Below are 288,358 nucleotides of genomic sequence, written 5' to 3' on the forward strand. Positions count from 1 at the left end.
AACAACCTGTAATCTACCGACACACCTTGTAGCCTATCAAGATGTATATTAGTATATCCACGTAGTGTTTAGAAATAACTTCTATATGCTATTAGTAGGTCATTATTAGTGATCATTTTAATAGCAGGATGTTTACAAGGCTAATCAAGTAAAGGAAGGATACTCCAAGACAAGGAAGTACAAGTACTTAATTCAAGACCTACTAAATGTTGTCCAGCTAAATGAACTAGAAAGATACTGAGTTTCCACTGAAATAATCACTTGATAGTTCTATCTCTGTCTTTCCAAGGGTTTGATCCCACAAGGAAGTGTGGATTGGAACTTCCCTACAATGATAAGAAGAATAAAATTAGTCTACTCACTTAAACATTTTTACAACTTGAACATTTTTTCATTTATTAAGTTGAGCTCCCACTTCCCTTCTGTAGAAACCCAGCTCCACGGGCTCATAGTCACTATAATTCCATGATCTATAGTCAGAAATGGATCTAAGTTTCCTCTCTAATGATAGAGCTCAAGAATGTGGAATACCTAGTGACAGCTGCTATATGAAAATAATAAGCCTTCTGTCAGTGGAAATGATCTCATAGCAGGTTTCTATTATTCAATAGCAAATGTTTAGAATAAAAATTTTATTGATGCAGAAAGGAAGAAACATTAAGCAATAAATATCTTGTCAGAAACCTCATAGAAAGTTTCATTAGGGTTACACTATTACAAACATACTCTAGAGACAGAGAAAAATATTTGGGACTAGAATGAGTTGCCATCCCTGTTGATTTCATTTTTATTTCTTTATTCATAATGCTCAATAATAGGAAAGGAATTCTTTATAAAAACACAGACTTGAAATGCTGACCTGCACCTTCAACATAACATTAAAAGTCAGTAATTTTACCAACCACAACTAACAAGCTCTTGTGGTTTCACTAAAAGTCACAGACATTTGCTACTGAGAATTGTTGATAACTCCATATCAACCCTTAGCCACTGTGATGGGTTCAACAAAGGCAATGATAATAAGCACAACAAAGCAATTGATGATACAGAACTGCACATTTACAAAGGATACTTTTGCAATAGGATTACAGTATAGTTATTCTAAACCTAAACCTAATAATGCATTTTAAGGGCTTGAAAACAACACAGAAAGTAAGTTAGATTTTGTAGTAGTACTTACTGAGCTAACAACACCTTTTTAGATTAATAACCTTTTTACAACTAAGAAGGATTAATTATAAGCTCATCTAAATGATAATTAAATTAGTATCTTGCATGGGATGTAGTGTATCTTTTATTGTCCATAAGCCCAAGAGCTAACATGACAAAAGTGAGTATGTAGGGACAAACTGGTTGTACTCTTTAATACTGTTTCATACTGTGAGTGGTTAACAACAGTGGCAAAAATGAATCAATTAATTAAAAATAAGATTTTTCCCCACCTTATTTTAGTTCTTTTATTTTAGATATCATTTAGAAATATTAATCTAGGTACATCTCACTAATTATTATGGCCCCAGAATACATGGCATCCTGCTTTCTGTGCACTGAAGACTTGCCACTCATAGACACATAAATATATATTTTAGAAAACTAAGTCATGGGTTGAAATGTACTGTCTGGGGAACCTCAACAAACTCTTTAGTAGAACTGAGACTAGATGTGGTCCAACAGACCACAGGTTCTAGAACATATGCTATATTCAGATGACACATGTATGAATATATATTCAAATATTATAGAACTAAAGATATAATGGCTTCAACTGTTTGTTTGTTTGTTTGTTTGTTTGTTTTCAGAAAGAAAGCAAATCCTTCACAGAAGAGAATTTATTACAGTACACACTATTTAATACTTTGTTATTTCTGTCATTAATTCTGTCTTACATTAGTAAAAAAAATGTACTATGAAAAACTGCAGAGGAAGATTTTGTCCTGATGCTCTCTGATCACTTGACTCTAGAGATGAACAACTGTTTTGAAGTAAAATGATGTGTACTGAATAGACCTGTTGTGGCTATGGAATGAAACAAAAAGAGAATAGTAAAATAGTAAACTGTCCCTATAATGTCCTTTTCATAAAAATTGTCCAAAACTCACTTTATTTCAGATGAGAACACAAATACTGTCACTATCTACAATGCTGTTCAAAGTATTTCACTGTTTTGGGTGTGGTGTGGTTTTTTTATTTGTTTGTTTGTTTTTTGTTCAATTTAACTGCTGATTTTTTTGTCTATAGCAATTTTGTTCAAGTTAAGGGTATCTGGATGCCACTCAGGAAGGCCATGTCTCAGAACATTTGGTTACAAAACACATTAGTACATCATTCTGTTCCTTATTTCAGATGATGAGTTGCCTGAAGGAGGATAAATGGCTCATAAAGTTCTCAATGGCCTAAAAGCATGACCATCTGTTGAAGTCATCAGTGACTTTGTGGCTGAGCTTAACAGCTGGGAAGCCTTCAACTTATCAGCTCTTCTTCAATCAGGTAGGCATCTCTGAAGTCAATGGAAGTTATTGTAATAGATTCTCAAAGAGCTGAGGCAATGATGAGAGTTTTCCCCATTTTGAGGTGATATATATATTTCAACTCATTTCCATACACAGATTTTAAGTTGTTCAGCTACCTGGCACTCTCATTCGAAAACTTTTCCACATCTGTTCATATTGCTCAGGGAGACTTGTTAGAATACTAGAAATTTATAAGGATCCACTGGACCCTTAGTTCTGATACTGCCGGTAAATCTGGATGCACAGATTCACATATGTTCTTCTAATGGGTTATTTCTTGAGAGTTTCATCACCCTTGGGTAGAGAAAATGTAAATGATGGGGCAAAGCGGGGAGCTAAAGTCTAAAAGAAGAACATGGTTTTCTTGGCCCCAGATTCTACTTGAGCTATAAAGAAGTTTTCATGTGTAACTAGAAAAAGAAGAAAAAAAAAAAAAAAAAGTTGTGTTACAGAGCTGAAGTTATATGTAAACTCTTCAGGAACTACAGGACGAAAGTTCTGTGTATCAGGTTGGAACACACAGTAATGGATGCCAAGCATATACTAAGGAAAAAGTGTGGATAAGAATGTGCCTTAGATTTACGTTCTCTGAGAGGTGAATTGCTTTGAATTGTAGTGTTTTATATTCACAATGGAACTCCCCTCAAAATGCAGGAAACTGACCCATGACCTTTGAAACTTATTTCAGGAAACTGGGGGAAAAGAGGGAGGTTGGTCATTCTTGCAAAAGGTCTCAGCTGCTCTTTTACCTAGATTCAAAAAGTAAATGATTGTTTTGTAAAGTTATTTAAAAATAATTTAAAAATATAAAATCCCGTCCTTTGCTTGACAGAAATTAAGCATACAATTCTTATTTTCTAAGCCTGAGTGCTAGAAAAAAGTGTAAATGACAACAGTTGTTGAATAATACATTTTACCTCTTCATATATTTGTCACTGTTTCTTATGACTTGCTAAAATATTTGGCAATTAAGTTATTTTCTACTTCTCCTCTATGTTACTTGTATCTCCTTTGTCCGGCAGCTATACTACACAAATGTCCATCAAATTATTGGCACTGAAGTTGCTAAGGAGTCCTTAAGATGCAAAATTATAACATCGTTATACACTGATAATATAATTCTGTTCACGTATGTGAAAGATTTTGATATAATTGTTGAAACACAAAGCACTACTGAAATCTACAATTACTTTGATTTTAATAATGTGTAAATTCAAAACATATTGATGTGAAATGTCTAGTAAGATATTCTAATGAAGATGAAATCCTGAAAAAAGTTACAAAAAGTTACAAATTAATTTCCATGTCCAGAATAAGAGTCAACATTACATTTATAAATGCTTATTGTAGTGTTTTGTTACATTACAGTTGTCTACAGTTGTCTTCTGAGGCCTAACTTAAAACCTACGAAAACCAAAGAGAAGAAATTAATATACAGTGGAGGATTTCAGTTAAAATGTTGTGGGTTTTTTGTTTGTTTGTTTGCTTGTTTGTCTGGTTTCTTTGTGTGTATCTTGGTTTTCTTTAAAACAAGGACAGTTCTCTTTTAGTGAATGTTCCTTTCAGTAAGATTCTTCTAAGCAACAGTAGTTTTCTGAATTTGGCTGCATGTTTTTCAGACACTGTGCACTCTGGAGCTGATAATGGTAGCAACAGTATGCAGAAGAGCCCCAGGTTTAGACTTATTGCTATGGCAACCAAGGTTACTGACAAATTTTATATGCATTGTGAGAGGGGAGTTTTGCAAGGAGGGGCAGACAGAACAGGTGACCAAAATTGACCAAGTAAGTATTCCATCCCATACATGCCATACAGCTATCAAAGTGGAAGGTCACAAGTGTCTCACAGTCTTTGACCATGGCTGGCATCTGAAGAGGATCCTGCATGTTTTGCTTGTGATCCAAGGCCTAGTTTCAGGCCCTGCATACCTGAATCCAGTTCCAGGTTACTGTGAAGTCCAGCCCAGGACTTTTGGGTGCATGCCCTGCAGCTGCTGGAGCAATGCCAGCTCTGCTGCTGCACTATACAGGGAAATTCAAGATTGACTTGGTATATTTTGAATTATTTTATTTATGTATTAGTAACACTAGTAAAGCATTTTTAAGTTTCCGATTTGCAAGTCTCTTTCCCTTCTCCTTCTATTACCTTTCCTTATTAGGGAGGAGGATGGGGTTAACAGAGAGCATCCGCCACTGTTTATTGTTGCCCTGCAGTAAAAGGTGACAGTGTGTGTGGGTTTTGTTGTTGTTGTTTTGGTTTTAATTTTTCTGCTTATTATGCATCAGTTTTGCCCAGAAAGGGTTAAAAAATAATAAGAAATAGTACATCCGTCTTTTGTTTTAACATGTGCATCTACATCTTTAATGTATAAATCTTAGAAAATAATTACAAAAAATATTATAATCATGTGCTATTCAGTATTTTCTTGTGAAGTTCCACATGTTATGAGGATAAAAATTTTCTTGTAAATGAAAAGAGGGTTGGGTTTTTTTGGTGTTTTGTGGGGTTTTTGTTTGCTTGTATTAGTATTATAACCTCTCAGCTTATGTAGAGGAACTTGAAAGAAATTATAAATTCACTCTCTCATGATAAAGTCTCAATGTTGGAAAAAAAATATATTTAAATATCACTTTAAATGAAGTCAAGATTCTAAATAAGCTGGAATTACATCTTATACACTCTTCATTTGTCAAAGGTGGATAAATATTTTAAAGACCAGAGTAGATAGGTGAATGCCTTCTGGACTATGAGGAAAGCTGATTTTTTTAATGTCCTTTTGTGCTTTGTGTATTAAATTGTATTATCACAGTGAGAAGGTTTGTGTAATTTTGTTTGAAAGATTAATGATTTTTTTACCTTTTCTATGAAACTAACTAAATAAATACAACTAACATCTCCTGATGAGCAAAAAATGTGATCTGTTCAGCAGCAGCAACTATATTAGATACTGTTGTATGCTGCAAACCTATTTTGTGAGATTTCTTGGTTGGAAATAGCCATCCCTCACAGAGTGAGACTAAAACATCACAAGACAACCTACAGATGGCTAAGAGATCTCACTTCCCAAGTGGCAGGAATATCCTTGGAAAGAAAATGAGCTATAAAGAAGGTAAAGATCACAGAATCACAGAATCATGGAATTGTTAAGGTAAGAAGGGACCTCTGGAGATCACCTAGTCCAACTCATTTTTGTCCTTTTTTTTCTTTATTTTCTGCTGAGAAACTTAGAATTTTTTGGTCAGTTTATTGTCTATTGCTGGTTTTATGATTGTTTGGTGGAAACAAGCCTTGAGGCAAAAACCCTTGCAAAATCGGAAGCCTGTTCCCTCCCAGTCAACCATTATCACACATAAACCTCACTGGAAGGGTTAACTGACTGATGTATGCTCTATCTATCACAAGTGAGTATATCACATAAGGAGTCACTGATGATTTCAGCTTTCTTTCTTTTCTCACAGAATCACAGAATGCTAGGGATTGGAAGAGATCTCAAAAGATCATCAGTCCAATCCCCCCACTGAAGCAGGAACACCCAGATAAGGTTACACAGGAATGTGTCCAGGTGGGTTTTGAATGTCACCAGCGAAGTAGACTCCACAACCTCCCTGGACAGCCTATTCCAGTATTTGGTCACTCTCACTGTAAAGAAGTTTCTTCTCATATTTAAGTGGAACCTCCTATGTTCCAATTTGTACCCATTGCCCCTTGTCTTATCATTGGTTGTCACCAAGAAGAGCCTGGCTCCATGCTCGTGGCACTCACCATTTACATATTTATATACATTAAGGAGGTCACTCCCAAGTCTCTTCTTCTCTAAGCTGAATAGACCCAGCTCCCTCAGCATTTCCTCATAAGGGAGATGCTTCACTCCCTTCATCATCTTTGTGGGTCTGTGCTGGATTCTCTCCAGCAGTTCCCTGTCCTTCTGGAACTGAGGGGTCCAGAACTGGAAACAATATTCCAGATGCAGAGGGCAGAGTTGAGCGGAAGGAGAACCTCTCTCAGCCTACTAACCACCCCCCTTCTAATACACCCCAGGATGTCATTGGCTTTCCTGGCCACAAGAACACAGTGCTGGCTCATGGTCATCCTGCTGTCCACCAGGACTTCCAGGTCACTTTCCCCTACAGTACTCTCCAACAGGTCGTTCCCCAACTTATACTGGAACTTGGGATTGTTGTCACCCAAACGTAAGACTCTACACTTGCCCTTGTTACATTTCATTAATTTTTTCCCTCCCCAACTCTCCAGCCTGTCCAGGTCTTGCTGGATGGCAGTACAGCCTTCCGGAGTGTCAGCCACTCCTCCCAGCTTGGTGTCATCAGCAAACTTGCTGACAGTGCACTCTATTCCCTCATCCGAGTCAGTGATGAGTATATTGAATAATACTGGTCCCAGTACTGATCCTTGAGGCACTCCACTAGGTACAGGCCTTCAGCTAGACTCCGCACCAGTCACCATGACTTTCTGATTTCTTGCCTTCAGCCAGTTCACAGTCCTAATACTTCACTACCTATTAATCTGGACCACACTTCCTCAGTTCAGCTGTGAGGATGCTGTGGGAGATTGTGTCAAATGTTTTACTGAAATCAAGGTAGACCACATCCACCACTCTGCCATCATCTATCCGCCTCGTTATGTCTTCTTAAATGGGTATGAGTTTGGTCAAACATGACTTCCCCTTGATGAAGCCATGTTGCCTGCTCCTAAAGACCCTCTTATCCTTGATATGCCTTGGAATGGCACCAAGAATAAGTTGTTCCCCTGCCTTTCCAGGGATGGAGGTGAGGCTGACTGGTCTATAGTTACATGGGTCCTCCTTCTTGCCCTTTTTAAAGACTGGAGGGACATTTGATTTCCACCAGTCCTCAGGCACATCTCCTGTTTCCCACGACTTAGCAAAGATGATGGACAGTGGCCTAGCAATGATTTCAGCTAGTTCCCTCAGTACCCGTGGGTGCATTCAGTAACTCTTCCTTGTCTGTCACCAGGGAACCCATGTAATTCATTAGTGGGCCTACTTTGCTGCTAGAGTTATTTTCTTCTGCCATGTATTTGAAGAAGCTCTTTCTGTTGTCCTTGACCCCTCTCACCAGGTTTAATTCTAAGGAGGCCTTAGCTTTCCTAGTTGCCTCCCTACATCCTCTGACAACAGCCTTGTATTCTTCCCAAGTCACCAACCCTTCCTTCCATGATCTGTATACTCTTCATATTTTTTCTTATGACTACAGTAATCATGCTTTCTCCTTCAACTCCTAAATAATTCACAGGAATTGCTCCATACAGTTTGCCAGTCAAGTGGAGAATCAAAAACCAGGCTGTCCTGTTAATGTTGTATTGTCCTATTCCCTGCTGAATGACTGTACAACCACTAGTACTGATATCTGTGACCCTTGGCTGCTAAATGCTTGACCAAGATGAAAGAACAAGGATACAGTTATTTGATGGAAGTTAGACTGCATTGTTTGGCTGGCCTGTTAAAATCATCTTCTGTGTAGTGGGCACTGAATCATCAGAGTGATCTCAGTGGGCTGACTAAAAACCGGCTAGCATGTCAGAGACCAACAAAATATTATGACCTTAGGGAAGAAAACTATGATCATGACTTGTACTTAAAAAAAAAAAATAAAAAAAAATTTTGTGATCTTGCAATTGAAAGATTGGTCTGCAGCTGGGAAAAGGTTGCAAATTTGAGACAGTCAATACAATACAACTGAGGCAAAGCCTTGCAGAGGCACTCTAGATTTGGCAAACACTTTCCAGAAAATGCATTTTTTGTTATCAGTTCCATGTATAAACACTATGTGAGTGCTTCTGGGAAAAACAAACAAGTGTAGGAAACTTGTTTTACAGGAAGAAAAAGGTTACTGCAAGTTTCAGGGCAATTAGAAATACCTGAGTGTGAACTGTGAGCTGGGACATGAAGCATTTGAGTAGTTCTCCTAAAGAGAGAAGATGAAAAACATAACGTTCCCAGTGGTACACTTTGGAGGATAGGTTAGAAGCTATACAGATTGTATAACAGAAAAAAATTGTTCAAGAATCTGTTTGGTGTGGCTATGTATTTTTTTGTTTGTTTCATATGACTTGGGTCTATTTCAAATGATCAAGTTCTGCAGCTGGTTGAGATGAGTGATATTTTGTGTTGTTACATTTTTGAAAAGCTAACTCCCTATTAAAAAAAAAAGTAAATATCAATATTATATTATTACATGGATTTGAAAAAACATTGTTTTTTCTTTATCGCGGAAGAGGATATCAGTATAATTTCATAAAATGAGATGATATCTTGAGTTACCAGGCTGGGTACTTGCTTGCTTGTTTATGATAGCTTTTTTCTTCCTCTTCCTAGCAACAAGGGAACACAATATTATCAGGCTAAGTGAAGTAGTCTCTACTCAATAAGAATTAATCTCCTTTTGCAATACAGAAACATGTTTTCTGAAATCATTCTGCCTCTTAAGTCCACTTAAACCCACACAGCTATCTACAAGCCTCGGGGCACAAAGAGGCATGGATGAGGCTATTTTAAGTATTCCAGTTTAAAATCAAGCTCTTGGGTATGATTTTCATGCATATTACTGTAAAATTGGAGTAAGTCCAGAATAAAGCTATTGCAAAATAGGAGCACATCCTCATCTCATTTTACAATTCTATGCTTTTTCCCCCAAGCTGTACACCTTTTCTCCTACCCCAATATTTTTCTCACTTTCCTGCCTTCTTGAATTCAGCATCACTTTCTCCTAAAGAAATACTAGCTTACTGTCTTATACTCCAAGAGGCTGTGAGAGCAAATGTTTCTGTATTTTCTCTTATAAACCCATTTAAAATACCTCTGAAAGTAAAAATAACAATAGTGTTCTCATCCTTCACTAGGATGGAGCTTTCTTAGCTATATTCTAAAGCTAAAATTTTATCTTTCCCAGATAATTGAATCTTACCTATTATAATGCAGATATGAATTTACAGATGGAAATTCTGTTCACTCTATGTTAATATCAGAGGGTGCATTTGCTTTTGCACCTTCATATCAATGGTATCACACCAGAAACTGTTTGTTGTTTGTGACAGCTTTTATATGTGTTATTATTAGCAAGAAATTACTGATCATTCTGCAAAGTATAGGACAGACTCCTGTCATCTCTGGTGCTGAGTTAAGTTGTCACATTGCACATGGTATTTCTATCAGTCTGAAGAACAAAAAATTCTTCAGGCAACTAATGATTGTCTAGGTGCTTCTTATTTTTGATGAGTCTTATTACCAAGATTTTTGGACAGGACTTTACCTACCTACATTGATTGTTTTGTGCTTTCCTGAAAAGTAGAGGATTAGGCATTGCTCAGCAGATATACTAAAATTTGTTTTCTTTCTGCCTCTGTCATTGAAGAAGTATGATGACTTAATTGTCATGATAAGTTCTGATTCAGCCATGTAAGGTCAAATAATTTAAAATATCATTTTAGGCCTCTCTGTTCAGTGGAGAAAACAAATAAAAGCTTTCAAATTTTCCCAGCCTTCAGCTGTATTTAAAGTTCCTTAAAGTCTGAAGATGGAAGAACTGTCCATACTGAGATCATCCAGAAGCTAAAAAAACCTGTTGCCATACAAAATTAACAAGAAAACAAACCCCACTTTCTGTCCCTTTCACAAAAATATCTTCCATATTACTTTTGACACAGTGAATGTTTTTATCCTAACTTGCTCAGCTATGAGAAACCTGGAAGACATATGAGGAATTGTATTTCACTTAATAAGGGAGTGTCAGGGAGGAAAACATCCAGAAAAATAGATATTTTTAAATAAAAAAGAAAGAAATTGTGTTTCTGAGATAATAAAGGACCTACAAGTCTTATTTTATAGCTGATATATTGCTTTGGACTTGTCACATTGTGCTGTGATGAACATGCTTCTCCATGTGAGAAGTGATGATGTGATTAATGCCACAAGGCACATAATATCATAACATGATGTGTCAGAAGAAAGATTTCCAAAATATATCCCCTAAAATCTTTAAGTCACCCCCTGCTTTGCAACAATTTAGAGTCTTTTCAGAAATGTTTATGTTTTGAGTTAGTTATTGTGAGTAAGTTCCAGGGAATTATTTGTATATTCTCACAGACTAATAAACTCCTCCTGTCAAGAATATACGGCACAGTTTTCTGTTTTGACTTCTGGCTTTTAGTGCAATAATGCCACTGACAGGATTCATGTCTGTGTTTTCTGCCAATGAAGAACAGCTTGATGATAGGAAAGACTTAGAGTTTGCTGTATAAAGGAGAGCATTCAGAGCATTGAGAGTGAAGAAACTGAGTTCTTATTTTACCAGAAGGGTTAGGATTTCAAAAATGCTTGTTTAGACACAGAATTTAAACATAACACAGAGCAAATCAATCTAAAATTATTTAAATTCATTGTGTTTCTCTGCTGATAGATCAATGGTGTAGTTTAAATGATATTAAAAGAAATTATAATGAAACAACATAGAGCAAAAATTATGACCAAAGACATTGAGATTGCCAGCAGAAAAGAACCAGAGTAGTGTTAGCCAAGCTGTTATTCATGGCAGTATACGAATAGGAACTGTTATCTTATAAGTGACCACCTTCAGTTTCATAAACTTCTGCGAAACTGAGTGTATCCAAGAGAATTTGTAAACATTTTAAATTGTAGGCTAAAACCCTCTGGATAATATCTTGAACGGGTTTGTGTGAGGCAGAAAAGAAGTCTTAATAGACTGTTGGAAAAAATGTATAGGAATTGTATGATGACAGGGAGAACATTGATTTATAGACACATCGTAAAGACTGAAGCCTGAAGAAGATACTGAATACAAGTATACAAGGAATTTTAGTCAGTGTAGAATCACGTTTCCCTGAATTCTGATATTTTTCCAGGAGTATGGAAGTCCAGTGAAAGTAAGGTTCTACTCTGTTTATAAGGTATATATTAAACATATGGAAAAGCTCAAAGATGACTAGAGGTTGAGGTTCCACCTTGCCTGAATTTAGCTGTCTGAATAGCGACCATCTTGCTCCACTTATGATCAGTAAGAATAGTTTGATATCTCATTTACCTGATTTATTCGGTCTTGAGGTAGGAGGGATAAGCAGTCAGCACTTTTCCATTGACCTGAGAAAGCAGAACAAAGGAGGTGATTTGAAACAGTCAATAGGTCTTCACCAAGGGCAAGTCCTGCCTGACCAGACTAGTAGTCCCCTGCAATGGAGTACCTACATCAGCCGAGAAAGGAAGGGCTATGGTTGCCGTCGACCTGGACTTCTGTTAAGCTTTTGTCATGGTCTCCAACAACATCCTTCTCTCTAAATTGCAGAGATATGGATTTGATGGATGGACTGTTCAGTGGATGAGGAACAGGTTAAATGGTTGAATCCAGATGGTAATGGTCAATGGTTCAATGCCCAGATGGAGATCAGTGATGAGCGGTGTCCCTCAGGAGTCCATATTGGAAACAGGGTGACACAGGTCAATCTCGCATGCCTTTCACAAATATATGCAGCTGGCAAATAAAAAAAAGTAAACAAAAATTTATGGAAATTAAGGTTTTTCTGTGGTCACTGTTTTGTGGAAATACAGAGATGTTGTGGGATAACTCATACTATGGAAATGCTACTGAAGCAATGGATATAAGCTCTGGTAGGAAAGACAGGTACAGACCATGAGCCGAAGGGGATGCACTTTGCCAAGAAACAGCTGAGGCACAATTAGACTCTATTGTGGAAAGGATGGTAAGCATGGTAGAGACATTATCAGTTAGAATCTTATATGAGGTCAACCAAAGGGTGAAAGACTCCCTGGTCAAAACGTTGGATGAAGTTTTCTGTCTACAGATGGAAGAAGTTTCCTCATTTCCACATGTAGTTCACATGGGTGACTTCAACCATCTCAGCTACTGTCATATGATGGGGAGAACGGATGACCTGGAGATTTCTGCATTTTCAGGGTCATTGCCAGTAATGCAGGAGCTGGAAGAAGAAGAGAAGAGAAGGTGCTTTGCTTTTGTTTTTCATAAATAAGGACCAAGTAATCAAGGAAAAGAAGAGTTTAGGAACCTAAGGAAAGTTAGGAAGCCAAGTAGTTGACTAAAAACCCAGGAACTAAGGGAAGCAAACTTTGGTTTGGCAAGTGAACGGACAGGAAGGTTCCTTAGGAAAGCTGCTCTGAAGGACAGCATGACCCAAAAAAGTCCTGATTATCAGGGGCAACTACTTCAAAGTCCAAGAACTACCTATCTTGATTTGCAGGCAAAAAGGCATGACAAGAAACCAGCTCATTTGAATAGGCAATTCCAGGCTGATGACAACTACAAAATATGAAGCACATAGGAAGTAAAAGTAGGGAAAGACAACCAAAAAGGAATACAGAAGTGTCACTGAAACATGTTAGACTGGAATCAAGGAAAATAGAACTATGTGGGAGTTGACAAGGAAGAAGAGTATGGAGGAAAAAAATAAAAGAGCTTCTACTTGTAAAAGACATAGTTGAGGTACTCAGTGACTTCTTCTAAATCATTATTAGTCCAGGTTTGTTGCTGGGGCTCCGTGTTCTTTCTGTATAGTTGTGAATGTTTGGTAAAATACATGACACCCACAGTACAAGAGAATCAAGTAAGAATTGACTTAGTTAACCTGGCTATAAAGTAGTCCTTGAGACCAGATAAAAGCTGTTGAAGGAGCTGCATTATGGGGCTGCCCTGAACTGTAGCTGTTCAGGTCTCCAGTTTCACAGAGTACCAGAGCCTTCTGCTGCCAGAGGAAGGAGGCCAGCATTCCACCTGTGTAAGGTGTGAGCAGGTGCGAGATCTGCTCTGCATGGTTGCAAAACTTAAGGAGGAGGTTGAGACACTGAGGTGCATAAGGGAGTGTGAAAAGGAGATCAACTGGTGGAATAAATCCCCGGTGTGCCAGTCAGAAAGGCCACAGCGGGATACCCCGCAAAAGGTGGTGGAGCTTATGCCCTGTCAGGCAGAGATGGGACGCATGAGACAGCCCCTGCCCTGTCTCTCTCAGGCAGAGGTAGGGGACCAAAAGATGACAAGTGTTGGAAGCGAATTCCAGTTCAGCGTCATGGGCAACCTTCCTCCTTATCTGCTTTGCTTCCCCAGGTGCCTCTCCATAATGAGTTTGAGGCCCTGGATCTTGAAGAGGTAGGTGAGGATGTGGTGTAAGGCCTGCCTACAAGGTCACATAGAAAGAGGCAGTTGACTCCATACCTCAACACTGCCTCAGATAAGAGAGAAAGAAGGGTAATTGTAGTAGGCAATTCCCTTCTGAGAGGGACAGAGGGCCCAATACGCAGAGTTGACCCTCATCGTAGGGAAGTTTGTAGTCTACCTGGCGCCCAGATCAGGGATATCACCAGGATGCTCCCCACCCTCGTGTACCCAACAGATTACTACCCACAGCTGGTCTTCCAGACAAATGGGGAGGAAGCTGCATCTCGCAGTCTGAGGGAAGTGAAGAAAGACTTCAAGGCACTGGGATGGATGGTGAAAGAGTCTGGGGCTCAAGTGATTTTCTCTTCCCTCCTTCCATTTTCAAGTGAAGATGTGGGATGGAATAGAAAAATTCCATAAACAGAAAATAGAAAAAGTCCATAAACAACTGGTTACAAGACTGGTGCTACAGGCAGGGCTTTGGTTTCTTTGATAATGGCTGGTTTTATAAGACACCAGTCCAGACAGTGATACGTGAGAAAGGTTTATCTCACAGGGGCAAAAGGATGCTGCGACAGGAATTAGCAGGGCTCATTTGGAGAGCTTTAAACTATATTCGAAGGGGGATGGGGCTGTAGCTGGGCTTGCATAAGTGAGCCAGGACTCTAGAGCTTATGAAGACTAGGAAGCCTCTCATACCCCTAGGGTGAAAACACTGTGCTCAGCTCACTCTCTGAAATGCCTGTACACCAACGCATGCAGCATGGGGAATAAGCAGGAGGAGTTAGAAACCTGCGTTAGGGCAGGAGACTATGACCTAGTGGCAATTACGGAGACATGGTGGGACAGCTCACATGACTGGAATGTGGTCATAGGTGGTTATGTCCTTTTCAGGAAAGACAGACCAGCCAGGCGTGGGAGTGGAGTTGCTCTTTATGTAAGAGAGCAACTACAATGTATTGACTACTGTCCAGGGGAGGATGAGGAGCAAGTTGAGAGTCTATGGGTGAGAATTAATGGGCAGGCTGGCAGAGGCGATACTGTTGTGGGTGTCTATTACAAGCCACCAGATCAGGGTGAGGAAGTTGATGAACTCTTCTACAGACAGCTGAGAGCAGCCTTACAGTCACAGGCCCTGGTTGTTGTGGGGGATTTTAATTTCCCTGATGTTTGCTGGAAGGACTACTCAGCCAGCCAGCCATAATCTAGGAGGTTCCTCCAGTGCCTTGATGACAACTTTTGATGCAAATGGTGGAGGAGCCAACTAGGAGAGGTGCACTGCTGGACCTCATCCTCACTAACAAAAAGGGTCTGGTTGAAGCGGTAAAGGTTGAGGGTTCCCTTGGTTGCAGTGACCTTGAAATGGTGAAGTTCAGGATCTCTTGTGGCAGGAACAGAATGCCAAACAGAATTGCAGCCCTGGACTTCAGCAGGGCAAACTTTGGCTTTTTCAGGCAATTGCTAGGGGAAATCCCATGGGCAAGGCTGCTTGAAGGTAAAGGGGCCCAAGATAGTTGGTTAATGTTCAGGGACTGCTTCTACCAGGCTCAAGATCGATGCATTCCAACATGTAGGAAGTCAAGGAAGGGAGCCAGGAGGCCTGTGTGGTTGAACAGGGAACTGCTGGATAAGCTCAAGTGGAAGAGGAGAGTTTACAGATCATGGAAGGGTGGCCACTCGGGGAGAATATAAGGCTGTTGTCAGAGGATGTAGGGAGGTAACTAGGAAAGCTAAGGCCTCCTTAGAATTAAACCTGGCAAGAGGGGTCAAGGGCAACAGAAAGAGCTTTTTCAAATACATGGCAGATAAAACTAACACCAGAGGCAATGTAGGCCCACTGATGAATGAGGTGGGTGCCCTGGTGACAGAAGATACAGAGAAGGCATAGTTACTGAATGCCTTCTTTGTCTTTGTCTACTCTGTCGGAAGTCGTCCTGAGGAGCCTCGTATCCCTGAGGCCCCAGAAGAAGTTGAGACAATGGACGAGTTTGCCTCGTTTGATGAGGATTGGGTTAGGGAGCAATTAGGCAATCTGGAGATCCATAAATCCATGGGTCTGGATGGAATGCGCCCATGTGTGCTGAGGAAGCTGGCTGAGGTCATTGCTGGACCACTCTCCATCATCTTTGCCAAGTCTTGGGAGACGGGAGAGGTGCCTGAGGACTGGTAGAAATCAAATGTCACCAGTCAGCCTCACCTCCACCCCTGGAAAGGCAGGGGAACAACTTATTCTTGGTGCCATTCCAAGGCATATCAAGGATAAGAGGGTCATTAGGAGCAGTCAACATGGCTTCATCAAGGGGAAGTCATGCTTAACCAACATCATACCCATTTAAGAAGACATAACGAGGTGGATAGATGATGTCAGAGTGGTGGACGTGGTCTACCTTGATTTCAGTAAAGCATTTGACACAGTCTCCCACAACATCTTTGTTGCTAAACTGAGCAAGTGTGGTCTGGGCGATTGGGTAGTGAAGTGGACTGTGAACTGACTGAAGGAAAGAAGCCAGAGAGTCATGGTGAATGGTGCGGGGTCTAGTTGGAGGCCTGTACTTAGTGGAGTGCCTCAAGGGTCGGTACTGGTGCCAGTATTATTCAATATATTCATCACTGACTTGCATGAAGGAATAGAGTGCACTGTCAGCAAGTTTGCTGATGACACCAAGCTGGGAGGAGTGGCTGACACGCCAGAAGGCTGTACTGCCATCCAGAGACCTGGACAGCCTGGAGAGTTGGGCACAGAAAAATTTAATGAAATGTAACAAGGGCAAGTGTAGAGGCTTGCATCTGGGCAGGAACAATCCCAGGTTCCAGTATAAGTTAGGGAATGACCTGTTGGAGAGCAGTGTAGGGGAAAGTGACCTGGGAGTCCTGGTGGACAGCAGGATGACCATGAGCCAGCACTGTGTCCTTGTGGCCACGAAGGCCAATGTCATCCTGGGGTGTATTAGAAGGGGGGTGGTTAGTAGGTCTAGAGAGGTTCTCCTCCCGCTCAACTCTGCCCTGGTCAGAATACATCTGGAATATTGTGTCCAGCTGGGCCCCTCAGTTCCAGAAGGACAGGGAACTGCTGGAGAGAATCCAGCACAGACCCACGAAGATGATGAAGGGAGTGGAGCATCTCCCTTATGAGGAAACGCTGAGCGAGCTTGATCTCTTTAGTTTGGAGAAGAGGAGACCAATGGGTGACCTCCTTAATGTATATAAATACGTAAATGGTGAGTGTCATGGGGATGGAGCCAGGGTCTTCTTGGTGACAACCAGTGGTAAGACAAGGGATCATGGGTTCAAACTGGAACACAAGAAGTTCCACTTATAATTTGAGAAGAAACTTTTTCTCAGTGAGGGTAACGGAGCACTGGAATAGGCTGCCCAGGGAGTTTGTGGAGTCTCCTTCACTGGCGACATTCAAAACACGCCTGGATGCCCTTCTGTGTAGCCTTATCTAGGTGTTCCTGCTCTGGCAGGGGGATCTGACTGGATGATCCCTTGAGGTCCCTTCCAGTCCCTAACATTCTGTGATTCTGTGGACTAAAAGTTGGATAGTTCACTCTCTGTCCCTGGGGACAAATCTCCAGCCATGTAAAGGTCAGGAAAGTGACTAAGAACAGCCAGTAAGAATTTACCATAGTCAAATCATGCTAGACCAAGCTGATTGCTTTTCTATTATGAAGTTAATAGGTCTGTCAACAAGAGGAAGGCAGAGAAAGTGCCTTGCCTTGACACTAGTAAGGCTTCCAACACGTTATCTTTCCAGTTGGATTGAGGAGATATGGTCTGCGTTGGTGATTTACAGGTGGATAAAAAAGCATCAGGACTCTTTGGCTTAAAGGGAAGGTGTCACTTATTCAAAGTCTAACTCTCTGTCAGGTGTGACTAACATTCCTCAGGGCTGCTGGTCAAAGGGACTTCAACTGACTGCAGGAGGGGCCTGATAGCAAACTTATGAATTTCATCACAGAATCACAGAATCACAGAATGTTAGGGATTGGGAGAGACCTCGAAAGATCATCTAGTCCAATCCCCCTGCCGGAGCAGGAACACCCAGATGAGGTTACACAGGAAGGCATCGAGGCAGGTCTCGAATGCCTCCAGAGTAGGAACACTTAGATGAGGCTATGCAGGAATGTACCCAGGCGGTTTGAATGTCTCCGGAGTAGGAGACTCCACAACCTTCCTGGGCAGCCTGTTCCAGTGTCTGTTACCCTCACTGAGAATAATTTTCTTCTCAAATTTAAGTGGAACCTCCTGTGTTCCAGTTTGTATCCATTGCCCCTTGTCCTATCATTGGTTGTGACTGAGAAGAGCCTGGCTCCATCCTCATGACACTCACCCTTTATATATCTGCAAACATTAATGAGGTCACCCTTCCATCAGTCAAGTGTGAAGTCCTGTACTGTGACTGGAATAGCCCCATGGCCTAAGGCATGCTAGGGATTTACTGACTAGACAGTAGCTTCATATCTCATTATATCTTAATGCAGGTTTTGCAAGAAGTTCTTGTTAAGAGAGATGAGGAGAAGGGAAGAAGAGACAGATAATATTTTTGAAATATTAAAAAAAAAATCAAAGCAGAGGATCAATACATGAGACTATGTTTTTTTTGAGAAAACGACAGGCTGATTTCTCTTATATTCATTGACGTTTATAAAGCTGCAGAGTACTGGATGGCGGGGGACTTCTGAAATCCTGGAGTCTGAACTAATGATAGAATAAGTAAAAATTCAATGCATTACTAAATTATTATTTGTTGTCCACAAACATATACGTGACAAAGCAACTCCTGAAAAAGTCTGCAAATCTAGAGGGTTCGGCAAATTTGAGGTTATCTGCTGCTCCAGTGCTTAGTGTCAAGAATGCTGTAGTAGAGTGAGAATTTTGTGGTCCTTAGCAGTATTATTACCCTTGAAGGCAAATAATAGTCCATTCACAAGCTTTGGCAATAAAGCCTACAAAAGGATTGTTTCTAGAGTTTAAATTACTGGCAAGAACCTTTAGCTGCTGGAACTTGACTTGTGTTATCAGTGCGAAACATATTTTACTTCAGACTATAGATAAAACAGAAAGTCATTCAACCCATTGCAAGAAAGTATTACAAGACTCCATGGAAGTGAAACACTGGTCTGTTAAATCTGTTGTATTAACAGTTACGGAAAGAATCATGCCTCCATCACTAAAGCAGTAAAGTTATATAAATATTTTAACAGGTATTTCTGTTGTGGTGCTTGGAGAAATTACTCTTTGAAATGCTTAAAATGAACATGCAGGGAGTCCATCAAAGTGAGTGTAATACATAGTGGTTTGAATCACAAGAATAGGAAACAATAAAATTTTGGTATAGCTTTCCTGAGAGGTGGTAATAGAGAGTTAAACAGTTTTCCATTCTGGTTTGCTGTTGATCTACTTAGAAAAGAAACATTTATCAGAATTTCATGCATTGGATTATAATGTGAAAGACGTCATGAGGCTTTAAGGGTCTTTTGGGAACTGTATGGAACTCAGAGCATCGTATACCTAAAGGCACCCTAATATTATAATTTGGCAAAGGAGATTTTTTTTTTTTTAATGCAGGATGTTTTTGACAAGCTTTCTTCTTCATTAAATAAGTTTTTAATCTTATTTAACAATTGAAAATGCACAGATTTTGTTATGTTTTAGTATTTTCAAAGAAAAAAAAAAGGATCAACTGACCTCTGTTCGCTTGATAACCATAAAGTAAAGCAAAAATCATCAGTGCTTATAATTGTTCAAACTGTAGTTTTCTACCACATCCTTTCAAATAATACAAATTATTAATTGTAAAGTTAATAGAATACGTAGCTATTACCATCAGATAGAACAGGTACTCATTATCACTTTATTTTCTGTTATCCACTTTTTTTCCTTCTTCTCCCAAAAGGTTTTCAAAACATCCCTAGTGCACTTCTGTCTCTCTTGTCCAAATTAACTCTCCATTTGGAAAATAATATTATATAAATGCTTTTAAGGTCCTAATTTTAACAACTCAACAACATTAAATGACTTAAATGAGTATCGTTACATTATCATGACAATACAAGCTTCTGCTGTATTCCAGAACTTAGGCTTTTTTGTGGTTACTTTTAAAACATATGTTCAGGATCTGATTGATGTGATGCAAAGAAGACGTAAGTTGAATATTCAGATAAACAGAAGATTTTTTTTAAAAGGGCTATATGAAAATTATTTCAAAATACAATTGTTGTTGGCTCTTATAAAAATACAGTAAACCCATTTTTTTCTTACCTTAATCTATTTAAAATAAATAGCAGAACAAACCACCAATATCTTGTTTGGTGAAAATTTTTAGTGCAAACTACAACAGAATAAAATTAGGAGGTAGTTATTAGAGTTCAGCAAAGATAGACTGAGTTTACCATCACAGGAAAGAAGATATTAATCTGTTTTTGAGAGAAAAACCTGACAAATAAAAGAAGTCACATTTTCAGTGTAAAGAAGGGTAGACATTCCATGATTTGCTATGAACCACTGAGCAGCAGATTAATCTATGTCCATCTATCAGGAAGACTGATGGTCTTCTGCTGCTTGTTAATACCAGGTCCTTTTTTGTCTGGAGAGTTGTCTATGATGTGCATTTTATGGCTCTACAACTTTCCAAGGTTACTCTATTTATGATAGATAATAATTTACCAATTCTACTTGAATTAATGCTCATTCTACCTTAAAATTGCAAATTAATAGCCATCAGTATCCATGGGGGGTAGACCAGGAGCAGGGGGTTCTTCCAAAGGCAACCTTAATTTGCTTATTTGGTAGAAGTGGACTCATGTAACCGGAAAATACAGGTGTGAAAAGAAGGCTTAACAGAGAAAGTATTTCTAAATGATTGCAAAACACATTAAACACCCAACAAAATTAAATCCTTGTTTCTTTTTGTTATTATGTTCAATCTGTAACAATATAGTTTGTATTTTTTTCATTGGCCAGATACACTATATGTTGTTGCTAAATCCAGTTTGGACAGCTGTGTGATCATGAACTACTGAAATAACGAAAATATTTTCATTAACTTCATCTGTTTTCCCAGGTAGGAAGATTATAAAATCATCTGAATAAATGTCTTAGTGATAAGGTTGGTCAAAGTTTATGGTTGTCTTCTTCTGTTTCTGGAGGTCAGCTTTAAATAATCCATGGAAAATCAAGACCTTTAAAAGCTGGAAGGCAGTTGGTTTTGCCATTGGTCAAACCCCAGCTTTCTGCTCTTAAGCTCCTCAGTTATATTTTTTTTCCTCTGCATTATTTTATCTTTCAATTTTTTTTTTCAGCAATGCTAAACCCAAAACCATCATACAGTTTTCCAGCTGCAGTGTAAAATAATGAATGAACACCCAATATATTTATTTATTTTCATTTTTAGCAAATTATGATATTTTATGGTTAAAGCTCTTATTTACAAGACTTGGGTCCACAGACTGCTTTATCTTTCCACTAGTATGTAGTGTAGATATTAACCAAAAAAAACCCTTTAAGTACTAGTTTCATGTCAGATATTAAGAAATTACATTTTGTAAATGTTCTACTTACCAAAATAGTACATGTTTATTCTAGTCTTAAGAACAGATTGAAATCTTATCTGGCTTCTGAAACAGATTCTTTTTTCTGAAACTCTTTTTTTTTTTTTTTTTTTTTTGAAAGAGAAAGGAGTCTGATTATCTGTGCTGAATTCACATAATATGTTTTCTAATTGCGAAGTATAGCACAAAAGTGCTAGGTGCTTGCATCAGTCTTATAAACATTAATACAGTTGTGTCTCTCATCAGTGATCCCCAGAAGTAAAATAGGACCCTTTTTCTCCAGCTTGTACCAGCAGTATTAGTCGGGTTTTGATACCCATTTCACTCCATATTAACACTTTAAATCTTTTTTCTTAAAAAATCTCAGTGAAACTTGAAAAAAACTCATAAAGGTTTGGAATAAATATGTCCTTTTAAAGTTTATGTTATCTATAGTAGCTTGATAAAAAAATGAATGAATACATAGAAAACAACAGAAGGTTAAAATCTGCTTTTAGCACTTACTCTTTTCATAATCTTCCTTTATTTTATTTTTCTATATTTTTTAAGAGGCTGAAAGCACTTCATGACTTGTGGTTTGTCCAGACTGTTACGCTTGGAATATCATACATAAATGGTGATCTACAGCAGATACCAAAAGCAATCCATACTTCAGCTTTGCCAAATGTGTGTTTTAAGGCAAAGCTAAATGACAGCCTCAGTAACAAAAAGCTAAAAAAAAGAAAAATAATAGAAAAATAATAAAAAAAAAATCCATAATACCAGATGTTCTGTTTATTGGATGAAATTGTATAAGGCTATTATAAAGGTGTTAACTATGGCTTTAGGACATACTTCACATGGCTTTGGGATAGATTTTGCTTCTGGTTGGCTAGTAATGTTCATACATGTGTACCTTATCATAGAAAAAATAAGTTTCAGGCAGTCTGAAGAATTTACAGTTTTTTTAAAAAAATTAAACTGTTCTTACATGAGTACTCATGATATTTTATTTTTCTTTTTATGTTTTCCCAGTTTTAATGGTTTTCCAATTTGGTCATCAACCTAAAAAAAAATAAATATTAATGGGGACTTTTTTTGTCATTTCTAAGAGGCAGATGTGTTAACCTGGGGAAGTGCTGGAATCCTGTATAGTCTTTTCCAAATTTGCTTTTCAGTTACTAATAGTGTTATGTTTAATAAAAATTCATCTGTGTTTGAACATAACTTTCCCTTGGTGTCACAGTTGTCAGTATTATAATGTTTGGCAGCATTCACTGCTACTACGTTAAGTTGTTTCTTTGTTCTCTATGTATAGGATTACTTGCCTGCTAGTTTGCATCATTATTAACATCTCTGTGAAGAAGATACTTGTTCAATAAGGATCCAGAATATCAGACTCAAATGTGGCAATCATTCTTAACTAGAAACTTCTTAGATTTCAGAATTTTAATGAATTGAATATAGGTGACATTGTGGTTTTTTTATTTGTTTTCTGTTTTGTTTGTTTGTTTGGTTTGGTTTGGTTTGGTTTGGTTTGGTTTGGTTTTTGGTTTTGTCATACCATAGATTATCTAGAGAAACTGAAAAAAAGGAAATAAAATAGTTGTTAATTTTGAATTATAATAAGTGTTACACTGTTGAGAGGAAATATAATGTTTTCTGTCTGTTGTCCAAAGCGAACTAAAAACACTTAGGGTTGCCTAAGTGCAGTTTACAGATGATTCAAGACTGAGGTTCAGCAAATACAGGTGCTCTGTCTGTGCAATTCTTACCTAGTGTAAGCTCATCTCTTCAGAGGGGAGAAGGAATCATAGCTTTAATTTGAAGCAGCTGGGTAGCCTGAACAATCTATTTGATTTAACAAAGGACAGAGAAATATGCTAATACTAAGGCACACAGCTTGACATGGGGTGCTGAAATCCTCCAGCAGTTTATAAAGCAAGCCTGAAAAAAAAAAAAAAAAAAATCAGTGACTGAGCTCTAAGAGTTCAAATCAGTGTATATGGGTTCCTAGTCCTATGAATCCTAAACAGTCAGTAGGACTTGTGTATATCCCCAAACCATGCTTTGAAAATGTGGTTCTTAGGCAGAGATGTCTGAGCTAGTGGGAAAAAGAGCATATCCTTTCCAGGCAGCATCACTAAAAAACGTATTATAGGACAGACACACAGATATTTTAGTAGGGATAGAAAGATTAGATAAGTTAAAGAATGACAGGTGCTTTTCCCTGACATACAAGGAAGAGTTTTGTTAATGAAAGGGTTTTTCCTAGGCCAATGCAAAAGTTGTAATGAGTATTTAGAAGTAACAAGTATGCTACATACAGTAACTAAATCATACGGATTAGTTACTAGGTTATAAGAAACCTCCCTGTTTTCCATTAGACAGTAAGAAAGGGAACTAATGATACATGTTTATAAGGATACAGAATTTCTTTATGAAAGAGATGAATTCTGTTCACTCTTCTGACCATTTATATCCTGCCAGCATTTATGGGGTTTTGTTTTTTTTTTATCATTGCTGTTATTCTAAGAAAACAAGAACAACAACAACAATAACAACAAAATCCCAACAACTGAGTTTCCTGTAAAAACAAAAATTACACAAAAATACTCAATTCTTGCAAATGTTTAATGAATTTTAGTTTTTATTACAGTATGCCAGTTCTTTGACAGTTCATGGGAGGTTTTGTCAGGAGAGTTAATAGGAAGGTAATAGGAAGGATGTCTCTGTAAATGTTCAGAGAAACTCATGTGGCAAAACACTTGCCATGCTTCTGTGCTTGCCCTGTGTATATCATGGTTGTAATCAACTCCAATTCTGTAGCTTTGTAATTTGAAAGTCAGCATTCAGAAAAAATCAGCTACGCCTGTCACTAAACACCTGAAAAATAATTTAGCACAACTGGCTGATGTTGATCAATTATTGCCCTGCTAAATGACACAAGGTTGATTTGAGAAATTGAATATAACATTGAATATATAACACTGAATATATAGTTCAGAGTTTTCTCCCCCAGTATTTGTAGTCTTTGCAGATTTATTCTTTTTTTTAGTAGAAAGCAACTTGAAAATTAGGGACATTACCAGTGAGTGCCTCTGGTTAACGTTGAATTAATTCTCAGATAATATTAGGAATTAACCACTACAGATATATTTGCCTCCTTCTGGAAAAGTTGCACTCACAGTACTGGGAAACAAAAATAACCAAGAGCCTTAAAATGAGGCATAGAGACATGCTTTTTTATTAACTGTAAGTATCTACACATTAGCTCATCTCCTGATCTTCTTTTGTAATCTAAAATTAGGTAAGAGGAATCCTGCTTCATGTTCTGGCTTCTAAAACTGTGTTTCAGAACACTACTCTCCATGTGGTGACCGACGATACCACAACTGAAAACATAAGACAGCACCTTAAAACAAACTCTGGGAGTGTGTCTTAATGACAGGTGAAGAACGGTTTTCTCTCTCCATCCATCTTGTATATTGCAGAATTGCACTCATTTGTGCCAAAGCGGGCCCCTTCTTCCCAGCTTTTGTGTACTGTTCTACAGCCTGGGGAACTGAGATTCGAACTACCACTTCCCAGTTCCTACAGGAGTTCTAGATTCTGTTGCAGACTCAACTACAAAAATGTAAATAGATGCGATGTCCTTTATTACTTTTTACCCTTGGTTCACCTGCTTTCTCTCTTCTGGAAGGATAGGCCATTAAACTGTCTCACTTCTCAACAAAATTAGAACTCTAAATCTGTGCAGTTATTGTTTATAAAGGAAGATGTAAAGAAAATAAGCTCATTTGTCATGGGCTGAAAGATGTTGCCATGATGGTTTACAAGTGCAAACTCAGGATTCTGATAGGCTTTAGGTTTGTTTTAATTAGGGATACAGATTTACAGGAGAAAGTAAAGACCCGTTTCCACTAGCATTTATTATCAATTACATCTCTTGGGCAGTAACAGTCATTACTTGCTTTATGTACGTATTGTTCTGCTTTGTTATGTAACATTTTTCTTCATTTGTACATTTTTATCTAATTCTCTCTACAATTCTCATAGTAAACTCTCAGCTTTACCCGTATACAAGGAACAACAATTTATTCTTCTGTTTTAAGCTGTTGTATTCTTTATACATTCCACATTTCCCATATATGTACTTCTGCAAGAAAATTAGTCAAGTGTGTGATAGATGTAACAATGATAGTGAGTACTCTCTTACAGATCCTGCAAAACATTTTATCTTCTATTTCTGTCACTTAGAGTTTTGGGTAAATAAGCTCAAGCTACTAGAATATCTTGTGTGGCACTGAACTGAGTATTTTGTAATGATCATTTCTACAGCTGTGTTTTTTATCATTTGCAATTCCTTAAACATAATGATACAGCTAAAATGAGATTTGCACTTTGAAAGATGGGGGAATGCATATATATGTAACCTTAAAGGAGTTTTATAGGCTATTTTTATCACAGTTTATGACAATGAAATGAACATGCATGGAGCATGAATAAAAGGGCATGGTAAGAGCATGCAAGTGGGACAGGGAGTTACAACTCCTGTTAAGTCTTTCTGTATGTTCTAGTTTAGGTTGTGACGACTATGTTGTGTGGACACCCAGGCAAGAGCCTGATATACTGAAATACAAATTCACTAGTAGAATGAATTCAGATCTGAACAGGAGATAGAAAAAAATCACATTGTGTTATCTATTCTGTTATTTGCTCAGACCTGTAGTAAGAATTTACTGCCTAAGTATCTGTTGAGCTGCATGTTGTCTTGTTGTATTGTTATTTCTTCAAGCTACTAAAAATGATACATAGGGAGAACTGGAAGGCAGAAAGGTGAATGCTTACCCAGACTTCTGTGGCTAGTAATAATTTGAGATGTCATGATTTTTTATGTTTATTTTGAACTGAGACCCAAGTTTCTGAAAAGCTCTCTATACCAAACCCACAAACTGGTTAGATAAGTAATAGTTAGCCACTGGATATTCACTTTATATTTGTCATTAAGCTGAAGGAAGGAAGGGAAGCAACTTTCTGATAACTCATTTTCTTATACCACTACAGAGATTCAAGAGTCATTTGATGGCTGCTTTCTTCATGCTGGGAGGGAATGGCTGCTTTCAGCTGGTTAAGTGCTATCCATTTTTTCTGTCTGAATGCAAATCACTGAAGGATTCTTGCTACAAGCGTACATCACATTTTGCACCTTCTAACATTATGTTATTTAATGCATGTTCACTATACAAGGAAATGGTGCTGAATGTGGTGTCCAGTTTATCACATCAACATCATTCATATCCATGGCTCTAGTGATAAGAAATACCTAGACTTCCTGATATTTCTGAGGTGTCTCAGGGAAATAGGGAACAAAGAGCTGTAGTCTGATTCACAGACCATTTAAGAAGTGCAGTACCATTATGATTACCTGAAATTATTATAGTGAGTGTAAATGTGCTTTTTGATGTAATGCAGGTGGGAAGGCATGAGTCTTTAGATAGAGCTGTGTAAATCCAGTAGCATATTGCATCAGGAGTGATTATTTCTACAGAAGTTAAGGAAATATCCCATGTAAATGAACTATGATTGCTGGGTGAAGCTTTAGAGGTCTGCTGAAACTAAGATGAATTTACATACCGCCAAGGTTGTGTGGATGCTGGCTGAAGTATTATCTCATTTTGAAAGCAGACACATTATCTTTCTGGCTCCTCCAGTTCACAGTAAGATAGTGGTACTTCTAATATTATTAACAATACATGAATTCTTCAGAAACCATCAACTGGAATGAAGGGCTAGCCCTCAGCTGACTGGCCCAACGACTAGGTCGGAGCTGTATTCTTACAACACTGTCCTGTCAATTTTTCTGCATAGTGGCAAAGTTGCAGTAGGGCAAAGAGAATCTGTCCTAGTGCCAATATTAATTGGTTTGTTATGTTGCCCTGCAAGATGTGAGTTACATGATTAAGTTCCTAAATTGATTAAAAAGAGCTGTGGAACGGGAATGTCATTTCTGGTTCTTTTCCTCTTGTGTTTTTGATGATGTAGATTGCTGGCCTAGGAAGTGGAAGTGTCCTGTATTTCTCTCTTCCCTGAACTGCTTATAGACTGAAGGTACAGGGCTTCTTCTGTGGTACGGGAAATGTGATTTCAAAGAGGTTTAGAACCGTAATGGGAAAAAGATTCTATGGACAAAATGAGTTGTAGCTACAATGACATTTTTAAAAGCAATCACTTTTTCTAGTGTCATAGGACCACTTGAATCATGCTGATTGGATGGAGAAACTGAAGAGAAATACCTAAAGCGAAACAAAATGCGGAGTTTTCAGATTGCCTTATTGTCCAGACCATAGTGTTTCTGGGCAATATAAGCACCATAGGAAACTTTTGAATAGACCAGGGAAACAATTATTTTTCATTTGCCCTGGGAACAGGCACTGTTGAGTACTTTTTTTCTCGCATATATACAACTATGTTATTTAGACAAGCTGGAATATTATCTATGAAGGATCTAAATCAACCCTCCCTCCTTCTCTCTTTTTTCTTTTTTTTTCTCTTATTGTCCTTGTTGTCTTTGTCTTCCTTTCTTCTTTGTTCTTTTTTTCTCTCTCTCTTTTACTTTCTTCTGTCTCCACCCATGCCTTTTTGTTAATAAATGAAACTACCTCTATTTTTTCAGCTAAAGTTGAAATTGCTGTATTTCTGAAATATTACGTGGAGGGATTGTTGCCATCCACACTCCAGAAGCTGAGAAATACAGTACTAACTCTAACATTAGTTTACTGTAATGTTTCTTCTGCAAGTAGTTCCCAAATTCTTTTGCAAATTCTAGTTATTACTGCTACTGCTATTGTGATGATTAATAGATATAAACATAGACTTGTATACCAAACCGGAGTGGCAGTGAAACATTACAGGAGTGTTGCTACAGGGCACACTTTTCAGTCCTTGAGGGATGTGATTTAAAATCAGGGCTTGTCATACATTATGTTAGGCCATATGCTCTGACTGCTCTGTGGATACTGTTCAGCACTGGTGCGCAGCTTCCAGTGTCAGATGTAAAATGAAACTCCAGTTTGAAATCTATACCTGTCATATTCTCATGTTTTTGGTTCTCTGAGCACTTCAGGTAGTTTGAGAGGCACCTGTTTACTAGAAATGCTTTCGATCAGTTTCAGACTTTGAAAGTATTTTATTTAGGCTTATGATTTATAGATGTGTCTGACTCTTGTCTTTATTAGAAGTTTTTAAGTACTTGAAGTAAATATGTTGTAAATTTGCAACTAACAGTGGACATTGAGATATACTTTCTCAAGAGGGACATGATTGTAAAGTGTTAATACATTTCTCATGTTATAATCAGTGGCTTGTATTCATTTCACTGGTTTTATATCAGAACAAGATTAGAGGAAAACGAGGCTAAAAGTGTTTTCACGCTAGCTTAAAAATCATCCAGATTTTTCAGAGCTTTTTGACTGGCCTCCTGAAGTAGTTTTCTTCAGTCTGAGGGTTTTACTAAAATACAGTACTTCTCAAAGTCACCTGACACAATGTCAGGCAGCCATGAATCAAGGAAAGGGTTAAGAAAAAAATATGTGATTTTTCCTTTCTTGGAGACCACAATGCCATAGGTTATTCTACAGGACTCATTACCAGTTCTTCCCATTGGTAAAAGATTTTCTGCTGGCTTGATTTACTGGGGTTTGGGCAGCTTTGGATGAGCTATTCAGATGTGAAAGATGTGTAAGAGGTTTAGTCTTAAAGCACATCACAAATGTTGTTATCATATTTACGTGAAAAAGAAAGGGTCTCTCACTTTACACCCAACAAGGAATATGGAGAACCTAGTGCTAAAGCTTTAAATAGACACAAGATGTAAACAAAAATGCTTTATATTTTGTATTCAATAGCATCAGACACCTTGCAGCTCTTTGTTCCTCTTCTTTCAGGAAGAATTTTTTTTCTTAAACTCCAGGTTTTAAGGGAGTATTACACAAACAATTATTCCAATTACAGGATTTTTCCCTTTTTTTCTGAAAAATCTTTAAAATGTATTAAAATGTATTTTATTCTGGAAATGAAATTATACCCCTATCAACACTTCATAAAGCATTGGTAAAGCTGTTGTACCCACAACTGCCATCCCTACACATAGATCCAGTTCTATCTTATTCCCTTGACTCTTTCCAGCTTTATTCAGTATTTACATCTGCTGGTTCTTTGAAACTTATGAAATTGGACAACATAGAAGCTATGACGAGAGGAAAAAAAGCCACCTTCTACTACATGTTTCAGTGAACTCTGTGAAAACAGGTAACAGGGTACTAGATAAAATAAGGATGTAATTTCAGTCATGAACTATATAAGATTCCATGGATAGGACATTAGAAAGATTTGTGAAACAAATTTTGTAATTATTATATATGATATCCACACAAAAGTATGAAAGGCCTTTTAAAAAATAAAATCTGGTAAGAAAACCTCTCCTTGACATTATTGTCTTAGGTATAACAGCATGTGAGGCAATCACCATCTTGTAAAGTGTATTGGTAAACAAATTGTGATTAATTGGGCAGTTTTGACACTATCAGTCTTAATTGCTTGCCTTTAATTTGAGGTTTCCAAAGATTCAGAACTCTATAAAATCAAATCTCCTTAAGTTCCAATGAGCTGTCAATTAATTTTGACTGATTATACTTGCCATTATCTTATAAAGATAATCCACAATTAATTGCTATATTGTGCAAACTGCAGCAGGACAAGGATAGTTTACAGGCTTAGGGAAATGTATGATAATGTGCACCCATGCTCTCCAGACACCTGAATCTCCATTTTAATATTCCCAATGTCCTTTCAATGTCAGAGTTAGTGATTTTTATGGGACTCATTACAGTGCATTTCTGTTGCAATTGGAAGATTCTTTAGCATGGTTCATGTCCCATACCTGCCAGATGAATCACTATTACATATACATGAGAAGAGAAAGAAATGCAGCCTGGCAAATTCAGTATTCCAGATTTGCTTTGGAAATGTTTTCTTTAGGATTCAGAGGGGTCAGGGGGAGAAATTTCTCCAGAGGGCTTTCTCATTTCTCTCTACATACAAGCTTGGCCATTAAAACTTCCTTTATTTAGAATAAAATTGTGTAGCCCCTGGTTGTACGAATAGGATTTGTAGGAAATTTAAATGAGATAATCCTGTCATTTTTTAATAGAAATGAATGCTGATATTGAACAGAAATAGAAAAAAATTACTAAAAACCTGAACATTTAACATTTGGCAGGTGTAAACGACATGCTGCAGCACTACCGATAAAAAGACATGCACTGGAGGTAGGTAGCTACAGATTCTACAGAAATAGGTGAGAGAACTGGTTTTTTTTTTCATTTGGTGTTTTGTTTTGTTTTTTGTTTGTTTGTTTGTTTTTTTACAAATAATTGAGAAACAAAAAAAAGCTGGGAGAGGTAGGACTGTTACAAAATAAGAACAAAATTATAGTGATTCTCTTTTGCAAAATAAATACAAAAATTGTAATCAAACTTCTGTAATACAGTTATTGTCAGTGACCCTTTCTACATGAACAAATAAATTTAAGTTACCAGTAGTCAAATGAAAAAATTTCAAAGATACTTAATGAATTACTAAACTATGTCACTAGTTATGTAACAATTACCATAACTACAAAGGAATATATTTCTTACCTACCTGTAAGTGTATTTACAGTATCTCAACTTCATCTTTACAATCAATGATTTCTTATAATGTTATTTTGCTGTCCATTTCTATTCCTTTTTGCTAACTCACAGCATTTTTCTGAGTCAACATTTCACAAAGAAATATCACTAAATTCATGAAGAATTTAACTGTATTTAATGAGGTCCTTGATAAATTTAGACACCATTTACTTCAGGCAAACTTCAGACTAGACTGCCATTTAAAAGAGGAGAACATCTATTCCTTTATGTAAAAAGAAAAAAAAAAAAAGAAAAGAGAAGCTGATTAAATAAAGAATTTGAGAATGTTCTCCTCAGGGTAGAAGATAATTTGGTTTTGGGCTAATCGAAAGGAGCAATGTGTCATGAAAGACATTATCTTTTCCACTTCTCTTAAAAAAAAAAAAAAAAAAAAAAAAGCAAACCTTCCATTTTAAATTTACACAATTTTACAGATTCTCCTATCAAAGACAACATATTTCACAATCTTTCTGGAGCATGAGGGGTTTAAATGTTGTAGAGAATACTGGTGGCTGAAAGGCAACTATTTTATCAAAGCCATGGTTTGCTTCTCATCTGGTGCTTAACACACTGAGAGACATTTTTTGGCAATACTGATCTAAGAATGGGCCTTCAGATAGAGCATGAGTTTCTGTGCTGTTATTGAGATGTATATATTCTACTAAAAACTTAAATAATGTGATTATAAACATAGTTGTTGCTCAAGGAAAAAGACACTATCAGTGTGGTTTTAAGGAACTCACGGAAAAATAGAAAACCTGTAAAAAGAATGAAGAGAATGACCTTTCCAGGTATGTCAGGAGGGAGAGGCAGTTTATTCTATTACCATTAGAATACGCAAGCTTTAAAGTCATTTAAGTGTGAATGAAAATACAAAATTGAAGAGGTGAAAGATATTTCCATAGTAAAAAAAATACCTAGATTTATTTGAAAGAGACCTCAAATTCTAATTAAAACCAGATGAAAGTAAAGAACAATTTTAAAAACACCCTAAGTAAAAATTAGACTTTGGTTTTCAAATTAAATTTTGTAAACTTCTCCCAAAGATGGAAGGATAAGTATACAAAATAGAAATGCAACACAGAGTAGTCAATTCAATATTTGTAAAATGATTATATTGTAAGGAATTGTCCTGAGATGGTACTCAGCTAACAAAAGATTCCTGAAATCCAGTCAAAGTCCTAGAAGAGGTGTGTTTATCATCTGATGTGTATCAGGGGCTTGGCTGATTTCCAGCATTCAAAAATCCTTTATGGTGAATTGTTAATAGGGAGGACACAAATTCTTTTATTTCCTTGTTGGCCTCTGTCTAACATGGTATTTATGTACTCCTTCCTATTAAAAATCCATATTGTCTCAGCCTTTTCCTTTTGTTATATTATCAAGGTCCCTCTACAGAAAAACTAAGGAGGATAAATTTTTCAGTCTATTTCTCTTCATGAATAAACGTGATTATGTCTTCAAGACACATTATTATCCACAGAGAGCAAAAAGTACAAAAAATTGTCTCACAGACACATACAAAATTCTCTGTTTCTCTCCAAACTTCAGTCTAACATAATGTCACACCTTACTGGAGGGGCGGATGCTCTCTGTTAACCCTCCCGCCCTCCCCACTAAGGAAAGGTAACAGGAGGAAAAGGAAGAGAGACTTGCAAACTGGGAACTTAAAAATGCTTTACTAATGCTACTAATAAATAAAGAAAATAACGCAAAATATACAAAGTCAATCTGGAATTTCCCCGTGTAGTGCAGCCGCAGAGCTGGCATTGCTCCAGCAGCTGTAGGGCATGCACCCAGAAGTCCTGGGCTGGACTCCACAGTAAACTGGAACTGGATTCAGGTATGCAGGCCCTGAAACTAGGCCTTGGATCACAAGCAGGGTCTTCTTCAGATGCCTGTCATGGTCAAAAACTGTGAGACCTTTGTGATCTTCCACTTTGATAGGTGTTATGACATGTATGGGATAGAATACTTGCATATATGCTCCTCTCACTTACAGGACATGCAAAATTATTTATGGGTAACCTTGGCTGGCATAACAAGAAGTCTAAACCCATGGCTCTTCTGCATACCATTGCTACTGTTACCAGCTCCAGAGCGAACAATGTCTGAAAAACATGCAGCCAAATACAGAAAAGAGCAGTTACTTAGAAGAAGTTAACTGAAAGGAAAATTCACTAAAAGAGAAGATGGTCTTGTTTTGAACAAAAGCAGGACACATAAATGTTCTGATCCTTGATGTTTTTGTGTCAGAACTCTGAACCCGATCTTATGGAAGGAAAAAAGTATCTGGGACTAGAGACCTAACCAGATGCAGCCCCCATTCATGTTTTTGTGTTGAGAAAATTGGACAGGACATTGGTTTTTATTATCTTGCTCTCACAGGCAGAATATTAAATAGCTTCACAATAACATCACTCTCACCTCTCCTGGAGGAAAATTATAAATGTTAAAACTTTACATCAGTTGAATGCATGCTTGGAAATTATTTGTTAGGGTTGCTTTTTTATTCTTGTTTTAAAATACTCTGTTTAACTTATATTGTCCTTATATGTGTTATTACGTATAAGTTTGTATATACATGTATGTATATATTTTATTTCAAATTAAAAAGAAAAAGATAAAAGGAAAATATCTTAGTAGAGATTTATGGACATAATACGGCAGAATTTAGGAGGTGGATATATTTATTAGCATTTGAATTTCACGTGTCATCAAGATTAATACATAAAATATACTTATTTTAGACAGAGACACGTTTCTTCATCTCGATAGTGAATAGTAAGTGCATACTTAATTGAAATATCATCTTTGCTGAGAAGACAGAAGTATCTCAGTTTGTGGGTATGTAAAGAGTCTACTTTTGTTGATGTCAGTATGTTGCTGATAGCTGCAAGAAAGTGATTATTTGGTGAATTTAACCCCTCGATCAGTTCAGTATTTTCAGAACCATCTTCTGTCTTTTTCCTTCCTCTGTATCTGAGGTGTCAAACTCGTTTTCTCCAAGGCCACATCAGCCTCACGGCTGCCTTCAAAGGGTCAAACATTATTTTAAAAATGTATAAATGTAGTAGTTATGTTTATACAGTCTTAAAATTACATTTCGTCCTTTGAAGGCAGCCACAAGGGAGATGTGGCCCTCGGTGAAAATGAGTTTGACACCCCTGCTCTAGATTGCAAAGAATTTTCTTTTATTTATGAAGCAATGAAAACCACATTTGATATGAAAATTGACATTAAAGCTTGGAAGTAGAAGATTAATAGGTCACCTAATACAAAATATTATCTTAGAAGATTCGTTAACAAATTTGACTCCAGTAAGGTTATTAAGTATTTCCAATTCAGAGAACAGGGATCCTGACTTTTTTCGTTAAAGCTGAGCTTTTTACATTTAAACAGTGATACAATGAGGTCTAAAGTGGTGGATTTTTTTCACTCATGGTTAATTAACAACATTATAAAATTTCTGCACTGCTTTGTTTTTCATCTCATACAGAGATTAGATTAGCTCTTTTCCTAACATGTAAGCCTGTTGATCTTACAATATTTTGTAAGAATAATATCTTTAAAATGATTAACAGACTAAGTAGTGATGGACTACTGTGTCTAGTTTCTCGGGCAGAAGCAGATCTTGAAACACTGTGTAGCCACAAGTGGAATGTTTGTAATCTTTTACAACACAACTCTGCAAGAAGTTTCCAAATAAATGAATTTCCACACTTATCTAGCTCATAATCCTCTTGCTGGACCTTAAATGCAAGAGTTTATCTCGGATTTGTAAAGGATACTGGTATCTTTCAGCTAAGTTTCCGAGTGTTTTCAATGTTATATTTAAATATTAAATTGGTCCCTTTAAACAGATCAAAAACTGTCAAAATAGGTAAGTTAATGAGAATTCAAGAACATGTATGAACAGAATGAAAACAGATTCTTTTAGTCAAGAAGAGATTGCACTACTACTTCTGAAAACAAGAGTATACCTATTCATTTTTGTGTTATTTCTTTCCTGCAATCTGTTATTCAGCCTATTACATAGCTGAGTCCAAGTCTTCATTATTCTAAACTTAATGAAGGTTTCTTTGTTCAACATATGTTCAATGAGAAATTTAACTAACCATAAGTCTGAATTTTCTCAAAGAAATCTTTCACTGATGATTTTAAAGGAAATTACTCAATTTTTTCTTATTGTTGGTACAGCTCTTAAGCTTAATTATCCACTTAGATTATTGTCAATTACAGCAGATTTGCTAACTGCAAAAGTACTCACTTTTGTTCAACCAAAAGAACAGCAGTAAACAATTTGATTTCTAGAATAAAGCTATCTGAACTTGGAAAATAATCCATGATACTAGGAAAATCCATTAAATAAAATTACAATTTATCCTGCTTGGTGATTCCCTGATGAAGCTGAAGTCACTTGTTACAGACAGTAAAGTGGAAAGCATCTGAATAAGCATCTGAATCACTCATAACAGATCATGTTCAAAAGTCTGTCTACTTCTCTTGGTTTTGTTTGTTTGTGTTTTTGTTGTTGTTTTGGTTTGTGTTTCTTGGTTTGTTTGTTTTTTACTGATACACCATTTGACATGGTTCAGTATTAAAATTCACATGCTTGCAGTGAAATCAGGAATCTGTTTTCAGGTGCAAGGGCTTTTGTGGTGCAGACATTATCATCAACTGTAACACCTTCAAGCTAACTATCAAAATGGGAGTATTGTCTTTTCTGTAACAATAAAAAACAGAAAACAACTTAAAAAAATTCATCTGTTATTGTTGAATTTCTCTGTTTACTGTGACTATTTTAAGCTTAAAATACACTGGTAGTAGAAGTAAATCCATATTGTATGAAGTCTTGAAACGATTACGTGGGCAGATCTGGGAAGCACATTTCAAAACAGTGGAGACTTTGAGAACACAAGAAGCACTAACGGTTGTTATAATAAACAGCCTATGAAAGAAGATCGATAGAGTTAGCTTTCTGGAGAGAATGAGGAGGCATGAAAGAAAAAGAAGAGACAGAACATCTGAGAAGGACAAAATTCTCTATATTTACCATGTTCATTTAATTTGCTAGTTCATTATTTAAATATGTGTTAGGTATATGCACTATGCCTTTTCATAATAACTGTAGCAGGTAGGATGAGAAATGATAGTCTTGCTGTGTAATGAAGGACGATGGGGTTTCAAAGACATTTCTAATAGGATAGTGAAGCAATTTAATCCAGTATTTGAGAAACTGGGTAAGTTCTCTCTGGAAGATTTTAAAGTAAGGTTAAGCAAATATTGTTCAAATTACTTAAACGTGCTTGTGGAGTGTGGCAGGGATTGAAAAGATGGCCTCTTCAGAGATCTTCTAACCCTATTTTTATACTATTTTGTATTATATTTGTGCTTACAGTTTTCCTTTCTAACAAAAGGTGAATGAGTTTAACATAAACATACATTAATGCTCATAGAGAACGTGTTTATGTGGGGTGAAGGATTCGAGATCTTTAAGGATTTTGCATTCTGAATATCAATGTTGTATTTGAAAGTATGAAAGTCTTATCCACAAAAGTAATTAAAATTCAACAGAAATCTATATGTGACCTGCAATTATTAGTATTTTTTGATAGTAAGATCATAAATCATTTGTGAAACCTTATTGAAAATAGCTTTTCCCTTTGACATACTCTAAGACATAACTTTCAATGTTTCTGTTCTATAAGAAGTTAGTCACTTGTAAGAACTTTTGACTTTGACACTATGTGAGTGTTCTCAAGAATGTGATATACCGCCCCTATTTCTCAAGCCTTTGTATAGTAGTTCCAATATTCATGCATTGTTTGACCTGGGGTAAACAAAGGCAGGATGTTGTTTATGACAAACCTCAGTTCTTTGAGAAGACAAAATACACAATACACCTTTACTCTGTGGAGTTGCTTCACATTTTCTATCAATAGTAAGTCTCACATATTTTCTCCTTTCATTTGCTATTGTTACTTCATCCAGTAGTAAGACTTTAATTAAAATACATTGCAGCAGAGACAGAGGACAGTGTGTTGTCTGACACTAGGGACAGAAATAAGAACTTCAGAACAAAATATGAATGTGTTAACAGCTTGAGCTGAAGAGCCAGCTTCAAGGTTAGAGGTTGTCCAGTGTTCTATCAAGTATACTATGTGTGACACACTGAGTCATCCTGCCGATGAGTAATTTGGAAACTGGAAAGAGGATGGGGATTACCTAGGGAAGTCCGGGTGCCTATGGCAGATAGTTGATTTAACCACCGGCTATTTGTAGTAGGAATCCAAAAATGTAGAGTTGCTTCTGTAGTGTGCATGATTCAGAGGTGTTCAGTATATTTACAAATGAACATGTTATACATTTTGATGTAAAAATTAAGTTTAAAATTTTTGAAGTCCCCTGGCAACTACTTTTATATACTAGCTTTACTCAGAATTCACCAAGTTAAGATAGCAGGCAAAGTGCATTTTTTTCTCAGAAGATTCAATCAGTTCTCCAGTGATGTGCAATGACTTCTGCATTAACAGTCTGTCTTGTCATAGTAGCCTGAACAATGCAAAAATGTGGGCTTACATACAATTTTATGAAGGATGCTTTTTACATTTCCTCTCTCTCCTGTGCCTAATAGGTAAACATGAGGGACAAAAAATTGGTCAGTGTTTCCATAATGGCACAGATCCCAGTGGGCTCATGCATATTCGCTTATTATTAAATGGTGCAGGTGTCTTTAAACCCATCACTTACTGGAGCACAAATAAGTCAAGATTTGCATTTTGCTTGCTATTCAAATTTTTAAACTCATGAGATCCCTGCCTAATGACAAGAATATTTATCCAGGTTAATTGATAAAATCTTCTCAACATAAAGTGCTCTAGGAAACAATTTCAGAACTTTTACATGTTGTATTAACATCTCATTATTTTATTCAACATCCCCAGAGCAAATGGTGATGTAGGATGAATTGACTGTGTTTTCTAATGGCATTTTCTCTAGAAAAAGCTCATCTGCATCTCCTCTAACCTACCTAGCTGTGTGTTGTCTTTTGCTTAAGACCTAAACAACCTTGAAGACTTAAGCATACAGCTATTTCTATATTAACTGTCAAAATATGAATTTAAACAAAGCAGTTACTAGATATTGAATACTGAATGCATTCGGTTGATTGCTGGTTTTTAGAGTGCGTTTGAATAACAAATTGAAAGATCAGAAAAAAAAAATGAAAGATTTGCTCTATGGTCAAAAGCAATACGTGAACAACAACAGAGACTGATTTTTTTAAATATATGCTTCATTACAGGCTAGTAGCCTTTTTTCAACCTTTTCTGTTGCTCCTCTTTGCCTGAGGACAGTTTTCTCTGAATTTACATCATGACAAATGTGTCCTTAAAGCAGTGGAAAAAAGATAAAAGAGTGGGTTGGAATCTATTGTGGAATAAGTCACTCATAAAAACTCTAGTATCTCAGGTTTGATTGTTGTATTTTGTACTGTTTCTTCCTGTTGTCCATAAAGCAGTTACCCTGGTGATCTTTTTCCTGTATTGTTTCAAACTCAGTCATTTCAGATCATCTCAGTATTAATTTTGTTGTCAGCAAACCAAAAGTGAAACATTGTCATTTTCTGCTCAGGTGGGAGAAGGAAGACTAATTGATGTTATCATGAATGGGAATGAAGTTAAATACTGGTGCTCCACTACTGCTTGTCAATAGGAAGTTATGATGAAAACTGGTTAGAAAAAATCCTGCATTATAAACAAGAATGCAGTATCACCTTTTAGACCTGGGCTAAGTCCCTGTGAAAGTAAGGAAGATATATTTTTCTTATATAATGTAATCACATTTATTAAACTGTTAAAGTTTAATAAACATGGATCTGTCTTTAAGTAAGGTATTTTAAATGCTTAATCCTCAATCAACAGATAAAAACATTTAATTCCACTTTTTCAGAGATAAAAATGTTGTCTTTATTTCAAGATTTTCTTAAAAGATGAGGAAGAGGCTTTCCATTATGTTCTGTCTTATTCCACTTCTTACTCAAATATAATGCCCTTTTGTAACCTCTTCCATTCTTATGTTCTTTCCCCACTTGCCAGCTCTAAACAACAGAAAAAACGACTTGTCATTTTTCTCTGGCAACACCAACAGCTGGAAAAAAATCTGACTAATTCTTATCAATTATGTATACACAATTTTCACTATTTTTTTTTTTTTATATTTTTATTAGCTTGTCTTTTGAGTCATACCTACAACCACTCTCTTTTCTAATGTTTTAATGTCAGCCAAATGTTACTGCCAATTACAGGGTTAAAAGCTCCTGAGGAAGAGGTTGCTGTGTTGATGGGAGATCACCAGGAAAACCCAGTTTTTCTAAGCCCTGGGTGTAGTATCATTATTAGTTTTATCTAATAAGTGAATACTGAGCACTTGAGGGTAATTTTAATGAAAATGGAATTCTAATCACAACAGGGATTTACTGTTCTACCTGTCTCTTTCTCCTGAAGTTCAATATTGAGACAACACATTATTACATTCAGAATTTCCTATTTTATGCTCAGAAAATAAAATCCTTCTGAATTTTGAGGGCTGCATCCAGGCATCAATACAGGCACCCAGCCCTGATAGTATAAAACTGCTCAGAGCATGGTTGTTACATAGATCCTGTAGGACAACTGTAACAGATTCTGATTCTGGAGCAGTCCTCAGAACACAGCAGCTGTCTCTCTGTTTTTTTATCCTGTGTAGCTGTAAACAGACTGCCATGCTCGTATTCTTCAGTATTTTCCAGGATCTGGTGGTGTGATCTTGAGTGCTCCTTAAACAAGAGTTGGTGACTTCAATAGACCACAGTGGATTTTGTATTATTCTGTATTTAAATTCTTTTAAATTACAAGTTCATTTTTACCGCCCAAAGCATCAAGTGGCATGAAGTTCCTTAACACAGGCATGACTTTTATAAGTAGTTTCATTTTGATCTTTACTACTATCTCTTTCATCTGGTGCTTCCTAATTCTTGGATTAGGAGGGAAAATGAGTACTCACATTATGTTGACTTTCTCAGTTGTAACTATATTTCTATTTTCATACCTATGTATCTCTTCTCTTTCATCACGTATTTCCTTAGCACATATAAACATACCTGTGCCCTTCTATATTTTTTCCTTCCTAATTTTCTTTCAATCATGTTTTTAATCAGTTTGTTTGGGTTTTTTTATTATTATTATTTCCTTTTCAAATTTTAATTCTGTATTCCTTTGTAATGCCATATGTTTACTTTCCATGAAATAATTGGAGGAATGGACAGATGAAGGTATCTGGCTTCCAACATACTACACTTTGCTTCCATTTCCCTGTTTCCTCAACAGTTCTACCTGTCATGAAAGTCCAGCACTTTTTAAAGGAGAGCAAGTTTGCTTTCCATCCCTTTTGCAGCAGATGCTTTTTAGTCCTCAAATGTATTTAAATATTAAAGCTAGGCAACTATCTACTTATCATATTCTTAAATATACTAGGTCTGTTGAGTACATCATCAGAAAACAACGAAAAGCTGCAGTCTTTTGTTGTAAGTTTTCACTGAATAATCCTAATGAGACATTTTCATACAGGATGTAATTCACGAACATTTTGCTTTATTCTTTTCTTATTTATTTGGGCTGACCAGGTTGGTTACGTAAATCACTTGAGGTTAGTATAAAATACTTATAGCAACTTGTTTTTCCTTTCCTTACACGGATAATTTCTGGATGAATTGATCCTGTCTCTTCCATGCAATCCTAATCTCCTTCTGAAATTCTGTGTGGTAAAAAGGAAAAATAACAAACATATATATATATATATATATAATTATTATTATTTTTTTTTCCAAAATACCTTGTTTCTGTAACTAATTGATGCAAACAGAACTAAGAGAATTGATCTGAGGCAAACCCAACCTTAGAAAACTTCTCTGCTTTGCAGTAAACATTATGAGGAATGAAGACTCTTAAAAAGTTGTTTATTTCACTTCTAACAGTATTAAACATAAATCTAGCAAACTTGAAGAACACAGGACAAATGTTTAAGTCCAAGGTGGCAGAAGGGTTGAATGGTCTGTTTTGTTATTACTTAAGATTCAAGCAAGTGCTACATGGAATAACAAACATCATAATTAAAAATTGTGATCCATATTATTTTTCTGGAGGCTCTTCTCAATTTGATTCCAAAGACACAGCAGCACCCAGAGGCACCAGGGCTTTTGAGTCTCACAAAACTGCTTCTGTCCAGGAAGAGAAACACAGAGAATGATACGGAGCTGGGAGGAGGCAGAGAAAGATTTTTATTGGAAGCTGTTTAAGTGGTTGCTATGAGACCTTCTTCAGCTAACGCAGGCACAGCAGCAAGTGTGAGACTGATAAATCGTACCTCTTGTATTATACCTTTCCTTTCTGCCTTTTTTTTTTTTTTTCCTAACACATAGTTGTTTGATATCAGAGAAAGCACCTGCCCATTGCTTTTTCTTCCCTTTTGCTCCCTTCTCCTGCCTCATGCAAGATGGAGCTAGAAAATGAAGTGATCAGCTCTTCCAGCAATGCTTCAGCAGGGTCCAGAGAGTACAAGGTGGTGATGCTAGGAGCAGGGGGAGTTGGCAAAAGCGGTAAGTTTGAGCAACAGCATTTTTGGGGAGAAAGGGTGAACTTGGTGTGTGAAGTTTACAGAAAAACAGTGTTGTTTAATGAGGAATTGCATTGCTCTTTCTCTTGCACGTGGCTTGGATTAAATACTATAATTTGTGGTTGGGGCAATGAGTCAGCTTGATTTCTTAGGGACTGAAATGTTATAAACCTTTTTAATTGAATATTTCTGTAAAACTAGTGTTGGCTCCACAGCATATGAGGGGAGAGTGTTCAGTTTGCTGTTGTTAGTTTAAAACAAGTGGTCATGTCACTCACACTTTACAAGGGGTGTTGGTTTGCTGGATAGTGTGGATGTAACTTACTGGCCTGCCACTGGTCCCTGTGCTCAGCCAGGAATGAAACTAACCACAAAGTCAGCTGTACAGTGTGAAGTGTGGAGGATGTCTACAGTGATTCTGTTTTCTTTTCCACATCTTCTTTTGACTTTTTTTCTGAGTGTCATTATGACTCAGCTTGTGTTAGTCTCCTTTCCTGTCTGGACAGTTACAGAATGCATGTCTGAATCTCACTCCAGACGATAAGGTAGATTTGCAGCATATTTTAATATTACTGTCCAGTGCTGGCAAGATATGCTAGTACCTGACAATGGTATCTATTCAGGGGAGTCATTATTTTCTCCAGACAATGTTTTCTTTTTTCCCAGATATTATCACCTTTGATTTATTCTCAATGACACTATGATTCTCTTTTTCTTAAAAAGACTTTGCTAAATGTGTAGTGTTTGTCTCAGAAGCCAGTGTATTGAGCTGGCCACATAGCAAGCATCTGATTACATCTTCTGGAAATACAAAATAAAAAGGAAAAAAGAAAACAACCAACAACAAAATAATATAATAATCCAGGCTAGTTTCCAATGAGATTTCAGTATAAATATGTTGTGACACTAATCTATAATAATTGTATAGATCAAAAAAGTTTTATTTCCTATTCAAACAAGACAAGGTATACATGCAAAAAATTAAATATCGGAGTAGGTATAATTTCCCCTCTGTATCTATAGTCTCTGTTCTGTTGCTATGTTTGTCTTCAACTTCAGTGGCACATATTTCAGTGAAAGCTATATCCCGTAGGTATTGCTTAGCCAAGCAATTCTTGCACAGATGTTATTCTATAATCGCTACATAAAATGGAAGAGGATAAACTATTGGTTATCTCAGAGTAAACTTCTGCAATTTCAAATTATATTTTCCACGGTAAAGCAGGTATGTGGGATGTGTCAGCTGGAACTTCAGTAAAATATCTTTTTTTTTTTTTTTTCCTGAATACGTCCAAAAGATGGCAGCAATTTTTCCCAAGCATCAAACATATTATTGTAAGAATTATGTCATTTTGAAGAGTCATTCACCAAAACAAAATATGCTACAAACTGTACCATATGAATAGTAGAAGTGAATCATAACAACCAAATTTTGTGTGCACATTGAGGAAATTTCAGAGTTCCCATTTGCTATTTGATAAGAGTTTTAAAGCACAAATGAAGTTTATTCAAATACCCTTATTCAGAAAACATTAGTTATTGATTTCATAAGAATAAAGCCTTCAAATCTGTGGATTATACAAGCTAATGATGCAACCCCAAAGCTGAGTACCACATAAATATTGGAGAAGAGTTGGGCATCTGTGTGGCCTTAGAGAAATAAAAATAAGATGAAGTGGATAGTTATGATATTCAATGGGCTTAATGAATATCTTCTGTTGTTTTCACAAAAGAGAAACTTCTGGGGAAAACACTTGAGAATTAAGAGTCTAGAATAAATGAGGTGGACAGTTCATCATTTATTGATTCTGAACTTCCAAGCATGAAATATTCCTGTAGAATCCTGAAAGATGGTCAAACTGTTTGAATTCTGATAGAGATAAGGAAAAAAATGATACAGTTCCATAAATTATTTCTGTTTGTTTTATAGGCAGGATTAATTTACACTGGATTAAAAAGACAAAAAAATCTGAATGAATACGATCATTCTCCAAGATGGGCTTTGTTTTTCCCTAATGACCTATATTCACTTGGTCCACAAAATCATGAATTCAACCATAAAAATGAGTCAGAGTAGATTAAGAACAAGAGATTAAAAAAAAAGTTCAATTTCTAATTCAGAATTTTACAGATAAGTAATATATGGTATGATACATTTCTTGTTTCTTTCCCATTTTTCTCCTTCCTCCTTCACTTTTTAGGTCATGATAAAAGAAGGAACAACTAAGGTTAAGTTGCTGAGTGGGAAACATTTTTTGCATAAAATCCTTTCCATTCCTCATTTTGCTCAATATTGCATAATTCAGGTTTGGAATGACTTTTTCTTCTGAAATTAACCTGCACAGAAATGTTAGAAGAATTATTTTTGCCCTGGACATATTTCACTTCTGGAGATCCCTTGGACATTTTGATCTTGTTTCCCACCCTCTTCTGCTCTCTTAATGTGCCAGGTCGTACTGTACTGATGGATGTCTTCATATTGAAAATTGCATGCTTATTACAAGGGCCTAAGAATGAGAAATGAGAATGAGGAAAAGGACACCAAAAATATTCTTTAGACATTGGTGTTTATAGAATACTTACTTCAGTTTGTCAGGATTATCTCTTGATTTCTGTGCTTTAAGGTGGCAGAAAATCCAAGAGGACAGCTAACCTCCTGTTATTTGGACTATTCAATGTACTAGAAATTTCACAGGAACTGGTAATATGAAATAAACACAGCATATCCAAGTCTGATACCCACCACATTCAGAGTCATGATGTGCAAACTGCAGATGGTTTAAAAATTGTTACTTAAGGGTCCTTACATTCCAAAGTCAACACCAGAAAAAAAAGGAAAATATCTGTTGCTATTTTATAGGAGGAAAAAATACCACTTCTAACCCAGAGTTTAGAACAAGCAGGTAATAGCAGTGTTAAATAAAAAAAGTACAAAGCTATATGTAAAATTTCTTGGCCATTGATTTTTGTACTTTAGTTATAAATTATAGGTTCTCTAGAATGCGTTATCTATGACCTCTAACAATAGAACTATTTTTATTTCCAGAGCAATATGCTAATTTATCACTTAGTGTAAGATACGTCTGACTTCAAGAACAGCTATACACTCTACTGCAAATTCAGAGCAAAATCAGGGTTGCACCAGGAATTAAACTGAAATTAAATAAAATGATTTTTTTTTTTTTTTTTTTTTTTTGCTGGCTCTCATCTAATTATAGTCCATATCAAAATTATACATTTCTAGTGATACTTCAGTTTCAATTAAAAATTGATTTTGACACTTGGTCTACTCTGGTTTGATGACAAATCTCAGGGGAGCTCAGTACTATTCAAACCTACCTGGAGCTGTCTGACATAGGGTTTAAGACCTAAGAATATTAGTGGGTTTGAAATGGGTTTTGCTTAAAAATACCTTCAGAGATCTACATCTGGACAGTGAACCAAGTACTCTTATGGTCTTTAGTCTGGTGAAGCTCAGACTTCTGGGTTTAGCTTTATTTTTCAGTGTTACAAAAAAATATGCACAAAAGAGCTTCTAAATCCAGAGACCATGCATTGCTATTTTATATTTAGCAAACTAATTAATAACAATAATTAACTGCAGTATATTGGGCAAATCATTAGCAGTACTTAAGTGATGGATTGAACAGTGGCTACCAAAAAGAAACAAATCAATCTACCTGTGCAGCTGAGTAAAACAGAAAACGTCTGTCTAAAGAAAAATTGTTATTACCCAAGTATCCTTCAAATACTCATCAGATTGCACCATAATCTGACTTTATATTCATTTTCTTGGCTGAATAATAATGTTATCATAAGGGTTTGGGTTTTTTTTTTTTGCTTGTTTGTTTGTTTTGTCTTTCTTAATGAATTTATTTAAAGGTGAAGGTGATTTACTGTTATTCTTGGTAAATGGAATCACATGTTTATCTATAGAATGGATGTCATAGCTGCAAAGTGAATTTCATGTTACTTGTCCTGAGAAGGTTGTATTTCAGATGAGAAAAGGAATTTTTTTTTAAAGTTCAAAAACTAAGTAATTGTTGCTAGTAAGTTTTTGTTTGCTTGTTTTCTTTTTTATTTCTTGACATAAGAGAAAACATGCATTTTTCAGTATTTATTTCTCAGCCTGATTGCCAGTTTATTGAAGGGATTATCAAATAATTAACTCTGAAGTTTTTAAAAACTAATATATTTTTTAGTTTCTATGTACAGATTTGGAAAAAACTTCAATAAATATTTCTAGGCTTCAATCATTAAAAAAAAAAAAAAAGAAAAATTCAAAGGGGTGAAGATTCTTTTAAAACTGTTGGAGGAAGAGTCTGAAGAAATGTATTTCTCTGACTGTTCTGGTTGACGAAGACATGTAGAACAACAATGATTTTTATGATATGCGAACTTCTGTCCTAAGAATTACACTAAACAGCCAAATTTGTTTTGATTTTTTTTTGCCTTTTTTTTTGCCCCCTTTTTTTTTTTTTACTAGGTTTACCTCTTATTTTGCATAGACAAAGCAAATTCTGTATGTATCCATTTCAAATGATTCCTCATAACAGGACTTCTCAGTAAATAGAGGTCATACCATGGAGTGTGTCCTGGAGAACTGTACCACTTGAGCTCTTTATTAATCCCTTCAAGATAAATTAGCACATTATCCACTGCAAGAAGATAAGCAAGAGCACAGATTCCATTATTTTGTTGTTGCTGTTTGTTTTTTTCTGCCATTATACTCTCAGGTACAGCTACACTTCCCTAAATGCGTGGTAAATGGATCAAGGGAAAGAGTCTGGCCTTCCATTATCTTTTGAGCTAAACAAATAGACAGAACAAAGGTGGAGGATTAAGTTACTGTTCAGTATGAGTCAAGGTAAAAAAATAGTCTTTCAAGTGCCTGGACATGCTGTAAATTACACTTAAGGCAAACCAAATTCCTTTTTTCCCCAAAAGTCATTATAAGTATAGTTTTTGATGTCTAATTCGGTGCTGCTTCTCCTGTGACTATGCAAATATCCATCTTGAGATCCTCAAATAATAAAGACTTACACCTCTATGTCACTGAAAATAAATGTTTTTCCCTCATCATCCTTTATATGAAAAAAAAAAAAAAGTAATTCAGGTTTTTAAGGTCAAATATAAGACCCTAAGAATTTCAGGGAAATAATTAATTGTACTCATTTAAATGAAGAAAAATATTTTTTATAATGGGAAGGAATAAATTATATCTATTTGTTGACCAGAGAAAAACTTCCTTGCTTAGTAATAGCTCTGAAAGCATAAGGATATTGATCATTCAAAATGACATATAAATTCCCTTGGTCATAGTACTGAGTGTAATCTGTGATCAGCTCTGACCTGATGTTAATGCAAGGCTGGGAAAGTGAGAGTAAACAACAGAATACTAATAGTAGTACAGCCCAAAAGACATAATAATGCTTCTAGACAATTACACATTCATGGAGAAAAAATCCTAACTGAACATTGTAAGCAACCAGCTGAATTTGTCATGTCTGGGATGCTGTAGACTGAAATACAATCATAGTTCTAAGGTAGAATTACAAAAGTTATATGCAGATTGATGGTGGTGTAGGTTGTATTTTCTCCATGAAAAAAAAAAAAAAAAAAAAAGCAGCATTGTAGAGAATCCCCACCAATGCCAGACAACCACATCCCTGTGTATGGGAATCTTCCAGTTTTCCCCATAAACCATATTAAGTATTGGAGACTTTATAAATGCAGAATCCTGATATGCTTGTGATCTTTGAAAAAAAACCTGTTCTTATGTTTCAATTACCTTCAAAGACAGGTTATTGAATTAGTTTCAAGCTCAAATTAATTTAATTCCAACTTCTAGCCATTTTATCTTATGACTTTTTAGTCAACAACTTTGAAAAACTCCCTATTCTCTTACTTTGCTATCTGTTAATACCTATAAACAATAATACCAATAGACATGTTGGTCTTCTTTCTCTTCAAGACACTGAGCATCTGAAACCTCACTTAGAGAAGCTTACTTTCCTTCTCAGAGCATTTTGTATCCTTAATTTGAGTACTCTAATATTTCAACATCATTTTATTAATATGAATTCAAAAAATTCACGTTATTCTCTTAGTGTTCTTACTACAAGCAAGACAACTTAATGGTTTCCTCTTCGCCTTCCTCTTTTATTTCTTTGAGAATAATGTGTTGTTTTGTCCAGGAATAATTCACAGAGATCACATACAGGGAAATATCTGTAGAAACACCATAAGTTACTTGCTCTTTCTCAAACATAGTCATCTGTACCATCACATCTTTAGTGATGACTTGAATTCTACAATTCCATATATTTTATCCTATTTGGGAAGTATTTTTCTGGGTTGTGACCACTGAAGATGATAATTCAAGTACTTCTTGACCCATTTCTGAAATTTTTATTTGTCTTCAGTGTGTTGTTTTTTTTCCATACGTAAGGATTGAACACATTGCTTATTCATTCATTTTCTGGAATATAAGCAGGTGTTTGGGGAAATGAGTTAAAGATGTTTTCATTTTTTCACCTGTTCAAATAATTCTGCTGCTAGTAGGATGGAGGATCCAGTTGTGGCTCCTGCATTTAATAGGATGGTTTCTGCATGTAAGATGCCAACTGGTCACTGGGAAAGCTGTCTGCAGTTCTAGTTTCTTCAGTACCAGTAGCACTCTGATAAATAGAAGAGAGTGCAGAGTAGATCAAAAGAGACAATAAAAGTGCAGATGTAATATAATTTATAATGACAAATGACTATTACTATATTCAAAAACCTCTAGCAACCACCAGTCCATGGTTCTTTATTGGGCAACTTGCATATGTATACAGTGATTTAATGTAAATGGAACAGGATGCAGCTGTCATGTGAGTGGGTTGATCCACCCAGCCTCTCCCACCATAGCATCTGGATGATGAATACTCACTTAGATAATGCTAGCAAGAGATCTTATCACTGTCTATACCACTTAGGCACAGGGGACGGAGAATCTAGCATATATGAAGGTAATAAACATCAAGAAAATAAGACACATTTACCAAAACTTGAGGAGGAAAGTGATCCAAATTTCTTAATGGAGAGTAATCAGTTAAGTGGTAAAATTAGAATTAAAACATGTAGAATTAAGGATGTATGAGATCTTCAAGTCTGACTTCCTTTAGGCAAAAAGAGCGACATATATCCTAAACCATCTGTTATAAGGCAAGATAGAGTAGATTGTGGATCATTTGTTGGATTCTTTTGAAAGGAAAATGTTGGTGAATGTTGTATTATTCTAATTGTTTTGTGCTAATTTGAGATAAAAATACATTATAGAGATTGAGCATTAATGACCAAATATACCTGAGAGGAAAAAGAATTTCAAATCTTGAAACTCTTATAAAGGAGAAGACATACTGTAATCCTCAAAATTATGAAATGTGTTAAAAGACATCAGGACTTGTGGTTGATGTTGTGTTACTAATGTGTATAGCCAGTATCTCTATGTTCAGGCTGCTTAAGAGAGATCCTAAGGCTGGTCTCAAGACTAGCAGTGATTAGAACTCATGGACAGTTATGTTAATGAATCTACTTTTCGTCATGTGATTTATAGAAAGAGGGCTACACTTACACAGTGAAGATTTCAGTGAGATATATACTGCTCAGCATTTCCTATTAATACTGCTTGCTATTCAGAGATAGGAAACCTTCTGGGCTCTTCCTCCACAACAGGAATTGAACTATCAAAAGGGCACTCCTGGTTTTCACGACACACAAGTCTGCCATTTTAATGCCCAGACAGGTATCAAATAAGGGAACAAGCACTGTTTCATGACAATGACTGGGCACTGCGGTGTCTTTGCTGTAAACAATCTGTGAGGCAGCTACAGGAACTGTTTCCCTTCCAAGCCATCCCTGCTGCTGAGCTGAGCCATCTGCAGCATTTTTGGCACATGCTATCTCCTAGAATTTGGATGAGATTAAATCCATTAGGGACAATCTTGAAAACACATTTAGGAAAGATTTTTTTTTTTCTTTTTTTTTTTTTCCTTCTGTTGCTGCTTTTATCTCTTTTCCTGCTATGCTTCCCATTTTATTTTCTTGCATTCCTTTGTTCACACAGATCCACTGGCAGATATTGAATCTTTCCAAAGCATTGTGCAGAGTCTCAGTTTCAGGGGCCTTGCTGTCTTGGGAGGACACTTTGCTACAAGCTATAATCATTTCCTGATGCACTACTAACCAGATCCCAGTGGCGACACTGGCTAAAGCCACTTTGTTTCATTATTCTGGCCTCTTAAAGAGGCATGTTTTCAACTCAGTTACCCGTTATAAAACAGTGTCTTATCTTTCAGTCAGGTAAAAAACAAGAACTAAACTAGTTATTTCAGAGGATCCAAAGCTGGATCCACAAATGGTTATAAGTTTTAAAAATTATTTTCATAGGCATTTGTAAAGCAAAAACTGTAAACATCTAAGAGACGGATACATGTAACTCTTTTTAATCTTACATTGACTACAGCTACGAGAAGAGTTGTTGTTGAATTTCTTCCCTTGCAACCTCATTGTGCAGTCTTGTAATTCTGTAATTGTCATCCATTTTCACAGGCACAGAATAAAAGAACCCTACTTCAAATTTACGTCAGATCTGTGATTCCTTTAGTAACTTTGTTTGCCTACCGCCTGCATGTCAGCTTGTTGTGTTGTACTGAGCTGTTGCCCGCTGGACAGGATCTACAGTGTCTTTACAGAAACATCTCTTTATCAGCCTGCAAAATATGTACCATTGTTTTGGATCTTTATTCAGAGTGTTTAAAACCAAACCCAAGTACTGTCAAATTCTTGATTGTTTTAAATCAACAGAAATCTAGTTTCTTCAATACAGATTGCAAAATTTCCCCTTATCTAAATTTTTGTCTGAAACTTTCTTAAATAGAAAAGATATTCCTCTCGCAATTTAAATATAAAGTCATCTTTAGACATTTTCTACATGGTGAGCAATCTTACTTGGGTTGCCTCGTGACGGGATCATCTGCTCACCCATCACACACACTGTACCAGAGGTCTCTGATTCATACACTGTTTGCCACTGCATGCAGCCAGAGAATGTATTCCTGGGTCTCATCAGGTCTTCTTCTGTTTGTAAGCATGCCCTACAGACACTTTATTTCTCTATTGAAAACTGAGGAGAAGATCAATCTATTACAGTAATCAAGTAGCCCTCCATGAGTTTTAGAAACCTAGTTTCCTATGCCTTTCTTTCACCTAGAGCAGTTTCAGTGAATTTTCCAGTGTCTCATATTAGCTGTGAATTTGAATCATAGCCTCTCTAACAGCAGATATTCTGTTTACTCATCTGTTTTTATAAAAATGGTAGTCAAAAGATCCATTTTTCAGATCTTTCCTTCATGAAAATGGACCAAGATACTTGAACAATATTAAATGTCTGACATAAAAACAAATAGCAAATTTCATAGGCTTCCATTTTTTTTTTTTTTCCAGATAACATGGTTGAAATGGCAACTGGTTGGGAGGAAAGCAAAACAGAAGATATAAAAGATACAAATCAAGCAGTACAAGGGGGAAAAGTAACAAATGTCAGCAACAAACAGAGAGCAACAAATGAGAAAAAAAAAATAGAGGCACAGGAAAAACACCGAAAAAAAACCAGAAAACTAGATGAAGATGGGTAAAGGCAATGGTAAGGGAGTAAAAGAATAGAAGGAAAGGGCAGCAGTTTATACTACAAAGAGCATTGATTTCAGATGCTGTCTTTTCACTGTGCTTATCCTACTAGTTGCTACTGGCCAATGGTTATATCCCAACACCTTCTGCAAGTACTGGTGGCCAAAAAGTATACAGAGCTCCCATTAGTTCATCTTTCTTCTGCCTCTGTGACTTCTCATGCTGTGTTTCTCATATATTGGCTTTCTAGAATAGGAAGCTGGAGATGCAGCAGAAAAACTCTTATTTTTTTGCAAGTCTTCAGTTTCTGTAGAAGTTTGCTGCAGGCATGGATAAGGCTCCATGAATCTAACACTTCCGCCAGGCAAAGTGGTGCTGCTTCTTACCATCATCCAAAACCGAGAGAAGTTTGTGGGTCCCAGCCTTAGAAATACTAAGCATCTAGTGAAATCTGTGGGAGGCATAGAATTTGTCAGACTCTTCCCTGGTGTTTGAAAAGTTAGATCCATCCACACACCAAAATCTCAAATCAGATAATCACAGAGGTACCAGGGATACATTTCACTGAGTGTCGGGAAATAAAATTAAGTTCTGTTCTTCTGCAGTCTCAGAAAACTGTCAAGATGCAAAGCAAAAATAAATGTATTTCTATATTCTTTCTCTTATTCTTTGTGATCCAGTTGATACATCACTCTTATCCGTAAGTTTACTGCTCAGCATTCTTGCCTACAAAGAAACAGTTACCTCCCTATAATTGAATGTGGACAAATGGTGGTAGGAGGAAAAATCAAAACAAAACGCCAGTGACTATAAACAGATTTAAATACACATATCTTTGAAACTCACTCGTAAGATTTATGTAAGTGTAAAGTAACAAACATTTTCAGTCTTTAAGGAAAATAGTTGTTAGTGCCAATGTGTTATTCAAAGAGTTGTAGAAAGCTCTATAAAACCCAGTGAGATAACTACTTCTACTGATTGACAGTTACAGTATAGTTAAAGAATAGATTTATTTGATGACAGAAAGCCTTTATTCCTCAATGTCGTTTAAGCTAAAAGAACTATGGATCAAATTTGTTTGCAAAGCTGCATCATGTTTTACTAAAGCATTATTGTACCTGCTGGATGAGTATTAGTATTGTTTCGAGTATTAGTATATTAATTTTCAAGTATTATTTTATTAAGTATTAGTTAAACTAGTTTTATATTTTGAGATACTTTAGGTTAGTGTAACTAGGAGACAATAATAAGCTTGCGAATGAAGTAAATTTCTGCTTGTCTATACGCAGGAAAAATACAGAAATTTGATTTTTTTTTCCAAGACATTTTTAACCCTACCCTTCCCGAATATGAGCATCTCAAATGAAGTTGATAAAAACTGTAGGCAGTGAACACAGGATTGGAACTCCTGGGAATATCTTTGACATCCCTGATGTTAATTTAGTCACAACAAATAGCAGTATGTGGATTGGGAACAGATTAGATAGGCTGTAGCAGACATCATTGCTCAGGAAATGACCTAGGTAGACAGAATACCAGCTTGCACTGTGATGAAAGCTCCTGGGGAAATCAAAGGTTTCCCTTGCTCACAGTTCAAGTTCAGTACAATAGACAAATACCATGAATAATTCTTTTCAGGTTTAGTGCATAATGGGTTGCTAAGAAGTCATTAAGAGATCAGTGATAGAATTATTTGCTTCTGAGTTCTAATTTCTTCTTCCCACTTTTCTCTTTCTTGCAGGCTTTCCCTTCAAGCATATGGTAGAATTTATGAGAGATGTGGGAAATGTAAAATACCACCTGTTTATGTTAGTACAGTCTGTGTAGCTCATGCTATCTTTCAATATTCTCTTTATCTTTTTCATAAACTTATTTTAAGTGTATTTACTGCTAACAAAATATTTTGCCAGGAATGTGGCAGTTTTGAATGGCTTAGATTGATGACCTCTTGTGAAATTGTTTTCTTATTCCCAATTTATTTTTTTTTTGTATTTATTGTTTATTTCTAAGTTTATATTAATTTCAGGATGTTCAACATATGATTAGTTTCCCACAATGAAAGAGTGTTAAAAACTTACCTATCTTCAGAGCTATCAGTAGCTAACCAAATACATATTTGTTTACTTTAGCACAGGAAAATGAAGATAGTATGGGCCTTATTTGTTCCATCATTATGTTCTGTGTCATATCTGTTCAGCTCAGCGACTACTGCCAGTATTGTGGCATTTAAAAGAAGAGCTGAAGGGAGAGTGGAAATGAAATTTGTGTTTTGTGCTGCCTCACGTATCACAAAGAAAACCGGTAGCTTAATACAGACTCTTTGCTTGACCTTAGCAGTGGAGCAGAAAGAATATATATCTTTTTTTTTATATTCTGAAAGTTCCATCCGAATGACTGCATATTAATGGAGAAGGCACTCACACCAGAGTAAGTGGGGAGGGGAGAGAAAAGAAAATATTATGCAGCTGAAGAAAGAAAACTCCATTTGTTCCTAAACTCTCTGTTTGAAATTAACAGAAAATGCCTTGACCCCTGTTTTCTACCCTATCCACTCAGAAATCTGTATTAAAATAGTTAAAGCAGTGCATGGTTAAATAGGATGGAGAAGAGAGATGAGAAGATGTAAGAATTACTCCAATAATTTCAGTAGGTTTAGGAAGAAGTATCAAACAGTATTGTGTCCACCAAATATTATAACACAATTTATAACAGAATTTGAAGGACAAGAAACCTTGAGCATGTTTTGAGTTTGATACATTATGGAAGAGAATAGCTAGCAGGATAAATGTTCCTGGGTTACAGAAAAATTTCTAAAGTTTAAGACAAAAGTTTTGGTGAGCAAATATGGTGGATTGACCTCATCCAACAGTCAGACACCCACACAACCACTTGCTCATTTCCTTCTCCTATAGGAAAGAGAAAGGGGATGGAGAGAAGACTTGTGCCTCAAGGCAAAGGTTTAACAGTTCAAGCAAAAGTTGTGTGCACAAGCAAGGAAAAAATAAGAATTTAGGCACTGGTGCCCACGGGCAGGCAGATTTTTAGTCACTTCCTGAAAAGCAGGAGCTCAGCACACATAATTGTTACTTGGGAATACAAGTGCCAGAACCATGTGCTTTCCTTGAGCTTTTCTTTCTGTGTATGACATCATGGAATCTGGATATTGATCTCTTTGTCTCAGCTGTGTCTTTCCCCAGTTTATTGCCTACCCCAAGCCTACTTGTTGAGGGCATAGGGAAAAAAAGAAAAAGCCTTGATGCTGTGAAAGTGATGTTGAGTAATAACCAAAATATCAGTGTGTTATCAGCACTGGTTTAGTCACAGATTCAATACATGACACCATGCAGACTGCCATGTAGAAAATTATCTCTACTCCAGACAGACCCAGGACAGCAATTTGTAGTCTGAAAAGCAGTGAAGGAGATTCAATTTTTCTTTGTAGTTTGCGTCTGTGGCATCATTAACCATATGTTGGTACTGCCATGCTCTTCTGTTTTGTTGAATTGCTATTAGAGGCCACAAAACAAGTGGGGGCCAACATTGTTTTACTTCTCTTTCCTCCTTGTTTATGATTTGATTGTTGAAAAACTATCTGGTATTTCCATGTTTCCTCATTTTTTTTAGAAATGTTGTATTTGGAATCTAACTGCCAATGGGAATCTAACTGGCAAGGAAGCATTTCTACCATATGCCTTGTTCATGTATGGTTTATTTGTAGACCGTATCTGCAGTGCACACACAGTGGTCTAGAAATATTTGCCATCCAGATGCCTCACATGTTTCCGGGGACCACCAGCACTGAATACAGATGAGTCTTTTTTTTTTTTTTTTCCTAGTTGAAAAGAGGAACGTCATATTTATAGTATCATTAAATCAGCACTGGCAGAAGGTGGGTCAGCATGGGTAACATTTTATGCCATTCTTAAAGTAGCAGTAGTTCCAAGGAGACATAAGTCACTTTGAACTGAACTGTCTTTCCTGGAAGGAATCTGCTGAAGCCCATATTGCAGGTCAGCACTAGACATTATTCCAGTTATCCTCCACTTGAGGTCTTCAATTCCCAGTCTCAGGATTCCCATGGAGCACAGTATTTGAAAGTCAGTCCACAAAGTCAAAGCACTTTTGAAGTCTAAGACCATTCAATTCAGCTGTTCTATTACAGCTCAGTAACTCTGAGCCAATATTGACCACATGAAGAAATCAGACACAGTGCAGCACAGCTGAGACAGTAAAATGGGTCATCAGCAGTCTTCATGGCAATTTTGGTACCATGCATGAGAAACACTAGAGCAGGGCAGCAGTGCTGCCCTGGCACTGCAGATCTCGTCTTCTCTGCAATGATGGCTGCTATTCTCAGTACCCAGGTGTTGTTTTTAGAAAGCATGGTGCTTTCTTGGCTTCACCAGGATTATTGGCAAATCTTTAGATCTGCTTTTTGGTAGGCAATGGCTAGTTCTGAATGGTGATTCTCAAACATTGTTAGCACCTATCTTCCAAACACAGCAGTCAGTATCAAAATGCACAGCGGACAAGACTGGCTGAAGCACCAGTTATTAAAGGCAGGTGAGGTTTTTTGCCCTCTTTCTTTCAGTTAATTTGATAGACATAAATGCAGTCAAAAAAAAGGAAAATCACTATTCATCTGATCTAATGCAGTGCTTATGACTTTATCTTGAGACTGTGTTGTTTCCCCTGTCACTGTCTTGGTTCATACATATTTTAAAGAAATGCATATCTATTTTTTTTTTTTTTTGACATTGAAAAGACACAAAAAGGTTGAGTGAACTAGTAGTCCTCAGAGAGTGACAAATCAGTGGCTGGACTTCGATTTTTGGCTTTTAAATACATAAATCTGTATGATTAAAAATATATTCATTTACTTATAAAAATAATTTAAGATGCCTGATGTGTAGCAATAAGATCACTGGTATTGTTATTATAGCAGATGATGTGTATGCTGGTGGAAGTCAGAAAGATATTGCAAGCATAGTATATATGTAAATATCTTTCTGGTCTGAGCTTCCTGATCTCCTGACATTAGAACATGGGGACATGGTGTTACTGATTATGTAATGGCAAAAACTGGAATTAGCATTGGAACACAGAATCTAAACTTTTCATCTGATTTCCATAGTTTATTCTGTGTCTTGTGTTTTAGTGTACACCCCATCTCTCTGTTTCTGTATCTGATCTGCAAAATGAGATGGGAGGGATTTGCCTTCTTTTGTATGTAATAAACTTCCTGACCTTCAAATCCAGAATACTTTTTTAAAGCTATCAAATTATACATCTAAATAGATAATGCCCAAAGGTGTCATCAGCTCTGAAACTGGTACCAGGTGACAAGTTCTTTGAAGTTAATCTGGCAATTTCTTCAGAGTCCGTGTCATCACAGTGAGCAAATTAAGATAAATGTGAAAAACAGTAAGACAAACTCTGTAAAAATTATACAACTGGACATAAAGATTGAAGGAGAAAGAGTCTATAATACATTTTAGTAAATGAAGTAAATGAAACAAACAGTGAAATTAGTGTATATCTCCTCAAACAGAAGAGTAACTGTGAATGCTTACTTGCTACAACCACTGAATTATTGAGTAGTTGGGGAGGCACAGCCAGCTTCTTCTTGGATATGTTTTGGGCAGAGCCCAATATTATTCCTCTTCTCTGAGAATTCCTCCCAAACTGAAACTCCAGAAGACAAATAGTAGTTTAATTTAAATTTTGATAGACTTAAATGCGAAACACCTGATTAGATGTTAAATTCAGGCAGCTCTGGGATTTGCCAGAAAGAAGCATCCAGAAAACTCTCTGGGGAGAAACTTAGGTGCTAGTGCTGAAATTTGTCTTGCCTAATTTCAGCTTCTGGAAACATTTTCTGAGTCTAGATATGTACGTACTTTTTATAGTTGGTGGAGCAAAGTACAAAATCCCAGACAATGTTTTCCATTGTTTGAGAGAAGCTTGGATGACTAGACAACTAGGACGACCAGTTTTCAAAGGATAGACGAGAATAGATAGAGTTGATGTTGGTAGGGGTGGTTGTAATTGATGTGGATGATTCGTAAACATAATAAATTATGATATGCAGTACCAGTTCTTATTGTTGCAGAATTTATCAGTCATATGAGATATATATGATTACTTCATTTGAATCTGTTTTGAAGTTATTTTTCCTCTGATAAAACCATCTATAATTTCAGTGGTAATAATGCTCCCTCTTAAGTTGAAAATACATGGTCTGTTGGCCAGTGTGGAATGTGTCTTCTTCAGACATTAGGCATGTGAGATTTTTCAGTCCCCAGTTTACAGAACTTGTTACTTTTAGCTCATGCAGACTGAATTTAACTTTGGAGTTCCCTATTCTAATGCCAATGCTTACCAATACAGTAGTGTTCAACATGCACAGAGGTGAAACTTCCAGTTGCATTTGATTTTTGTTAGAGCAAGTTAGATCTATGATTTTTATTTTTTAAAAAAATTTATTTATTTTCAGCAAGACAAACAATAAGCAGTTGCTGTCCTCCTGAAATCTTATCTTTATCCATTTTCCAGCTGAGACAATTTCACTTTGACACATGAGAAAACTGTGAATCACTTATTATTTAGAGTGTTAATTTTGTCTGCAGTAGGTATATTAGATTTTTGTAGAGTACTTTATGAAATGTATGTTACTGCAAATTCCTTTAAGAATCTTGTAAGGGAGAAGCAACATAACAGACTAGTTCTCTGCAAGGAATATTTTTAATCACAGGGTAGTTAAGTTGTCCAGAAATGTAGCATTGACAGGATGCAAGGCTTTGCTTTGCTTTCATTCAGGTGGAGAAATCTTACCAGATAGGTACTTGTTATTCATAGTTTCACTGAAGTAAGTTAAGTCAACAGTTTCAAAATAGTATCAACATATTTAGAGTTTGGTGAAAGATCAGTCAGTGCTTCATGGAGCAGACATATCTTCTGACATCGACATCACTTTGTCTGCTCTGCTTCCCACTTTTGCTGGCACTTGTTCTTGATTGATCTCTTCTTCTGTGCCACTTGATTCATCACGGTCAGTCGTGCAGGGGCATGAAAAATTCATCCCAAGACAACATACACTTTGTAGTTTATATTTCTTTCCCTTTGTATTCAAGCCAATTACTCCCTCCAGAAAGCAGAAACCTTATGGAGTGTAGCAATTCTGGCATTTCTGTGGAGAAAGCAAGTAAAATTTTGTGTTTTCATTCTCTCATGCAGGAATAAAGATATTGTGTTACAATACTGGATTATCTAAATAATGACAAAACATAATTAGTCTAAGGGAGCAAATTATGCAAAAGAATTTATTTCTGCCCTGACGGTAAATAACACTTAATATTATGCACTAAATTTCCAGAAAGATATATAGACCTATATCAAGATCAATTTTCTTTTTAAGGAAAATTATCTTTTCAAACTGCTTATCCTACTTAGATAAATCCTGTCTTATCTTGGCGTCACTGTGTTTTTATTTATTATGATACCTATTAACTTACATTAAAATTACATTTTCCATGATCATAATATCTCTATAATGTGTACTTGTCTTTAAATTTGCAGTTGAGAACCATTTTTTTCAACAGAGTTTTCGACTGAAAGAATTGGAGTAGTGTTATGACTGCAGATACTTTGAAAAGTCTGAAATGAAAACTATAAAACCAAGTGTTAACTCCAAGAAATTAACATAAAGTTCCCGAGCTACAAGACACAGTCCTATTTCCAAGATTGCCTTTTGTCTCTCAGAATGGAAGTCCAATTTGCACATCATCAGACCTAGAAATTGTGATATTTAATCGCTGTTGTCTAATGTCTTTTATGTCGTCTCCTGTAAGACAAAGTGGCATATGAAACAATCAAAGAGACAAATGAAGTGAGAACTTTGCATAGAAGACAGCTGATATGTAATTTAAACTACCTAGTGGCTGACTACAGTAATTGAGTTGAACAAATTACTTTCATGAGGAAAAAAAAAAAGTGGTGGAGTTATCTGCTGTAATATGAGTAAATACCTAGTCCATATATGTCAGAAGTGAACGTGTGGTGTATAACTGAGGTATGTGAGCTCAAATCATGCACCTACTTGTTCTCGGACCCTCACTACTTCATTTCTTTGTCCATGCTTCTCTCTGTCATGATATATTCAGCTTAAACAGATAAATCTTGTCAGATCTTTTCTATTGTGCAAAGAACAGGCATTTTCTCTTTACATTTCTAAAACTGTGTCATATTATGATGCTTGTGTCACTGCAATGTAGGACAGCTCTTGTCATATTCTTTTGCCTTGTAGTTTTTACCTCATACTACATCTCCAATGCTTTCTAAGAATTAACATCATCTGCTTATTTTCTTTGTGTGTATATCTGTGCAGAATTGCTCATGTTTTTTATTTGCAAACATCAGAGTTTTGTAAGTCTTATGAGAGTCATTTATTGGAAAAAGAAAAGAAATTATCTTTACAAGTGCTTTTTATGTGTTCAGGAAGAAGGAAGCAATGTTCTTAATGTGGCAGCTCTGGAGCTGACATGAATTAACAGAATGCAGTTCTTTTAATGACACCACCTATCAATTCCAGTCCCACCTGACCAATATTGTGACTAGCATGACCAGTATCCCACTAAAATTTCACAGACTTAACAGACCTGCGCAGGAAGCCATGATTAGTCAGATGTAAACAGATATCTCACCAGCTGGCTAGACTTCCAAGAGCAGAATTATACGATGTCATAGCTGTCACTTTCTTACACATTATAGATTTCAAAGAGGAATATTCTTAGACATATCAGTAATAGGTGTCATATAAATTCAGATTTCTATATGATGAAGTAAATTTGAAGGCCTGCCTGTATCTGAAGATGTGTCTTCTCTGTTTGAATTCTCAAAGATAGAACAATACTGTCAATGAAGTTCTTGACTGATGCACCCCAGAATATGGTTTTCACACTTGGCTGCCAGGGTGTGCTGCTATCTCATACTGAGCCTCCTATTAACCAGCATCCCCCAATCCCCTTCTGCAGGACTGCTCTCCAGCCACTCCTCTTCCAATGTGTACTTGTGTCCAACATTACTCTGTCCCAGATGCAGAATCTGGCATTTGTTCTTGTTAAGTTTTGTGTCATTCATGATTACCCAATGCTCCACTCTATCTAGATCCTTATGCAAAGCATCTCATCCCTTAAGAGAGTCAACCAGGTGGGATCTTCTTATAGTATCAACAATTCAGTCTCTTTCTCCATTAGACCACACCTAAAAATAAATACTAAGAAATAAATTGATTTAAGTAGCAATTGCTTTATTTCTTGCTCTACAGTAGCTAGTGCACCACCCATAGGGATTTCCCAGACTTGTTTTCCTGATCCGTTCCTGGCCAACCCTATCAGACCCTGATATTCAATGCACAGACAGAGCTCCAAAAAAAAAATGGAAAAGCTGAGGTCCTCTAAAATAAGAATAATTTTGAGAAAGGTATCAACATTCCTTCTTGAACGTTGTCACCAGATAAAGCTACTTAAAAAAAAAAAATATAAATAAAAGATAGCCTGATAGCCTGAAGGGGTTCAGGTGTGCATAAAGATTGAATACATGGGGTTCCAGAAGGCTCCAGAGAAGAGAAACATAAATCACCTAGCCTTTGCAAGCAGACTCAAAGCAGATGAAGCCTGCTCCAAATCCCATTTAACAGCAGATTGTTGCAGCTACGAAACGTGTATTACTGTCAAGTCTCTTGAAATGTACAAAAATAAACTGAACCCCAATCTCTGATAAATATTGTACATTTCAAAACTGATGTGCAGTTGCTCCAAAAACAGTTCTTTACAAAAATCAGTTCAGTAATTGCAAAATACATAAATATACACTGTGAACCCATCAGATCATTAACCACTTGAGAATATCAAAGGAAGGTAAAAAGAAGCAAACTGAGAAAAAATATTTTAAAATAATAATCTAAAGAATAAATAATATGCACTCCATGTTAAAAATAACTTGAAAAGGTGACTATGCTCTTCTGAACATTTTGTGAGTGGTTGAATCAGTCTGACTGAATGTCTGAGAAGATGCTTAGTTGATTTTCCTTTCTGTTACACAAACTTGCGATTAACATGTTGGTCTTACTAAGCCAGATGAAGATCACTATTAAAGGTTTTATGTTGACTTCTCCGGGCTGTGAAGAAATATCTGATGCTCACCTTCTCCATATATAAGTTCACCAGAATTTTTACTAATCCTTTGTACCTATATTTACTCTTAATCTTTCCTCAGTTCTCAAGAGTTCTCCTATGCAGTGCTAAATACACAGCAGAATCATTACAGATTTCGTTACTGTCCTTTGTACATTGACACCAGATAGGAAATAAGTTTCAGGTTTATGTGAAATTTGTTGAACTTCAAAAGACTCATTTCTGTTTTCTTTCTTTATGATTTGTACAAAATTGTTGAAGAACCTCAGCTTGGTTTAAGTACTTGGAAGCAAAAGGACTAAAATATCTCCAGTTTGAGAATACAACAACACAATAAAATGACAATTCAGCCACTGAAAGTTCATTTTGAAGGGTAACATGAAGTCCACTTAATATTTTCAAAAGGGTTTAGAGTCAGATTCAGAGGTCTTTCTCTATTGTGAAAAGGACTGACCTTTATTTAAGCATATTTTGTGCTGAATTTTTAGGATTCATACAGCAAACACTTGTAATACTCTCACTTGCAATAGTAGGACATAATGAGGAGGGAGCAATTCCTGCCATGTGTCCATTGGAAACAAAAAGATCCTGCTTTTCATTTTAGGTACAACAATATACAGTTCACCTAAAATAAGCACTTAAGAAACTTCTCTGCAGGTATCATCTTTGGGGGAAGAGATGACCCACGTACAATACTTCAGTCAGCGGTTATCCTTGTATCTGAATAAAGCCCTGGAGAACCATCTCTGTTTCTAACATAATGAGGAAAAGACAGCCATTACAAGGAGAAAGAAAAAAATTAAACCACAAATAACAAAACTAAACTAAAAAAAAACAAAACAAAACAAAAACAAAAAACCAAAACAAACACACAAAAAAATAACCACAACCAAAAACACAGAGAGAAGTTTCCATGGACAAATTGAAATTAGTTTTAATATTTACTCTTTTTTAATCTTTCTAAAGGCTAGTTAGCCTCATGTATTCATAACAGTGTTTAAATAGTTCAGATACAGAATAGTTTGATGAGCTACCACATTGCCATGAAAAGGTTATTTAACATTAAGTATTTTTTCTCCTTCATACACAGATTTATTCAATGGAAATAGAGGTATTTATCAGACTGCTAAGAAAATGTTTCATTTTAGCAGCATATAAATATAGCATATCATATACAATAATATCCATATTAATTCTGATTTTGGTATTCTGCCAATTCTATTATAATGAAAAGTTAAATGACATTGGGTATTAAAAAAAGCTGAATAAAATGCATGGATTACTTAGAAGAAACAAAATAACAATTTTCCTGATTGCTCTGTTCTTCTTTAATATTAACATATCCTTCTAAAAACTTGCATTAAAAACAAGGATGAAGAGAGAAGAGACTGAGGAAAAATGGCAGTGGCAAACAATAGCTTCACTCAGTTTTCTATTTAAGGTATATTTACCTTTATTTATTTACAACATTTAACAATTGATCTCTATACTTTTCATATGTAGGTAAGAGAGAGAAAAACAGAGAATAATCAATTCACCTAAGGTTTCTTCTGAAAAGAAGTAACTTAACATAGAACTCCTAAGTCCAAGTCTGCTCCTCTCTGTGTGGGATCATTGTTCAGGAGACATTTTAAAATAGCTAGACTGGGTCATATAAAATGTATGATGTCATGAGACTACCTGGAAAATTTGCTTTGTGATGTACCAGAATTATCAAGAAATACCAATTCTGTCCAAGATGAAAATAATTAAGCTAATCAGATTTTATGCATTTCATCACCTGAATGTTGCTTGAATGGTTCTTTAGCATACACCAAGTGTAAATTGTGCATCTGTCGCACTTGGAAGTAATAAAGATGCACTCAAATGAAGAATTTCAATAAACATTTTTCTCAGACAGAAACAGTATATACTGTTGACTCTTCCACTTAAGATGTCTGATTCAAGTAAGTTGAAATCAGCTGAAAGATTCTTTTGCTTTCAAGAGATTTTGCAACTAAGTGGCTAAAAAAGAGTTGCTACATTAATATTATTGTTCAGAGTTGGTAAAGTGTGACTTCTAAAATCCTCCCAGAGCATGTCTTCTGTTGAGGTAGTCCTGAGTTTGTAAATCACCAAACGACTTAAACGAGAAAAAATTTCAGATTCAGTTACTTCTGAGAAGATCCACAAACAAATATGTTTGAATAGATATGTTAAAAGGGAAATTGAATTTAAAAACTGCAGATACTGGAAATGGATGCTTCTTCGTACAACTAAGATACAGATCAAGATGTTGAAATTTTGGACACAACCATTTAAGGTGGTATTGAGGCATAGATTCTCCAACTATCCGGGTGATGGTTCCTGCTTAAGTTTATACTCAGTTAGTACATTATGGTAATGAATATATCAGCCTCCATGCTCTTTTAAACATATGCTATGTGTTCTGCATATGAATACATACCCATACTAGAGATTTTACGTCTACTGAGAACTACTTATCAGGCAAAACACTCAAAAAATCCAATAAAATACAATAAGCAATCATTTATATTACCTTTGATCCCCTGCTCAGTGGAGTAAGTAGAGGTAGACTTTAATGAAAACGGAGCAGATCCTAAATTAGGGAAGGGCTTTGGCAGGGACTCATCAGTTAAAATAATGGAATGGTTGAAACATTCTCTGGTAAATCAGCTCAGCATCAAAACTGAGAAAAAATATAACTCTTTGTTTAAAGACAGTGGTAGTTGTCCAAGTACATATGACAGAAAGCAAAAAGATCTCTACTATAAGGTACTCAGAATAAATGGAAACAAAACCAGGCAAAATAAACTTTTGCTTTGCTAGGTGACTATATCTGCTTTTTCAGAGTATTGAATGAAGGAGCATTTGACAGCTGATTTTGATGAGTGCTTTGTCTTTATATTGAGATGTAAGGGACACATATAGCTAATCACTGATATATTTAATAAGTAATCATTAAGGAAATATAATAATGTTTCATATAAATAAAATTGTCAGTGATAGCACTCACTGTGATCTCAGGACCAGTTCATCCTTGTTAAAAATAAATCTGCTCTGTATAAGCCAGAAGTAATTGCTATTTTCAGCCTCTATTGGAGAGAAAGCCTCTTTAACACTCCGTAGAAAGTTAGCAGAAGAAAAGGCTTTGATTAAAAAGCAAACCTATAGCTAAACTGTAACTATATTAATTGACAGTGACCAAGCCTTGAAACCAAGGAAAAGTAATAATTTCCTTTCTTATGATTTACTCATGCTTTACTTCCTAGTCAGATATGCCAGGTATATCCTTTTCCTTTCTCTCAGGTTTAGAGATGAAAATGACTCCTGTAAAAATCAAGGGGTTTCTAATTCCTTTTCCACAAGGCATTTGTCTTTTTGCCAAACACTTTAGTGGTGTGGCAGAAGCTCTAGACTATCTCTTGATTAGACACACTTTTAAACATAGATTTTTCATTATATGAGCAAAAATACTTTTTTTTCCTAGTTTTTTAGGAGGCTAGAGGGTGACATTGCACTTTCCACTTGTTATTTTCTCTTCTCATTGATAATTTAGCTTACTGACAGGAAATTATTAGCTTCTGGCACGGATAACTAGCACAGAGCTCATTAACCCTGTGACTAGTGTCGAGGACCTTTTACCCCAGAGCATAACTAGGGATAGCTGTGAGCTCCTGGTGTTTGAAAGCAGCTTTACAGACTGTAGTGTTTGGTGCTGAAGACTTCAGTGATGTGCTTCTGCTATACAGATTTACTGAAACAATGCCTGAGCATCTTCTGTTGTCTCCAGGTGCTGAAATTATTCATATTTTTTTTAATTACACTTTTCTTCTGAAGTGCTCTAACTTCGTATGTTGAGGTGAAGATACACTGCATTGATTATTTTTAACTGGAAATACTTAACTGTTGTTTCTACTTTTCCAGTTATTATTTGTCTAAATTTGTTTTCAACTGAACACTGTGTAACAAAAAATTATTATAACAGGAATTATGAGAATAATTGTTAAATGGACACAGCTATAAGGATCAAGATAAAGCTTGGGGACTACACTGTATGATTTATAATGTTGTCTATAAAATGAGTATGAATATACAATGCTACCGTTTTGAGCAGGATGTTGAATGGGTCTTCCTCCTCAGACATCTTCCAAGCAGAAGGTTCATATGATTTTATAGTTCTAAATATATCCTGGATGGTGAAGGCAGGGCTGTATCTCTGTTCAAAGATTGATAATGAAACATAAGGCATTTGTTTTGTCCTAGCCAGCACATTTTTTTGCTAGATGATCATCCGTTTCTTCTCTTGAGATATACCTCTTGCAGTGAAGATTCTGCACATACATTAAAAAACAAAACAAAACAAAAAACCCAAAACAAAAAAACAAACAAAATCTACTTAGTTACCTCGAGGGAGAGAAAGTAAAAGGAATGTATGAAAACTTGTCTATGGATTTTACAGCTCTCAAGATAGATGTCCCGTATGTCTTCATAGTAGACTTTCAGGAAGGAACTGGAAAATCTCAATGGTCTTTAATTGATCTTTTAAAATTTACATGTGCATTAAACATTAAACATTAAACATATTTTAAAAAAAATGTAGTTCATGTAAATTGTCTTAGCTGGCTCATTTTTAGAAGACATGTACATGGTTAAAACTACCTGGTATTACCGATGAATCACAATGTTTCTGTTTTCTGTCATTTAACCTGTCACTCTCATAACCACTGATTTGTTAATTTTCCAGAAACTGGCCTCTCTTAGATATTTTGCATTGTTTTCAGATAACTTCTGATAGGTATCCTAAAATGGAAGTATCTATCAGCATTTTCAAGTCTTGGCTGTCTACAGCTTTGCAATTATCCTCAGCTTGTGTAGCTCAGTGTGGCTGAAGGTGTTACATCTTTGATGTTACATAGCTTGCTTGCCTGGTAAGCAAAGTGGTCATATAGATTTTAATAAGAAGATCAAAACCTGGAAGGATGAGACAGGAATAATTTTGTAAAAATGGTATTGTTCTGTAGGTTCATGAGTCTTTCACACCATTTTATTATTTCTGTGATATTCTGAAGGAGAATCAGTAGCCCAGACTAATAATGTGTTAAGACAGGGACATGCTACAATTGCACAGTGAGAACTACCTGAGCAGAAAATGTGAAGTTGATCAGCTTACATGAAATAGAGTTCCTCTCAAAGTAGAGAAAGAATGCATTTGTTTTGTTCATTCAGAAATGGTAAATTCATCCATTCTTGCATGAGAGGGAGGGAAGAAATCCTAGCTATTTTCAGCACATGGATTAGCTCAGCTATTCCTAAACACAATGCAGATGCTGCCTGCCCAATCTAACAGCCAACTGCTTTCTGTCTTGTAGCCTTTCCCAAACAGATAGCTGACTGTTAAGAACAATAACCTTTCTATACAGTGGTGTGCATTTGGACTGTGTAACTCTTATTTCTTAATTTACTTCTTGCCCTTCATGTCTTACACCGCAAGGACTCCAGAGTGGCATATTTTCAGCGTGGACACTTATCCAAGACACATGCTATCTATCTTTGCATATGTTGAGCTGCTAATATACAGGAAAAATAGTTTCTTATTTTGTCTTTTTATTGTTTTTCAGTTTTGTCTTTTCCTCAAAGTACAGCATGCTACATTTACCATAACTCAAATAGCCCTGGGATTCAATTGCATTGATAGCATACACAATAAAACTGACAGTCAGATAAATGCTCACCCATTAGACATAAAATGGTCAAAATTCTATATATGCCAAATTCTATATATGCCAATCAATTGGATCAATGCGATCACCTGTAAAAACAACCTATTTTTTTTTTTTTTTTTTCCCAATGGCTGATGTGTTTCATCATGACAGAGTAATGACAGAGAGTAAAATGAATCAGTATTAGCATACATAATACAGAGAGGGACCTGTGAGTTCTGATTGTCAACAGTTTGACCTTGAGACAGCCTTGTGCCTTTGTGGCCAAGAAGGCCAATGGTACCTGGGGTGCATTAGGAAGAATGTGAGCAGCAGGTCAAGGGAGGTTATCTGCACCCTCTACTCTGCCCTGGTGAGACAATATCTGTAGTTCTGTATCCAGTTACAGGTTCCGCAGCTTAAGGACAAGGAACTACTGGAGGGAGTCCAGCAGAGTGCTACAAAGATGATGAGTGTTCTGGAGCATCTTTCTTATGAGGGAAGCCTGAGAGAGCTGAGTCTGTTCAGCCTGGAGAAGAGAAGCTGAGAGGGGACCTTAATTATGCTGATAAATATCTCAAGGGTAGATGTCAAGAGGATGGACCAGATTCTTGTCAGTGGTGCCCAACAATGGGACGAGGGGCAATGAGCACAGACCAAAGCACGGGAAGTTCCATCTGAATATGAGGAGAAACACAATTATACATTAGAAGATCCCCATATGTTTCTTGAATTGTCAGAAAACACCAGTCCAGCCGTTCTATTGAAATACTAACCTGTTGGATGTTATTGAATAGCTAAATTGTCAGATTTGCAGAGATGTGTGGACTGCGGAAAGTTTTTCTTACTAACATTAGGCTAACCCTCCAAGTTTACTGTCTGATCAAGTGTTCAACAAAACAAAAACATGCCTGGATTCTCCTTTACCTGTGAGTTTGTACATGATGCACACGTTTCTGAAGGTGTTTTAGCATGAAAATTGTTATGTACACATGAAAGATTAGTCTTATAAACCCCCATAATAGAGTTGTTTTAGAAATAATTTAGAAATATAGTTTTTTTAATTCAGTGAGTTCTTTATTTTTCTGTGTCTTTATTGAAGTGAGCATAAATAAACCGAAGTAGGAAAAGCAATCACTCTGATGATCATTTCCCTGTCTTCTAGAAATGCTTCAAGAGGCATCTGACCTGATGGTGCCACATGTCCTTTGTGAAACTACACCTTGTTAATTTAATTCATGTGTTACTTCTAATAAAATGGCATCACTTAGTAATGGGAACTAAGAAAAGGTTTTGTATCTACAAAATGCTGCACATTAGCTGAAAGTGCTGCATCAACAAGAAAAATATTAATGTTTACCAGAAAGACCTTTATGAATACTCAATTCACCCTGAAAAGGCTGGATTCTAGTTTAAAGTATATATATCTTTAAACTTTGTCCAGTCTGATATTTAATGCTTGAAAATAAATACCTTACAATGAAAAGTCTCTTATGATCTTTAAAACTGTCTTATAATCTTTCTTATGGGATCAATTCTGTATGCTTCAGAACAGACTCTCTAAAACACTTAACCGCATAGCCAACTGTAAGTGTGTGTTTAAACTCTACTGAAAACAATTTCTTAAGTACATGCTTGAATACAAGCACAATTAAATTCTTTGGCTGTTTTGCTAGCTAATCTCTATAGCACAGACTCTTTACAGGATTAGACTTTGCCAAGACCCAGAATTGGTCCATAATTCAGCCAATTTTAAGTTTGTACCACGGGTTTATGCCTAAGTTGTTTAGGGTCGGTGTGTGGAAGACAATTTATTTCTTTCAGTGAGAATGTAGCAGAATATCATGTAAAATATATATATATATATATATAAGTGTCAGTTTTACTTTGGCAGCTTTAAACTCATTTGGTCCAACAATGTTCTTCTAATCTTTAAATCATTCTGTCTTTTACAGCTGTAACATCTCCATCAATACTGAAAATACTTGTGTCTCTATTTTACAGAAAATAAAGGGAATTATTTGTCACCTCATGAAACTCCTCTTAATGCCATATGCTTCTGTCATATGAACCTGACACTTGTTCGAAGTACATATTTGTGGCTCTATAGGTATATATGTATATATATTGTTTCTCTTTTCTTTTTTCCTCTGACAAGAAAAAGCCAGGACAGGGCTTTTGTAACCAGCCTATGGTGTGGAAATCTGTCATTCTAGTTCTCACAGGTTCATCTGAACCTTTGGTCCTAGAGAATTTATCTGTTCTTTCCTCCACTTAGTATTACTGTATTTGTCATAGCTGTGGTGATTATTTCACACTGGAGTAATTCCTACGAAGGATAAGGGTTTTGTTGTTCAAGAAACTCTGACTGAAAAAAAATAAAATCAAATAAATATTACCTGAATAATTGACAAGGTATAACAAGCAGATGAAGACAAAAAAAATCAACAAGAAAACTTTAAAGCTTAGCATAATAAGCAATGGTAATAGTCCAGCAGACATTTAGCTGTTCCTCTCAAGCAATTTCTTAGGCTGATGTTACAGGAATATTTATAATGTTAAGAATTGAAAGAAACAAGACATGTGGCTCTTTGCATAGGATTTTACCCATAAGGAATTCACCTAACTTTCAACTTAGAATATAGCTCTTTACAACCAATCTAATGTAATAGACTTTAAACCCAAGGAGAGAACAGAAATTCAAGGATATGATTCAGCAGAACTATTTTATCACCTGTTTAGTGAAACTGAGTGGTATCATATATATAAGAATTGCTTGTTTTACCTGTTCATATGTGGACTTCATTTGGCAAGCCTTAGGTGCTATCATAGCATTGGTCAAATAAACCCACTTTCTTTTAAATGCAGTGAGATTTTTACTCTAGGATAGAGTAAAATTGTCTCAAGAAGTACACATGACTTCATTGTGCTCAAGTCTCAGCCTGGGGAGCTGGTACTGAATTAAAACCAAAGTGACACAAAAAAAGTCATGCTTAAAAAAGTGAAACATAGAGGTAAAGGAAAGGCACTAACTCTTTTCCAGCTTTTTCAGGAAATCAAACAAGCTACAGAAAAATGCCCAACACATACTGAAAACATAATGGGTGATACATTTTTCAAAATTTATTAAAGGGACAATTACACTTCCCATGTGGTAATTTCCCATACAAGCCTTCTTCAGTAATAAGTTTCCTATGCAATATTGTTACATTTTTCCCTAAGAGGGGAAAACAGTCCAATGTCTGTAACCTACTCCTGCTTTAAGAGGAAAGGCAGAACTTTTGTGATTTTTTTTTTTTTTCCTCAGATTGACAGCATTCTGCTGTTGAAGTATGACCAGCATTGTTTTTACATGGGAATTTAACTATTCCACCTTCTATCACCTTCTATTTAGTGATATATACAAAGAATATATATATATATATATATATTTTTTTTCATATATATCACTATATCAGTATTTCATAGGCATTCACACTCCTTCTGGATTCATTAACAGCAGAAAATAAGTATATTTAGTAACAAGCAGTTTGTAGCTATCATCTCTGGTATTAATGTTGATTTGCCAAGTGGGAAGTGTGAGAAAATGAACAGGAATGAAACCAGATATTATATTCTGAAAAGTATACAACAGAAGTTTACAGCTTGTATATCCTTTTCTATGTAATGGTTGGATAAACTGCAATATGCAGTGAATCAGAAAGTTTCATCTCTTCTAAATTTTTTAATTTTTGTTAAGTTTATGATGAATACACCATGAAAATGGTCAGACAGCTGGAATACCTCTCCTGTTAAGAAAGGCTTAGGTTTTTTAGTCTGGAGAAGAGAAGGCTCCAGGAAGACCTTATAGCAGCCTTTCCATATTAAAGGGGTCTTATAAGAAAGACGGAGAGAGATTTTTACCAGGGCCTGTAGTGATAGGACACGGTATAACTATTTTAAATGGAAAGGACAGAGTTAGAGATTAGGTCTAAGGAAGAAGTTTTTATTATGAGGTTGATGAGACACTGGAACAGGTTGCCCAGAGAGGTGGCTGATGTCCCATCCCTCGAAACCTTCAAGGCCAGGCTGAAGGGGGCTCTGAGCCTGCCCAGGTAGGTGGTGGACTTACCGTCCCTGGAGGTTTTTAAATTGAGATTGGACATGGCACTTTGTGCCATGACCTAGTAAACGGACTAGAGTTGGACCAAGGGTTGGACTCGATGATCTCTGAGGTCTTTTCCAACCCAGTCGATTCTGTGACTCTGTGTGATTCTATGAGTAACCTGATCTAGTTGAAGATGTCCCTGCTCATTGCAGGGGGGTTGAACAAGATCATTTGTAAAAGTCGCTTCCAACCCAAACGTTGCTATGATGCTATGGTTCTATATAACTTAATGGTACACAAACTACGAAATCACTGCACATCCATCATTGTTTATAGCAGTTACTACCTTGACACAGCATTCCAAGAAAATAAATCATGTTGACTTAGAAGGCCTGTATTATTAACTAGTGAGAAGCTACTCTGACAAGTTCTGTAACTTCAGACTGCAAAAATGTACTTTAGGTTCTGACATATACAGCTATGTGGATATGACTATAATGACCACTAAAACAAGACAGAATTAGAGACATCCTACCTTCATCCTGACTAGGACTAAAATACAAGTGGTACACTACTGTTTCAACAACCGTAAAATGCTAAAAAAATGTCTAATTGAAAGACAAAGTGTAGTTATATTGAGATTTTCTTCATTTGTTTTATGAAGCACTCATGAAGTATGATTTCAAAACATGTCTTAAATGAACAAAAGGCAGCCTGTGGACTCTGCAGAGGGTATTTCGTGTCAGTAGGTGGTATTAATATTTTGATTCCAGATTTAATTTTCTGTGTATTACATGAACTATTGCGTGTAATACTTATTTGTACTCCAAATTACAGAATTCTCTGTCAGGTGTGTAAATATTCCAAGTAGAAGAAGCTTGATGTTCATGTAGTTAACTGTATTTGCATTATCCTGTAAGATATATATTCTGCTCCACACTAATCAACATATTCCACCTATAAATACTGTCATAAATGAAAATGTAAACTTTGCACTTTCCCACTTCATCAAAGTAACACATTTCTATTTCATTTATCATAAAATGCAACTTCTTAACTTTCATTTAAAAACATTTGTCCTAAAATCACATCTTTATTTATCAGAAATAGTAATAAGTAGGTTAAACTGATCACATGTGATATGCTTAATGTCTTTTTAAGAAAAAATGTTTGTGTTATGGAAATTAGAATGAACGTCCTGTGTTTGTCTTTTGTGTATGATCCATCAATATTCTACAGAATCCTAAAGAAATACTTTTTTTTTTTTACCTGTGGTGTCTCATAAGACACATTTTAATATCTGCAACCACAACTATTACCTTTTGATACAAAATGGGGATTTTTATAGTAGTACTGGAGTTGAAGAAAGACAAGTTTTGCTTTTTTTAGGTGCACACTAATGGATGGTCATGCTGTCCCCTTGAGCTACCAAGAAAACACCACAGGTTACAGTAGCTAGTGGTTCAGATGGGACATTATTTCAGTGCAGAAATAAAATATCCATGCCTCTGTGTCACGGAGGCACCCCGAGGTTAGTTTAAGGGACAACAGGGTCCAAAACAACTTTTATTAAACCGGTGAGAAACAGGGTTTTAGCACTCGAAAAGTGACTTATATACAGGTTCAGATATCAGTTGAGGAAAATTATTGAGGGGCAGCAACTAACACAACAGGCGGACCACAGAGTGCATGCATGTGGCTTCACTCAAAACAATGCTGGAGCTGTCTCTGAGTCCGGAAGGAGTACACACTTGCCTGAACACGGTTCGGGATTATTTTAAAAGAGATACACGTACTCGTAGTGAGTACGGAAAGTTAGTACACTCACGATGTGCGCGGGTAAATTTATAACACACTTGCAATCCTGCCAGGGTTAATTTACTTACACGTGCAAATGTGCATGGAATATTACACGTGCTTATGTGGAAGCACGGTAGGAAAATACACTCACAATTGTGCGAGGAAATAATTTATACATGTGCTCGTCTTGAGCATGGAAAGTTACGCATGCAAATGTGCACGGAAAGTACACGTGCTTGTATTAAGCATGGAAAGCACACGTGCAAATGTGCACGGAAAGTTACACGTGCTTATGTGGAAGCACGGGAGGAAAATACACCCGTGATTATGCGAGGGTAAATTTACACATGCTCATATTGAGCATGGAAAGTTACACGTGCATATGTGCACGGAAAGTATAAATATACTCGCAATCCTGCAAGAAGTTTTACTCACACACGTGGCTGCAAGGCAAGTGGAGTCTTATACCACAACTTAAATGCTTTTCTAACAATATAAGTGATTACTCTAATGTGTAAGGATGCATCCTAAGGGGGAGCAAGGTGGAATTTTAGCAGTGGAACCAGTTCCCATTTTGTAATTATCTCCCTAAACAAGATTCTTTTGGTACCAAATATGAATATGCAAACTAAAATACTGAGCTCAGATGTGAAAACCATATACCAAGTTCAAATATGCAGATGGATCACACTTACACTTATTCAAGACAATATCTCAATTTTTGCATTGCACCTTTGAACCGCTCACTGCTCAGCCAGGTGGAGGTACCTCTGGGTCTCCCTGACAAAATAGGTCAGTGCGCGCTGGACCCCCATTGGCACCCGCCCCCGCGCCGCCACAGCGAGCTGGACTGGGCAAGGCCTTTTTATTTTTTTTTTATGGTGTCTCATCTGGTGTGCTACAACTGTTATTCCAAGACTAGGATTCTTTCAAATCCAGCACATCGAGATGAGACACAGCCTGTCACAGAGTTGCACAAGTCTGGATACTGGAATAAAGCTAGTACGCTAGAAAAAGAAAATATATATAACAGCTACTGCACATAAAATCTTAACATCATGTTCACACAGTAAGGAACTAAATTACTCATGATCTTTTGTGCTATCACAAAACGCACCTTTTCAGTCAACCGATTCTCATGATTTAACAGTCTGTGAACTTACTGTACCATATAACAGACAAAGACTTACCAAACTATAATATGCTTAAACCGATACTTACAAAGAAAACAGGCTAATAAGGAAAACATTGTGCAGACTTCAACAAGTTTACTGTGACCTGCGTGTTATCAGTTAACTCTCTCTCAGCTGTCTGAAATGATTTAATGATCTCTTGTAGGGATTTATTTGTCCTACTTTTCTCGCCCCAAAACCAACATTAATTGCAACAAGGTGTTATACTTCAAGATTCTATTCCCCGGACACTTTTCCCGATCATTTAACTTATACAGCAGCCACCATTAATTACAATATTTTACAAGATCTTCTTTCCTCGTATTTCCAAGTGCTTCCCTATGTTTTGAAACACCTTCCAATACCGATTTTTTATGAACACGACTGAAAACAGTAATTTCTGACCCCATCTTAAATAAAAACCATGAGAAGAGGGAGGGAGGGCGGGAAAGCATAGGGCTGCTGGCAGCGTGAGTGGGAAAATTGGAGAGAAAGTTTTACGATGCACTTATACCACAAAGAAACAATTCTAACAACAACCAATAAAACAATTAACTCACATTCCTGACAAGCTGCTTGATTTTCAGAGGGGCAATTCACAGAAGCATTTAATACGTGCTGTAAAACTCGCAAATAACATGTTGATAGCAAACATTAGCATTCTCTACTGCTAATTTCAACACCAGTGCTTCCTTAAGTTCTAAGTTTTATACCCTGAGTCCCCAGGAGCACACCCTTTCCCGTCATGATTATCATGACCACATTGCTGACTGTCGGATTCACTTGCTGCTAGCTGAACTAATCTGTCACACAGTTCTGTTGTCCAGTTCTTACCCAGTGACTTCTTCTGTTCTCTCGTGGAAGTTAGAGGGTTAAAAGGCAGTAAAAGCAGATTGGTAAAATTGGTAAAAGGACTGATAGTACACTTGTTTACGACTTTAGCATTCTCAGCTTTCACAGGTTCTTTGAGCAAGTTGTCTGGACTTGCTGTTCTCACCAGGGTTGGATGATGGTACAGGAGGCCACCTGCTCGGCATTGTTCCACCCCCCACCCCGGACTGCTGAACTATCGGGGGTGCTGAAAGCACAGTAGGGGATGGAATAGGGAGGGTATCGCAGACACAAACTGGGTGAACTTCACAGCAACTTTCAGGATACTTATCAGGCTGCAACACTGCAAAAATTCTGGCAGCAGCAGACCGTTCAGCCTTAAGATCTTTTAAGATAGTGATTATAAGCTTCCATGTAGTTACTAATGATTTAGCTTCTTTATATCCATTGCTGACTTTATCCCATAATTTCTGCTCCATATTGTCCCAAAGTTCAAGTTTAAGTTTTGAGTCACTAATGCTCATAACAGTCTTTTCAGGTTTTAATTGCTTCACTGTAGTAATTGTCAGTTTCCAGGTGGTTACAAGGCCGAGAATATACTTTTCACGGTGACTAGTTGCCTTCCACAACACAGTTCCCATTTTTTCCCAAGTCTCTATTTGAAAAACTCCTGACAGGTCAGCAGGATACCAATTGCCTCTGCAGCAAGTTAATAGTCTTTTGAGGTTCTTCGCTGATTTATCATCATCTATAACCGTATCCCATAGTATGTCTCCTAATTTTCTCCATTCCGACACATCAAAGAGCGAATCAGTATTCAAAAAACACCCTTTCACTCGACCTACTGCAACTAGACCAGCTAGATGCTTGACACACTCAGCCCTCCCCCCGGCTTTTCTAAAAAGTGCTGTAATAAATCTAGGGCTACTTCTAATCCATAGTTCCTTTATGCATATCCTGATACCTGCCCTTAGGCAAAAGAAAGGCGCCTTACCCTATAATCCTCGGTACCCTGTAAACCTGGCACCACCTGCAGCCCTTGCCCTGTAGCCCATGCAGACGGCGAACTCCTGAATTCAGTTCAGCTCCTCGGAGACGACACACCGACGCACGCAGTGTTCGGTTGCTCTTGACCCCCCGGTCGCTGCTTCCTGGTGCCCCTCTGCTTCAGCTGCTCCTTGGAGTGTCCCTGTTCGGGCGCCACTTGTGAGTACGCGGCTGAGGAAAACATGCAGGCCAACTCAATGTGAGTGATAAAGCATGATTCAACTTTATTGCCATCAACGACACCTATTTATACAGATTACAATAATTATGCATACTTGTCACCTGCTGATTGGCTTAGAGCCAAAGGTTACATTTGCCTGACCCTCCTACTTGAGGTTAGCTAGACGCGCGAGTTTCGTGCCTCCTCAGCTCCCACCTCCCCAAAGTTGTTTACAATACTTGTCAAGTTCACAGTGCCCTTGCCATTTCTCCTAATGACCAGCAGTTTCCACTGAGGCCTGTTGAGACATTGAGGCCTAGTTATGCTAAGCTCCTAAATCATGACAAACCGCTAACTTATCAGAACAGAACTCTTATTAGAACAAACATTAGAACAAAACTCTTCTTAGAACAAACTCTGGTCGTGCAACTGCTCCATGGATTCATGTCCTTCATCTTTAAGCCACTCCCTAACAGTTGGGCAGGGAAAAATTTAATGAAATATAACAAGGGCAAGAGCAGACTACAGCACCTGGGGAGGAACAACCTCAGGTTCCAGTATAAGTTGGAGAATGACCTATTAGAGAGCAGTGTAGGGGAAAGGGACCTGGGGGTCCTGGTGGACAGCAGGGTGACCATGAGCCAGCACTGTGCCCTTTTGAGCAAGAAGGTCAATGGCATCCTGGGGTGTATTAGAAGTGAGGTGTTTAGTAGGTCAAGAGACTTTCTCCTTCCCCTCTACTCTGCCCTGGTGAGACCACATCTGGAATATTGTGTCCAGTTCTGGGCCCCTCAGTTCAAGAAGGGCAGCTAACTGCTGGAGAGAGTCCAGCGCAGAGGTGATGAAGGCAGTAGATGAATCACATCACAAAGATGATGAAGGCAGTAGAGCATCTCCCTTATGAGGAAAGGCTGAGGGAGCTGGGTCTCTTTAGCTTGGAGGAGACTGAGGGGTGACCTCCTTAATGATTATAAATATGTAAAGGATGAGTGTCACGAGGATGGAGCCAGGCTCTTCTTGGTGACAACCAGTGGTAAGACAAGGGCAATTGGTATAAACTGAAACACAGGAGGTTCCACTTAAGTATGAGAAGAAAATTCTTCACGGTGAGGATGACAGAGCCTTGAACAGGCTGCCCAGGCAGGTTGTGGAGTCTCCCTCTCTGGAGACATTCAAAACCCATCTGAATGCCTTCCTGTGCAACCTCATCTAGGTGTTCTTGCTCTGACAGGGGGATTGGGCTAGATGATCTTTCAAGGTCCTTTCCAATCTCTAATATTCTGTAATTCTGTGATTCTGTTAAGGCAAGGATCAGTGTAAGAGACACAAAAGGTTAGCATTCCTTCATTGTTTTTGTAACCTGTGAGTCAGTGTGTTTTGCAACATCACTTTCAGTGAGAGATACAAAGTTTATTAGTTGAGCTTGGTCTGTAAATTATCTCTTCCCAGATATGGTCCAGCCATTGGTGCTGGGCTGGATGGTGATTCTATGTTACTGGCAGTGTTCTGTGCTTCAGGTGGTTGCTGTAATGTTTGTTCTGCTGCAAGCAGATTTTCAATATGGGGTGTAGGCTGCTGCATCTCTTCTGAAGATGAAGATGTCTGTCACAGATTCTTCCATGAAAACCTGAAAGGTTCAGGCCACTGTGACATCTAGGACACAGTCCACTTAACTCCGACACAAACATTTCCCTTCTTAGGCATGTTTACCCAATTTGCTTAAATGTATGTTTACTTTAGGGCTGTGGCTATAACCCAGTGATCACTTTCAACTGATCTATTAACTTTAGTGAACAGCTGATAGAGACCAGAAGTGAGAAACAAAAGTTGAACAGTATCTAGCAATAAGACTAAGCACAAATGCATATATAAAGGCAAAGACAACAACTGCATGATCTTTTCCTAGTACAAACATGAATTTCAGAGTGACCGTAAATATTTAAAAAGTCAGAGAAGAGAACCATAAAGACCTCATAGAGCTGAATAAACTCATCCACTGAAATAAGACCCAAGTGTCTTCATTTGTATGTAATAGATTCTTAAGGCTACACTTCATCATTATGTCTTTGAACTTTTGATTATTTTATGCAACCAGACCTCAAAAACCATCTAAATCAAATGTCAACTTCCAACTGTTAGGTTGTACATGTTAGACTGTACTGCATATATGGTTTGGTTAGTTTTGCTGTTATTTATAGCTGGTAAATTTGATACAAGCTGTAATTTTAAAACCAGGTAGAGTGGCAGCAGAGGTACACCCATTTAGATAAACCCCCAGCTGTAGCTTGAAATGCAATTGCTTCACTGTCTCAATGACCTATGGGTAATTAGTAAAGTGTTTAGTGAGATCTCCTCTTGCTCCTCAGAATTGAGGGGGTTTACAATTAGCACAAAGGAGTGCACAATCAGACTCTGTCTTTGGCAGATATAACTCCAAAATTCCTGACAGTTATTGTCTACCCTGCTGTTTATTAAGGAAGCATGCCTTTGCTTGCTACCCCTAAATTATTTTGTATTTGACTAACAGCAGCTTCAATGTTTTAGAAAAATAAAAAATGTTGTGGATGATAATAAGAAAGGGTGTTGGCCTGTTAAGAAGGAAAATCCTGGAGGTAAAGGTGACAGCTTTATGACCCTAGCCCTTGCCTTATTTGCAGTAACTCATTTTGTATATAGTGTTTCGTATTGGTGAAGCCAAGGGCTGGAGCTGTTTGTTATTTGCATCAACCCATAAGGGGGATGGTAGTGTCCAAGAAGGCAGAAAATAGGTCTGTTGATTAGAACAGTAAATTAGGGGAAGATGGAAAGACAGAGAAGAATAACTGGATTCCACAGACATGCATAAACATTTCAGGTTGTTTCCTACTAATTATGTGTCTTCACTATAAACTCTGCTCCAGAAGCCTTTAAACTAATAATAAAATGTTCCTCCTCATCCCACTCCCTGGGTTATTTATCTCTCTTTGATTAGTCAGACCTTCTGTTTTCCTGACCTTTGTAATGGTAATAAAAACAAACATACAAATAAAAACAAAAGCAAGCAATGAAACAAAAAAGATGTTTTGTTCAGAGCACTCAAACTGCCAAGAAGGCAAAACTATCTTCCATATAGCTGTGCAAGCATTTTTCTTTGAAAGTTGAAAAGGAGCCCTATATGTGGGGAGCTAAATTTGTCTTTTCCTTATACCATACCAGATTTAGTTCTTTGACTAATGTCCTGGAGGACCATTGAACTCTATGCACCGATTCAGAGACCATCATGTAAAGGTCTTCCTGAGATGTAACTTCTCATCTTGATTGAACATTTGACAAAATTCTGTTTTGTTTCATTATATATTTTATCCAGTTTGTTCCAGCTACAACAAAGCAAGTAAAAAAACCTGGTTAGTTTTACTTGAGCCACTATATTAGTAATTTATCAAGATGGTATACAACACTGGATGTACATTTCAACATTTAGTTTCTTTAAAAGTTTAGTTTGAAATATATTGCCTACATAAATATTTAGAAATACAAAAGTATATAAAATAGATTTTACTCTTTAGTTTCTAAAGGTACAGGTTTTGTAACAGTTTAAGTATCTTATTCTATCAAGAACAGATCCCGGTCCGATTTGATTTTTAACAGTGTAAATTTTTGCTAATTCAAAATTACATACAAATAGCTTCATTGCCTTAAAAATAAAACAAGTTCTCCGGTTTTGACTGCAGAAGTATGTATGGTTACAGGTAGAAATGAGCAAGAATTATAAAATACATTTTGATATGAATATACAGATGACAACTAGAATTTTGTTCAATTCACTTGTTCTATGTCCAATTTTTGCATTATTTCTGCCTTCTTTTTAATTATTTTCTGTGTTTTCCAGGCATTTTTTTCAACTTTAAATGTATTATTATCTTAAATGAACTTATTGTTCAAATGTTGTATTAGAACAAGGATAAATTTGTTACCAAATGCTTCTGAAAAAGGAAGACTATTACACAGAAAATAAAATAAATCCATGTGCACACCCACTGGACACAGTTCAGTCAGGATTTCACCCATTATAATGAAGACCAACTGTATGACATAAAAAAATACAGTATGGGTTTTTTTTGGTAAAATTTAATTTTCATATAGGTCTTTCTATAGTACAACACAAAACTCAGATTTCAAAGAACAGTATCAATATGCCCATTTTACACTTGAGAAAAATGCAGCCTACATAGTGGAAGTGATAAACCTAAAGTCACTGATAAGAGTAGTAGCCTCTTCAGCTGTAACCTGATGAAACATCTAATGGATCAGATCACTCTGATGAGAAAGTATAAGAAGTTGTTTTGTAGGTATCTTTTATTTCCCCTCCAATCCCAGCAAATACTGCTTTTTCATTAATAATGCTAAGAAACTTCTGAGAAAAAGTACGAGGTATTGAGTAAAAAAAAAAACTGGCGGAAAACCAAGGGCTCTTGAATGCAAAACCACAGTTTTGATCTGGTTTGGTGATTAGGTGAAATCTGTCTATTTGCAGTTGCTAGGAAATCATTTCAACATGACATAGATACTAAATATTTTATTGAGTTTCACCTATGCATAAACTTGAAGGACTTGTACAGTTGTAGCTCTTTTTTGTCTTACCTGAATTGATATATTGTAGCTTAATTTAAAACTATCCTTGTGGAGAACATAGTTGGGCCAAATGGACATCCAGATGCAACTCTGCAACTCAGATGTGAAATTTGAGGGTAACACACTAGTTCACATGTAATTGCTAGTTTAGAAAATGCTTAAACAACTGACTACTAGCTGCAGAAAAGTGTGTACTTGGAAAGATCACTTAATACCTGCTGAATTTCTTACATTCTCATGCCTACCTGCTGCTGGGAACAAGGTGCTTCATTAAATAAATCCTTGGACTGAAACCGCAGAGAATCTTTTATAAATGCATTTGGGAAGTAAATGGGCAGTAATGTTCAAAAATAACTTTAAAACCTATTACAAAAAGGTGTAATTTTATTTAGACCTTGCAGTGTCTTTCTACAGTTCATGCAATTTTTGCATCCTTTCAATAACACAGCTTCCTAGTGATAGATGTGTTCTAGACCTGAGTGTTTATAAAATATTCTTTCTTGGCAATAAAGTACATTTCTCAGTTAAAACTAATAATGAAGATCATTAGTTCATTTATTTTTTACCTAAAAACTCCAAGAAGAAGGTTGTTCCTTGTGGTTATTTTTTCTATTTTTTTCCATTTTGAAAATATATAACATTTGAGACATGAAAATATATTTGCACCAAAACAAAATTATAGGTAGCGACTGTATGCACTTAATAAAATGTAAAGACAAATAACTACTAAGTCATAGACTGATATCAGACAAATTTTGACTGAAATAATGTCAAATAAATGTTTGCCACTCATTTCACCAGTCAGAATTTCATCCATGGTAAAATTTTTTGAAAGATTCTTAGTTATTTCTACTCAAGAACATGGTGGAAAGAGCATTTTGGAAGCAATATTAATGGTGAATCTCCTGTTAACTTCTGTGGATCATGGCTTATGTCCTTTAAAAGCTTTATGTAAAGATGTCTCAAAAGAAAATGTTCCAAACCCTATCATACTTGCCATCTAAAAGTGAAATAAAACCTGTACCGAAAGAAACACTACAGTTTTACCTATCTGTGCTTAGGTAAGTGCTGCAGTAAGCTTATATTCTCTGAATCAGGATCAGACAAATGCATAAAGAACATTGTACAGTGAGTCGGACTTGGACAGATACTAATATCAAAATGGTATTTAGGGTTACAAAAGTAATGACCTCATACACTGATATTATAGAACAGGTTTAACATTCAGATTTTTTTTGCTTATTTCTTTTTGATTGCTTCCTTTTGTTTTGCAGTTATAAATACTTGCCATTGAGCCAAAGTCTTTGCTGACTAAAACACTGATGACAGATGAGTCATTCTGCCACGTCTGTATCAGTGCAAGTACCTTCAAAAAAGGCCTGATTCTACTCTTTTCTGGTAACTGAGCTGACTCATTTCTGAATCAGCATAGCACAGTGTCATCACACTCTTGGTTTTCTTCACTGAGCTCCCAAAAAGTCCTCCCAAGTCCTTCTTAGCACACATGGGGAAACAGTTCTAGTTGTCATAACCTAAATTCATGTATTGTTTTGAGTTTTAGGTAGTGATAGGCTTATTAGGCTCTTGTAAAAGTTCCTCTGCTGTTTCCTGATCATATCCCAAATCCTTACCTTCAGGGAGGTGAGTTTTTATGTCACTGCACCACCAGGAAAAAAAAAAGAGAATGTTTTAATTACTGCAGGGATTGGGAAAACCTATATCCCAGTCCTGTAGTGTAGGGGCACTACCCTAACCCTGGGGCAAAATTATTTCCATTAAGGAGCTCTGGTTATGGAACAACGTTCTATAGTAATTAGGAAAATTCAGAAATGGCTAAATATATCCATGTCTTCTGTGGCCTGTTAAAAAACTAGATATTTTGGTTTCAAGTATTTTTATTTTCACAGTTCAAAGAAATGTGTTTACTCATCAATCCCACCCCAATATGTTGTGTTCCCAACTAATCTCCAGAAATCCTGAAAACAAGTTTACCTCTAATAGGAGGGAAGTTTTTGGGACTCCTCTAAGCCCACTCTGTCATGTTTGTTTGCTTGTGGAGAGTTTTATTCTGTTCTACCTGCTGCTGGTTTTGCATGGGAAGGTCTAGGATCACTGAATATAGCTTCTGTCTCCCATCAAGCTAAGGTGATATATAGCACCATAAAGCCCTGAGACAGCTAAGTTTCCCCAAAATAAATGACAAGTGCATCAAGGGCAGAAAGTGCATTATGAAATACATGAAAGTAAGTTTACCCCAGAAGGATCAAAGACTGAGACTCAACCTGTTCTAGTGGACTATGTATTCTGAAGTTCATTTCTGGGTCATAAGCCACTGCCTTCTCACTGTAGGAAAAAAAATTATAAACCCCTTCTCTGTTGCTAGCATTCATAGCTTTAATATTTCTTATTCACACTGAGGGTACAAACCTGTATAGGCTAATGTAGATTTTTCCTACGAAAATAATATCCATCTTCTAGAACTTTTGTATGTGCTTTGCAGCTGTCTGACCTTTTCAGCATCATACTGATGCAATAATAAATCACTGTTCTCAGCGCCTGAAGCACTACCTTTCACCCCCAAACATGCTTTGCAACTGTGACCACTGTCAATATTTCATCATAATGTAACCTGTACATGTGTCAAGCAATATGAATGCTTTTGGCAGATGGAAACTTACAGTTGAGTTTGTACTGTGCAAGGGGGAAGATGATGAGAAGGTATATAACAATTTATGTAACAAAATGTTACTGTCCTCGTACTCTGTAGTTTCTTCATCTCCACTGTACTAGTAACTCGTATTTTTATGTAAGGGGTTTGATCTCATGCCTCCTGCCTCCTTTTATCTGGATATGTTCATACTGAAAGTGTTCAAGACCAGGTTGGGCAGGCCATTGAACAACCTGGACTAGTGGAAGGTGTCCTTGCCTATAGCAGTGGAGTTGGAACTAGATGATTTTTAAGATCCCTTCCAATCCAAACCATTCTATGATTCTATGATTCTATGTTGAAGGAATTGGTTAGGACTGCTCTTAAAACTTCGATAGTTTTACTAACTTGGATTTAGTGGAACAATTAAGGAATGCATTCATAGCCAGATCTTATGCAGCTACACTAAATCTTTGTCCATATTGCTGTTGTGTTGAGTTTTTCTGCGGCTGTGGAAACTGAGACAAAAAATGTGTTGGTAGTAATTAAAGAGTAACATGGCAACAACAGAGACAAAAGCTAGAAACTCCTCTTCACAGATTCACCTGTATGCATAAGCTTTCTTCAGTAGTTTTACAGTGATTATTAAGTCTTTGAAAATTAAAAGAGAACCTAGGGCCAGTACTGTCCTCTGAGATATCTCATTATTTCCCAATATTTTGTCTCCAAATTACATGTTTTTTTTTCCTGGATCTATAAACTCTCTTCCTACCAACCAACCTGAGCATCTGAAGCCTCTGGGCGTTTCATTACTATTTTCTTCTCCATGTTTTTAAAGTGATAAAGCCGATGTTTAGAACTGAAGGATGTCTGTTTCAGGGTGTCTAAAATTTTCAGAGGTCAGGTCCTAACAGCTGAATATTTAGGGCCTCTCTGGTGTCTTGCCTCTGAGCAATACCAAGAATCCTCTGTGAAACACATGCATCAACTGTCAGCAGGAAGAGTCCAGTGTCTCACAGAGGAATTAGAAAGGCAACATTCATAGCTGGGAGCCACCTGAAGTCAGTACACAAGTCCTGCAGCCCTTTAGTGTGCCAGAGCAAACTGATAGCTTCTCTTTTGCATGAATTTTCTCCTGCAGAGTGATAAATCTAAGAGGTGGTTTACAATGGGAAAGATTTCCCCAGAACTTTAGTCTTATTTCAACATCTTTTCAATATTGGTACTTTTGCAGTTTTCATTTTCCCAGCATAACTGTGTTCTAAGTTGTGCTGGTAGCAAAACGAAGCTACTTCTTCCCCATCCAGAAGACCTTGTCATCCTCAACTCCAGGCTTTCTCAACTGTTTGATTTGCTTTTTGAGTGACAGTTCATAATTACCAGGCTTTCTGATTTGCGTGTGCACATGTGTGCACAGAAGGGAACAAACAACTGAAGAGCTTCAGTAACTGAAGAACCTCACTCTTTCCAAATCTTCTACTAATATTGTAGAAAAAAACAGTAAGAACTCATGTTGTTATAGTAAGAATTGTGTCAGATTTGACTTCATTGTGAAGTTCTGGCTAATTAATTGAGAGAGAAACATCTATAAGAGCTGACAAGGAAAATATGTTCAGTTCAAAATCATGTAGGTAGTGAAGAACATGTTTTAACTCATATAATGCAAATTTTGTGATATTTAGCTGCACTAAGATAAATAACTCCACTAAGAGAAATATAAGTTGAAACATATCAGTAGGAAATAAATTGTTGAAGACAGCATTCTGGGAATAATCAAATGTCTTTGATTAATTCCAAGTTTTATTGGGATTTTAGCAACGTCCTGGTGTCAGCTTTCTGATCTACCAAATCTATCTTTAGACAAACTTTCACCTTTCTTAGTGTATTTTCTTTAAATATGATTTGAACACCATCCTTATCACTGGAAGAATGGTATTGGGTGTTAAAAGAATGGATCAGAGGATTTCTGAGCAAAATACAATATTTTAAAATTTGTCTACATTTCAAACTGAAACAGAAACTCAAAATATTATCTACTCTAGTAAATAAAAAAATATAAAAGATCATGGAAGATCTTAAAAATTATCTGTAAATAGTATAGTTTATGGTAGAAATGTCACTGTAGATAATATAGTATAAAATATTTAACAGTAAAATTATTGAATTAGTTTTGTACTTTGAATAATTTTGATACTACCAATCCAAGGTAGTAGATTTACCATTATTTGGTTTAGTTTTCTCTCCTGAATTTCAGACAAGTCAATTTTCTCTCCATGAAGTATTTTTGTTTAAATGAAAGTTCATTTAGCAGCAGGTAACAAGTTCATCATTTTAATCATTAACACATTAAGAATCAGATCTGATCTTTTTAAGAGGTACGCAGGTTATTGTTCAGATCATCAAGAACAAATAATCACCTAAACCCTGTTAAGTTAAAGGGAAATACGAGAAATACTTGTAAATGTTGATGTTATCCTTTACTGTACCTTATATATAGAGAAAACCTAGCATTTGTAAGGAAAAAATAAAGATAGTTTGTGTTTTAGCCCTGAATAAGGCTTCTGAGGAGTTAAATGGAAGAGTTGTATCTTTGTCTTTGATATGTCATCAATTTTCCAGACCATATGTTTGAAGTACTGAAAAGTTAGTACCACATCATAGAACAGCAACTATTGTCCCACTCAGAAGAAAATACACCTGCTGTCACTGCCAATTCATCACTGCTTGATGTATGGGGTAACAATTTGACATGGAAGGTATCACAGTAGCTAACCACTAGTTTATGCTAGGAAACCTGCAAACAATGTCAATTTACCACAACCTGAAACAGCAGTAAACCAGGTCAGAGCAACTCAAGTTATCATTACATGTCAGCAGTTAAAAAAAGGGAGAGAAATAGATGTGGTTGCTGAGAGTTTTCTTTCCATGGTATGAAATTATTTTATCCTTTCTTCAAAGTCTTTTTCACAGTGAGCTAATTATACTTGAAACTGATAGCTGAAAGACTAGGAACACTTTTATAAAGAACTACCATATATTTTCCTCTTTTTTTGCTGTAGTTAATTTGTAAAATTAGGAGGTTTATCCATTGACTTTAGTTTAAATGTGTCTATTTGTAATGTTTCAGGATCAGCTCCGTTTTTCTCTGAAATAATAAGCGAAAATTGAGCCTTTCTAGCTTTATTCAATGCCTTCTGTTTTAAAAATCAAATTATAATAAAGTCTGGTTTAAAAGCTTTTTATGTCATTGTATTTTGGATTGCTCACTAATGGAAGGCTTAAGTTACTGTCGCATTTTCTAGCTGAAGTACAATAGAAGACACATTAAGTTTTCTTACTGATTTTAATTTGATGGAAGAAACGCAGTGGGAAAATGCGCTGACAGTGGCATTTGCCAGAAGTAATTTCTGTTTATTAATGCATCTCATCACGTAAGCTAAACAGGGTAGGGAATGTTCAGTACTTTTGTGGGAGAGCTTTCTCATAGAGGTCGGGTTGAACTGCGGAGGAAATGGTGCATAAGTGTCAGAAATCTACCTTGTCATCATCTTTAATTTGTATCACATTATCATGATACCACTTATATGGGGAGCAAATACAAGTTGTATCAGCTTCCTGTTTCCTTAAACACTGAACAGAATTTTTAACATGAATTTTATGATGCAGTGCATTCTGCTTTCCCACACTACACCAGGAACTGAATCTGGATGTAAATATTAATGTTAGTCAGAATTTTTTAGTATAATCACTTTTCACTAGAATGTGGTGATTCAGAAGACATGAAACTTTTTTGCAGTGAGGGCATTTTTGCTGAAGTTTTCCTGAAAGTTTCTTAAGTCCAAGATTAATTTTTTTGCACTATTTCTCTTTTTGTTCTTCAGTCCCTGCTGGAAAACCATAACCAGTACCTACTATATGTCTTTGTCCCACTGATAACACTTTGAAAAGAAATAGTGAGAACTCACATCTTTACATGTAATACTTTGTGAGAATCAACAGCTTGAGACACACTCCGAGATTAGTGATTTCTGTATATTCATGGAATCACGAAATCATAGAATAGTTTGGGTTGGAAGAGACCTTCAAAGCTCATCTAAACCCCCTTGCTCTCTGACCAACTCTACTTCAATATATCTTGATTACAGTCTGCTCTTACTTTATAATGGTGGAGAGTATGAAACTATAAGAACAAGCCTTTTTCTTGTTCTGCAGTCTGAACAACAAAACAACCTCTCCTCTTTCAATCACTAGAAATGTTCATTTTATTCTATTTTGTTTTGTTTTGTTTTCCTCTTGAGCCTTATTGTAACATATTTTCTTAGTAGTTTTGTGAGGTGGTTTTTTTTTGTTTGTTTTTTGTTTTTTTTTGTTTGGCAAGGATGTGAGGGATCTAACTGGAACCCTCTGGAGTGAGATAAAAGACCATGACTTTTCTGGAAGAAAGTGTGAATTCCCAGAGAGGAAGTGGGATGCAAGACAGTCAGAGTCAGAGCTGACAGGAACAAATAGAAAATGGGCAGACCTTGGAGGTGATGGAAATAATTTTTCAGGGGTTCTTGCAGAAGCCTGTGCAGAGCTTTCTGCAACTCAGTCTTTAACCAAGACCAAGCCAACACAAGTTAACAGAAGGATCCATTTGTAACAATTCAAACAACAGGGGAGATCCCACTTGTTTCTATTCTGGCTGTCTCAGTTTTCTCTATCAAAAATTTAAGTGACCTGTGAGTTTGCTTTTTTTTTTTTTTCTTTAGTATGTTTAGTATGTGTTCAGTTTTCATTTTAATAAGACAGATTTAATTTAAAAGTCTTCTGGATTTTAGAAGTCTGCCCTTGTACTGCTTACCACTCTTTGCTGGAGATCTCAGCTTTGGCAGGTGAACAAAATATCTATGATTTTTAGGCAACAGCATGATTTTTAGGCAACAGCAGTGCAAAACCCAACGCTGCAGCAACAGCCTAGTATATGCAGCAGATTGTTGGACAGTAAGCTTCTGTTTTTCTAGTACATCAGAATGAATTTAACACAGAGACATAAAATGTAGCTTGCCTTCATTTCACAGCAAATGCTCAATAAATAATACATCATGATACCTAAAAAATTAATAATTGCAGCTTACAGACTTTGCAGCATTCCTTCTTGAAGTGACATGGTAGAGCTGTTATCCTATTTCTTACAGGGTAAAAAATGTACAAATATCTGTTCTGGATCAGAACAAAGGTTCCTTTAGACTGGTATCCTGTCTTTGAATTTAGTCTGTCGTGGTTGTTCTGGGAAGAATATATGAACAAAATATAAGATACAAAAACTTCTGCTTGAAAACCTTCATATCCTCCAGCAGTATGAAAATAAGAGTGTCTTACCATGGGGTGAAATATCTAAGTTTATTAGAACCATGAGGTTTGGCCTCATCACTGCCAAGTACAGGAGACGATCACTTCACCGGTCCCACTGCCATACTAGTGCTGATACAAGCCAGGATGCTGTTGACATTTTGGGCACCTGGGCACACGGCTGGCTCATACTTAGCCTCTGTTAACCAACATCCCCACGTGCTTTTCCACCAGGCAGCTTTCCAGCCACTCTTCCCTGAGCCTGTAGCATTGTGTGGGGTTGTGTTGACCCAGATGTAGGACCCAGTGCTTGGCCTTGTTGAACCTTATACAGTTGGCCTCAGTCCATAAATCCAGTTGGTCGAGATCCCTCTGTAGAGCTTTCCTACCCTCCAGCAGATCAGCTTTCCCACCCAACTTGATGTCATCTGTAAATTTGTCGAAAGTGCACTTAATCCCCTCATCCAGACCACTGATAAAACTATTAAACAATACTGGCTCCAATACTGGGTACTGGGCAGCACCATTCATGACCATCTGCTAACCTAATTTGACTCCATTCACCACAACCCTTTAGGCCTGGCCACACAATCAGTTCTTTACCCAGGGAACCTGTCCAAGCCATGAACTGCCAGTTTCCCCAGGAGAATGCCATTGGAAACAGTGTCAAAAACTTTACTAAAATCTAGGTAGGCAACATCCAGAACCTTTCCCTCATCCACTAAGTAGGTCTCCTTGTCAGAGAAGGAGATCAGATCGGTCAAGCAGGACCTGCCTTTCATAAGCATATGCTGACTGGACCTGATTGCTTTGTTGTCTTTGATGTGCTGCATGATGGTACTCAAGATGATCTGCTCCATGACCTCCTCCAGCACCAAGGTCAGACTGACAGGCCTCTAATTCCCCAGATCCTCCTGCTGGTGCTTTTCGTAGATGGGCATCGCATTTGTCAGCTTCCCGTCAACTGGGACCTCCCCAGTTAGCCAGAATTGCTGATAGACAATGGAAAGTGCTTTAATGATCACTTCCATCAACTCCTTCAGCACCCTTGGGTGGATTTCATCTGACCCCATAGACTTGTGGATGTCTAAGTGGTGTAGCAGGTTGCTAACCATTTCCCTTTGAATTATGGAGGATTTATTTTGTTCCCCAAGTTCTGGCTCAGGGGACTGGCTACCTGCAGCACAACTGTTCTGATTATTAAAGACTGAGGCAAAGAACACATTTAGTACCTCAGCCTTTCCCTCATACTCCGTCTCTATGTTTCCCCCTGCACCCAAAAGATGGTGGAGATTCTGCTTAGCCTTCCTTTTGTTGCTTAAGTCTTTATAGAAGCATTTTTTGCTTTCTTTTATGGCAGTAGCTAGGCACAGCTCTCGTTGGGCTTCAGTGCTTCTAATTTTCTCCCTGCATAACTTCCTGTATTCCTTGTAGTCTCCCTGAGTAACCTGCCTTTTCTTCCCAATGTTTTCCTTTTATTCTCAAGTTCCAGCCACAGCTTTCTGTTCAGCGAGGCTGGTCTTCTTCTCCACCAACTTGTCTTTCAGCACACAGTCATAGTCTGTTCCTGTGTCTCTAAGATTTCCTTCTTAAAGAGCAACCATCCTTCTTGGACTACTTTGTCCTTCAGGACTGTCTCCCAAGGGAGTCTGCCAGTCAGCCACTCAAACAGGTCCAAGTCTGCCCTTCGGAAGTCCAAGGTATCAATTCTGCTGACTACTCTCCATATTTCTCCAAGAATAGAAAACTCAATCATTTCATGATCGCTGGACTCCAACTGTCACATTACCCATGAGTCCTTCTCTGTTCACAAATAACAGGTCCAGTGAGGCACCTTTCCAAGTTGGCTCACTGACCAGCAACATCAGGAAATTGACTTCCATATGGTCCAGGAGCCTCCTAGACTGTTTTCTCCCTGCTGTGTTGAATTTCCAGAAGACATCTCCCAAGCTGAAGTCCCCCACAATAACAAGGCTTAGCAATTGTGAGACTTCTCTCAACTGCCTGCAAAATATTTCATCTGCCTCTTCATATTGGTTGGGTGGTCTATAACAGACTGCCACTATCATATCTGCCTTGCTGGCTTTCCCCCAGATTCTTACCCATAACCACTCACTCCTATCATCACCGTTGTGAATCTCTAGACAACCTAAACACTTCCTGACACACAGGGCTACCCCACCTCCTCTTCTTCCTTGCTAGTCCCTTCTGAAGATCTTACAGACATCTAACGCAGCACTCCAGCTGTGTGAGTCATCTCAGCATGTTTCCATGATGGCAACTATATCACAGTTGCCCAGCTGCACAATGGCTTCCAGCTCCTCCTGTTTGTTGCCGATACTGTGTACATTGGTGTAGATGCACTTCAGTTGGGCCACCAACCCTACCACCTTGCTGTGGTGGGAAGCTCTAATTCCTACATGACCATTCTCAGGTGCATATGATATATATTTTCTCCACCTGAAATTGGGAACACAGGGAAAAGTTCTCCAAAAGAACTTTCTGTGTCACTGATTGAAGGCAATCTTTTTGCCTGGGAAACACCTTAAAATCAAAGAGGTTTCTTGCCTCTTCCATCCATGTTCAAATTCTGTTCGAGAAAATTCCTGTTCTGGTGGCTAGAAATAGTTTCTAATATGTAATCTGTCTTTGTTCATAGCCAGCATCTCCCATTTGTTTCACAGTAAAATTTTCCCTTAGCTTTAATAGCTTTCTTTTTCTTGGTTGTCCTGATTTATTTCTTGATTTATTAAGCATGCAGAAACTGAAAGCACATGAAATCTTCCTCAGACTGTACTCAGAATTTTTCTAATTTTTTTTTTGTTCAAATATATTCTAGTAGTATTGGCGTCTCCAGCCATTCAAAGTTGCTGTGAGTGTTAATGCAATTCAGAGAGCTGAATAGATTTTGTGAGAACTATTATCTTCACCACTTGATGTCCATCATGTAAAAGTTTGCACATTTTTATTGCAAAGTCCAGTTGATAAGATTCAATGGGCAGAAGAATGATTGCAAATGACTTTTTAATTGAAAAGTCAATCTAAAAGTTCAGGAATGAGTTCCAAAAGAGTTAGTTATAAGAATGTTTGTCGTTTTTCCAGGCCAATTAAAGTCAACATTTCAGTTTTCAAACATGAACATTTGAAAAGATCATACATTTTAGAAGATGATACCTGGGGTCTGGTAAATTTTCAGCCATCATAAAGACTAGATCTGCTCAAATTATCCAATATTTCAGAGATAAAATAGTAGGAAGAAAATTTTTACCTAGTTGCTGAAATAGTCTAACTTTGTTAACATTTTTACTTATTTAGTTATGTACAAAAAGTTAAGTTCAATGTGCCCTGGCCATGTTTTCAGAAAGCTGTTTAATGTTTCAAATTGATAGAGGTAATGACTTGTCTTTTAAACTTTTGGTATATTAATCACTTTTTCATTTCTGTGATAAAGTCTTTTCCTATTGTGCATATTTTATTAATATGGGCTACTGTTCTCATTTTATGCTCTGTAGCTTGTTTGCCACTTTGTCTATGATAATAATACCTGTATGCTTTCTTAATTTCTCATGAACTTCATGAATTAATCTATAAGTCCACTGACTTTATTACATTATTTTTTAGTCTGTCTTTTATAATAGCATCTTCGAAACCTCAGTGTTTATAAAAACACAAGATCCACTGCAATAGTGGATCTAAACTATGTTGAATCATCCCTACGGAATTACAGACCTCTGAGTTGCAACCACTGCCGTAATTTCATTAGACTATTTGAAGTGTAGGATTTTGTGGTGGGGGGTAAAATTATTTTGGAAACAAATTAATATATGATCATACATACCATTCAATAGAGCACAAATATGTGAAAGTTGTTGGGTGAGTAAAAAAGGATAGGAAGATCAGGATGCGATATTCACATCAGGGATACTATTACAAGAATATTCCGTAAGCTTGGAATGTACTTTTCAGCCTTGAAAAACAAATGTAAGACTACTTTCAAATATGACAGTACACGTCAAATTTAGAACCAATTAGAAGGACAGTGGGATTCTATTCTACTTGCTCTCACAACTGCATGGGTATTGAAGTTTTTTTCCTATTAGTCTGTAGGCCTACAAAAACACATATTTTTAGAAAAGTTGATACAGTCCTTCACACAAAATTTAATACTTCTGCACTGATCAAAAGGCTTTAGTGTAAATAATATAACCTCAACAATTTTTCTGGACATGACATTTTCTGCTGTGAGGTAAATAAATTATTACTAGGTATAGAATAGGAATTATATATAAAATAGCAGACAGGACTAAGTTTATTATTCATAGAAAACATATATCTCAGTGCCAGCGTATATAACATGTATACCATTCTAGATAATGAACACTGGGTGAACATAACTGGAAACAACTGAAAGTGAAACACAAGATCTGAACACTCTTTTTATTTTGAAAACACAAGAGAACTTTAAGGTTACATAATTACTCAAGCATATGAAACTTAGAGTTATTCAGCTCAGGCAATCTGCGTTTGCTTAGTCACAGATGGATATAAAAAATATATTATTAATCTGAAACAATGATCCTTGTAGTGGTTGCCATGTACTGTGCATGTCCCATTTAAACAGAATCATTTTCACAGTGTTATAAAATACTAATTAAAAATTTTCAGGCAACTTGCAATTCAAAATATTTCACAATATCTGTTATGGATTAAAAGGTGGTGGCTTTTACCATTTTTTAACAGACACTGCTTTTACATGTATATGTATTTATTCAAATATCAGTCTTATCCATTTATTCTGTTTTAATATCCTGCTTTAAAGTCACATCTTGATACAGTGCTTTGTGTGTGGCATAAATTAGAGTTAAAGGTCCCTTGTTTATAGTGCTGTAAAAATTTGGAGCAGTATTATTTGGATTTCCAAAGGAAAACAGTTACAACAGTATCTGATGATAGGTATGAGTGTTAATTTATATGAAAAAAAAAGAGAAGGATAATGGATAAGGAAAAAAAGAAGCACTAAAGAGAATATTTTCAAGAAGCACCATGGGATACTAATACTATTTTTGTGTTAGTTTTCAAAATTTGTTTACTCTGCAAAATTACTTTGGAACTGATGTTAACATCAGTGAAGAAGCATGTGTATTCCAGCTGAGGCAGCTGTTCTGCTGAGGAGCCCAGGCAGAGTTGGGTATAAACAGGTCTAACTCCCAAGGTTTCAGCTGAGTTGTGTGGTTTCATGTCAGCGGTGACTGAGCCTTCTTTTACTTTGGGAAGCACTCCTTTCCTTTCCTTTCCTTTCCTTTCCTTTCCTTTCCTTTCCTTTCCTTTCCTTTCCTTTCCTTTCCTTTCCTTTCCTTTCCTTTCCTTTCCTTTCCTTTCCTTTCCTTTCCTTTCCTTTCCTTTCCTTTCCTTTCCTTTCCTTTCCTTTCCTTTCCTTTCCTTTCCTTTCCTTTCCTTTCCTTTCCTTTCCTTTCCTTTCCTTTCCTTTCCTTTCCTTTCCCTTTCCTTTCCCTTTCCTTTCCCTTTCCTTTCCTTTCCCTTTCCCTTTCCCTTTCCCTTTCCCTTTCCCTTTCCCTTTCCCTTTCCCTTTCCCTTTCCCTTTCCCTTTCCCTTTCCCTTTCCCTTTCCCTTTCCTCCTTTCTCCTTCCCAGAACTAACCTGTTATGCCTATTCTGAAAATGCTTACTGCACTAATATTCAGTAAGGTTTAACAGAAAATGCTCATCCTTATTTTAAAGAACACACAGAGGAAGATAGTTTGCAATTCCTACCTCTTTTGCCCTGGATTTCTGGTTTCACATTGCAATTCAGTGACTAAAGAGATCCGCCAGGGTACCTTAACTCCTTCTCTCTAAGAAAACAAAACTGTGTTCCCTTCCTCTGAGAGAGGGTGCTAATCTCCATGCAAGAGGCGGCAAGAAGTAAAGAGGCCCAAATGTTTCCTTACCCTGTTGCTTAGGAGGAGCTCTTGGCAAAGGGTGGTCATGGACGCAGTTGTGGGACAAAACACATAAAATGAACTTTTTATTCACCATTTGCCTAGCCAGGTAACTGTAAGATGTTTTCATTTCATTGTGTAGAATGCTTTGTGAACACCTTTCTCAAACTCTCTCCCTCTTCAGATTCATTTTATGTTTAGCTAAATCAGCTTATGTAGAGGTCTGTGCTGTGACTAGCATCAGGTTAGCCAAGTTGTTGCATCTGACATTACAAGACACAAGTTCCTCCTCAGATCTTTCTCTAATGCACTGTGTGCAGCCTAGTTTTCTGTGAAAGTTTTGATGGTATATACACACACAGTGGCATGGGACATATGAATTTTACATGGCCCAGTGACTAAAATTTTGCATTTACAGTAGAAAATCAGAGGGATAGTTCCAAGTTATTTCAGTCAGTCCTCTTAGGTCCTGTGGATTTAATGACAATATAAATGATGTATTGATTTGGGGCTGTCTCAGGAGAGAGGAAAAATGTTAACCATGAGTTCTGGGTGTCCTCTGAGAATTTTGGTTTCTGTTTTAACAACAGACTTTGTGATGCAAGCATAGTTCCAAAAGGAAACAGAATAAAGTTATGTACAGAGTAGTTTGCTTCTGAAATAAAAAGCTTGGCAAGAAAAAGCAGCAGGTAGTGAAACAAATTGAATTAATTTGTGGAACAGGCCCTCAGAAAGCCCCAGATGTGTAGGCATAAAACATATGAACAGCATCTCTGCTAGCTGCCTCTGCTTCTCAAAGCAAACTGGGCAGATCACATTAGGCATCTATTTATTCTTCATAGACCACTAACAGTTATCAGATGGAGGTGCCTAAATCACCTGTTGTGATTAAAAAACAGGTGTCCTGGAAAAGAACGTGTCCAAACATACATGGTACTTAAAAGTCTGCATTTGACAACAGATAATATAGAAGACATGAATGTCACCACACATATAATTATTCCCTTATCATATGGATAGACTGAATGAACTTCTTTTACACCGTTACCCTCTCTGAGTTACTGTGAATTTATAATGCTGCTTCTTAACATTTATATTTGTTCACACTAAAGATGAAATAATTTATTAACATAGTAGTAAATATTTAATACTCTTTGTCTGTATAATTTTGTAAAACTATCTCCTTAAGCCCTTGATTCCTAAAAATATAAGGACAGACATTAAACTAAGACAATGCTGTTTTAAAAATAGGTCTGTTTATGCACAATTTTTAAAAAATGTCGTATTTCACCTCTACTATTGAAGGTAGCTGAAATGTTCAAGACATAAGGTAGAATATCACGTTTGATTTAACATGTTGTGACTGATAGCTATCATTCAGATGTTGTACTTTATTTAAAATAAATGTCCGTGCAACATCTATAGAGGAATTTTAATGCAAGCAATTAAGATAAAAAATTTATATATTGGATAAAAATTCAGGCAAAATTTTTAAAATGTTTTTTCACATTTGAAGGTCTTCTCTTCACAGCTTTCCGTATTAGGTAGATAACATTCCCTTTCAAATGAACTGATATTCAAACTCCTGAGGAAAAAACAACAAAAATAACATAACTTTCCATGTTTTCCCTGGTAACTGATTTAATTGCTGTGGCTGCTGAATACCCAAGCCTACTTTCATGGTTATTCAAAATACTTGAACTTCAGATGTCATGTTGGAAACTCACTTTGGACAGGATTTGATACTTCTGCTTTCTTCATAAACTGGAATTTGACTTCCAGAGTGCCACTTGTTCCAAAGAAAGCAAAGCAGTTTTGCTGAAAGCTCATGTGACTTTCCAAAAATTTCTAAAAACAGGTAATATTCAGCCATAAAAGTCTGTTCAGAAAAGTACAAGCTCTAGGTAATTAACATAAGCATTTGTCTGCTGCATCAATTTTAGTGTCTTAGGTATTCCTAAAATGCACCAGAAATAAACTCAGGTACTGCGGTTAGTGGCATTTTGTAACATCATGAAAACTTTTATGAATCAGAGTTGTAAATTATGTTTTTTGTTTTCTTCATGGTAATTTTCACCTGTATATTGTTATATGGTATATATGATATATGGTATATTATGTTAACAGTATTTACCACGTGTTAAAAAGATGTAACATTTTAATACAGTGATTGATAAAATGCAGTTTAAAAATCAGAAATTAAGATGAATAAAGGAGTTTAATTCCTATTTTTCCATTTATCAGTTCTTAGTTATCACTGTAATGTGAATGCATTCTTGCAGCTCTAGACATAAATAATTTTGACTCATTTTCTAAGCTGATACTTATACAAATGAATTATCTGCTTGTTCTTCTCCCTGTTGTCATTTAAATACAACAATATAATTATTTTTTTCTTCCTTCTGCCTATCTCCTCTCCAGCAATGACAATGCAGTTCATAAGCCATCGTTTCCCTGAGTACCATGATCCAACTATAGGTGAGTTAAGATTATTCTCTACTTCATCCTTTTCAATATCTCTGCCTATTTGAGATTTCCATAAAGTGAGAAAGTGCTCCTAAATAACACTTAGACAGAAACAAGATTTGTACAATTTGTACAAATAAATCTTAATTTTGTTAATGACAATTAATTTGGTAATGCTACAATTTTTTCTTAGTGAAATGCTTTATACAAAATATACAACAGATTTGTGGCTTCATGCTCTATAACTATTAATATCTGTGCAATATATATATTTATATATATATTATATATATATATATATTTCCAGTCTCCTCAGCCAAGACAATTTTGTGCTGTCTTTGAAATTTTCAAATATTTCAAATTTAAGTTTGACCTTTATAAAATGACTTTATTGCTAAATAGAGCAGCTAATTGTAATATTTATTTTCAATTTTTATTTCTACAGTATTCCACATCTACTGGATATTAACTCTTGGTAAATTGTGCTATTTTAATGATGAAAAAAAAATGTATAAACTCTACATGCCACTAGCAATTTTTTAACCATCAAAAATATTACAAAACAAAAATGAAATGTGTCAACTGTAAAGCAGGTAAAGCTACCATGTAATTGCTACAAATGCATTTGCTTTCTCAGGAAATAAATATCCATTAGATCTAATTGGAAAAGAGGGTCATTAGTAGTTACTGAAACCATTAAGTTATGTACGTACACCCATCTTTATTATTAACTACCCAACTGCCATCTGTATTTATCCATATATTGTATCTTATAATAATCTTAAGTTATTGGTCTCTAGACAGTACCACAAGATGAATAATAGATAACCACAAAGAGAAGGAAAGCTTATGATGCATTATAAGTACATACTGCAAGAACGCCTAGAGGACCTAATCAGAATGAAGGTCTCATTGAGTAAGAGACAGCTTCTACTCAGTAAAACCAACAGTCTAAACAGGAGAATAGAGAGGGAGATAGATAACGGAGAAACTAATGATTGAATTAAAACTCACACAGCTGGCTAGAGGCAGAACTGGGAGTATGACTCAGTTTTGTCTGTTCAGCACTTCCATCTCTCAGAACACGCTGAGGACATCCTGAGAGAGTCTTATTCCTATTCATACTCTAAAGCATGTACTAAACAGCAGAGTATAAACTTGGGCTAATTATATATGTTTCCTCTTGGGTAAAATTGTGGTATGACCCCTTAAAACTGGTCATAAGAAAGAAAACACAAATAAAAGGAATTATTTGTGACCCAATGTATGATTGCAAAAAAAAAAAAAACAAAACACAAACATTTCAATATCTCAGTACACTGAAAAAAAAATCGTACTGTTGAGATTGCTATTACTACTTTCGAGCCCCTGGTTTCAAATCACAGAATTCATCTTGTGGGTTTTGGTTCGGTTTGGTTTTTTTTGTGTGTGTTTGTTTGGTTGGTTGGTTTGTTTGTTTGTTTGTTTGTTTTTGTACAGCCACTATTTTAATGATTTTCCATCCGTTTAACAAAATGCTACAGTTCTAGAGAATTTTCCGGGCTATCAGAAGGAAAGGTGATTCAGAACAAGTATATCCCAAGCCAAGGCTGTGCTGTCCAGGAGGTGCCAGAGAAGAAATTATTCCTTGAAGGTCTCAATGAGATAGCCACAAAGAGATGCTTTGTGTCATGGGGAAGTTATCACGTTGGGTCAAAACAGTGACCTGTGTAGTCAGGGTTTTATTTCTCACAGTAACCCAGCAGCAGACAATAAGAAAAACAAAATAACTGAAAGCAAAAACAGATTTTCAGCTATGCCTGAGATCATTGGTCTCTCTGGATGTCAATAAATTGCCTTTCTTTTTTTGTTAAACATTTTAGGACACCTTCATTCCTCAGCTATTTTTTTACTGTTTATGAAACTGTCATGCTCAGTTTTGAACTTCTCTGGGCATCCTGAACTCAGATTTTAGTGTACTTCTTCGGAAATAATTTCTTCTGCCTACCTGTGGTTTTATTTGTCTTTGGGCATTTAAAACAACACCAGTTTCTCTAAGTGTCATTGAGTGGATGATATTACCTGGAAATAACAAAAAATGTTCCATGGTGCGAATGATGATCCACAGATTTCCAGTATTAAGAAGCCTGCTGAGTTTACTATGTTTCAGTTGAGCTTTAAGATAAGGTCTATAATTTATTTTGATTTACATGGACATAAGAAACTAATAAATACCTGCATATTTTTTTCTAACATTCTTGCACTAGCTGTTCCTTTCTTTATATTTTTTATGGTGTAAGATTGTGGCAGCAGTGACCATGATATTTAACTGTTCAAATTTAACAATGATTTAAGGTAGTACTGGCAAAACTGGTATTGTACCTCCTTGTATCTGACGGAGCTTTTTCTGAGAGCTGTCCTAATACAGAGGGATGGGCAGGGGTCTAAGAAATGGAGGTACCTTTGTAAATAATGTAATTGTCTTGGAAATCCCAGAAGTCCACCATTTTCAGTTTTATGGGAAAGACTTCAATGACCCCTGGGGATACTAAGTGTTTATAACCACTTTGTCCATTTTAACTTTTCATTGTCTACCTGAAGCATTGGCATGGGAATGGAATAATTTCAGCTTTTTTTTTAATTTCTGTAGATCTTTGTGAAATATATTTGCACCTATATAAAGAAAAAGTGGACAATAAACTATTCCCAAAGCGTGTGAGCATAGGACTGATATAATCCGGTTGATATTCTAGTTCAAAAGCAGAATGAAACCACATTCAGTCCGTACAAAGGGTCCACAAAACTGTCTTACACGATCATTTAGGAACACATAAACCCCCTGATACAAGGAATCTACAATAGTTTTTGTTTTGACTTAAAAATAAATGGCTGCTAACTGTTTTTCATGTTTCATTTCATAAAGACCCAAATCTTTTCAATCCTAAGAAATGTTCTGAAGTTTTATTCTTTTGGTATAAGACCACATTTCATGTCCTGACCTGCTCCTTGCTCCATAGAAGTACAGCCATGAACCATTGACTTTTGAAGATTTTTTTAGAAGATTTTTTTCTCTATATTTTATTTTTATTTTATACTCCATGTAGAAACCAATAAGATAGTGAGCTTTAAAGGGAGTCTAAGGATGTGAATGTATTTCTTTTTTGTCTAGTCCAACATGAAGCTATGTTTGAAATTGTTTACTGTTACTGACTAAAGAATACAGAGGAGTCCTTCCACTTTAATATGTTGTCAAATGTTTTACCCTCTCCTACTCCTGCTTCCCTGTAAAAACACTGTAATTTATCCTAAACATTGTGGAGTAATAATCATGTAGATTTAAAAACCTAGAGACACTATTTTCCCTTTTTTTGGGACAGTCCCTAGAAGCATGTTTTTTCCTTATCATTCTTTTTCATTGTGATCCAAGATGATGTTATTAATGCATTAGAATCTTCTCTTTCTACAGTGACTCTTATCTGTAGCAATATAGTAGAAATATACAACTCAAATATAATGGTGCTTTCTACTTGCAACTTTGTTCTGTTATCCACTGACATTTTTGAAATATTACAGGTGATCTTGTTGATCACAGAAAGCTGCTGATACTGTGAAATGGTGCAAAATTTTTGTTAAAAATGATATTTCAGTTGCTGCATTATACAATATATCTGCTTATAGATTTGTATGTCAAATACATACATATGTTTCAAAGATGTTAATTTTCATCCCGAAAGAGCTATGCAAATAAATTTAGAATTATTGTTATTTTATGGTTTTTATTATGTATAGAAGGAGTACCTATACTTTTGAAGAATTTACTGAATGTTGTGATGGATAGTCAAACAGTTTTTAAGTCTAAGACTTTTTTGAACACTAGCATTAATTTATTTGAGGAAAGAGGCTACATTTTGTTCTGTCTTTGTTTCTGTGTGATTTTTTTGTTTGTTTTGTGTTTGTTTGGTTTTTTTTGTTTGTTTGTTTGTTTTTTGTATGAACATTATATGTATATATAAATGTGTGGTACACATAAATGCACAAATATCTGTGTCAGTATTTAATTAAATATAGAGTAAACATTGATTAAAAAGTTAAATTCTACCCAAAATGCTAGGTTTAATGCTGTCACTTTGAGTTCAAAGCCACTCAAGATAAAGTTGGAATAACGACTGTGTTTTAAGCTTCCTACAAATGTTGCAGTTCATAATTTTGAGACAGAAATATATTATTTTTGTAAGTAAATGGAGAGGGGAAGGAAGACAGTCTTTTAATATCAGACTGTATGTGGGCAAAATTTCAGAGTTTAGCACTTCATGAAAATGAAATTATTTCAGTACACATTTACTATTTAATTGTAGGCAACAATGGGAACAATTTCCAAGAGGCAGTGGATGTGATCGTTTTCTGGAACAAATGGATAAGAGCAATTTACACTCTGTACAGTCTTTGGCAATATCACAGAGAGTTAATGCAAGTAGAGTGACAGGAAAGGAAGCATGACATAGTCTAGCAAACTGGACAGCCTCCAAGATGCTCATTAGCCATGTGACTAATCTCAAAATGAATACATAATGCAAACGAGATGCAAAAGCAGCTTCCTGTTTTGGTGAGATATCACTGCATGAGATTGTGTCAAATGAGCAGTTGAGGGCATTAAGGCTGTGTCAATGTCAAACTTTAATTGAAATGGGTGTGAGATGGGAGGCATTTTAGCATTAAGTACATGAATTTGCATGAGGTTTTCTAACAAAACCTTCCTGCATTCACCAATGCATCAAATAAAACATATTTAAATTCATCTTCAATTAGATGGTGGAAATATGTGGGTGAATTTGAGTAAAAAAGATAAAACATGACTGAAAGTATTCTAAGGTTATATAATGTGTACCAAAAATCTCTGTGTTATAAAGAATATTATATGTGTTTTCAAGGTACAATAGAGAAAAAGGATAAAGCAAGGGAAATAGAAACTCGTTAGTAATGTCAGAGTGAAAGAAAACAAAGATGTGGCACATTTACTAGGTAAGGAGAGGGTATCTTGCAAGAAAAGTACTACTCAAATTCACTTTTAAGGCACAAAAAGTTTCTAGATCATCTTTACTCTTATCTAAAATATATATATGTGTATACCGCATCTCTAATTTCATACTAATTTTTCCATAGAAAATAAAATATTTGGACTGGACTGAGCAATTCACAACTGGATTTGAACTCCAAAAGCACTATTAAGGAAAAAAAATAAATAAATCAATAGCTAAATAGTAATTGCCACCTTTCATTCATCATTCTCCATACATTTGTTAGCCTTATCTGGGACTAGGTAAACAATAAAATGGTCTGGAATCAGTACAATTTGCCTCCAAAGACTCTCTACAAGGGTATCCAGACTGATTGTGTAGATAGAGCTAAACTGCCTATTTTTGTGTTCCTAATTATCATCATTTAAAAACATAATTGAGGAATATATAATAATACTGATGTACGCTTTTGAACCATATTCTTAGACCTGTTGTTTATGTAGTTGTCATTTTTCTATCTGTTGATATTATCTGTATCGTATGTCTCATTAAGAGGTTAATATTTTTGGTATAATGTATTTTGACTTATGTACATGAAGAACAAACAGAGATTATGCCTACTGTATTAGGACTAAACCTTGTGTTCAGGCACCTAAATTAAAAAGTCTACACCTGAGGTGTGTATCTAGGTTCCACTTATATGGGATTTAGGAGTGGAGTTTTTGGTCTTTGATCACTTCATTTATCACAGGCTTCGAGAGCTGTTTGAGATGTCCTACAGTATCCTACTTTACTTTGGCATCCTGATCCGGAAGGATGTGGATCACCCACAGGTTCTGTGCAATTGCCATCTGGTCCCCTGTGAGTGTGACGTAGGACCTATGGAACACCAGAGTCCTTCTAGTCCAGTAGAAAGTCAGACAAGATTCCTGAGACCATATCAAAGAGCAAGAGTCATATATGGGCAAATGAGGAGTGTCTATACTTCCATTAAATGTAAGGGGATTTTAGATACCTACCTTGCATGTAGACATGTCGTTTGCAGCTGTCTAAATTTAGGTGCCTGAAGCTGGATTACAGTGTGTTGCCTGACAGCTCATCAGAACAAGGACCCTCACACATCATCATAATGTCTCTCAGAGTGTCTTGATAGATGTCCTGCAGTGAAGGGAAGAAAGTGCTTAGTGAGACTTGCCATGCAGAATCCTTGTTAAAGTGGCAAAAGAAAGGATAACATTGGCACATATCTGGCAGTGTAGCTGCTCCCACTGTAAGATTAAAAATACCCTATGAATAGAAAAGGAGGGAGTAGTGCTAAGAAATTAAGAATACAAGAAGTGCCAAACTGTTAGTTTAGATTTCAATGAGGCAACAAAATACCTTCTGCTGAGTGTTGTTGTTATATCCTGCCATGAAGAGAAATAGAAATTATTTGAAGCCATGGAGAATGGAGATTGGAAAATCATAACACATATTTCTCTCTGTTATTAAAAAAAAAAAAAAAAAAAAAAGTTTGATTTTTTTTTAAATCCATTTCTCTTGGAAAGAAATTTTTAAAATATGTCAGTTTCCCTCTATAGAGCAGTGTCCTGATTTTGGTTTAGATAGCATTAATTGTCTTTCCAATAGCTGGTATACTGCTGTGTTTGGGATTTAGTATGGGAAGACTGTTGATAACACACTGATGTTTTGGTTGTTGCTGTGTAGTCAAGGAGTTCTCAGCTCCCCATGCTTTATCAGATGCACAAGAAGCTGGGAGAAAGCACAGCTAGGAAAGCTGACTTGAGCTGAACAAAGAGGTATTCCTTCCCATATGACATCATGCTCAATATACAAACTGGAGTTGGCTGTGGTCAAATACCGCTGCTGGGGAGCAAACTCACAGGTGGTAAGCAATTGCATTGTACACCACTTGTTTTATATATTTATTTTTTCCTTCCTTTGTTGTCCTATTAAACTATTCTTATCTCAACCCATGAATTGTGTTTTGGTTACTGCTGTTGTACCTTTTCTTGTTTGTTTGTTTTTTGGTTTTGTTACTCCTTTCTGATTCTCTCTCCCATCTCAGTTGGTGGGAGGTGGCAAACAGCTGTTTGGCGCTGGTTAGCAGCTGGGTTAAACCACAATCAGATCCATGGTACCTGAATTATCTCTCAGCATTTCAGTCTGAGCTATGTAGAACTTAGATGCATTCCCACCTTAAGATGAACTTTGATTCTTCACACCTTCCTCTGTTGAGAACTTCAGTATTTTTCACAATTAATGGAAGAGTGTGTAGCAGGATGCAAACCCCCCTCTCTTCCCCTCCCTTGTTCAGTATGGAAAGACTAGGCACATCTCCCTCTCTCTCTGCTGTTTGAGGCTAACAGCTTCTTTTGTTTGGCCCCAGAGCACCTTGGCCAGGGCCATTAGGAGAAGGGAGTGCCGAGGTGCCACTGAGCCGCTGGGCACCTGCGGCCAGTGTGGGGGATGTTTGGAGGCTTCAGGGGCACCCACAGCTGGTGTGGGGGTGCAGAGAAGCTTCTAGAATACCTACAGTCAGATCTGATCAGCCAATATAAAAAAACGGGACTCTTGCCGAGACTCCACCCATTGTCGCAGGTCTCTCGGAGCACAAGCAAGATGCTGCCGCTGAGAGCCCCCCTCCCCGGGATGGAGATTCCGCTTGCCTTGCCACCACGGGTGTGAGTAAAACTTCTCGCAGAATTGCGAGTATATTTATACTTTCCTTGCATAACTGCACGTGTAACTTTCCGTGCACATTTGCACGCGTACTTTCTGTGCTTAATACAAGCACGTGTACTTTCTGTGCACATTTGCACGTGTAATTTTCCATGCCCAATACGAGCACGTGTATAAATTATTTCCTCGCACAATCGCAAGTGTATTTTCCTCCTGTGCTACCACATAAGCACGTGTAATATTCCATGCATATTTGCACACGTATTAACCCTCGCAGGATTGTGAGTGTATTATAAATTTACCCTCGCAGAATCGCGAGTGCACACTTTCCATACTCACTACGAGTATGTGTATCTCTTTAAAAATGATCCCACATCATTTTTAGGCAAGTGTGTATTCCTCCCGGACTCAGAGACGGCTCTGGCATTGTTTTGGGTGAAGCCATGTGCATGCACTCTGTGGACCGCCTGTTGTATTAGTTGCTGCCCCTTAATAATTTTCCTCAACTGATACCCGAACCTGTAAGTCACTTTTGGAGTGCTAAAACCCTGTTTCTCACCGGTTTAATAAAGGTTGGTTTGGACCCTGTTGTCCCTTAAACTAACCTCAGGGTGCCTCTGTGACAGTGTGACCCCATTCTAAATGTTCTGTGTTACTCAGATATGTGATTTTTAGCTCTGTTGTTAAGCTTTATTTTTTCGGACTTTGCTTTGATAAACCAATTATTCAGTCCTAAATGGTTTACAGACTTCATGTAACAAATAACCAAAGCAACCAATTATATGTCCCTGTTGTATTCAGGATGAATCGCTTCTAAAATCCTGGACACACATTTAATTTCTACTACTGTTTTGTCACATTCATGGCTTTTTTTTTTTACAAATGCAACTCATCATGCAATTATTTGAGAGCTGTTTACACCAGGTGACAGCTTGCTGTCACTTAGCATTTTCAGAGGCTTAGGAAACTGCTTAAAATAGTAGTTTTCCTTTGCTAATATCTCTGATATAAACAATAGCAGACAAGCAAATGCAGCCTGGGTCTTTCTAGGAGTAGATGGCTCAGAGGCCTGTTCGTACAGTTGTCATTTCCTCCCTTATCATTTCATCAAACACTTGCTCAGAGGTTAATCAGAACACCTTGAAGAGCATTTAGTCTTGCAGTTTAGTCAGTTGTCTGTCTGTGTCTATCACTCACGCCCTTAGAAAACTTAAGGCAACAGCTATGCTAACAGATTCCCTCCAGCCACTGACATTTTTTCAGGCTGATTCAATAGTAGTCTAGAAGAAAACTAAACCACCCCAACATAGCATATTTGTCTACCAGGTTAGTGAGATTAATCACTTCAGTAAAAACAATTCTGCCAGCTCAAAAAGTGGCAAAAAGGATAGTGTAGAACAATGTATGGGGAAATGGGAGTATAAGTGGGAACAAAAGAGGAGAAAAAAGTTCCCTTAATTTCTGGGGCAGGCAAGACATTATGATCAAGTCAACCATCTCATGCAGAGTCATTCTCAGACATCAGCCCATGAGCCAAAATTCCTTCCCAAGTTGATTCCTCTTATAAAAAAGAATAGCGATAAATACCTGTACCAAAAATGTAGATGGATTCAAAAACCATTTGGGTAAACTACTGAAGTGGAAAATATCCACCAAAGGCTGTTAAAGGCAAAGATTCTCCTTCTGCCTGTGAAGGTTCTCTGAGGTGCAAATAACTGTAAGCTGAGAAAATATGCCAAGCAATAATTATTGTGTGAGATTCCTTAGGCTCTTGGTCATTCTTCAAAAGAGGAAAATGGATTAGATGGACTCTTTTTCATATCAGCTTCATACAGGCAGAAGACCTCTATCTCAGTGACTGGTGTTTCTGATTTGAATGAATCCAACAATTCTCACTTCCCTCTGCTTTGATTCACGAAGTCTCTAATTGATCTGTCTAGTAAACTGACATGGTAAAAGGAGTTGAAGGGTCCTCTTTCTTATCTCAGAAGAGCTTACTCTTGGAGCTGAGCTCTTCTGTCCTCCCTTCAGCCCAATAATGATACTCCAAACATTGATCTATCACAGAAAATTGGAACAACATCTCCTTTGGTTCATAGCTACTGTAGTTTTTTTAGTAGAGTTTCATATAGATACTTTCATTGGATTGAGGCACTCTGGGGAATTAATCTCTTTACAGATTCTCACTGAGTTTGAGTGTGAGCAAAGTGTTCATATGGCTAATAACACAGGAGAGTATATAAGTTTATACAGAACTATAAACCACAGTGTAGTCACATATGGGTTGTGGTTTCTAATTAATAACAACTGTACTGAAGTTCCAGAGCATGATTCATCTCACCCTGTCATCTGCACCTGAAGTTAGTCAGATGAAAAATGTTCTCAAATGTGAAATAATATAAAGAAAGCCTAGGATCTTAGGAGTAAAGTGGGGTGGAATGTTACGTGGCAACTAAGGAGATTTAAATTCTTGGAAATTAGGTAACTGAAGTTGGAATGAACACCCAAGTCATTCTGTGGCCTTAGCCCAGAGGTATCACAACCCACATACAGTGATGATAATTACAACTAGGATCATGGACTTAGAAGGAGAGAGTGAGACTTGCAACTCATAAATAGAGTCACCCTGAATCTTTTGATTTGTAAAAATATTACTTACATGATTTTCGAACTTGGAAGGGACACTTATTCTATGGTTATTCTATGGTTTTTTTCTAGAGGTGGATGATTTATCATGCTCGATTCAAAATATGTCACACAACAAATGTCTCCATTAACCTTTCTTTCATGGAAGCCAACAGCCATCTACAACTTACTAAATCCAAGGCATCATCCATGCTAAAAGTCATATAGATGTAGTCAACGTGTTAATTACTCCCCCTGAAATGACAAGAAGTGACTTTGTAGCTGTCAGATCCTCCCACTCAGTAGCACAATCACAGACTTGAAAGAGTAGTGAAATTGCTACCTGCTATTCTTGTTCCCCAAGATAAGGGTACTCGGACTCCTGTTAATTATCATGTTTTGATTAAACAGGAGTACTTTGTTCACTTTGTTCATGTACATCTTTGAAGTAAATGACATTTTTCTGGAAGCAGAGAAAGTAGTGATACACCTTTATTAAATATTAGTAGCATTATCTATATTGCAAGCGGTTTCCAGCAGGAAAGCAAATGCTACAGCAAAGGTTTGCTTCAATTATCTTTAGACTTGATTTGCAAAAATGCTAACATTTGTAAGAAATGGTATTTTCTCTTCAATAACTGCTTCTGAGAAAAACATCTGTCAGTCAAATAGTCTTATTCACATGGGTGGGACACTTCACAAGAAAAATTTATCCTGTGTGAAGGACCGTCTGTAGAACAGCTGAGTGAGTTTTCTGGGCAGCAAGATATATCCTGTATAATTGCGTATACAAATTTAGTCACGTCTGTGTGTGCTTTCATGTTAAAATCGTAAGTGTCGACTTTGTTTATAACAGCATTTTCATCATGACTGATAGTTACTTCACTGGGCCAAATTATTCAGATAGAGTTTGTCAGTCTTTTATCCAAATCTCTGCTGTTCCCCAGCCTCTCCACAGCAGCCCGTCGATTACAGGAGGTGAGCTATACTACAACCAGGAGAATGTAACATTTCCCAATAAGTTATGTAGGAATGGAATCAGCTTCTCCATCCACATGCCTGTGGGAAACAAGGAAGACAGGCACATTGTCTTCTAGACTTCATCTTGGTTATATGAATTTCATTATTATTATTTATTAATATTTTATTTCTTATTATTTTTCTTATTTTTACTTATAATTATTTTATTATTTTAATTATATTGTATTATTTAATTTATTATTATATATTATTATTTATTATTTTTTATCAGAACTCTGTAATGATCCTGTTTTTCATGGGCTCTTGTGAACACATATCTTACATTTATTAATAATTAGATTTTAAGGAGGAAAATTGATATCTGCAACTAGAAAATAAATTAATATATAGTGTAATAGTATAAAACTAACCCATTGTTGAATTCTCACTCTGCTCCTGGTCCTTTTTTTTTTTTTAAAGGAAGTAATTTCACATATTTCAAGTGTTCCACATAAGGGTTAGTTTATGATGTTCTCTTGTACATTCGGATACACTCAGTCTTATATGTGCCTCTGTGGTTTTGTATGTAGGTACACACATACCAATGAACAAACACATAAAACCATGTATATATATATATATATATATACACACATATACATATATATACATCTAATCTTATAATTAAGCACCTCATGGGAATGAATAAATACCAATACTTGGTGTAGAAAGATCTGTTGAGTCGGAATATTGAGTTGGAACTGAGGCACAAGAACTGTGATGCATCCAAGTCAAGATCATGAAAACATTCACTGTATGGAGGACAAGGAGCAGTGGAGAAGGTGTTTCTTGTAGTGGGTATTTTTATAAATGGTGAGTGGCTTTGATTGGTTACTGTGGAGAATTTGCTACCATGAATGCAGACTGAATGTCTTATGTTCACATATACTATTACGAGTTATTGGCACCATATAAAGAACTTCGAGTCCTGATGACAATGATCTGACAGAGTGCAAGGTGCTGTACAAGCAGAGAATGTAGTAGTGAGTTTGCTTTGCTAGCCATGTTGATCATACATTTTTTACCTTCTTTGCCTGAAAGTGGATATATTACCTTGAATTTTCTGGGATTTTTCTCCTTGATGATACTATGTAGCTGAAAACCTCTCCTATGCAACACTTAGTGCAAGAAAATCACTCTTAATCTTGGTTCTTGAAAGCTGCCCAGACCACTGTCTCCTTTTGCAACTGTTTATTTAGTAAACATACTGATAATGATGACCCAAAGGGAGAAGACAAACCAGATTATCTGATTCAAAATTCAATTCACTCAGGTTTCTGTTAGCACAAAACCTTTTACAGAACAGATAACACTTCTTTTTTTTGTGCCTACCACAGACTAAGTGAGATTAAGTTACTTTTGCTTCCCCTGTTTTTCAGCAGAGAATGAAAGGGCGGCACAGTAATGAAACTGCAAGCTGACATTGAAGAAGGGGTGCTTGTACATATCTATAGGTACAAACAAAGGGAAAAAAAAAAAAAAGACAAGAGAAAAAAAAGAAGACAGAAAGTATAATGGATAACCCATTTCCCAATTTGGAAGGCACTGAGTGCATTTCAGGTCAGTGAGAAATCTGCCACGTAGTACCCAATGCTAAAAATCAATCAGACTCCTTCAGCAGCCGTGTGTTATCAGTCTTGCCCTGCAGAGCACAGATCTGAAACATCAGGCAGCCCAACTAGAGGGAGGAACTTAATTTGAGAGCAGCTGTTTTAAGACAGATACATAATGGCATTAAAAGAGGAGAACTGCAGTGAAGTGAGAGATAACCAAACAGAATATGCATTAGTCTGAGGAGGCTTTTAGTTATTTTGCTGTAACCAGATGCAGATGGAGTACAGCCAATGGCAGGCAAAGCCTAATTTAATGGAGAAAGACCAGAGTGTGACAATGACTCAGTAAAAGACTACTTATAACCAACAGTCAGACTTAGTGGGCCTAAACTCAAATATTTAATACACTGCAATGATTCTCGTTGCTCAACAGGTAATTTAGGCTCTGTCAGCTACCAGGTATTTAGGCATCATTTTTCATTGACGATAGCAGGATCAAGTGCAGAGGTTTATTTGAGGATCTGGGTGTACTCTAGTCATGATACTACTTTTCACTGAAGTTATTAGCACTGCTAATTTCAGGACAAAATCAACAAAAAGTTATGAAGTGTTATGCAGCTCTTATGCAGTTATGAAGCTCTTTCATTTTCAGGCTTACAGAAGTACCTTGTATTTCTATTCACATTTTTATTCCTGAAACAGTAAACTATCTTATAAACACTAAAGGGTTTGCTTTTATGTGCCACTGGAAATACAGGAACCTCTAAAACAGATCATAGTAGTTAGTTAAGAATATGTCATAGTGCTGAAGAATGGCTAAATGAAGGAAACGAAAAATTGCATTTTCAGTTGAAATTAATAAGGAGAGTGGGAATGTACAGCAGTAATATGCACTTGAATTTAGCAAGGCCATTTGAAAACAACATTATATGATCTTTTCTGAAGACATATATGGCAAAGACCTCAGTTTAATATCTTATCTAAAAATATGGTTATGATAATTTCAATGCTGAAATGAAAACTCAAAGATAGAAAGTGTTGTATTTCTCACCATGCGACTGAGTATATAATGAATAAATTTATGATTTCCTTTTACAATAAGCACTTAACATGATTAATGCTTTGCTTTTTCTCAGATTATTTTCATTTTTTCAAGGCCTAGGCTATAAACTTTTTATAAGAATAAGGCTAGCAGAGAGATACTATCTGCTTTAAATACTGCTCTGCTTTCCTACTGTTCTTTCATAGAAGCAGCAGAGATGTTTGAAGTGTGCAGTTACTGAAGAAAGAGTTCCAATCTGTGAGTTTGGAAAGGCAGGGTCACTTTTCCTCTTTTCAGCAAACTATTAGCAAGATTATTCTGTGTGGAAGGATGTTGTCTGTTGCCATAATTTGTATAGACAGGAGCAAGCAACTTGTGGTGTTAACACAACACTGAGCAAACCTGAAAGATCTGACAAAAACCTGAGAAAGCTAAACAAATGAATCATAATGGCAAACACAACTGAATGCTGAGAAATAAAAAGCAGAGGCACCGGAAAGAATAACAAGCAGTATTCTTAACTGTTGGTATAATGTAGAATTATGTAACACTAGGCAGAACTGGAAATGGGATACTTAAGTATCCTAGCTATTAATCTAGTATTAATTTTCCTACTTGCCTTATTTTAAAAGATACTGCTGCCTACCTGAGTATTTACACAATAAGGGCAATCAAATTTGTCAGTTTTACTATTCTAAGGTATTCATTGCTTATCATGTGTGCATAGCTCATAGGAAGGCAACCTCAGTGAGTTGGTGTCCTTTTCTGCAAAATGCTGATAGCAATGCTCACCTAAATTACAAAATGCTCACACTCCAGGAAAATAATTATATGCTAGGGGAAATTATAAAACCAATGTATTTTGATGGACAATTCCTATGACATGCATATTATTATCTTGAATACAAGGAGCTTAAGTGTAGAAGTTGGTACAGTGGTTTAAGTCTGTTCGTCCACTATCTTTTTATTTAAAAATTGTTTGTAAATAGAAAGAGCACTCATCCAGCCAAAGACTCAAGATTATGCTATATTCATGAGCATTTCTGGATTAAAATGCATATGTATCAGATAATCTAAGTACCCCAAGAGCTGGGTCTCCTGATGTCGTTTTGACACACAGGGAGAACATGAGGCAGAACCCCATGTGTGGCTGTCTGAGCTTGGACTTGCTGGTGTGGTACCACCTTATCCAAATTAAATGTATTTTGGCTCATGTATATATGTGAGAATCTGATTTGGTTTCAATACAGTTTGTTGTGTATAAGACAAAGAAGAAAGCAGAATATTTATTTAGAAAGAATATATTCAGAATTAACAAATGGAAGAAAGAAACAGCTGACCTATATTTCAGGGACTGGAACATGTCTGTAATGCAGATGAAAAGCCCATTACAACTCCCTTTTAAATTGTACACCATCCAAATCTATTTGTCATGAAGCAGTTACCTGCTCATACCTGAAAAAGTGCTTTGATATATTTTTTATGAATCTAGCTTCTCTAGTGCTAGGATAACTGATTGCAACACGACCTTGCATTAATTATTGTATTTCTGCCTCCAGAATAAGAAAGCTGAGAAAAGAGGAAGCATTCATTTTACAAAGGGGAAAAAAACAAAACAAAAAAACCCAACAGCAACAACTAACCAACCAAATAAACAAACCCAAAAAAGAGATAACAAAAGGTTTAACAATTTTTTTTTTTCCATAATATTGCAAAGGACAATAAAATAATTAAGAAAAATAAAAATTAAAAGTGCCTTCTGCAAAGTATTTTTTCTTGGTTTAAAGAAGATATTCAGTGAAGGAGGAAAGAAATAATAATTTAAAAAAAAGATTAGATGCTGTTCAGAGAAGAATTACAGCTCTGATATTTTTTTTTTCCCTATCCTGGAAAAGAGTAAATGGTCAGTAAGAATTCAATATTCAATCCAAGTAATATAACTGAAGTTAGTATCTGTTTTGCTTTTCTTTTAATACTTGTAGGAAATAAAATACTTAAAGAAACCCGTCTTTTATATACATAAAAAATAATTTTACTGGATACTCTAACTATCCAGTTAATATATTCATGTGTTATACAGATTGTAAGGATTCAGGTTGTTTATTTATCTTTTCTTTTTGGGACCTACAAAATGTTCATTCCTGCAGTCAGTATTTGAGTCATAGTTACATCTCACAGCAATACCAATAAACTCCATCCACAATTTGTTCTGATAATAACTGATCTTTCTGCTGCATTTTATCTAAAGCAAAAGGTGGGACCTGACAGTTAGCCTCACAGAAAAGGAATGATATTGAACTTGATATAAGAAATATTGTTTGATATACTGTCTGATGCCTGATTATTATTCTCTTCTCTTTTTTTGTACCTTATTTTAATGCTTTACTGAAAAGTCATTTGGAGTTTGATCTTTTAAAAAATATTAGTCCATAGAACTGGAGCATGTTAAATTCAGACACATGTGGCTTAGAAGCTCCCAATTAACTTTAAAGAGACCATTATGTTAGTATTATAAATTAATTAGATGAAAGAAAATGTAATGCACTGAAACACTGTAAGTAGTGTAATATACAAGACAGCATTTTTAATAATGTGACTATTTTTTAAGCAGAGGGTATTAGACAATGAGTTTTCTAGTGCTCTTTATGAAGAATTTCCTCCTTGATTTTACATACATTGAGATGCTATTTCAGAGGAATGTCTTCACTTCTGTTCCTCTCTCTCTACTTGTAAGCAGCATGTTCCTCTCAGATCTCAGAGTTCCTTTCCTTAATGTGACCACAGTGCGTACAGTGTTGCCTGAACCATAAAGGCTAGCCACATAGTAGTCTTTTTAAAAATAATTTAGGAAGCATGCAAAGACTCCAGGGTTTCTGCTTAGCATTTTAGCTACTAAAAAAAGAAAACTATGTTAACTGGCTCGAACACGCATACATAACCAACTCTTGATCTCTGGAAGGTTGTTTCTTTTCTGGTTAGTGCCTGCACCCCCTTGTATTTTGCTGAGTCAAATAAAGATGTTTATCTATGTAATCCCTCACTCTGCTCTATTTTCAATACTTCCTGAGGCAAAATCCCTGTATGAAAGTATTAATTATAGACCAACTCTTCCATTCTCATCTTTTCTTCTTGTTCCATATAACATGAGGTGGGAAGCACAGTTTTTAATTTATGTAATTTATGCATTTTAATTTAATTTATCCTTCTAACTCCTGTCCCAGACAAATTCATTGCCCTAGCATCCCAGGAGACCAGTGACACAGAGTAGATGAAGGGAAAGTGCCTCTCAAAAGGCTGGTTGTATTTGAGCACCAAGAAGCTGATAGATCACAAGTGGGTGTTATGATCTGATCTGTGGTGTGAGAGTGTCAGCATGAGATAGGGATTGGCTTGACAAATGTGGGCTTTGGGACTTCTTCTTAAGAGAGTGCTATAAGAAAAGTGGAGCTAAACATCTCATCTATTTTCCATTCAAACACAGTTTGAAAATACCCCTGCTAATTACACCGCAGCTTAGAGTAGTTTTAAGCTTTTGTAAATCACCTGTACCATCCTGCCTTTTACACATATGCAGAGAGAGAATATTACAACGGAAAGTCATATCTCCTTCCTGTTTCATCTCCACATTTTTTGGGACAAAGGTAAATCCTTCAAACAACACCTCTTCAAAATACAATTACCTAGCAAACCATTTAGATTCATGTACTTGGGCAATGCTCAACAGAATATGTTTCACTACCACAAACAGAAGATGCAAGCACACATTAAGAATGAAAACAGGACAGTGGTTCTGGCACTTTGTAAAGTGTTTTAAGGCTAGTAGTTTGAGAAAACATAATAAATGGAAATAATATAGTGGGTTTCTATGTTCAGTGTTATATTTTGTAAGGTAAAAGGGTTATAAAAATAGCCTTGCTCCAGGTTTTAACAGTTGAAACTTCACTGATTAAAGTGGCATGATGTCGGGCCACACCTGGAGTAGCTCAGCAGGGTAGTAGGTCTATATATTTTATATTTACTTTCTGAAAGCTATCGGTTATATTCAGAAACCAGTGGGTCATTTAGTTGTAAATAACTCTGAACTCCTAATTCATTTCCTTAATAAATAAGAGAGGATTTATCTAGGTTCTAGCTTCATTTTTGTTCAAGTTGAATTTGAGTATGCAAATGTCTCTCTGCATTGACTATTTTAAAGCTATTGCATTAAAGCTCACATTGGTCTAAGTGAAGAGTGAAATAAGACCACGACATATTGGCTTTAGAGAATCCAGCTGCAGAGCCAAGAGTGCAAGCTAAATGTGTGCAAGTCATATGTTATTTTGCATGTATGAATGTGATGCAAGAAGGCACTCACCCACATGGGAATATATTAATAATAGTTTATAGTATTAATAGAGTTCATAAGAAGGAAACAGCATATTTGATTTTATGTATTTTCATCTTTTGTTTTCATTTTTAGTTAAGAAATAATATTTAAAAAAAAAAAAATCTACTGCACATATCACTGTCATTCCATAATAGATCACTTAAACTGTAAGTAGCCTAATTCACCCAACATAGTCCCTCTTTGGAACAGAATTTCTTATTCGACAACCCCTAGAAAGAGATCTATTGACTGAAATACATGCTGATTGGAGTGCTCTGGCTTTCTCAGCAAGTCAATGTATCATACAATTAATTGAGACTCTGGGTCATCTTTATATCAATGGGATTAGCTATTTATATAAAGCAAGTACTGTGCCTAAGTAATTTGCTGAACTGAGGCGTAAAAGAAGCAGGAAAATCATGGAAAGTACTGTATGTGATTATGTCACTAAAGATAGCTTTCCCCTGACTGCACAGGAGCGGGCTGAGTTAAGGCCATCCAGAATCCTTCACATGTGAATGTTTAAGTTTTTCCTTTGCGTAGGTAGAAAGCAGGTTTTTACAGGCTTTTATAAAGTGTCATATGATGCAAGATATATGATTAGGCATCGACTGGAATGTCCTGGGAATTCCAGCCACCTGCAATGTCCCATACTGTAATCCAAATATTATATCAATAGTTACTGAAAGTCTAGTCTTGAGAGTCCCTAGCAGCCAAGGCTTGCAGGATTGAGTCTAGCCATATGCTCAGGATGATTAATAATACTTCTCAGATGCATTAAATGCACTTGTCTTGTCTTCACACCTCAATGCACAGCCAAAGCATAGTATCAGTCACCAAAACCACTCAGGCTGCTGTGCATTATTGTGCAATTAAAGAACGCAGATAATTTCCAAGACTATTTCAAGTACAAACAAGGCCTCGTATCTGAGCAGTGTATCTGAAAGTGCAAATGTTCAGAGAGGAATGAAACTGAAATGTGAAGAAAACAACTTATGCAAATAGTAATTCACCTCTTCTGTTTTTCTCCTTCCAAATTTAGCTTGACAAAATCATGAGCTAAGGGAACAGTTCACCAAGCATAGGTTTTTCCTCCTCCACAGTCAACCATGATGAGTGTGAGGACACTGATTACAGAATTTGTTTTAAAAAATCCATTTGCATCCTCTCCAGACATCTACAGAGGTGTAATTAATTGCTCTGACACATCTGAGCCAGAAGCCCCGCTTCAGCCACAGGGAGAATTTCCCAGCAATTTAGACAATTTTTAGCTCGAAACTACTTTCTGTAAAAGCTCTGTGGAAGTGTGATTGTGTTAAGTAAAAATCACCCTGCTGCATAGCACCAGCACAACACCTCTGAAGCTTTGTGACTTAAACACTGCCTGTGGTCTGTGTATTTTGTGGTAGTGTAATAGAAAAGACTAGATTACTCCCTGTTGCTAATGCTTCACAGTGATGGTAGGATTTCAGAAAATGTCTTTTTGACTTAAAAGAAAGCAAAGTTAGGTCAGACTGGAGAGCTTTTGAAAAGTCTGCTCCAAATTGGAAAAGCTATTTCATTTTCCATTTTCTGAGCCGCTCTTATACTTAACTGTACTGCACTGTGTTTTTCAGAGGATGCCTACAAAACTCAAGTCCGAATTGATGATGAACCAGCCTATTTGGACATTCTAGACACTGCTGGACAGGTGAGTATTTTCCCAATGTGAACCATTCAATCAGAGATAAAAACAAAGATTTTAACCTTAGCTATAAGGGTCACAGAGCTAGAACCAAGCTTCCTATTCAAACATAAAGGAAGCAGTGACAGAATAACATTGAGGAATTAACAAAGGAAAAGATTAAAGGAGTACTTCAGTGGTATAGCATAAATTCAAAATCTGACCAGAAGAGACAGATGAATTTAATTGAGTGGAAGAAAAAAAGTTTGTTTGTTTCTTCTCTTTTATGTAGAAATATCTGTCACAATAATGGAATAAATAAATACTTTCATTGGTTTGTTTTATGTGTTTATCACTTCTGCTTTTCTATATATTACAGGAATCTTTTTGTTTACTTGTAAATCAAGTATTTTATTACCATTTTTCTCCTCGCCACATTATTTTTAGACATCAGATGCTCACCCATAAGGAAAATATCTTAATGCTAAAAGTAACACACAGTATAACATAATGTGTATATGCATATGTAAGCACCAGTCAGAAAATTAAGTTTCACATACAGTAAAGCAAAATAAGCAGTTAAATACAATAATTTATTCTAACTGATTCAGTTTATCCCCTTTCCATCTAAAAATGTTTTTGTTGTTTAATCAAAATGTTTCAGCTGGCTGATTTTTTTCCTGAGGTGTGCATCATGTTGTATTTGAAGGCTTTGGTAGTTCATGAGTTTCGATAATGTATGTGCACCTTGTACAGCAATGAGTCAGTAGGCAAGGAGAGCAGATCCTTAAAACAAACAAACAGTAACATATATAAGCCTGGAAACCTTGATCTCAGCTTCCCAAATGTCTGAATGCACCTTAGCTGGGCACTGTGAAGGTGGGAAGTGCAGTCTGCTGCCGGGAATTAGAATGGCATCAAGTTATATAAACTGAATGTAGTTCAGGGTGATTGTGCGTTGAGTTTTACATGTGAATGAAATGTAGGCTAATTTCAAAGTGAACTCAACACCATTTCAGGAATCAAAAGATGCCCTGAATAATCCTTCCTTGACCCAAAATTTTACAGTCTCAGCAGTTAAACAGTGACTTGCTGCGGAGTCTCCTGTGAAAGTTATTTTTTTTACAGAAAATTTAAGCTTCATTTTAAGGCATGTCTCCATAGCTGTGAATTTAATTGATCTAGAATTTATTATTATAACAGGTACAAGAACTTTCTTACACATAATAGTCCTAGCACAGCTTCGGTAATGATTTGGCTGGTGAAAAGAAGAAACATCATAGTTGTTATTCAATACATCTGAAAACATCTGTTACTTCTCTTGGAGAAGTAGAAGCAACAGCCTCTGCTCACTCAAGAAGTCTGAAACTAGCAACTTCAGCCTTATATAATCATTAGTACACAATCATTAGGGAAATTACATTTCCAGTTGTTTAGTCTTCTAAGGCTTTATGTGTTAGGGACCTCCTGTGCTGTCCTTTAATACAGTTCATTATCTACGTCTTTTCCATTCTACTCCTAAACTCCCTTTAGTCATGTGATGTAGAGTTAAAATGCTAAAAGTAAATTATTTTCTTACTCTGAGTTGAAATGATGAACCAGAGTTTGTGTGTCCAGCTCTTTGCTAATGGAAAGAGGAACAAAGTGCTATACAAGATGTACTAATCTTCACAGGTGTGTTCCTAATGTGGTGTGGAGACTCTGAGAGAGCGTAGAAGTTAAACTCTGCCAACTATAGAAGAGGGTACAGTAGGTACACAGTTCCTTGCTTTGTGCTCCTGTTCACAGATCTGTGCACAGAAGGTGAGCTACCTGATCCTAAATTTGCATCAGTAATGCAAATATTATTTATACAAAGGGGAAAATAAAATACAGTTTAAAATCAAAGCAAAGAATGGATGATGAATGAAACAAAAATGGAGAGTGTGCTTTCATTTTGAGCTGGGTAGTAGTGTGTTGAAAAAAACAAGAGGAATAAATTCTTCTACTTTGATTTTTTCCAATTTGTTTTTGTTACTAGAAACATAAAGGTTTGTATTGTTGATTAAAGAAAAATAAATAGAATAAGATACTAAGATTTTCCTTCTCTTCCTAAGCCCCATGATAATCAAAACCCCATTTTTTTAAGTAACACAAAAAGTATTTTTAAATTGGTATTTCAGTTTGTGTCAGCTTCTTTTAAAATTAAAAAAAAGGAGCACAAACATCAATTCTATTGAACTTTTTTTTTTTTTTTTTGTAGATTTAGGAACCAGGGAAAATATACCTATGCACTGGCTAAAATATTATCTTTTCTAATTCAAAGAAAGGTCATCTTTTACCAATCATGTTTCCTTCTGGGAAAAATTTCCCACAAAGCGGTATAATTTCTTCATGATATTTTATTTTTTATCATATTAAAAATCTAAAAATCTAGAACAATACCTCTTTTTTTAATTGGGAGGAGGACATTAGTCCATACTATGAATTCTAGGAGAACTAACAGTTGTAAGATAAGAGAAGAAATCAGAATGATGCAAACAGTGAAAGCTGGTGAGAACAATACTAGAGAAAGGCTGGAGAATTTAAGTTTTTTTTCAACAAGGGACCAAAATATTCATAATATTAGAGACCCACGGCATGTAGTGCCCATGTGATAAAATGTGGTACAAAGATTTTACAGGAAGCAGAGACCTGTAGCAGCAGCACCACACTCTGCAGATACATCAACCCAGGATATTGTACAGCCTGGGTGTAGTTCTTCTACCTCAAGATCCAGGTTGAATTGATACAAGAAAATCTCTGCTTTAGATTTCCCTCTTCTTCTAGTAAAAACTGTAATCACTGAAACATGTCTCAGTGTATCTGTGCAGCTCCAGGATAAATCAAGACCTAATCCAGTTCCCATTGAAGTCCATAGCTAAAAAAGCCTCTTTCCTGAGAAGGGGTTTGATATTTTTCTCACTGAGGTTCAGACTAAAATGTTATTGTGACTTTAGTGACTCAGGGTAAGAATTCAATGTACCCAGTTATGTTGATGATGTGTTCTGATGGTATCTTGCTGGGTTTTGTGCTAAAGCAGCGATGGTGTTACAGCTTCTAAATCATGTAGTGGCATTCTCACAGTCATAAATACTTCATCATCAACCTTGAGTAATGACTTCAATCACTTTGGAAGATCAAGGAGCTAAAACTGTAATTCTTCCCCACTTAGGAAAAAAAAGAAGTCAACAGAAAAAGTTACTGAAGTGAATGTATTTTGCTGTTGTTTTAGAGAACATGTTTCACCAAACATGCTTTTCCTTTCTCTGCTGTACCTTTGCATTTAAAGAAAATTTCAACACTGACCAAATATTGGTATTTAATAATAATTAATATAGTTCTTAATTTTTAAGTCTAGAGTTTAAAATTAACATTCTATTTCATACCTGAAACTGGAAATTAATAATTGGTATTTTAACTGATATATATGTATTTACTGCACCAAAAACACAGATGATGCTTCAGAAATACATCTCTGGTTTTCAGCTTTCTGAAGTTAATAAAAACCATTCAAACAAAATGAAAATAAGAAACATGAATTAACTATTAGTATTGCTCACCTAGTTATTGGTTTTCTTCTTCTCATGCTTATACATAGGCACCGTTAAATATGACAGATTTCCTGTTGCAGGAAGCAGACTGACATTCCACAAGCACTGGACATTTTCTACATCATTATTTGTTCTCTAGTGCTCTCCCAATACTGCTTTTCCACTGAAGATACAACAAGAGGCACATTTTAATGTATGTAGGGCTGCTGTAAGTAGTTCTGCTTCACTGTAATCACTGCTCCCACTTTTCACCACCTGCTACACCTGCCAGCAGGACAGCCTGTCTTTGCTCACCACAATCAACTTCAGACAGAATAAGGTTACATTTACTTCAGAGAGTTTCAAGAACAGGTATTGCTGATGTATCTGTTCACAGACAAACTGACATAAACCACACTCACTTGAGCAGTTCCTACCATAAAGCTTGAAAACGTGGCATACAACAAGACATAAAAGAACAAAAAATTAAAGTAGGTTTTCTTTTTCAATAGCACAACTGAATGTAGAAGACATGTAATCTTAGTCTCATGTTTGATTCTAGAAGAAGCTATCAATGATACCTTTGGTCCTTCTCTGACTAGAAGTTCTCTTCTTAAACCAATAGCTTTCTTTCTGTACCTACATTTCAATTAAAGCAAAACAAAAAAGCAAATAAAAATAATAATTTATTTAAAAAATTGAAAACAAACACACAAACAAACAAACCCATCAGAGTAAATGTGAAATTGAGCCTCAGGTGGAATTTTATTTAGTTAGGTTTTAACCCTCTAGGCTAGCTACAATTTGGCATGTGGAGTATATAATACAACCTTAATGGAAATCTGCAAATACAATCTATTATTTGTAAAGGTAGCTTGAGCTTCCTTGTTCAACCACGTTCATAGCATATTTTTTGAGTAACTCTTCCCTGAAATTCACCTGCTTTCCTCTCTCTGACCCCTATGGCTAGGAGAGGTTTTGGCATGGAGGTAGTTCTGGAATTTCCCTTTTTTTATCCAATGTGCCATAAGTCTAATCTGCTTTTACATATATTTGATTTAAATGGGTGTAAACTATTTAATTTGCAGGAAACTCTGAATGCAAATGAATGGACATTCAGACAGCAAGTCCCTTCTTCTGTGTTTAGTTCCCTTCACAATTGTTCTCAGAGACTGGCAATGCCCAGCTGCTCCAACTATGCACAAAAAGCCTCCACACAGAGTAAGGGAAACCTTCTGTTCACTCATTTATGCTTTCTCACCATATTTTCTGATTTAAAAATATGTTACTACTTCTGCAGTCCAGTTTGAATTCCTACTCAAGCACACACAGCAGTTATCTCTCCTGCTGTATTTATAAACTGTTGATTGACACAGATTTTATTCTTGTCACAGCTTTCCTTCTCATGACACATTACCCAACTTCACAAGAAATGTTAAAAGAGCGTAAGGCAGCATTCCGTTCACCAAAAACGCATCTGAGGTGACCCTGTGTGAAAAAGACAAACCTGTTTTCAGACACAGAAAAATGGATTTCTGTACCTGTCAGTGAGACAGTACGTTTCAAATTATTGCACTAATTTTTACTTGTTAAAATGTGAGCTTTTTTGTGATAAACTTAGTGCACTAGTATGTTTCCCAGGTGTGAGTCAGACACTTGAAAAATAGGCCTTGAAGTGTGATGGCATGCCATTTCAGGGAGATTTTCCTTTTTCTGGGGCTGTGTGTACATGAATTCATTTCCAAGCAGACACTTTTCAACTTGACAACAGTGCGCTCTGTAGTGAAATCCATCTCTCAAATTGCTAGCAAATCATGGGACATGTTTATCCTGCCAGCCTCCAGGACTATGATTTTTACCCCATGTTTCAAGCTTTGAAGAGGAACCATATTAGTCCCAAGAGCCCTTCAGATAAACACTCTTTCTCAGACTAAACACTATAGTCCTATGACTCACTCGGGCTGTTATCTCAGATCCTTCTGTTTATTATCTAAACATGTTGCTCTAATCCTGAATCAATGGAAGCAAAATTTGAAACTACATTACTGCACCTTATCTCAAGGAAATGTAAAATGCCTTTTTGGTAGTGATTATATTTTAATGGGCCTTTACAGCATGTTCTTTTAAGGGGAAAATAATTTTAGTGTACTTTCTGCTAGGTGCTATAGTGTGTAAATGAAATCCAATTTATTTTTAAAGCATAGTGGTAGTGAACTAAATAGCAACCATTAACGCAGTGTATTAAGTGAAGAACATTAATTTTATTTTTTATGTTGTTTCACTGGCTGATGGTGACACACATAGAAAGTCAAAACACAGCATAGAAAATTGGTGGATTCTCAACACAAGATGTTCTGTAGGGACAACTAAAATCTCACCCATTATCAAGTTATTTTATTTAGGAATGGTCAGATTTTGAAGAAGCATTTATTTGGCACAGATATTGAATGGAAATTAAAAAAAAGTTCCAGTAAATTATAGACAATATTGCAGACCTGACTCAAACATCCTTCAAATTATGGGTAAAATATTATTTGTCTACAGTGGAAAAAGATCTAGAAACATACTGTCAAAAAGAGAGTGTATTAGTCTAGAAAGAACAGGCAAGAAGCAATTAAGATTCCCAACTTTCTTTCCCATCCCTGTCAATGAATGAATGATGGTGCAATAAAGGATGCACCAGTTTGTATTTCTAGGTCTGCGTTTATCTTTCTGACAAACAGATGCAATAACATGTTGCAGGGATCAGGCATTTAGGGTGAACATTGGGGTTTATTGAGTCCACCGACAGTGATTTCCTGCCCCTCACTACCATTACACTTCAGTAAAGTAAATGCTTCATTACAGAAAGGTATTCCTCCATTGCAGATGGAGAAATACTTTGCAGTGTTATATTTTCTTTTTCAAAATATTCTTCTTTTTAATCTTGAAATACTTTCGTTTTGTTGTTTGTCTTTCTTTAACTAATAATTTCCAAAAATAAAAAGCCAATGATACTGCCAAATGTTTTATTAATAACTTTCTAAATAAAATAAGAACATTTAAAAGAAAATATTTCACTGCACTTTCTGATAAATGTAGCAAAATGCTTTTTTCTTCTTTCTAGTACTTTCTTTTTTTTTCTCTTTGTGCGTGTGTGTGTTCTAGTGTTTGTTGTTTGGAACACACTTATATAAGCACATCCTGTGTGGTTATACCTCATCTAGGTCCTCCACAAAACTGTGATTATGTAAATTTGCCTTTTCTTCTGATAATACAAACAGTATTGTATACCTTTTTTTCCCATTTTTGAATGGCACTGAAGTCCTTTGAAGTTGCTTCTGCCAGAAGCTGCCCATGTACTTAAATGCATCCTGATTTCTTTTTGTATATGCAACTGTCCTAGATAGCCTCACTAGGAATTCCATTTCAGAGAGGTATATATATAAAGCTGATTGTCACTAAGCAGCTGTGAAGAGACCAGGAACTCCAGTGGACAGAGTTCTGTTTTCTACCTGTACCAATTTTCACAAAATTCATATCAAAAGGTATTTCTAGAACTAAAATCTTGGCTTGCATGCTGAGAAAACTAGCCCAAAATAGGCCCAAAGAGTTGTGGTGAATGGAGTTAAAACCAGCTGGTGACCGGCCATTAGTGGTTGTTCCCCAGGGCTCAGTATTGAGGTCAGTTCTGCTTAATATACTTGTCAGTGACCTGGATAAGGAGATTGAATACACCTTTAGCAAGTTTGCAGATGATATGAAGTTAGGTGGGAGTGTTGATCTGCTGGAGGGTCAGAAGGCTATACAGAGAGATCTGGACCAGCTGGATTGTTGGGCTGAGGCCAATTGCATGAGGTTCAACAAGGCCAAGTGCTGGGTCCTGCACTCAGGTCACAACAGCCCTGGGCAATGCTACAGGCTCTGGGAAGAGTGGCTGGGAAGTGCCTGGGGGAAAAGCATGTGGGGATGTTGGTCAAAAGCAGATTAGTATGAGCCAGTAGTATGCTCAGATGGTCAAGGAGGACAACAGCATCCTGCTAGTGTACCAGCACTAGTGTAGCCAGCAGGACCAGGACAGTGATTGTCCCCCTGTACTGGGCACTGGTGAGGTTGTACCTCGAATCCTGGCATCAGTTTTAGGCCATTATGACAAGAAAGCCTTTGAGGTGCTGGAGTGAGTTCAGAGAAGGGAATGGATCTGGTGAGGGTTCTGGAGCACAAATGTGATGAGAAGCGTTTGAGGGATGTGGGGGGTTTAGCCTAGAGATAAGGAGGCTGAGGGGAGACCTTCTCAGTCTCTGCAATTGCCTGAAAGGAGGTTGTAACATGGAGTGTTCTGATGTCTTTCCCAAAGTAACGTGTGACAGGATTAGAGGAAATGGTCTTAAGTTGTGCCAGGGGAGGCTGAGATGGGACATTAGGGAAAAATTCTTCATGGAAAGGATTTTCAGGCATTGGTACAGGCTGCCCAGGGAAGTGCCTGAGTCACCATCCCTGGAGTGGTTTAAAATATGTGGAGATGAGATTCTTAAGGACATGGTTTAGTGCCTGAGTTAGGTTAATCGTTGGACTCTATGATCTTGAGTGTCTCTTCCAACCAAAATTATTCTGTGATTGCATTATGTGCAACAGCACTACCTGGTGCCGCTTGAACTGACAATAACAAATGACCAAGAGAAAGGCCTTTTGCACACTGGGGTATTAATGCTTCTCAGGAAAAGTGGATTGTCCCAAAGAACTGTAATTTAATAAAATTTATTTGTCTTTTATGCTATTCTGTAGCTGATGGATACTCTACCTATATATTGCATGGTTGTGCATCCATCCATAAATAAATAAAAAAATTATAGAGAACATATAGTACATAGACCTGAATCACCCAGACTTTTCAACTGCCAAACTCTATGAGATATCTGGCAAGGAGACAGTTTCTAAAGATGTTGTCTTTTCATGGTAGCAAGACGGAGCTAGAAAAACCTTTCAGGCTTTTGTTTTGTTTTCTTTGCAACAAAAGACATCTTTCACACCTGAAGTTCCAATTGTTTTGTACCAGAACCTGGAAGTGGCATCTCCTTTCCACCAAAACATGAAAACCGAACAGAAAAGTTCAATCTCAGTAAGTGTTGAACTCCATTGCTTGTCACCTCTCCTTTATAATCTGAGGAATGTTATTGCATCAGTGAAGATTTTTAAAAGAGGAAATGAAGAGCAAAGTAGAAATTAAAGAGAATAATTAATCAAAATATAAAACACTTTGGTTAAAAAAAAAAAAATAATTTCAGATAAGTATTTTTCTTATTTTCATGTGATCAAATCTGCATGGTTTGCACACATCTTTGTGCTTGCTTTTATATTGTACCTAATGGATGAGAAGAACAAATTGATGCCACGGGAGTTCCGTGTCATTATCAGAGCACCGGGATGATGTGAAACAAACCATCCTAAGGAGCAAACTTTTCTTTTAAAAATACAAAGCCCAAAAGCTTAACAGTAGCTGCATCAGCGGTACCAGTGTAAGAAACCAGATATTCTCTTAATTACAGTGGAGTACCTGAGTAACATCTTGGAACAAGCTGAAGAAGTCAGACTTCACTAACTTTGAAGATTGCAGATGAGTTGTGTCCTTGTATTGGACAGTCTTAGCAGATCTCAAAAGCTATTCAGTATCTTTCAGGATCTATTGATCTAACCTATATACCTCATAACTAATGTTTTGGAGCTCCCTCTTTGTCCTCACAGATTATTTTTTTTTTTTCTTAATAATGAAAACTATACTCCCGTTTTATAGGCAGACACAGAGGTTATGCATCTGAAAAATGAAGTTCATTTCGTCTACCAATGGTTATCATTTACCCCACCAGAAGTGAATTAGCTTCAGTTATACTGTTACTGATTTGTTGTAAAGCCTAGCTATCCTAATGATGAATCTGGATGAAATCTTCAGTGTATCTAGAACGTATGAAAGTGATGATCAACTCCACAAAAATATGGACACTTTTTTGAATTGTTAGAGAAGAATTAGTCCCACTGAACATCTTCGAGTGCAAGATAGCTGCATTTCATGTGAAGGCACATTAAAAACATTTTGTGAACTGGTCACAGTTGAGATGGCACATGTTTCTGCACTTTCAGCTCAGTCTCTGTTCCCACAAGACCCCAGAAGGTCACTGAGAGTGGTGTTGTAGTGTTGCATGGCTGCCAATCCAGTGATAGTCTCTATGCACGTAAAGCCCCCTAGCCATGTCACCTGCACTAGAATCATCAGTGCAGATGCAAAGAAAAAAAGAACAGTGGGATCTCCTTCAAACAACAAGAAACCTGTAAATCACAGACATGATAACTTAGTCCTTTTGTGTCACATGTTAATACCACATTTTAAAATTTTAAGGAACACAAAATCTATGCAGCTACAACACAGCTATTTTGCATTTCATACTGGTGATGATTTACATAGTGTCCAGGAAGCACACCCCTCAGATAAACACTGAACTAAATTTCACTGACATAAATGAGCTCACAATTGATTAAATGCTACAAAAGACTAAAAAAGCCACCCTGCAGGTTGTTTGCTTCTTCTTTTCCCTGTCTTCACTTTCTTAGTTCAAATTATAGCTCTGGTGATGAGTAGGGCACAGGGGAGGGCAGAGGAATAACTATGTTGTGGAATTTTTAAGGTAAGTACACTTGTTATAGAAGTCATCATGACAGAATACATATGCAAGCCAGAATATCATTTGCAGTCATTTATCACAGCAATGAAGTGTCTGACTCCACAACCTCTTGCTTCACTTCTGCAAGATTGCACAAGCCTCACTGGGGAAGATGGCAAGTCTGCAATCCCCATGTAAGCCGAGAAGAGCTTGTTTGAATCCCTGGCGAGCCCTTGCTTGCAGCTGCAGTCATTACCTCTTCACTATTGGGTTGTTGTCTTTTTTGTTTGCCTCTGCTGTTTACTAAAATGTAATTACCGAGCTATTAATTCTTTTCCTTTACCATTTATGATGCATTTGTGATAAAAGGTGAAAATTGTCTTTATTCTTTCTTGCATACTAATGAGGAAGGAGGAAAAGTAGTATACAGGGCACAATAAACTAAATGCAGTTGGGGATTTTAGTGGTACTTAAAAACGAAGATTGCTTCAGTGCCTGCATTTAGGAGAAAATTACTAAGGTGTTTATCCCTAGGAGAGAAATCGTTAACATTAGTATGAAAGAAAATGAGAGTTCTCTGAGTTAGGGAGTGTATCACTAAAGTATTTTTACTGGCATTGTGGACAACTGGTATGGTGATTTCATCCATATTTTGTGGTGAATGAAAAGTAGATATCGTCTTCCAGGTGATGGACTGCATATTTTCATTACTGCATATAGCAAACCATCTTTAGAAGAGCAGTATTAATAAAGTTAACAAAAGCACAGTATATATCATCACCTGAAGGCAGGAGGGCAATTAGAATGGGAACATTGGGAGCATCAGTGCAGAAAAAGCTACTTCTGGAGGGAGGGACTGAGTGCCACACAGGTTATTTAGTAGTTCCTTAGTGAGAAAGAGGGGCACTGTGTGGTGCTGGTTTTTTGAAGTCCTGACTTATTTTATTTGAAAATGTTCTCATTTGTCTTTTTTTTTTTTCTTATTTATTTCTCTTTACTTCTTTTTTCTGTGAGGCTTATGGGGTTCAATCTTACTTTATAAGCCAGCCATTATGCAGAACAGGATGTGAGTACAGAATAACAAATGCATAAAAAATGTTCTGCTGTTAACAAATAGGGCAGAGCAATAGTGATCCTTCAGTATTCAGCATGTGATGGGACATCTACAGCTGCCTTTCATAAGATTTAATCTTGCAAGGTCTGTGATTGTTGAGCAATATCAGACATGATGGGGTGAAGTATCACAGCTCCAAAGAGAGGGGGAACTGGAATTTTTAAACCCAGGTGGGGGAAATGACATAAATTCACAAGTGATGAAAATAGATTCTGTTCCACAATGATTTAAAGAAGTCAGTAATCAAACTAACCTCACAAACTGGTGATTTTTAGGGAGAGTGAATATTTAGACATAACACTTCAAGTTCACAGATTCCTCTGAATGGAAACCAAGGTCCTCATGAATCAGGCTGATATAGTTACTCAGATTAAGAAAAAAAGTCTTTATTTTTTGTTGATTCATTCCTTATATTCAGGACTACAGAGGTTCCTAATGTCTCTGCAGTAGACAGAGATTAAAGATGTATTAACCAGTGTGAAGGAATTCACCTCTTTCCCTGCAGATACAATAGTCTTCAGAAAGGGTCTTGAACTGAGGTCTAGAGTAATACCAGCTGCTGTCAGGGACTGAAGACATCTTTCTAGAGGGAGCAGGCTGATATCAAAGAATATAAATGTGTGGGAAGGGTAGGAGAGGGAAATTATTTCAGAAAGTTTTGGCCAAAATTTTGAGAAAATTAGAGATTTAAGACTACGCTTGCATTTCATATTCAGTGCGAGTCTAATCATGTTTCTTAGATTTCAAATCATCCATTCAGGTGACTCACTCAGTTTGGACCATCTTCCTGCCCATAGACAAGGTCTTGAGGTGCCCCCTGTCAATCAGTCTAGGTGAGCTTATCTCCTCCATTTCCAGAGTGTACACTGACCTCCAGAAAAGCCTGTAAATCAACAGCTAAGTAATGCTAGTATTTGTCACAAACATGAAAAATCATATCTGGCTCTTCCAGCAAATATCATCTGTCATGAATATTCTCCTTCTTCCTGCCTGTTTCTCATTCCAGGTAAATGAGCTTAAAGAGGGGAAGAAGTGGCCAGATTAATAGAGACCAATTTAAGTGGGATTGATATTGTTGCTGCTGGTTGTCTTCTAAATTATAGATTAATTTTAGTATCTATCTCAGGTTTTACTGGTACAGTCCCAGAGTTAAGAAAAGGTTACAGACTTTGTACAATGTGGAGTTCATAATATTGCCTGAGAAGACTGTCAGATTAAGTTCAGAAAGACATTAGTCTGCTAGAAACATAAACTGCATCTTTTATGTTATCTTTATACTGTTGCTGTCACTGGTGATGTGCATTTTGTCCCCAGTACAAATTCACAGAAGGAAAGGGATATTGCTGTTTTATAACAGAAGCAATGATTACTTCCTGTAATTATAAGGCCTGAGACACTGACTGATCATTAATCAAGGGACTGATTATAATAATAATCCACTTCCACTGCAGACTTGTGGGCTAATTCTCATTTATACTAATCCCATTTTGAACTGCTCCTGGATCATTATTACAGAAGGCACAAAGGGTTATGAGAGAGAGATTTGATGTACAACCAGAACAGTGTGGAGACTTGATACAGAGAAGAATCAGTCCCTGTCCTCCAGTATTTAAGCCAGAGCCACTGCGTTTTCTTTGGTCTGTATCTGAGCTGTTATTCAACTCTCTTCCTCCCAGGGATGTGGCAGATGGTTTAGGATGGCACAGGTGGCTGACTACCACCTGCTGCAAACTTTTCTGTATCTTTGGCTGTATAACTGCTTTTGCTGCTGCTGTTCTCAAAGGATAGCTGGAAATAAGAGGTAAGAAAAAAAGAGTGTGTGAAGCGATGTTGACATTGTTCAATACTTTTCCGTTTTCTGTTCTGTTGTTCCTGGGAACCTATAGCTGGTACATACTGGAATCCTGCAAGCAAAGGCAACAGGTTTGAACACTGACTTCCATGACGGAAAAAGTTTATCTCTTAGTGTAACTTAACCCATCCTGAGGGGATGCTGCATTTCCCGCTGCTGAGTGCTGTGAAGGGAAAAATCCTACGTTGTTTTCAGGCACTTGTGGTTTAACCTGGCAGGCAGCTGAATGCCTCACACAGCCATTTGCTTATGCCCCACCACAGTGGGATAAAGGATACAACTGGAAATAAGGTAAACCTAGTGGTCCAAGATAAAGATAGTTTAATAGGACAGAAAATGAAAACAATAATAGTAATGATTGTCATAATAACAATAATAAAGTGATATATAAAATGAGTGATGCACAATGCAATTGCCCACCACCCAGTGACTGATGTTCAGCATGTCTCCTAGCAGTGTTTCCCTTGGCCATCCTCCCCCAAAATGTATACTGAGCATGACGTCATACGGTATTTAATATCTCTTTGTCCAGCTTTGGTCAGCTGTCCTGTCTGAGCCCCCCCCCTGCTTCTTGTGCACCTGGCATGGCATGAGGAGCTGAAAAGTCATTGACTACTTAGCAACAGCTAAAACATCACTGCGTTATCAACATTATTCTAATTCTAAATTCAAAAAACAGCACTATAACAGTTACTAGGAAAAACAAAATATCCCAGATGAAATCAAGACAGCTCTAGATATTACATCCTCTTGACTTTTCAAACTCTGTTGAAAATAAAACAGCCTATTAGAAACTAAGTGAAAAGATTAAAATGAAGACAAAGACAAGCTTTATTATCCAAATGTGCAGAGAACAGACTGGTTGAGGACTGTGGTTGGTATTGTAGACTTCAGAGGCTGGCATTGGTACTTAGTCTCTGTTGAGGTAGTGAGAGAGGTAATAAGCAAATTCATCCTTAGTATCTTAAACAAGTCTGTGAGAAGGGGTTGCATTATACTCTGGAGTTCATTTTCCCTTTCTCTTGACTGTAGGTACAGACTTGAAGCCTGATTTAGAATAGGTGACTACATCTTCAATGGCAGAAACCAGGTGAAACAAGTTGCATCATCAGTATCTAAATTAGTAGTGGTATTACTGGGGGTTATAACATACAGTATACACTCAACTTCCTATCTAGATACTTTCTCATTTTAAATGTAACTGCTGCAGGTTTCTTGCTGCTTGCCTTTATAAATAAGGTTTTAAAAGCTATTTACCTTTGCTCCCTTGCCCCCCACCAAAAAAAGAAAAAAAAAAAAAATAAGGTTTGAAAAATTAATAAAATCCAAATAATTATCACAGCACTTCTCACTAGTGTGGTAAATATATTTCAGGAGAGAAAAGAAAACCAAAGTAGACCTTATGACAAGCAGTGCCAGGTGAATTGTATGTAATCCCAGTGAAGCCTGAAGCCAACTGTGATGTTTGTAAGTGAGAGAATTTATTAACAGAGATATAAGACAGGGTTGCATTTTGGCTTTAAAAAACAAACAAATAAAAATATTTGCTGCTAAAAGTAGACTTTGTCCATATTAGTAAAAACTTTCATAAAATAGAAGAAATTCTCAACTTTTTTGCAACCAAAAATTCAACAATGTATTTTCACATATTTCTGTTGTTGTGTGGTCATTTCTTTCCTTTCTCTCATTTGCTATTTGAAAGACTTGTTTTTTCTCACTGAGTTTCCTGTGTCATTTTTGTTCATTTTACCCTTGTTTGTTCATTTCACAGATGAACAATATCTTTCCTGTTTCCAAGAATTTACCCTTCCCTTCTCCAGTGTTCACTAGAAATGTAAAAAACCCTTTCTAATAAGAATGACCCCTGTGGTAATCAGGGAGACACCTTTGATTAAGAACATCTGTTAGCAGATTCCTGGTTCTAAAGTCAAGCAGAACATAAGACAAGAAGATACAGAAAGTGGCATTTCTCAAACTGTGAGGCTGGCCTCCCTAGGGAGGCTCTGACCTCTTCCAGACATACAAGTCAAGATCATAATAAAAAAAAAAAAAAAAAAACAGACATCAAAATGTGTGGAGTGCGTGTGTAGTTTGAAAAACATGACACCTTTGTTTCTGAGGTGTCTTTAAATTTCTAAACACTACACTTCAGAGAAATGTGGAGAAGGATGGCACTTCGAACTGTTGCACCCTGTTTCCTTCTCAAACACATCACAAGTCAGTGAAAATGAAGGGCAGATATGGTGACCCACTGCTCATTGCCTGTGTCCTTTTTTTTTTTTTTTTTGTTTTATTACTTCTTTCCCCTCTTTTTCTCTTATCATTTTGGGACTGACAAGGCCATCTATTACGAATGCTTAACATGGGGATCCAGGAGAATTGGCTTCAGTTTTTAGTTCTGCTAGTGTAAAATGGTGATGTGGAAGAGGTTGCTTCTTAACAATATTTATTCTGAGTTAGACAGAAGGTTTTCTAGCCCAACACTCTTTGTCCAGCGTTGTTCAGAAGGAAATACTTAGTAAACAGTAAAGAACCAGTGAACTTTGTGATATACCTTCCTTGATTCTTGGAGTCAGCCTTTGACACAGTCTCCCACAGCATCCTCACAGCTAAGTTGAGGAAGTGTGGTCTAGACAATAGACTAGTGAGGTGGGTTGCAAACTGGCTTAAGGACAGAAGCCAGAGAGTGGTAGTCAATGGTGCGGAGTCTAGTTGGAGGCCAGTATCTAGTGGAGTGCCTCAGGGGTCAGTGCTGGGGCCAATATTATTCAATATATTCATTAACGATTTAGACGAGGGAATAGAGTGTACTATCAGCAAGTTTGCTGATGACACTAAGCTGGGAGGTGTGGCTGACACACCAGAAGGCTGTGCTGCCATCCAGCGGGACCTGGACAGGCTGGAGAGTTGGGCGGGGAATAACCTGATGAAATTTAACAAGGGAAAGTGTAGAGTACTGCATCTGGGCAGGAACAACCCCAGGTTCCAGTATAGGTTGGGAAATTACATATTAGAGAGCAGTGTAGAGGAAAGGGACCTGGGGGTCCTGGTGGACAACAGGATGACCATGAGCCAGCACTGTGCCCTTGTGGCCAGGAAGGCCAATGGCATCCTGGGGTGTATTACAAGGGGAGTGGTTAGTAGATTGAGAGAGGTTCTCCTTCCCCTCTACTCCGCCCTGGTGAGACCACATCTGGAATATTGTGTCCAGTTCTGGGCCCCTCAGTTCAAGAAGGACAGGGAACTGCTGGAGAGGGTCCAGCGTAGGGCAATAAAGATGATTAAGTGAGTGGAGCACCTCCCTTATGAAGAAAGGCTGAGGGAGCTGGGGCTCTTTAGTTTGGAGAAGAGACTAAGGGGGGACCTCATTAATGTTTATAAATATATAAAGGGTGAATGCCATGAGGATGGAGCCAGGCTCTTCTCGGTGGCCAACAATGATAGGACAAGGGGTAATGGGATCAAGATGGAACACAAGAGGTTCCGCTTAAATTTGAGAAAAAACTTCTTCTCAGTGAGGGTAACAGAGCACTAGAACAGGCTGCCCAGGGAGGTTGTGGAGTCTCCTTCTCTGGAGACATTCAAAACCCGCCTGGACATGTTCCTGTGCGACCTCACCTAGGCGTTCCTGCTCCAGCAGGGGGATTGGACTAGATGATCTTTTGAGGTCCCTTCCAATCCCAAACATACTGTGATACTGTGATACTGTGATACTGTGATACATATAGAATCATATGGGGATTGCTATCAGTTTTATTTCTGCAATCAATTTTAATGGAAAAAGAAAATGAAAATATTGTTCTGACTTCTTTCAACTTTTAGAAAAGTTTTATTTTGTTCCTATCCAGATTTGATGCTTGTTCTCAAGTATAACATCTCTTGAAGAAGAATGGTGATTTTGTTTCGGAAGATTTCTTACCACACTTTTCAGTTAAGTCTTAGTCATAATACACAAGAGAGTATTAGAGACTGATATCAAGCTTCAAAGTGCTATAAGCATGACAAATCTTCACATTAATTCTCAGAATTGATTTCCTTTTAAGGAGGTGTGATTTCATTTTGTCTCTTCCCTTTGGCATTCACTGACTTGGTAATGTTTCATATTTTCCCCTTATTGAGTAGCAAATGGCACCTAGTACTGTTCCTGAATATTTTTTTAAAGCCACTTTTAAGGTGGGAAACAATTAAAAAAGATATCAGTGCATCAACTGCACAGGTACACAGCTGTTTATTTTATAAGAGAGCCAGGCAAAATATAAAAATAAAACCACTGAAAAATCTGTAAAACCTTTAGGTCCATCTCCATCTACATTTGAACCCAGTTGAACTTCAATTTTAGTTCTTACTGTAGAGATAGATATAAACTGCTAAATCTGGAGAGGGACTTGAAATAAAAAGTGAACAAAGAGATTTAACTACATCTTAGTTATTTGGCTTGCATATGTAATATGTATACATTATTACAGCAAGGGTTATGTTATGTTTACTGGAAATTTTATTTGTTCTTTTTCTGAGTATATATTATTATGTTGGGATTCCTGATAAACAGAGAAAAATAAACACTTCTCTTCAAATCAAATAAAAGTTTTATTTATGTTTGACCTTTGAGTCCTTGACTCTGTAATGAACAACCATGCCAAGGGGAAAAAGCTGAGGAGTAGAAGTCAACATCAAAATAGAAAGAACATAAATGACTGAGATGACAACAGAAAACCAAGTAGATGTCTGCAGTCCAGCTCACAGAGAGTAATTAATGTCTCTGAAAATGGATTGCTGCAAACATGACACTAAAGCATTTTGGCTGTTTAGTCTAATACATCAACAGCAATAACATGTCATAATAAAAAATTGCAGAAGGAAATTCTTTCTTACCCCTAAAGTAATAACTTTGCCCAGTTATGAACCAGAATGATTAGGTAAATGACTTTGACTCAAGAATGGTAGTGTCTAAAAGCTGAGGACTTTGTCTCTGCAATAATCCAACGTAAAAAAAATAGGAAGCCAGATTCTCTTGGGAGTCAAAGAAATCATTAAGAATTCTTGGGAAGTGATTCTCTGAGTACCTATGCTGCAGGAAGTACCTTACTGTGAGTAACTTAAAGAGGGATACATGACCTCATTCCTTTTTGCCATGAATGGCTATAAATGGAGGTACAAGGTTCTGAGTACCTCCTATAGGTGGATAATCTCACTTAAGCAGAGCTCATTCTTTGTAAAAGGCTGTGCATAATAAACATACAATGTTACAGTAGGTGATGTATGAAATCTCTGAACCAGGAAGACAGGTTATCTGAGCTGAAATTTAGGTTCTGTATGAAAACATCTACTCTTAGTTGCCTACGTGGGAGCTAGTGGCTTCATGCAGTTATATAAATGTTCAGCTCTCTCTGAAACAGATAAACAAAAAAATAGTTAATTAGATAAATAAAGAGATAACAATTTTTCATCAGCAGAGGCAATCTGTTGTCCATTAATTGCATTGACTTGCTCACTATAATCCATTACAGGAGCTCAGTGGCCTGCAGCTACACAGACACCTAAATTCGGAAGCCTTAATCTACAAGTTTCACTCCACTTAAGGTTTCCATTGTCTGCTCAGCCTGAGAGGTTCCTGGCCTTGTTCAACTCCTCCTACAAATGAGATTGCCTTACTAATAATGGTGCAAAACAGTGTTTGGTGATTGCTGCAAATAGAGGACAATCAGTGCACAGGGGATCGGAGGATGCAGAGAGACTCTAGTTATGTCAGGAAAACTTGGGATCTGAGGGTGAGTAAGGGAGAAGGAGTAAGTCTCTGTGTTTAGTCATTGACACTTGTCCATATCTTGGAAATCCTGGGTATGGTCTCCAGTGTGGTATTACTTTGTTTGTTAATCCAATGGTTATCTAATACAGATGGCAGGCAAAGACCAGCGAACAGAGACAGATCTCTATTTACTTTCTCTCCCACACCAACAGAGTGTAGAATTTTGTTTGACGTCTTCTATTCTTCTTCCCACTGCTGCCCTACTTCTTACACATATAGTTTCAAGACAACAGGATAGAATATGGCCTGATCTACCCTACGCTGTAGCTTAGTAGTTAATAAACTCTCCTGGGATGCCAGTGGTGGTAGTTTAGAGACCTTAAAATTCTGAGTAAGTCTCAAAACAGAATCTTACCCTCAAATTGCCTATTAGTCTGCTATTTTGGAGCTTAGTCTATGAACTTTTTCCTGCAGCAGGTGAAGTATTTTGAATGATATATAAGAAAGCCCTTGGGTAAAAGATACATCATGAATAAATGATAATGGTCAACAGGAAAGTCTATTCACAGAAAGTATAATCAATCAACATGAGTGACTATTGGGAGAGATTTAAGACTGAGACTTTTAAAAGAGCATAAGCAATATATTCCCTTCAATGTTCAGCAAGAACTGAGGATATATCTATAATGTAAACTGTTTTAAAAACTCTAGCCTAAATTCTCAACACAGTGAAAAATACAGTATGTGATATTGTATCCTGCTGCTCACAGAAACAGTCCAATGTTGATAAATGTATTTCTTGCTTTATCAGACCTTCCTGCATCTTAATATCTCTAGAGAACTGATTCTGTCAGGAGGGTTCTGATCCTGAATGACTGTTGCCATGGTGTTGGGTTATTCTGGGCTGTGATCAAGAAGAGCAATCAAACTTCAAAAAGAAACTGGCTTTAAAACATATTCTCAAGCCACAGTGCTTGAGACTAGTTTTTGAAAACAAAATCTTGAATCTTGTACAATGTGGCAGTTAAATACTTCTGAAAAACCATACTGATAACCAGAAGAGTTGCTGTGACAATAAATAGAGGAAAATGCAGGAAAAGAAAATTAGGCCAGTTCTCATACTATTTGAAAGTGTTCATTTTCGTTTAATGGTATTATCCCACACTGAACTGAAACCCCCAGCTTCTCCGAGAGAATTTGAAAGAGCAGAACTTTTTGCAGATTCTATTCCTGTTTTACTAGGCACTATTCCAAAGCAGTTGGGAGTCAATATCTTTTTGATACTATTGAGCTTTTGAATCGAGCGCATAATAAGGATTTTACACCTGTCTGCAATCCCTAGACATCCATATAGTTCTTCTTTTACACCTGTCAGCTTTCAGTCAATTGCAAGTCGTCTATGTGTACCGAAAGCACTGCAGAAGGTTCTAGAAATAACATGCAACAGTATTTTCTATATGCAGGCACTGGCATAATAAGTTCATTTTCTAAGAAGATAGACTTCCTTTGATGCAAAACTTTTTTTTTTTTTTTTTAAAGTCTTAAGAGGAATCCTGGTGATGTATTATCCAGGATGATGACCCAAGAAGGATGAACAAGTTTCAGTGAACAGTATTTAAAACTGTAAAACAAGCAATGTGAAATTATGTAGGAAATGGGGGAATTTTTTCACAAGTTCCTTATTTACAGGTGGATAATTCTGTTTGCCAAATTACTGAACATGTTCCTCCTGTTCCACAGGCAGAATTCACAGCCATGAGGGACCAATATATGAGAGGCGGAGAAGGCTTCATTATCTGCTATTCCATCACAGACCGCCAATCCTTTCAAGAAGCTGCTGAGTTTAAGGAACTAATTTATCGTGTCCGGCACACCTATGACATCCCCTTGGTACTTGTGGGAAACAAAATAGATCTTGAAGAGTTCAGACAAGTAAGCAAATTCTCTGTTGTTTGTGTTGTGTTTTTTCCTTAGTTACCTCAGGGATTTCTGTAGCATATGCTGTACAGTACTACTGAGAATTATTAGAACAAGATGAGATTTAATCAAACAGCACACACTAGGATTTATAATAAATTAAGAACTTGGCAGTACTTTTCATTCATGTTATGGATCTTAAAGTAAACTTGGCCAATCGATGTATTTACTTGAAAAGGAATGCCACTTTTTTGTCAGAAATTGTATATGTGTCCAACATGAAAGAAGATCCAGTCAGGATTTTTGTCGCAAAACCCCTGTTTTCTTGGGAAGTTACCAGCCATACAGGTCATACAGGTGTTTGGTTGGTTTGTTTGTTTGTTTCATAAAAATACCAGAATTAATGATTTCTCGAACTCAAACTGGGAAAAAAGTCTAGTTAAAATGGTTAAAAATATATAAAATTGACTGAAAAGGCAGTGGCTGTGTTATTAGGGAGTTCAGGTAAGATGGAAACATGCAAGACCTGAATTCACTTAGATCTGTATATAAAACTTGAGCCACTGCCACCTATAGAGCAGTAAATTTATTTGACTATGAGGGCACTGGGTGTGGCTCTCTCAAGGTTTTTAGTAATCTTTTCTCATTGTTTTCCTTTTACTTCATTTGTGCTTCCTACTTGCTGTTTGCGTTGATGTATGTGTGCAAGGGAGCGAGTTAGAGAGAGAGTATCTTAGAAATAAGATACGGAATGGGAAATATCCTTAATAATAAGCAGAAACTTCAAAAAGGGGGAGAAAAAAAGATTTCCCTATATAGAATCTTAAAAGGCGCTTTATACACATTACAATTACTTTCAAATGACTGACTTCTGTGCAGACATATGTAACAGTTAAATAAAATAGGGTTTTTCAGTTCATTAGCATCTGTGCTCACATGATCCTGTCTGCTCTTTTCCACTTATCCTGTCACTCTTCTCCCCATTTCTTTGTCTTCTTTCTTCTACCTGAAGAAAATCCAAGGTAGTGTTAAGCCTGAAATCAGTCATCAAGATCTAATGATCTACATTTAAAACTGCACATTTGTTTCCAAATCATTGACCTTCCCCATAAATCAGACTGTGACAAAACCTTAATGCTGACAATCCAGGTCCAGTTCGACACACAGCTTGAGACTTCTAACAACAGTGCCAAATGCAACATGTAGTACAATCTGTGCAGCCTATAGGACACTTCTATACCAGATGAGGGAGGGATGTGGATTGAGTTGTTCTGCTGAACACACTTTCTGCTGGACATTGCACCTCACCCTGATAAAAATGGGATATGATTGATCACCTACAGTTACCTACAGATGAGGCTTTCAAGAATGCTTTATTCACTAAATGATATGATGACTCTACAGTTACCTACAGATGAGGCTTTCAAGAATGCTTTATTCACTAAATGATATGATGACTCTCAGAAGAGAGTTGTATTTGGCAATACCTCTTTCTGATTTTGTGTATTATTTGCCATTTATGTTTTAATCACTGTCAACGCATACAAAAATGTATGTTCAATTTAAATGTTTTACATATGCCTTGATGACCTTTTCCTGCCTCCCAAAATGGAAAATCAGTGTGTGTGGGTGCCTGAATTAGATATTACAAGCAGTACTCAAGATTAAAGGGTATGGACAAGCTCTTGGGAATTATATTGGAAATTACATCTTTGAGATGTGACAGACACACAAAAACTGCCATACAAGGTTGTAACTGAAGATCTTGTCTGAATTTATATCAAGGCAGTTCCAAATCATGCTCTTTTTTTTTTTTTTTTTAAGTTTTCAATGAACTAGGATTTAGGTCTTCAGAATATTTTCCTCTATAACTCCTCTACATCTGTCAACAAACACGGCAAAGTCAGAAGGGTTTTCTCAAATATTCTGCAGTCCAGACTTTGGGACACTCTCCTATCAAAGACTAGTAAGATAATACAATGCAAATCTACTCCTTTGAATAAAGCTCTTGAGTACGCTTAAAGGAACAAGTAGCACAAACCAACAGGAATAGAGCTGTATAAAACAAACAAACAAACAAAACAAAACAAAACAAAAAACAGTTTACTCTGAAGTCCACAGTTTGGGAACTGATTTTTAGCTTTGGACTAGCTCTATTCCAGGGCAGTTGTCTCCATGATTGCCTGGTGCTGAGGTGTAAATGTTGTGCTCCTGAAGCATATCTTCACTTAAATTTCACCCATAGTTCTGGTAATGTTCTCAGAGACCACTCCACAATTCAAAACAAAACATGGTTAAGTGGATGTGATAAGGAAATACTACTCAGAGTGCCTCTCAGACCTCAAGTGAATCACTAATGTGTGGGAGGTCATCTCTGTGCCCAGCTTTAAACACATATTAATGGGTTTTAGCAGCTTATTATTTCAGTACTGGGAAGTGAGGTTGTGCTCTATGTTTAACAAACACTGAAACATGCTATATCTATGTTTACTCATTAGGTTAAGCAATATCTAAGTAACTTGATGAACTGTGGAAAAGTAGAGTGAAAGGAATATTTTCAAAGTCATGTACTGTAGTTGCAACTTCATTAAAAGTGCTTGAATGGTAAAAAGTGTCACCCCAGATAATTGAGGTGACAGAAAACAACGGTCTGACAGTGTATGGCATTAACGTACCAATGAAAAAACAGTGAGGTATACAAACATACCAAATGCAAAGAAGTAAGCAATAATAGGTGTCAGAATGCAATTAACCAGATTGAAATTCAGCCAGGGCACCAGGGCTAATATTGTTGCTTTGGTTAACAACATTTTTGTCCTATGAAATTCATTAAAGCTGCTGTAATGTTATTCACGGTATTTGGAAACATAACATCAAGTTCAACATTCCCGGGCATCATTTCCATTTAATGTCAATTCCACAACAATCAGACAGGCTGTAGCAGCTCAGCCAGACAAAGCTCTTTTTCAAAATGTGATCCCCTACACAATACAATTAATGATGCATGTCACTTGCCTGAAATCTATCAACAGGACTACAAGAATAAAACTAATCTGCAATTAAAATCTTGTGCTAGGAGAAACACTACTGAAAAAACAGCACCAAAAAGCTTTTAATTTTAAATATTTTTTTTTATTATTTTCTGATGGCTTCAGTGAAATCTTTGTTGTCTTTAAGAATGCCTGTCTGTTTTAATGTCTTAAGAAATGGGTTCGTCTGTACTTCTTAAATAAAAAATAATAATTACATTGATCAGCCTAAAGAATAAACACTTCACATTTTCTCTGAAAAAATGTGGGGGAACAACTGTGAAACAACTATGGAGAAAAAAGTATCATAACTTTTTATCTTGATATGCATATTCAATCTGGTGCCAAGGCACTTGCCATTCTCCATTCCTCTTCATCCATTCCTGCTGCAGCTGAATCTAGTCCTTTCTGACCTTGTTCCATTTTGCGTTTAAAGATTTGCTGGCAAAGTGAATGAACAGAAGTGGTTAAGGCATTCATCTGTGTTCATTCTTGGACTTTCAGCCTTTGCTCTAACAAATATTCAAGTATTTTATATATTTTATCCAACAGCTGTTTGTTGTAAAAAGGAGAGTACTAAGTGCTTCATTAGATAAGATTTTAATTTCAGTGGTTTTTAACACTCAAGTCCTTAGATTAATAGAGATAGGCTGTACATGTCTTTTAATGTCTTTAGAGTTTCAGAAACATTTAGGACCAGCAGATATGAAGTGCAATAGATACTTCCACTTCAGGTAAGATTTGTCACTTTACCCCAGAATAATGTCTGGTTCTTACTGAAGTTTAAAATCTGTATGATGGATAAGCATCTAATTAAAACACATTCATCTTCAAAAAACACAATAACCAGCTGATCCTGTTTGAACTCAGGCCATGTTAATGTTAAGTAGCAGCTTTTACTTAAAATACTTTATATTAAACACACGTGGCACTGGTGAAGGTTGTTTGAAACAAATATACATAACACTTTTCCTACTGATCATTGCAATATATTACATTCAGCAATTTGGAGGATGACTATTAGAACTACATAAGCTCCTTTGAAAAATGTGCTGTAGCCCTGAGCTGGAAAGAACAGATATTTCCTGGCAGCTTTTTCAAACTTTTAATGTGGATCTGAGAATCCCTCTAGAATTTCTACCTGTGTAGAAACTGCATAGCCTTTATGGAGACGTTTTCCTTATACTCTTTTGTTGGACCCCAGAAGAATAAGCTGTGGGGTCAGCTGAATCTATGGATAATATCATGTCCATTGAGTCCAAGGTTAACAGGGCAGCTCAAACTTCGTTCAGCTCTTGGTCTCTCTGGGAGGCCTGTCATCAAGGCTGCTAGTTTTGCCAGTACAGTCTTGGTGCTGAAAAGTTGTTTATTCTTCCACACATGAATTGTCTCATTGCCTTCAAGTACAAATATTGGCAGGAGCAGTATTTTGAAAGCATTTTCTTCCTTCTCTCTCCCACTACAGCCTCCCTTCTTCATTAAAAAATATGAAATCAAAATGAAATCTGTCTTTAACATGGAACAATATCTTATTTAATTATAGGGGATTCATTATATTTTATTATGCCATAAGATAATTCTCAAACCAGGATTACAGTAACTGTACGTTCTCATGATCTGAATCAGCTGCCTGCAGAGAATTTTTGCTTCAATGAGGTTTTATTCTGGAATTTGTTCAAGATGAGCTGAGTGGTTATCAGATATAGCAGTTGTTCTATTTTTATGCTGGCTTCTAAAACCATGAAATACCTGTTAATTACTAGACAGTGTTGTGGTGTTTTGTTTGGTTATTTAGTTTGTTTTGGTTTAAATTTTTGGTTTGGCTTCTTTTGCATGAATGACTGTTTAGTATATTTCAAACATTGTCAGTTTATACCTTCTGATGTCTGGCTGAGACACTGAAAATACTTACAGAATATAAGATTATGTTTTATTTTATTTTCATTTTCCAGCTCAGGACTATGAAGCACTGTTTACTAAATGCTCTCTTAATCATAGCAGTCATTAAACTGCAGTATTCTGAAATTCTTACCTTAGCATCAAACTGAATTACTTTGCTTTTGTGGTTGAAACAGCTCTCAATTTTGTAAATGTCATTTACCACCAACAGTTCAATTTTCTCTTAAAGACATTTAAGTAGAAGAGATTGTCTACTGAAGATTCCTGTATCCCATTTCTCAGGCCAGTGCCCTACACAGAGTGAGAGATTTCATTGTTTCTTCTAATCCCTTTAACTGCCAGTCAAGGGAAGAGCATTTCCTGTTATTTAACGACAAAGAATGGTGTATTTTTGAGTTAACATTAGCCTAAGTGAGTTGGCCAGATGCTCTGTGAAATCCATACAGAAAAACAGGAATTATCACATATTATAGAAGTGTATTATAAAATAAGATTAATCTGTCCATGAAGATGTCTGTCCATCTTCAGACTGTAGAGGGAGGAAAGGACAGCTATCTTCCTAGTCTTTACACAGGAATACCTGGGTGAGACAAAGACTAACAATATTGTTTGTGACCTCCATTCAGTTGAGAATGTAAACTCACTGATTCATTCTGTTATTATTGTTGCTGCTAACTACAGACTAGACTCTTGAAACATGGTCAGCTTTCTTTTGGTATCTGAATGAATAGAATCTAATAAATCATCATTGTTAGGTGGCACTCCCTTCTGAATATCAGTGTGAGCTCTGATCTTACAATATCTCAAATGCATTCAGGCAGGTTTAGTCCAAATAACAACTACAAAAACCATAGTGGTATCTTTAGTGGAAACAAGCCATCACAGAATATGGCACAGAAGAGAAAACGCTTCAAAACTATGTATTTGAATGTTGCAATTATTTTTTTTTTTTTAATTAATTCATTCATACACCTTGATATCATCTTGGTTGTTCATTTTCCAGTTCAATTTCACTAGCATAAATGCTTGCTGAGAATGAATTACATTTGTAAGAAGGTGCTTTAGTCACTTGCATTCACTTACCTAAATATTGCTTTTCCTGCATAAAATCACATCATATTCTTCTTTTATTCTTGAAGTTCTGAACAATGTAAGCCACTTTTGCTGTTTTGATGGTGCTATGACTGTTGTCTGAATATTTGGAAATAAAAACACTGAAGTTGTCATGAAGTTTTATTATCTTAGAAAGCTGTCAAACCTTATATTTGACTTTCTTACATTACCAATTCTGTCCTGTTCCTCTACACCTCTAATCTCTATTTATTTTTAATTTATTTTGATTTTTCAACATTTTTTCGCACTCTTCATTTTCCTAAGAAGTCTTCCTTACATCATCTACATAATATCTGTTTGTATTTCCTCTGCCCACCAAAAAGTGTATGCTTTTCTATGCCAATGCAATTGTAAAGGTCAGTTTGGGAGTTGTAGTATCTTGGAAGGAAATTCTGCTATTATTAGCTTAACTGTATCTAGTAACTGTTCATTTATGCACAGTTTCCGTATTTGTCATTTCAATGGTTTTATATTTCCACAAAAAGCCAAAACCACAGCTTCACATTACACAGGCTGAAAATTGTAATGAAACTGTTAGCTCATTTCTCATAGAATCATAGAATTATTTTGGTTAGAAGAAACCCTCAGAAGCACTGAGTCAAATCATAACTGAACTTTAGAACTAAACCATGTCCCTGAGAGCCTCATCTCCAAAGCTTTTAAATCCCTTCAAGGATGGTGACTCAACCGCTTCCCTGGGCAGCGTATTCCAGTCCTTGACAACCCTTCCAGTGAAGATTTTTTTTCCTGTTATCCAATCTGAACCTTCCCTGGTGCAACCTGAGGCCATTTCTTCTTGTCCTATCACTTGCTGCCTGGGAGAAGAGACCAACACCCTCCATGCTACAACCTCCTTTCAGGTAGGTATAGAGAGTGAGAAGGTCTCTCCTCAACCTTCTTTTCTCCAGGCTAAACCCTCCCAGATCCCTCAGATGCTCCTCATCAAACTTGTGCTCCAGACCTTTCACCAGCTTTGTTGCCCTTCTTTGAACTTGCTCCAACACCTCAAAGTCTTTTTATAGTCAGAGTTTCAAAACTGACCCCAGGATTCAAGATGCATCCTCCACAGTAACCAATACAGTGGGGTAATCACTTTCCTGGTCCTGCTGGGCATCCTGTTCTTCATGCATACCAAGACAATTGTGTTAACCTCTAGTGAATTATTCAGTAAGCCTTGTAATCCCTTCATCACAAAGCAGAAGACATTTGAAGCAGACAAAGATGCAGATAACAAGCCACTTTATACGAGAAGAAAGAATAGCTCAACTGAAACTAAAACCAAAACAAAACAAAACAAAACAAACCTTTTAGAAAGACAGAAAGACAGAGGCAACTAATTACTCGTAGCCAAAGCAGGACAACACAAAACGTGTAACAAAGAATATACACTAGGGATGGTGCTGCAAGGTCACATCATGGCCAGAGATATTAAACAGCAACATTCTTCATGTTGTTTTAAAAGTCTCCCAGTATTTAATACCTTCACCTGGTTTACCTTCCCCATCCAACTCGGAGAGCATAGAGCATATAAAATCGTGTAATGAAAGCATAGAATATCCTGAGTTGGAAGAGACCCACAAGGATCATTGAGTCCAACTCTTGTCTCTGCATATGGCAACTCCACAGTTCACACCATGTATCTGAGGACAGTCTCTTCTTGAACATTGTCAGGCTTGTGGCCATGACACCTCCCTGGGGAGCCTGTTCCAGTGCTCCACCACACTCTGGGTGAAGAACCTTTTCTTAATGTCTAGCTTAAACTTCCCTTGACACACTTTCCTACCATTCCCTTGGGTTCTGTCTTTGGTTACTAAAGAGAAGAGTTTGGTGCCTACCTCTCTCCCTTCCCCTGTGAGGAAGCTGTAGATGGTGATGAAGTCTCCTCTTAGTCTACTTTCTCCAGACTGAACAAACCAAGTGACTTTGGCTGCTCCTCATACAGCTTCCCCTCAAAACCCTTCACCAACTTTGTAGCCTTCTTCTGGACACTCTGCAGTAACCTAATATATTTTTCATTCCATGGTGCCCGGAACTGCACACAGTGTTTCAGGTGAGTTCACACCAGTGCAGAGCAGAGTGTCTTCTTGGTCTAGATTGCTCCTCAAGGTGAACTTGGGCTATGAGATTTGTCTGTTTCGTATGTAAATTGGGAGATTAGTTGTTGTGAAGACTTTAATGCACTTTTTATTTGTCAGTCATGCCATCAAGATAATTCTTCTTGGCTAAATCAAGCAATTGTTGTTGGAAAACTACCCACACAAGCCTACTACAACACAGCCTTGTGCAGGGCTTGTTTATGAAAAAGTGCAGGGTGTTGTTGCATTCCTCAGAGCTTCTCAGAGGGAAAAACATTGGTTGCACAGTGACCACAGAAAGAGATAAAGCTTGCAAGGAAAACCACAGTGGGATCATTTCTTGAGTGGACAGGGCTTAGTAAAAATCCTGAAAAATTTCCTGTTTACAAGGAAGTTAATTATCCCTGAAGGACTTAATTTTTTTTAACCAGCAGAGAAAGTTTTAAGTTAACGGCTGTGTATGACTCTTACCTTGGTTCCTGCCATGCTCCATCAACAGTGCTTCAGAAGTCTGGTTGCAAAATTCCATTTTATTAGTTTTCAGTTTATTTGCTGGAAAGTTCATCATCCTGTCTGCAAATCTTCCTCTTGCACACTGTGCATAAACAAGGCATCACCCTGTTCTTAATGCCGAAATGGTAGAGGCATGAATGTACCACATAAGGCAGTATGAATTGGGGCACAGTTTTTGCTTCTCCATCCCTGAAAGCAACATGACCTCCCATCTCTTGAGATTTTTCCTCTCATTTTCTGCACAGGGGCACACATATGTGAAAGAGAGTGTCATGTAGTGGGAAGATATATTCAATATTATTCAATATATTCAATATTATTCAATATATTCAATATTATTCAATATATTTTATATACTTGCTTTTATTTTTACATCAGCAAAATCAAGGTTTCAATATAACTCTTATGTATTATTTACTAGAGTTACATCTCAGGAAACTATGTAAGTAGATGATTAATTAGAGTGGAACTAATGTGTGTTCTTCATGTTAATCTGCACTTGAGCAAAAATGCTGTCCTGAAAGTGAGACAGTAATGAGGAACTTTGTAAAAATTAGAGTCCCTTGACAAAGCAGCAGATTAACATAGGAGACAGCATTTACTGAGTGCAATGCTTATATATAAATATTCAGAGATTGCTTCTTCCACGCTCAGGATCAGAGCATCCCCACACGTAGGAAGTCAAGGAAGGGAGACAGGAGGCCTGCGTGGTTGAATAGGGATCTGTTGGGTATGCTCAAGCAGAAGAGGAGAGTTTACAGGTCATGGAAGCAGGGGCTGGCCACTTGGAAAGAATATAAGGCTGCTGTTAGAGGATGTAGGAAGGCAGCTAGGATAGCCAAGGCCTCCTTAGAACTACAGCTGGCTACAGGGGTCAAGGACAGCAAAAAGAACTTTTTCAGGTACATAGCAGATAAAACTAATACCAGAGGCAATGTAGGCCCATTGATGAATGGGGTGGGTGCCCTGGTGGCAGAAGATACAGAGAAGGCAGAATTACTGAATGCCTTCTTTGTCTCTGTCTACTCTGCTGGAGGCTGTGGTGGGGAACCGTGTACCCCTGAGACCCCGGATGAAGCCAGGTCAATGGAGGAGTTTGCTTTAGTCAATGAGGACTGGGTTACGGAGCAATTAAATAGTCTGGACGTCCATAAATCCATGGGTCCAGATGGGATGCATCCGCGGGTGCTGAGGGAGCTGGCTGAAGTCATTGCTGGACCACTCTCCAACATCTTTGCCAAGTCTTGGGAAACGGGGGAGGTGCCCGAGGATTGGAGGAAAGCAAATGTCACTCCAGTCTTCAAAAAGGGCAAGAAGGAGGACCCAGGTAATTATAGACCGGTCAGCCTCACCTTTGTCCCTGGGAAAGTAATGGAACAGCTTATCCTTGGTGCCATCTCAAGGCATATCAAGGATAAGAGGGTTATTAGGGGCAGTCAGCATGGCTTTACCAAGGGTAAGTCATGCTTGACCAACCTTATAGCCTTTTATGAGAATGTAACAAGGTGGATGGACGATGGCAGAACGGTGGATGTGGTCTACCTTGACTTCAGTAAAGCCTTTGACACAGTCTCCCACAGCATCCTCACAGCTAAGTTGAGGAGGTGTGGTCTAGACAATAGAGTAGTGAGGTGGGTTGCAAACTGGCTTAAGGAGAGAAGCCAGAGAGTCAATGGTGTGGATGGTGCGGAGTCTAGTTGGAGGCCAGTATCTAGTGGAGTGCCTCAGGGGTCAGTACTGGGGCCAATATTATTAAATATATTCATTAACGATTTGGACGAGGGAATTGAGTGTACTATCAACAAGTTTGCTGATGACACTAAGCTGGGAGGAGTGGCTGACACACCAGAAGGCTGTGCTGCCATCCTGCAGGACCTGGACAGGCTGGAGAGCTGGGTGGGGAATAACCTAATGAAATTTAATAAGGGAAAGTATAGAGTCCTGCATCTGGGCAGGAACAACCCCAGGTTCCAGTATAGGTTGGGAAATTACATATTAGAGAGCAGTGTAGGGGAAAGGGACCTGGGGGTCCTGGTGGACAACAGGATGACCATGAGCCAGCACCTGCCCATTGGCCAGGAAGGCCAATGGCATCCTGGGGTGTATTAGAAGGGGAGTGGCTAGTAGATCGAGAGAGGTTCTCCTTCCCCTCTACTCCGCCCTGGTGAGACCACATCTGGAATATTGTGTCCAGTTCTGGGCCCCTCAGTTCAAGAAGGACAGGGAACTGCTGGAGAGGGTCCAGCGTAGGGCAACCAAGATGATTAAGGGAGTGGAGCACCTCCCTTATGAAGAAAGGCTGAGGGAGCTGGGGCTCTTTAGTTTGGAGAAGAGGAGACTAATGGGGGACCTTATTAATGTTTATAAATGTATAAAGTGTGAGTGCCATGAGGATGGAGCCAGGCTTTTCTCGGTGGCCAACAATGATAGGACAAGGGGTAATGGGATCAAGCTGGAACACAAGAGGTTCCACTTAAACTTGAGAAATAACTTCTTCTCAGTAAGGGTGACAGAGCACTGGAACAGGCTGCCCAGGGAGGTTGTGGAGTCTCCTTCTCTGGAGACATTCAAAACCTGCCTGGACATGTTCCTGCGTGACCTCACTTAGGCGTTCCTGCTCCAGCAGGCGGACTGGACTAGATGATCTTTTGAGGTCCCTTCCAATCCCAAACATACTGTAATACTGTGATACTGTCATTCCTTGTAGCAAGGATAGCTTCCTGTGTGTTTTTGCAATAGTAGCTCAAAATACTTGAAAGAGAAAATTTTGCCACAATTTAATTACAGCTCATTGTGGTGTCAGAAATAATAAGAGCATGACCCAGCATTTAAAGAAGATTAATCTGTTTAATCATCTTTGTTTTTTGAACACTTGCTTGTATTCTTGTCTTAATGGCCTGCTTTTCTTTTTTTCTTTTCTTTTCTTTTTTTTTCTTTCCCCTCCCTCCACTCCCAGATGAATTAGGAAGTTAGAGAGATTTTTTTTATCCAGATCTAACAACTTGGTTAAGAATAACTGCATCTTAGCTTCACACTATGTAACATGGTTTAAGCTGTGTAGTCATGACAAGGAAAAATAAAACAAAACAAAAAACACTGACCCAAACAAATAATCTGAAAAAAAAAAAAATGAAAGGGAAAATATCTGCATCTCATATCCATTCTGGAAACTTCCAGTCTCTTATCCATAATGTCAAAACTTTACAGTATAAAATTAATTTATAATGGCAGCTTCTGTATCTCTGAGTAAGTTGTTTGATATAGCATAGTTAATTCAAGAAAGTTCTGGAAATTACAGCTGATAAAATGACATTAAAACACTTTACTACACTTGAAACTGAAGATGCTAAACGTCTGTAAAATGTCAGAACTCAAGTCTTGGTGTTACAGTCATTAGCAGTATTAATCACACAGTTCTGCTGATCAGAACCCCAGATTCATTCTAGGAGTCAAGGTATGGTATCTTATTGATTTGAAATTAATCAGTATTGGAGTTGATAAAGTTTAATATCTTCATCCACCTTGTCCTGGTGGTTGTTATTTCAAAAAAGAAATAAAGATGCACATTCCTTCTGTCATTGCTGCATTTGTTTCCTCTGCTGCTCAGGGAATGTTCTTGCCCTCTGTTCCCGTCTATGTCATTTTTACCGTCTGCTACAATCCAAAAAGGTCAGTAAGGACAAAAATAATATGTCTTGTCATTTTATTTTTTTTTTAATTGTCTGTTACAAGCATCAACACAAATGCACAGGGTTTTGTGTGTGCGTATGTGTGTCTGCAAGTCTTAACGTTGTAATCTAACATGAACAATGTGTTCACTGTAGGTTATTCATCAGCACCACAGGCCACCCTTCGGGTATTCCTGTCATACATAGTTAATAATTGAAATTTTGAATTCACTTTACGTCTCTGAGGTGGTGGGAAAGACAGTGTCTGAACATTTAATGATCTTTGTCATTACCAAAACAATGAGAAATATCTTCTACTATTTTGCTAGCTGTGACTCATACTACCTCTTCTTTCTTTGTCATTAAAAAAGTAAAACTTGACTTTGCTTCTGAGTCTCCATTCATTTCTACGGCTCATGATTTCTTGGATTTTAAACCCAAGGAATGCATGAGATAGATATGTTTTCTTGTCTCTCCCCTGCCTCCCCTCTGAAATGTGAGTGATATTATCCCAAACATGCTTAGTGCTAGCTCACTGAAACTACAGACCAAAGCTAGTGACCTTTCTACCATTCTGTCAAACTTTCCTGGCCATTTCTTCCAACCATACACAAGCTATTACCACAAAACCTTGATCTATTTTCCACTGAAGCCAGACAAAAGAAATATACTGTTTGCAAGAAATCAGTCTGGGAGTTATGGCCAGATTCTCAGAATTATCTGACATTCCCAATCTCTTTTGCTCTCTTTCTTAACATACGGTATGAGAAAAAAAGCATAGATTTTCTCTATTTAATTAAAAATAAATATAGATCTCATGTTTTCTTGTTATTGTTTTTAAAACAACATTTTTAATAAGATATTTGTTACAGGATGGGAAGGGATTGCAGGTGTTTTTGTGTTTCATGGAGTCAGAAGAGAAGCTGGAAAACCAGGAAGTTGGAAGAAGGAGCAGAGAAGGTGTTCTATGAATTCTTTGAAATGAAATATGCGTTAAGTATTCATCACACTATAATAGCATCTGACTTGATTTAGGCTACAGACCTGTGTAGCTACTTTCCCAGTGCACCTCACTGAAGAAATCTTGCTTATAGAAAAGTTAGATTCCCTTTTAATACCATTTTTTCCCATCTGAAGTCAATCAGATGTTTTCACTGATGATTACCTGTGACTACAAGGTGAATGGTGATGCCAGTTAGCCCTATCAGGATGATAATGCTCCCAAAACCAGGTGAGAATTAGAACTTGAGAATAGTTTGATTTGATTATGAGGGTATGCAGTTGTGAGAATGCCTGAGATCTTTCAGAAAAAAGGGAAGAATGGGAGAGTTATAGAGGTTATAGATGAGTCAGTAGCACTTAGTAATCAGTGAGACTGAAGCCTGGAAGTTCTCTGGGAAACATCAAGCAGAACTCCAGATATGATGGTGGCTGCAAACAAAACCCTCCTTGACCTCTGAATAATTTCTGTAAAAGATTTTAAAAGTATTTAGTATTACTGTGCTTCTAAATTTTTAAACAAATAGTATTTCATCTGGTGGCTTTACTCTTGCTAAAGTTTTGTACCTCATTTGATAAACATTTGAGCCCATGAGGAGGAAGAAATAGAAGGTAAGGAGGGTGCCTAGGTCTTAGCTCATATTGCTTTTTTGCTTTTTTTTTTTTTTTTTTTTCTGAAAGTATATGTTTCAGTCCTCTGCATTTGTTTTGAGGAAGCCAATAACAGAGAATTGTGTATAAGGATAATTCATAGATGAAAAGTGTCCATATAATTTACAAAAAATCCAGGGAATTCAGTTGTATTCTGTCCTTCAAACTCTGTGGAATCAGAAGCATGAAACTGTGTCTAGATGAGACAATGATGAAAGTGCCCTCATGCTCTCATCTGGAAAACTTCCCTGGCATTCTTAATAAAAAATTAAAAATAAGAACTGAATTTTTAACTATGTCACAGCTTTGTCAATTTGAGATGCAATTAGTTTGTCAGAACATGCTGGAGAAACTCCCTCTATTTGTACCACTGTTCTGTAGACATCTTCATTCTCTAGAGCTATCAACCTAGTGCTATTTATGTCATTTACATTGAACAACAACAATGAAACAATACTAATTTTATTTATTTTGGAACGTTAGCACATAAAAATAATTTTATGTTTGTCCTGATTGCTTGACATTTTCAGTGTGGAAGATCTGTAAAAGAGAAATTGCTTTTTATGGAACAGAGGTAAAAAGGCCATAAGAGAAAGAGAAGATAATTAATTAAAGCAGTCATAAAAAACTATGCAATAACTCTGATAGGTACTTTTTTTTTCCCTTGCGCACTGAAGTTAAAGGCTTACATTTATGCCAAAGATACACAGTGGTACAAGAATCTTCTTTATTCTTTTAATTAAAAAGTTGCTTCACTTTGTGACTAGAAAGTCTACTGTTCTTTGGAAGTGTGTTTCTTTAAAGCAAAATAGGGTTGGAATGGCTATTTTTCTTCAAAATTCAAAACCAGAAAGAAGCAGCAGAAAGCTTTGTAGTATTGAAATCTCTGGCAGAAAATAGTAATCTAAAAAAACACTGATATTTAGACAGAATATTAACACAACATAGTAATAAATATATATATATATATCCCGTGATACGTGAAATTAAGTATCACAGAATCACAGAATGTTAGGGACTGGAAGGGACCTCAAAAGATCATCTATCCAATCCCCCTGCTGGAGGAGGAACACTTAGATGAGGTTACACAGGAGTGTGTCCAGGAGGGTTTTGAATTTCTCCAGAGTAGGAGACTCCACAATTTCCCTGGGCAGCCTGTTCCAGTGTTCTGATACCCTTACTGAGAAGAAGATTCTTCTCAAATTAAAGTGGAACCTCTTGTGTTCCAGTTTGAACCCATTACCCCTTGTCCTACCATTGGTTGTCACCGAGAAGGGCCTGGCTCCATCCTCGTGACACTCACCTTTTATGTATCTATAAACATTAAGGAGGTCACCCTCAGTCTCCTCCAAGCTAAAGAGACCCGGTTCTCTCAGCCTTTCCTCATAAGGGAGATGCTCTACTCCATCATCTTTGTGGCTCTGTGCTGGACTCTCTCCAGCAGTTCCCTGTCCTTCTGGAACTGAGGGGGCCAGAACTAGACACAATATTCCAGGTGTGGTCTCAGCAGGGCAGAGTAGAGGGGAAGGAGAACCCCTCTGGACCTACTAACCACACCCCTTCTAATATACCCTAGGATGCCGTTGGCCTTTTTGGCCACAAGGGCACAGTGCTGGCTCATGCTCATCCTGTTGTCCACCAGGACCCCCAGGTCCCTTTCCCCTACACTGCTCTCTAATAGGTCATTCCCCAACTTATACTGGAACCTGGGGTTGTTCCTACCCAGATGCTATACTCTGCACTTGTCCTTGTTGTATTTCATTAAATCTTTCCCTGTCCAAATCTCCAGCCTGTCCAGGTCTCTCTGGATGGCAGCACAGCCTTCTGGCATGTCAGACACTTTTCCCACCTTGGTGTCATCAGCAAACTTGCTGACAGTCACTCTATTCCCTCGTCCAAATCATCGATGAATATATTGAATAATGCTGGCGCCAGTACTGACCATTGAGGCACTCCACTAGATACAGGCCTCCAACTAGACTCTGCCCCATTGGCCACAACTCTCTGGCTTCTTTCCTTCAGCCAGTTTGGAGTCGACTTCACTAGTAAGTAGTAAGTAGTAAGATATTACTAAGGAAATCTATAATGCTGTTATCCACTATAATGTATTAAACCTTTTACTTCTTCAATGTGTGGTTGTATTTATATAGATTGTGACTGAAAAGAGACAGATAAATTAGGACACCTTCATTTTTCTCTGTCAATGAGAGTATCAACAGTGCCTACACCGTATCTTTTTTTCCCCTGCTTGTGTTTCTCAGTAAAATCCTACCAAAGGTCTGAAAAAAGTCAGTAATATTCTGTCTTTACCTGCTTCTGTATCTGTGGTTTTATCTTGATGAATAATGTACCTAAATAAAAGGATTTTGTAAGATATGTATTCTGAACAATCACAAGAAAGACAGAGAATGGTAAGATGATTTTGAAAGAGAGAAATATGGTTACCTTAAATTGAAAAATAGAATTATAGCATTAATTTCAGTTCATTATTTATATCTATCAAGAGTGATGGTTATAGAAGGTCTGTAGTCTGAACGTAAGTTTCCCAAAATTTAGAATTAGGACTTCACATTTGGGTGTTTCTCTAGTAGAGTGTCTAAATTCAGTACTAGGGCAGCTTATTGAAAATGCTGGAAATAAGAGGTTTTAGGAACAACTGATAATATGAATGGTAACAAATCATCAGGAACAGATAGTATTGACCCAATAATTATAAAAGAACTTAAGTATAAAATTGCTGAACTATTAACTATGTTTGAAATGGAATCAGCACCAGGAAAATGGAAGATGACAACTTCAGAACATTTCAGGGAGCTATAGAGCAGTAGAGCTGAGTTTTGCTGAACAAATTGATAGCTACTGTAAAAAATAACAGAAATAACAAGTACATGAATGAATATATTTCTACAGGCAGAAGTAATCATGGATTTCACAGGGGTTACTCATGCCTAACAAATCTTTCAGAGTTCTTTGATTAAGTCAGCAAACATACAGTGAACAGGATTCCAGTTCCTATATTTCTCTTAAATTTCCAAAGAGTTTTATGTGAATAACAAAAAATTGAAGGAAGATGTCACATGTCACAAGCATTAAAAGGCAGGAATAAATGGTGAACAATGAAAAGAGACTATCCTTGTAATTCCATGTAGATGTAGATATAGATATTCCTGTTGTAAATATACCAATTAGTAACTTGACAATGAGATGAAATATTTTAAATAATATTTAACTACAAGAGGTAATGAAAATGACAGTTGACCGTGATAAGGTTTAGGAGTCATTCTTAATATATTTAAAGACTGGATGATAAGAAATGCAGTGCTGAAGATGGGAAAGTAGTAAAGAGACAGCCATGACAATAAACACATGGCAAAGGTCTGTAAACAAGTTACCAACAGTGAAAAAAAATCAACTTAGAATTACTGTTGAATGATTTCTGTCAGCTCAATGCCCTATAGGAGCCAAAAATCAAACTGAAATATTAGCAAGGGAATAAAGAACAGAGCAGAAGAAGGCAACTGCTGCATGTCAATAAGTATTGCTTCAATATGGTAAGAATTGGTGGTGTCCTTCAGTTTGCTAAAAAGTGATATAGTAGAATTTGAAAATATAGGAGTAGATAGACAATGGGGTATTAAACAGCTTCAATATGTTGTTACATCAAATAAATTTTGGTTTCTGTCAGGAAACTAGAAGAATTTTGGCATGGATAGAAAATGTAATGGAAAACATAAATAATAAAATAATATTAATTGTTATACCATATATAACTAAACCATGGAACTTGTTGCTGCAGAAATTATAAATGTCAAAGTTTTGCTTGTTTGTTTTTTTTGTTTATTTTTATGGATTAAGAAAGTAATTCAATCAGCCACCCAAGGAGGACTAAATAAAAAACATTCTATTTCTAGCTCAGTGTCCAAGCCTTAGATTCCCAGAATCTTCAAGGATATACCAGACATATTCTCTATCCTTGGTTTATTTTCATGGTTTGTCCGTAAGCAAGTTTCTTATGTTGATGACAGCATGAGCTGCAAGACAGAAATGTGGACTGATTTATTTAGTGCCATGGTTTTTCTCCTGCAACACGTGTAGAAAAAAAATTAGCCATAAGCACTAATTTTGGTAGGACAAAGACAGAGAAGGCTCATGAAAACATTAATTTACACAAATGTTTATATTAACATACAATCATATATTTTAAATTAATGTGTACAGCACTATTAAAATAGTGTTAATATAGAGTAACCACTGTACTTATCCTATAATCATATTATTATATAATATTAGTTGATATTGTATGATAATTACTGCAGGTTGTTACTTGGTTTACACTGGGACCTTTTCTAAAGGTACTCCATTTTCCAATAAAATGTTAGCTTGTGGAAAAAATCAGCACATAAAGTTTTTCAGTCTGGAACAGTGTTCCCAAGAGTCTTTTCAAAAATATATGCATCTTTTAATATTATTTTATTTTCTCTTTAAGTGCAAAGAGATTCTTAATAGTAGTGACATTTACTAGAATAGTTTCTGGAAATGACAACCAAAGAATCATCACATGCTGAAAGCTAAATCAATTAAAACTGAAGGTTTCCAGAAACTTTTCTTATGCATGTGATTGTGTTCTCTTATTTAATGTACATATTAAATGCGCACCTAAGTCAGAAGTAACAAGAGAATCAGTAATGGTGTCAGAGGTAAAGCCCAGGAATCTTGACTTCTACTCATCAGATACAAATACCAAATAATGTTTTCTCTCTTGTGCATGATTATATGCTTTGTGTCATTTCACAGAAGAAAATAGCAAGTAGTAAGGGGTAGAGAGATTCACTGATGCATCTGAGGAGGCAAGCTTCAAAGCCTAAGGCTGACATTGCCTTTCAAAACAATTTTGGCTGTTAGTGTTTGCAAACAGATGTCAAGCTAGGGAAAATACTGATCAGCAGTGCCACTGATTTGATGTCCTCAATGCTTCACCAGCTGGATGATTTCCCATTCTGGACTTTTGCCCTGTTAAACCTGTCTTTTACCACATAGTTATAAACCTGAAAGACAAAAAATGAATAATTAAGACTAGTCAAATAGCAGGCACAGGATCTATGTGATCCCATTTGTCTAAGATAGAGAGGGACGAATTGGAATCTAAGGGCTAATATAAGGAAACATAAAAAGTGTTTGTTTTCTGTAGCACAGACCTGAGATGTTTATAGCAACACAGGGAAAACACTAGACAGCACTATTATCCCAATTATCTGTTGTGCCAAGAAGGAAAAAACAGCATACTACCTTTGCTCTCAGATTTACATTCACTTTTCTCCCAAGAAGGGGAGCCTGGATAAAATTGCTTTCGAAAGTGGATGTTTAACGATGGGACATTCTTAAAATATTAGGCTTGTGTTTACTTAAAGGAAAAATCCATAATATCTTCTACTTATGAAGAGGTGATCTGAACTTACAGGGCCAACATTGAATTTAAAACTTGCAAATTCAAGCTTACAGTCCCCATAATTTGGAATACTTGACCATCATGCACAGCTAGAAATAAGCAAAAGACTGTGTCCTACTAAGCTTTGTCTTTCTTTTAAGTAAACTCTACATTTTTAATAAGAAGTCCATCCTGAAAGGCAATAAAATTCAGGTAGGGCTTTCCTTTAGCTCAGTATGTGTGAAGATGGAGATTCAGCAAGTCAGAAGTAGTTTGAGTTATTTGCTACAACACCATTCCTCCTTCAGTGAGGAAGAATAATGACCTAAGTCATCAGAGCTGAATTTTCAGCATCATGCTGGATAGTGGGCTGTGCATAGTCACTAAATTAAAAGATGCAAATGTTTTATTGTTTTTGAGCTGAATCTTTGACTACCAAGACATATTAGAGATGGTTAGCAATTGCCACTTCATTCTCATTTCCCAAAGCTGCAAACAACAGCACTGCATTCAGTTGTTCAGGAAGAGTCTGTATGACTTGAGTCATTATCCTTATGTGAATTGCTGCATTTTTGCAAGTAGACTACTTTTACTGAATAAATGTTAATATTTCAGGCAAAGTTGAGATGCTTGTTCTACTCTGACTATATATTTCTTTATGCAATTTCTTTTCCTATTATTTACCAACCTGTAAACTTTTTATCAGAAAAGTTCCAGATATATATCACAGCATCTATTTCATTATTGAAATCCAATATAAGTTTCAGAAGTTGCTAGTCATGCTAAATAATTGCAGGTATTCAAAAGATGTATTGTCATGTTCTGTAGTGTAATATAATCTACCATGTCTCACTATTTTTTGCTTTAGCTTCTTGAAATAAAGGCTTGAAATCTGGATCAAGATTGATGATTTGGGCCTAAAAAATAAGTCTGATATAGTAGCCTTGAATTTTAATGAGCTGTGAATTTAGTACTGTTTCTGAGACTGTGTAGTCTGAGATCAATTTCTGTCTTTCATTAGGTGTTTTTGCTGTATTTATAGCAGAATGGTCTGCTGGTCAATATAAAAGAGGTACATATGAACTGGCAGCAGTAATGTAACAGCTTATACATAATCTCCTCCTCCAAATATCTCAAGCAGTGACTTGACTTCCTTTGAATGCACTAATATTTTGTATTGCATGTGAGAAATGTACCTAGTAATCCCATTTTCTGGGTCCCATATATTCCGGAAGAACTCAGGAATTTATACAACTCAGTTCAACAAAAATTACTAGACATGTCATTCATACAACTCCAGAAAGCCTTCTGTCCTAAGGCATTTCCCCCAAGTATTAAGTGTCACTCCAAGTTAGGCAAGGCTTTCCTGCAGGGTTTTCTTTATTTCAGTCTCTAATTTCTTGCCTAAATGGTATACTGGAGACTATCAGAAGATGTCAGCAATAATTAAAACACGGGTTTTTTTAGATTGGCTGTGTTGGAATCTGTTCACCCAGCTGTTGCCTGTGTCCTGTTTCACTCAGCTGTGTAGGCCGTGTGGCTTTTCCATGACTGATCCACAGATTTTGTTTTTTGTGGCCTGCATTCTAACCAGTTTCATTAAGAATCAGCAAATAACTGTGGGTGTTTCACTGAAAAAAATACACTTTAAAAAAGCCTTCAGCAACACTAGACGATTAGTGTGGAAAGTGATAAACTTTGTCTGTAATTTCTGATTAAAAGTTTCTAGTTCTTATTTTCATTTTCTCTTTTTTTTTTTTTTTCTTTGAGTATCCTCCTGTATTTTCTTCACAAAAACATCATTAACAGGCAGAGTATGGAAAAAAATCAGAAGACTTCTTTTTAATAGAAAAGAAGATTAATTTGTGCTGTAGACAAACCAGCATTTTAACAATAATTAGGAGTATATAAATAGTTTTCAATAAGAAAAAATAATGTACTTTTGATAATTATTATAGCAAAATATTGAGGACAAACTGCCAATACACTGGCATCACTGATTTTGTAGACTCATTTCAATTCCTGTTGTCACATGATACAGTATCTTTGAATATTGGTGAAGCATACATAAATATAATTTTCTACACATAATGTTTAGGAATATGAAGGGAAAAATGTCTAAACAACTATGTAAATTGTAATTCCTGGAAATCAGAATCTAAGTAAGCATTTAAGTTTTATTGTGGTATTTTTCTTATTATTATTTCACCTTTAATGGAGGCTATTTTGTGTGTGAATGAACCAGAAGATTATGTTGTAGCTAGTAAGAATATTAACATAATTTTTGGTACACTGCTTTAATAAAACAAATGTAATGAGCCTTAGTGGTGTGCAATATCAGGTCAATGTGTGAATAAAACTGCAAGTAATTATAATACTAAAAGTAGTTGTGTTCTAATTATCCTGTGGCTTATAGTACAGAGAAAATTGGCTGAAACCAAAATTATTTGGGCTGCATTAGTTTTAGTATAGAAGAATATTAGCTGTTACATTTCATTCTGCCTTCATGAAACAATATAGTCATTTTTATTTTTTTTTTTTGTGGGAAAAAAAAATCAAACCTTCAAAGACACAGCTAGGTTTGTTTCTAAATTGAAATGAAAAAAAATTGTTAGATTGTGGGAAGCAATGACAAATAATCCCTGCATTTATTGCATGTTATATGGTAGAAGTAATGTCAAGTAAATTTGTATTCCATGTAACTCATAATGTAAAAACATAACTGAAAAAATTGTTCCCATGAAACTAGTAATTACGAGAAAGAAACACTAAATGGATATAGTTATACTCAGAGCACAAAGTGGATACCAGTCTTGAGTTCAAACTTATTTCATGCACAGGGTGTTCGAATACAAGCTTATTCTCAGCTGGGAACTTTAGGAAAATTTCCAGGCACACTGAAAAATAGTGGGAGAGGCACTGGGGTTTGTTATTATACATTAACGTGTCATCACCAACATAAAAAGGTATGGTCAGAAGTACACTCTCATTGTGTAGGATTTACCTCATCTGACTAACCTAACTTAGTTACAATTAGTTGCCTAAAGCTGGCCTGATTGTCCATTCCCTTGCTGTTCAAGAGAGGAGACAGACGTCTGATGCGATCAGATCTGTCTTATTGAAGAATCTTTCACTGGGATATGGTAATACCTATCTGGCACTGACCATTACATCCTGCTAATTATAAACCTTCTAAGACTGATTCAGTATTAGAGGCTTTTATGCACTGTGTAATACATCTGCCTGTAAGCAATATCACCTATTTAAGAGAAGACAGGAAGGTCAGCCACCTGGTTCATCATTGACACGTGCCAAAATTGTGAGTTGAAAGTTCCAGAGGAATTAGGAGGAAGCCTCCTTCATACAGGTCTTTAGATGAGAATATCTAGATTGCACCAAGCTGCAACTGTCTTACACTTGGCATACAGAAAGAGAGAACTGGTTCTGCAAAGTATGCTGCACTTTAGTTTTCTGTCTGGCTTATAATTTTGTGAATAGAACAAAGTCAATGCAGCAGAAATTAAATAATATAAAACTAAAAATATAGATTGATCACAAGTATATCCTAGCAAATATTAGTTGTAGAGGGGTTTCTGATATTTGAAAGCATTTTTTGTTCCCTGAATCAGGTTTAGTAAGTAAAGTAGTTTGTCCAGGTAAAAATTTTACCTGAAGGAAATGCTTCCTAAAAGGACCCTTCTGCAGAGGTTCCTGCCCCATCCCCAGGAGCAAATAATAGAGCCTGTCTTTGTAGTTTAAATGTTGCTTTCACTGAGTATGTAAATTTATTTCATATATAACTCTCACAGCAAATAACGTTCTCAAACAGTTTTTATCAATGCTGGAATTTTCAGCAAATTTATCTCTTTCACATTGCAATTTGTCGGAGAACAAGCTTTTACTTGCATGAATTTCTTTATTATTCAAGATCTCCATAAAGATAAGAATGCAGTTTATTTTAGAGATTGTTCATCAATTTTGCTCCAAGGCTATTACAAAGAATACTGGCTCATAATAATTTGCAATTCATGCTGCTTAATGGATTGCATCACTCATAAGTTTCTGTTTCTGCTCTTTGTTTATGTCCCCATTAGGAGACGTATAAGCAGTATCTGAAGCAGGAGCAGGCGTGCATATCCCCTCTGCTGGGACCTAGGGAGATACTGTCCTAATAGGCTGCCATCTCATTTTGAGAAATGTCACAGAGGAGATTATCAGCCAGTTCTCCTCATTTCTAAAGTCAATGAGAATCAAGGTAATAAGATTTCTACAAGCAAGGAAAGTATTCGCCCATGAACAAATTCTTGTTCTTGAAGTAAATGAAAGATCATAATGTACATCAGTGATTTCAGAGTAAATACCAGCACTGGGCTGGTTACTGGTGTAGCTGCTGGAGAGCGTGATGCTCTGTATGGACAGGAGCCATGCATTGTAACAAGTCAGTGGCTTTGCCAACATGGGCTAGTTCCACAGCACCCCAGTGAAGTAAGCAAGACACATCCAGAGATGAGAACCAGGAGTGGCTGAGAGTCTAGGTCCTCAGATGGTCTGTGGTGAAGAGGCAAATCCAAGGAGAAGAAGTCAGGAACACAAGCCACAAAGTCAGGATCGGTATCAGGTCTGGTGACAGCAACCAGCATCAACCATTATCCAGAGGTCATCAAGCAAGTTGATATAGATAATACTATTTCATATGTGAAATTATCTGACGGGTAACCTTGTAACAAGTTATGGGTAAGTTACAGGTAAAACCAGATTCCAAAGAGGAATATACCTGTCCCAATGTTCTGATCAGCTCTCCAGCTCTTTGAAGAGTCTAAAATTAATAGTAGATCTTCTTAGTATTTGTCCTGTTTTCAGCTGGGATGGAGTTAGTTTTCTTCCTAGTAGCTGGTATAGTGCTGTGTTTTGCATTTAGAATGAAAGTAATGTTGATTATGCAACAATGTTTTAGTTGTTGTTAAGTAGTCAAGGACTTTTCAGCTCCTCACACTGTGCTAGTTGCACAAGAAGCTGGGAGGGGACACAGCCAGGAGACCTGACACAATTTGGCCAAAAGGATATTCCATAGCATATGATATCATGCTTGGTATATATATATATATATATATATATATATATACATATATATATATATATATATATGTATATATATATATATATATATATATATATATTTTGGGGGAACTGCTGCTTAGAGACAGGCTGAGCGTTGATCACCAAGTGGTGAGCAATCTCATTGTGCATCACTCATTTTATATTATATTATTATTATTAATCTTCATTATTATCATTATCATTATTTCCCTTTCTGTTGTATTAAACAATCCCTTTCTTACTCCACAAGGTTTACTTTTTTGTCTTGATTCTCTCTCCTATCCCACTGAGAGTGAGGGAGTGAGCAAATGGATGTGTGTTTAACTGCCTGCTGGGTTAAACCACAATAACATCTTAGTATATCTACATTCTATTCATGAAGATTTCTAATGTGCAAATGGTGCTGGTGAGGAAACTTCTCAGAACACTTTGTAACTAGTATGTTTGCTGCTGGGTTTTGTAGAGGTTTGTGAAGCTTGGAAAAGGTTCTTAGACATCTGAAATCAGTTCATCTTTACTCTGTTTTCACACTTATTAAATACACTAAAATGTGAGTGAACTGATTTGTTAAATCAAAACTGTAATTATCAGGAATCTCTGTTGTCTGTGTTGAGGCACTGGTTATAGGTTTGGGGTTTTTTTAATGGTTATACTTTTCACATTTGTAGTTGTTTTGATTGTTTCCATTTTTAATGGCAATTTATACATATGTCTGAATCAAAATCTTTGCAAAGAAGCTGAGATTTCTGTTGTATATAGTGAAGTTTCTATTTCCATTCTGTATCATATGCTGTTAGAATGATACCGTAACTTCTCTGGAACTATGAAAAAACCTTCAGAAGGGATATTTTCCTCCTTTTCTTTCAAGTTTCCTTCACAGTTCTGTCTTGTTGATTAATACAATATTGACAGAATCAATACTTATATGTTAAGGACAGTTATTGAGGTCTATGTGTCTCTTGCTCAGTAATACATATATTCTATTGTGGGTTTTATTTGTTTGTTTTGTTTTGTTCTTGGGTTCTGTTTGTTTGCTTATGGTCTTTTTTTTTTTTTTTTTTTTTCTTTAAGGCTGTACAAATGGAATTTAGAAATGGGTCTGGATTAATAACTAATAATACTTGCTACATAATTTCATTGTTTTGCAATTGCCATAGAAGAGAGACTCAATTACACTTCTGGGTATATCCTGTTTAACATAGGTTGTGAGGAACACAGATTTTTCTTCAGAAGGAAAGTCACTTCTCGTATTATTTAAGAAAGAAAACAAAGGAAGAAAATTATAAAGAACATTCTGCAGTATCTATTGCAGATATATACTGGGCTTTTCACCCCAATAAAATTCATAAAATCTAATTCAGGTTTGTCAAATGAATATTACAGAGCTTTCATCAGGAAATTGGTAACAAAGAGTCATTTGGTTTTGTTACAAGCACAAGAGGCTTTCAGTTTTTCAACAAGAGAGGTCTGAGTCCGTTTCTGCTTTATAGTTTTGTCCTCTCTTCTCTCAGCCTACTTTTTATATATATTCTATAGAAGTGATAATCTGTAAAGTATAATCAGCTGGAGTAATGTAGTTATGTATGCATGCATTAAACACTCTTCTAAAAAGTCTGTCTGCATCTTTCTCACAGGCCCCTTTTAAGTATGGAAAGGGCTCAATAATGTTTCCCTGGAGCCTTCTCTTCTCCAGGTTGAACACCTCAACTCTCTCAGCCTGTCCTCCTAGCAGAGTTGTTCCATCCCTCTGATCATTTTTGTGGCCTCCTCTGGCCACTCTCCAGCAGGTCCATGTGTGTCCTGTGTTGAGGACCCAGAGCTGGACCAGCACTGCAGGGGGGTCTCACTGGAGTGGAGCAGAGCAGCAGAATCACCTCCCTCAACCTGCTGGCCATGATCTTTTTGATGCAGCTCAAGATACGATTGACCTTCTGGGCTACAAGTGCACATTGTTGGGTCATGTCAAATCTTTCATCCACCAGTACCCCCAAGTACTTCTTGTCAGGGCTGCTCTCCATCTCTTCATTCTTCAGACTGTATTGATACCAGGCATTGCACTGACCCAGGTGCAGAACATGTATAACTGTGTGGTTTCAAAGAGACTTAGAAGGCTTTGCCCAGTTGAAGAGAGACAGACAAAAGCCTTTGTCTAGGAATTCTATAGTTTCATCTGTATGATAACATGTCCTGCTCTGTTAATATATGTGTTTTAGGAGCTTTATTCTTCCCTGACAGCATGCATCTGGCAACACACAGAAGGAAGATGAGGTCTGCCCAAGTAGAATTGTTCCCTAAATTGTGCTCCCAGGGTCATATCCATTAACATCATTAGGGTTGGGACTAATCTCTCCTAGCTTTGGAAATCGAAAATGTAGAGCTCTACAGCAGAATGAGTGGCATCCTAAAGAGGATTTCTGAATGAGCCATATGTGAGACTGTTGATTTCTTTTCACTGATAAAGGGAAAATGGAGTCAAGATGACTAGCTCAGATGTAAGATTATTATGGTTTATAGCATCTGAAAATCTCATCTATCTTAACTGTCCTTAAAAGCTAAGATATGTCCATATAAAATCCCAGTGAAAATGAAATTCACAGCAGCCCATCTGTCAGATTCTACAGGTAGAAACTGCTGTACTATTCCTCATGGGGCCTTGTGTTCCTATTTTTGGATAGTGTGTATGGTGCATTTAAAGAAAGCAATTATAGAAAACAGCACAATAGGTGTTTAATCAAGAGCATCCATAACAGACAGAGATAAATTAGGAAGACTCTGAATGGTAAACAAAAACAATCTGTTAAGTAGGATCAAAAATAATAACACTGTAAAGTAGAATTTACTTTGTGGTAAATTTCCTTGCAGGTGCACCTATGAATTAAGAAGGACAGTGATGAAAACACTATTCGATAATGAAAACACTATTCACTAATGGTTTAATACAGAACTTTCTTGCAGAATCAATTATAATCTGGAGACATAACTTATTTTTAGGAAAAGTTCCACAGGTGCAGAGAACATTAACAATAACACTGCATACTTATATTAAATCTAACATTTGGGAGTCAGAAACACTTCCTAAATATAATGAAAACTTACAAAACCACAGTAAGAGAGTTGTATAATAGAGCTAGAAAGTCTTGTGGGTCAAGCAGAAAAAAAAGTTAGGCTTATCTGTTAATATTTAAAGTGACACTTGAACAGTACGTTGTTTTCATTGAGTTCTAATTAGAAGATTTTAGTCAGTGAAAACTTCCCTTCCAAGGTACAGATTTTACTTTTCTCTGAACTATTTTTGATATAGTTGTTCAAATAACAATTTTATTTCTTTATTCAGTGTCCAAACTGATGCAAATAAATTATTCAGAATGACCACAAATTGATGCATTTTTTTTAAAGACTACATCCAACCAAAACTGTATACCAACTAAGATATTCTGGTCAAAACAAAATCTGTATTCTATAGCAGTTCTGAAAAGTTAAAACTATAGAAATGTCAGTGTTGTGTAAACCTCCCTCTCTTCCCCTTTGTTTCTGATAGTGCACTTGGGATCACTATGTGAAATATGGAAGATCTATAGTCAGGTTATTTTTTTTTTTCTTAATTCAGAAGACCTCAAAATGTCATAGTTTCCACAGTAACAATATGTTCACAAAGTTTTTTTCTATTGCCAGGATATATTCTGAGCCTTGCGATGAACTTCAGAATAACTAGTTCAGGAATCTGAAGCAATACACATTCATCATTAATCATAGGAAATGCATTATTCCACAGTAATTTCTTTATTTAATTTATTATTTAATTTCACTCCTTTCAAGTACATATTTATGACTCTCACTGATGCATTGTCTCAGTGGTTTCCTGTAGTATAATAAGCAAAATGTTCACCATCTGTCACATGTGGCTCATTCTCACCATAAGAGGAGTGATATGTGATCAGTTAAGTGTTTTGTTTTCACAATATTTCGTTTTATTTGATTTTTAAAATACATTCTGCTGTTTATTTACTTTAGAAAAAATAGTTTAAAGAAAAATAAGTTTGGTCTTGGAATGAAATGTGATATTTCAGTCCTACATCCTTAAAAATGATAATCCTAGAGCTGGTTTTAAGAAAGTTTTGGAACAAACTTTGTTATTGCTGGAGAAAGGTTTAAGGGTGATTTAAAAATCTTTATTTCATTTGAGAAATTAAGTTATCAACCGTAGCCCTTATTCAGGCACGTCAGATAATGTTTCAGGTATTATAAATCTGAGTCATCAAACACCTTGGGTATAATATCAGAGACTGTGAATATCTCTGACAAGGTTATGTCATGTGCTAGGAACCAGGTCTAATGCAATCCTTGTACAAGGAAGACACACACCCATGAGAGCATGATGTTTGATGACTTCATGCCAAAGGTAACTGAATCATAACCACAAAGCGAGAACATGAGTTCCAGCTGTAAAAATCTGCCCATGATTTTCCCAATGAACTCTGTGCACGGCCCTCCAGAAATTGCACAGGTTTGTTTAACAGGCAGTCTGATTTTTTAAATTTATTGTATGAGATGGGCCTTGAAGCCTTAGAAAGGCAGCTGTTACAGATGATAGTACACTCAGTGGGTCACCACTTGTCTTGAATACACAAATCCCTCAGGATTTGTGTATAACTAGTATTATTTCAATGCTTCTACATCTTTGCTGACTTTGCAAGGCTTTGGTGTCTGACATATAGATCTACCAAGTTTCTCAGGACTACCTCATAGAATCACAGAATCATAGAATGTTAGGTATTGGAAGGGACCTCAAAAGATCACCTAGTCCAATCTCCCTGCCAGAACAAGAACACCTAGATGATGTTATGCAGGAAGGCATCCAGGTGGGTTTTGAATGTCTCCAGAGAAGGAGACTCCATAACCTCCCTCAGCAGCCTGTTCCAATGTTCTGTCACCCTCACTGAGAAGAAGCTTCTTCTCATATTTAAGTGAAACCTCTTGTGTTCCAGTTTGAACCCATTACCCCTTGTCCTACCATTGGTTGTCACCGAGAAGGGCCTGGCTCCATCCTCGTGACACTCACCTTTTATGTATCTATAAACATTAAGGAGGTCACCCCTCAGTCTCCTCCCAGCTAAAGAGACCCAGTTCTCTCAGCCTTTCCTCATAAGGGAGATGGTCCACTCCCTTCATCATCTTTGTGGCTCTGTGCTGGACTCTCTCCAGCAGTTCCCTGTCCTTCTGGAACTGAGGGGGCCAGAACTAGACACAATATTCCAGGTGTGGTCTCAGCAGGGCAGAGTAGAGGGGAAGGAGAACCCCTCTGGACCTACTAACCACACCCCTTCTAATATACCCTAGGATGACATTGGCCTTTTTGTCCACAAGGACACAGTGCTGGCTCATGGTCCTCCTGCTGTCCACCAGGACCACCAGGTCCCTTTCCCCTACACTGTTCTCTAATAGGTCATTCCCCAACTTATACTAGAAACTGAGGTTTTTCCTGCTCGTATGCTATACTCTGCTCTTGTCCTTGTTATATTTCATTATATTTTTCCCTTCCCAACCCTCCAGCCTGTCTAGGTCTTGCTCAATGGCAGCACAGCCTTCTGGCATGTCAGCCACTCCTCAATACTAAGAGAGTTACATAACAAACCTAGCTGGCTATAAGACACGTGGAAAGCTTGATACTTCTTCAGGTTCAAAAATGAGTGACAGATGTGTGGGGATAGGAAGGAAGAGGAGACATTCCTATCTACACAGTAATTCAGAAATGAGAATCTATGCTGGAATCAGTGAGAAGAGTACAAGAAGCAAATAGAAGGAGAATGGACAAATCAAAATAAACAGTAGAAAATACTATCCAAGATAAATTACAAGACAATGTGAAAGGATGAAACAGGATCAATCGATCTGTGGCCAGCACAATAAGCTGTTGAATTGTGGCCACAAAGTTAAAGTAATACCTTTTTTTGTGGTTTAAAGATATTGTGTTGAAAATAAGCAATGGCAAGATGTGCAGGAGGTGATGGAGTGGAAGTGAAAGTCACCAAAGTCAGCATGAGAATTAAGCCTTACAGGAAAATTATTCTTAAATCATAAGAACTGGACAATGTACATCCTAGAATTTGGAATGAACTGGCAGAAGGAATTGCAGGCTTAGATGAAAGGGGCCTGAGTAATTATCTCAAACACAATAAGAAACATGGTTCTTCTTCTCAAGAAAACGTGACAAGGGAGATGGTTCCATAGACTTGAAGAATAATAGTCAGTCTTCAATTAATATGAAAGCAAAGTATTAAAATAATTTCTCAAAATGACCTCATTAAAGCTACACTATTTGATAATTGAAAAAAAAACCAGTTGGCTTTCAATTTTTTTCTGTTTGTAAAACACAAGGTAGTAGGTATTTTATATATTAAAGAAGAAAGATGTCTTTTCTGTTTTCCTTTTTTTCTTTTTTGCAAAATCCTCAATTAAATTATAACATTAAACTGGTTTTACCAGGAGTCCATTAAATATTTAGTTACCTTCTGTGGTGAACATTAAGAAGATATTACTCAAATTCTATTTAAACAGTTAAAAGGAAATAAAATGTGTAGGAAAGATCATTACATATCATGAGCTAACTTTTTAACTATAGCTTAGCAAGAGATAGATCATTTAAGCTCCTAAAAGGTTTTTGTTTTGTGTTCAATAAGTCAGAGATGAGAGTGGGGTTATGTTGATTTACAGTTTGTTACCATCAGTATTTCCCAGACTCAGAATGCTATAGTACGGTATCTAGCCTAATTTTATATTATTTCTTTCTTTTACGTTGCATTCTTCAAATTTGAACCTGAAAGGAAAATAATAACTCATCTCCAAAACTGTCCCTACCTCAAGCACAGATGAGAATTCTACTCAAATCACCTGAGAAAGAGGTTTTTTCCTCTTTCCAGTTGGTTCAGGATCTTAATTTTTCAAACTTCTTTAACTGCTTTTATTCCACAATAAGCAATTATTTTATGGTTCTATTTTTGTTGTAGTCATTGTTGTTTGAAGATTTTTTAAATTGAAGTTTTATAAATGATTATGATTTTCTTTTTTATAATATTGGGCATTGTTGGGCAGACTCAGATGTGGGAAAAAGAAAACCTATAGCTAAGGTTCATCTTAGTCTCATGAGTGTTTACCAATGGTTTCCAAGTTTTAGGAGAGTCTGATAAACCTGAATCAACTGTTGTCAAACATATAAAATTTGTGAATTCAAGAAACCTGCAGAAAGTGAAATTGTGTAGAATCAACTGGGAAATGGTCTGTGACAATGTCTAGGCCATGTTATCGCATTATTCTTATTACTTCCATGCCACTTTTAAGTATAAAAATCTCTAGGGTTTTTTGCTTGTGTACTCATAATTTGCACAAGAAGGGCCTTCCTCCAGGACCACTGGGAGATAAAGGCTGTATCATACAGTTCTGGCAAAGTGACTTCCTTATTCTTTCATTAAGGTTTTAATTTTCACAAATGAATACAAACTCATGATGTTTAAAGTGTTTTAATGTAGTCAGCGCTCAGTGGGATGCTCTTTCTATTTTTAAATGTCAAGTATAATTTCACTTTTTATCAGTGAAACCTATAGATAGGGTTCATTTTAAAACATTTTCTCCCTCTTGATCAGCTCATTAAGTTAATATTTTTCACAAAAATAATCTAATTAAAAAAAAAAGCCAAAACAAAATGAACCCATCACGTTCAGTCAGGGAGTCTTAGTAAGATTATCTGCTTTGCATGGCCACTGTGAATATTGTTGTTCTAATTATAGAATGATGCTTCGTGATCTCCAGAGGTCCCTTCCAACCATAACCATTCTGTTATTCTGTGAACACACTGTCTATGTTCACTGGATGCTGAAATGCCAGGCAGAGATCGCTAAGAGTGCATCGGTTCAAGCCAGGAGATAGTTCCAGAGATAGTCACGTAGGTTTTGCAAGGCACGATGCTTGGTTAGAAATGAATGAGGTGACTAAATCTGGCAGATACCATGGGAATACAACTCCACCGTTTCTTCGTTTTGCAATAAAATGCTGAATACAGTCTGGGGTCCATTGTATGGGGCAGAGGTTTCCATGTCATTCCAATATCAGTTAGAGTTGTTAGTATTAACTGTGTAACAATAATCAATTAGCCCATTATCATCTTTCTCTTGTACATGCCCTTTTCCATGTCTTGCACATTTTGCAATCAATTTTTACTTCATTGATCACTATGTTAGAGGACTCCCATATTAAGGGAAGATGACTACACATAAATACAAATGGCTAATTAAGATGACAGTTCAGGGATCTCAGTAGTCTGGTATGCAACCAGTGTTTTACAGAATAACCCACTTCACACAGCAAATGTGCTTTTTGGGTACCTTTTGTCTAGAGTTGCTTACATGTTCCAGACCTCCTGTCTAAGGGGAAATGCATTTTTAGAAAGATGTGAAAGTATATCCTTCTAAGAAGTACCAATTTTACTGACAATATTCTGTCCTCTGACCCAGAGGATACCATCTCTTCTTCATTCTCACTCTTTACCATATGTGGACAGACTTTGAGAATCATAGGGGACATATTAGTGCAAAAAATAGACATTGCATTCCCTGATCCTTAGAAAACAGGCAGTAACAGCACTCTTGTGACCATATTTCTGAATAACTGGTTTTTGGATGAATACACTGGAGATTTAGCCGTCTGGATAATGATATGAGTTAGCTGTTCTAAAAACTTCACGAATGTTCCAGCTATTCTTCCATTTGAATAACAACCAAAAAATAAAATATTATTGAAAAATAACAGAAAAAGTAAGAAATAAAGAGATTTTCCTTCTTTTAGGAATATAATCATCATGCACAGTGCAAAAGAAATTCTAATTACTGCCTCAATGATAATAGTAGAAAGACTTGAATAATTAAATGATTATTGTGTACAGGGGTTTCAACGGGATTTGTAATTCACAAAACTTTTTCAGTTATTTAGATTCCTAAGGTGCAAAAACCAAAAACTGAAAAGAAAATTGAAAATCCCATTAACCACTCTTGTTAGCCATTCACCTATGCAAGCACATAGCTGGATCCCTTTGCAAGTGCAGATTCTTTGAGACAAAGGACATCTGTAGAAACTGACTGCCAGAAAAACACAGTTGGGTTGGGAAAAAGAATTGTCTATTCATGTGGTATAGGCCAGAGAATTAGTGAAAAGCTCAGAGATCATTTTAAAAGCTATCTAACCCTATAACACATGTTCCCTTGGCTGTTAATATTTCATTTGGGAGTGTGTCCTGCCAATATGTTTATTTGATAGTTTGCTGCCTGTTACAATGACCAGATATGGTTGGAATATTTCTACTCAAGCTGGATATTTTTTACATTAGCTGAGGTTTCAAGTAACTTTTTAAAAACTGTTCATTTCCTTTCACAGTGTTGATACTTTTAAAATGGTACATAAAAAAAGGAAAATAATTTAATTTATAGTACTTTGATAAACTGTATTTCCATCAGCATCTTTTACCAAAAAACACTGCTTTTGAAATTTATTTGGAAACAAAGTCATATATTCTGACCAACTATAGTTATGACTGAATCATGTAGTTTCAGTCACTGTAAATAGTATAAACTTGACAGTAAGCTCATCAAAGTAAATGAAAGGAATTCTACTGACTTTCATCAAACCCTGTGTCTGGTAGTAAACAGCTTCACAGTCAAGCTCGAATATGTAACAACAACCAATTAATTATACCATATTCATGTTTGCTGTTTCTGTATGTCACTGATCTATTAAACCTGTTTTCATTATCCACTTTTTCTACCATTTCAGGTTTAGAATGAAATTTATAATGTCTTTTCAAAGATATAATATATGTAGAATTTTCTAATCAACACATTTTTACACATCAGCTGCTGTAGTAACTGGGAATCTTTCTTCTGTATACAGTGTACATCAGATAAGATATCAAACTTTTTGGTACACAAGTAGCTGTATGTAACCTAATAGATATACTACCTGTGTCAGTGTGAAACTATAGTAAAAGAAGAAAAATGAAATTATATACCAGTTAAGAAAAAAATAATTAAAAAATTATAAAGTAGATAATAAAATATGACACTTAGAGATCACTAAGATCTATAATCTTGGAGAAAATAATTTGGCAATGCTTCACTAACCAACATGAAATGCGATGGCAGTACCCTTAATGTTTTAAGGGAGAGTCCTTTGCCTTGTGGAAATCATCTTTGCAAGCACACATGTCCTCAGAAAATCTAAAAGGCTAGAGACTTGTGAACAAAGAGAAAGGGAAACAGTGAAGTTACAGCAGCCATTCACTACCTCATAGCACTGAAACACAGTGGCCTAAGGCAGCAGGAGAAAATTTCACTGACACAAAAAACAAGTGGCCCAATTCTGCCCTCAGAAAGTCCCTGAGGCACTTCCACTGACTTCAATAGAAGAACTCCAGACGTGGGACAATTACAAAGACAGGAAAATCAGATTCCAAGCTTGTCAACGTGACAGCTTTCATCACCGTGTGATTTTTTTTAAAGTACAAAAACAAATGGCTTTTTTAAAATTAACAAAATGAGCTGCTGAAATTGACTGAAGTCTCTTACCAAAGTTTTATCCAAAACCTTCATATAGAAGAAAAAACACTATTTGTAACTTTACAAAAATAAGACATTGGACGATTGAGTTTTATGATGACTTGCATTTGCTTCTTTCAGTTATAACACTAATCACAATTTAGAGATGGACTTTGATTAGAGAATGCCACCACAGCACCCGTTCTTCATGATGCAAAATGGGAGCCTCAGAATTAAATTGTGTTTTTGAAATTCACTGTGCTCACAGGGTCTATATAAACCTACCTTTCTGCAGCTTGAGGCCAGCAATAAGTGTTGCATTGTCACTGCAATACGGAGGAAAGAAGGGAGAAAAAAACAGAGGGAACAACTCCTGCTTTATGTAGAGGGACTTTAGTGACGAAAAGAAGTAGATAAAAGTATTCATGCAAAAATCCTGCTCAGAGAACTTGTGATATTTTGCTTAAATTTTGGGGACTCTATACTCTCATTTCTACCATCTTACCTGCTCAGCAACCACAGGTAATTAATTTTTTCACCCATCGTTCTCTCACAACTTCAGAAGTACATGTAATAATTCTTAATACAGATTGAAATAACATACAAAGCTTAGCAGACTACATGTACTTAAAGGGCCTAAAAACTCTGGGCTTGGGCTGGGCCAACAGATGCTGTTGCAGCATTATCTCATTATTTAAAGTTTGATAGGTTGTCCTTCAGTTATTTAATTCAGCTTGGATTTATTTCGTTCTGCATGCTTTTATCTCAGTGTATTTTGTAAAAATATAATTCTCCATCATCAGGGCAGATTTGTACATGCTAAGGAAGAGCTGTAGTTTGAAAACTACAGCAGCAAGGAAAGTCTGATTTCTTAGGGAAAGACGGAGTAGAGATCTACCATGGAGCTCAGAATACCTTTTAGAAAATGATGACACTGGAAGTGTAAAACTCACACACAACTGATGTGTGAAATGTGTGGAAGTCTTTATTCAAGTTTTCCCTCAACAATTTATTGTACATACCACAATAGATAGCAAATCACTTTCATTTGCTCCTGAAAAGGGACTAGCCAGGGAATAGATCTCACCACTGACAGCATACAGGAGAACAGAGTGACATGTATTGTGAGAATAAATGATCCTCAATGTAAGACAATTTCACTTGTATTCAAAATAATGTGATATTGGCCTATTGACCTGAAAACTCATCTTAACTCAAAGCCATAAACACAGGTTCCCAAATAAGAATGTGAGACATTCATTCTAATACTTTGAGGAGATCAAAACGTTATTGGTTACTTGTAGTATTGGTGTTTTAATGCAATAGGTGTCACAAAAGGTTACATTTTCATTTCATATTGTCCTCCATATTATGTCATGCTTCATCACATAATGTGCTGTCAACAGACATAACAACAGAAGATATGATGTGATGTGACAAGATGGGCAGAGGTCACTTTGATACAACATGATGTAGTTTTCCAGAATATGTCAGTAATGCTATAGTCTTCATATTCTTAAGCTTTCTACTTTCATGTAATTTTATGTAGTCAGGCCACCTCTTCACCCCCATATTTTGGTGATATGCTGTTTATAATTTCCCTTTATTCTTCTGAGATACGTAAGGTATTTAGACTTCTCATTTATAAATATCAAGGTGCAAAAGTCCCTCTAATCATTTGACACCCCTCATGAGAATCAGATACAGCAAAGGTTTCAAAATCAGCCTTGTTTCAATGGTATGGAGAATTTGCAACACTCATATCTGTTGATCTACAGCTTTTTTAGTCCCATCATCTACCCAAGAAGTAATACTGCATTAATCTTAGGATCTGGCTATAGGAACTGGGATTGTAGTACCACCTTTTTGAAAATGGGACCAATTAATTAACTTCATTTTCTTAACAGCTTGCAGTTCGTCATTACATGTAAAATGTGTTCTATATTCTACAGCATTTCCATAAAACAGAGACAAGTGTTTTGTTTGCGACAGTTGAGAATATGTAAGTTTAGTAAGTTAAAAATTTTAAAATAAGTCAAGTTACTTTGAAGGGATAATAGCTATTAGGGAGCACTGATTCAACCATGCAGCTAAATTCAATGGAAGTCTGGATTGCTCTTCTGTTCTGTAGAAATAGCTATGAGCTAGATAAACACTTTCAAATATTTCTTTTTATTCATTTGTAGCTACTGGTCTCTAGTCACACTGATAGAGAGGTACTTGAAATAAATCAAAGTAAATAAAATCAAGAACCACGGCTCAAGAACATAGCAAAGGAGAAACATCTTTCAGCAGTGTGATTGTTACAAGACCGGGTTAATTCTGGGCTAGTTTTTCTCCTTCTAGTTATAATCTATGTCAAGTGAATAGATGACTTTGTCCCATTTTCACTTCTCATTACTAGGTTTGCCACAAAAAGTGAGTTATCATGGGATTTTATTGCCTGATACATTTAGTGAATTATGACCATGTGCAGAGGACACTTAACTTCTTTCATTACTGTGTGGCTTGATTGACTGACTGTTCCTGGGCATGAAAGGTAGTACATGGGAATGCAGTGTGTTATTTCTTTGCATACAAAGTCAAAGATGACTGTTCAACAGAGCAAGGAAGAAAGCTGGATCCCATTTAAGAGCACATCATGATCAAGCGATGTTATCCCTGTGCACCAGTCTCACAAAACTAAAGGAAGGAAAAAGTACAACTGCAAGCTTTGGTTGCAGAAGTGCTTAGCATTGTTAAAACTTTTGGGCTGTAAAAGTAATTACTTTTATTTTGCCTGATTTATGACCTCCAGGATGTTTTTTCTCAGTGATATATTTGGTCCTCTGTGTTGAAAATGTTAATAAGTACAGGGTGTGTTATTCCTGGGGAGTAAGATTGTCATTTGATGATTTTCTGCTAAAGTCATTTATCAAGAGGACCATCACCTTCTACTTTCCTGCTATTACCAGAATACTTCCCAGACCATTACTCAGTTACAGTAACTAGGAAAGAGAGGCAGCAGATAGCAGATAGAAGATTATAACAGTCTGTATATTTTGTTTTTCTCTTATTATTCCTCTGCAACTAGACTAATTATATTTAGTGTGTGCAGAATGGGGAAGGAAGGATTCATTTTACCTGATAGATGTCCAAGGAACACACATTTCCTTATGTCACACATTACAGATATTGCCATATTGCAGATAATCCCTTCTCTATGATACTACCACTAATTATAATAATGACTATTGCATTAAGGATCTCAAATTAATATACATACAAATAAGTCATAAATATCTATTACATGTTGTTAATAACCAAGTTACAAGACAGAAGGGAGGAATGCAGTCCCAATATAAACAAAGACACTCTGAACTTGCAGAGTCACGGAAGTGTAATGGAAACACTCTACACCAGTCAGTGCTCACAGAGGAGATCAAAGCCATGTTGACTGCTTTCTAAATCTACATATGGAACTTTACTATTTATGTAGAATCTATCAGTGCTTGAAGGACGGTAGGAAACATAATTTTAACCCGGCTTTGCAAATTAATGTGAACGACATGCATAACCTCCTTGTCTCTCTGATGAACTTCAAGGGGTCTCAGTTACTACTCAAGCATAACATACACACGTGAAGTACTGGCTGAAGTAAATATATAGTGCAATAGATAGTGGAGATGGTGCTCTAATCTGACAGCAGGGAATGAACTTCAGTGCTGGAAGCAGGAGCTTCCACAGTGAGAGATAAAGAACACAGCTGTATTGGGAAAGAACAGACCCCAGGACTGTTTATCTTTGGGATGAGTAGAAAATAAAGAAGAATCTTTCCTCAAAAAATTACAGATATTTTGATGAGCTACTTAAAGGACATCAAATGCGTATGTTGCTCTCACACAGCTTTTAACTGGAAAGAGTTAATTGAATGGATAAGCTACCTGAAGCTGCTCATGCGAGAAGCCCCATAGATTTGGCAGGACTAAGTTCTGTTTTACTGCATAAAAGCTGTGGAAATTATGTCCATAAAGTGTGGTCAATCAGGTTCATTGATATGGTTATTCCAAGCAGAACCACCACTAGATAGTTATGCAACCCTATGCAAGAAAGCACATCATCACCTCCTTAATCAGTCCTAAATAAGGGAAGAGCACAGGCAGAAAGTTCAGTGTGTTTTAATCAAAGGCCACAATCAGCTATATCTAATGTTATAAAGATACTATCAGTCACTAATAATACTGCCTGACAGTTGTGCACTATGTGGTGGTACAAACAAAGATGCATAAAGGCTATTATCATATTTATCATTGAATGAGGTCTAAAACCAGATTTATGTCTAGCCAAAACATTATTTCTTACAATACAATCCATTAGCTGTGCATAAACATGTTAAAGCAATTTAGATAATGCGGGTAATGGTGAACAGATGATATTACTGCCCCAGGATAAAATGATTCAGAGACTGGTGTCACTCTGAACTTCATATCCAGATGGAAACTGACTATTTGTAATAGCAGATTGATCATGGGAGAGCAAAAAAAGAGGGGGTATGACAAGCAAAGATGTTGTCGAATTCTGAAATCCTCATTCATCCATTCTGACCAAATGATCTTAAACAATCCTATAGCTCTGTGAAAAATGTGCTGAAAAAGATGGGAGGAGGAAGATAATTTTTTGTTGTTGTTGTTTCATGTTGGAACACTGTAACTCTTGTTCCCTAGTACTTATTCAGGCAACTGATCTTGGTGAAGTTCCTGAAACCACATTGGTTGCTCAACATTCTTCAGCTTGAACAAGGAATATGTTATTGGTATCCCTAAAGTACCAAGTTAGTATGTTCTGGACATCCAGAAGGGTGAGATCTAAAAGTCGTGTTAGCAATAGAATTGTAATTTTATTTATACTACTATTTGTGGCTAATATTAGAATAGGTAAAATTCTTCTAAAAATGAATTTTTGAGGGAAACAAGATGTTGCACATTCTCTTGATTTAAAGCAGTGCATCTGCTTTAAAATCATTTAAGCATCTTTCAAGACACTGTACATGAATTGGTTTTAGGAAAATCTATCAGACAGATTGCCATATTTCTACAATAATAAGTCTGTTGTCTTTCTCTTTATGGAGAGTGGCTTCCTAATCCAACCCTAAATTACAAAAATTGTAGTCCTTTTATGTGAATGGTTTTGGATTCTATTTTTTATTCTGACCAACAACACACTCAGTAGTGGATCCTAGGAAGAGTTAAATGTTGCCTGCATAAAAATTCATGTGCTGTCTGTAGAAACTATGTCCTAGGGATAATTTTCATCAATGTTCTTTGACTTCAGGAGGAGGAGTGTGTATGTGTGAAGCTGTGTTAATCGTGTTTTATATTATATAGCTGACTGACTGCTGCCTCTCTGTGAACATAAATTAGACTGCAAAAATTACAAATCAGGAACACTTTCTGAAATATGAATTACAAATCTGAAGGACTGCTCATGACTGATCTGCTAGCAGTGATCAGGGAATAATATTAAATTATTTTTTTGCATTTGAGTCTTCATCAAGGACCCAGTTCAAGATTGCTTGGATTCAATAAAATAGTTTCTTCCTCCTCTTCATCAGATGTTTCATTGCACATCGGTTTAGGCCACTGAAATTATACACCGTCCATCAACAGGAGGTTCAGCATCTCAAGAAAAGTTCTCAAGCTTATGGCCTTGTTTCTCTTTTCTGTTGTTCTGGCAAAGAAACCATATTTTGATTTGATTCTGACCTTAAACAGCTAAGTAAAGCATATTTGTTTCCAGAAGTATCATGCAAGGTTTGCAGGGTTCTTCAGGATATTGGCAATCCATGTACTAACAAAATGGAATTGCACTGAAGCTGATAATTTAATTCAGTTGTATATAAAAGTCTTAAAAAATAATGTTGATATAATATATTGTGGAAACTGCTCAAATCTCAAAGTTTGATGAACCCTGGCTCATATTTGGATTTCCAAAGCCAAAAAGTACCATATTTTTCCACACTTCTTAGACAACTGTATGTCATACTGTGATGTTTATTGATCACCATTCTTTTATCACTGTCCATTGACCATTTGTGTCCCTAGTTATGCATCAGGACTATTGATTGGCTAGTAATTACCCTCTAATGGAGGTCAAATAAGGTCACAGATACAAACCTTTCCTTCTTGATTTTTGTTAATTTAGTTCATTGGGATTTTGTTTTTCTCATTTTCAGTTTTGGAATTGATTTCCTTTTTTGTGCTTTTTTACATACCATGCAATATTTAAGTTGTTTACCAGCTGTGAAGAACCTTCAACTTTATCAGTTGTCTAAGGAATACTTATTTCCATTCTTACTATATGCTAGTCTTCAAGAATATGATATACATTTTTCTGGGTAAAATCCAAAGCGGAAATAGTGAGTGTACAAAAATGCAACATACTCATAATGATTGTTTTTATTTTTTTTTTCCCCTTGGGACACTGGTAGACTGTAGTTCAGATGTCATCTCCTGTTCAGAATGCATAATAAACTTACCATCTTGTAGAAGCAACTGGAATGTGAGTAGGGTGGAAGTATAATTGAAAACATGGGTCAGAACTTAAATTCTGGTCTTACAGTCACAATAGCTGAGCTAGCACAGGGAGTAGGAGTATTCATTTACTACTGAAGTGTGGGTCTAAAATGAATTATTGCACTCCACAAGCAAATAATTAGAGATGAAACCATGAGATGGGGCTATTGTTTGTTACACGTCTGCCATGTCTGAAATTGAATCTTGACTTGTTGCATGGAGAGATTGTATCTTCCAATTCACTTTCACATAAACTAGCACATCAGGGGTCTGATCCTCACTGAATTTGTCTTTGAGATGACACAGCCACAGGAGTTATGATAAGCAGTAATAAAATTTATTCAGTGATCAAATTGCAACAAACTTGGGTTACATTTAAGCAGACAATTTTGAGGGAATCAAAGTTAATCATGTAGTATTTTGCTTTTGTTATAGATTTCTGTGTTTAATTCAATTTTCATGCACCCATATACAAAGGACACTTGCATTTCATGGCATGTGGTGGATATCTGAAAAATAACCCAAACTCCTTGAATGCCCCAAAATACCTTGTTAAAAAAAAAAAAACAAAACCAAAAACAAACAAACAAACAAAAAACCCCAAACCAAGCAAAAAAAGCAACCAAACAAAAAACCACAAACAAACAAACCAACCTTTCTTTTCCACGTTGCCTTTTTTCTAACTCTGTGCTATGAATATGTTCACATAGCTTCTGAAGCAAATGGAATTGCAAGTGTCTCTTTCTCCAAGCAGATCATAGCAATAATATTGGTAGCTTAATGAGTGAGAAAGAAGTTAAGACATGTTTGTGGGAACATTGCATCCATCTGTGTAAATTAGGAGGTACATTTCTAAAGCTATCGATTGTAAACTATATCTGCCTGCCACACAGAAGAAAATGAAGCAAATAATTTGGCCTAAAATGCCATTAGTGATGCAAAGTAAAAAAGTCTGAAGCAAATGTGCTGAAAGATGTGGGACACTTGAGTCTCTACTAAGTGTAAAAGGGATTTCAGAAACTGTTTCACTCATTTCAGGCTTTATAGACTTCACAACAACTGGCTGTACTGCTTCATCTTTGGAAGTCTTAAATTTCCCATGGCTGCTGTTCACACTGACCTCTACATTGGCTCATTGTCCATACTTGACATGGGTCAGGCACACAAAAGCTGCTTTCTGCTTCTCAAACTGAGTTCTTTCTAATTTGTCCTCTAAGGTCATGACATGCCTTTTGTGAATCTTTTGAACATGACAAATCATATGAGAATGTGTTTCTTGAGGAAGGCTAAAACATTGTATTATCTTATAAAAGCTTGTATGAAACACTTGTATTTATTGCTGCTACTAGGTACAAAACAAATGGAAATAAAACATGATTAATTAGAGATTTGTATAGTTCAGGTATTCTAGCCCTAAGATTGAACTGTGTCATTTGATATGCCAAATGAATGTGTCTTCAGATAGCTTTACCATGAAAGAGCTATGCATGAGGAGGCACTTTTCTGATACCCTGGGAGGGTAGCTATATAACCAGACACAGACAGATGGTTTTAGCTAGTAAAGAAAAACAAAACTCCCCTCTGAAGAGCGCATTAACTTGAAATTTTACCCACAGCTACATATTTTCCAGACCAGAGTTGATGTGTGTCAAAACTATTCCAAAGAAAGGACAGAATTAGTGTATGACTTTTTCTATTAGATACCTGAATACATCTTGTCTGCTATTACACGACAATCTCCTGGCAAAACAAGTCAAATGTGTCTATGGTGTCTATGGGACATTTAGCAGGAAAAAAAAAAAAAATCTAGTCTAAAATACGTGGGCCAAAGGTGACATATTGCTCAGTGTGGCATGGTAGAACCCAACTTTTCCATTTTGCTCAATAGTCAGATATTGCTACTTAAGTTTAATTTCAGGAATTAATGAGCTCTAATGAAAGTGTTAATATTAGTCCCCAAAAGAAGAAAGAAATGCGGAAAATTGAGAAACTTAGGTAAATAATGCTAGAAATAAAGCATAAATGAATAAGTGCATGCAAACAGAGCTATTGAATAGAAGAAAATACCTTCTATAAGATAAAACATATTCTATTACACTGAAAGTATATTCCAGCTATAGTGTTCATATCTGATGTCAACTGAAAACCTGGCTGTAACAATTTTTGAAAGAACCTGAGAAACAGCTGGTGTGACTGAGGTCAGCTGTTTGTTAGTAACTTCTCTTAGGATTAGGACTGAGCTATGAAGTGGAGTTTCATTAGGACTGAGTTTCATATATTTAATTGCTACAGTCTGTTAAGTCATATTTAGCCAAAAATACCTTTGATTTCTAACACTTTCAAAAATGAATCATCAGACCCTACATGGGGTTCACCAAATTCTGCTCAGCTGTAGAACATATTATGTTTTGCCTAGCTTCTCCTCATAATTCTTCTTCTAGTTGCATTTACTGATGGAATAAAGACAGTAGAGGACTCTTACCTGACCAGCTCATTCAGCAATATTAGTTCACTAACTTTGTTTTTACGTTCAGACAGTTTAGCAATGATGTCTTTTATATGACTAATTTATGTCAAACATGTCAAAAGTGTTTTTTCAGATGTAGTGCATCCAATATGGCATCAGCTAGCTGCTATTCAATACACAGCTGCATAGCTAAGTGTGCAAAGTATTAAACATATGTATCAAGCCTGAAGCATTCCTATTAAAAAAATCCACTCAAAGAAAAGACATGGCAGTGACACAATATACAAAGTGGATTTTCTTGAGAACTTGCTGCATTTTCTCGTCTTTCAGCATACCTGATTATAATTCTGTTTTATGAGACAATAATATATAGTTTCTGTCCCATTCAGGTAGGGAGAACACAAAACCTAGTGAGAATTTGTAATGTATCATGAAAAGAATGTGTGTCAATTTATAAGATAGTTGTCACGTGACCTTTATAAGGTTGTGATCATTGTCATGAAGTCCAGAATTGTATCCAAATAAGGTGATATGTCTCCACTGTGAATTATTTTACTTGTACTCTTGTCTTTTTTTCAGTCATGGTTAATATCTGCAAGAACATTGAAGAGACCTAAATGCTTAAACATAATTTCTAAAAAATTGTCATACAGTAAGATTCAGGCTTCCATCTTGGAGGTTTTTTCAAAGGATAGTAGGTATTTTAAAATATCTAAAAATGCATATACAAGCCTAAAGACTTTTTAAAAAAATATCTGATCATGTTAAGTGCTTAATTTACACTGAGATGCTCATCTCCACCTCATTCACAACAGAGGGATTATTTCCATAACACCCAAGGAACAGACACATAGAACACAGAAGAAGCAGCTTATTCAATTTTAGCTGTTCTGATGCTTTCATAAAACACTAGAGAACTTTATTGTCAGTGTAGTCCTAGGTACCAAAACCTGTAATAAAACCATGCTATAGAAAACAACCTGATGAATACTAGATCACTTCGTAGTACAATGCCTCTGAGACTTCCCTGATATTTTAAGTACCGCATCATTCTCCAAAATTATCTGCTCTTCTAGCTACTTCTCTCTTGAACACTAATTGGGTGACTTCAACACTGGATTCAAATTATACCTTTGCTACTTTTCACTTTTGGTTATTTTGTTCAATAAATGTAACATTAAAATAAGCTAATTCTCTTCAAAATAGAATAAAATATTTTTTTTCACTGTGGTTTTGGCTGTAACAATATTGAACAGAACTTACAAATGTACATTATGTATTATATTATGCACTGTCATGACTCCTCAAAGTTGGAAAGGTTTCAGCTGTAAAAGGATTAATATGAGACAAGCATTATCATGTGTTTGTGAGACATGGTATTATTGATCTTAATTACTTACCTTAGATGCAGACACTAAATTAGAAACCTGATATTCTGAAATGGGTAGTTTTTCAGCTTAGAAAGTGTGTAAGGGAAAAATAAATCCTTTTGGGGAAAAGAATTCCAACTGCTATTTGAAAGAGTTTCAATATCATATTAAGCATTTTCATTACTTTGCTGTAGAAGAAAGAGAGGGTAATAGATCCACAAAAATAAGAGTAGTTCAAAAATTTTTATGTATTTTTCCTTCACTCTCAGTTAAGTTTTATAAATCAATTAAAAGGCTAGTCTTGTTTACTTTCCTTTAGGAAATGGCATCAAGGTAGTTAAACTGTTAAGAAAATATTATTTTCTTAAATTCTGGAAATTGTTTCACAGTGGAGAAAGAGAGAATTTCCCTTGAATATTTTGGCCCAGTTCTTCATTTAACTTTGAAATATTTGCTGCATTTGTTCTGTAGGTTTTTCATGAAGTTCCACAAGACTGTTACTTAGGCAAATAGGGATTTAAAAACAGTATCCATAGACAGAATATTGGCTAGCAAACACAAAAGAGAGAAAATACTGCAAGGCTTGAAAACCAGTCAGAGTATTTTACTGGTCCTATAATTTAAGTTCTAGGGATGTCAATCTGGCTGCTTTTAGTAATAAGATTTAAAGAAAACACTTACTAAGAAATGTAATATGATTAGGTCCAAAGTCTGCTTAGAAATACTATTATCTCCCATCCTTTCTGTGTTTCTGTAAAACATATCTAAAGAAAAGGGTGGCAGAGGGTGTGGAGGGGAAAAGGACAACACTGAAGGTAAAACACTGAACAGTTTTGGCAAAAACTAAATGCAAAAGATTTCTAAGTTATGCATAATACTTGTTTGATGGTAAAGAATACTTTACCCTTCCAGGTTTGTTGGAAGAGACTGATCAGGAAACATAACCCATCATGAATTCACTAGGGTTTTCTTTTATGTCTCTGTAGCATAAAGCAAGTAGAGCTTACTTAGTTCTTCCACAGATAGCATAAAGACTCATATGAGGAATAGGCTGGAAATAACAGAACACTGGAACAGGATGCCCAGGGAGGTTGTGGAGTCTTCTTCTCCGGAGATATTCAAACCTGCCTGGACACCTTTCTGTGTAAACTCATCTGGGTGTTCCTGCTCCAGCGGGGCGAATTGGACTAGATGATCTTTTGAGGTCCATTCCAATCCCTAACATTCTGTGATTCTATGATAAGTTCCAAGATAGTTATGACTCCCTTATTCAGTGTAAAGAACATGATTGCTACGTGCATATGCAGGAAGGGTAAAGCACTTTAATATTTTTGTAGATGAACAGCAAATTGCAACCCCTGAAAGAAAAGAATGAGAAAAATATTACGATTTAGATGTGTCATGCTACTTCCTAGGGCTACTACTGCTGGCTAAACGCTACTCATACATCAACCCTTGCTTTTGGCTACATATGAAGTCAAAAAAACAACATACTGAAAGCTGAATTCATGGGCAGAAATCCTCATCCCACTTAAGTTAGTTAAAAAGGTCCCACTGGCTTAAATTGCACCCATATTTCACAGATGGCATTTGCAAATTGTGATGAGAAGTGGCTGATTCAAATATTTCATGGCCATAAAACAACATAAACAGCATAGCAAAAAAAGGTGCACCTTATTCATTAAAATGGTAACATTGTAGACATGTGATGTTCTTAATGATTAATAAAAAATATCTCATGTAACTTTCTCACTTATTAAGAAAATAAAAAAAAAATAGAGCAGCATTAGCAAGAGGTTAACCTCAGAAAGTAATTTAATATGATTATCATTATTAAAATCCCACTGCTTCAAATTATTTTTTCAGATTAATAAATCTGTTGAGACCTAAACATTTCTGATTTATAACTATGAATTAGTAGATCTGAAATGTCAGTTATGTCCATGTTTAATGCTTAGATAGATTGTTACATAATTTTATGCAGCTTCTAGAATAGATTCAAAAGGAAGAGAAATAAGAATTTTCTGACCATCATTTCAATTAGATTTGCAGACTAGAAGATAACACTCAAGTTTACATTTTCTCTCATTAAAATAATCTGAAAGAAGATCTCATAATGCTAGTAATTGGCATGGTAAATAGTTTCATTTGCAAGAGTCACTTCTTGTTTAATGGAAACCCAGGAATTGGATACATCAGAAATAATTTACAATGCAAAGATTTTGTTTCAGCAGGAGACTTAGTCATTTTGATTTTAATCCTGTGAACAAATAAACTGAATTCAACACATTGTCCATAGAAGAATATAAAGATACTAATCCTAAAGGTTGTACATTAAGTAAAAATGCTTCATGGGTAACAACAAAATCTTGCCGTGATGCTGGGCACTGAGAACAAAAACACAGGCAGTGCATTTTTTTGTTAGTGATGGATCATGGGGTTAGTAATTACTGAAGGTGTAGTCCTCTTCATACAGCACGAAAATTGGAGGCTGTCTCTTAAGTTTAGAGATCCATTGATACTGAGAATGAGCAGAAAAATTCTGCTGTGCTTGTTAATTAATAATTTACAAAATTTGGCAACTGACTTAACTGGAGCCCTGAATTTATCCTACTCTTGACATAACCTTTTCCTTTAGACCTCATTTTCTGTAGTGAAAATATTCTCATTCAGTACCTGTCCTGCTATGCTCTAAAATATAGTGCACTGGGAATATAGTTCTTGTGTAGAAAATGCATTAATTCCTGATGGGATTTTTACGTACAAATTTATTAGATAAGAAGAAGGTGAATCTACAAACCATTAACATGTTCTTTACTGAAAACTGTTTTCTTTCATACCAGCACCACTGGGATTTCTACATCCTGTTCAAACTGAATAACATTGAGAGTATGCAGCTTCTTTATCCTACAGTCCATAATGACTCAGGGCATTTTCTGATCAAAACCACCCTGAAATATGATTTTTAACACCCTTCCCACCCCACAAAGTTACCTTTAAGTAAGGATCTTAATTTTTAAGGAAAAAAAAAAAAGAATATAAAAAAGAAAAAGCACAGCACAGGGAATAACAAAATGAGCCTTAAGACCTATCTGTAGAAGAAAAGCAATTCCATAATGCTGTTGCAGTTAGTAAAGTCAGCTGTGGAGCTAGCAGGAGCTCATATATGGCTGAGAAGCCAGCATCTGGCACTGACCAATACAAAAAGCCTAGCTTTCACTTTACCTTGTGTCAGTTGTGGTTTTTTTTTTGATAACTGCATAATTTTAGCATGGTTAGGAAAACATACATCTCAGCAGCGAATATTATAAACCTCCCTCACTCCTTTCACATCTCTAGAATCAAACTGTGTAGAATCTTTTTTGTAGTTGTAAAGGCCAAGGACAATAGCTAATTCTGCTTCTCATTCAGGCTCTCTTTTAGATGACTGAGTCATCGGACAGACAGTCCACCAGTTTGGTGTTCAGACTCAATGTCAGGTATTTATTTGGAAATGTTCTGTCCATGCAGAGTTCATTTTACCTCTTCAATAATAACCCTAGTAAAAAACTGTCTTCCAGTCACTTATCCCACTCCTTTCACAGGTATCACTAGAGCTAGATTTGTCCAATTTATATATCCTTTTTATCTTAATGTTCTGTTGGGATCCAAGATCACTGAAGGACGTTTTCTATTTCCTCCTCACAGGCTGCCACATCTGAACCCCCAAGACTCAGACTTCTGCCATAAAAATCTGGCTGGATGGCTGAGCCCAAAGATTAGTGGTGAATGGAGTTGAATGCAGTTGGCAGTTAGTCATGAGTGGAATTCCCCATGGCTCAGTATTGGGATCAGTTCTGTTTAATCTCTTTATCAATGATCTGGATGAGGGAATTGAGTGCACTCTCAGTAAGTATGCAGATGACAACAAGTTGGGTGGGAGTCTTGATCTGCTGGAGAGTAAGAAAGCTATACAGAGCAATCTGGACTGGCTGGATCGTTGGGCTAAGGCCAGTTGTATGAGGTTCAACAAGACCAAATGCCTGGACCTGCACTCAGGTCACAACAACCCCAGGCAGTGCTACAGGCTTGAGGAAGAGTGGTTGGAAAGCTGCCTGAGGGAAAGGATCTGGGGGTGTTGGTCAACAGACAGATGAATGTGAGCCAGCAGTGTGCTCAGGTGGCCAAAAAAGCCAACAGCATCCTGGCTTGTGTCAGAAACAGTGTGGCCAGCAGGACCAGGGCAGTGACAATTCCCCTGTACTGGGCACTGATGTGGTTGCAACTTGAATCCTGGGGTCAGTTTTAAGCCCCTCAGGACAAGAAATACTTTGAGGTGCTGGAGCGAGTTTCGAGGAGGGTGATAAAGCTGGTGAAGGATCTGGAGCACAAGTCTTACGGGGAGTGACTGAGGGACCTGGGCAGGGGCATTTATCCTGGAGAACAGGAGGCTGAGGGGAGACATTCTCACTCTCAGCAACTGCGTGGAAGGAGATTGTAGTGTGGGGAGGTTGGTCTCTTCTCCCAAATAACACATGATAAGAGGAAATGGCTTCAAGTTGCACCAGGGGAGGTTTAGATTGGATATCAGGAAAAATTTCTCCACTGAAAGGATGATCAGGCATTGGAACAGGCTGCCCAGGGAAGTGTTGGAATCACCATCCCAGGTAGTTAAAATACATGCAGATGTGTCACTTAGGGACATGGTTTAGAGTTGGACTTGGCAATGTCAGGTTTATGGTTGGAGTCAATGATCTATAAAATTCTTTTCCAACCTAATTATTCTATGATTCTATGAATCTCTTACATACTGCAAGTCTTTTATTTTTGGCTTACTTCACCACAGCCTATATTCCTCTTTTGAAAGTCTTAATACAATAATGATTCTCATATCTAAAAACATAATTTGTACTAGGATAAAATAAACCCTCAGGATTTTCACTCCTTCATTTTCACATGTAACAGTCTTCAAAATACTCTTAACTACTCCCCAGATAAGGATGTTGCTTACTAGAGAAAGAGCAGCATTTAAAACTGCAAAAGAAAAACTTTAAAAAGAATGCTGTTGGTATTGTACTACTGGATCATTATTAGCAGATCTGGAAAATGCACAAGAAAACTAGTTATGAATATGATTTCACCTAGTTTTTTGGTGCAGCAAAAGTTGTGTCGTTTTGGATAAAGCGTTTACACTTCCCAACAGAGATTTAAAATGACTCCTAGCAAAATCAGAGGCAATGTTAAACGGGTACTGATATTGCAATTGGACAACAGGCTCCTGTTAATCTTCCCTAAAAAGCAGATGAAACATAAGTCCTCACATAAAGCTAATTCTGTGGTTTCCTGGTTCCTGTGGGCTGTACTAGCAGATGGTATCAGCAGCATCCCTTCAGCTTTGGCTGAGAGTCAGCTTTTCATTTCAATTTGTCTCTTTTTAATTTCAACCATGGGCACTATATACTGTAACTGCTCAAGTTAGTCAAATAATTATTGCAAAATACCATTTGTAGTGAAATTTAATGTCTACCTACTGAACAACAATCTGCAGATAACACTTTTTAATCTGCAGCTAGATACTATATAGAGACAATTCAAATGAACTTTCTTCATAAGCTACCCAAGGCAGACCCATGCAGTGTGACACAGCATTCACCTTTCTTAACATTTTTAACCTCTTCTACTGTGATACTTTTCAAGTGCTTTTTCATGTTAGTCATGTGCCCAACTGACAATGCAAAGATCCTTAGATCCTTGACTGAGCCTGGGACTGAGAAAATTTCAGAGCTGGCATTCACTCTCCTCATTAATAGAGGTGATTTTTTGAGAGATATATGTCTTCCTCCAACACTCTTACTTTCCGCAATCTGGACCTTATTTTCCTCAACACCTGATGAAAATCTGCCTGTCCTCAAAAGTCGAAACCTTAACTTTGTCAATGATGTTCATGAATCTGTGGGGCATATTCCTTTTCTTTGCTTGCTCACTGTTGAAGGATGGAAAGCAGACAAGTCAAAATGAATGAAACGAAATTTTCCTGGCTAGGTTTTCTTTCTTCATACAAAATAAAGATCACTGTCAGTAGTCACGCCCTCTGCTTCTTAGTTTGGTGGGAGAGAAGATCAAACAAGTAGGAGTGACAGAGAAGTTTGCATTTCTTGACTGTTATATGGAGAACCTGACTCTGTGCCTCTCCACAAGTGGCAGAGCTATAATGGTACAAGAAGACTGATTGTACACCAATATAAGCATTATTTAAACAAAATCAAGAGTGCTTACCTAAAATGTAGAAGGTGTAGGTAAGAAAGTATTAGTGTTTTCTACAACAAGATTGCACAGAAACAAGGGCAGAATTAAGACTGCATGGGAAATACGATAGGATAGATATAATTATCAATAAAAGTGAATATATGAGAATAAAGATTTTATTAGTAATATTTTTTTTTACATAAGGATGTTTGTAAATTTATTTGTATTATATACATGAAATCAAACATAATTGATGTTCAGAAACTATGGGAAAGGGGACTGTAAATCTAGTGCAATACATGTATATGAGCTATAACTTAAGCAAAACAATCTATATATTTTAATCTGTTTTATTGATCACATGTTAAGATCCTTAAACTTATTCCATACTAACTGCAACAATCTCATTTTTTGGTTTTATTTTACTGATGGGATTATAATCTGCTATAGCTATTTTTAGAATTATTTTTATAAAAAAAATAATGACTGTTGTTAGCAAGTGAAAAGGTACATTATTTAAATATCAGATTCATACTTTGCTGTAGAGGAAAAAAGATTCATTTTAAATAACAGGGAAAAGCCTAAATTTTTGGCTTTTACTATTTTTCATCAGGAGAGTAACCCTGTAATAGTGAAATTCTCCCTCTAGGTTTGTGATAAACATAATGCCATGCAAACCTTTTATCCTGACATTATGAAGAATATATATTATCTCAGTCATTTTAAATTACATTAAAGTGTCTAGTGAGGTTAAAATAACAGCATTTTCCTTGTTAAAGTAACAGCATGAATTTAGATCGGTGTGATTGTCTTTGTATACATTCCTTAGAGTACTCCTTAGGACAGTTTAGGAAATAGAGATTGGTGCTCAGGAAAAATAAACAAACAAACAAACAAACACTCCCCAAAACAACCACAATCTCTACAGCTTTCTTTTGTTAATTTTCAAGTTCTTAGAAATGTAACTCTGCCCTTGTCTTGATGACATTCATCAAATATTTACCAAATGTGTCCTTCCACACCATCTGAGTGTATAGCTGATGAAACATTAAAAAGCTGACAACACTGGTGTATTTATACTTTTGACTGCAAAATCATTACATTGCCTATAAATATTGCCATCATGTACTGTGCAAGAAAAAAAAAAAGGAGAGAAGTGCCCTCTGATATTTTCTAGACAGGTATTGAGGGCTTTAAATTAAAAATTTGATTTCACAAGTGTCATGTCTTCTTGTCACCCACTGAAGTATCGGGGTGGTGCTAGGGAATACTGGAGTTTCAGTTTGGTTGCATTGCTTTTGTACTTTAATGCTGAGGGACAGACAAAAGTCTCTCCTCTCTATTAAGTCAAGTATTACAATACTTAACATATCCTTAATATTACAGGATGTAGGGAGTATCTCCTTAGTATTATGCAGAGTTTATTGACTTTGCTGAATCAGAACTACAGTTGTTGTCTGTGCACCTGTTAGGAGGATAAGGAGGGAGAACTGGTTAGGTCAGCAGGACAGCTGATGAGTTGTGGCGATGGATGATTAGTTTAAAGCAGGCAGGTAAATAACAAGACCTAATAAGAGAGAGGATGAAATCAAGAAAAAGAAAGACTCAACAACAAAGTTCCTAGTGCTGCAGTTTATTCGTATATGAAATTATCCATCATAGAAATGATAGATATTCTATTTTTTGACTCTGCACACTACACGGGATAAGGTATTCACAACAGAAAATAGAAGGGGAAAAACATCCTGTTCTTACAAGCAGAAAGAAAACAAAATATCCTTAACAAGGCTTCCCAATTTTGTCATTTCTTTGGTACGGTTTACATGACTTAGTGATAGATACTGCAGAAGAGTAGTGATAGATACTGCAGAACAGTCTATCTGTCTGAGATTTTTAATAGGTTGTTTTAATAAGCCTTTCTTGTGATTTGCATTTCTGATAAGAACAGCAATTACCCAGCCAAGTAATGAGACACTAATGAACATGTCTTTCCTAGATTACTTTAGAAGTTCATCAGAGAAGCCTGATAGCATTGTAAAACTAAAACCTAGTTTTTTTTCTTTTTTTTTCAGTCCAGACACATCTGATTGTTCTACTAAGTGCTTTCTAGATGAGTAATTGAGAGACGGCAAATAAATATATATATAAAGGTGTGTGTGTATGTATGTGAACATGAAATATGTTATTTTTACTTACCACTCTTTTTCTCATAACATGATATAGAATAAAAAAAGTAATTTTCTTTCTGCTTAGAGTATGATCAAAATCTGTGTAGCAATATATTTGTTTTTACTACAGGTTTTGTGTTGAAGTGCATCTCCCTTGTGTAAAGAAGGGAGCTTTTTACTGTTTAGTATATCCGAAGTTTTCGCTTTTTTGCTTTTCTGGAAAAAAAGAGAAAATAGAAGACCTAAACAAGTCTATGAACTTCAGTTCAATGCAGTGCCATAAAGAATGACACTATACAATGAAGAAAATAAAAGTGGGGTGACAAGTTACCTCTCCTTGCAATAGGTCTGGGCAATAATTGTGACTCATTGGACTACATATCAAAATTTCTGTACAACCAAGTGTTGCAAATCATGTTACATATAACTTAGAGGGTTAAAAAGCTAGGACAAATTTTTACCGGGAAAGAAAAAGAAAAATAAAAAAAGAAAAAAGACAGTACTACACATCCTCTAATGGTGTTAGATGTTTATCTTAGGATGACATAAACCCCATCCTAGAGGGGATTATTTATTTTAGTAGCAAGTATTGTAAGACTAATTCTGATGTTGAATTCTCTGTTAAAGATATTAACATTTGATCAGAAGGATTCCACTACAAATTATAGTTTATGAATTATATGACTCAAAAATTTTCATGGTAATGATTTAAGCTGCGAGATAAGAGTTTGTTGTACAAAGCAATTAATATATGGTTTGGGTATGCAGCAACCTCATGACGCCAACTGCTCAAGTATGACCTTAGTAATGCAGCAAAATAATACTGTGATTTTTTTTTTTTTTTACTGGAATAAATTTGAAAAGTAATTTCAAAAATTTTGATAATTTTTATTTTTTACCAGATGATTTTGACAGGTGGTTGGGGGTTAGACTAGGTGAGCTTTGAAGGTTTCTTCCAGCCCAAACTATTCTATGATTCTATAACTCTAAAAAATTTTTAATGCATTGATTTCTGTGTTTGTTTTGGTGTATCTTTTCCTCTTATAATATGTCCCATAAAATGGAGGAGGAAACAGAATAGAGACAGTAAATATAACTAATTTGAAATAGATTATCATATCTACACATTTCACAAACAGATTTTATTTACAGAAAATTACTTGACAGTAGTGTGGTTAGAATGTAACATAATTTCAGTCACATGAACCACTTGTATTAAATGCTGGTCTGAACTCCTGGTGGATGCACTCCTGGCTTAGGGATTTACAGTCCACTTTAAGGCTTTAAAAGTTTTCAAGGTGTTGATTGTTAATGATGACTATGTTTTCAATGCCAAAAAGAAAAAATAAATGTTCAAGACAATGTTCAATGTTAAGGTTTGTGTGTGTGGTTTTTGGTTGCTTTTGTTTCTTTGTTTGTTTGGGTTTTGTGGTTTTTTGTGTGTTTTGTTGTTAGTTGTTGGCTTGTTTTTCTACAGGCAGTAAATAGTAAAGTAGAATTATCCTGACATTGCTCAAATAATAATTACTGATGCCTTGTCTCAAACAATGTTGAGTGTAAAAAATAATAATTTTGTCATACTGATTTGACTAAGGAGAAAAATGAATAGCAACAGCAAAAACCTCCCTTTATCCCAGAGAGAGACCTGGGAAACAGACTCCTAGCCCAAGGGCCCCAAAATTTCTTCTCCTAAAACTCAGTTTCTTTCTTGTGAGTTAGAAATTACGCTCCTTGAATTCAAAGTATGTAACTGCCAAGATAAACAATTCAGGAACAAATCTTACCTGACAAATTGATGGCTGCAGATTACTGGTGTACAATGACAAATGATTACTCTGCTTGGGGTGTGTTCGCAAGCAGAGAAATAGAGGACAGGCTACTTGTGTCAAACACTTCAATTGCATTGAATAATGCAACTTGTTGTAGTCAATAGTAAGTAGAATACGATAGAAGAAGGAGCCAGTGGTTTCACAGAGGTAAAAGAACAGCACGATATAAGAGAAAGAACTACTGTAAGGCTTAGGAGCATATGTGCAGAGAGAAAAGTTTGAAGTCTTTGCAGATGAACAGAAAGAACTGCAGGAAATATACAACATTTGAGATAGAAAGATAGTAACAAGCATTAATGTTAATGACAAGTTAACTTGGTCAGTATCTTCACAACATGAAAGCAGTGGTCACTGAAATAGCACAGGCCCAAGCATCTCAGTTCAGTGAATGGGTCTTATTAGAAGAGATATGGTGCTAGCAAATCAAATCTTTCAACACAAGCTCATGGTTGGGTTTGAAATTTGCTCTTGGAACCAGACAAGTTATATTGGTAGCCTCTATCACCTCCTTCCTCTAGCATCTCCTCCCATGAGTGGACAACCTCAAGCACCACTGTGGTATGATAGTGACCAATGATAGTGATACCAAGAATTTAAAGCTCTTAGGTGAACAGAAAATATAGAGGGAGGGAAATCATAAGAAAAAATAGAGTTTTAACAGCTAAATATTTGTATCTATGGATACATGTTTTATTGACCAAAACAGATTTTGACCTTTTTTCTAATCAAAGGAGAACATATTATTCTTTTTTTGATTTATTCTATTTGACAACTAAATACATTTTTCATAGAGTTCTAAAAATAGTCATCAGGCTTTTAGTTATCTTTTTCTTCTGTATCTAGCTCATATAGCACCAAGTACTTTGTAAGTACTTAAAAAAAAAAATAAAATAAACAATGGTAATTTTACAAAATGAGGCTTGAAACAGTTCTTGTAATATCCTGACAGTTCTGCTTTGCTTCACAGAAAACAAATGACAAGAAAAGTGGTGTTGCTAGCTAACACTGCTCTAGAGTGCTGAGCTAATATATATCCCTCATTTATGTAAAATAAAGGGTGAAGAGAGATTTAGTAAGTGAACTCAAAATTCGTACATAAGAAAAAACAGGTTTCAGAATCTACCTGAGGGGAATAAATTGTGGCATTACTCACACAATGCACACAAGGAAATAGATTATCAAAGAGAAAAACAATAACAAAGATATTCTTACTGAATAAAGTTTGTTTTCATCTCAGTATTTTTCCACTCAATGATGACAATAAAAAGAACAAGAAACCATATGCAGTAGACCTTTGAAAATGTCAGTGTCTTGTGCACACTTAGTACAGCATTTTTTTAATTTCATTTCTTCACTTTCTGTTTCATCCTTTGGGGTATCACTTTGTGTAAATTCCCAAGAGAAGGAGCAATTTGTTTACTTTGTGTGTATGGTGGCCCACACAGGGTAGAAAACTCAGGCAAATTATGCAGCTGGACACCATTATTAGCTGTTGTGTTATATATCGTCAATAATCACAGGCAATTAAAAACTATGAAACAGAAACCATTTTATAACAGAGATATTTTTTCAGATATTCTTGTCCTGTTACTTAAATTGAGATCACTATGACGTTCTTTGAGATATTGCACATATGTTGCTGCAAACCATGTCATAACTCTTCAGCACTTGTTACCTTCTGTAATTTGTATTTGTGCATCAGCCATGTTTAACTCACAGTGTATATCTGAACCACTCCATTGTTTTATACAGGCAAATTAAACTGGATAGATCAAAGCCATACATCCCTGCAATCTCAGCAGAAATGAACCCAGATGCAGTACTACTGCAGTAAATTAACAAGATTAATGGGAGATTTCTTCTTATCTTGTCAACCCAAAAAATCCATCTGTTTGTGCACACTAGATTAATTTTATTCTTTGCAAGTGGCCCATTTTTATTTTACAGTCTTCAAAGATTATGAATAATACCAGACTGTAAATTTCCAATGCGGTACTTCAGTGGGTTGTCCTCTGAGATTTTGTTTTCAAGTCTACCTTGAGATTCGAAGGTATTGTCTTCATCCAAATATGTACTGGTGTCTAGTTCTGCATATACTTATCCTTTGTCTTAGGATTCAAAGAAGATTGACATAGTGAAAAAAATGGCCACACAAACAAAATGCAGAACATGTCAAACACTGCAGTTCAGGAGGCTTGAAGCTTGTTGGCACTGTGGAAGAAATATTTGACTTCTCTGTGTCCATATAAAACTAAAGCAACTTGTTCTCAGCTGGAGTAAAGATAATATTATGCAGAAGTTTGTCCTTTGGCAAATTATTCTTCCAACAATTTACTACTTTACATATGTGGAATTTATTGCTCTAGACAGAGCAGTACAACGAGCTACTGAAAAATGTGTTCCTTTCTGAAAACGTAGTTAATTTAATAAAAAAATACATATATTTTATTCATAGAATCACAGAATCGCAGACACAGACTACTTGAGGCTTGAAAGGTCCTCTGGAGATCATGACGTCCATCATCGCTGTTCAAAGCAGAGTCAACAGCAGATTGCTCTGGCTTGTGTCCACTTTGAATATCTCCAAGGATGGAGACTCCACAATTTCACTGGGCAATATGTTCCAGAGTCTGACCACCAACACAGTAAAGAAGTTTTGTCCTAACTTTAAGTGGAGTTGAATCAGGCTCAGGTAAATGAAAAGTTCAGATGCAGATGAAGGTGGGAGAAAGGTAGTTTTTCAATGCTTGGTGTATTTTTTTGAGGGAACAAACTTGATATCTTTCCTCAAACACTCCAGATGATACTATAATTCCAATCTATTTTAGAATGAAATTGCAAAGCCAATAGGATAAAAAAATATTATTTCTAGATATAGAACCCATGTCAAATCCTAATGTTAACAACTAAGTGGAAACTCAGTCAGGTTTAGATTCTATAGTTGTTTTTGTTATGAGAAAGAATGTGAAATTTAATAACTGTGCTGATACATACGAAAACTATGAATGTGTGTGGCACGAGAATAAATATGAGCAGATCCATAGGAAACTAATTGCAAACGGACAAGAAAGACAATGTTTGTCTTATTTTATGCATGCAGAATACTGTCACCATAAAATTCGTCCCACAAGAACAGTAGAACAGGTCTGGCAACTTAAAGAAATTTTTAAACCTGTTTCATTTAGAAAATAGAATCTCCAGTAAAACTATGAAGTACATTTGTAGTAAACTTCTAGTCTAGAATATTCTGATCCAGGTGAAGATTGTTCCATATATTATTTCAACTTTTTCCATTTAAATAGCCCTGGAAATATATTAGACTTTTACACAAATATGACAAGATCTATTATATTTTTCTTAGAGGCTAGATGTTAAATGAAGCATATTCAGAGATACTAATAAATTAAAAGGAAGGATTTGATCTGTAAATGTAAAGAAAGTCATATAGTTACATTGCAGTATGAATTTCTAGACTCAGCAAACATAAAGACATTGAAAATATTTACAGACTATAGAATCCCCAAAGCTATACTTTAAAAAAACTTTTCTCCTTTGCTTTCTTTTCTCTTCCCTTCTCTTCCTTTCTCTTCCCTTGTTTTCTTTTTTTCCACTAAGCTATAAGTGCTTAAAGTTCATGGGATGGAAACACAATTTTATATTCAATAAGTATTCTGAATCAAGCATATTCTCAAATTTAGGCCCCTAACTGAGATTTAATTTAAGTTTTCCATATCTCAAAAGATCTCTGACATTCAGATTGAGGTCAACTCTAAAGCACACAAAAAAACTCTCAAAACAAAAAATGACAGAGGAAAACAAACTGTTCACACTAATTAAAATTAAAACACTTAAATGTCAATTGAGGCTTCAAAAATTGGTATTGTTTTCTCCTTTACCATCTGAGTATTTTTTACTTGATATGCTAAATTACAAGTAATGGAAGTTACATGAACTCTTACTTTCTAGCAGAGCTGTAGCTATATATTTACTGGTTTTATTTTCCTTCCTGCTGCACTGCAGTCTTGAAGACAATAGATAATATTTTCTTAGTTCACTGTTTTCCTGCAGAGAAGAGAAGTGGTATAGTAAAATTACACCCTAAACTGGTCCCAAGTCTATAATAAGATTCTAATTTTGTTGTTGTGCTTTCAGGTCATAGAGCTTTCTCGTAAGGCAAAATTGTTCAGGATCACCTTCTGCTTTGGGGAACTCAAGTTCTCTTCACTGTGGTTCGAAAAGCACAACTCAACAAGTTAAAAGAAAACCTTTCTTTTATATACTACTTGGATACTGTGGAACTAATCAACAGAGACTAACCGCAACCTCCAACATTTCAGCAAGCTCCAAATTGCTTTCTTTTTGTATACTTTTTCACAAAATTAACTTTTTCTTTGCATTTCTTTCCACTATTTTCTTTCCCTCACTTTCTCCTAAGCTCCAAAACAAAAGGCAAATTCTTATGAAAGTGTGTGGGTGTATGTATGCACATATTTGAAAGATGCCACCAGATTGTACATTTGTACTAAAGACATGCTTGAAGAATTCTTAGGGAATATTTCAGGTTATATTCAAGTGACCTGTTTAAGACTTCAGAGACCAGAGTCATTGTCCAGATAATCCAAAGCAGACCCTAAATTTACATCTTTCTTGACATTCTTCATATGTTTCATTGAATTATTTTCTTCTTTCTCATTGTTTAGTTAAAAAAAATCTTGCATAGTCTGATTAGGTGTTCAGAATGACATTCTCATTCTGCTTCACTATCTCTCTTAGTGCTAAAAGTAGAGATGGAAATTTTAAAATGCTTGTAATCTTGGGTGAAGCAAATCCTTTTTTTAACTGATGTTGAGGAAAAGTTTTGATATTGCTTCCCAAACACTGTGCAAAACCTAAGGGACTGGGTAAGCCTCAGCTTACCCAGGGAAAATACATTGAGATGGACAACAGTTACATGGCACTCAGATACTGTCACTAAAGCATTTGGAAATCTTTAGGGTACAAAGGTGCCTACTTTATCCAGCACAATACTGCCAAAAGCCACCTCCTGAATCATCTCTGTGTAACTTTTCTTGGCTACCTAACATGAGATTTTAATGTCGTGATTGACATTAGACTCATTTAACTTGAACTTGAGCTTTGGGCTCATATTAGTCCATCCACACTCATTTTATCCCTAATACGCAAAGCACTTTCTGAATCATGGTATTACTGCAGCATATGTCTTCTTATGAGAAACCACAAAGGTGCCGTATTTTCACATCATATCATTTGTAAATTGCTTGACAGTTATTTCTCCCATTATTATTTATCATGCTTTGCTTCTCATAAAGTAGAAAACAAGGTTTCTTTTCTGGTTAACAAGGTCCAATAAGAAGATGTCTCTTGATAAATGACAGGACATGAATCAGGCTATATCGTACATGGTGAACCATTTTCCTGTAGTAAAAGTCCAACAAATAATAATTCTATCAGCTTTATTGGATATTGCTTGTTACTGGAGTTGCTCAGGCTCGTATGTTAAATCAATCTCTTAGAGCAGCCATCAGATCCAGTATAGCTGTAAAATACACATCCTTAAGCCCTCAGCACCTGGTTTTATATGAGAAGGTAAGGATAAGACAGAAATACATTGTAAGAAGGCTATATCAAGTGGGGAAAACACCTGATACAGCATGCTAGAAGAGTGAGGAAAAATATTATAGATTTAAAACAAGAATATGCTTTCTAATTGCGAATATCAGGAACAAAACTCCCTTGACAGAAACAAAGTCCATGCTAGTGTCTACAGTTAAGGCCACAAAAATAAGGCCTACAGTCAAGGCCTCCCTGCTTTTAATTGGAGTAAATTACTAAAAATAAAACAGTGAGAATACTAATATTAATTGCAACAATCATAGCAGTACTAGTTTTCCAGAGTGGAAGACACTCCTGTGAACTTCTCAGAGACCTCTGCGTGGACTAATCAGTGAGTTTGCACATTGTCACATACTATGCCAGTGTCTGGAGCTGTCTGTTGTCCTCTCACACATGACAGAAGTCCTGAGCAACAAGTATCATAGAATCATAGAATACCACTTTGGAAGTGACCTCAAGGATCATCTGGGATAACTTTTCTTGGCAAAAATACAGCCTAGAAAAGAGGCCTCAGCACCCTGTCCAGACAAACCTTAAAAGTGTGCAATGTTGGGGAATCTACCACTTCCCTAGGGATATGATTCCAACGGATGATTGTTCTTGTACTAAAAAATTTCCCTCTTAAGCCCAATCAGAATGTCCTCAGAAGTAACTTGTACCCACTACCCCTCATCTTTTCCAGGTGAATCTTCATAAAAGGAAGTCTCCATCTTCTTTGTAGCCACCCTTCAAATACTGGAACCTGGTGATGAGGTGTCCTATTCGTCTTTTTTTCTCAAGGCTGAACAAACAAAATTCTCTCTGCCTGTCCTCGTATGACAGGCCTCCCAGTCCTCTGAACACCTTTGTGACCCTGCTCTGGACCCTCTCCAGCACATCCATCTCTTCTTTTGTACAATGGGGATCAAAACTGAACATAGCATATCCAGGTGTCACCTGATTAGCACTAAGCAGAGTGGAATAATGACTTATTTGTCTCTGCTGGTGATGCCTTTGCTAACATAGCCCAGTATCCTCTTTGCTTTCTTTGACACAGAAGCTCACTGTATATTCATATCGAACTTGTTGTCCATCAGGACCCCCAAAAATATAGTAACAGACTATCCACCACAGCAATCCAACATCACGCTTAGGTAGCAGCTAATCCTAATTGTAATCATATAATTGAGGCCGGGAAGTAGCCTGTCTCTGAGCCTCTTTATAATCAGGGAAGGCAACTCCAGAGGGTGATTTAACAATGCCTCTACTAATTATAGTGAGATGCTAGAGTGAGCAGGTCCATACCACCAGTGTCTCTGAAGCCAAGTTTGCAGTTTGCATGACCCCACTTTGTCAGACCAAACTTATCTCAAATAAGCATAATGACGCAGAAATCAGTCCAAGATCCCTTCTGACATTCATGGTTAGGGGCAAGGAGTGGGCTCTAGCACTGATCCATGTTTATCTGTGCTTTTTAATAGTTAATATGCTGGCTCAGAATTATTGATGCATGGGAAATAGTAACTCTCAGTATGATGTCTACAGGTAATTTGAAGGGAGGTAAGTCTACAGCCTATGTTTGCTAGGCAGGTTAGACATGAACACGTTTATTTGAGATACAGAGGAACTTTAGCTATATAATTTTAGGATTAGAGAATGTTTTCCGGTCCATTTTATTAATTAGGATAGATTAAGACTGGGTAAATAATTTCACAAACAAAAAAACTTAGCTAAAAGACAGTTACATAAGCCAATAAGAGATTGATACAGTTTGTTCACTGACTCAGGTGCTGCCTGACATAATCTCTGGAGGTAGCTTTAGTGGTCATGCATTGCCATTAACAAGTTTGGCATTCTTATAATTTGAAGACCCAGTATAGACATCAGGAGCAACCTGTATATTATATATTATAAAGAAAAAAAAGAACAAAAATCCCCACCCCACAATGTATGCATCCAGTCTGTTTAATGTGGATTTTTCTAGTAATCTTCTGATAGCAGCTGGCTACTACTGTCCTGTTCAACATCCTTGACTCTAAACTGGAGAGATTTGAATTCAAGAGATGAATCACTCAGCAGATAAATAATTGGCTGGATGGTGACACTCAAAGAGTTGTAGTCAACAGCATGACATCCAAGTGGACACCAGTGATGGATGTTGTTCCTCAGGAATGTTATTTGGTTTAAAATCTTTGTTGGCAACATGGACAATGCGACTGAGTGCATCCTCTGCAAGTTTGACATTGGCATCAAGCTGTGTGGTGCAGCCAGCGCTCTGCAGAGAAGGGATGACATCCAGAGGGACATTGACAGATTGGAAAGGTGCAACCTCATGAAGTTCATGCAAAGGCCAACTACATGGGTGAAGGCACAAACACTAATACTGGCTGGACACAGAATGGAGTGAGAGCAACCCTGAGGAGAAGGACTTTGGGGTGTTAGTTGATGAGAAGCTCAACATAAGCCAGCAATGTGTGCTTGCAGCCCAGAAAGCCAGCCATATCCTGAGCTGCCTCAAAAAAACATGACCAACGGGTTGAGAAAAATTATTCTCCCCCTCTACTCCACTCTTATGAGACCCCACCTGCAGTACTGTGTCCAGTTTTGGAACCTCCAGAGGGACATGGACCTGTTGGAGTGAGTCCAGAGAGGCCATAAAGATGATCGGACATGTGGAGCACCTCTCCTATGAAGACAGACTAAGAAAGTTGGGATTGATCAATGTATAGAAGAGAAGGTTCTAGGGAAATAATGTAACAGCCTTCTAGTGCCTAAAGGGGCCCTAAAAGACAGCTGGATTGAGGAACTTTTTAAAAGGACATGTAGTGATAGGACAAGGAGTAATGGCTTTAAACTGAAAGAGGGTAGATTTAGACTAGATATAAGGAAGAAGTTCTTCTCCATGAGAGTGGTGAGGCACTGGAACAGGCTGTCCAGAGAAGTTGTGGATGACCCATCCCTGGAAGTTTTCAAAGCCAGGCTGGATGGGGCTTTGAGCAACCTGGTCTATTGGAGAGTGACCCATGGCAGTGGGGGTGGAACTAGGTGATCTGTAAAGTCCCTCCCAAACCAAACCGTTTTATGATTCTATGGGCTGGATGGGGCTTTGAGCAACCTGGTGTATTGGAGAGTGTCCCATGGCAGTGGGGGTGGAACTAGGTGATCTGTAAAGTCCCTTCCAAACCAAACCATTTTATGATTCTATGGTATTTGAAAGGACACTCAGCATTTTCAACAGCATTTTCACTGCAGAATGCCACCACAGAATCTTCTCCTTCTCTTGTCTGCTTCCTGACAAGGCTGGATACTCTCTTTTTCAGACGACTCTTCACACAAGATCCTGAGACAAATGAAACTCTACAGTCTGTGTTTATGTGGAAGAGGTCTGATTAGTTATTTGCACCTTAAAATCTATAAATATTATATATTACTCTTTCTACACATCACATGCATTTGAGACTCTTGTAATTACAAAAATACTGAAGCAGATTATATATCTGTTGGCACCTCTATTTCTTAATCTTTGAATAGTGGCACTCAAATAAATAGGTCTAATGTGATGCTTAATGAGTCCAAAACCGTGTGAGGTGTGACTGTGGAAAGAGCTACTTATTGGTATCATTTTTGCTGTTGCAGCAAGCACTGTCCTAGAGGTCAAAACTCACCACATTTGCCTTTGTGGGACAGAAACTTTTCCTTTGAGGGAGATATCTGCAAGTCTTCAAAAGCTGATCTACAGACTGTGAAGAAGCTTATTCTGATTAGTTATTTAAAATGGATGACTGAATTTCTTCCAGTGACAAAGCGGCAGCTTGCTTTATATGAGCACAATGGTTCACAGAACACTTTTTGATGACTTCTTTATCTGTTAACCGTGATTACTTACAATGGGAAATGAAGACTGACATGTTTCTTTGTTCAGAGAACTCGCCAGGTCCAGAAAAATGTCTACATTGCATCTAAAACACTTTTCTTGTGCTCAATTCCTCTAAATATCTGAAAAGGTGGAGGATCAGGAGAGGGAATAGAGAAGTGAAAACAGTCTCCTGCAGAATGCGTCACAAAGACTGCACAAAATAAAAAGAAAATAATTTAAAGAGTAAATGTTTTCCAATATAAGACTTAATATTGTTACCTAAATTATTTTTTTTTATTATTTTGAAGAATATGCATGGCACCACATGGAACTGGGCACATACAAGTGTCTTTTTGACCTTTATTTGTTTATTTTTTTTGGGGGGGAAGGTGACTGACGACTGTCATTTATTTTACAGTGACTCAGATGATGACGTATGTGTGATATGTGTCTTGATTTTCAAAAGCACTTATTGGATTTAATCTAAGTGTTACAGACTAGTAGTAGAATTGTAGAGACAGTAAAGAAAGTCACTAACAAGTAAATGAAGGAAAAAAAAAATCCATGCATGGTAGATTTTTTGATATTTTTTTTCAGAGAATATTTAGAAAACATTCCATATGTAAAAAAAAAAAAAATTAGTTCCTGATTAGTTCCTGATCTTAGGACCAGTCAGCAGTTCTCCAATCATGAGCTAAACAATGGGAATCACCAAAATAGATAGGCAGTTTTGAAGTATCAGCAAGACATGGAGATGAAAGAAAAAGGAAGATAACATGCTCAAAATAGATGCTAACTTTTACTTGAGTAATGAGCAGCGATATGCTCACAGAGCTGAATTCACCTCAGATAAATTTGAGTGAAACTACATTATTCAGAGGCTATGGTATTCTGAAGGATAGCTAGACTGGATAATTATTATAACAACCTGCTGCTTTCTAGCACAAAATGAAAAGAATTCTATTATTGAGAGTATGTTAGACAGACTGGTCAGTCAGTACTTTATGAATCTCTGAGCACCATGGAAAAGCATCATATAGTGAGGACTGCTAAAGAGATTATATTGTCTGGGTAATTACTTAATCATTTAAACTTATATTTCAAAACATATGAGTACATTTAGGCCCCATCAAAATACTGAAACTCATTGAAATGTCTGTGCTCGAGAGCAGCTTAGAGAAAGGCTGTGACATCATCCCAACATAGAACCTTGCCAGTACAATACAGTACTGACCTCATTATAATGCCTAGCTTCTTTCCAGCAAAAAACTGCCCATCTGCCAAATTCTGCCAGGACATGATAGTTTCAATGCAGAGATTTAAACAAGATGCCAAGCTTATTCCTGTGTGTGTGACCCATGTGAAATGAAGTTTGAATTAAATGAAAATACTCCAACAACCCCCTTAGTACATGGTAGGGTAGATAAGGTATCCACCCCATAAGCTAAATAAAAAAATGGGAAATCTGTTAACTGTTAATCTGTTCTCCATTATCAAAATATGCTTTGGATATTTATCATTCTATTTGATGTGTATTATAAGATTATAACATATAACAAATTCATAAAAACTTAATTGCATATTTGCAGAGTACTTTCAGTGTGAAAGGAGATATGCTATACAACATAGTCTATCTGATAAATGGAAGTGTTATTGAATAAAAAGTGATAAATCTACTCAAAAATTCTTAGCTATTATACATCCTTAAATACATATATATCTATTTTAAACTTCAACAGTTAGGGTTTGTTTTTTTTTTTTAAAAAAAAAAAAAGACAAACACACTTTACTTGTCTCATCTCTTGGAAAAAACAAAGTATAGCCAAATAGTGGCCCAAACAGGGCTGATACTGTGGCAAAGCATAGACAAATGATATCTTTAAATGACTTAAACAATAATTGTTGGATTTATCTGTTGGTTTGTTCTGCCATTTTTTATTTAATTTGTTGTATAATGGAATTCAGTGTACTCTCTTGAGAATGACATTACAACTGTGTTGCCAGAGGCAAAAAAACAAAGTACAGATGCTCAAAGGAGATTAAAAAAAAAAAAAAAAGAAAAATAAGCTAATATAAGGACAGGAAGTTCAGTGTTTTTTTCTCTGTTAAAATAGTAGCACTTTCATATGTGGGGCAGCTAGGGTTTTAAACATACAGTTTTTATTTCCATTCGCTTTAGTGTTGAGGAATGTGACAAAGTAGTTTCTGACAGATTGCCCTGAGCGTATATCTGATCTTTCCAACTACGGCCTCTGCGGTTCACTGAGAGGAGATCAGAAGACCCAAGGCTGGCAGGTGGCAATGCAAAGCACACAAACGAAAGGGTTGTCTTTCACAGCTTTTCATTTATTTTATTTTTTTTTTTTAACTCTCCTTATCTCTGGCTTCCAACAGTTTGGCCAGCACAAATCCCCATCTGCTCTATCCCTGTCTCCAAAAAAATGGCACTTAGGAGCAAGCCTGTGCAGATAATTCATATAGAAGCCTCAAGACATTGGATTACTGGAATTATAACTGTGCCGCCAACCAGCATGGGTCACAAACCAGGGCTCCCTGTTGTGATAGTAGCCACACAAAGGGCTATTTGCAAAGTGGGGTGTCTGGAGCAGCACAGCTTCATGGCTCCTTGCCATGGAGCATTTAGTGTCTGTCAACATGGAGTTTTCACATGGGAAAAGATGTCATTAGACTATTTTCACACAATGTAGCTGGGAAGTCATCATCACACATTAATAAAAATAGGAATAATCATCCAACATTTCATAAATCAACCTTTTTCTCCACTATGTTCTGTATAAGCGTAACAGATGGGTTAGTTGAGATGGGCCAACAGAGATGGGTGATTTACTGGCAAAAGAATTATGACAGCTAGATTACATGCATATACAACATGCACATTCTTAAATTTAAGTAACATTTTAGAAAGGGAGGCTTTGGTTCTGACCTCACCAGTTGGAACTAAATCTACCCCTAAGAATATTAGGTGTTGTCCTTCAATTTGCTGATCTTTAACATTTTCGTTAATGACCTAGGCATAAAAATTCAGGAGTGTACTGACACAATTTGCTGATAACACAAAGTGGGAACATTTTCTATCTAAAAGAGACAGGATTATTGTAGAGAAAAAGCCGTGTGACCAAGAGGAGTGATAGAAGTGGAATTAAATGTAATTGTAAAAAGTGCAAGGCCATGTTCTTAAGGACTAATATCAAGACTGTTTGCAAGAACACATCAGCTGTAAGGCAGGAGAGAAAGTCTTGGGTATATCAGTCACTTACAGGGTGATTAAAAACCACAAACCTCATACAATTGTGTATAAAATAAATGTCACTTCAAGAGGTATTTGGAGTGATATGTTTAACAGTGGCATGGAAACATCAAAGGTATTATAGAAGACACAAGTGAAAACTCAGTTAAGATTAGCTGTAGTTGTTTATGGATGATGATGGTAAATCTAAATTGGAATAGGTTCTGACAAAGCATATCTTGTTGGTCCTATCAAATTATAGACAACTCAATTTCTTTAGCCTAGGTAAATGAAAGTAAAGAGGTGATAAAAGTACTGTGCATATGTTGATAAGAAGTGAAGGGACACAAATGATGGCAAGGAAGAACCATTTAAAATAAAGAATAATGATGGGAAAACATCTAATGGGCATTAAATTGCAAGGAATACATTCTGTCTAGAAGTTAGGTGATGGTTACTGATCACCATACGACAGTACAGTTGCTCCAAGACAGCTGTTCAGTGGGAATTAAATGGGGCAAAAGCTTCTCTTCTCTTGTTTTTGAATGTGACATATAGTCTCATTGCCAGAAACAATGAAGGACAGAAATGATGACAAGGAGCTCTTGAAGTCCTATATGATTCTCTGAGCATCCTCCACAGGTACTAGGGTACCTATTCCTCTAAAGTGGGTGAATAATTGATTTCACTGCATTAAAATCAGAGCAATTGTCACTAATCACCTTTAACTTGAACTTTTCAGCTTCTGATTTAGGCCCAAAAAGCAGATTGTACAGCTTAAATTTTGTCTAAGTTTTCTTTTTTGTGCTTATATCAATTGACTTGACAGATAAATATTGCATGTCCATTGCCTTCTGGACTGTATCAATCAGTGTTAAAATAGTGTTCTAAATATAGCTTTTCCTATATCCATTACCACAAATCCTAGTAGGATTCCCTTCAAAAAGCTTCCCTTCAGTAATTATTATTTATTATTTAATTACCTTGTTCTTTGTTTTGTCTTCTAATTTTTGGAGAGATTTCAGAAAAAAATTTATAACATCTGAAAATGTTGCTCTAGAACTTAAAACTCCAAACTTCATTAGCAAAGAGGGAGAGAATTTAGGAAGAGATGCCAAATTTGGCATATTACACTTGAACCCTTTAATCAGGAATCAAAAATAACTACAAAATCTGGAGTGTTCATGTTTCATCTGTGCCTATGTGCCACTCTAGCTGCAAGCTTTTCAGGCTGTCCGTTTGCTCATACAGGACCCAGGTATACTTGGTCAGGTGGAAAGCTGCTGACATAAAACTAACGATGTTCTGTGAGCAGTACTCTCATCCTGCTGACATCAGCTCAGCAAACTTTTGTTTTAGTTGTGCCCAAGAAAGCTGAAAGAACAGAGACTCTTACCCAAGACAAAGGAACTCTTGCCCTGATAGACAGAGTTAAACATTTCTATTTTCTATGAGTAGCTCTATTGATTTCACAGGACAACATGAGTTACAAATGCATAGAACACTAGTAACATTAAATAAAATGAGTCAACATCAGACAGTCCCTAGAAGACCAAAGAAACTGAAAACTCTTAATTCTTGTTGCAGATGAGATATAGTGTAATTTTCATGTGACCTATTTACTTATCCCATAGGTACAGCTTTTCTGCAGTCTGAAGTGTGCCCCATCATCAGATGATGGAGTGCAAAGTTCAGCATGTGTTCCAGAATGAAAGTAATATTGAGTAGTGGATATAGATCAAAATAATTATTCTTTCACTAGAAACATCAGAGAAAAGTCACCATTGCCATAAAAGTCAAATCTACGCAGGAAAGCAATAGCAAACCACTTTTTTCATGCGTAGGTCTCAGCGTCCGGAGCTGTATATGAAAAGGTGCAGTCATTCTGGATTAAAAATAAATATTGTCTTGGACGATTTTAAGCCATCTGTGGCCTAAAATGTTCCCCTCTTTCACAGCCCTTCCCCTCCACCCACTTTTTGTATTGTATACTCAGGAATGGATGATTGCTTGCTACCAGACTCTGTCTTTAAGGCCTGAACCAAGGAATAATAAGAATTTTTCCATTTAATTCAGTGATTTTGTTTTATTTACTGAATCCTCTTGCACCTATGGCCTCTGAAAAAGCTTGAGTGAGGCTGAAATCATAGGAGACTCACCTGGTGACTGAACACTCAGGATAGGACTGTACAGCCTGTGCTGATGTCTGTATTTTTAAATATCAATACCGTAGCTAAGCAGTTTAAAGCTAAACATATTGTGTCCGTAATTTTTTTAGTCTCAGTTGCCTTAAAAGAAATGGTGATTCATTTATTAAGCAAATCCTCCCCAAAAGCCACATTCAAGGCACATGAAGGACAAGAAAGTGCCCAGGAACACCTAGCATGGATTTGCCAATCACACCTGACAAGCTGACTGAGTTCTGTGATTGCCTTCAGTTGAGTGACTGTGGATGAGAGAACTGGTTTGAGGGACCTTTTAAAAGGGTATATAGTGATAGGACAAGGTATAATGGATTTAAACTGATAAAAAGAGTAGATTTAGATTAGATATAAAGAAGAAGTTCTTCATCATGAGGGTGGTGAGGCACTGGGACAAAGAAGTTGAAGATACCCCATTCCTGCAAGTGTTTAAGACAAGTCCAGATGAAGCTTTGAGCAACATGGCCTAGTGGAAGGTGTCCCTGCCCATGGCAGAAGGGCTGAAGTTAGATGATCTTTAAGGTCCCTTCCAACACAAACCACCATATGATCTTATGATTCTATGATTCTGTTTACCTTGACTCAATCAAGACTTTCAGCTCGGTCTATCGTTGTACCCTTGTAGCCAAATAAGTGAGGTGTGGTGTGGATAGACTACAAAGTGCACAAGAATTAGGTGAACTGCCAGGCTCAGAGGGCTGTGATAAGTGGTACAGAATCCAGCCAACAGTGAACTATTGGTAGCATCCCCCATGGGTCAATTTCAGAGAAGGATTTTGAATATTTGAATCTCGGAACAGAAGGTTCCTTCGTGAGTGCTACTTAATTTTGCGGTATGGTTGATACATTGTCAGGTAGAACATACACCCAGAGGGGAATATTGTCAAACCAGAGAACTGATCTGACAGGAACTACATGAAGTTCGTTAAATGCTAAGGCTGCATCTGGGTTGCATGACACCACGCAGCAGTACGAGTTGGGCACTACTGGCGAGACAACAGCTTTGCAGAAGAGGCCCTGGAAGTCCAGGTGGATGACTTGATGGATTAAGGGTCAGACAAATAAAGCTAGATGTCATTGCGGGTGTCTACTATAGGCCACCCAGCCAGGACGATGACACTCATGAGTTATTCTTTAATGAACTAAGCAAAGCCTCCAAGTCATCTGCCTTTGTTCTTATGGGGGACTTCAACAAGCCAGATGTCAACTGGGAATATCATACAGCTGTCACTGACAGGTCTAGAAGATTCTTAAAGCACCTGGATGATAACTTCTCGGTGTAGGTACTAAGGGAACTGACCAGGAAAAGGGCCCTCCTAGATTTGATTCTTACTAACAGAAAGGAGAAGTGGCAACTGGTGGCTCCCTTGGTCACAATGACCACAAAGAAGTCAGGTTCAAAATCTTTGCTAATAGGAGGAAAACTGCCAACAAGACTTTAATGCTAAATATGACAAGATCAGAATTCAGGCTGCTTAGAGAACTGCTTAATAAGATTCCCTGGAAAGAAGCTTTTGAAGGTGGTGGTAATTTTTTAAGTACCACCTACTAAAAGCACAGGACCAGACAATTCCAAAATGTTGAAAGTCTAGCAGGCAAGTCAAAAAGTTAGCTTGGTTGAGCAGGGATCTTCCTCTTGAAATACAGCAAAAAAACTAATTATGTGGTCAGTGGAAGCAAGATCAGGTAACATGGGAGGACTACAGGGATGTTGTAGGGAGGAAATTCACATTGCCACATTGCCAATGATCAACTAGAATTGAAGCTGGCCAGTACTGTGAAGGACAATTAAAAAAGGCTTTTAAAAGTATATTAATGGCAAAAGGCAAACTAAAGATAACATTGGCCCATTACTTGACAAGCATGGTCACCTCGTGAACAGGGATGTAGACAAAACCAAGAAGTATACTGCTTTCTTCACCCCTGTCTTCAACACTGATGATGGATTTGGGGCCCCCCATAACTATGTGCTGGAAAACCGTGGCCACATGAACAATAAACTCCCAATGAACTGGGAACTTGTATGGGATTTGCAACTCCACCTGGATCCCTACAAGTTGATGGGGCATTATGGGATTCTTCCCAGTGTGCCTAAAGAGCTGGCTGACATCATAGCGAGACCTCTCTCTGTGATTTTTCAATACTTCTGAGAATTCGGAGAGGTCCCAGATGATTGGAAACTGGAAAACATTATCCCAGTCTACAAGAAGGGCAGCAGGAATGACCCTGGCAGTTGTCTGTCAGCCTCACTTCTGTCCCTGGCAAAATCATGGAGAAGATTGTTCTGGGAGTTCTGGCAAAACATCTGAATGGCAGCGCAGACATTCAGTCCAGCCAGTGTGAGTTCATGAGGGGAAAGTCTTGCTTAGCAAACTTAATTTCATTCTACGACAAGGTTACCCACCTAGTTGACCAAGGGAAGCCTATTGATGTGATCTTTTTGAATTTCAGTAGAGACTTTGATACTGTCTCTCACAGTATTCTCCTGGACAAGATGTCCAGCACACAGCTGCATAAACATACAATGCTCTGAGTGGGCAATTGGCTGGTGGGCTCAAAGGGTTCTAGTAAATGGAGTTATGTCAGGCTATGTCAGGCAGGTGACCAGTCACCAGTGGGGTTCCGCAGGGATTCATCTTAGGGCCAGTGATCTTCAATGTCTTTATAAATGACTTAGAACTTGAGGGATTGCTTAGTAAGTTTACTGACAACACAAAATTAGGAGAAGCTGTTGATACTCTCAAGGCCCCACAGAGGGATCTGGAAAAACTGGAGAACTGGGCAATCACCAACCACATTAAGTTCAACAAAGGCAAGTGCCGGATTTTACACCTGGGACACGGCAACCCTGGCTGTCCATACAGACTGGGGCATGAGATGCTGGAAAGCAGCTCTGCAAAGAAGTGTCTAGGGGTTCTGGTCGATGGCAAGTTGAACACGAGTGAACAGTACACCCTGGCAGCCAAAAGGGCTACCTGTGTCCTGGGTGCATCAAGCACAACATTGCCAGTCAGGCGAGGGAGGTGATTATCCTGCTCTGCTCTGCACTGGTGCAGCCTCACCTGGAGCACTGTGTGCAGTTCTGGGCACCACAGGACAAAAAAGACACTAAGCTACTAGAGAGTGTCCAGAAGAGGGCTGGTGAAGTCCAAAGCTGGTGAAGGGTTTGAAGAGAATGACATATGATGATCAGCTAAAGTCACTTGGTTTGTTCATCCTGGAGAAGAGGTTTAGGTTGGACATTAAGAAAAGGTTCTTTACCCTGAGGGTGATGGAGCACTGGAACAGGCTCCCCAGGAAGGTGTCTTGGCCCCAAGCCTAACAGTGTTCAAGAAGAGACTGGACAACACACTCAGACACATGGTGTGAGCTGTGAGTTGTCACATGCAGGGACAGGAATTGAACTTGATCCTTGTGGGTCCCTTCCAACTCAGAAAATTCTGTGATTCTATGAATGAACAATCTGCAGTGAACGTGTCCAGGTGCATCCAGGGTTGGATGTGTAATAGTTCAGCCTTCAGGTTCAAGGAATGATCCTTGGACCTTTATTCAGCACTTGTGGGAATGTATGTGGAGTATTGTGTCTCTTTTAGGCTCCTCAGGACAAGAAATACCTGCATGTACTGGAATGAGTTCAGCAGAAATTCCCAAGAGCAAAAAAAGTAACAAGAGAGGCTGAGAGATCAGAGCTGGTGGATTTGTTCAGCTCCATGAACACAAGAAAAGCCATCTGGTTGTCTTCATCCTCCTAGTAATCCGCAGAATGAAGACAAAAACCAGATTTTTCTCGGAGGTGCACAGTGAAAGGATGTGAAGAAATAAAAAATGTTCGGTAGCACAAGAAAACCTGATTAACTGTGAGATTTTCTTTTTTTATCATGAGAGTGGTTAAAGAGTGGAACAAGTGCCCAGAGAGGCTGTGAGATTTTCTTACTTGGAGGTGTTCAATACTTGACTGTATATGACGTGAATAATCTGCTCTGATTCGAACCACTATGAGCAGGAGTTTGGAAACCGACTTAGAGACATCTCTTATATTCTAAACCATGCTATGATTCACTGATTTCTATACATATTTTAGAAGAATATATTTAATTGCAGGTTGAAACATTCATGTCAGCCACAGAAACTGTCTCTTTTCTCTGAAATGAGATACGTGTTTCTTTTCCTGCATCTTTTTCTCAAAGATATCATATATATCCACTTATTAATATTCCCTCCATCAAGTACAACAAAACTTTACCACAGGCAGTTGTCGTTTTCTAAGCCATTTAATAACACACATTTTATTTCTAAGGGTAAAAAATATAATGGGGTGATAACATGTTCTGAATTGCTAGTGACAGTAACTGTTAAGGCTTCAAGCATTTACTCTTTTGCACAAGCTGTTGTTTTTAGTACAAGCAATTTCATTCCCCCAAACCTAGGCTTATTTATGTATTTAAGGAAAAAAAAAAAAAAAAAAAAACAACCACGATAAATGACTTATTGTTTGTCTTTCTCATTTTTATACCTGCATAACCAGGTAAAGATGTTACATTTCCACTCTGTAGTCTGAGGCATGGTGTTGCTCTTCCAGGCATGCATGGTGATCTGCACCAGCTCCAGATTTACCTACCAGCCACCATGATTATCAGTGAGAAAATACAGTTAATAATTAATAAGCCAGATTAGGTTATTCCTGAAAAGCTGTATCTTTCTTCCCCTCAGCTCTTAATACTCTCTATGTTTTAAGTTATTTTTTATCTCCCACATAGTACTATTTATATCTTTATAATAATTTGTGTGTTATCTGTTTCCTGTCCTTCATTTCCAATCTTTCGTGTCTGGGAGGATGCAGAAGCAGTGGTTCACCTGTCTGCTGGTACTCCAGTTTATGACCCACAGTTTTTCCTATAAGAATTTCTGGAAAACATTCAGAAGAGTCAGGAGGACATCCTGGCTTATGGCATCTGCACTACACAAACTGTCTTTTCACCTTTACAGTGCCTTTTCCAGATTCTGGCCAGAGTGCAGGTTTGAACTAGCTAGCTGACTGAAACATTGGAAATAAATAAACATCAACAACCAGCTCTGTTCTGCAAAGGAGCTGATGTTGAACGCCTCCGGTACCAAAGGCACTCTTTAAAGCAGTGTTTTGTCAGCATTCACATCCAAGTTTTGCTGTAAGGCCAAGCTTTTCTGCCAGGTATACTGGAGAGGCTTATCTGATCCAAGCAACCTTTGTTGTGTGTGTTTATGTGTGTAGATGCATGTTCACGCATGCCACTAGGTAAAATGAGCTACAGCTTTAGCAGCGGAGGAAGGAAAATTCTTTTCCACTGGGTGGGAATATGAGTTCATCAACTGTAACGAAGATTTGGGCTCCTAGGGTGTAGTACTACAGTATCTTTTTTACATCAAAAGAATATCTACATCATTGAACGGATACATCATGGCTAGAGAAGGTTAAACAGATGTTTTGAGTGAGAAGTTTCCACTATTCTGTTTGTTAAGAAACTGTTTTCTCATTCTACTCCCAAGCTAGCATATAAAGAAATACTGTCTTCCTCCCCTCCACCAACCTTCCACTTTCTCTCTTCTGCTTCCTTCTTCTCGTCTCTTTAATATTTCCTTTTCTTGTGGAAACAGACACTAACTTGAATCCCAGCCAATCCATTTGGCTTTAGTGAAAATGAAGATTCTAGGAAAAAAAATCCACTGATTAATGCTCAAGCATCATAATTCCTTAAATTTCTGTTAGTAAAGTATCCAAGATATCTTGAGAAGGTATGCAAGAAAGTTTGGGGCTATATTTGATGAAGTTCAGATTCTGCCAGATGCTAGCTGTTATTTTGCTTACCTTAAGGTGCTCATTTTTCTGAGTATAAATCAAAACCCACAGGCAGGAAATATAAAAGGGTTATCCACAGAAAGTGGTGTCTGGATCGAGGGAGTTTGCTGACAGAACAAGCTAAGCATAAGTGTATGAACAAGGTACCATGGAAACTATCCAGATGCATGTTCTTATCCTGCAGCAAAAGTGAGGTAATTTGGGTGAGGTTAGCATGCAATAAGAGAGCTTGCTACTTCTAATTAGCTAAATGTATTCTTACAGCTCTTCCTACCCATTGGCTATTTAAGATTTTTTAATATTTTTTTTTTCCTCAGCACATTCATTTCTCCTTGTTATCCCCTTCATACATGGTTCTTCAGACTCAATATTTTATTATGCATTGTCTACTTTGGCAGATCACATCACATGATGGAGCTCAGTGGATGCTTCTTATGCACCTGCTATTACTCTTTAAAGTTCTTATGTCATGAGTCTCTCTCTTTCAATGTTTCTGTGACCAAGAAAAGACCTTTTGCTCACTCATGAGCCCTCCTTTCAGCAGATTAGAAAGAAGCTGAAAAGGAAGACTCCAGTGAAACTAGCATTAATTTTTTCAGTCAATTCATATTCTGCAAAAGTGTAATATTTTGCCTCAACTAATATTGATGTGGCAAAGATCAATATCGTTACTTTGATGAAGATATGCAAGTATTTCCCTTAATAAGATTGTTTGACAAACCTTCCCAATAAACTCCAACATTACTAAACCCTCAAAAGTAGCTACATTTTCCAGAGGAAAACAAGCAAACAAAAAAAAACACAAACAAAAACCCAAACCAAAACAAACAAAAAACAAACCAAAACCAAACCAAAAAAAAAAAAAAAACCAAAAACAAAAACCCTCCCATTTCCATCAAGTAACATTTTCTATGAAAAAGAACTCAAGCAGAAAGGTGAAACATTCTGTAAGTTGTGCATAAAGTACTTTGATACCTCATACATTTGCAACACTTGCTTAGTTCAGCAAACAGCTTCTGAAAAAAAAAAACTAAATTATTCCATTGAAGTTCAAATCTCTGTAAACCCATTATAAATTCTTCCTTTGCTTCCCTTCTGTCAAATACTCACTTCGGCAGCCTGGACTGTATCTCTGAATCTCAGAAGATGACAATCACACATAGATGGAGGGAGAAGAGATTTGATACAATTTTCTTTTTGCTGCCAGGAACCTGGTAGGGTAGTGCTCTGTGTTTGTCTGCAAGCTGTGTCTGGGAGTGAGTTTAGATGTGAAAACTGTACACCAGAATATATGTGCATTGTGCTCCATACATTGTGAAGCAATATGTGATGTTAGGACACAAAATATGATTTATTGCATTTGGAACAGATATTTTTTGTGACTTTTCTATTCTAGTGTTGGAAGCTCATATTCAGCTTGAGTGTAAAGGGAACTTTCAGAGCTTAATTCCAGCAGTCTAAAAACAATCCATTTAACTGAACACAAGTTTTGGATACCTTATATTGAATGATTATTTCAGTTGTGTGAATCACCGATATTTTTGCCTGTTTATGTGGGGTTTTTTACTTCATTTACAGTTCTCCTTTGTGACTACATGTACAAACACACACAAATAAGTGTATATTTCTTTCAATCTCTTTCTTGTCTTCTATTTAGCTCTCCAGATTTCTTTCTGGTCTCCTTCAAATTTCTTGTATCACATTTCCCAATCTCCAGCGTAAAACTGTGGAAAATAGGACACTGAAAGCAGCATCCTGCTCTGCCCTTCTCACTAACACCTGCTCTGTTTTCTTATCTTCTTATGTCAGCAGAGTGTTTTAAGGACAAAATATTGTTGTCAGAGGCTGTGTTACTCCCATCTTCAAAATAATAAAGTGACAGAGACATTTGCATAGACTACCAGCTATCAGGTGTATTTACTCGGTACTGAATCTGCTTAGTGCCTGAGTCTTAACGAAGAACTGAATTCACGTGATTAGCAGAATTTCAATGTCTAACACATGAATGGAAACAGCCTGCCCCAGTCCATGGGTAGATAAAAAATTGGAGGCTGCTGTATTGAACTGACAGTTAACTTGTTGTCCAAAAAAATAGAAATCACTTGCGGTGTTAAAATAAGTGTTCATCATTACTAACTTTTTATTTGCTTTAAAACAAAACAAAACAAAACAAAACAAAAAACCCCAAACAACCAAACAAAAACCCCAAAATGTACCTTTGCAACTTCTTTCATGAAGAATTCTTTTAGTAACTATCTGTTGTTAGCAGATAATTGATTTTTTGTTGTTGTTGCTTACAAAAAATTGGAAATATTTTAATTTCTTGTGAACTTAAAACTGCAATTCCAGGTGTTTTGTTTGTTGTTGTTTTTTTTTTTTTTTTTTCCCTACAAAACCTGGTGTCTTTCTGTGAAAGTTCCAAGTTGAATGGATGTAGAAACCTCTACTTTTTGCAACCATTTTATGGCCATCAAGGTCTTCAGCTGAGCATTGCAATCAAAGTACCTTTAAAGATGATGGACAATTTAGAAAATTGTCAGATCTCTGAAAAATGCTTTGAGCAATTGACCTGCACTTGTTCATCATGAAGACTGATGCTAAGTATTTAACACTTCCACATTCTCTTCAAATTAGTCCCAGAGCTATTGCTGACTGATGCAAGATCATGTGGCTTTGAGTATCCAATTCAGTCAGATCCCGAGGCCATCTCTCTAGAAATATTTCCTGGTATAAAGAAGCTGTAACCCACTCATCAGTCTTGCTTTTGACAAGACAAAGCCAAAAGAGTACAATCTGTAGTACAGAACAACTTTGGAGTCTAATCTGCAGACATCACCCCAATTCCTCAGTGTTTTTTATGTGAAATGAAATGTTGATTTAATTATTTAGCATTGCATCTGTGAAATAATGAAGTGACATTATCACAAGTCAGAAAAAAAAGACCTAGGAGCCTCTTGTGTTTCATTTGCTTTGCAACTAGGCAACTGCGTAGATAATGTTTCTCTCTACCCAAAACATTTGCCCAAAGCAGGCATGAAATTACCTGGAAGCATAGCTTTTGTGTTACAAAGATACTGAGGATTCAAGTGAGGAAAAAGAAAATCCAAAGTTGAGAGAAAGACCAGACCGAAATCAGTGTTAAGCAGTAATCTCCATCGCAAAAGATGCTAAAAATCTCCAGAAAGTATTCAAGTATGAATTAGCATTCGATCTAAATTTTTTCATATGAAAAAGAGTGAGACAAATGCATTTAATGAAATAGCAACTGATAGCTTAAAGTTTTCATGTAAGAGTGTAGCAATGACCTAGCAGAGAAAATGTAGTCTAACAAACATCAGCAGTGAAGAGTGTAAGAGCAAGTGTTCAGTGACGCTTCATCAGATTACTTTATCAGTTCTCAATATGATTCTTACTGGCTCAAAGAGGGAATTTAAGCTGTGTTTCACATCCTGAATTAGCGAATACCATACAAGAAATGCTTAATTTGAGACAGACGAATGTCTCTGGTTTTGTCTAGACATTTAATTTTTTGAAAGACTAATATCCAGTTTTTCTTTAAAAAATAAGCAAATTAGCTTTATAATTCCACAGTGTTCATACTCTGCCTCTTGAAAATAAGCCATGAAGCTCATCACAGAAGCTCCTGACAGTCTTAGTATTTTCTGCATTGTTAAAGCCTCATTTTCCTTCCTGACCAAATGCAAAGGTGAGGTTAGAGGGGAAAGGAAAGAATATCTAAGCCTCTGTTATGCAGGTATGTACAAAGGTTGGAAAAGCTCAGGATGTGAGATGCATAGTACTGTGCAATGTGCTATTTCTATACCAACCAGTCTGTCAGGGCATAAATTCACACAGCTAGACTGCATCTTCTCTTCTGCTAATCCTGTCTACAGTCATAGCCATTCATGCTAGGTCCCATTTTGGTCACCAATAATTCTTAAGTGTGAAACCAGTAAAAAGTATCACAGAGTGGCAAGGCAGGAAGGAAAACAGGAAAAACTCTTGTAACACACCTTCTGTCAAGTAACTCTGGGACTGAGAAAGAGGAACAGAACTAATTGAAATACCCTCACACTAATGATTAATTGAATGGCAGCTTTTATCTCATCTAGCCTAGTAATCTAGAAAGCTGGCAAAGCTGAGCCTGCAGAACTGTCTGCCATGAAGCTGAAGTGGGGTTTGTTCAATTAATTACTTCTGAAGACTTCCAAATGGATTTAAGAGTAATGATGTTGACATGAAATTCTCCTCTCACGTTTCTGCAGCATGTTACTCATTTGCTTCTCAGACTGTTGAAAATAGGTGTCTGCTTCCCCAGGGACTAAGAAGAAAAATAAGGTGCACATGTTTGATTGGATGAAAAATGCTAGTTTGTGTCAGCAGAAACTAGTTCTGAATTCTAATGGAATTTTGACCAAATCAAATTGTTAACTGAAGTGTATACATTTGCAAATAGGATTATACATATAGGTTAAAATGCTTATGTTTGCAGAAGAAAAAGTTTCAACATTATATTTTCTAAATCGTAATTCACTTTAAAATTAATTTAAAATTCTGAAACAAAACAGAATGTTTGGTTGAGGGTGATGGAAACTGCAGAGTTTAACACTAAGGTTTTTTGTTTTACTTTTGCACTTTGTATGCATTTGTTTAAACCTGAAACAGAGTCATATTGAATGTCTGGCCACAAAGAGGAAACAGTGGTTGCTCACAAAGCCTTCAGCCTGAATTGATTTCCACTTGATCTTGTTTTTTCCCCCTCATTTCAGGCATGTCATTGCTCAGTGATAGGAATATGATAGGCAGTTTATAAATGTAAATATTTGAAGAAAGAGAATAAGGGTAAAAGGGCATGAAATATTTTTTCCTTCTTTTTAAAGAATATTCCATGAAAAATATTATGTGAACAAATAACAACAGTGCTCCTTGTCTTAAAAAGACAGAAAGATTGATTTTTCTGTTTTATCTGGTTCTGCTCAGGTTTTCAACCCCAGCCACTGCTGTAATATCCAAGTATTTGAGCTTTGACCTGAACAATAGCATTTCACACTTGGAAAGCTCCTCATACTAGCCTGTGGAAAGTCTCTGCCACCATGCCTGTTGATACAACACTTGTCCAAGGAAAAAATGAATAACTGTCAAAGTGACATAGGTATAATAGATTTGCTTTTGGGTTAGTGGCTTGGGTTGCACGTTTGTCAAAAATTGAATCAAATGCTTACAGTGAAAGCCTTCGGCTCTAGGAAAGGCAGGTGGTAATATAGGAACGGTCAGCTCAGGCTTCACTGGACTCAGTCCCATATATCAAAATACAGAGCTTGTTTTTGTCCAAATTACTGAGTAGGTCCCTGATGCTTATCAGTGTTGGGTGGCCAGGAGCCACCTGGTTTCATCTGGGTACCTTAGACACAGAGTGGTGAACTAAGACTGCTGAAAATTGATCAGTCCTAGTTGTCATTCAACAGTAATGAGGAAATATCACAGGTGCTGTGTGGGAGTGCCTTCGGGATAAACTCCATAGTCAGTGCTGGGACTAAAAAAAAAAAAAAAAAAAAAAAATCTGTCATATCAGATAGGCAATAACAATTTTTTGCTTCTTATTGTGTGGGATAGCATTCACTTTCCAGATGCATAACATGGACTGTGATCGATAGAGAACCTAGATTCTAGATTGCCTGCCTGTGTCTAAACTGATATCCAGATGCTAATACACAACCTGGCATCTGGTTCTTGTTTTGTATAATGGGGCCTGTTTGGAAACAGAAAAAAGTCCACCAGAGGTAAAGCAAAAGCACATGGATCTGTTTTAGACATCATTCAGAGTATTTGTGGCTGTTCCTACTCCTTTTCTCATTTACTGCAGTTGTCATTAGTGGATTATAACACTATTTGGGTTTAGCAAAAATTTGAAATTTATTGAGGTTGGTCACAAGATTAATATATGTTTTCTAATAACACTTAATTGACAGGTGATTCAGTGATTTAAAAGAATTCAGTGAGATTTGTTATAGTCAATACAGTGACTTGATTACAGATTTGATGATAGCAGAGTCACACTATACCTACAAAAGAGAGAAATCATATACACTTATGCACACACACAGATATGGGGGTGAAACACATACACGCAGGGTTAAAAATCACATACACACACCAGGGAGCAGTATATAGATATAATATACACGTAGGTATATCTATTACTAAAATTTCTCTCTCAAGTTTAGTGAATGACTCACTGTAATGTGACATTCTCAATGGGCAATTCACCAATTTTGTGAAATCAGCCCTGGCAGCATCCCGTCAGAGGGAGACTGTGATCACAGCCTACTGTGATCCAGAGAGCTCAAAGGGTCTCACTTTAGGATTGCTACTTATAGGGTCACGAGATCGTTGACTTTTGGTCAGTAAATTTCTACTCTGGCCAAAATTAGGATGAGGAAATTTCTGGTGCTTCCCAACATTTATTTATGTACAGAACTTTTCAGGTTGCAAGGTCCTCGCACCATCTTGCTCAGGCTATGATCCAAGTAGCAGGCATATTAGGTTGCCAGAAGTAACTGATCATTGCTACCTTTCTCTCACATAGAAGGTCATCTTTTCCATATGGTAGGAGCTCTGACAGCACAGAGGGATTGCCTTCACATCTCGACTCACTACACTTGCATAATGATAATTTTTCTCTAACATGCCTGTTTGACTGGGTACCCAGCTCCCAAGTGGCCCAGGGGAGGCTGAAAGCACCACAGTGGTGCAAACAAGGCTGTTCAAGATGCTGATTCCTTCTCTATCTTCTTAAACTGTTGTTTTTTCAGCTCAAATAAATTATTGCCTATCAAAAATACAGAGCTTGATCAAAAACCACTGGGATTCCTCCTGTTATCCTCAGTGGGATTTAGATGAGCACTCTGTTCAGCAACACGTGTTCCCTTCTGTCTCTGATTAGTGATCAAGACCTCATGTCTTCAGTGAAAATATTCACAGAATAAGGTTTTTTGATGCATAATTATCACTCTGTTTCCCACTGCAAAGTTAATGAGGATTTCCAGGGTGGAAGTCTTAACAAAAATTTTGGAGAATCATTGTAAGTCTTCGTACTATATCTGCAGCCTTCAGACCTCTCCATGGCAACGTGCAGGTCCCAATCGCAGGGGAAAAGCTGGAAAACTCAGCTGAAGGAGAGCAACTGGAACATGCTGTTGCAGGAATTAGATGCACTGGTGGAAACACACTACTTTCCTGCAGGGAGACCACCACTAGCTCAACCAAGGTGATGCCGTTAACTCTACTAATACAATCTTCCAATGAAATCTACTTTGGGATGCTTCTGTTGCTGCCTAACCAAAGGAGAGACAGAGCTGTACACAAAATAATCTGATCCTGATGGAGATTTGCCAGCTAATGACAGTCCAAGGGCAGAGGTATATTGTTGATATTTTTAGTTTCTTTGTACTTTCCTTTTCAGAATCAGACACTTTTATGCTCTGCCTATGGGGGCCAATGATTGCCAGTGCCTCCCCACCCACCATCCCGCCAGGGTGGCTTTGTGTTCTTCTTTTGGTCATGCAGGAGCTGACCTTAGCAGGAACTGGCTGTCTTAAAGATGGCAGCTCATCCATCATGGCTTTCACAGGCTGTCAGCATTACATTTAATCTCACTTGTAATTTTCCAGGGGAGGTTTGCAAAAGCCACAAACAGAATCTTAATACTGTAAAATGTTGTTTGCAGCCAGGGAATACTTCCTGTCTGCATGAAGCTGTGCTGCGTTCCAGCTGCCCTGAACTATCCAGAGAAGAAAAAATCTCAAATTCAGCCTACAGTCCTGTGTGCTATTCACAGTCCACATGGTGTTGTAGCTGGTATATCTTCCCTCTCAACTCACATGTAACAAAATGTGCACTCAGAACCATTCAATTTGCAAGGAAAACATGAAAAGACTGTTCTCCTTGGGCTCACACATCATATTCATAAAGCTTCATTGTCCATTCTGTGGACATGTCATTCTGGAGGGGGTCTTTCTCTTTTTCATGACCTGCTTCTGTAAGTCCTATTTTTAAAACAATCCCAGTTTTTAAAGTTTGGATCAAACTCAGGAAGCTTCGACCAGCTCTTAGATTTTCATTTTTCATTATTACTGCTACAACAGTCTTCCTCCTTCACTCCCTTCTTAAGATTTACCAGCAAAGGAATGAGCTAAATTGGAATCAATATAACTAGAATTATACTCTGGAAAACAATGCCAAATTCAATCACAGAGGGTTACTCTAAAAATGAGATATAGAGCTCTGCTTCCTAGATATATATTCAATAGAATGACCTCTCTCCCTAACCTGTCAGTCTGTGTCATGCTGACAGATCGTATCTTGCTCTGATAGAGGCCCCTGGAAGCTGTAATTTGTCAACAAGTCCCTGGGCTCTGCAGATTTGGGATGGATTTCTATGATATAGTTTCTATTCTGGCAATAAGATGGGAACAAGGTAAATCCCTGGAATTATGTGGGAGTCAGTGACCTCATCAAGGGCTTTATCCCTTGTTTCTCATTACGTAGGTGTCTAACCCCTTGACCGAATTACGAACTGAAATGAAAAATATCTATTTTTCCTCTAGACATCTCTCTATATTTACAGTTTCTTCAGCAAACAGATTAATTAAATTATTTTATTTTAATTGGTGCTGGAAGCGGTAGTGGTAATTATGACAACATTAGATTTCAGAGAAACCAGTTTTCAGCCTTGAAGCTTCAACTAAACGTCCTGAAATTGTTTTTGCCAGGTGTCCTCCTCACGCTGAATTAGTTCATAAAATTTCACCAGAGAAGTTAATCAGTTCCTTAGGGCAAGATTTAAGAAAAATATCATGCTTTGAAACAAACAATTACCATTAATAACTTCAATGTTGTCTCTGTAATTTGGCTGGAAACTCTGGAGTCTAAAACCAAACTTCACTGCTTTTTATAGAAATTCAGCCAAATTTGGCCACGTTACAAGCCTCTAGTCACATAGAGACTGGGAGGATGTTTTTCTGCACAATTTATTTCTCCTGAGTATTCTCCAGTTCTCACTGCTCTTAGCAGTCTTGTTTCATTAAGTAGCATAGCATGTCTTCCCTGCAGTTGTTCTTCCTTGCGGGTGGGAAAAAAACATTGTTTTGATACCAGAAAAGACTAAAAAAAGAGAAAAAAAAAAAAAAAGAGTGGAACAAAAGAGGAGTGGACAAAGGAAGGAAAAGGTAATTTTTAATATTTGAGAATTTATGTTTTTGTATTCTAATTAGATTTAACCTACCATTCTTTAACATGAGGATGTTTCAATTAATGTTATTTTCTTTTTTTTTTTTTTTCCTTTTTGGCAATGAATGTATGAAATTGCCACTTAAACTACAGCTCTATGTAATAATTTGTTCAGAACTGCAGTGTCTCTAACAAAATAAAATTAAAAACACCCCTACAGCTCAAGCAAGCCATAGCAAAGAAAAAAAGTGTTCATAATATCAAAAAAAGACCAAAATAGCCTTCTATGCAGATGATCAATTTCTCAATGGTGCCCAACAGACATGTTGAATCAGGTATTTAGCTTACACAGCTGCCCAGAGAAAAACAAGCACCATATTGCTACCCATCTCTGTTTGCCAAAGGTTGGCAATTATACCAGTTGGAGGGTGGTAACAATCTTTCATTGTGTCAGTGAGTATATCCAGGCTGGCACACAACCTACCTGCTTACCCTTACAGTATTCTCAATTATAGTAAGATCATACCTGTAGCACAGACAAATTATCTTACATGTTACATTATCCTATATGTTACAAAGTTTGCAACTCAAGGCAAAAGTGATGGGGAAGAATTCCCTGCTCGGCATTAAGTGGGTATATACTTGATGTAGATTTATCTCCAGGCTGGAATTAACTGATTTCCTGTTTCATTCAAAATCCTGTTCCTCTCTGTGTCCAGCTTTACACATAAATAGAAAAAAAATGCATGGTGATGTCATAAATTCGTCATAAAGGACACTTTTCTCATTGTAAGTTTGACAGATTTTGGTTGTATCTTGAAACATCAGACTTTATTTCCCTGGCAAACACAAATGGCACATTGATATATGAAGGTAGAAATAAGAAAAACAAAAACTGCAGTGATTGAGACTTTTCATAACTTACTATCTACCCTTTCACAAGGCTGTCTGAAAGTACCTTTTTTTGCCTTTTTATCCAGATGACTGGAAAGTTACTTGCATGAAAAATGATATCTAAATACAAATGAAGACAAAGGATGAATTTTCTTACCTAGAATTTGAATATACACCAAACATTTCATTCATATGTTTCTTTCATTCAGTTTTATGTTCAAATACAGAAAAGAAAGAACTGTCTGCAAAGTTAATTTACTGGCTGGAAAGCTAACTTAAGATTTAGATGCTCATAGGGTTTGCTCCTTGTTTTACTGCAGACTTGCTAATGCTACTGGATGAGCTCCCAAAGTGCAAAAAGTACTTAAGTGGTAGGCAGTGGTACTCTTTATGGTAAACATTTAAACTCTATTTAAACCACACAATAATAAGCAGGTTAAGCATGCTTCCATTTAGCAGGCTGGTAGGTCAAATGCCAAGACATACCCAACATAGGAATTTTAGGAAGAAGATCCCTGTTTCAAAATTCAGGCAAATTCTAGCTTCGTAGTGATTTCTCTGTAGTACAGCTCCTCAAAATACAAAGACACATTTCCTCATATTCTCCATATTCTCCATATTCTCCAGTAAACAAGTCCACTAGGGGAAGATGAGCTGAAAAACAAATATATTTTGGATCTTCACACAGCTCAGACATAAGCTGTGATATAAGTGATAGAATTACTAGCCAAAACACTAAAAGGCATGCTCAGAAATTAATATCGCTAAAAAATCTTCAGGTATGAAAGCTAGTGTGTTTAAAGAGTCAAGCTACCTCCAGGATTAGGTTAGCATCAAACAGTGATTTTCTAGGACCTTTTTTCTATGTAAGTCCTTTTGGCCACCCATTCCAGCCTGTGGAATACAGGTACTAGCACTATCAAACTATGCAGGATTACTGTGCTAAAGAGAGAAAATGCCTGGGGGGAAAAAAAGAAAAAAAGTCCATCAAAATTAGGAAAATAAGATAAATGAGCACATTAATATTGTCAGGATGCTCTGTTCAAACATCTCATGGGTTCAATCTGATCCTTTCACTCTTGAATCTTCATCGTGGGGTAGTGTTAGAATATATTCCTGTAGAATTAAAAGTGGGTGATTTGCAATATCCAAAAAAGTCAGACTTTATTGTAATGTCCTCATATTGTTTCATGTTCTGTGCATTAGCTGATACTTGTGGACTTTTCCTTGTAGGTCTCGACAGAAGAAGGTATGAGCTTAGCCAGAGAATATTCCTGCTCCTTTTTTGAGACTTCAGCTGCCCTCCGCTTCTACATTGATGATGTCTTTCATGGACTAGTGAGGGAAATCCGAAGGAAAGAGTCCTCACTACCTACGGTAGAGAAGAAAATGAAGAGTAAGGATAGCTTGTGGCGGAAACTGAAAGTATCCCTGAAGAAAAAAAAGGGAAGTACAACCTGATGGCAATTCCCTGTGAGCCACCCATCAGGAGCTGACAACAGCAACCTGTAACAGTTCAAAAAGGCAGCAGTGACACAGAATCTTCCAGACCAGGTCTTGGTGTTCCTTCCCTTCAGCCCTCATGCAGAAGTAGCTCCTTGAAGGCCCAATTCATGGTTGCCCTGTGGCTCCTCTGTATTATAGATTAAGTCACTGAGCATACCCTCTCATCCCTTCTCTGCAAATCTGAGTGAAGAAAATACTGTATTTTTTGCCCTATCATCCCTGGCCGGTCTTCAAATGCTAGGAATTAAGCCAACATCCAAGGCAGAACTAGCATCCACCAGCTGTAGGACAAGGGATGCACTTATTGCCTCCTCTTTACATGCATGCATCATGTCACCATCCCAAGACTGAATAACTGATTTCAGTGGACATTTGACTGTTAAAGGACTTTAGGATTTGCCTTTCAGCTTTTAATTCACTTGTAGGCTTAGGGTTAGACTGTGCACAGCCCTCGTGTGTGCATGTCTGTATGCAGATGTGTGTGTGTGAACCAGGCCTGAAGGGAATGCTAGGGGCTCCCAATTTTGACCTTGTAGAGCCCCGTCCTCATTGTGACCTTTCAACTTAACAGGAAGAGTTGGCAAACACAGCACAAGTTATGCTCCAGCTGTCTGGAGGCTGCAAGGCTACAGCTCTATGTCTTCTAGTCTCCTCACCAGGACTGGACAGCAGAGGTGTGGTGTCCTGCAGACATGTAGAGTATCAGAATCATAAACCAGTTTGGAGTGGAAGGGACCTTTAAAAGTCGTTTGATCCAAGCCTCCTGCAATGATCAGGTACATCCTCAAACAGACGAGGTTTCTCAAAGCCTGGCCTTGAATGTTTGCAGGGATGGGGCATCCACCACCTCTCTGGGCAATCTGTGCCAGTGTTTCACCATTGACCATGCCTTTGTGTCCTAACAAGGAGTGCACAAAGGTACTGTTTGTCTGATGCTTCCCAGAGCCCTACCCAGAGCACTAAAGCTCTATTCCAGCATGTAAAAACACCTGCAATATAACATTCAATCCTTGACTTACTAGAGAATTGCATCAGGTCATCTTTCACGGTCCTTGACTATCCAAGTGAATCGTTTGATCAAACTGTTGGACAGGTCTTTTAAATATTCCTTTTTAAAGCTGGTATGAAATTGAGTGCATTCTCATTGACTTTTTCTTTTTTTCTCCAGACTTCTTTTACTATTGATTTATTTTTAAATTTTACAAATAAAACATGCATACATTTTGTCAAAAAAATAAAGATTGTGATTTACATGAAACAATACCTGTAGTCAGTGTCATTTATGTCTGTTCTGGAGGGAGAACTGATAAGATTAGAAAAAATATGCATGTTTTTCACTTTTTTTCTTTGACTATTTTGCAGGATTTGAATTAATTATAGTTTGGACAATCTGAGGGGCAGCTGATTGGTTTTGCTCAGTTAAATTTGAAGAGGTTATGGCTTTATAAAGAATTTGAATTCATTATAATCTGATTATTTTTATCCACTTTCCTATCCTCTCAATAAAATTCAGTGATATTTTTTGACTTGTCAAAAATTCCCCATCAAAAGTACTACTTTACTGTATTTAGTTAGATAATATGTGGTTATATTTCTATTTTGGAAAGATTATTTCAGAGGAATACTAACACACACATATATTTAAAGTGAATATTCTCTTTCATGCCTCCAACAGCTAAAGTCTGTATTTATACTATTGTAATTACTATTATTATTTTACCTGTATTGCAATATAGATTTTAGGTCAAGCATCGTAGAGACAAAGAGATGTGCTTGTCCAAAGAGTTTATGAGCTAAGTGTTGGTGGAGGGACAACAGGAGCCTGCACTGAACAGATGGCAGCAGTAAATAACAAGGGGAAACATCTGTGATTGTTCCAATACTGCACACTGCATAAAGGGGGATGAAGCCATCGTTCCACGCATGAGACCATAGAAATTGCTATCCTGAGAAACCTTCACCAGATGCCTAAGCTCTGAGTCAATTGAAAAACATTTACTATTGGTTATTATGTCATTTCATCCAACCTACTGAGGGACATATTATATCAACATTAGCTTGTCTTTGTAGTTTTAGGGGTGCCTTGCTTCTGGTCAGTGTTCTGTACAGAAAAGAATGCAGAAGGGGGCATAGATAAAGTCTAAGATTAAACCCTAAATGCATTCATAAATTAAACATGCCCATTCTCTGACATTAAGGTCATCTGGCATGGATCAACATCTTTTGCTGCTATTAAGCTATCATAGCCTTCACAGCAGGGTTACCACATACAAACAGACCACACAGTGATTACAAAAGTGCTGTCCTGATACAGTCTGTGGCCAAGCTAGGGATTAGTTTAACAGTTTAATGGTACAGATGTGCTCATGTGCCTCCCTGAATGTGTTTGTATTACTAGCACAGACACAGCTTACATAGTCACATTTTTAGGTATACTAAGTCCATAAAATGTCCAGGTTCAACGTCTCTCCATAACTAGCATCTAAATTCCACATTTTGAAAAATATTTTATACTAGGTTAGTCTCTTCAAGAAGAATGAGGTATTATACCCTCTGAAGATCTTCTGCTATACCTTCCATGAGTAATTTCATGCATCTGAGTATGTAAGGGGCAGAAAGGTCTGGATTTATCTCACTCCACTTCGATCCTATAAAACTCGAGCATGACATCCAGTCATTAAGACTTTGTCCAATAAGGAGAGAGGGCTTCCTCTGTTTGGTGATTTGTCATCTAGTTTGGATGAATCACTCCCTGAAACAGCTGCCTCTTTCTGATAACTATTTGTCACTCCATAAAAAGCAACTTGATTTCTAACTGAACTTTTTGGTGGCTAAATTCAGCTATGATAAACCCTATTTTTAATGATATGTCCACCTAATTTATATGACAGAGAAAGGGACCATAAAACCTTGCCATTTAATCTTGTCTCTAAAACACCTTTCTTTTATTTTAAAAATGAGAAAGTCATTCTGATTTACCATTGTCCAATTCCTCAATAATCTATAATACTTAACCTCAATTAATTGAGCAGAGCTGATGGAGGTTATAGTCAGTGTGGATAACGTAAGTCACAACTGCATTAGAGTCTGAGTGCACCTGCTTTACCTAATTAATCATATGATTCCATCACAGATGACTGTCAAACCTAGCTGACAGAATTAAAAACCAGTGTTTAAACACTTTTCTGTCTCTGACTAGTCTCTCATCTAATCATGTCTGGAAGATATGAAGAAGGGAGTGGATCACTTTATTTTGTTGTGTTGCCTGTAGTCCCATAAAGGTGGCAGTTATAACTTACTCCACTGTCACATTGTATTGCAGTTGGACCATAATTTGCCTTCCTCCAGGATTATAATTAAAGCCAGCTAATAAATAAAATAAAATAATAACACTTTGCAAATGTATCCATAGTGCCTCTCACAAATACATAATATACGGTAGTTAATTACCCTTCTTCCCAGCTATGGCAGATGATATGCTGTATCTAGTTAAGAAGTAACCTGGGGAAGGCCTTAAGTCAAGGTGCAATATTGCAGTACTTAAGTTTTTCTTTTTCATGGGTTTGCATACACACCTTAGGACTTCAGCACAAAAACCTTCTGAGTTCCATCAGATTGTCAGTTCATGGACCACATTAATGGTCTTGATGTATTTACAAAAGATGGAAAATAATTTTACAGACACAATAAAATGCAATTTTGAGACTGAGTTGTAAGAATGCATAGCTAGAATAAAAAGCAGTAATTGTCTTCACTTTGCTATATGTATTTTATAATATATATACATACAATATATAAACAATATATGTAAACAAATCTAGAAGCCATAATATATATATTTTCTATATGTCTCTCATTCTTAGCCTTTCTTAGATACTTGAGATCTCCTTGTATCATGACAGGTAGAAAAAAAAACATGCAACAAACAAAATATGGACCTTAGCAAAGTTTAACATCTCATAGTGATCATTTACTCTCTACAACTACGTCAATACCTTCTCTGAAGTTGAATGGCACTCTCTGTGGGCCAGATTGTGACATTTGTGATAAGCAAAATAGCTGTCAGTGTGCCTTCTTGTAGAGACAGTAAACAAAGTTACCTGCAGTCAACTCAGAAGGTGATACTGGGATAACAATGTTATTACAATTACAAAAAAAATAAAGTTAGCTATAGGAATGCACCAGTGTTTGCCTGAATTTGTACTAGGAATTGAAGGATGAATGACTAAGATAGACAATTATATTAATATAATTCAATTATTTACACTTACAGTAGTTATCCATATTTAGATACGCACCTCAGGAAGTATTATTTATACAAGTGTACATCATGCACACTGCTCATTGTTTATGAGTCTGAAAAATCCCTGAATATTAGTGGAATAAAGGCAAAATCACAGATGTGACTTTAACACAGTATTAAAATCTTAGTTCTCATAAAAATTGAATGGCAGTTGAACAAAACAGTGTCTTGGACCAGTTTTGATCAGTCTCATTTTCAGTGCTGTTTGTAGCTTGATCTGTCTCTTCAAGTATGTGGAGCTCCTTACGATGTCTGCCTGGCAAAATGATTTGTGATGGGAATGGCATTGTCTCACAGATGCTGTGAAAGTCACCCCAAGTGGCACTGCCCTGTACCTCTAGCTTGATTTATCACTCCCTGATGCTCCTGTTTCTAAGCCTCCTCGATTTGAGCTCTCCAATTTTGTTACATCGCACTGAATTATGAGGTTGTTTTGTGATGAGGACAAATGTCCACTCAGGAGCACCGAACTCATTTCATGATCTGAACTTTTCCCGCAAGAGGTAATAAAGACAAGAACATCTAAAGCCATTGCATCACCTACTGTATATCTTCTGTCAATAGATAATTAATGTGACAATGAGTTTCTCCCATTCTAGCACTTTGTCATGTGTCAGTTTTTTACATTGCTTTTAGACGTACTACTGTTTCAACAACTACATGACCTAGCTTAGAAGCCATTATTTTTCATGGCTGCACTTGGAACAGAGTTCCAGTTAAAGAACAATGTTAAGAGGGTAAAGTAAAGCAAGTCTTTCATACTAATGTTACTTTACCTTTATTTATACCAAATAAAGCAATACCATCTTACTCTTACAGTTTAAGTATAATGTTAGAAAAGGAAGGCACTCCTGGGAAATACAATGGACAAAAGTTTTATATTTATCTGGTCTTCCTGCATTCTGCAAGCAAGATATTTTGGAATTCTTGGTCCTGGAAACAATAATTCAGGATATAGGTTGTAGATTTGTTTCATAAATGATGGTTGTGGCTTCATTTGGCCCCTTCCAACACAGCAGCCTGACAAAGATTCCTAAGCAGTACCTTCCACTAGCTTGCCTGCAACCCCTATGCGTCAAGGCTAACTTCTCCACCTTGAGCTCCATCTAGATAAACTCATTCTTTTTCATTTTTATTTCACTTGTTTTATTGCACCCCTCTCAGCAATTGGTCTCAGGTGCTTTTTAACAAACTAAAGGCACTGCATCTTCAGCCTTCTTCATAAATTTCCCACTAATTTAAGGTTCATACTAGGGGAATGAGTAATATTTTTACTGACAAAATTTTGCAAAATCACTCAGCTTTCTGAATAAGAAGCTGGCAATTCCTGCAACCTGCCTTTGCCCCCACTGCTAGACACTGCTGACTAATCACAGATGCCTTTTTGTCTATGACATTGGATGAATAAGCTTGAACACTTAAGGTATTCACTCAGTGTAAGTGGGCAGCTCTTCTGAAGGGAATGGAAACTCTTACTGTTGATTCACATCCGTCTCCAGAAAAGAATTACACATTATTGTATGATGACAAATATAATTCATTTACATGGAGGAAGATTAAGTTTGTGTCCCTAAAAACTTACAAAAGCCATAACCTAAAGAAAAAGACAATTTAAGGAAGATAAAACAAACAGATTATTAGTAATAGGAAGAGTAGGCAGAGGCAGTATATTGTGTATGCTTCAGAAACTGAAAGTGGCTGATTCCAACTCAACAGTTGCAGAAAAAATGGGATGCTCAACCTTGTATTTTGGAATGATTGTAGAAAAAAATGTCATTTACATGCCTCATAATTAACATAAAAGGTAGTATGATAGCTCCCTGCTGAAGATTTTAAATTATACTTCAAATGCTTGGTTTCACCTGGGAGAGCAGCTACCAGTTTGCAAACAGTGCATGCAGTTCATTCACTGCTGGCTTTTTCCCTCCCACCGTTCTCAGACCAGATGTTAATGAAAAATGTAGGAACCCGTTTCTGCCCTCCTCTTTAGTCAATAAGGTGTTCACCAAATACTCCTAAGTCTTTATCTAGTAAAATTGGATAAGATCCAAGCTATCAGAGAATACAGCAGGGATGTCTTTAAGGAGGCAGATGTTCAAAAAAGTGCTTTGAAGAGTTCTTCAACCTGTGTGCAGTTGATTACTATTATGTGGATGAAAGATGAGAAGAAAAATAGATGAAAACACAAAGCCTAGGAGAATATGCTATACCTGCCAACGATAAACTTCAGAAAGACTTAAGTTATAGAAGCTGTAAAATATTGCTGTGATAAAACTTGTGAGCCAGAACAGACCTTCAGGGGCTACCGACAAATTTTAGATCAGTCAGTACCATATCAGTTCTTTCACCTGACAGACACTTTTCAATCCCCATGTCACTGCATGATAATCCTTATGGAGAATCCCACTGATTCGAATAGATAGGGGAGGAAAAGACATACTGTGACATGAAAGGACCTTCACTTTTAATGGATGAGGAGGTCTGACTGGTTTGTAGACTGCCTACTTGTGTCAGATTTTGTAAATCAAGAGCAAGTATGAAGACCACCATTAAAATCCCTCAATACACTATGGCAGTATGTCAGTGTCAATAATTTCACTGCTATACAATTGTCTGTAGTGATCTTCAGCCCAATACTGAAGCAGACAGTCCTCCTTGAACAAGATCTTCCAGATACCATATAGAAATTGCAGCCCCAGATATTCATTTGTGGCCATGTGGTTGACCAGTAGAGTTGTGTTTATAGTGAGTGCTAAACCTTAGGCTTTGCCTTGCAAACCTTCTGTTTGGTTTGCAGTCACCTGTAGGTCTTACCTAGGGGGCAGAGACTAGCAGAGATGGAGCCTGGGGGAGTAATTCCCCTTGTTTCATCCATCATAGCCTTTTGGTCTGTGCCTGGTCCTTTCCCCTGGGGTGGCCAAAAACAGGAGCAGGAGCACCATCACTACTGGAAAGCCATCTGCATGCAGATGTGCTTCCCAAACCACCCCTCAGCTGTGCTGATCAAACAGCAGGGGAATGACAGCTCTTATTGAAACAAACAAACTAAAACAAACAAACAAACAAACAAACAAACAAACAAAACCAACCAGCCAACAGCAACAACAAGTTAAATAAATAAAACGTTTTTAACATTTTGGAGCTGCATGTATTCTTTTCATCTTTTAAAGCAGGGTAGGCACTCTCTGACTGCTTTCTCACTGGAAAATACGTGACATACATGTATAACCATACAAACACACAATGTGTTCAAAACCCAGAATTTACCTATCCTGATCTATCTTCCAACCTCTATCTGAAGTAAAGCTAGGGTCAAAAAATTTTTTTAAAAAGTATTTTATTTTTTCCATGTCTTTTTGCCATGACAGGGAAATAAGAGAGACCATGTTCTTGATAGTATTACTGAAAATACCTACAGCATCTGTTTTCTATTTGCCTCTTTGCTGTCTTTCAGGTACTGTTTTCCTAAACATACAAACCAGAACACTCTCATTTTCATTATATAGAGAACATCAGGAAAAATAGCTTAAATTAAGTATATAACATTTCTTTGGCCATATTCACCCAGAAGTGGTACTGAATGTGTGCAAGTGTGTCTGATTGGGCTTGTAATAATTCATGGTAAGAATGAGTAGGCTATTGTCACTTAGTGGAGTACTTGCGTGTGACTTATCTTAGATGCTTCTAATCTGTGTAATAAAAGTGGGCCAGAAAGAGGACTCTGCTGAGACAAATTTGAGTATGTACGCTCATCAGCAGCAATAGAAAGAAGTAAGTGTTCAATATTTGGCTAACTTCCAACTGATGAGAAACATTTTGTGGTAGAAAGACTTTCAAGTGAACTGATAAAGGCCTTTGCATTTAGGTCATCTATATTTAGATAAGATAAAGTGCTATGTCTTGTCCTGCTAAGAACTGTCCCAGTTTAATAGATCTTTTCTCTCTCAAGCCTTCACGTTTAATAGATCTTTTCTCTCTCAAGCTTTCACATTTCTACAGGGGGCTGTTGTGTTGCTGACTACAAAACAATGCCTGAGTTGAAAGAATTATGTTTATTATTTACCTAGAAATAAAACACACCTATCTTTAGAAAAATAATAAGTTAAAAGAGATAAGGATGTACTTCATTCTGATCATAGTATTTTTGTGGGATAGTATTTAGTTAAGTTTCTCAGCTTAAGCACTTGCAGTGTTTAGGTAACATGATTAACATCTATTATGGGTTTCCCTCTGCAAATAGGAGGGAATGCTCTCAGTAAGTTTTGTTTTGGCATACTTCCTATTGCTTTATCTTAATAAAATATTTACAATACAGAAGAATGTATGTCTTATACTGCAGTCAACCAAATTCCTGTCTCCTGCTGAGGCCAAAGCATATTCATATACGTTGTGTACGCTCTTTCAGACACAATTATTCAGAAACTTCCTATGTGAGATGCTATTTCTGTGATTTCAGGGATCATCAATTGGGCGTCCTCATGAATTTGTTCTAGAAACCTCTTTTTGGTCTCTAAACTATTGCATTCACAACATCCAATCTTACTTGCATGAAGCATTCCTGAGAAACCTGGAGAAATGCAAACAATTTTATCTTTCTTCTCCAGTAGTTGAAAGAGTATTTTGTAAATGTCATAAAAGTTCATGTACTTTATCTGGATATAATCTGTAGAAAACAGTGTCTGGACTTCTAGGGCTTGATTTCATTAGCTAAATGAAGGCTTTTCTTGGCCCTTGAGTGACTCAAAGGCATTTGCAACATCCACACAGAGCTGGCAGACATGGCACAAGAGAAGACACCAGAGTCATTCTGCAGCAGCAGCAGCAGCCGGAAGACCTACACTCTGGGACATCCTGAGAGCATGAGGACTCCTTGGGCAGTTAGCTATTCATAAGAATATGGGAGACAAACAAAAGCACACCGTAAGAATGTGTTTTGTTGTGAATTACTTCTGTAGTATGATTCCTGTCCAAACAGTGCCAGGGCATTGATTCTGAGAAGCTGGATTTGCCCTGAAGGAATACCAAGCCAGATGACACACTCAGTACTCTGAGACACGTTAGATAAACACATTTTACAGATAGGTGCAGATGCATCTGTCTCATTCTGTGATTCTGGGCAACACACTCTTCTCCAACACAAAATGACAATATTGTCCTCAAAAATAATCACTAATGAAAAACCCGTAACTCCTCACCACAAGAGAAGCAAGCTATTTGGTGTTTGTCACAGCAGCTCCCCGAATGAATTTTGAGTGTTGCGTGTGGCACAGCAAAAAAGCACATGGCCAGCGTGACCAAAAAGAAATATATTACTAGAAATATTGTCAAGTCACTAACTATGTCAGACATGTTTATGTGTGTTTTGTTGCATTGTAAATATAAAAACAATTTTAAGATAATTGAGGCAGCTTTTCTAAGATGTGACAGAATTTCAGCTTCTGTGGATGATAAGAAACCATTGAAATATGAGAAAACGTTGAAACCACTAAAATATAAGAAACCATTGAAACCAGTGAAGACAAATGCTATGGAATCTAGAAATAAAACATTGGGCAAGCTCGATCTTTTGAAAAAAGGCCATCCTCAATGGAGAAAAAATGTTTAAAGCAGTTACTCATTTACTTGAATGGATCTTGAACTTGTAAGAAGGTTGTTCTGTTCCACATTGGTTCTGGGTAACACTGCATGCTTTTCTTCAGGTATGTTTATTTTATCTTAGTCCTGGTTCATCTGATAACAGAAATTAAAAATTAACATTACCTCTATGGGTCGTACAAACTAAGCCTTAGGGATTTAGGGATATTTCTGAAATCTTTCCTAAACTTTATTTGCTTTGTGTTTTTCAAAGTCAGTTATAAAATTATCAAGAAATTCATTGTAAGAGAACAGTCTAATCTAGTCATCTCCCAAGTTATTTTTATAATGATACTCTACATTATTTCTGTCCCAACACCCCAAAAATCCCATGAACATGTACACAACACAAAGGCACAACGATATCACAACATAGCAACAGGTTTGTTTGTTGTTTTTGTTCTTTTTTTTCTTAATCCTAGAATTCTTTGACAAAATAAGAATTAAGCTGCAGTATTCAGCTTCAATCAGCTTTCAACAATTTAAGACCCATTTCAATTAGGAAACAGGAAATTTAAAAATTATTTCTAAGAGCAACAAATTGGTCTATTGAAAGCTTCCCATGCTTACACTGTGTTCACTGAGGTTTTACTTCTGTTTAAATGTAGCTCTAGAGTGAATTATTTCTGATATCCGATGTATATGAAGTTAAGAACAGAAGTATTTTAAGATAATGTATAAGATGACATACAGTTCAGGATATTTATATATAAAATTAATAAAGCAACTAAAAATCTGTAACTTCTTGACAGAAAATATTAAGTTTTTATTATTAAATATTTGGCATGTTTACCTGGTTTCCAGTTCAAGTTTTACATAATAAACCATGAAGAATTGTTTTCTTGTTCTCTTGAAGGCAACTTTGATGGAAAACTTAAAAAAACAAACTAAACCAAACCAAACCAAAACACCCAACACATAAGAATTTAATGATTTTGAAAAAAAAAAAAGCATTTATTTTCCATTGCTTTTTTTTTTTTTTTTTTTTTGGTAGTCTGAGCTGGTTGATGGTTGCCAGGGAATAAGCAGAGTCTGCCCTCATATTTATAGTGTTTTGTCTGAACAGCTTTTCTTTATGGCAGTGACATTCCCCATGTTCCTACATGACCAGGTAGTGCCTAAAGCAGCGGTATTTCTTCTTGCTTTTTGCAAAACTAATACTCAGTGACCCTCTTCCTGAACCAGTTCACATTAGCTAAACCCGTGGAGCAGAATGTCACTCAGCAAAACAAGAGCAGCAAAATGATGAATTTTCTGCCACTTTAGCACATGAAATCTGGCAGCAGAAGGAGGAGGGCAGGGCCGTGGCAATTTTAACTTGATTGCCTCCAACTGTCTTAGAAATGTAGCCTTGGGCCCTAAGTAATTCTGTGCTTGACAAATGTGTTTGAACATTAAAGACAATGAAGACATTATAAAGGGCTTTTTACAAATAATTCTCTCTTCTAATTAGGCTTGTTAGAAATTAGGCTTAAAATATGGTTAAATGACAATTTGAAATACAAGAGAATAGTGGAAGCTTATTATGAAACACTTTATCCATTCTTGATGTTATGTATCTTAGATTTTTATGTCACTGTCCAGGAGAACAATATTGGTTTTGTTATATATGATTGCTGTTTCTTTACAGCACCTTTCAACTATCAAATCTGGAGCATGATTAATTTCAGAAATGGATCTTCTAGTGCCGTAGGTGCATTTTCAGCTTCATACATTGAAGTTAAAAAGAAATTATAAATCTTGATTGTTCCAAAATGTGTTTATCATTACATAGCTTTTGTTTAAAATATGCATAGGGGATTCAAATTATCCAACCTGTAAAAAAATCTTTCTGATACTTTGAGGAACCTGGAGTCATCTACAATGAGAAGGACAAAATAATTTTGTGGAAAGACAGATGCACTGTTCAGTCAAATCAGACAAGTTCCCCCCCACTTTACGATGATGTCTTTGAGAGCACAGGGTATTTTTGTAAGTGCTAAGAGAAAGAGGATATTTATAGGAACTCTGCTCCTGCTTGAATATGTCTGTAGGAGCCTCCTTCTTACACCAGATAACAGTTTTGTGAGCTTATTTTCAAAATGACATTAACATATTTTTGCATTACTTTATGGCATCTGTAGTATTGTTGAAGAATCTAAATTACAACGTGAAGTTTAGACTTAAATTTTAAAACCAGATTTGATGTGATTTTATGTAAAATTTTTACTTTATCAGAAAAAAGTGTTTATTTTCTACATCATCTCATATATCCTAGTTAAAAAGAATAAAAACTCACATACACACATAAAGGCAAAGAAAAAAAAAAAAACTGTGCATATGTGGGCACATGATTTCCACCATTCCTGCAGGGTGACAGAGGTGAATAACTTCAAAAAAGGCACACATGTGCATGCAAATCTATTAATACCTCACATCAGTTCTGTCCTCAACACATGTAACAGAAAGCTGAAGAACAAACCAGAGTAAGTTTCACTCCCAGTCTGCTAAACCAGGTGTCCAAAATGGGTTTCTAAATTCTTTCACTGAAGTGTAAGCGTTGCTGAGAGATGAACAATGGGATCCAAAGGCCCTGGTGAATAGCTTAGCCAGTTAACAGGAAGCAATGTTCAAAGGGATTGTATAAGATCCTGCTTATTTTGCAATATGGAGGCATGCTTAAATCTCTGAGCTAAATGCCTGTCTTAGGGTGGTGTCTTTTTCCATATTCAAGCACCTTAATGTGTTCATTTTTTTTTTTAAATGCATTGAGAGAAGCAGACTACGATAGTAAGTGAAGTTCCCTCTGAATTAATGATTTAGGAGCTGGTGAGGTAAAGAGTTCGTCCATCCATAGTCCCAAATTTATGCATCTGAGATGGCTCCAGATGTTGTCTTACAAGTCTGGGCATACCCCTCATTAAGACAAATGTGGAAGTTATTAAAATGGAATACAGAACAAAGGAGTCAGGCAGAGAATTTTGTGCATGAATTTATATTTCTAAATTTCACGTTAGAAGCAGAATATTGTTACTCTCCATTTCATATGTCGTGATTTGGAGTATTTTATTTCTGTTGCATAGTTTTTGTCCAAGTTTCAAAACACATTATTTGGATGAGAATCCTCCTAAACAGAGTGCCATTAACAATTACTTCTGCAGATGAAGATGAGAAGCTCTTTCTACTGCCTGCTATAAAAAATGTGCTTCATTTTATCTGGTCTCTGCTGCAATTAAGGGACTGACCAGTACTAGCAGTTACATAGAACTATTATCTCACTGGTGCAGTAGAAATAATGTTGCCAAGGTGATTCTGTTGTTTGTGATATTCTAAACACATGGTGAGACAAAAACATTGTAATACAAAGGCTTAAGTCTTACTGGGCACAAAGGCTACACTTCAACTCTCAACCAGGAAAATGGGATTTCCATTACTATGATAAATCCAGGTAAAAAGGCCAAAAATGTTTGCCATTGCAACAGAATTTAAAATGAATGTTCTTGCACAGCCTGGAATATCTTAGCACAGCAGCAGGTTTTTATGAAGATAGTGTTAGTTAACATATTTGCATTACTGTATGTTTCAGTTCAATTTGGAAAAATAAAATATTCCAACTTATGTTGGATTCAGATCAAGTCATCCAGGCAAGCGTCCAAAGAGTGGGCTGTTTCCCAAATGACAATAATTTCCTTAGTATACTTCCTGCAGCTCAGCCAAGATGTTAAACCAAGCACTTGCTAGTAAGTGATGTTGGCTAAATATTTTATGCTCACATCATAATGGTTAGATAAGTGGTTTACTTCTGTTTTCGCTGAAATACATTTGTGATTGACATTTGACATCTATATGAAAGGAACCAATGCAAGTGCTTTATGTGACTGCTCTTTATAAAGCTCTCCTCTGAACAGGTGTATTTTGAAGTATCACAGGTTTCATTTCTGGAAGCACAGGAAGTAGGGAATATATTAAAGATATTAAGCACAAGAAATCTGTAAAGTGATGAAGGTTCACCATGATCCTGGTATGCTTTGTCACTCCTCTGCAACGTGGAGCAGCACTGTATGGGTGTGTCTCATCTAGGTTTTGTGCCTGTAAAGGTCAGCAAGCTGTGCGAAGTCTCCTGCATAGAAAATTCAACTATTTCTTCGCTATTTCAGCCTAAAATCTTTACTGCAATTTCACCTTTTCTTTCTAAATTTGACAGTTCTCTCCTCAATTTTTTCTTGTTATTCTTCCTCTTCTGAGTAAAACATGAGTGAGTTCTGAGCAAGATCATCAGGACTTAGTTATCAATGACATTATTATTATTATTTCCTTAGCTTCTTCATGTGTTTATAATTGTTTATTTATTGGTCTTTTTGGGGGGACTGGTGGTGATAATAAAACATTATTTACAAGTCCTGTCTCCAGCCCCACCAGATAGCTAAGAAACTGTTTCAGTACGGGTTTTTATATTGTGGGGTTCGGTTGTGCACCCATATGTGTCTCTGTTTGTCTGTGTACTTCTGTTATGATACAAGCTTAAATGTGAGAATATGTGAGAGAGTTTTAAGAAAAAAAGCAGTGGGTTTCAACTTTTTTTTTTTTTTTTCATGGAAAACAGCTTTTTACAAATGATCTATGTGTTTTATAGTCCTAAATTGTTAACTATCAACTGCCAAATCTGCCCTCACATGTATTCAGATCTGGGAGCATGAAGTCAAAATACTAATGATCTTAAGTCATGGATACTATACCACAAGCAGTACAATAAATCTTTTCTAAATAGTTTTATCATTTTGGTCTATGCAGCAGTTCTGCACGTTTTCTGATAAATTATTATGGAAAATTGGCGTCCATTTGAAAATTCTGAGTGTGAATACAATTTATTACTGCAAAACATCATAGTAATTAATGATAAATCAAAAAATGCAGAAAAAAAATTTATCTGTGATGTTATAATCCAGAAACACACTGATATATATTTATTCTCTTGAATATTGATACAAATAACTATACAGAATCAAATCTCCTAGGAATTCCAAATTTCAGCTTCATTTTGTTAGGACCAAAATGCTCAATAACCTTGATTAAATGCCAGCTAGAGATCTGAGACTTCACATAATAAAGCTGAGTCAAATATTAGTTCTGCACAATCCTGGCTCACTTCATACCACCTTTGGGAACTATTATTACCCAGTGATTTCAACAGCATTGGTAAGACCACATTGTCGGTATATTCCCAACGCTGGCTTCCTAGGATTGTGGAGAGTGAGCAAAAGTCTCAAATTTACATTTTATTTTCAGGAGGGGAGTCCAGCTCTATTCTGTATTCTGAGTGTGCCCAGTCATAATCCATGACAGTTATTTTTTACCATCAGCAAACCTAGTCTTCAAAGCAGAGGAAAGAAAAGCAATCACAGTTCCCATGAAGGATTGTTAAGGTGGTGGCAGGAACGTCAAAATCTCTCTTGATTTCCTAACACCTGAGGGGGTAGGTTATCCATCATCTCATTTCGCTCTTTTTTGTTAAAGCTAATGAAAACAGTCAAAACCAAGCAAATTACCACGTAGATAAATAAATATTACATTAAGTTTAAAATATTATAATATGCCATGTCTTTGTTTGTAGCAGAAATTTAGATGAGCTGGGAAATATCCATAAGCACTGGAATATGACCTTTTATGCTGCTCATCTGTCAGAACATTTAGCAGCTTGTTCCAAGCAGCACATTCACAAAATATTTTTTGGGCATTGTTTGGTAATTAGAATAGTCAAAGGACATTTCCTTGTGAACAATTAACATGCAGCCTCCCTGTTTTTAAAACCTGGACCATTTTCTGACATGGGGTATTTTGTTCCCATTGAACTCCATGTCCTGGAAGATTGCCATGAACACTCAGTTTATTGGTATTGCATTCACCTCAAATGTCTATATTCCTGATCTTTCTTAATTTTTTTTCTTTTTTTTTTTTTTTTTTTCCTGCAGGATCTGCATTTTGTTCACATGGAAAACTAATGTCTAACCTTCTAAGGAAGCAAAGCCATATCAGTTTACAAAGCAAAATGAAACAATTATCTATCTGTGAGGAAAGATGAGTAGTTTTTCTTTCTGACATTATTTGATGCTGGTAATTAATTTCTTAATGTCTTACATTCCAAAAATCAATGCATGAGCTAAAAATTGTGTCATAAGCAGATAATCTTTTAGCTTGGTTACTTGTGTGTAGTTTTCGGTGTTGAAGAAAATCAGAGCTCATGGCACCACCTGAACCTCAGCTGGAATACTGTCAGGTTTTGTCTGCTTCCTGCTCACCTATTCTGATGAATTGTGTTAAAAGTTCATGTATGTAAGGTGCCCACCTTAGATATGTTTGACAAACATAGTTAAAATTTGTCAAATTGATTTATAAGCTATTAGGGAGGCAGGTAAACCAACAAACACATAGATATGTATAGTCATACAAAGCTGTACCTCATAAGCTTTGTTTTTCTTAGGAAATCCAGCCAAGGACAACTCCTCTTACTATTTTTGTTATCTAGCCTATCCAGAGTCTTCTATTCCAAGGTGAAAATGCTAAGGAATTTATTATTTTTTTTTTAAAAATCACCATGTTAAAGGTGAACTACGAGTTCTTATTTTAGCTTATGGTACATAAAGTAAACATTTAAAAAAATGAATTAAAATACCTCAACATTTCACACATTTTCATTTGGAGGTCCACAACTGAGGCTGACAAGCTTCTTTGACTTGTAGTTCTTGATAGCATCAGTTATGAAGTTTAATGTTGTAGAATACAGTGTAGTGAACAAATAAGTTCATTATGCTGTCACAGTCTTAACATCCTATCACAGCTCTGTGTAGCAATTTGTCATGCTTTGGGACTGCAGTATTAACCTGAGTCATTTTAGCTTTTTGAAATTACATCTATTTTTCTGGTGCTCTCCCAACTGTGATGAAATCATCTGTAAAGGTGCCAAAATCAGGTGATGTTCTAACACTTCAATTTGAAGTTAAAATTTCAGAGTTTTCTTGAGATCATACACAAAGGGCAGAAGTATTAAATCAGTAAAAGTAGTCTACATCATCAACTTGATTTATATATAATATAGCTGTGGAAACCTAAGGATTATAAAGTATTTCATAAACATTAATTAATCACATCTCACTGCAACAACCCTGTGGAACAAGTATGAATTATTAACTTCCAGTTTACACATGGGGGAACAGGCACTTTAATTTCTTCATAAGAACACATACTCACGTTCAAGTATATTCTGAATTATCTGGAAGACTTCAAACTATTAAATGTGTCTTCCTTTTTTTTTTTTTTTCTTTTTTTTTTTTTTTCCCAGTGAGAAACCCCCCACAGTAGTACTTTATATGAAGAATGAATATCCACATTTGCGACAAGGTGTCTATGTTGATTAGTCCTGGAGACCTGCTGCTCCACGTAAGAGAGAAAATCACTTTCCATTGTTTCTCCAGTTTAGTAACTGGTTTACTGTATCTTGCTGTTGTACACACAACTCCTCTTTCTTCAGTCATTCACAGTTGTATGTCTCTGATGGTGTTGAACTGAGGTGGTGTTTTTATATCCCTGTCTGCAGTCTAATTATGTAAGACAGAAATTGCTTTGTGAAATAATTATAATAACCTAAATAAAACTTATTAAGGACAATGAAAGCAAATAATAAAATTACAGGACAAAGGTTAAAACAACTCTTATTCAGCTGCCAATGGAAAATAAAGTTTGACAGTGTTGCCAGGATGGTTAGTAGGCTTTTTAATTTTGGGGGGAACTAGAAGGCTCTTAGCATTAAAAGGCTGAGAAAACTGTTCAGGACACTGTGATTCTAGCTTCTGACCTACTTCTGTCTATGTAAGTAACCCAGAAAAAAAATAAATGTACTTCTTATTCCTTCCACTTTCCTATAATACTTCAGAGAAAAGTTTGTTATGATCTTAATTAAAAAAAAAAAAAAAAAAAAGTCTATCCACTGAAAGGAATCTACTTTTTGTTAACTAGTTTATTGGTTTATAGTAATAGTAACTCCTCCAACTGCAGTTCCATACCTATGTGGTGTTGCTGTCAGTCGGAACCTGGGCCAAATCCTTCAAGCTCACTTTCCTACTGCAATAGATAAATTATATTCAAAATAACAACTTTCTGGAGACTCGAAATGCCAATGGAAATTTCCAGTTCACGTTTTCTGACATCACACAAGAAGAAACAGGCTATGAATGAGAGTGAAAGCTGGGAAGGGCTGGATTCAGCTGTGTTGATGCTGATTCAGGATCTTGGTCATGTATGTCCTGTCTGGAGACTGCACATGATGTCTCTAGGTATTATGGACTCACAAGACCCATTTTTAATCCCAGGAAGAAACATGTGCTGATTCATGGGATGTTCAGTGAGTCCAGTGGTTTACAGCTATGGAAGAGACACTTACTATCTACACCTTCTCTTTGTGTTCAGTCAACTCAAGACATCTATGATGCACAGATCATTTGTTCTGCAAGTCTGACATCTCCCAGATGTGTCAGGGTAAATGTAAATGTACAGAGTTGTTTTTCACATGTGCCATGCATATGTTGCAGATTCCTGTATATCTGACAGCCTTATTGAAGAAATTTTTACTCTCAGGAAAAATCTAGCCAAATTGTTGAATCTCCACTTAGATCCATTCAAGATTTTCCAGTAAAGGAAAAATTACCCAGGCATAAGGTCATGTTGCCAAGAAATTCCTACCCCTGCTCCCTACTTGGTCATCCTTTTCCAGAGATCCTAGATGATTCTGGAGCCCATCAGTCAATGCTGATGTTTGGAAAACCATGCTTCTGTACATGGTTTCAGATCTTGTGCAGAGTGGGTACACAAATACCTCATTTTTCATTTTTTGCTTGAATATATTTCAAAAAAAGAACAGTCTTAGAGAGGAGTGTGTGATGAACATCATTCTGCCCTTTACCCCAGATGTGGATGAGCTGAAACAGTCTGGGACTAAACATTAATACGTCCTGAACACATGGATTAGAGATGCCAAACTGTGTGCAAAACCCAAGTAGATCTGCTTATACTATCCCGTAATGCCAGTTGCCAGCGGGTATTAATCATTGAAAGATCCTAACCAAGGCACCTCAGGGGACTTACGACAATAATTGATATTTTTGGCTTTTGTTCTTTTAAACTTGAAATTTGAAATATTTTCTTTCAACCTTGCTTACTAAAAGTTCATTTCAATGACACTCAGTGGTGACTTTGTACCGAAGGATCAAACTCTTGTGACATAATGGTATGCTTATTTGCTTTCTACTATGTAGTTTCTATCCAAAGTCCTTTGTCTTTGCTTTGTCATTTTCTGCTACTGGGTCGAATTTAAGCAATTTTCAAACCCTGATGGGATGGCCACCATGAACAGCACTGCCTATTTGATTATGCTTTCTTTGGCACACACACCGTGCCAGCATTAAACAATTCTAGCAAATATGCACTATAGACTTGACATTTAATTGTATCTCAGCATGCAATTGGCTGTGGTTTTGATGGCTTTCAAACAATGGTATATTAGCCAGATTGCACGAATAGCCTTGTGTTGCTGAACAGCAGTAATGAGGATGTCAGTTGAGAGTTTCAAATGAGCTTTCCTTAGTCATTTAAAGGATTTATGTATGTATCTGCTCGTTTGTCAACTTCATATTACATGAGAAGAGTGGCCTATATTTTTGCATCAATGGGCTACACTTGCATGTTCAAACAGTAGGGGAAGGATAAAGTAGTGCAGACTCACAGATACATTCTCTTTAAAGTTAAGTTTGCAAACACAATAAGAAATTAATGTAGATTCACTAATGGATAAGGGAACAGCTGTAACAAAAATTACTTGGTTCCCATCCACGATTAGCTACATTTCATGTACTCCATGTTCTGCTGCTGCTGCTGCAGTAACTATGAAACAATAGAAGTCCATGTGTAGCATCCAATCATATACACGACAATCCATGATAATGCATATTTACAAGTGCAGTAAGTGCTGAGTTCAAAGTACAAGTAGCACTTTGCCTTTGGAAAGGATGTTTGTTGTGAGATTCTTATTTATTCAGCCAAATGAGGTGTTGCTGAGTACAAAATACTCCATATAGTCACAAGCCAAAGATGTGTTTATTAAAGGTTTCATACTATCTCACACCTGCAAAAGATAAAGGTGAGCCAGAGCCCAGTAATCAGAAAAATCCAGGATCAGAAAGGAGGGAAACAAAGATAAGGAGAAGGATAGAGGAAATTATTTTCTTGTCTTTAACCACTTGATTCTCTGAACACACTAGGGCACCAAATACATTTTAGTCTACCTTTGTCTATTTTTTGGTTAATCACAGAGTTTAAAAAAAATGCCCAAAATATATTATTTACTTTTTCACTTTTACAGGAAGTTTTAAAGCATGTTTTCTGTTTATCTTCTATACAGTATCCACAGCCAGTTATCATGTCTTTCTTTCACACAGACCAGAAAGGATGTTAAGAAGTGGACTATATTCCCCATCAGGGTGATGGAGCTCTGGAACAGCCTCCTCAAAGAGGTGGTTGTGGCCTCAAGCCTGTCAGTATTCAAGCAGCATGGGACAATGCCTTCAGACACATGGTGTGAAATTTGGGTTTGTTGTATACAGGGACAGGAGTTGAACTCAATGAACCTTGGAAGTCCCTCTCAACTCAAGACATACTATGATTCTCTGCTTAGGAGGGTTTGTGAGGCTCAGATTTCAGGAATGGGCTCAGTTCCAGGACTTTAGACCCTCTTGGATGGATGGTAACGAATCTCTGAAACTTATTTCTTACTCTGATACCTGAGACTTCACCAAAATGAGGTAAAATTTTAATGGGAAGAGTTACTGTAGGAGCCTGTAAGACAGAAAAATAAGAGAGCACCAAAAAGCACCACCGACAAATAAAATACTCTCTTTTCTTTTCTCTCCCACATCAAGGGAAGAAACAGGGAGGGTAGGTTTTCTCATAAAGAAAAACTATATGTCAAAATTTCTTTGAAGATCTTCCAGAACAGGTACTTTCTATAAAAAGTTATTATTTTCTTCTCATTCAAAGAAAGAATAAAATCCACATTTCCCAACATGAAGTAGTTATTATCACCAACTTCTGATGCAAAACTGAAGCACAGAGAGATTATATTTCTAGCCTGATATACAGTGAGGATTTCTTTCTTTGCAGATTGTAAAGACCTTCAGTGTGGCCAGAATACATCAGAAAGTCTTCTGATGGCTTTGTCCTTGTTTGTCTCTCTTCCTTGGTATAAAAAATGAGGTCAGTCTGGCATGTGGATCTTTAAAATGCCTCCAGTATATTTCCCTACCTGCAGGTGTTATGAGATCAGGAGATTGAGGTTATATTTATCTCTCTTTCTGGAAACTTGCATTATCCACTTTTTAAATATTTTAGGAATGCTCACAATGGAGTCTGAATATCATAACAAGTGACTTTCAGCTTAAATATTAACGAAAAAGAAAGCTAAAGTAAACAACGCTGCATAAAAAAGCATAAGCTATGTAAAAGAGACTGTTTATTAATGTGCACTGGTACTCCTGTGGCTGTATAAACATATATAGACATAACCCCACATTTAGAAAACATTAAAATAGCACCCATAGAAACAATTTTTCTAGCAAGCAGCCTTGTTACAAAAAGAATGATTCTGTATCCATAACACAAGGTTGACTTTGGTTGGCTTTGATCCTGCTCAAAACAGGGATTTTATTTATTTATTTATTTATTTTTAATAGTTAACGTTGCGTTATTACAGCGATGTTTTGTTTTGTTTTCTCCCTCGACTCTGGTGTAAATCAAGTGAGAGTCAGTCCATCTAAGTAAAGTTTTCTGTTGTCTTCTGGGTTCAATATGTGGAAATTAATCAGTTGGACATAAATAAAGCAAAAATTAAAAATGTATTTGAGGAAATATGTTAATTGACTTGAAAGGATTTCTGCTCTGTGATCCAACACCATTTGGAAGGGTTGTATGGCAACGCATTTCCTATCCAATGAATTTTTTTTTTCCTCTCCAGTCTGTTTCAGGATTGTCTCAAGATCTGTCAAATTTACTATGAAAAATGAGGGCAAGAGACCTGAATCTACTCACAGCAGCTAATAGCCCAACCGCCACCTGCCATGTCAGGGAGCTATTTTACATTTATTTTCTCCTTTTTACAGATCAAAGCCTTGAATCTTCTGATGTGTGGTATCAACTCCTCAACATGCGCTGCAGAAGAAAGAGGTTTCTAAATCTCCCAGCTGAAATATTCCCACTTTGTACAAATAGTTAAGTATTAATTAGAGATGGCAATTAAACATAGATCTCCATGTGAGACAAAGTTTGAAAATTACTTATTCTGAGTCAGTCTTTGGCATTTTTTAGCTCAATTCCATTCTGGACCCAAAATTTCAGGCTGGAAAACATATTCCCTAAAGGTTCCTGGTGGTTTACAGCCTGTAGTTCTGACCTTTTCATATGTGTGTGTCTGCATGTGTATGAGCAAATGTCTCCAAAATTTATTCTCATGACTTAGATATGCATGTTTTGCCTGTTTTGACCCAGTTAAAATTATCTTTGTTCTGTTGATTCAAATGCCCCAAGGTTAACTATCCACCAGGACATTCAGCTCCAATGATGTTCAGATGATGAGAGCCATTCACCTCAATTCTCTGAGGCTCAGCACAAAAAGGGAAATATTACAGAGTGTCAGGAGGCAGGGACTTGGAGGATAGCCCTTCAAAAATCCGTATTTTCACAAGTAAACTAAGTAATTTATATATGATTGCTTGATTTTTGCATGAGCATTTCCACAGTCAGAGTTTAGAGCACATATTGTGTACTGAGAGGTTTTTATGAGGTGACATAAAAAACCACTCCTAATCTAACAGAGGGGCTACAATATGGAGCAAATGGTGCTTTAGTGCATGTTGCTATTGAGAATCAACCTGGCCTTTTTATTCTCTTTTTGTTTTTCCTGACCTAAAAGCACAAGCAGTGGAAAAAGCAACATCTCCCAGCACATGGGGGCTGATAATCTTAACCTCCTTCTGTGTAAAAAACAGCTTAAATTTACTTAATTATTTATTATCCCCTTACTGACACAGGCTAGTAAAAAGATCAGCATGTTAATGCTCCTTTCTAGTACTTTCTTTCCAAAAGCCTTTAAGAAACTCATGAATATTTAATGCCTCTCAGTCAGTGTTGAGGAGATGGTACCATTAACAGTGAAACCAAAAGCCAGTAGTTGTGTGTGCATCCCAAAGCTGCCCGAAATCTTGTAGCAAAACGTCCCCAAATGGCTCTGCCCTTGAAGCTCAATCTTCATAATGAAGCACTAAAGGACCAGGTTTTCTTTACCCTCTCTTTTCCTCTTTTTCCCCATCTTGTTTTCACCATTGGAGAAGGAAATGGCTCACTCAACTGAAGAACTGGCCCATGGTTGTGTATATTATTTTAAGTCTGACAAACATTTAGAACAGTGTAAATGGGCTTGTGTTAATGCATAAGAAGTATAAAAAGCATTCAGACTTAAACATGGAGAAATTATGTTCACTCAGTAGGGAACAGCAAATCTAGCTGATTTTTTTTTTCTCCTCTCTACTTTAGAAAGAAACAAAAAACAAAACCATATTTTTATTTGGCACTCAGTATGAATTTGCTAAAGTAGGAGTGGCTGATTTTTTATATGTCTGTGGTTAATACACTCTGTAATGTATGTGCTTTGAATTTTGCTTTCCTCATCTGTCTCTTAAAATAAAATAAGCAGAATAATCCATCATATTCACATGTTGAAGCGGATCAATGTTTGCTGTGACGTAGTAAGTGTTCACATTAAGTTCTGTAACAAAAAGCCTATCAACATGTTTTTTTGATGGATTTTTTTTTCATGAATGTATTTTTCTCCACCGTGAATACTCACAATGAAAATATATCATTTTCCTAACCCAGCTTGCTTTATTTCAGATAAATACCCAATAATCTGATGGAAGACTGATAATGGCAAATTTAATAAGTTTTTGTGTTTCATTCAGGAGATGGTGGTTTTGTTGGTTCCTGTTTTCCTGTGTCTTCTAGGGGTACAGTCTGCAAGGAAGAACAAGCTCAAGGAAGCACAATGCCTAATCTACTGTTACTTTCCTCACTTCTCTAAAGGGGTAAAATAATGAAAATTATAATTTGATAAGACAGCCTGGCCCATAAATGTGATATAAGAACAAGTAATCCAAACTACACTAGGTTGCTCAGAACACTTAAAAAATTAAGATAGCAACATTTTTAAATATTTCACCCACTCCATTATTTGTTTAAAATTTAATCCTAAACCTATTTGAAAATGAATCAACATTGTCAGTTTCCTTATTTTTGCATTAACATATTAAGGGGTTTTTAATCTGTAAATCCAGATGTTAATTAAAAAACTGTTGTCAAAATGATAGATTTTTTTTTTTTTAATCTTTCATTTCAATTATAACTAATCCTCACAAAGGACAGGACCCAGAGGAGTTAGTTTTTCTGCAGAAAAAAGCAAAGACCGAAGTTTGCAAAAAGGCTGCTGTATCTTCTACCTTTCATGTATTGGACTTCCCATGAAAACACTTTTCTGACTCTGGTTCTGATTTTAACAGACAATTAATGATATAATAACATATTGATAAACAGTTTAAGTTACTCCACAGACAACTAGTATTATTTGCTAGACAACTAATATTATAAACAATACTCTCTGAAGTTCACTACTCTTGAAAGATTTCCCGTAAGCTTTTAGATATAGCTTGATTTTCCATGAGCTTCAGGATCTAGTTTGGTTCTCTACCATCAACTCATAGGAATAGATAGGGAGGGAAGACAATGCTGAACCCTACTCAGTCACCAGGCACATGTGTAATGTGTGCCACTCAAAATGTGATTTGTGTGTTACTCCTGAACCAAGTGACTGGTTACATGTCCTGTTTGTGTGAAACAAGCTTTGCCACACACACTGGAATTATTTCCATTCCTCTGCCACTTCAGAATGCTGAGGCGACCCCAGTGGATATCAGTATTTTTTGGGACAGGATGGCAGCATGGTTAGGTCCACAAGACACAGTGCTGGAGAGTGGACACTGCTGCCATTTAGCAAACAATGCTGAAGTTACCTTTTGTGTTGCATGACTTAGTTTTCCATTTGCAATATTCACAGTACTATCAAGTGTTGTGATGAGGTTAAACAAGTTGAAGACTGTGAGAAGGTTAGATACAGCAGAGTATGTGAAGTTAAAATAGCTCATCTGCTTTCTCCTTTTTGATAAACCAGATTAAAATGCAATAAAATAGGTGTTCAGCAAATAAAAACAAGACACAATTCAAAAATATCTGACACAAACTCAAGACCAGCTACAAAATTATGTGATCCTGGAAGATTTTTTTATTTCTGACAACTTTATGCAGCTGTCAGTGCTTTCATAATCTGTGTGAACAGGACTACTAGGGCTGTCTCTTAGGTCCTGGGGGTTACTTTTGGCCTAATAAGGCATTGTCATTATTAGAAAGGCTGTGGTGTAACTACAGCATCACCACAATCTGTCAATATACTTTTGCGTGAATCGTTTGGATCATGACATTCTAAATTTAATACTGTGCTACAGATAAACTAGAAAGAGAATAAATATTGTAACAACAAAGCTGCCACAGAAACACACTCTGAGTGTTTCAACCCCATTCAAAGGCCCTTCACTATAATTGTCTCTGACAGAAGGTTCCTGTGCTGTAAGTACTTTATTTGCCAATGACCTTAAACACCATTATCATTAGCTTTCTTGTAATACTGCCTCTCCCTTGAACTCAAATTACTGTGCTTCTCAGATGATTTTTAAAGAGTTCAGTGCCATAGTTATCATAACTGAAACTGTTTTAATCAATTCTGTGGCCTTTGTAAACAAAGCTGCATTCTGAAATACATGCTGTAATAATTACATCTATGATTTGTTATATTTATTGAAATAATTTTGACTATAGCAATTTGAATGACTGTTTCAAAAAAGGAATAAGGAAATAGGTAGATAATAATTATGCTGATGCACTTATTAATGCCAAGCCTGAAGCCGGTTTTTGTTTAAGCCAAATATTTGAATAATTAAACCATGTTTCAGAGGCAGTAAAGCTGCCTTGACTCACCTATGATCTCTAAGTCTTTCTCAAAAGAAAATAAAAATATGTGTTTCTTTCTTGCCTCCACTGAAAGCACCCTAAGTTGATGTCTTGCCGAAGGCCGACTAGCACACAATGGATAATTAGAAATCCCATCATCTACAGTGTGATGCTGCAGTGGCTGAGCCAGGTTAATTACTATGGGGAAGATTTCACGGTCTAAATCAGTGAGTAAAAGTCCTCTAGAAATAAACCTCTTCAGATACATTTTAGAATTAACAGTTGCAAGACACAGAGGTATTAAATGTAATGAGAGACAAGTATTGCTACAAACCCAGTCTTCCAGCAGCCATCTCATAATCCTTTCATAATCCATCTTCTTCTTAAATATTTCTGTTCTTGTTATTCTAAATGGACAACTGTGTCCTGAATCTGACCGGTTTTATTTCTAGAAATATTCTAATTTTCAACCTAAACATGTTCATTTATTGTTATATATTTATAAATTATTATTGATTTTCATCTTATAGTTGTCCTTTTACATATACCTTTCTTCTCCCTTCCTGGTACTTTGTAGGGTACATTCTTCATCCAGGACCCAAGGCCCACCAGTAATAAAGACTGTATTTAAGATCAATAAGAACTTTATTATATTATTTCCTTAGAAAATTAATTGTTGCTAAGGAATTAATTAGTACTTATTGAAAGACTAGTTTTAGTCTTAAAAAATATATACATACGTATTACTAGAAAGTAATTGTACAGTGTATTTACCTCTGGTTTCCCTAACTTGTTCATATATTGTTGATTTGATTTATTTTATACCAAAGTCATTTATAAAAATAATAGTAAATAGGAAAAAAAAAGACAGCAAACCCTGGCCTGGCTAGTCTTGGAGAAACATCATTAATTCTTCTTCTCCAGTAATATGACTCAGCATCCAAAGAGCTAATGGGTGCCTAGGTAGCCAGCTCCTTACCCATCATGCATTTATAGTATTCATCCCTTTCTTCTCAGATATCACCAGCATTTTCTATGTGGACCATATCAAACGTTTTACTGAAATCTAGACAAACTAGATCTAACATATGCTCCAGAGGAAATTGATTATCTTCTCAGTGAAAAACACTCACCTAGTTCAACTTCGTTCAAATCTGATGTTAAATGTTATAAGAACTCTTTTTTCCATGCCCTTATTCCCTTATTTGTTAAATATTTTGGGGAAAGCTACCAGGCATATGGCCTGGTGTGTTTTGTTTTGTTTTGTCGTGTTTTTTGTTTGTTTGTTTAGTTGGTTGGTTTGGTTTGTTTTTGTTTTTGTTTTTCCTCTGATATAGTACTGTATATTCTGTGCAAGGCATACTATACCATCTCTATAATAGTAAGGCACTGCATTTTTCTTTCTTGTTTATCTTCAGGAATATATGCAAAAGATTGACCTTTTCTGCCATTAGACTCGCTTCACACTGACTTAGTTCCTCAGATGCCATCACCAATAATTTTAATGGACATTGGATGGGGTTTTGTTTTTATATTGTTTCATTTTTCTCCCTAAAGCTTAAATACTAATGCACACAGGAATGATTTCAGGGGAAGTCATTAGACCTTGTTAATACAGGTGGGTCTGAACCAAATGGTTATAATTTTCTACACCTATAACTCGTTTACCTGGCATTTTAGTTTTTTCGTGTAGACATTAATATTTTCCTATATTAAAATGCAGACAGGGACATCCAATGTTAAAAAATGATACCTGGCAATAGCTTTCCAAGTCAGACATTTAAAACCTAGATATTTAAAGCTGGTTGGATTAGTGGTTTGTGTGTGCTTTGTTTGTTTGCCTGATTGTTTTTATTGTTGTTGTTATGGGTTTTTGTTTGTTTGTTTGTTGTATTTTTGTTTCTTTGCTTGGTGCTTTGGTTTTTGCTTTAAGTATTTGCTAATAAAATTTATGGTCTTTAAATTTAAAATATTATGGTACCACAATTTCCAGACATTATTCTCAGTTCTACGAAACCACAAAGTCAAAAATCTATCATCAGGACACATGCCCTCATTGAACTGTTAGATGCAGAGCAGTGTGACATTACTTATTGTTTTATTTTTTCCTTCACCTCCTTTTCCCCCACTTCCTAAATTTAGAAGCAAACTTGGATGAAGCATTTCCAGACAAAAAACATCCAAACATTATTTGTGAAGGACAAACTTTGTATCTCAGACCTTTTCCATCTAAACATGAGCATGAGACACTTCAATGATAAAAGTCCCCATCTATCATTGCCCTGAACACAGGTAATGCCATGTGGCCTCTCGATACACACAATTTGGACCAAGCCAGCCAAAAGCCAGAGTGATAAAATGGTTGAGCAGTAACTCTGTTTTATTAGCCAGGTGTGTTGTTATCCTAGGTCTCACTGGAGTGACAATATCTTCTCACCATGAAGCTGATAGGTGGTACTTATTGCCTAAAAGGAGCAGCAAGGAGAATTCGCTTGTAATGAGTCTTGTGATGGAAACAAAGAAAAACCGTCAATAGCTATAAAAGAGCAGGCACTAAAATTTATGTCTGGACTTCTAATTTCACTCACTTTTCCTCTGGGAAAATTCCTTGCCTCCCTGCAACTTCCTCAGGGGCTCAGTCTCCAATTTTAATTCCTGAAGTGACAGAAGAGCCACAACATTTCTCAGCAATGCAAAAGTCTGTATCAACGCTCTTCATTTATGGAAAAATCAAACCAAACCAACCAAACAAACAAAATAAACCACACAAAAACACCACTAAAAGCTTACCAGAGCAAGGAATGCTGCAATCTTACATTGCATCTTTTTCAAATTGAAAAATAACATAGAAAAGCAGAGAAAGTCTAAGTCATGGTTGTTGTTTGTCATCCTTCTGCTGTAATTCTATTTCTTTCCAGAAGTGAGTTAAGATTACATGGTCTGACTAAGAACAAGTAAAAGAAAATATACATATATTTTTTGTTGAGAGTAGTGTATGTAACTTTTCTAACGTAATCACAGAATCATAGAATGTTAGGGATTAGAAGGGACCTCAAACGATCATCTAGTCCAATCCCCCTGCCAGAGCAAGAACACTTAGATGAGGTTACACAGGAAGGTGTCCAGGTGGGTTTGAGTGTCTCCAGAGAACGAGACTCCACAACCTCCCTGGGCAGACTGGTCCAGGCTCTGTCACACCCAAGATTCTTCTCATATTGAAGTGGAACCTCTTGTGTTCCAGCTTGAACCCATTAGCCCTTGTCCTACCACTGGTTGTCACTGAGAAGAGCCTGGCTCCATCCTTGTGACACTCACCCTTTATATATTTATAAACATGAATAAGGTCACCCCTCAGTCTTCTCCAAGCTAGAGACCCAACTCCCTCAGCTTTTCCTCATAAGGGAGATGCTCCACTCCCTTCATCATCTTTGTGGCTCTGCACTGGACTCTCTCCAGCAGTTCCCTGTCCTTCTGGAACTGAGGGGCCCAGAACTGGACACAATATTCCAGATGTGGTCTCCCCAGGGAAGAGTAGAGGGGGAGGAGAACCTCTCTTGACCTACTAACTACCCCCCTTCTAATACACCCCAGGTACCATTGGCCTTCCTGGCCACAAGTGCACAGTGCTGGCTCATGGTCATCCTGCTGTTCACCAGGACCCCCAGGTCCCTTTCCTCTATACTGCTCTCCAGCAGGTCGTTCCCCAACTTATACTGGAACCTGGGTTTGTTCTTGCCCAGATGCAAGACTCTACATTTGTTACTTGCCACTGAGGGTACAAAAACATTTCTGCCTACAGGTAGTGCACAAATACCTTGAATGAAAACAGCAGGTTCTTCTGTCTTCGTGCCTTTGGAGGTATCGAGACTTTAAGATATTTCACAAGACTTCCATGTTTCTCTATTCCACTCTCAGGACATGCAACTAGCTACAGTTTCACTGTGGACTCATCTGTATACATTAAAATGTAAATGTTAAAGCTGTCATGCTCTCAGACTTCAATCATCAATCTTACTATCCTGTAGAGCAAACAATCACCACTACCAATCTTTCCACTGGTGTATTCCATACAGAGTCCAAAAGTCAGTTTCATTTTAGAAGACCAAGGCACCCTTTCCTTTCTAGCCTTTAAATGTAGAATGACACATGGAGAGGTTTCCCAAGAATCTCTAATCTAATGAAGCAGACCAGGGGAAAGAGGAGCTTTTACCTCTCATGCTACAGTCCAATAACACTCTTGAGTAGTTTGCTTTAACCTGACATCAGAAAAGCTTCATAAATTGTGTCACTGACAATTGCAGGAACTCCCAGGGGCTAACAAGGGAGAATAAGGTGTCAGAAGGAAACCACATTGCAAATATGCCACTGCCCAGCATGGCAAGAAGATGAAAGAGACTGGTAACTCTCATATGGAAAGCAGGCCTGGGGAAGCACAGTGGAGCATGAAGGGCACTTAGAGAGGTTTATTCTTATTAGTATTTGAATTTTTTGACTGCAACCTTCTTGGAGGTTAATGGCAGTGCCTTCAAATAGTATACTTAAAATTATACAATGCAGAGTTGCAGAAAATTTATTATTATGCTTATTATGGTGATGATCATTATAATTGGTGTTACCTAAAGTGTGGTAAAAAAGAGAGTAAAATGCCCCAAGAGCTTAAATGCCAGCCATTGAGCAAAGGAACAGCAATGGCAGGCCTTACTTAAGACTGTTCAAGGCAGTTATAGCAGTCAGCTCATCATGCAGCTGTTGAAATCTGCTCAGCTTTCTACATCAGGGTGATAGTTTTAAGATGGTTTCAAGCAAGGTAATGAAGTGTCTCAGCAAATATTCATTATGTTGAAATTTTCCTACATGTACAAGACAGCATGAGAATAAAACCAAGATTGCTTATTTAAAACATTTGAGTGCACAAATGTACCATGGAAGGGAAAATTTTATTAAAAGCTGAAATTATTTCCTTATTATTTTTCTCTCTAGGAGCAGACTTGTTGAGAAATATGCTAGGTGTATTGGAAAAACAGTGAATACAAAGCATACATTCTGTCTCTCTCAAACTAATCTTTGCACTGGGAAGGACCCTTATTCCAAGGTTGCTTTTGATATTTGGAGATCTTGGGAATGAAAACTCCTTGATATTTTCTATTTTTACTGTCAGCTCCATAGAATTTACAGCAAATTTTATTTTCTTATCATCCTATTCTTGGCCAGGAGGTTGTGAGACATTGTTTGCTACAAAGGCATGTTGATGGCTCATGTTCAACTTGCTGCCCACAAGGACCCTGAAGTCTGTTTCTGTAGAGGAAAGTCATTCCCAGGTTCAGGTCTTGGCAATTCCTTTTGCTGAACTCCACAAGATTCCCGCGGGTCCATTTCTCCAGGCTGTTGAGGCTGCTCTGAAAGGAGACACAAGCATCTGGTTTATTGGCCACTCCTCCCACTGTTGTAACAGCACTGCACCATCATGACAACATGGAAGTCAGGCCTTGCCTTTCTGAGGTGACTGTTTTTTAGCCTTATTTTTTAAATGAAAAGAGTTCTCACAGTCATGGTCTCATTCTACCTGTCCATCTGTCAGTAACATTTAACCTCCTCTAATAACCTTTTATCTTCTTGTCAGATTCGAAGAAGTTTGAGAGAAAGACTGAATTCTGAAAGATATCAAGTCCCTATACATCTGGGTGACACAAAATATTTTGTTACTTCTGCAGAGAAGGTAGGGAAAACTCAGTTCTTACCAATCTAAATTTGGATGCCAATAGCAGATGGCAAATCAACAGATCTATATTTGCAGGTTGCCTGTGGTATATTCCAGTTCTTTCATGGGTATAAGCCACAAATATTGAGATAGAGGAGGAGGGAAGAATTTAGGCATTGTGAAGATAAATTATTAGAGTTATGCACAAAGAATGTTATGTAGACTCAAAGGTGTAACACAAAGAGGGGGCTGGGGAAGAAATGTGTATAATAGACTAGATGATCTTGGGAACAGGAGAGGAACCTGATGGTACTCACTTATGAAAAGTCTTAGGAGTACTAAGGGGAATAGGAAACTGAGAATCACTCAAAACAGCGGAAGGACTCAGGGTATTGTTGGAAAAGTGACAAAGGAGATAAACACATTAGTTTCATTAGGTCCATTACTCACAGACCAGTTCTACCTGTTGCGGAGCTTGTTCAATAATAAGTGTTTCCTGCTTTCCTGCAAATCAGATGAATTCTGGCATAAGTATGAATTATAATTTAATTTGATGACAGAGGGAGTGAAGGGAAAATGTAGAGATACTGAAAAAAAAAAAAGAGGAAAATTAATGAGTAGAAAATATGAGAGAAATTAACAGTCACTGTAGATACAAACAAGTGGTATAAATGAGAGTATTCTAAAGAACAGTGATTTTGTTTTAGTGGGAAAAGGCCACTGAACAAGGCAGTATACCACTGGACCTCTGACTTTGTTCCCTCTGCATTATTTCGTGAGTCAAGAATTGGTCCTTGTGCTAAGTATAACTGTTGAGCTGAAGCGTTTGATTTGCAAATACCTGTTTAGTATTAGATCTTTTTTTTTTTTTGCACTAATAGTTGCAAACAAGAAAATTAGGTATGGTGGCCTTTTGGTAGGGAGATTATGTTAGTGAAATGTTAAATGCAGAGGACAGTTTTACCAAGGTGGCATTGAAACTATAGATAATAGATGGGAATAAAAACTACAACTGTCTGTCAGGATGCACCATTTGCTTTCGCATTTAAAAGGAGAAGTTATCAGAAATACATTAATGCTGCTGGGTGCTCTGCTAGCATCCAGATCAAAATATTATATATCTACTGGAGAGAGCTGAGGAGCATTTGGCTATGGTAACTTCTTTTTTGTACATTTATTTTTTTTTTTCCCCGAAGCACTTTTTTCACCTGTTGAGAGATAGCATCGAAACAAGTCACACCAGCTTTTTGCTTGTTAGGATCCCTCATGCAAGAGATAGTGATGGTCATAAAAAAACCATTTTCCTCTACCTTTTGTGCTGGAATGTATCATTATGGAAGTGCAGTGCTATACAGACAAGTTTTTTGCAAGGATGTGATCAACAGCATTGTCATCTGTATCTTTACTCAGTTGTTCCCACTATTCGCTCCATCACATCCCTACCAGAGACTCTGCAATGTGCATTACTCACCTTTTCTGATATTCAGTGGTTTTTTCTCTTGTGAGGAAATGAGATCGTTTCTATCAGTGTCCACTCTGAAATGTCTCCCCTGGGCCTTGAACCAGTCTTTGTTGACTAGCAAAGTGCAGCTGCTGATTCTCTCTCTAAACATCCTCTTTTTTACAGCTCAGTCATCTCCTCTCTCCATTTACCATCAACTCAAATGCAGTACTCTTTATATAGCTCTTGCTGATTGAACATCTATCATTTTTTCTTCTTACTTCTTTTATCCATTATACAAGTAGTGGTTTGGGCTGCATCAAAGTGAACTCATTTCTGAAGAGCTGATCAAACCCTTAATGACATACAGAATACAATACTTTCTTAATGTTTCTTTCCTCTACACCTACATTTTTTATTCCTTTCAATTCTCTGATGCCTTTCTTTTGTCTTTTTCTACCCAGTTTACTGTTTACAACATCCGCAGCATCTTTTATCTCTTTGCCACCTTTTTCAATCTCTCTTTTCCGGTAGAAGTCTCACTGGCACAGTTTCTTTGTCTTTTTGAGGCATCAATATGATTTTTTTTTTTTTTTTAAGTCAGCCACATATCCATTTTTTTACACGTTTTTCTTGACAATTTACAACATTTCGTTTTCTGGGCTGTGCTTGGTGTCAGTACAATGGAACTATCTTCTCTGATATGCTCCATTTTTCATGTGTTTATATAATTTTTGTTCTCATATCACCATTTCTCACTTGTCTTTATTCCACTGGCAATTTTACTTAGTGAATCAAAAAATACGTGGACAAATCAGATATACATTTCTACTCTGACATGAGTCTGGGTTGCCAACCATCTGGCTTAGCTTACAAAGAAATAATTTTTCTTCCTCTCTTTTTTAATTCAGCTTGTATGCCTGATGGACCCAGCTGCTGGTCCAATCCAATTTCATCTCTATTGCAAACCCTTGTTTTGAAAAAGATGAAAAACATATCCTGTAAATCTTCAGTAGCTGCATAGTGGGTTTAAAGGATTTGAAGGATCTTTCTTATCTTTTTAGCAGCTGTTGGTTCTTGCAGGTTACCTTTTGCTACAAAAACTCCTCTGTGCTCTCTGTCAGGCTTGTAAGTTCTTGCATGTAAGCTAAACACCAAGCCACTGCATGTGCAAAAAGTTTTTCCGTATCTCATACTTATCTTTGTCTGAGCAGCTGGAGCACTAAATCCATACAAAATCACTGGATACAATTTCAATCAATAATCACACAGTGGAACATCAAGCTCGTTAATCATGTCATGGAATCACAGACAATCACTACTTTGTAATTAGTGCTGTTCTGTATTGGCGGTTCAGCGCATTTGGGAAGGAGTTATTGGCGCTGTGGGTTGAGTGAGTGAATTGTGCATATTTATTTATCTGGCATATACATGTATATGTTAATATTCCGTTTTGGTTTAGTTCCCTCTCTGTGGCTAGGGTCAAAGTCAGGTTAATTGGAACAGGCTGCCCAGGGGAGCTGCGGAGTCTCCTTCCCTGGAGACATTCAAAACCCACCTGGACATGTTCCTGTGTGACCTCATCTAGCCATTCCTGCTCTGGCAGGGGGATTGGATTAGATGATCTTCTGAGGTCCCTTCCAATCCCAAACATACTGTGATACTGTGAAATAGGGGTCCAACAATCAGGCTGCTCTTAAGTCTGGATCCTTACATCTTTTGCTCTTTTTCAATGCTAATGGTTATCAAACCCTTTTTCCTGTTTACCATGTCCAAAGGAATTGATCTGCTTTGTATATCTCATAAAGAAAAAGTTTCAGCAAGAAAAAATGTATTTTCTGTTTTCCTCCCTTTTATAGCATCATAAAAACTCAGGGGAAGGAAAACTGCTTCCCAACCTCAGCCATAGTCAAAATGCAGAAGCTGTGGATGACTCTGTGATTTCACTTAGGACCATTAAACTAAAAAAGAGGATTTTGCTGATATAAGATTTTCATCCACTTGCCATTTTACTCATTAAATCCTGGCTGGAGATACACGTTTGACATTTTTTATTAGTTTAAAAGATAATACAAGTATTTCATTCTATAATTTCCATAGACTCTTATTGGTTTTATTTTATATAAAACCTATTTGGAGAGTTGACACTTTCCAGAATAGTTTTCACTTACCTGTTAAATTATCTTAAAAAACAACAACAACAACACCACAAATAAACAAATAAACAAAATGCTCCTCTGTGAATTCCCATTTGCTGCATACTTTGCTCTGTGTAAGCTGAGATGGCTCTAACAGTCTCCCCTCTCCTTGCATGCCATGTGAGGATCCCCATCTCCTACTGACTTAGGTAGACTACTAAGTCTACTAAGCAATTATATAGTTACTGTACTGCTCTCTGCTACGTGAGAACGTGTTGGTTTTGATAAGTTCTTGGTGTCTGCTGTCAAGTGGAATGCTCTGTTTTCTATTCCAGTCAAGTACACATTTCATCTTTCCAGTTCACTCACCAGCACCTTTTCTTTCAGTTTTGGTTCAGCAGCACTGCAGTCCCCTAGTCTGCCCTGCCACTTTGCATTCAGCTGTGATTTCTGGCTAATAACTGTCACACAACATCCCAAAGCCTGTCGTAAGAAATCTGTCTCCTCCTCCCCTCACCCCTGCCCCAGTCCTCCACATTTCAGGTCACTGATTTCTCATCTAAAAGGAAACCTTTCTACAAAGGCTCTGAGTTTGGTCTGTTATCTGTCTGAATGTTTTCATTCTCTTGCTGTGTTTCATTACGGATGATGAATGATTCCTACTTTTCATAGCCAGCATATTGGATTCGGCTGAGATGGAGTTAATTTTTTCCACAGCAGTCCTCACAGTGCTGTGCATTATATAGATAACTGGAAAGGTGTTAATAATACAGCAGTGTTTTGCCTGAGCAGTGCTTGCACAGCATCAAGGTTGGCTATCCAACATTCCCCTCCTCACCCAGCAGACTTGTGGTGGGCAACATCTTGGGAAGGGGCATAGCTAAGACAGCTGACCCAAACTGACCAAAGGGATATTCCATACCATAGGACATCTGCTCAGCAATAAAGCCTAAGAGAAAGGAGAAAGAGAGGGGGAGTTCGTTATTGTGGTATTTGTCTTCTGGAACAACTACTACACATACAGAAGCCCTGAAATCCTTCTTCCCAGGAAGTGACTGGACGTCTCCTGCTAACAGACAATAGAGAATAAAACTTCTGTTTTCCTTTGCTTCCACTCATGGCCTTTGCTTTTGCTTTATTAAATTGTCTTTATCTTGACTCACGGGTGTTTTTCCACCTTATTTTCTAACCCCCTTCTGCTGAGGAGGGGAGTGATAGGCAGCTTGGTAGGCACCTGGCCTCCAGACAAGGTCAATCCACGACACCCAAAGGTCTGAGGAAAAGAAACAAAAAAAGAAACAAAATAACAGCACTAGTAATAAATACAACAGGGTAGCTGAGTCTTCATTCAAAGGTAGGCTCAGATTTCCTGGGAAGTCTCTGTTAATACAATAAAAGGACAAGTGCTGTTCCTTACAATTTGCCTTCTGAACCTAACACAAGAGACACATACAGAGGAAAAAAAAAAAAAGATCAAAATAAAAATAATAATAATAAAAAGAGTGTAAAGTATAAGAAAAATAATAATTAAAATGTCCCTATTGGTACTGCTAGTACATTATCAGAGCTATCATTGGTCAGTGAGTCACTTTGTCATGCGCTGAATAAGCACAGGATTTGTTTCAGGGAAGGGAGAAGAGGAACTTACTTGCCAGAAGGATAGGAAGACCTTGCACCTCTCTTTGCATGCAGTTCAACTCTGCTAAACATAAATATCTTAAATCAATCTACGTTCTTTAGGTGAGCTCCTCTTCACAGCTAATATAATCAGTAGATGTATCTGCATAATTATTAAATTTTTAGTTTGAAATAAGTGGTTTACTCCCCTCTGTAGTCAGCCACACAATATTTTTTAAAAAATGTTTTTTAAAAAATATTTTTGGTGGGTTAAATTCAAGTGAGAAAATCTCACCAGTTTTACAGAGTCAGCCTGGTGAATTGATCAGGAACTCTCAGTGGGAGTGCAGGAGTAGTGCTTTCTAAATAGTGGGGCATATTGGCATTAATTTTGACTATTTTTATTTTTTTTTTATTTCCTGCATTTGTTTATAAAAAGCCTTAAGAAGCTAAAAAATGCTTAGAACTAGCATTAAAAGTTGATCCCTGACTCCTGAAACATAACCAAAAACAACTGGCCCCCTGTCTCCTTCCCCAAATGGCACACGAGCACTACCTAGTGTTTTCATGATCTAATCTGAAACCAATGGAAACCAGCTTGTCACCACTAAAGCTAATGGAAACATTGCTTTGCAGCTATATATAAAGAGGTGGGCAGCCAGTCAATAGCTTTTATAGTAAGTTTATTGGCCAGTAAAGGGAGCCTGAGGATTTTGTTCCTTCCTGTATTCATAAGCACTTTGCATTTTTCAAAGTTATTGGGGCATTAGGTTTAATTGAACGTACAACTTAATCACAGGGAGCCTCTCAACCCAGAACACATGCTGTGTGCTCACAGTTTGATGCATCTGCAACTGTACAACTTCACAGAGATGCTACTTATCAGGGATGAGTGCTCCTGGCTGCTGAGAGAGGCAATTCTCACACTTCGTTCCATCCTCATCCCAGTAAATCTGTTCTTAGGAACTTTGAATGATGACTCTCTGGGTGGGATGTTCTAGTTTTCCCACTGATGCTCACATTTCTTATGCAGAATATATGCCCAATGTATAGCAGGTCAACTTAGTCAAGACATTTTCCAGATAGGAAATAAAAGTATTTGCGACTGGGCTTGTTTTTGCTACAGAGAAAACACAAAGTTCCTTCAAAAAACATTTTGCCATATCATGAGGATATCTGCCTATGGCAAAGTGCTATTGAACTTAGAAAGCCCTTCCTGGGCTTTCCCAATGGGAGGGAGATTGAGGTAATTCTTCACCCCAAAAATATGACAAAGCTGTCCATACTACTTTTCTTCAGAAACAGGAAAAATGTAGAAAAAGCAAGGGAATAGAAAGTCTAACATATAAAATATGTTCATAGCTTGCACAGTTATGCAGAGCATTCATAAAGTCATACAGTACAACTGAAAATGCATTCATTAAAGCATATTTCCTACTGTGTCTTCAAACTATATTCAGTTCTTTCACTAGAATGACAGACGTCAGTGGAGCAGTGGAGGTTGAGTGCTAATGCAGGGAAAAAACAGCTCTCTTACAAATGTGGGAGATATTTAATAGATACTGCTAGAGCTGAGTCCGACCTTTTCAAATATATTTTTTCCTTCCCCCTTTTATGCTTCCCCCTCTCTCTTCTATGCATCCTGCGCTGCCACTGATCTTTCCAGTCATGACAAAATATGACATCCAAGCCAGGAAAACACAACGTCTGCATTAATTTATTCTCCTCTCTGCATGGGACTTAAGCCAAGCTGAAGGGTTTCCAAAAGACTCTCTCCCTCCCTTTCTTGATTTTTTCCTTGTTTCTTCTAGAGCGTGAGTTTACAAAAACAGCTCAAAAAGCAATGGCTTAAAGCTTCCCAGAGCTGAATGTGTTACTGCCAACTGATCGTATTCACCTGAACAGAAGCCATAACACTGATATATGATGCTGTCAATAAATATGTTAAGAACAAAAAAATCTTGAAGAAAAAGGTTATACATGGCTTGAAAATTTTTTACCATCTGTCCACTGTGATAAGGTCATGTTCCTTAGAGTCAGTTGGCTCCATAATACCACGGCTGTGATTAACATTAAATGAACAATTTAGACTACAGTTGCTGCATACTTGTGATTGTGGGGATTAGAAATTGTTCAAGCAAATCCTGTGTTCAACCAAAACATTTATGTTGTGGGTCAGTGCAGTTAAATATATACCAAAACTTCATCCTAATTAGGCAATTAATTTTCAATTCCTAGGTATTACAACAGACATGCATTTAAAAATATATTCTCCTCAGAATTACATTTCTTAATTACCTCATTGCTGAAAATGTTCCTACCACGGTGGATATTTTACCAAGCTTTTGCTTATCATAAATATAAATATATGTTTAAATATCATTCCTTGCAATTAAAATATTGAAAACACTTGTGAACCTTCAAAAGTCCTGCCTTGAATTTGAAGCAAATGAAATAAACACTTCTACAGTCATTTCAATACGATTTCCTATTTGAACTTAAAAAAAAAAAAAAAAAAGCCAAGGCTTAACTATTTATTCATTAAAAAAGTCTGAGCAGAAACCTCTATGACAATATAAGAACAGCAAATGAATGCAATTATCTTATCCAGAGGGCAATATTCAGGAATACTAAGCATCTGGTCTTTTATTTTCCAGCTCTTGTCCAGTTGTTTGCAAATATATTTGTCCAGTTGTATGCAAATTATGTATGGGGTTTTGTGCTCACGCTTGCACCTGGAATTTGCCTTGTACAATTCTCTGTAGCTTACAAGTTCCATTTCATATGTATTTTAAAGCCTATGACACACACACTTTTATCTTATATGTCCATTGTTAAGAAATTATTTTCTTCTGGGTAATTACTGCCTTGTCTAATAATGACCAATAAAGTTACAAAAGTTTGTGTCCTTGTGCCTGATCATAATAGAAACAATCTTGAGAGCTTTAGGAAATCACAACTTTATTCTTATCTGTGACCAAATGTACCATAAAGGGAGATTTATTTGGATTCTAATGATGCCTATTATGTGCCTTAGGAAAGGGATCAGAGAAAGCAAGCTGCTCATTCAGTGAGACATTATCACTACTGGCATTCTGACATCTTTGATAAAAACAGGAGCAGTGTCGCTATAAAATCTTCTTTAAAATCACCAAGTTTATATCAGCAGTTAGCAGGAGAAAGTCATAGACATTCGTTTTGCAGGACCTTGCTGGCATTTCTGACTTCCTCTGAAAAGTTTTAATTGAGGTCATCAGGTACCATGAAATTTAGCATAAACACAGTTTAGGAGAATTCAGCTCTGTTTAAGAATTACACAGTGAGCAGAATTTACTGGAGCACTTTTGGACCTGCCAGACCTTCGGTTCATTTAGGGCCTTAGAAAAGTTAGACACAATAATGTTGCTCTGTAATTGATGGCAAACTCTGCTTCCTCCTAAATCAGTTCATCCATTAAATGTGACTTCTACAATCTTGAGGATGATCTGCCCAGTATGTAAGACTTGGGTCTCTTTGTCTGATATTCCTCTCTTCTCTGTCACTACCTCTGTAGCTTTAGATAAGTTCCTGAACTTCTCACTGTCCCAGTTTCCTCAGCTGTTAAATAGGAATAATCATGCTTATCCATTTTAATCACAGAGTGTTTTTCAGTGAATATCACTTACTGCGTTAGTTTTCACTATTTAGAACAGGTGAGTAGCAATGGTACACAGAAGAGGTGGTAGGGACAGGACCAGGATAAGCATTATTCCTAAGGACTGGTGTTCTTCGACTCTGAAAAACAGACCAGTGTTAATTTCTTGAATGAATAAAACATGAACAGAAGACAGCTGCACTCAAGAATACAGCCATGGATTATTTTTATTCCTAGGTGCTGGGTGAAGTATTAGGTCTCTGACCGTGACTGTTGGGACAACATACTTGAACAGACAGACTTTCAGCAATGAACTTTAATTTTAGAGGAATGTAAAACCTCTTACAACTTGTATGTGTTTGGAGCCTGACAGCTGGTTGAGTTGTGACATAGATGTAGAAGACAGTAGGATAAAAAAACCCATTATTTGAGGGAGTTTTGTTTCTTTATCTTAAAATCGAGGTTGTTATCATTATTAAAAATTTACCAAAATCATGAACTCCTACAAAGCATCTTGCTAAACTGTGTTACTCTAGCAGTGTATCAACAAATCCTCAATACACTGAGTCATAATATTAACTGTGCCTGCAAGTGACCGTGAGAGGGATTCCCTCAATTCCCTGGGATGGGAAGGGAAACAGGGGAGATTCTATCTGAAGCTAAGAAATTCTCAACTACAATAAAATATCTTACATGTAAAAAAACCAAACCAACAAACAAACAACAAAAAAACAACGCTTTTATTCCTAGATATTGATATTGATATTGATAAGGACTAGACTATAAACAGGACTTTGGAGCACAAACTGTAAAACAAGAGTTTCAATTCTGTTTTTAGTATACTATTTAGGCATTCTCCCAACTTTCCAAAATTACCATCTGTTGAGGTAAACAGTAAAATGTAACCCAGCCTTGTAAGTTTTGAAAGTGTGATGATATGACTCAATTCATAACACAGTCACATTAGACCATTAACTTGTCTAAACTAGGGGTCTGAAAATAACAAAAAAAAAAGATTGAAGCTGCGTTTTCTGTAGAACTATGTAGAAACATCACAGAAATCACCATAGTTTTCTACCATTCTTGCAATTTCACAAGTCACAGAATGGACAGGGGTGTCAAAGTATTAGAACCCTGTAGCTTATTTTATTTTAGGAGCATAATTTTCTTAGAATTTCATTCCAGGTTAGTAGCAAGTTTTATATATTTTGCCACTTTCTTCCCTTCTCTATCATTGTAAAAAAAATCCCAAATCATGTGGTTGACACATTTCAGAGCTGCTGCTACACTGAGTGAAGGCTGCCCATTCACAAAAGACACTGATAGTACACAGTACAGAAGTCTCCTTATATCCTAAATTATAACTGAGTCTATTTACTGGTTTTCCACTTCTGAACCCAATTATTTTGCACTAAATAAAGAAGCATTATTTACTCCATCAGGAATATCTTTGCCAAAAAAAATAGTAAGATATAAGTGAATTTGTTGCTTGCTGTACAAAAGTACCTTGCGTCAGATGGCTTTTGCTTGGACCTGGTTGGCCCATTAGTATCCACATGGTGACCTGGAAATCAGGAATGGTCCAATGGGATATGCAGTGCTCCAAAGTTTGAAGTTTTCTAGAATGCCTAGCACTTCATTTGTGCAGTAACTAGCACAGCCTCAGACAGGGTGTAACATCTTGATAGGCAACATTACCTCAGCTTTCTTTTTTCTAAGCACAGTGGTAGAATTTCATGAGGAATCCATCATCTGTTGTGTTTCAATAAGCCTATTGTAAAGAAAACCAATAAAACTTTTTGTGTGCATTCTAAATTTCCAAAGAGTAAGGGTTCTAGTAAATTACTGGGTCTGACTGTGTTTTATGAAGACTCATAGTCCAATCTCTCAAACTCACCAAGTGACAGGATAAAAAATAAAAATTACTGTCAATTCCAGATAAATGGTTTCTGACCAGCCAGCATAAATCCTCTCAGTTCAGCAAGAAGAAAAGGAGATGCAAAACTCTTTGAATCTACACATCAAGCTCTAGAAAGTCACAGAGTTTTGAAAGCTTCCACTTTAACCAAGCCAAAACAGAGGCTGTCACATTGTCTGCTCCCTGGCACAATGATGTCTTGACCTAATAAAGTCTGTAGGTGACAAAAGTGAGAAACTTGCTGGCAGAACTAAATATAGTCTTAAAATATGGTGCAAATAACAAGTCTCTCTTTAAGACATCACTCTTTCTTTTTCCTCTGTGGTTTAGCAATTTATAGTAGGCTGCTCAGCACCTTGCATGAGGCATTAGAGAGGGGAGATGAAGCCAAGACCTCACCTTTCTTCTTCATACCCTGTAGAGGAGTGTGAAAGAGCTATGACCTGTCTTCTCTTCCATGGGCAGATAATCTATGCTGCAACCCAAACCTCAGAGTATTACTCATCCAGGTAGATACTGATGCACACAAAGGCTGGTTAAAGAAATTGTCTCCTCTCGTTACAGTTTTCTGAGGATACTGCCCTGACAAGATTCTCATTCACATGCAAACCATTCCGAGGTATTATTTTTCCAGTCTTAAATCCACTTTTTAGCAAATGGCTCTATTTACAGCTGTATTTATACAGTTTTCATTTGAGAAAAAAAAAAAAAGTTTTGTTCACAATTTCTCTCTTAATTTTTTTCACACTAAGGTTTTATTTTTTTTTTTTCCTTTTCTGTCTTCCTCCTGTGAAATATTTAAAAATACTTTTTAACCTGGAAAAAAAATAAAAGACATATAGAAAAGGCCTGACTTCTACCAGTAACTTATGGAGACATCTGAAACAAGATTAGATTCTTGTGAGTTAGCAGCTTTATTTTAAAGGGCAAATATCAATCAGAAACTAAAAAATTTCTTCCATTGTACTTTTGAAGTTTCAAAAATCCATCTCATATTAAAATGAAGCTAATTTTCATTTAAAATAATTCTGATTTATCTCACAACAGTTTATCTTTTAATATTTCCAAGTTGATTTACTCAACCTTGCTCTTTATTGAAGAATTTTCTCCCAGAAAATTTAGTTGAAAACATCTTCAAAATCTGCTTTTCTCCACAAAATTATAAAAACTTTGGTAAGAAAAGAATAAAAACACACATACATTCACAGACATCACTGAATACATATGCATACATATGTATATGTATATCTGTATATCCTACATGACTGTAAAAAAAAGGAAATATCTGTCATGGCTTGGCTTACTTTCTTTCCAGGGCTATCAGATATACTGAACTGGTTCAAAGCTATTTTTCACACCGCCTTAAAACAAGCTCTCTCAACTTATAGAAAATACCCACAGAGTTCAGCAAACTTTGAAATTTGAGCCTTGAAACACACACGCGTAAGTGTGTTGCTGGTGTGTGTATTCTTGCTGTGTACCAGGCCTGTAAATGAAGTTTATTTGCTCAGGTTCAGTCAGAAAAGACTGCAGCTTTCCTCTGAAATAAATGAGAAATTTATACAAAATTGTCATCTATCTGCAAGATGCCAATAAATGGAATAGGAACACAGCTTTGCACATCACAATAATAATAAATATAATTCAATATGCAATATATCAGAAAATATAATTACACATAACCCCAAGGCAAGCAGAATTTAGCAAAAAGACTATTTGATACTATTCATAGTATTGCTTGGTGAGCTTTGTGAAATAGCCATAAATCCTCTGTTTTCCTGGCAGATGGAAATAAAGCCAAAGTGATGCATCTGTTAGCCTCAAAATACATCCACTGATATTCAGCAAAAATGTGAGATAACGACCCCAAATTCTATATTCACCAGGGAAATTCAGTGCACTCTGTGGTTAGCTTTCAATGCTCAGTTATGTAGGTTTCCTTGTGCTATCTGCAGCCATTGTTAGTCTGACATGATGAATTGCCTCCTCAGGTCTCAGCAAGGATAATTATTCTCTGAGCAACTCACACAACTGCCCTCATTGCACACAGAGAGAATGGAAAAGTCAGGAGAGCTTGGCAAAGAAAAAAAAAAAAAAAAAAAAGAAAAAGAGAGAGAGGAAGGAGAGAAAGGAAAAAAAAGGAAGAAAAAAACAACTTCAGACTGTTTAGACCCAACAGGTGATGAAGTCAAACCAAGCAGATAAACTGCTCCCTGGGGTGGTGCAAAGCCTCAGATGTGGATGTTGGTTGTTTGTCTCTTCCTGAGGGGACGAGGACACATTCTCCCTGTGAGGACACAGACCTCCTGTGCCAGTGGAGATACATTTCCCACCCACCAAAACCACCACTTGCATGGATAAGTCAGACTTCTGCATCTCAGCAGGGAATACAGTGGTTGTGATAAAAAGGATAAATTGCTCTTGCTGGGATTCATGATTTCAAGCGAAATCTCTTACCTTCCTCAGTCAAGTGGCCTTGCTAATGGCTAGTGCTGATGCTCACAGCATGGAGGCAAGAACCAGCATAAGAGAAGGAGTGAAAAGGAGAAAAGCCAGCATGGGCAGAGAGAGATAACACCACTGCGATTGATTTTCTCTCTTTCTTTGTGTGTGTGTGTGTGTGCTTGTGTGTGTGGGTGTGTGAAAACTGTTCAGACCCTCTGACAGGACATTAATGTAAAACCAACACACAGGTAGACAGGCAGATACATTAGATCAGACTGAATTTTCACTTTTATTTTCCTGAAATTTATCAATGACCTTGAGGGCTGAAAAAAACAACTATCAACTCTCTAGTTAAGCTTCTGAACTTCTGAGGCCCAGTATATGCCAAATACCACAGCTCACCTCACTCCCTCACTAGCACCTGTAGAACAGTTCACCCAGGACCTCTGACACTGGCATTGGCCCCATTTACAAAATACCGTTTCATCACTGATGTGAAGCTTAGCCTAAGAACCTAAGTAAACATGATATGATCATGAAAAAGCATAGAAGTAATGACAGATTATATCTCCATCATCAGGGGCAAAAAGGTATAGAAAGGCTAAATTAGTTTCTCAGCCTGCAGAAGAGCTGAGAGCCAAACACATCAACATTCTTCCTCTGAACCACTGGGGTTCATGCCAGGAGTTAACTGGAAAGGACAGAGATATGTGCTGAAATGGACGGACATACTAGAGATCTTGAAGACACAGGACTCAACTTGTGAAAGGATTAACTTGATTACTTTTGTTACTCTGCCATAACTTAGGGAGAGTTTGCTCTCTGGAGCATTTGTGATTTTACAGCTAAGGTTACAAACTTACTCCTTCCTGGAGGGTAAGTGGAAAAACAGGATTCAGTTAACAAGAAGTTATCTATGGAAATGGTGCTTTGCAGAGTGAATGATCTGCAGACACATTTCTTTAGAAAACTACATGAATCTCTGATCTTCAAAACGTTTAAGCAAAAAAGAAAAAAAAAAAAAGAAACAAGCTAAGTCTATCCCTTCCCACCTCTCCATTTACCATATTTTCACAATCATTTTTGTGAGAGTCCTTTGTACTTCCTTATTTTCTTTAATTTCTGTTGAGTTTGTGATCTCAATACTCATAAGGCAGCTGCATCATAATTGCATGGAATAAATATGATGTAAACTGCTGCTGTGCTTTTTTTTTCTGCATGAAGTGTGAAAGTGAGACATATGCAACACGTCCAAAATGGCTATTTTTTTGTAAGAAGCTGCAAAAGATAATGATGCAAAAGAAATAGTGGGTCATTGCTCTGGCCTACACATTTATGCTACCAAAAAATTAATAGCAACAATTTTAGCAGAGCCAGGTCTCCAATAACCATCTTTTAAAGTGCATAAATATGCCAGGATTAAATACTCAAAATTTACACTCACAAAAAAGGTTATAAAGTACATAGAACAAAGTACAATAGAAGATTCACAAAATATTCAAGGAGATATTATCATTTTACCTAGTTCTGTTCCTCAGGACTTTTTTTTTTTTTTTTCCCACTGAAAAAAATAAAAAAAATATCTCTTTTCTTTCTGTTCTCAGAGTCTTGTAGTATTTGTGTCATCTACAGGACATCTGACTGTTCAGAGCCTGTTCATCTAAGACTTCATTTTACTCCTGTCGCCTCTCTTACTCTCCTTTTGCATCCACTACAGAAAATATTTTTTGTCATAGGCCACAAGGAAAACTTGATGATAAGCATTCGATTACTGACAACTCTCTACCAATAATGCATTTAGGGTGAAGTACTTATTAGAAGGAAATGAAAGATCCAGCCTTTTTGAGGAATGGTAGCCAGCTTTCAAGATTAACTGACAAGAAAATATATTGCACACTACTAATGGGAGATGTGTCCCATACTGCTGCTATTGAAGCTGCCACGTAAAACAATGAAATAGTCTACAAAACATGTCTACAGGGTAATTTATACAGAGCTAACACTTGTCATACTGTTGGTAGTGAGTGACCTATGCTGTTCTGTTGTGCTCCACAACCTCATTAGTTACAGTAGAGGTGCAGAGCTCTGTGGACATGTGTCCTGGGACTCTGTGATGGAGAGGAAAAAGATCATAAAGCCAGACCCATACTGACTGCTGTCTAAGGCTATTACCTGACACATTTTTAAAGCTCCAGTAAAAGTTCCTATAGAGAATTGTCATAGTTAACACACAACCCTGCTTTCAAACACTGCCCCCACACAGGACATGAAGGGAAGCAACCCATTTTACGTCTCACAAGCTGATCAGCTCCCTGCCTGTACTGTTTGGGAAGGACAAAACCACAGCTATGTGTTTTCATGGGATTTGATGGCATATTGCTCCCCTTTGCAGCTGGGAACTGAATGGGTAGAACCATTCTCATCTTTAGATTATATCTCTATTTCAGTGTTAACACTAGCCAAAAAATGGGTTGCTCCAGCAGAATATCTGAGATAAAGGACCCTGCCTCTTTTGCAGAAGTATTTTCATACTCTTTTCATTTCCCTTTGTATTCTGTTGAATGTTAAAGGGAAGTTATGGTAAGATGAAGACAGTGACGGGAATCCTATCTGTATTACAGGCACTGTGCCACTTCACAAGGGACCACATGTAGTACCAACTACTACTAACAGAAAAGAGAGAGATGAGTTATATTTTCCTCTGTGGAAGGCCAAACTCTGAACACTAAACGGGAAATTTCTAAATCTACTTCTATTTTTTCACGTTACTTGCCATTTACTTACATCTCCAGACTTTGCTTACTTATCATCTGCAGAAGTGTGGTAGTTACATATCTGTGTATGGTTTGAGATCAAGAACATGGAAATATAGAAATTCTATTGGGAAGAAGGCTTTGATCATGTGGAAAAATAACAAATCCAAATCACCTCTGAGTTATCGTTAGAGAAGTACAGGATTAAATTTAGAGATTATGGAAATATTCCTGAGAATGTGTTTGACTGAACAATTGCCATAAATTAAACCCTCCTTCTCATCTGTTGGCACTTTGGCAAGCAACTTGAAAAAGAAAAATGCAGTACTGATCAAAGTACATGAGTAACTAATTATCTGATTTTCCATCCTTCCTCCCCTCTGTGCAGGCATTAATGATGAACATGAAATACAGGAGTGAGAGAAGATCAAAAGAAAATTACCTGGATGTGTATGAATTTCTTATACTCTCCCCCCTTTTCTCCCAAGACTCACTTCTCATTTCTACTTTTAGATGCTATTTCACATCTGTTATTCCTTTTTGTCTGCTTTTGGTTTGACAAGACTGCAATGCACATATAGGGGACATGACCAATGATTATTTCAATGTGTCACATTTGTTTGACTTTGTCTATCCAAGCTGGTAAAATTTGACCACCAAGTCTAAATTTGATTCAGAATGAGGACAAAGTTTTCTGTTAGCTTGTGAATTAAGAATTATATCTCAGTTTGAATCTGGCAGCCTAGTGAGCTAGGAGATATTGGAATGACTTTCCAATCTTGTGTAGTTTGTTTTTGTTTTTTTTCTTTTTTTTTATCCTTCATGCAAGCAGAACTCTCATGAGAATATCCATCTTTATGACAATGCTTCTATCTTTTCCTGGAACACTGTGAAAGAACAGATTTCCTTGTGGGATTTCAGCTGCTATCAAACTGTAATCAACAACACCATACTTCCTCACAAAAGCCCACAAAAGGCGTATAATAAGCAAAAGCATTTGTACACATTCATTAAGTTTATGATGGAAAATGCATAAAAGCAACATGATGATGAACAGCAGAAAGTGCTCACCCAGTTTATTTGATTTTTTTGGTGATATTTTTCCTCCCACTTTGTCCTCAAGGCATGCACTCCATGCACTCTCAACCCAAGTTACCTACCCATTCTTTCAGTCTATATAACAACATTTCCAAACTAAACTTCCTAATGCTGTTACTGTTTTATGGGTTTACCTTTTACAAGCACAAATTTGTGGTTTAGTGTTTCTGCAGAATGACTCTGTTTCTCTTAACCTTGGCATGATTGTTCTAATACATTTGTTTCAATCACTGAGCTTCCTTGTAACAGAAGATCCAGGCTGGGTTACCTCTATTAACCAAGGATAACTGTCAAAGAAATTGCATCCTAAAGGCCTTTTTTGTTAGTGTCTTTTGAACTTCTGAATGCTTTCCCAGGGATTTGATTGCTTTTAGACTGATACTTCCTAACAAGGTTTTTAATGTAAACTTTCATGTCCCCCTTACTATGACAATAGTGTAATGCTGCAGTAGCATTAATTGGAATTTTGATTATTTCTTTGACTCAGAAGACACTACGTTTTAATAACTGACTTGACTGTGCTTCAGATCAATGCTGCAAGGCAAAGCTGAAATCTCTATTTCCAGTAAATTTTGAATTAACAGACCTGCTGAAGAGGAAGAAACAGAAGATGGAAGTGAGATCATAATATCAACACAAACAATTTTCCTCACTCATGACAACTAGTCCTTTTATAGAAAATAAGACATTTTTCTTCCAAGCTAGGAAATTCTTACTGAGATTTTCACATTCTTCTACCTAAATTAATGGTGGTTCAGATGGTAGAAATTATGAAAAAACATCAATGTGAATTCCTCACAAAAAGGTGTTACATGTTCATGTTCGATTTGGAGTGGACTGAAGGAAAATTGCAAATAAACAAGTTAGAATCTCTGCCAACTATTAACATTCCTCATTCCTCATAATCTGAAGGTACAGAATAACAAGGCAAGTCATAAAAGTTTGGTGAAAATGTTTAACAATTTCTGTTCCAGCTTTCTATGAAATCGCCAAATAGATATTGCCAAGAGATGGAAATAAACAGTATCACAAAACTAATTAACCCCATTCAATGTTTTTTTCACTAAAACTAATCTCCAGTGTTAATTCTCAGTGATTCATCATATTATGACTATATCGGTGTTTGTGTGCATATATATATCTCTCTCTACTGAAACTGACTTAGACATAGAATCATATAGCTGTTCAGGTTGGAAAAGGCCTTTAATATCATCAGGTCCAACTGTTAACACTGCCAAGTCCACCACTAAGTCATGTCCTAAGTCATGAGCAACTGCTCATCTCTTGAATACCTCCAGGGATAGTGACTCCACCATTTTCCCAGGCAGCCTGTTCCAATGCCTGACAACCCTTTCTATGAAAAAAAATAATTCCTAATATACAATGTAAACCTCCCTGGGCACAACTCAAGGCCATCTTCTCTTGTCTTGTCCCTTGTTAAATGGAAGAAGAGATTGACCCCCACCTCACAACAACCTCATCTCAGGTAGTTGTAGAGGGTCATAAGCTCTCTTCTCAGCCTCGTTTTCCCTAGGATAGACAATGCCAGATCCCTCAGCTGTTCCACATCAGATTTGTGCACCAGACCCTTCATCAGCTCTGTTGCCCTTCTCTGAACTTGCTTCAGCACCTCAAGGTCTTTCGTGTTTTGAGGGGCGCAAAACTGACTCCACGATTCAAGGTGCAGCCTCACCAGTGCCCAGTACAGGGGGATGATCACTGGCCTGGTCCTGCTGGGCCACACTAGTGCTGGTACAAGCCAGGATGCTGTTGGCCACCTTGGTCATCTGGGCACACACTAGCTTATATTCAGCCACTGTTGACCAACACCTCCAGATACTTTTCTGCCAGGCAACATTCTAGCCACCCTTCCCCAAGCCTGTAGTGTTACATGGGAGTTGTTGTGACGCAAGTGCAGTACCCAGCACTTGGTCTTGTTGAACCTCATACAACTGGCCTCAGCCTATCAATACAGCTGGTCCAGATCCCTGTGTATGATCTTCTTACCATCCAGCAGATCAACACTTCCAAACAGCTTGGTGTGATCTGCAAACTTACAAAGGGTGCACTCAATCCCCTCATCCAGATCATTGATAAAGAGATTAAACAGAACTATCCGCAATACTAATCCCTGGGGAACACCACTCATGGCCCGTCACCAACTGGATTTGACTCCATTCACCACAACTCTTTGGGTCCAGCCATCCAAACAATTTTTTTACCCAGTGAAGAGTATACCCACGCAAGCCTCGATCAGCCAGTTTCCCCAGGACAACGCTGTGGGAAAGGCTTAACTAAAATCTAGACAGACAATATCCACAGCCTTTCCCTCATCCACTAAGCAGTTTGCGTTGTCATAGGAGCAAATCAAGTTAGCAGGCAGAACCTGTGTTTCATAAACCCGTGCTGACTGGGCCTGTCACCTGATTGTCCTGCATGCGCCAGGCGATGGCATTCAAAATGATCTGCTCTGTAACTTTCCCTGACAGCAAGCAGAGACTGACAGGTCTATAGTTATTTTAAACCAAATTCAGAATATTTTCAGGTTGTTGCATAGGTCTTTTTTATTCTATTTTTTTACTTATATTTCCATATTCCAGCCAATATCCTGGTTGTATTTGTGGGAGGTTTTTTGTTTGTTTGTACTTTTTATTTTCATTTGTTGGTTTGGGGTTTGGTTGGTTGGTTGGTTTTTGGTGTTTTTTTTTGGTTTTGTTTTTAATTTCTTAGAATTTTCTTCCCTGATAAAGAGAACATGTTTTCAGGAGAAAACCACACCTATTTGTGCCGCGATCTAGCCATATAATGTATAAATCTTCATAGACACAGAGGTTAATGAGTTATATAGCCTATTTGCCCAAATCATTGAGCCAAGCTGTTTGCACCATTACAATAAAATGCTGGCCTTTTGAGGCTTTTTTTCAGATACATAAAAAAAATCATCTCCATTCTTTGCTACAAATGCTCCAGTCACTATTCTTTTCAAGATTTTTCTCTTGAAAATTAAAAAGCTGTTAGAGTCTAGTCCCCAGAATTTACTGAAGTCAACATAATCAAGAAAGTAAAACAAAGTATACACATATAATATTATAAAATCTTACACTTTCTAAGAAAAATCCAAATAAATGAGATTTTATTTTTATTTTTGTATTTCAAAACCCTTTCCCATATTTTTTCAGACATGTAAGGATGCATAGACTCAAGAAATCAATGGAAACTGTCTTGAGCAGTTTGATCAATGACTACTCCCACCCATTTCTGCCTGGACATTTGTCTCCCGTTGTTCTGCAGACAGTTTACAGATTAATAATGAAGCATAAAACCAAGTTAGTGGTAACATATGAGCAGGGGAGATACATGGCTGAGCATCTCATGTTAAGGGTACTTTACATTAGCAATCCGTAAGGCTGGTTTACCTTGCAATTTTTGTATATTTTCTCATGCCTTCCCAGTACCACCCACAAATAAATACATACAGCTGCTTCCTAGGAATCCCTCTATTTTACTTCTGAAAATTAGACCACTGGCCTTTTAAAGTGCAATTGACTTGATTTTCCCATGAGCTGTGCAAAGTAAATCAGAAGTCACTGTATTGAATCAAGAATCTGTGATGATTTACATTGGTTATTAAAAGTAATGATTCTATGTCAAATCCAAGAGAGATTTTACTTCTTTTGTTTTGTTTTGTTTTGTTTTGTTTTTTCTTTGTTTTGTTTTGTTTTGTTTTGTTTTGTTTTCTTTGTTTTAGATTTTGAGGCTTTTTCAAGATACAGGAACAACAATACTACTGCAAAAAAAAGTGGATTATTCAGCGGGGTAAGGTAAATATTCTGCTGGGATCATCTGTATCAGTTAAATGAATATGATATGACTTTAGCTGGAGCAATGAACTTTGAAATTTGTTCTGTAAACGCTCAGGCCATTTTAACTAGATGGACACTTATTTTGCTTTACTCATTGGTCATGAATAATTTCAATGTAATTTCTTCCTCAATCGCATTCTTAAATGTATATCTAGAAAGTATAAGAGTGGACCTATTCCACCCCTGTCTTAAAGAGAGGGAGAAGCTACCACTCTGTTACTTCTTAATTCTGATGTTGTTTCTTGTGTTCACACGTCAGCTGTTCATTTTGCCTATCAACTTTACAAGTTTTTCAAGCAAGGCCACATGCGTCAAGCCTTTCTCTGAAGCATCTGACACACTATCACTGCACAACAGATGCTAATGAAGACAAGAATAAAACATTTAAAAATTCAACATATCACCACCAATACCAAAATTAGAAATAGAAACACAGAGAATGTCATTAACAACAGCAACACTTTATTTTTAAAAAGTTTTCAGGAGAGCTATCAATTTTTTTTTCTTCTTTTTTGTGTACATAGTTTATTTGAGAAATCAGGATCTAAGTCTTTAGAAAAAAAAAAAAAAAAAAGGAGAAACAATCCAGTGGCATGTCAAAACAGGGTACCTAGAAGTCACCACTGTCTGCATATTACTTCATGTACCAAGACTGTATTTTTGCTGATTATCAAATGGTTGTCAGAGTAAGATATTCCAGATGGTAGGGTAAAAGTGGCACGGTTATCTCCAAATCAACCAATTATTCTAGCTAAGTCATAGATATTTTACTCTACTTTCCCTGGAGTTCATTAAGGATTCCTGCAAGACATTTTCTTCTTCTTTTTTTTTTTTTTTTTTTTAAGAAAAAAAAAAAAACAAGAACACACAACAGAAAACAAACATTCACATCTGCTTGAATGAATTTACCTTGCATTTTCCTCTTCCTGGCAAAACTAATAAACTGCAGTCAGAAACCAGAAATTAATCAGACTCTATTAAACATAAGCAAACAGTGAGAAAAGCATTAAGAATTTTTGTGACATTTTGCTTGCTCAATGATGTGGAAGTACCCAGAAAGAGTAGACTACAGCAACCCATGTTCTGCAACCCAACAAAGACTTAATCAACTCAAACCAGTGAATTGATACCTCTTAAAAAGACTGACATGCAAATTGTGCTTATTTAGTGGATTATATAGGGATTTAGGTTTAGTGTTTACGCCGACCTTCTTGTTTTGGCAATGCAGGGTGAAAGTCATTAATGAAATTAGCAGTCAAATACAGCAATCATCTTAATAATTGCAAAGAAGCTTTTTGACAAGATTAGTTGTCTTGCAGCCTCTGTGGGAGATTCAACATCCCTTCTGTTCACTTTATTCATTGGTCTTTTGCATCCCCACTGCACTGAGTAGCTGCTGGTCATCTCAATGTCTTGGCTTGCTTGCTCGATTAAACTCTAGTAAACTTCCTGATTGTTTTCTACATAAGCTTTTCCTTAAGGTTTAATAACCATTGCCAAACATAGATCAAAATTAACTGATGTGGCTTTCAGAAAATGTAAGAAAGGAAAATTCAAAGACGATGAAGGCTTTAATTTCTACATTACTTGTGCAGGTTCAGCTGATCAGACAAATTCATTGATGTATTTTACATGAATGAGTGCTGTGAGCATATGATGGTTGGTATGAACAGTTTGGTGTTTTCCTCTTTTTTTTTTTTTTTTTTCTTGTTTTGTTGTTTTTCACTTTGAACCAGAAAGACAGGAAATGGGCAATTTCTGTGTAGGTTTACTATAAGAGAATAGTATAGCCATAGAGTACGTGAATATTTCCACTGGCTATTTATTACTTGTAAGCCTTTTGTTAAACATACGTAAGGGCTGGTAGAAGAACAGACAGTTACATCACCTGACAATTCAGGCCTGATTTGTTCTGCAGTTTACCTGTGCACATCCAAAAGTCTGTGCTCTCCATTCATTGGGAGTGGCTGGGAAGGCATTAAGTTTAAAAATGAAACAAAATAAAAACAAATAAATAAATAGACATTCCCACATTCCCAAAGGGAGAGAGGAAAAATAGCCAAAGTTGGACAGACAAAGAAGGTGGCAAGGTTTCAACTTTTTGGGAAGTACATGATCATACAAAAGAATGTAGAGCAACTAATTCCCTCTCTCATGAAAATTAAACATTTATTTTTGAAAAAAAAATTTTTGGTTAAAGATCTTGCCTTGCTGGTATTATAATCCATAATAGATGTTTTAAATGGCAATAAATGTATTCATTTACCGGCTCAGCTTCAGAAGAAAATTTTGTAGATAATTAAACATGGTCACACTTGTTGAAAAGTCCTAATGTAATACTCATCAAAGCTATTTCAAATGTGTTTTTATGAGACTGTATATCAAAAGAGGTTAAGGTCACTCACGAGTAGTTAACAATATCACTGGCCAATTAACAAAGAAGAATGCTCCAGATCCACTCATCTATCTCCATCATCTATATCCATAGTAATGTGGATTTTCAGCTGGCTTGTCTGATTTTTTGAAAAAAAAAAAAAAAAAAAAGTAATGACATAATTAAATTGATAATTAAAAGTGATGTTTAGTCATGTTTTTCTACAATCATTACACAAAGTGATGTGAATATGTCAAAATCTCAGCAGTATCTGCTCTCTATCTTGAGCGAAGGAAGGATGAAAGGTAGTTTGTTCAGAGATGTTCTGCATCCCTGGGCCTTAATAATTCTATGAAACAGAATGATACATAATTATAGTGAAAAGACTTTTGTGTCACTTGGACTTACAAATAAAAGAAAAAAAAAAAAATCTACTTGTGATTTTTTCCACACTATTCTCTGAATTCAAGCCAAAGATATCCTTTCCTTTCTGCAACCATGTCTGTAATCTCCCAAATGAATCCCATCATATTTTAATATATTAACCTCTTGTTATTTTGCTCGTAGATATCCTCACTAATGCTATGTTAAGCATTTATGAAGTGCACTTCAAAGAGAATAATGGAGCATGCAGGAAATCGCTAACTTGTGAGCCTAACTTTATCTATATGAAAGAGATAAGAATTATCAATAAGAGAAGAGAGTACGGAACATCTGAAAATATATTAAAGACAATCAAATGGACTCATAAAAAAGGGATCACAACTGAGAAATGTACTAGGACTACTCAACATGTTCATTTTCAAATTGTTACAAGTGAGAAACTACTGATCGTAATTGCCTATATTCTAATAAAGCATATACTACAAGATTTACACACTAAAGAACTGAAATATAAATGTAGAAATTTACTGAATGGACTAGAGAAAACAGAAAAAATGAAGGTGGTGTAAAAGAAGAATAATTAAAGCAACGTATAGATAAAATGTACAAGAAAGCTTTGAGTTTGGTCCTGTGCAATTTGTTCTTGAAGACAGATTTTTTTAGTCAGTTATTCCTAAGCGTTTCAGTATTACCTGGCTGTGTCATATAAAACCATACACATCGTTAAGTGTTTAAAGACTTATTTCATATATCTGGTATAGCTGTAGTTTCTTTGCAAAGCAGTATCTATTAAAAATGCTTAGAAAACCAGACGTCTGTCTATCAATAAATTGAAACAGCTCAAGTTGCAGACAGTGTAAAGCTTTGACTGTAAAAAATCAGAATTAGCTAGTGTGCTGTGCTAGCAGCTTTCCTCTTCTGCCAGGTGAATCATTGTTAGTGTTTTGTTTACTTCTCAGTGAACTGAATATGTGGGGTAAGTACCTGGGATGCCAATACAGGGTCAGGAGAAGCTGCTTCTGAATCATAAAGTTTCAATTCCAATATTCACCAAATGTTGGAATTTGTCTCTGTGGATATCTGGTTTAGAAACCAAGTCTAAATGTATTGTTTCTATTCCTTAACTTTAGTGGGTGGAAAGGAAAACAATCTTTGCCATTCCTTTCCCCTTTATTTTTGGTTTATTAGTATCAAAAAGGGTGAGTTATTAGGAAAACAGTTCTGAGAGATTCTGACTTCTCCAGACTGTTACTTCTTTAACTTTTTCTTAAGTAGTTTATTATTTTGCTTAATTTGCAGATGCTGAAATGTCAATCCTTCCTTGGGCTGCTATGGGGTAGGTAAATATTTCCATGCTGCTGCATGGAAACTCAAATGAACAGCAGAGACTATATGTAAGAGGCAATCCTGGCCTTCTTCTTATCTGTTACCTTGGTTTACAGCGTATAAGGCTATAGATTATTGTAACTATTTACTAAGGCAGATAATACCTTTGACTCTAATAGCACCTGACTTACAGTACATCATATGAATTGGTTTTTATTATCTGATGCTTTATATTTATGGAGGAGGTAAAGGAGAAGAGATATCGAACTCCATGATTTTGGTGTGTATATTGTACTACATCTGTTTTTTCTCTTGTAGTTTCTTGATGACAAAAAGTAATGACTACATAAAAATATAGTCAAAGATTTCAACATTGAAAAAGAGCTACATTGTGAGTTCAGACCATCTTACTAGCATCTAGTTTAACACCATTTATTTGCCTACTTTTAACAAAATACAGCTGACTTCAAGTTCCTCAATTCACCATAATTTACTAAGAGACCAAATAAATTTGGTTCTGTTCTTGATTACCTGTCAGAAAATGCTAGCTTAAGTTTAGCCTTATTTAATAATAGTAAGTCAATGGAAGACCAAAGCTGAATGTAGCACTGTCTCTTTGAGAGTCTTCGATCAGTGGATAATTTGGTGGGTTTTTCTGATTGAGACTTGGGCTGATGTCAGACAAGTACATGAAAATAACTATTTAAAAGTTAATATACTTTCCTTTTCCTTTACTGTGTATTCTGTCTACTGTATAAGGGACCTGTGACAAATGTTGTATGGCATATGTTATAAAACATGTGCAAAATATATGGTCGTTGATTGTTTCCATAGGCTGCAACATATTTATTTTTCTGGCCCTGCATCAGTATAATGCAGTGTCTGTAAGGATGGGAGGAACTGGATAAAGTTAATGCTACCCTTGTCACTAATTTTTACAATATTTTTTGTCTAGGGGGTTACTATCTGCTATTAAATTGCCCTGTGGGCCACAAATGTCAGCATATGAAAGGCTCAATTTTGTGATTTAAAAAATTATATTCGTAGATAACTGAATATGCCCTCATAGGATACATTTTTCACCAAAATCAGTTCTATACCAAGATATTTACAGATATATTGATCTCACTCTAAGCTCATGTGTCTACAGAAACACTTTAGGGGAATTTGCGTGAAGGAAGAGAGATGATGTGAGAGACTGAGGCCTAGTACTGCCAGAAAGCTTATTTCTCTCTGGAGATTCTCCCTCCCATGTTTCATAGAAAGATGAGCATCCAATCTGCAATTGGATGCAATTGCTCCAGGAAACAGTACAAGGAGATCTCACTTGGTAAACTTGGTAAACATAAAGTTTTTTGGTTTTTGGTTTTTGTTTTTTTTTAAATATTCATTTCAAGTTTTGTGTTTGGTTTGGTTTGTTTTTTGTCTTGTTTTGCTTTGTTTTGGTTGGTTGGGTTTTTGGTTTTTTTTTACACATCATGTGCCCTGTGCCCCTAATCCTATGTTTAGGAGACAGCTATTTACAATTTATAGCATAAAGTTTAGAAATTCTTCTTCTGGTCACTCCATGGTTACTGATGAAAACTGGCTGTGGTGCAGAATGAGTCCATAATTGGACCTCAGAGGGGTAAATCCTGCTTATCCCACTTTCATAGGGGATACCACTAGTGGTAGCATTGCTCAAAGAAGTGGCTGCACCTTTCTTCATCACACAGAGAATAATCTGCTAAACAGATTTTCACACTGCAGCTTTACAGGTTTCTACACACTGCATTGTGTGCAACACCATCATGGCAAAGCCATGGCAAAGCCAGCTTACTGACAGCACAAATCTCACAGCTCTTGTAGCACCATTGAGTTCTCTTCTCGGAAACAGACCATATTGTTACTTACTTCTGACCTAACTTCTAGAATTTTAGTATTGTCTTATAATTTCAGACAGTCTTTGCACATCCAATGATGACTTTATCTCCTCTGAAATGATGAAGTCTGAAGTATCTATTTAATGTTTTCATAAATTATCTTAAGAAACTAGATAGTCCTTATATCTGCATCTGCATTTTAACAGTTCTATTTTTCTCAACAGCCATAGTGTTAGGTCATTATGATGTAAACATTCCTCTTCACTTCCATATTCCTGCTTTTAGACACTTTAAGTAACCTACATTCTCCACGTAAGTAAAGCTAAAAAGTAAGCTAGATACGCTTTATTGTATTAAAAAATAGAAATATAGTCAAATATCACAGAAAAGTCCCCAAAGCAGAGGTCTGGAAGCTGGTCTTCTGTGAATAGGCTTCCTGGTTTAATTGACAGCAGAAGAAAGTGAGGTTCCTTAGTAGGCTTCATGCTTCAAGTCTTGCTCACCTCAAAAGTCATCACAGACTTTCTTACCAACATCAATATAGGGTGTACAGTTAACCCTTGGAGCCTGCAATGCATTGCACTGTCCTAAAATGCTCCATTTTTCTGTATGACAATTGTTACATCCCAATGCAATTTCCAGCTGGCAGGTAGTTTTCCTATAGAAGACTTTTCCTCCCAGTAAGCACTGTCACAGTAATATTCAAACACAACAATACAGTAAACAGAAATTGATAGTGACAGGCACTTCCCAAGGGTGACTCAACACACCCAGAGAGAGGAGGCAAGGTGGAATAAATAGCTTTTGGAGGAACTTCCATCTCTTTGCCAATTAGAAATTAGGCTACACACCAGACTTCTCTGTAAGCTTGTTGGGATAAATGTCACTCTAAACATTTGAGTTTTGTGACAGGCAATTGTAGTAACAGTAACTATCAGGTTACAAGAGATAGAGATACATTGGAAAGCAGATATCATTGCTTACAGTATTATGTGGAAAGGAAGAGAAGAACATGGTCAGATTTAACTCTACATACGATAAACTTAATGGAGGAAAGACAGGGGATTCCAGCTCTCATAGGAAAGACTAAGGAAGAAAGACACAACTTGAACCTCCAGGTTGTGTTCAGACTATGTAACGCTACTGGTCAAACGTGTCATGCAGCTGGCCCTGAGTATTTAGAGTAAATCCCCTAATGCCAACATCCCACCTTTTAGAAGAGCCTTGCTGGGTTCCAGTGGAGGGCATTATCTGTGAGTATCATTTTACTGGTGCCTCAAGATATTTTGAAAAAAATACTTTTGATATCCCTCTGAGTCACAGCAGATCATGAAGAAAAAAGGATAAATATCAACTGAAAAAAAAACAGACTATAGCAAAAAATAACAAAGAATTCTTCCTACAAAGAAAATAAAAATCAATATGGTACTAACTGTTTTGTGGTAAAATGTCTGACATTACAAATGGTGAATAAATGTTAAACTCTGCCTAGTCCTAGTTTTACCTACAGAATATTTGGATGTCCATGTATGAAGTACCAGTTGCAGACACCATTTAAATTCCTGTGACCATTTTCAGGCACAGTGTGTTCCATTTCCATTATAAGAAATTACCAAAACTACCTACTTGACAGTAAACATGAAAAAAACTCGTCCCCTAACTCACTCTTGCATACTTCTTCACCCCACATTTGACGCTGAAATATTAAGTACTGCTCAGAAAAATAATTTAGATTTCACATTAAACTACCAATTTCCTTTTGCTTTTTTTCTTTATTTTCTCTTGTAATTTGTTCAGACAAAAACTGGAGGTGTTTCACATATGTTATTTATTCATCCATTCTGAATGAAATAGGGAAAAGTTTAAAATAAGCTGGAATAGTATTTCTTGGTACATTCTCCCATTTAAATAATGCTCAAATACTGTCTTAATCTGTTTTCCAATTAAATGAATATGTTTTTCTTCCTAGGTTTCATACCTGCTGTCTTTAATCTTGCTGTTACTTAGGCATCAGTTATCCCCATTTTCTGTCTATTTGGCTTCTCATCCAAGGCCTTTTCAAAAACATGCTTCCTCAAATAAACTTGGACAAACACCAGAACTAACAGTTGTAATTCAGTGGTCCTGACATACATGTCAGCTTTCTCAGCTCCTTCTACAGCTAAGGAGAGAAACAGGAACCTCCAGGGAGTGATTTTTCTTTCATAATTCCTGTGGTAAAAGGAGCCAAACACGATGAGCACAACTTCAGCAACGGCAAAGGTAGATGAAAAAGTTAACTGAAGTGAGAGTCAGCAGACTAGATTATGTGATTGGTCATGCTGTGCCAAAAGCCGAATTGTACACAAATTCTTATGAAAAAAAACCCATAGCTTTATCTGTTGAAGTAGTAGATCATGGATATTAATATAGAGAGTCTGGAGTTTGTCTATTGGTTAGAAAAATACTTACCTGAACTTCAGTTTAAGCAATTAGGCACACCAAGTGCATTTCTCAAACACTTAAAATTGATCTGATTGCAAAGAGAAAAAGCATTAACCTTGTTGATAAACCTATCATTAAAATTCTAGTCTTCATAGAAGGAAACAGACACAGAGGCTGGTCGAAACATGATACAAACCAGAACCAAACAGTACTACCACCACACCGACGAAATTCCTTACTCAAAGTTGAAACATTTCTATACATATTCACATTCATATACATGTATATATATACAACAGAGATGGTTCCATATAATTCTGATTCAGTTTGAAATTCAGGCTCAGTGATTAATTATCCATGTTATTTGGCTATGATAATCTGTTTTAGCAGCAACTTAATGGTATGATAAGCACACATTTAAGAAGTCTTGAAATTTGTTACAGGTCCCCATTTTGTTTCTTCCTTTTTAACTTTGCTGTTCTCCACAGATGACACTGAATATTGACCAGCTGGAATATTGCTGCCAAAATTTGGATTCCGAACAGTGAACTCTCCCTCACAGTTGAGTGCTTATCTAGTTAGTAATCTTTGAAGCTGATTATAACTTTGACACCTTGAATCAAGGTCAGAGCACAATGCTTGGTTCCGACTCAAGAGCAAATGATGAATATGTCTGAGGAAAATAAGGATTAGTCTCAAATTACTGTTTCATACAACAAACTCTAGTTCCAGACAACATCATTAATTCACATGAGAGTAGAAGAGATATATCTGACAAGCAAACACATTTTTCTGCTTCAGTTATAAGAATGCTTTTCCTTTTTTAAATTAGTATGAAACCTACATATTTGCAAGCATCAGGGTGTGTTGTGGTAACAGTAGTTAGATTCATGCTTTTTGTCCTTTCCCACAATGATGATTATAGTCCATAATGACTTTGCATTTGATTTACAAGGACCATACAAAGCTGACAGGGTATTGACTATGTCATGAGGTTTATGCTGCCTAGGTATTCCTATTTCCTCAGATGTGGATTTTCCCATTTACAATATTGTTTGTGGAATAAGCTTTTTCCAGTGTTCAGTTTTAATCCTTCTCATCTCTCCTCCAAACAAAAGGAAAACGTAAATAATACTTTTGGTGAACAACTATGAAGTTTGTAAAATATACAGCATTAATAGTTTCAGAAATTATTTATGCTACCAAGAGAATTTATCTCAAGATACTAATGGATGTGATAATTTATGTAGACTGTGATACTGATCAAATGCCA

General features: G+C 36.8%; 1 protein-coding gene across 3 annotated transcripts; it reads left to right on the plus strand.

Moving 5' to 3' along the window:
- Nucleotides 1-41,212: 41,212 nt before the first annotated feature.
- Nucleotides 41,213-227,306, plus strand: RIT2 (Ras like without CAAX 2). 3 transcript variants are annotated; one of them, XM_065046924.1, is made up of 6 exons: nt 41,213-41,583; nt 97,210-97,266; nt 117,153-117,226; nt 137,835-138,026; nt 144,727-144,912; nt 225,773-227,306. In XM_065046924.1, the coding sequence occupies exons 1-6, from the start codon at nt 41,481-41,483 to the stop codon at nt 225,998-226,000; spliced, it is 840 nt and encodes a 279-aa protein (XP_064902996.1). In that variant the 5' UTR covers nt 41,213-41,480; the 3' UTR covers nt 226,001-227,306. The 3 variants fall into 3 exon arrangements, with proteins under 3 accessions (XP_064902996.1, XP_021140546.1, XP_005500463.1); XM_021284871.2 differs by lacking the exons at nt 144,727-144,912; nt 225,773-227,306 and adding an exon at nt 191,743-193,215 and having other exon boundaries at nt 41,220-41,583; XM_005500406.3 differs by lacking the exon at nt 144,727-144,912 and having other exon boundaries at nt 41,224-41,583.
- Nucleotides 227,307-288,358: the final 61,052 nt, after the last annotated feature.

Source organism: Columba livia, chromosome Z, assembly GCF_036013475.1.
Source record: "Columba livia isolate bColLiv1 breed racing homer chromosome Z, bColLiv1.pat.W.v2, whole genome shotgun sequence".
Lineage (NCBI taxonomy): Eukaryota > Metazoa > Chordata > Aves > Columbiformes > Columbidae > Columba > Columba livia.

What these genes read in the sequence shown, in the direction of transcription:
- RIT2 (XM_065046924.1), top strand. Translation starts at nt 41,481, where the DNA reads ATGGAGCTAGAAAATGAAGTGATCAGCTCTTCCAGCAATGCTTCAGCA. An exon ending in TTCTAGACACTGCTGGACAG is followed by an intron (nt 117,227 to 137,834) that starts GTGAGTATTTTC and finishes CCTGTTCCACAG; the next exon opens with GCAGAATTCACAGCCATGAG. An exon ending in ATCTTGAAGAGTTCAGACAA is followed by an intron (nt 138,027 to 144,726) that starts GTAAGCAAATTC and finishes AATCCCTTCAAG; the next exon opens with GATGGTGACTCAACCGCTTC.